The following is a 269,443-nucleotide window of genomic DNA, read 5'->3' as shown; positions in this document are numbered from 1 at the left end:
TATACACTCCATCTGTTTTGATTCAACACACTGATCTTTGCTGACTTGAAGATAATTAAAGGCCTCCCCCCCACTCTCCCTTTCTGTCTGCAGTATGTATGCCAGCTGCTTGCTGGAATCCAGATAATTGAACAGCATTCCCTAATCAGGAAACTCAAGGAAAATCACTTCTGACTACCAGGGTTTATTGCTGACTAGACTTTATTAAGATCATTGCTAAGACAGATTGCCTTGTGCTTGGAATACATTGAATTTTTTCCTTATTAGCCAGCTTGGGGCTTGATGAGGAATGAAAACAGTGTTTCTCCTGCGTGAATATCTGGAATAAAGAACTCAGAAATATACTTGATTATGGCACAGCAGGCAGCCCAGGAAATACACGATAAGCAATCACACATTCTGCTTCTTTAACTAATGCTGTTACTACACCTGAGCACAAATACACCTGGGGATGCAGGACCTGCCTGACCACAGTGCTGTGCCTGGAGGGTACCGATTTGCAGAGGAGCTGCTGAGCCTGCAGGTGTGTGGGAAGCACCCCAGCACCCCTGTGCAGTACCACTTAGAAAGCCAAAATCCTCATGACTGACCTCTTCCAACTCCTGCACATGGGAGGAGAAAGACTAAGACGTATACCTTCTTTAAGAGAGGGCAGCTGGTAACTAGCCGAAGTTGGCTAGTGGGAGGGGGGAGTGCTGTTACCAGTTCCAGAACTCACTGGTCTCACTGCCTGTTCATTGGCGGCTGTTGCATTTCTCACCATCCCCCTCTACTAAGCATAGTCACCTTGTGTACAGCACGCTCTCTTGGCTTCCTCCTAAAAGATACCACAGAACAGAGAACCAACTGCTTTGTTTGCTTCAAATTAAATCCCAACACTAAAGCCATGCTTTTTTTATTTTATTTTATTTCTCCCTTTTCTGAGGAAAGTTGTTGCCATTCATATTTCCTATACATTTCCTTTCTCTGCTGAAAACAACAGGTCTCAGATCTTAGACTTTTAATCTCCAACCTTTTCTCTACCTGTAGGTGTTTATTTACGACAAAAAATACATAGTAAAGACTTCCAGAGCTCAAAGTATTTCCTTCAGCCTTTTAACTGTTTTCTTGGTATTTTGATTTGCTTGCTTGTTTATTTATTTTTAAATAAAGAAGAGGAAATATTGGCACCAAAACTGGATACATTACTCCCAAGTGTTCCAGGATCAGTTTCACCAACACTGCATACAGGAAAAATGTTTGCATGCATGTGTATTTCTGTACATCCACACTCGTTCTACTGAGTATTCACATTTTATACCATCAAGCACCACAGGACGCCTTCTACCCATCCCACTGAGAATTTCTTTTGAACTGCTTGTCCACTACCATCACTAAACCTTTTTTTTTTTTTTTGACACAAGAATACAGTCCCCTCTGTGTTGGAAGTCCTTGTGCTTCTTATTCTTAGATGCATGATTTCAAATTTGCCTTTTGTTGTCCCCCTCCAGAAAGAGGCCCCAAGAAATGTGCATTGCTGTGTATGAATCACTGCTGCTGAACAGCTGTCACCACAATTGCTTCCAGACCTTTACAAAAGCACTGAATAGCACAGATCACTGCAGTGGAGAAGAAACTCAAACACCTCTTTGATAGGGATTCCCACTAACTGTTACTACTAAAACTTCACTAGCTGGTTCTTAATTCTTTCAATGCATGCTCTAAGGATATGCTATATAGTAACATTATTTTGGAGCAACAAGGTAGGCTTCCATGAAGCATTTATATATACGCCCAGTGCTGTTATTAAACCCAAACCTGTAATTCCTCAAAGTCACACTTGTTTGACAAGAATTATGTCCCATAAAACCTTCTCAAGAGTCATTTCATCTCTCAAGGCACCACTGATGTCCCAGGAGCTTCCCCTCTGTTTTGTTTTCAGACAGATGTGTGGACAAGTACTCCTTGCTGCACTTTTTTTCGAGCATGTATCTTATCTTCCTCCATTTATCAAAAACTAATGTCACTGGATCAGTAATTTCCCCAGTTACCGAGTTGTCCCTTTAGAAAAATATTAAGGTATCAGCTGCTTAACATGTATTGCATCAGGCTGGTGAAGATATCCCAGTACTATCAATAAACAACAGCACACCATTCTACATAGAGCACACTCATATACAGTAAGTATCCTGCCTTTTATTAAAAAAATTTGCCATCTTCACCTAGGAACAAAGCTAAACAAGTTAAGAATATTTTTCGTAATGTTCTACTGCTTGTCCTTGAATTGAACCGTATTTAAGATGTATTCAAGATTGTGTTTCTCTCTCTTGGGTAAATAAGGCCTTATCTGTTGCTATACTGGCAGCCACAGAGGCCAATTAGCAGACATGCTGACCGAATTATGCTCCTACCCCAGGAATGTGTCTCTAGCTCTGAATGGAGGCACGCTGGCAGGCTTATATGGGAAAACTCCTTGCTGCTGTTGATCTGTCCAGATCTCTGTAAGAACACATTGTTTTGTTTTCACAAGCCATTCCACTCGGGTCTTTCAAAAGAACCTCAAAAATAAGTAAGAGACTTACTGGTAAGTAAGTAAAAAGGCTTTTGCCCTCTTGAACATTTTGTCCCCAAAACGTTGTTGACTGCTGCCTTGAAAGGTGCCACCCACATCACCAAATCCAGTGCCTTGATACCACAAATTTATCCAGATCACTTTAAATCAGTTGGGTTTCTTACTCCACCTCACTGCTGGGAAGTTGTTCAAACCTCACCACTCTGCTGACAGTGATGGAAATCATCTTCCACTTGCCCACCTTTTTTTTTTCCCTGCCACCACCCCCCTTCACATGCAGCAACTTTAGCCTTTTTCACTGCACAAACGAGTCAAGGTCCAAAAAAAAAAAAAAAAGAAAAAAAAAAAAAAAAGAGCTCGTTACTCAGAATCACACTGGTGGACTCATTGAGGGAGTTTTTAGCTATGTGGTCCTTTTATTAACATAACTGAAGGAAAGCACTCTGAACATGCTGCACAATAATCTTCTTCACAGATGCTTTCACCTTTAGATGGAGCACTTGCACTGCTAAAACAATCCACAAGTGCCTGCTGACCCCTGCCCGCCAATTTCCAGCAATTTTTAAATTGAGAAATATTTGTCCCATGTGGTATACTGTGGCATTCCGTTTAAAAAGAAAAACACACAAACACCAAAGTCGAAAGACAGAACACTGGAGCTCAGCAAGCTCTACCCAAATCAGCCCCAAGTAGGAAGAACATGTTCCCATGCCCTGCAGCACTGGCTGTGTCGCATGCATGTTAAGACATGCAATGAATACCATCTCGGTGAAGCACTCACACATTTCCTAGACTTGCTGCTATCAAGTTAAACGGCTTTTCCATAAAGTTCAAATATAGCTGCCTTGGAAAGGTCTAACTGCTTCCAGGAAAGGGAGCAGCCAAACAGATCCATTTCGGGATCTATTGTGAGCGGTTTTTTTGGTTTTGGCTGGTTTGTTGGCCAGTTGGTGCTTTTTATACTATTTAGTAATAACAAAATCCTGTGGAATCACTTCCATTTCACTTACCATCAACTTTCTAGTGCAAATCAAGATACAATTTATTCATTCAAATGAAGACTATCATCCCCTTTTAGTATTACGCTAGAATTAGGACACCTCTTTTACAAAAATGGTTTGGTTCTAGGAGAAATGGGCTGGAAACACAGAAGTCTCTACATTACATTGAACTAGTTTTATTCGATCCACTGCCTTCTATCTGATCACAAATGTAACAAGCTTTGGTGAGAGTGGGCAAAAAAACTTACAGAAAGTAATACATAAACCCTTGTATAGTCTGAGAAGCATCTTCCCACCTTCCCCTGTAGCAGAAAGCATTCAGACGTAAGGGCAGAAGTCTGTACTTCTCACAGGAAGGCCATATTTCTGAGAGAAGCCGTTGTCTCACATCCCACTCAGAGAAACACGTTTGCCTCAGTAACATTAACAGCTAAAGGCTCATATAATCAAACATATATTTTCAAGGCTGTCATTCTGTTCACTGATAAATTTACTTTCTTTTTGAAGGCGGGTTTGTAAGCACCAGAAATCCAGTGTGCACTGTGAATGCGCGCCCCCCCCCCCCTTTTTTTTTTTTTTTTTTTTTGTGTAAAGCAACCAAAAGCACACAGTAATTGAGCTCCATCATAAAAGTACATGCCAGCTGAGTGGTACAGAAGAGCTAAAGCTATGCTCTGGCTACACTTCGAAGCCAATAATTTTGCCCGAGTTTCCAAGTGCCCTTCTGCTTACTTCTTTTGGACAAACCCACTGGGGAACAAGATGCAATCCTCCTCTTCCTCATTGTCAAAGTTCCTGCCCTGCCTGCTTTCCCTCCACCAGACAGCTGATGCATGAGAAACCTATTGCCAGCTCATATCCGTGGAATAATAAGTGTACCTGATCACTTTGTGTTGCTGATCAAAGCAAGAACTGCATTCTAAAAGCAGAAATGTGATACGAATACAGCATCAGCACCATCAAGCATAAGCTGAATATTTTAACATCTAGAAGCTGATTTTTAAAGGTCTTCAGCAAAGCTTTTAGGGATGAAGGTGCCAAGGCATGGAATATTAGAAAGCTCTCATTGTAGGGACCCAACCTTGCAACCACCTCAAAGCCGTCCAGCTTGTTTCCTCATTCATTCATTTACTTAAGGCTGTAAAGCCTAATGCCTATGTAGAAGAAAACACGAGAGAAGCTGCTCTTGCAAGTCAGTAGCTGCTCAACACATTACCCAGAACACTGACCAGGGCACATGGAACACCGAGGTGCTCCTATAAATGCATCTGCTGCCAGCAAACAGCACAGAATTTGAGGAAGAAATCAAGTGATTCCTTTAGACAAATCTCAGTATTCTAAACTATTACTAACCGATTTAAAAATCCTCGAAATAGGCACATTTTCTGTTTATTATTACTTTCTTATCCCACATTACACTAGGGAATGACAGGGAAGTCCCCTTTCCATGCACCAGCCCTACTATAGGCAAGACTCAGCAGCTTCTGTTATTTAAACAGAATTGACATAACAAAGAAAAGGCCATTTCTAGGTAGGGAAAAATCTTCCAACTCCTTTGACATTAAAAGATATGCCTCAGACAGACAACTCTACCAAACTAACTCATCGTACCTTACATCTGTTTTGCTAAATTTGGCAAACCCTAACACGGAGAGCTCAACTGCTGCAGGTCTACACGCAGATATGCCCCAGCACCCTGCAGCCAGGACCGAGATGAGAACACGTACAGAAGATGGAAGCCACAAAAGCTATAGAGAATCCACACCATCTACTGACACTGCAGGTGTTCTGGCTCTCCAGCATGCTCTTTTTACACATACAGAGGAGCAACACGCACACCTTCCCTTACCTGTTCTCAGCACAGAACTAACAAGCCCAATCTGTGCACTTCCACCTTCGTCCAGCCCTATGCTGGGGAAGGAAGGGAGAAGCGGTCCCAGGAAGGCAGATGTGGTGCTAGACCAGTTGCTGGCCTGGGGTTTAGGAGGGTCTCCAAACAGAGTCCTTTGAGCAACAGAGGGGGTGAAGGGAAAGGGAGAGGTACACAGTGCCCCTCCACTCACCCCTCCAAAGTGTCCAACCCCAGAGGATACAGAAGTCTGCCACAGCAGGAGAGCACCAGGAGATGACACACGGCTGCAGGTACTAAAGAACTGCTGCATATGTCCATATCGAAACACAGCACTGCGACTGACTCAGCTGAACTCTGAAATTGTGGCTGTGAATCTACAGGCCCTTAGGGATGGGAAAGATCTTCAAAAAACTGCACCCAAGACTGCTAATTAATGTAGTAATTACAAGCACCTGTTTTTCCCTTAAAAGGAGATAGTTTTCCACCAAAAATTAAAGAGTCAGAAGCAGTCACTACTCTAAAGCAGCCACAGAAAGCCAGCTTGTAAAAATAAATGCTTTTCTGACTTCCTTTTTATTTCCTTTTATTTTCTTACTTTCTTCATATTTGAGCACGATACAGAGATGAAGCTGAGCTACAGCCTTTTAATGTAATCCCAGCACGACCACCACATTAAAACGCAGACCCAAACTCCCTTCTGTTTGGATCTACAGCTTCCTGAGATGGGATGGGAACAGGCAAGGAGTCGAATGCCTGGAACACAGCAGGAACCTACACTTCAGTCTTTCCAAGGCATCGTTTGCTCAACCCACCTGAACATACATGCCCATGGAGAAGAGGAGAATGGTTTCACAAACTCTTTCCCATGCTTTCTCCAGACAGTCACAGATGTCAGACTTGCTCCAAAACAAGAGCTCTGCATGCTCTCAGTTTGTATGTCACAGGAGAACTACAAGTAAATAATTAAAGTCTTACTGAAATCAGTAGCCAGGCTACCCTGATAATAGAAATCCAAAGCAGAACCAGAAGGGAAGGGAAAGAATTAATTTATCATCTAATTAGAAAACAACACACAACCTTCTCTAACTAACTTTGTGGCAAGAGGCAAAGTGATCAAATAAAAACAAGCAGTACTGAATAGCAAAGGTATAAAAATGATGTAAAGAAAACCACTATTTAAATGATGGACTCACGACCTGAAAGCAGATACATTATTTATTTCAACTATTTATGTCCTTTTTGATTCCCTTTTGGCTCTGATTTGCTGTCACTGGTGAGTTACAAGGTTATTAATAATGCATAGCAATGAATAATGTATCCACAGTCACACCAACTGAATTTTGTCTGTGTATATGGCCCAGTGAGTATTTATAAATTTATTACACTTGGGGCTTTTTCTGAATGGTAGCTAAGACCTGTATACATACACTAGTTCAAACCTATAAAACAATAAAAATATTTTGAAGTAATTTCCAGAGAAATAGCAAACACAGAAGTAGTCAGTTGTCGATTTCAGCTTGGACAGCTGTCAGGAGGCACGAATCACGGCACCAGAGCTTTGGTTAGCAAGTCCCATACAGAATATCTCCTCTGTCGTTCAGTCTTTTGGAGCCACAAATTGCGAGAACATTTTCGACTGAATTTATTAGAAAAAATGAACACCCACACCAACTATACAATCCACTAACTCCCACCTTCTCCTGCACTTGAAATGGAATTTCATGACAGTAAAAAAGCTTCTTGGGAATGCAAGAAGTGCCATTCATTTAAAGGCTCGTTCCACACACCACCATCCAGCTTCGTTGTGAAGCCTGGGGAGAAAAGAACCCGCAAAAAACACAGACCATGGTCACACTATAGAGTGACCCTTAACAGCACACGGTTAACTCCTGAGCGGCTCAGGATTCCAAAGCATTTGTATAGGAGAAGATACACTCCAATAGGGAGAATGCCATATTCATTCATACAAAACCAACGTCACCTGACCACACTTAGATTTCCAGAGCCAAAAAAGAAGTATACAATAAGAACACAAAATAGAGACATCCTAGCTTCAGGAAAAGAAATTTGGAATCAAGAAAAACTACCAACCTAGCAGTGTACAAATGCTTTTTGTTATCATCAAAGTTGTAAATCAATCCCTTCTGAACATCTCATTGTGAGTAAACTGCAGGACAGAACAACGCAGGTACAGATTGACCTATATCTACTTCAAGGGTAGTCCCAGAGAGGGCTGGTCCCAGCCCCCTTTCTTTCAGCCACAGAATTAACCACACACCTTGAAAGCAAATAGATTCAGCAAGCTGATCTGTTGAGAATAAGTGTTTGGGTTTGTTTTTTGGTGGTGGTGTTTTCTGCCAGGCAAAGTTTCCAAACAGGCTGATTCTAAGGCCACATTATCACTACACATCACTACATACAACAGAAAGAAAAGCAGCAGGACCACATCAATTTAAAAAAAAAAAAAAAAAATCTATCTGTAGTAGAAAGGCAGAGAGAGAGGGTGGTGGGATGGGGACTAAATTTATTTTCCACAGCTGATGAAAATTAGGTAAAATTGGATGCAGTGCAGAAGCAAACCTTTAAAGTAGAAGTAAGAATCTAAATGAAGCAAGCCTGTAGTTGTTATTGAGAATACAAATTAACTTCTTGATGCCTGAGCCAAGACACTGCATTAACAACTGTTAGTTCCATTAAAGTTGTAAATAAGCAGCCTAGAAAAACCCCTATGTATTCCTCTGGTGTCGTGTGATATATTCACATTCTAAGTATTTACTGAGCAGTCCCCACCTATTATTTAAACATATTTGAATTTAGTACAGCAAAGTATGATCACATTCCAGAACTGCATCAACTCCCTGCTATGAAATGCAGGGAGAAAGACTCCTAAGCTAATTGTCATTGAACTGTGAGTTAATTAATGAATAGAGGAGCAAATGATAAGATCAAGCAGAAGACTGCCAACAAATTTCAACCTTAACAATTATGACACAGCTGCATGAGTGTGCAGAACCAATATTTACTTGCACTGTTAAAAAGCAAAGGAAAGTAACTTAACAGAGATTCAGAGTCCTGCCGCTGATTTAAGGTCAACAGAGAAACAACTTGTAACCAAGCCAAATGTTGCTTACCTGCAAGAGGAGTGCTACATCAACGGGCACCAGCTTCCAAGCATTTTCTGAGACCAGATCCAGAAGAGGTGTCCATTTTCTGTTATCAAAGAGCCTGTAATGAAAAAGAGCTCAGCCTAATCAGCAGTTTCAAGGTAATAATTTCATACCACTCAGCTGATACAGAACATCACAGCTCATCAGGTAGCAAGCGGAAAAATTATTTTTGTCCTAAATGAGTTTCTGTTGCCCCAGTGAAGATACCAGCAAACTCCATGTCATCAGGTTTTATTGGAGGCCTGTTGAGTGCAGAGGCCATGCACAGGAAAGGATTTCATCACGGAGCTCAACACTCACACTGACCAGTGACTACAAATTCTCACTTTCACTCATCAGTGCCCCACAAGATACTAAAATACATCATTATGTATAACAGCCTGTATATGTATGTTATTAATACAGAATATATATATGGTCTGTGCATGACAAATGGAGCATGTGCTCAGTTGTAACACAGCAAATAAAAAGCATGGGTTACCTCTGACAGTCTGCATCTCGCCCTGCAGGCACAGAGACACCTTGCTAACAGCTGCCCTACCTGAAAACATTCCCATCCTGTGTTTATTTTTTCTGCAGTGCAACCAACATAAAGATGCTCACATAAAACACTTCAGGCAAAGCCTGCCTAACTAGGAGGTTTGAATCACTCCCTTAAGGCAGGCGCAGGTTAGGAAACTCCATGCAAACCACCCAACTTGTAGGGATACCAACTCCTGCCACCACTCACTCAGCAAACAGCATGGGGAAGCATGGCCTGATCTGAAAACAGCTAAGTTTGCCACAGCCTTCAATCAAATCATTACACCTCTGTGATCCCTACAGCTCCCAGAGTGATTTTTCTTTTTTTTTTTTTTTTTTTTTTTTTTTTTTTTTTTTTAAACTGACCATAGGTGGGGTTGACACTTTAATAGATAATAAGGTTCTGGAATAAAAAGCTGCAAATGACAAAAAGTTCAAACCTGCAAGCAGCTGCGTGCAGCAGCTCAGTCGTGGCAAAGCCATTCAGCATGTACCACCACATGAACAGCTATACTGAAATTGAAATATCCTACTCTGGTTATTCTGATCTGACAGCCTGCGGTACGTGCAGAATCCACAGATTCTGAGATTCACAAAGTTAACCAACAACACACAATTCTGTTCCTTCTACAGTTAAAGCATGCCCTACAGTGGTACACAACAATCTTGGAAAATAAGAATTATTAGCCTGCAAAATAAAAACTGAATACCACTGCTCTAGACCTTTTCCATACCAAAGGTAGCAGCCAAGTTGTGGTTTCGCTCCCATTCATATCCAAAACCTGTAGGGAATACCCAGAAAGAAAGATGCACAGTAAATTCCCCATACACTGACTGTAGTTCTAGCTTGTCTCTCTAACACTGACACTCTATTACCTCTTAAAATCTGATGCAGCAAGTCCAAAGCCACACATTTGGTCAGATTCCTACAGACAGCAACAACAGGGAGGGAAATCAGGGCATTCTGGGCATCAGAAATATCCCCAGGCTTGAGATAAGAGAGAGGCTTTGCTAATTCTAGTCTCTTCTCACCCACCTAAGATGGGCACTTTGGGGCCCCTCACCCACGCTCCTACAAGTGCTACAATCTCAACAGCACGGTGTGGTATTTGGCTCCAGGGGCAGAATGGTGAACACAAGAACTAAGCTTTTGGACACAGCCTGAAATATGGAATAGTCAGGAGATCTGCACTTTCCTGGGGGAGACACTCCGACAGCTGCTCTTGCCAGTCTAGGAAGACACATTTGTGAACTGTTTTGTTCCATCCCAGAGGTATGGAGAGGCAGGTTTTGCACAGAGTGAAATAATTCCTGACAATTTAAACAGCTTTTGGATCAAGACCTTAGTTTCCAAGAAACACAAACACTCGTCTCAGAATATTTAGAATCATAGAATAGAATTGAATCAAATAGAATAGAATTGTTTAGCTTGGAAAAGAACTTTAAGATCATCGAGTCCAACCATCAACCTAACACTGCCAAGTCCACCACTAAACCATGTCCCTCAGCACCACATCTACATGTCATTTAAATACCTTCAGGGACAGTGACTCAACCACTTTCCTGGGCAGCCTGTTCCAATGCTTGACAACCCTTTCTGTGAAGAATTTTTTCCTAATATCCAGCCTAAACCTCCCCTGGCACAACTTGAGGCTGCTTCCTCTCATCCTATCGCTTGTTACTTGGGAGAAAAGACCGACCCCCACCTCGCTACACCCTCCTTTCAGGTAGTTGTCGAGAGCAATAAGATCTCCCCTCAGCCTCCTTTTCTCCAGGCTGAACAACCCCAGTTCCCTCAGCCGCTCCTCATCAGACCTGTGCTCCAGACCCCTCACCAGCTCCGTTGCCCTTCTCTGGACACACTCAAGAACCTCAATGTCTGTCTTGTAGTGAGGGGCACAAAACTGAACACAGTATTCAAGGTGGAGCCTCACTGGTGCCGAGCACAGGGAGACAATCACTGCCCTAGTCCTGCTGGCCACACTATTGCTGATACAGGCCAGGCTGCTGTTGGCTGCCTTGGCCACCTGGGCACACTGCTGGCTCATATTCAGCCGGCTGTCGACCAACACCCCCAGGTCCTTTTCCACCAGGCAGCTTTCCAGCCACATTTAGGAGAGCTGAACCCAAAATTAAATGAATAGGAGAGAAGAGCTTCCTAAAACCTAGTCCATAAGGCCTGACACAAAGCTCACGTGGTGTAAAGAGACAGCAACTTTTCCAACAGAGCTACAGAGGAAACCACCCAACTCTGCACTATACTGTAGAGAGCATCTAAGGCTCCTTTATGTAACTGACTCAAAGCCGAACTGTATTTTTCTACGCAGAGCATGAAATTGAAATGGTTTACTCAGGCTTTATTCCAGGTACTTTGCTCTATACCTAAGCATCAGACTACACTAACAAAGTTTTTCAGACACCCTCAATATATAGAGGGATTTACGATCTGGTTTTCAGTACCAGACTTGCACTTTATTCCCTTACTGATGGGCCAAGTTCACATGGCTCTGCGTGCTTGAGTACTTTAAGAGCAGCATCACAGTTGCTCAGCAGTTTACAGACGGGCAGACAGGCTTCCAGACAGCTTAGTTACTTAATCTCCCTTTAAAGGTTCTTTTCCTTCTTCCCCCTCCCTCCTTTTTCAGAGCAGAGTTGTTTTTCTCCCTCCCGGAGTGAAGGGCAGGAGGCAGCCATGCATGCACACATCTAGCAGCTAACTGTGCGTGATTCCCCCTGGCAGCCCTGTCAGAACCTTCACCTTTTTATGTTCGAGATGTCACTCTGGGAAAGGTTCTTACACCTGTACTGAGGCCCTTCAAAATTCAAACCCAAGGAATATTCATTACAAATCAAATGCCTTTTCTTTTATTTTCAATTCTCATTCATGGTTGGGGTGTTTTTGATGGTGTTTTGTTGGTGGTTTTTTTTTTTGAGAGGAGGCTAAGATCTGGTTGCGGCCTTCCACAACGTTGTTGGTCTTCCACAACATCACATGCAAATTTCCTGAAGATTTCAGAAAAAAATTCAGGTTCTGCAGCAAAGTGTATCACCTGGCCTCAGAAAACACACAGCTTAACACGGCAATCTCTCCGGCTGCACTGGAGCAGCAGTTGACAAACTCCTTAACATTATTGTGGCAAATTGCCTGATCCGGAAAGATTACTCCTTGGAGTTCCAACCAGAGCAGATCACTTTTTCTCACCATTACCCTTCTGAACAGGGACGCATTTTCTTTTTAAGTATACCTACTAACTCTCATTTCTGTTTAAGCTCTCATTTTCTTTTTAAGTATACCTACTAACCTCCCAGTTGAGCAAAACACTTTGAAGACTGAACACAAGTCTCTGTATTTTCAAGTCTGGCAACAACTAGCAGGTGCTGATCCTTCCTCTGCACTCCCAGGGAGAAGTCCCGAATTACTGGTTACCTATGCGAGCCTTCAGCAGGAACAGCCTCCCATGAAGCAAGTGGAAATGCTCTCAGAAATATATTCTACAGTTCCGCAAAACACCTCCATGCACGAGCACTTGCTCTTGTCACTGTGTCAGTGATGGGACACAAACATGGCAGATATTGCACCAAGCGGCACCAAAGGGAGACACAATCAGGCAAGACAGCTTCTGCTGCCAAGGGGGTACGGCAGGAGCAGTCCCTACTGAATTGTCACCTTTGAGAGCAGGTACTGCCTAATCCCTACTTAAACCCTGGCTCCCTTCCTCTCCCGCAGGATGCAGGCTCACTTTACATGTCAGAAAATTTACTTATTCCTGACTTCAATATGGGCTTTGTCCAGGAGAGTCTATCTGGATCGGTAATTCCTTCAATACCGCATGCTGTGCCAGCTCTAATACAGTATTGCATGGGGTAATTAAAAGGAGCAGAAAATTGAAAAGGCAAAGAAACCTAAACTTCGTAAGGAGCAAGGAAGGGTTCACTTGTAAGAAACTGCTGTGGTAAGAAACTAAAAATAAGCAGGTAGCTTGCAACAGGGTAACGTGCTGTTGAATACACTGGTTACTCTGCATGGCGTGCCAATAGCTACAAAAGCTTTGCACTCCTCACAGACAAAGCACATGTATCAGGACAGATTCATAACCGCTCTATCACTTCTTCATTCAAAAGGTACGCCAATCTGGCTCCCAACACCTTTTATCAGTAGCCATAAATGAACATGACTACTGAAAACAGTCCATGTCTACACATGGACTTTAAAGCTTGAATAAAAATGTGGAAGCAATCTCTTTTTCCACAGCTTCAGAACTAAAGCTCTTGCTGGGGTCATCAGGACTTCCCCGCTTGACTACAACAGCCTCCCCTCCCAGGCTCTCCCGCACCCACGCCGCCTGCTCCCATCCGCAGGGACAACTCCTGCCCACAGCTTCCAAAGCCTCTCACCAGATCATTTCTCCTCCCTTCCCTTTCCTCAACTCTGTTTCCCTCCGGCACTGTACCACATTCAAATGTGCCACTCTAAATCCAAGGACCAAGCACAAGCTGTCCTCTGTCACATCCCATCCTCTGCCCAGCTAACAATATGCACCTTCCTTAAAGTTACCCAAGCCTCATGCTGGCTTGCAAAACCCAACCCAGATGCACATTTTTAGAGCTGGTCCACAAGAAATTTCTGTGTAACAGCTTCCTAAAATCTCTAAAGTGTAAAGCAGACAGATGGATTTCAGGTAATAGGCTAACTATGCTATTTCCAGCACTTTCAATCCCAGAATTTTAAAATTACTTAAAAAAAAAAAAATATTTAACACCCCACATTCTTCAACACCCTTGCAAGTTCTGCATCCTTAGGGTGTAATAAATCCTCTGTAACCTAAGGATCTAAAAAAAAAAACATACAACCCACCCCATCCCCAAAAGCAAACACCACCACCCCCAAAAAACCCCTGTTCTACTTTAGGTAGATCATTATTTCAACTTCCTTTATCATATGCTTCCACATATTGAATGTTAAGAAGAAGAAGAAAAAAAAAAAGACACAAACTCCTGTGATAAAAAAAGCCAGCAGCACTGTGAAGGGTACCTTACCCATCATTAAGTTTTTACATCATACTTGTGCTCATTCCTCAAACCTAGCCTGCTCCAGCACTGTAAAGAGATCTGGAGATGAAAACCACGAAATCCCTATGGTTAAGTGAGTCAGTATTTTCCAACCGATGCAGGACAGGGAGACAGGGTGAGCCTTTGCAGACTTGGAAGGAAGATCACACCACAGAGAGCAGCTGCTACAAGAATTTAATTTCCAGCTCCCTGAGATATCCCACATTAAAAAAAACCAAACAAACAAAACCAAACTCCTTGAAAATAATGAAAATTCCCCTCCAACACTACCAGAACAGTGGATGTCCCCACAGACAGAAGCCTGGGATCCAGTGCGTCCGCTAGCAATACAGATGACTTCCAATTCTCTAGCTCAGCTCTCCCACCAAGTTCCAAGAAAAATCTTGGCCATCCTTCCCCAGATTTTCCTGTGATGTAACAGCACAGTGAGAAAGCATGACCTCGCCTCCTCAATTCTCCTACCCTATTCATAGCATGGAGGGGCTTTCCCAAGTGGAAGTCCCCAAGTGTATTAGCAGGGCCACTCCATGGCAGCAGAAGAGACACCCTACAGCACCTCCAGCAAGCAGCAGCGCTGGCAGGAGACAGTGGCTCCACAAGGGAGGGAGCACTGGGGCTCTCCATTAAGCATCCAAATTCCCTCCCCTCTGCCATAAACCCAGTGCTCCTCACTTGGGAGTGACACGTCAAGAGACCACATGGCCCTAACCCTCCACAGCTCCCGCACTGCATCACTCGCTTGGCAGCACTGCTCAGAGAGCAGCAATTAGTAGCATTCAAAATCACGTCTGCTTTTATGTCAGTAACTGGTATTCAGTCAGGTTCTAATATCCTCTAGATCGAGCATAAATCAGAACTGTGTATAATTTTCTGTGTATAATTGCCTATGAAAATCCAAGCTGTAGTTTCAACTCTACTTGTGTGCAATAGAGCATAACCTTGGAAAGTCTGTACTCAAAGAAAAGAAAACTAGTATTTTGTACGCTTATAAAAACCTCACCTCATAATATGAGTTTTGCAAAGGAGAGAGAACAGTCCATCTGGAGATGATAATAAATCTGAACAAAGACAAAAATTCTAGGATCAAAGACAGAACACCATTATATTAGGAAAAAATTACTAATTAACTTGTGAGAAAAATCTTGTGATTCATGCACCCTAATGGAGTTTGAGAGTTCAGTCTTCCCCATCAGTGTCATGAAATCATTGTCCCCCCCCAAGAATTATGGTTCATTCCCTGCTCCGTAGATCAGGAAAGCATGATAAATGGATTGGGTATTTAAACAGAGTGTCAATAAGCTTGAGGACTTTTTTTATTTCTACATGCCCCCAGTTTTAAAAATATTTCAAAATATTTTCCTTAAATCAGTAACACTCGCTTTTTGGGGGACTAAATGTAGGTCTAACAAGAGCCAGCTTTTATTTATTCTTAATGAAACAAGTTTGCAGGCCCTCACATTGTTAACAGTGAGAAACTCCTATCTTACCTTACTGCTAATGCAAAGATTACTGATTATGCCATAGCCCAGGGGTAAGGCAAAACTAATTCCTCTTTCTCATTATTTCAGTCACAGCTTCCCAAGGCAGGGTCTCATTGTGTTCTGTGTTCCTATGGCACAGTGAGGTTACATGTGATGAACGAGGATACAAATGCTACAACATTTCAAAATAATAAGGTATGTGAAAACCTGCAGCGTTTATTATGTATCAAAAAGTAAGACAGATCTTTTTGTTTGTTCTGGTTTTTTTTGTTGTTGTTGTTTTTTTTTTTTTTTTTTCCTCTCTCTTCAAGCCAGGAGCTCCACAGAGAGGGGAAACAACCAAGTTCTTGAACAGATGAGAAAAACACCACTCCTACTTCAGCGTGTTAAACCAGTTTCCCTGCAACTCTTTTTACCCCACACCACCATTTAATAATATGAAGCACCTTAAGAAATACAATAGGAAGAATAATTTAGCTTATATTCAAACTACCCCAATTAAATGGGAACTACCTGACCCCGCTGAGGAGTCGGACATGCCTGCAGTTATCAAGATGGCAGGGAGATCAAGAGAGAGTAAGGGTGAGAAGTTGCAGGCAATTAATCAAGACGACCTTTCCATTTATTTTATCACAGAGCATCATCTCCACCAGCAGACTGTGTATCAGCCTGCTTTGGCATATTTCCAATTAACTGTTGATACACACTTCTCTGTATCACCTGTTTTATAAACAGCATTGCAGAATGTCTAGAGCACAGCAACTATGGACACTTCTTGGCTTCTGCTCTTCACTATTCCACGCTGAAACCTGTATTGTGTTACTTTCATGTAATCCAGAGGAGAAAAGTAAAGGATTAATGTATAAGAAACGGTCCTTTATAATACTGACTGGACAGTGTGCTGCCCCCTTCCTTGTATAGAGTGAAGTAAGTGTACTGGAAGCTAAATCCTTTTTGGCAGGAGCAAGGAAGAACCCATGCTTATCCCAGCCCCACTCTCCAGAAAGCGTTATCCATTTTTTGGATATGGTTCAGAGCATGAAAGAATCTGTGTACTTCTCTATAAGGGCATGAAGGAAAGGAAGGTTAATGATTGCACAACAGTTATTAAAGCGTAACAGCCCCGTTTTTAAGATACTTCAAGTCGTTCCACCACAGAGCCTTCTGCACTGTCTCTGACAAAGGGAACTTCCCATACATGGTCCGACACCAGCGTGAGGAGGGGGCAGCACATCACACAGGGTTTCAACGACGGTGCCGTTGCTGCCAGTACAAAAGAATGGGAGATCTTTGGGTTCCACCACCCCATTAAAAAGGATGACATGTTTTGATGACCACCAGCTTGTCCGTCTTTATCCTCTTATGCTCATCCTCTCCAACCTTCATCCTCCAGCTTTCCAAATGTTTCAGCACCATTTCAGTCATAGAAATTTCTGCTTTAATTATTGACGCTCATAAATGAGTGAATATATATGGAAGTGCAGAAAGCATCAGACATGTTACAAGAAAAACTACAGTTCTTCCTGAAAGGCATCTATGCTTAATAAAAAACAGATATAATAGCATGAGGAGAGGGGCTGAGGGGAAAACACTACAGACAACTTGAAAACAGATTTTTGGAGAGGGAGAAACACACCTAAGCACTTTTAACACACAAAAGGCAGCTCTGGACTACCAGAGAAGTGACAGAAGCAAGGGCTGTTTTAAGGAACCTATCACTTCCCACCTATCATCTCCCCATCCCACCTCCCCATGAGAAAAGAGGACCAGAAGAGGTATCTGCTGCCTCACGTCCTCTCATTGCCCGTTACTGTAGGTTTTGGCTAACCCAGACCTGCAGACTACCTTACAAAGAATGCGGAAGAAAGACAAAGCAATTTGTTTTCACAGAGAATCCACGGGAGGGTGGGGGGAACACAACCAACAACCCACAAACAAAAATGTAAGACAGCTAATAAGATTCCCAAACAGAAAGAAAACAAAGTAAAATATGCTGATGCGGCTTGTAATTCTAGTCCTGCAATAGATGTTACAGGCATTGTGAATTATAAGTGCTTCTATTTAATAGAGTTCTTTTCCCTTGTCAAGATGGCTAAAACATACACAAAACCAAGAATGGGCCTAGAGGAGAAAGACCCTAACAAGCAACTGTTAACAAACGGTAGATCACTTGATGAGGGGATGGTAAAGCCAGCTAGGTTGGCATGCAAGCAGAAAGCTTTGTTTATTGCTTTAATTGTTCCTCCCAATACACTGTCCCAGCTGATCTATGCTTTGATTTTCCTCTGAAAGTCTTTAAATGTGTATATAAAAAGTCAAAGCTTATGGTCTCAATGAACTATAAGAATTTCTTAACTTAAAGCATTGCTTAAAAATAAAAGTGAAATGAAAAAGTCCAAACAAAAGCTTCAGGCATAGGTTTCATTTGCACCTAGAATGAATGATTAATTTACAGACTTTATTTACGCTTACAACAATGGAGTACAAAAAGACCAACATTCCAGAAAAATTAAATACTTCTATGGAAGGGAGAGTCCTCTCCGGATGCATTAGGGAATCACATGAACAACATCTGCAACACTTAGCTGCCAGGCTCACAGACACGTCTGCTGGAAGACACCACTATACCACAAACAATCCACCCCACAACTGCGCAGTTTGGCCACCCTCCTACATTCTTGCCCCTGCCTTAGCGTGATATCTTGGCAGAGCTAATCTTGGGTTTGTTCCTGCATTGGAGAAGGGGAGAAGGCAGCCATGCTAGTGTCTTTCACTGCCTCACCAGGTATGGCATGGCACGCAGCACCCACCAGAAAAGAGTCTGACATGCAGATGGACAGCTAAAACAGCCTCTAAGTTATTAAAATATTTCAAAGCAACAACAAAAAGCCTGACTCGTCACTCAGACTGAACACTGCTTCCAAAAGGCTACAGCATTCTCTTTCCAAGGGTGACGGTGAAGGACTAGAGACCATGCCCATCAGGGCCAGGTCTTCAGCCAGCACTCAGGCTCACAGTTTTCCACACCTTCCTTCAATAAGCTTTCCAAGTGAGGAGAAAAATCATTTGCCTCACAACAGTACTAAAAATGAATGCATGAAAAACTATACAAAACAGTTGTGACAAAGGGCCCCATGATAACATTAGCTAGGTTATTATCAAGAGATTTCTCCTCAAACAGGGCTATTGCCTCCACTCCCATCCCCAAAATAACTGAATGTCAGTATTTTAGCCAATTCAGCAGGCTAGACCGCCCTCAAAACAAATGACCACATACTTTTGAATGCTTTGCAATTACTCCCCACTTGATCTTGATCAAAACCTAAGAAACTTTAGCAGACTTGCAGCAGACCTCTCAATCCAGAGGGTCGGGTCGTGTATCTCTCCCAGTGAGGCAGTTATCAAGACCGAAGTTCTCAGTCAGGGAGCAAAGCCTTCGTTAACTGCCCCAGAACCCAGTACTAAGCAGCAGAGCTGGTCTTTAATATTTCCAGCAACACAAAATGTTTGCTTGTGCATTAACCTGGTAAAATTTAGTAGCCGATAAGAAGTTGTGGCTAATTTGGATTAGTTTATAAATTCTCTTTTGGCATAAAAGTATTTGAGATTAAGGAAACAAAAGAAAACATGATCAGTAGAAACACGTACTGATGGGGGGCTGCTGTGGCATGCAAAACATCTGAGCACTCGCTAATTTGGCTGCAGGCTCTTGTTCAGAAAACAATGTCTGGCAATAATAGTATGATCCCAAGGAAAGGGCTCTATGGGGAAGTTATTTACTCTCTCACAAAGGCCGTATGATTTATACATGTTGTCGCTACCTATGCCAGAAAATTGATGACTGATTACCACATACTTATTTCAGGATCAGGTATCCAGCCTGAATTAACTAGATTAGGCCACATGGAATTTCTGTACTATTTACAGCACAACTGAGTATAACATTTGGTTTAAGTCAACAGAAAGAAGGAACTTTCAAACTGAATCCTGTAAGAACTAGAATATATTAAAGCAGCATGAATTAAATGTTTACTATTTATCACTATTAGTCATTTATTGCACAAACATCTGGATCCCATAAACACAGCCTGATAGAATGATATTAGTGGGGAGAGCAAAATAAATATATAAATAACAGCTTGTTAGACATCTGCAAAGTGCTGCTATCACTCATCCATTCCCAGCTCCCAGAGGACAAGTATTCAACTCTTCCCTTGTGTTGTTGGCTGGGTATTCATTCAGAAGTTTTGATGTCCCAGTTCTGCAGCTCCCTGTGCAAGAGGCATAAGGATCCCTGCTTGAGATTTTGCATGTCCTCAGTCACTGGGGACAAACCTTTGGGACAGCAGGACTAGGGAGTGGGCAAAAGTAAGGCAGGGACATGAAAGCACTCAGAGTAAAAAAAACCCCAAACCGTCTTTTTAGAAGACCATCACCAAAGACAGAAGTAAGTGAAATCACGTCAGGTGATTTCTAAGACCTAAGAAACAGCACCACATAGCAAAGCACCTGAATATACTCTGGTATGGTCTGATTAATATTAATAGAAACTGATAATTTTATTCATTTTAGGCTTATACATAATGCTTGCAAAACATCAACACGTATGGCTTCTTCTCCAAGCCACTTACTTCCCAGATCAATGAAAGTCTACAGGGCCTTGCTGGTGAAGCCTTCCTCACTTGCAACCTGTAACTGCTTTAACGGATACATAGCGATGGTCTATTAAACACTGTTCATTTCATGAATATTTCACTGACTAACATTTTTAATTTGAAGTTTATGAAATAATAACTATAGTAAAGCTCAAACTGCTTCACCATTAAGCCTACAACATATTTTTTGGGGGTATATGCATGAAGGTGTCTACATTCCCCTCATTGCTAGATAGACATTTAATTACGCAAAATCTCCATCCCTCTTTCTGCTCTTTGACAAAGTGGCTGTTCAGTATTATGTGGATCCACACACAGATCCTCAACAAGGAAGAAAGGAACCCATACTACCCAAAGATCAATCAATGTGGAAAATCTTTCGCATGAGTGTTAAAGCATGCTTGCTCTGCTTTTCCTCCTCCTGTAGACAGTGCAAGAAAGATGCTATTAAAGAGTTAAAGTAACTCAAAGTGAATGCCTGAGCCAGAGAAACAAAACACAGCCCTCTGACAAGAGCTCAGCACCACCTCCTCTGATATGGTACTGTCAGGATCAGCTTTTCCATTCAGGAAGAGCAGGCTGTCACCTGGGGCAGCAGAGCAGCCAGGGGCTGCTTATTGTCAGGGTAACAGCAGGATGCAAAGGAGGGCACTTCCCAATTAACCTGAGGCAGCACGTCTCCCAGAGACGGTGCTGGATAGTGTAAAATGACCCAATATAATAGGAACAGGAACATCTTGGACTCAAGCATATGGAAACTGAACAATCATCAGTGTGACCAAGGCTCCATCAAGAGAAATAAAACACTCTGGGGGCTCTTCCCTCAGTAACTAATTTCCCTGCTTCTTTTAACCCTCCTTCAGCATCCTTTCTGCTCCTTTCCCTTTCCTACACCAGTTCCTGCAATAGAACCATCTATTGCAGTTCCTGCAATAGTTCCATCTGCTTGCTAGCTATCCTCTCTCCTTTTCCCAGAGGCTTCTAGCATTGAGCTAGAAGAAGAAACAGATTAAAGATGGTGCAGAAAGACCAAGTGCAAACGAAAGCACTTCACCTGCACATGAGTGTTTCTTTCAGGCTTTACAGAAAGGAAGATAAAGGAAGAGAAAAATAGTGTTTTCAAACAGGAGCACTGCCACACTGCATTACTCCATCCACAGAAGGAGCTGTGCCCACACCCTGGCTGCCACACCCTCTTAGAGCTCTCGAAGGACCACAGGTGTCCTGATTTGGGCTGGATTGGCCACTCAGGTGAATGATGGATGCTCTCCCCTACCTCTCTTCAAAGAGGGGCAGGAGAAGCTTATGAGTTTAGAAGGAACTAAACTACTTTAATGAAATATTAACAATAAACCAAAAAGGAAATAATGAAACGTATACATATCGAGCTCCCAGCCTGATGATCACGTCACCAGCTGGCACTGGGGAAATCCCAGACTGCACTCAGTGACGGACAGGAACTGGATTTCGGATCTGCATTCCGGACCAGGATCAAAGGCAGATAAACAGACACAGTCCTCCTCAGACGTCGGCCACTGAAGAAAGAGAGCTGACCCTTTGATCATGAGGCAGATGGGATGGAATACCCTGCTAGTCAGTTTTGGGTCACCTGTCCTGTCCACTCCTCCCTGGAGGTGGGACCCCACTATATGCTTTTCCAGTTCAGACCCCCCAATTTAGTACACAACCAAGTTAGCTGACCTTGAGTGTTATAACAATAAGTATAAACAAGAGCCTCTCTACATACCATCCCTTGGCATAAACTATAAACATAGGTCTTATCACCTGGAGAGCGAACAGTGTCTACACAATAATGCTGTTAATTTCAGTAGTTAGAAGAGGCTTAGCTAAAAAGTGAAGTTACTGAACAGAAAATTGGTCCAGTGTTGCCCCAAACGAGGGCAACAGGCCACCATCCCACGGTGCTGCAAGCTGTTGGATGATGATGACATTCAAAGCACCCAAGTTCAGACGCACCCCAGGGCTCAGCAACGGGAATGCCCAGACCCACAGCACAGCCTGCCCCCATTAGAGCAGCCAGGCTCTTTGTTGCCTACTCTGCTCCCCAGAAAACCGATGCTGGTTGGTAACATCACACACTCATAGAATGGTTTGGGTGGGAACCTTAAATATCACCTAGTTCCACCCCCCCGCCCTGGGCAGGGACACCTCCCGCTAGACCAGGTTGCTCAAACCATCCCGCTCAAGCAAGCCGCAGGAGAGGGTTCAGCCGCCACCCAGAGCCCTGAGGAGCGGCGGCCACCCGGAGCCCCCGGCAGAGAGGACCCGCACACAAACCGCAGGGCGGTCCGCAGCCCACCCCGGAGGCCGCGGGGAGCTCCCGCTCCAGCTCCTGCCTCGCACCGCAGCCCCCGCGGGGGGCACACGGGAGGCAGCGAGGGGTGCCGGTGCCCCGCCAGCCAGACGGGACGGGAGGACACTTACCGGCGCAGCACCGCGGCGGGGGGAGAGGAGGCTGCCGCCATTTGAGGGCTGAGGGGCAGCGCCGCCGCGCGCGGCTGAGCAGGAGGAGGCGCGCGGCGGTTCGGGAAGGTTCTGCCCGCGCGAGGCGGGTCCCTCCCGCCGGCGGCGTCGAGCGCAGGGCGGCGGTGCCGTTCTCAGGTGAACGGCATTAGCGGGGCGACCGAAGCCCCGTTCCTTTGGAGCGCGGCCGCTCTCCCAGCAGCAGCAGCGGCGGTCGGGAGGAGGGGGCGATGGGAGCTTAAATGGAGCAGTTTCCCCGAGGAACCGTCGCCTCGTGGTTACGGCAAAAGGCTCCGGGCCGGGGGAGCGGGTGTGGGGCTGTGCCTGCCGCAGCATGGCGGTGCGGCCCGCGCTGAGCGACGGAGAGGTTTTTGTGCTTTCCCTTCCCCTCGAGATGGGAGCGATGTTGCCCTCGCACCAGCCCTTCTTCCCCAGACCTGCCGCCCAGCACGTGAAACTGGGAACCCCTCAGCGACAGGAACTGATGCGGTGCCGTGTTCCTGCCGGTGGCACGTTTATGAGTTATACCTGCTTAGGGCTCCAGTAACTCGAGTAGGATTGCTTCCACAGGAAGGAGATAAAAACACCCCGACAGCACGGCTGGGATGGTTCATGCACCGCCGCCAGCTCCTCCTGCGGCTGTGGTAGAAACTGAAGTGTGGTGATGCTCGGGCAAAACAACAGCGGTGTTACTTGCTACAGTTGCATAAACACCTAGCCAGTCTCACTTCGGGAATCATCACTTTCTCATCCCCTACCTTACTAACATTACCGAAACCAGGTGCACAGCTTAATTCAGTTCTGTAACTGGATTTTCACCGATCACATTTGGTCAAAGTACTTCTGAATATGAAACAAAAGAAATTCTGTTAATCATTCTGTAACATTTGGTATAACAACCACCGTTTATTGCCTGCAAATCCGTTCACTACAATGATGGTGAAAAAAGTAAGAGGACTATACAGTATTAAAGCTAATTAATTTTTAAAAGAGGATAGGTTTTAGGAGGTTTAAGGGCTTTTTGTAACGTTGGCTCAAGTGTAACAATAGGAGTAAACAGACTGCAGTTTCTGCTTGAATATTTCTGTGTTAGGAGTCTGTTTTTTTAGCAGAAAAATATTCTCCATCAACTCCACCGGCAGCTTTATCTCTCTGTAATACAGGAAGGTACGGCATATCACACTGGAACAGCATCCAAAGGCCAATGCAAGGACAACACACACGACAGAGGCTCAGTTTTAGGGTTTATTTGATCTGCTAACATTCATTCTTGATCGAGACAAAAACAATTAGATGATTATTTTTTTTAAATCCAATTTTTCTTGTGGAAGAAAAGAAAAACCTTTTAACACTTTTTTTTTTTTGTAAGATGCTATAAATAAATATATAAAGCTTTAAGTGTTACTTGGCTCAAGTTAAACAGTTGTCTTTTGTTATTTTTAAGTTCCAGAAGTGGAAAAAAAAATTGCAAACCATACACATTCAGCCCAATGGAATGACTCCAGCCACAATCACTTTCAGAGAAGCTGAAGCTGTTCGATCTACAATATGGAGGGTGGAAGGTGGGTGGGGGGACAGCTGTATTTTTTTACCCTCAGTCACACAACTCCTAAACGATAAGAACTGGGCTCCTTGGTAGGTAAAGCAGACAAGAAAGGAGGGAGGGAGAAAAAGAAAGTCCCGTCTGCATTGCTCTTTGCCTTCCCTGTGCAGATTGTACACCAGAGAGGAAAGAAGAGACAATATAAGCAAAGCCTCAGACAAAAACAAATGCCAGTGAAAAACAGAATCAGAATCGGGTAGGGATGGTGAGAAATCCTGTGGCTGTTGCATGTTTGCCTGGCAGACTACACACAAACACAGAGGAACACATTGAGAGAGGGTGGGGATTTTTGTCTTCCTTATGAAAAAAAGATGAAAAGGGGCAATAAAAATAAGTTAAATCATATTCCAATATGTACAAAACAAATCATGCTCAGTAAACCATTTGAATATAAAATTATTCATTATAGTACAACTCTCTCAATCCAGTCTGCAGAACTGACACCTGGGGGAAAACAGGGAGGGGGAATTGTGGAGCTTTGAGGGATGAGACAGACTCATTTGCAAATCTTTCGGTTCTTTTTCAGCTTGCATGGCTAAAAATTACAGAGAAAACCACCTGCAGCTGGGACAATACAGGCTTTAATACCCACGTGCTTATCAGGACTGCGTTCACCTTGGCAGAACTCCCGCAGATGGGGCAAAACAAGCAGCCACGGATAGCTCGGATTGTGTGCGGAGGCACAAGCTCCACTGCTCGCTGGTTTACCTGAACTGCTGCTAACTGACCTGTGCTCTAAAGGCTTGGCTCTGCTGCTGATCAGGCAGCGAATCCTGCATTTGCTTCTGCCACCAGAACATGATCTGCTATTAGTGAAAACAAGAACACAAAGATAATGCAGCCAGCCTTGTGATTTGAATCCAGCAGATAGCGTGAGTTTCATTCCAAGCTACAGCCCTGGAAATACAAAGTTTAGCATAGTCTGTGTTGCAGATTTCTGTAGCACCACCCATTTTTGCGACATTTGGAAAATTCTCCAGGACAGGAGGGGGTCTCGGTAACTCTAAATGTCAGTAAGAAGCTAGAGAAGCGTTTAAACCCAGGATATAAACCTAGGTCAGGCCCTGTTCTGTAATGTCAGTCATTACCTTCTGTAGCTGTTCAGTGATCTCTGTGAAGTGATTTGATGGGCTCAGAGTGAAAACTTCCTAACTGGCGTGTGTCCGTACTGCCACTGCGGTGGTCCTTCTGCCTTGTTCGTATTCTCAGCAATGGCGCTGCCCTTCCTGCTCCTACAGGACAGCCCTGGGAGAGAGGATTCAAAAGCTTGTTGGGACCTTCCTTTATGCTGCTTCCATTGCTATCCCAGTTTTGTAAGCAAGTAAGGGACTATGAGGTGCAAAAACATCAACCTGAAGTGCTCCCTGTTTATTCCAAAATGTTGTGCATGAAGGGAGCAATTCAGGCAAGCTAGAAATTTACACTGATCCTTTGTTGAGAGTTTTTTTGTTGATGACTTTGAACCTCATGACAGCCTGGGTCTGCAACGTTACCAGTCAATCGTGCATTTTGTGACCTGGGTACAGAACAAGGTGGCATCTGACTGGCTGGGAAACTCTGGAGCAGGAAGAAAACTCCTTAAACAGAGCTAGCTGGGATAAGACAAATGAGCAAGAAGTTTTCTTCAGCATCAGCAACTACTAAGCGGTGAACTTAACACTGTTCAGGTGACTAAAAGCAAAAGTGACGTCCTCCTCCTCAGCGCTGCAGCGTGTCTTGGCCTTTCCACCCTCCCAAAGCAGGAGTGGAGTCCACTGGCAACTCCCCACTCAGAGCATCGCCCTCGTTGGCAGACACGAAAGGGTCAGCACAGTATAAGATGGCAGAGGCTGAGCCATCATCTTTGCCCTGGTACCAGGTAACTGCCTGTCCAAAATACTCACTCACACTAATACTGCTGACTGCATAGAGCCTTAGAAATCCCTAACACAGCCCTAGCTTTTGGCAAGGCTTTTCACGGGGTATCCCTGGAACCACAGCAGAAACACCGTAGGATGGACAAGCATCCGACTAGGTAAAATCTGAATTTAAGAGGAACCGTCTCACCAATTCCAGTAAGAGACAGGTCGCAATCTTCACCTGCCCTCACTGTACCCAGCACTCACCTATCCTGACCTGGATTGTGACACGTTGATGGGCCCCATGAAGAAACACTCCATGTAGTGAAGAAGGTCTCAGTGCGCCTGGAAGCCACAGGAAAAACATTTTGGAAGAAAGGGGCAGATATTGAACAAGAATGTACTATCTGGCCACTACTTCTGCTGGAGTGCCTTAAAGCCGTTGTTCTCTATTCATTTTAAAACTACACATACATTTTTCATGTTATTGTAGCATCAAATAATCAGTCCTAAAAATAAAAGAAATTGTACCACTTCAAACTGTAGTACATAGAAATCACAAAAAACTACATTCACATTATGTTAAAAAAGTTCCCTTAAACCCACTAAAGGAAGAAGATGGTGCCAGGTATGTCCTGCAAGCCACACTCTGGCACACAGCACCTGCAATACACAAAAGCATGGCTTACAGCCATAGACCAGCACAGCAGCCAGGGTGAGTGGTGGCTTTTGGGTCATTCTCTTCATTTCTGATACTCGGAATCTGTTTCAAAGTGCCCTAAACTTCTCATAGCTTGGAGTGCCTCTTTACAGTGTACAAATTTGCTCTTCCCAATGTACAGGTGGAGAAACTGAGGCATTTGCCGGGCACAGGATTTGAATCTAGAAATTTTGGCCTCAGTGCTGAGCTGAGGTCAGCCCTCCTTTTGTGGGTTGAAGTGAAGCTGTTAACAAGACAGTTTTCATGATAGTTTCATTTCTTTTGCTTGTTACTGCAATATATTACAAAGAAAATGTTGGAACAAGGTCTTCTACTGACATGCTTCTAGGGTCAGAGGCTGCCTCTGATTTAGAGAACCCTGCAGACAGATCCATTAAAATCCAGCTGGTTACTCAGAGCCCATAACGCAGAAACAACTCAGGCAAACCAGGCCAAATAACGTTACCAATCCCAATCATACACAGTCCTGTTTACTGTCACCCTTTGGTAGATGAGAGCAGACTTTCGCCTTCGGTACTGAATGGCTCTCAGAAGTCAGTGCCGACACCCACGGACCTGCCCGGGCATTCACCGCACGGCCCTACCGGGGCTGAGCCCACGTGCGCCTCAAATATGGATTTGCTGCAGTAACCATTGGTGTATTATGGATCCATAATGCAGAACGCACAGTGAAAAGCCTTTGGGTAAAGCTGGAAACCGTGCATATAAAACAGTTGCTCTTTATATCTTGTGTATTGGTTTTGTGGGTAAACAGCCTGTAAAATTGCATTTTTAAAATACAAATGTTTTCTTTAGTTACAGCAACACATAAAAGCGCTGGGAACTGGCAGACATAGCTCCTCCCAGTCTTGGAATTCAGAGATGAGCAAATGGATTTGTAATACCTTCTGCCCCCAAGCCAACAACCGATAATTGCTTCATTTCGCTTCCCACTTTTCAGCTAGGAGGGAATGCTGATGGTCAGGCTATGCATCTGTGGGAGCAGGGGCTGGTCTGTGGCAGAAGCACTGACAGAACCTTAAACACAGCAGAAACACTAGCAAATATTGGTACCAGCCGAATGCATGGGTAACAACGTCCCACTGTGCCTGAAGACAAACGAGCATGTGCTTGGGCACTTCACAGCACAAGGACGTGGACCCAATCAAAATCCATCTGAAATCAATAGGAAAGACATCCTTTGACTTTGGTGGACTGGATCGGGGCTGGAAGAGGGTTGTATTTGAGCCCAAAGTGCTGTTTGTATTTTCTACTCTTAAGTTTTTAATTTTCTTTACTCTTCTGGAGAAGAACGTCTCCAAAAGCAAGGTGTATCCCCCAGGGTGTACACAGAAGAAACAAGGCAGCTCCTCTGCTTAAGGCAGCCCCTCCTTTCCAAAACTCGGTCTGAATTTGAAACTGTTGGAAAGAACGTACAGAGGCAGAGAGAGAATGAAAATACAAAACAAGCAGCACTTCAGTGGATTTGCGTGATGGGAAAGGGACACCATGAAAATGACATGCTAAAGTTGACTGCACGAGCTCTCTGCCTCTCCTCCAGTGATTTCAGCACCATATTTGATCTGCAGTTAAGGTGGCCATTAAAAATCAAATCATATTCCATTTGGTTCATATTTTACCCTAAACAATAGCTGGTTCAGGTCTTGCAGGCTGAGTAATAGCGGGGTGAGACATGAAACAGGCAAAAACTGCTTCATTTCTATGCTTCCAGCCAAACAAAGAAGTGCTTGCAACAGCAAGAAAATAAGCCATACTTTAATTTGGAGAGTGGGAAGAGGAATTAGAGAAGTCATTGTTGTTCTATGACTCAAAAGTCAGTAAGCAGAACCTGGTTAGACTGTCACCACACTGGAGGATTAAACTTACATGAGTCCCTAAAAAACAGCATTGAAAGAGAAAGAGTTCTGCTTTGAAAGTGGTCTGAGACTAAAAAAACATTATCCATGATTCCCCCTTTCCAGTTTTATGAACACAGCTTGTTCATTTAAAGTAAGAGCTGCAGAACAGGCACTCTGCCAAAAGACAATGTGCACTGTCTCATAATTAATTCAGACCCATAGTCAGAAATTTTCACAGCTCTGGAAGGGAGCCCCATCCTGTTCCCATTTAAATCAGTTCTAGTGACTTCACTGGAAGCAGGCTGATGCCCATTATCTCTTGATAAAAGAAAGTAAAAATAACTGAAAAAATACAGATACGGGTATGTCTGTATGCTTGTTCTAGTTCAGTATTGTACATAGCAACAAACAAACCAAAATCACCCCCTCATCATGTTGCCATTATTGACTGATTATTTGCAGGGTCTTCCCTGGAACTTGTGCAGATTTATGAGGGAGTATTGCTATTTAAATTCGTCTTCCTTTTTTTTTTTTTAGCATGTAGGATAGGGTTTTCATGTGCTGTTAACACATAATACTGATGCCGGCATGGGTGGCAGTTGCGTAGGGTGACAGGATGGCACGTGAGTGCACGTTTGAGCCTATGTGGAACTTGGTCAGCTTTCAACTTGTTTTGGGACCTGCCTGTGAAACAAATCTGGGAGCTCTGTGCATGAATTCCCTATTATTTTTGTGATGGAGTTGCGTATGTATATGTGATACCAGTGCAATGTATCAAAACCACTGTGCTAAGTACATATCCCAGGCCATAGTCAATTTGCTTCAATGTTTCTCATCCTCTGATGTTTTTTTTCTTCTTCTATTTTTATGGTGCTCTACTTTCTGGCAGCGGCTGCCAGCTAAAATGAAGTGACTGCCCTTGTGCTCAGATCACACCGCCTGACAGGACAGCACATCCTCAGTCTCTGCTAGCATTTACTTACAAGCAATGCAATTCCCATCCTGCTTCCAAAAACACCCACAAAAGAAAACCTCCGTTTCCTTGTTTTTTAATTATGTATCTTTATATCGTTACGCTCAGGGGATAAACAGATTTTAAAAATCCTATTTCTGCCGTTTGTGTTTGAATTGTGAGGATAAGAAACATTCTTTTGTATTTGGCCTTAAGAGTGGGTAACTGCATTTGTGCATTTTTTACCTCTGCATTATAACGTTGACCCTTTTTTTATTTTTATGTATTTATTTTTTTTTTTAAGAATCTCATCGGTCTTGTAAGAAACAGTAAAAAGACCCTATGCTTAAGGAAGCAATCTATCTTCTGTTTTACAGACTTGCTTTTAAATAAAATATTTTTTGTTGTTTTTGTAATTTTACTTCCATGATCTTTTATATGGAAACCCTAGAATATCATTAATATAAAAGTCTGCCTAGGCTACCACTTCTCTATAATATGGCTCATGTAGTCCTCAGTGGGCAAGCGTCCTTGCTCTTCGGTCTCTTCCTTGGGAAGTGCTTCATTGGACCGGTGAAGAAGCCTCTCTTCCCGGTTCTTTATCCTCTGCTCCATCCTCTCTAGCTGCCGTTTGTACTGGTAGCGCTGCTGGAAGAGGTCCTTTGCATAGTCATAGAGCTGCATGTCCAAGTCATTGAGCTCCTCAATCCTCCGGATGGTGTCATTATCCACCTCCACCCCTCCTGCCCTGGTACTGTTGTACTGCATAAAGGGCCGGATGAATTTCAGATTAAAAGTTCTCTCAAACAGGTACTGAGTCTTTCTCTGGAACTCTGTCAGGCCAAAGAAGGCCATGTCTTTGAGGTTCTTTTTTGCGCTCTCCAGCAGGATCTGTGCTCGCTTGTTCTCTGGGATGAAGGACATGTTGTAGCAGCCCACTAAGCTCAAGTCAGCCAACATCCTCACTTGGCGGTTGTTGGCCAAATTATACGGGCAATCCATGAACTCCTGTAGCGTGCAGCCTGACCAGTCCGTGCCTTCATAGCACGACGGCAGCTCTTCAGGAGTTGGTGTCCTGCCATCACACATGTGCAAGGAGGTCTTCCAAGTAGCTCCTCGTTGGACGTGACGCCATTCGCTGAGGTAACGAGATACGGGGTCTCTCAGCAGTGTGATGTAGTAAAATTTTCTACAAGAACAAGAGAAAATAAAATAAATATTTTGCTAGTAACAACAAAGATGCTAGGCAAGCTGAGATCTAGTGCAGATATCAAAAACACAAGAGTAAATTAACACTACAGCATCCATTCCACTGTACTCTTGGATTATTTTCTTCTTGCAATATCTCACATGAAGTAGCTTGTGCAACATTAGACCCATGTTCCATTTTCTCATTGCCCGCCATTTTAGTCTTGTCAAGTAGTAACGCTTTCACCGGGACATCCGTTTCCAGCAACAGACTGCAATGTCAGAACCAATCATCAGGATTCAACTGATCTACCAGCCTCAGAGAGCAACTGTGACTTTGGGGACCGCCTGGCCTTTCACACGAGCATGCGCCCTCTGAATCAGCCAGGGCTTGCTCTGCAGGACAGACCAGCAACTGCTCTGCTTATGGGCTGGGACGATCATTCTCACTTTGTGCAGATGCTGAGCAGGACACCTACTGCTTGATTGATCTGGCTGCTGAGCTGAAATTTGGGAGTCTGCACTGAGTAGCAGGATAACACCACAGGAACATAAGCGAAAAATAATGGGAAATCGGGAATGCAATATGCTGTGTAGAAAGAGAAGGCACGAGTTGACAACCAGCAATAGTAGCAATGGTTTATCCTCATTTCAGCTAACCTGCTATCGATTCAAACAAACCGAAGACACGCTTTTGATACATGAGACTAAAAAGGGTGAAAAAGCAAGACAATCGGGAGGAACACACATAGTGACATGGGGCATTCTTGCTGTTCCAAGTATAACGAAGTTCTCCCTTGAACTGAAAATGTGATCGCTGTCTTGTACAGAGAGACCCTCCAGCTTCAGCCCACCCTGAGCCTGGATAAAGTTCTGGGATTGATAGCAATGGCAGTCTGCAACAGCCTTCTCCAGGCAGAGGGAAATGGGCCCTTTTTTCCCTAACTTCCAGTAGTTCGGACTACGGTGTCCCCAGGTGTTTCTAGAACAAGGAAACACCCTCTCTAGTTGCCAAAGCTGACAGGGAATTAAATCCACATGTGCTCCAAGTGCATGGGGCTGTGTGACACTGTGTACAAATGGGAGCACCTGGCTTTGGCAGGGTAACACACTCATGCTACTGGAAATATCTCATATGGGGGGGTGTTGGATTCATTTCCCCACCAGAAATGCATCTTTGGAATGTTGCTATGGCTCGCTGCCCTGCCAGCATGGCTTGGGAGAGCTGAAAGTGATGGCTGTTATGAGGGCACTGCACAGGTTTTTGAGGAAAAAAAAAAAGTAATAAAAATCTGCTTTGGCTAATTTTAACACACCCATCTTTTCCTAGCACCTTCAGTATTATCTGTCCTAGCAGTAACCTAAGTTACTGCAATAAGAGTAGTTTAGTTTTAAGAAAATACATCAAAGACATTGCCTGGGAAGTCTGATTTTAAGGAACGTTTGCTTTCCCAATTTATCATTATCTTGCTGAAGGGTTTTTCCAAAGCAGTACATTTTGGTCTTTCCAACAATGGCAATGGATGTCCACTCAGGCTTCAATGCCTCTCCCGCTTTTTGCCTTCAAGAACTGGGGATGGCAAAAACATTTGCTATGTTTGGAAACTTTTCCATCTCTCTTCATAGCAGAGGTACCACGCTAGTCAGTAAGGCTGTCTAGTACTGTCTGTGGACAGGGAGAGGGGAGGAAGAAGGGGAGCAGAGAGAAACACTTCCCTTAAATTCACCTCTTTTTCCTTCATTTACATTGCAGCCTGTAATGATTCAACTACCCAGACTGGGATGCAGCTACGATTTATATAGACAGTACTAAGAAACCTCTAACAGATGGGGATAAAATATGACAGTGGAAGGAAAAGGAAAGCAATGATGAATGCCAGATGTTCAAGCAACAGACATTGATGCTAAACAGTACCAGCATTTTTGACTTGTGAACTGCAGTGGACTTTATTTACACCAATGTAATCCAAAGGTTGCATTTTCTCCCCGAAGCAGTTTGAAGCCAGTTATTATTATGTGGCTTACAGAAGCAACTAGAAGTTTCACCTAAGATCAGGGACTCATTTCTGAGGTACCCAAAGACACAGGAGGAGCTGATTCCTGTCCATACCTGCCGTCTACACAAGTATGGATAGGGAAAAAAAAGAAGAATTAGTATCTGCATTTTGCTGACAGGGGAACCACAAATATTAAATAATGTGCATAAAGTCAAATGGGTGTCTGTGGCAGAGCTGGCATGAATTGGATTCCTGTAAGCCTGAGTCCAGTTTGTCTTCTCTCTCTCTCTGTTTAAACTTTAGGAGTCTATTCATAAATCAGATTAATAAATACCATGCAAAGCTTCTAGGGTCCTTTGAAACAGAGACAGCTTAAACAGGACATAGATTGAAAAAAGGTTAAGGAGTAAGTATTTCTTTCTTCACACCTGCACTATAAGAGCTATTATCTTAGTTGAGGCGATATGCTGGTAAATATTTTACCACGAGCGATCTCTCTCTAAGATTCATCTCAGTGAATAGAAAGCATAGGAAAATAGGTTACGATTTCTGAAATTATACTGAATTTGATGTGCCCCTTTTCAGGTCTGTCGCAGAGAAAAGTGCTTGAAGGAGGAGAGCTTGCCTCCTAACACAGAAATAAGATATATCTTTGGAAACTAGAATAAAGGCGGTGGAACCAGGTCCCTGGAGGTAGTTTAGGAAGCTGTCCCAATGGGGCATAAAAAACCAGCCCAAAACCAGAGACTGCAATGCAAAAGAATAGCTTAATCTGCCCAAGTTGAGACGCACCGTTGACATACTGAAAGTTATGCTCCCAAACCTGTATTTAGCTTTCTGGAGGGACACTGGTTTCAGAGGTGCGGATTTCCTCAGCTCTCAGGAAAGTGAACAGCATACCTTTAAGAAGACTGGGGCCTCAGGAACCAGAGACATGAGCCACTTTGATATAGACGAATGACCATGGAAGTATTCATCCAAGGTACTTAAGACACTTAAGTTTCCATTCTCAAACTCTAACTTGGGGATTGCCTTTAAGTTCAGAGAAAAGTTAGATATCTCTCTAAAGCATCACCCATTAGCAGCATCGTTATTAACACTGCGAGCCAGAAAGTCGGGGGATCTTTGCGCCAGCATGGCTAAGAACACAGGCAGTGCCACTTGTCAGCAGTGGCTCGAAATTTATGAGGAACCACATGACTGGTAGGTTCTCTTTTGTCATCGGAGATAAAATAAACCCATAAAATACACGCAGCTGTGAGTGCCCTTCCTTTCAGCATGGTGCCCCAGACAGCTACTTAACTTAAGTATTCCTAAAGGCTCATTTCAGAAGTGTGGTCTTCTCCTAGCCCAGATGGTTCCACTCAATACTGCCTCATAAAAAACCCAAACAGCCCCAGTTTGGGCATGCAATGCCAAGTCTCACCGGCCTTCCTGGAGTTAACAAGTTTGAGCAAGAAAAACGGACACTCTAGTTAGTACGATATTTCTCTTCCCTGGGCAGAACAGCATTACTACTCTTGCAGGCTCCCCTTCTACATATCCATGGGGTTGTGATCCCCAGCGGACAGAGAAAAGCAGAAGCCAAAGTCACACCTCTGCCTTTCTCTGCATTATTGTCCCTGGCAGTCCCAATGTGAAAATCCACCTGAAGCTCCCTGGGCTGTTTGCAACTTCAGCAATGAAACTCGGATGTACATGCGAGCTGCACAGCTTTGTCTGAGGAAAGAATCACTAGCGTATTTATTAAACGGAGCAAAATGAAATCATGTTTTTGATAGACAACCCTGTATTAGAACTGAAGTTTCAGGGAGAAAAAAAAATCCGATATTAGCAATGAAGGGCAATCTTGCGGTTGTAGTACACAAATGAATTCAGGAAACTTGAGTCTAAGTACCCCTTCTGTCAAAATCAGCCTATGTGCCCCAGACAAATCTCTCTCTCTCTGCCTCTGTTTCCCATGTGTGAAGGGCTGACAATGTCTCCTTTGTCTATCTTGGCAACTCAAAACATAACATCTTTTGGAGCAGGAACCCTCTCCTTCAATGATTATGCAAAGCCCCTGTTTCAGCATGGATTGAGGTCAGAGGACAATAGTTAACTTGAGGCATATTTTCATGACACAGGCGTCAGGGGCACTGCTGCCCTACAGGATTCCCACCCCGGACCTCTCCATCCCATTCTCTCGTAGCAGCACAAAGCAGCCTCAGTTTTGCCAGCAGAGCTTTCTTTTTTTTTTTTTTTTTGCAGGGCTGTGCTGCAATTGCAGTCACTGAGCAGATCTGGGTTAAAAATAACCCTTTCTTGCAGACATGAGGGAGTGGCTGAAGCCCCCATTTAGTAATATTCTGCCTTAATTCCTGTCAGCAGGTTCCTCAGCTAATGAAGGGGAAATGAAACCCTTCTTCCTCTAAAAAAACAATTCCTTCTCTTTTGTTAATAACCAGTCAACATAATTCTGATAAAGTGGCAGATTCTAAATACGATGCTATTATCTCTCTTCAGTTCATTTCCATTTATGCTTTCCTACACCACTATTCGATACACCCTTCTTACTTCCCGCTGCTGGTGTCTAAAATCTGTCAAGAACTGCTTATTTGACTGTGCAATCCCCTATTCTTTGCTGTGATTAAATGCTTCCCTCCCACACAGCCAAAATATCTTATTTTTTATTTCTACAGGTTATTCACTGAGCTTTCAAGCATCCATCACGTGAAAAGCAAAATTTATAATAAGTCCTTCTTGACTACTGTGGTGGCCTTCCATCAGATAAAGAGCAAAATAAGGATAGCCACTTCCAATCTTACGTGCTTCATCCTGCCTGCTGGGAGGGGGAAGGGGAAACAAGCTGCATAGGTCAGCTTCAACCATATAACCCCAATCTGTCAAAGCAACATGCCCCCAGGCTACAATTTTTCTACTGCTAAAGAAAAAAATAATAATAATAAAAAATCTTTCTATGTCCTTGCTGAATTAACTGAACTGAACAGGGTGTCTGCCAGCTTGCAGGAATGAGAAACACTCTGTTTGGTTTAAAAGAAGTAGCAATGTCAAATTTAGAGTTGATTTAAGGCATCTTTGTAAGCCAAGCCCGTGTATTACGCACTCCTCAAATCATTTGTGAGGGTCCTTATTCAATTCATACCGGCTCTCTCTGTAAATAGTTTATCGCTAAACCAACTAGTGACTTTGCCTCCCAGCAGTGACAGGAAGACGTGCACCCACCCTGCTGGTAGTCTGCAGGGACCAAGGAAAGAAGAACGGGAGTAGCCAGCACCCCTACTGTGATCACTTAAAGCCTCACCTTGCAGAGACCATTAAGGGGATCATTAGGTAACAGTTATCTCCACTGAAAATGGACAGTGTATCCTAAAGGAGCAGTTCCAGCGATCGCTTACAGGTAAATAAGTAAAGGTGAGTCAGGTGTCTCTAATGATGAATGAGCTGAGAATGTGACAGATGGAAGTTTATAAGGAATTTGTATTCTTATTATAAAGTCATGCTAAATGTTACCTAAAAAATAACAGACGTATGAAAATCTCTTCTACCCTTCTGCACAGAGCCACAAAACGACCTTCTGCTGAGGTGGGAAACACTGGGGTGCAGAACGCGCTCCAGCCAACCTCAGCACTTGCTTCAGTAAAAGTTGCCTCCTGCCTTATTTACCATCAGCACACCAAACCCCTGCTTACTGCTTTTACAGCCAAAACTTGGGAAGACTCCACTTATTTCCCTATTTTTTTACTCTACAGTCAGATTTCTTGCATAGCAAAACACACTCTCAGTTAGAGATTGGAATTTAATATATGTACAATGATTACTTCCTTTGGTAGCAAATAGCCCTAATTTTCCTCAGTCTGTTTCCTCTCATCTGGTGTTCATTTAGACTCTTCCTGCATTTCACACACAATAAACTCTTCAGCCCTTTAAAAGTAATAGAAAAAGAAAGAAACCCCCAAACAAACAAATAAATAAACAAGTCTCTTCTGTCCCCTATGTTTAAATAAAGGTTGCCACACAAACCACCAAAAGCCAAGAAACTGAATAGCAAAGCCAAGCCTCCAGTACGCAGACTGGGTAAACACCTACATCAATGGTTTTCTCTTCCAGTAAAGGGGGGGTGTCTTTACAGCAAGCCGTGCTTGCTTTGGTAACTGGGTTTGTTTCGCACAGTTGTGTTTGTCTTGCCTGATGGTCTCCGCTCTTGGGACTCCGCTGCATTAAAAGATAGGATGTTTTGAAATGTAACAGCCAACCGTTACCCAGCCTCTGCTCACCCTCCACATCTTCACTCACAGACTCTTCCCAGGGTCCATTTTCGCCATGGGCTAATTCCCAGTGCAGCGATGCCGGGTCATGCTGTTGGCAGCCCCCTGAGAGCGAACCCCTACAAGCAACCCTCGGGCTGCTTCGGGAGTTGGAGGCAGAAGAGAATACTCAAGTTGACAAGCTTTTCTTCCAAGTGGAAAAAATAAACTCTCCCGGACTCTCTTGGCTGGACGCAATCCGAAGCACAGGTTTCTAAACATACAGGGGCGGGTTTCAGCAGGTAAAACTGGGGGTCTCAGCGCAGCTACCCCTTCTTGAAAAGGAAGCAGAGTTGTGGGGAGGCTACACCCTTTCACAATTTGGCTGTATTTTTGAGAGTGTTTAAACCAAAAGCTGCTATATGAATGCCTGTCTGTGTGTGGATGGATTCTCCAGAAACCACTCGCCTGCTTATCCTAATTGCAGGCATATGCAAAGCGGAGTCTCGCATGTCACAGCAGCTCCAAGGAACCACGAATAATTGATCTGCACCCCCGGATCCTGTTAAGGCAATGGCAGAGTAAGAAGGGCTGTTCTTCCAGGATAGCTTAAATGCAGTTTAATACAAAAACATATATTCCTCCATTCCCAAGAAAGGGGTTTCAAAGCAGATTTGGGAGTCTGTGGAAGACCCTGGATTAGCAACCCAGCGTCTCAGCACCTGCTGGGTGCTCGGAGCTTTGGCTCCCCGCTGACATGACATGTCTAACTCCCTCTGAAACACAGGATAGGGTGTGAGCACCAGCAGCCCCCGAAAAATGAGCACCTCAGTAGCTGGCAATGTCTGTACGGCTTTTGGGGCTGCAGCCTTACCTGCTGCCCTTCCAGTTCACACTTACTGGCCAGGAGAATTGCAGCTGGACTAGGTGACCATCGTAGGTCCCTTCCAACTGAACTATTCTATCCTATTCTGTTCTATTCTAAAACCTCTTGGGGAAGAACAGATTACAAATGGAGAAACAGAGTCAATTCTAATGCCAGCAGCTACAACGATACTGGCTGAGGGTGTAAGTAGATCTGTACTGGCTTTCAGAGTGTAAATGAACCTGGGATTACTTAGGTCTGGTCTTTTGGATATAAATGGCTGTAGAGTCAGAATCTATTGCATACTTCTATCTTTTAGCAGGAATTGAAATGTGTTATATTCATTAAGTATACACTTAAAAATACCAGTACTATTTAACTCTGAGTCAAAAAAATAATTTAACTGTGAGTAGGCCTGCCACACCTCTCTTTTTTCCCCGGTGTATTTCACATAATGTGGAGGATGAACGTTTCGCCACCCTGGTGATACAGCCTTTCATCATACCATGAACGGTCACGCTGCAGTGCCAGCCAGGCAGTGTGAAGCTCCTGCGTGTGTGTACCTGTGTGTACCAAACACAGCACATCTTTCTTGCAAAGGCAGTAGAAAAGATAACAGAAACTGACAGTGAAGAAGGAGACAAAAGAGCAAGCAGCAGCTTAAGCATTTCACAAGAGCAACAACCAGCCTTCCATCTACTCAGAACAACTTTAAACAAAAGCTCCCCTTTTGGTGTTCACAAGACACGCACAGGCTCTGAGTCACAGCTTTAAAAACATGGGATAGAGTCAAACACAACTGCGAGGGCCTTCTCCAGCCCGGTGGTGAAGAAACCTGCAGACATGAAACCAAGGAAAAGATCAGTTTGTGTGCTCGATCTGGACACCCTGAGGCAATCCAGATTTTGGAATCTGCAGGAGCGATAACGCTGTGTCTGCATTCGCCTCTGTACACACAGTGGCTGCAGCACAGTAACAGCTCAATGTGAGATGTCTCTATTTAAAGCTGACCTACAAAGAAAGGTAGGTCTACAAAGCAGTAGTTGGAATACTATTACGTATATATTCCTTTTACATAGATATTCCGTCTGAATTATACTGGCAGAGCTGGAGTGGAGGTAGAAAGGATGCAAGTCAGCCCCAAGGGCAGATGGGTGAAACCGTGGTTTGTTAGAAAGCTGGGAGGACACACGTAGCCTCGATACCCACCTTGGGAATGGCAGTATGATACAGCCTATTCTGTACTGCTGAGATACATATGGTAATATAAGGGAGCATTTTATGTCTGGAATGAAACGCAGCATCGCGAAAGGTATGGTTGGGTATTAGCAATATACTACTAATAGGCTTTTACCCAGGAAACAAGTATGGTCCTATCACCCTCACATCTCACGACTGGTTTATATCCAATTAGCAGAATAGACACAGACTATGAGTTTTAACAACATCTCTGCTTTTCAAGAAAATTGAGCTGCTGTGTAAGCACAAGAATTTCCTGTTGCACTGTCTCCTGCAAACAAGTTAATCTAAAAAAAGATACATGACATGTTATGAACCTTAGGAGTGAACCGCCAGTTCATTTTTCAAAATGACAGATGTGATGAAAACTGGCCAAAGGCTCGGAAAAAAAAAGTGGGGGTCAGGGTGAGGGGAGCAGATGGGGGTGGAGAGGAAGGCATTCCAGAGCCCTCTGGAGCCTTGGACTCCTCTAGGACCCATTAAAAGCTTATGTTACTTGCAGCATTTATAAACAAGTGCTTTCTTTTGCCATCATAACCTTCCTCATATCAAGCGCTTAGGAAGTGTTGACTGCTGTCTTCTACTGAAGCAAGGCACCAAAAATGACGGCAAGTTACAAATCAAATACCTCTGATTTATTACCTTTCCCAAGTTTGAGGAGGTTTGTTGTGATTCCTAAGTGACCTTAGTAAACCCACTAATCAATAGCACATCTGAATGCTGAGGGACTGCAATGGAAAGTTTCCCTGCCAGAAGGATTACATCAGTGCTGGCAGAGGCCAGACAGTAGAAATGTGGACCGCAACCCATACCTATTCTTTGCATTCTTTTGCTTTTATTATTGCCCCTGCTGTCATCAAAGTAGGAAATTTCAGGATGAAAAAACACTGCCATTCTCCATATGAAAAATTTTCACTCCCTTCACTTACTGGCTCTTTCACAGAGACTTTCGTTTCTATTGATTTTAGCATTACACAAAATACAGATTTTAGTAACACATTACAGCTGTATTTACTATAAAATATTTGCTACCAGGGTACTGTACCCACTATTTTTTTGAGTTTCTCCCTGTATGTTAGGCACAATAGAATCGAGCAAGAAACAAATCAACCCCTGAAGAGCAATGAGACATTTGCAACGAGACACTGAACTTTTCATCTCTGCGTCAGAGACCAATCTGCGCTGGATAGGTAGCATAAGATCGCAGTTTTCACCCTATCACTAGCTAGGTTAAGTGGAAAACATCTGGGGTCTCATTCTAGCTCCAGGGGGCAACTGCTGTCCCCTAATAAACTGCCAGTGCAGGCTGCCATGTTAGCAGGGAGCCTGAACTATTTAAGTCTCCCCATTGTCATCGGGACGGAGATGCCCCGGTTCTGCACGGAAATCTGCACAGCTTCGTACTGTCTTTGCCCTGGGAAGAGAGAGAATGCCAGGGATTCAGCCTCCCCAGGTGTCAAGATGGATACAATGAATAAAACAAGCGCATATTTTACCTAATGGTAAATGGGATTTCTGCATCTGATGCCCGCACGCTTCAGGACACAGAAGAAAGAACCATCGAGATATTGCCACACAAAAAAGAAAACCAGAAGCAAGATGAAATAGTGCAAAGACAAAGCAGAAGTAACTGTGCAATATGCAAAGGTATTTATCCGAATCAGCTGCAAACAAAGCAGACAGGCTGGAATTTGCATTTTCTTTTGAACTGTAAGCCAGCTTCTCCTGTGAATCACAGGAGCTCCACTGGCAGTGAGATTCAAGGAAGATTCAAGAAACGTGTAACAGCATGATAGACAGGAAGTATGTCTCCTTGAAGAAGATTAAATTATAAAGAAACCATACAGGAAGATTAAGGGAACAAGAGTAGTCAGAGGAGCAGATATCGATCGCTTAAGCAGGACAATTGAATTCCTCGGCCACTGCCTGCCTCATCCCAAAGGGATGCAGTATTTGAGTCAGGCAGCTGCAACTGCAACACAGACACCCGTGAGTTGCTTGCCGATCAATCTTGTTCCAATCAAAAATTGATGGATGGCTACTCTTATTGATCAGAGTGGGAAGACTAAGGAAACAGAATCGAGATGCACAGAATTTTGAAACTAGATTGACACGTCTTGGACATACAAGTAAACATTATAACTTCCAACCAGCCAGGGTACATCAAGAAACCAGACATCCCAAGGAAGGAAAACACAAAGAGCAGCACAGCCCATTCCTGGAAGCAGCCACAGTGCAAGCTGTAGCAAGGACTGCTTTCCAAAGAGCTCCTCTGCGAGCCACGTAGGGCTGCTAGCGGAAGGGAACTACTGCCCAGCCAAGAAGATCAATATCTACATCCTGCCACACGCCCAACAGCATGAGAGAGGTGACCGGTCCTAATTCCATTTACCCAGTTCCTTCTAAAAATTCGTACTGGAAGAGGTTCCCGCACTGCTGCTTTTCTCGCAGATAGTCATATTAGTGGCTTACAGAGAGTACCAAAGCTCCCTCTTCTCAATTAACTGACTCTCCCTTGCTCAGGAATAGCAGATGCTGTCAAGCCACAAATAGATAATCCTCAAGAAAGCCGAGCTACTAATCAGTCACTTTTACATTTAAGATCACTTGGAGTTGCCACTGCCTTATACTGTTTTTCTAATTAATTGCACTGGAATGCACTTAAGCAAGCCCCGGATCAAAGAATCAACTGCAGAGATTGAAATAAATCCTGTCTGTGTTGCTAATGCCTTGGAAATGGATGACTTGCTAAGCATTCAAAATCCCGGGTACCAATGGTTTAAAACTACAGATAGTGTGAGACACTTTCAAAGGAATAGTTTTAAGAATAAAAAGGAAAAAGCTGCCTTCATTTGCTCATAAAAGACAATTAAACAAAGGCAATTGTTCAACTAATTTATTGTGAAGTTTGTGTATCTTAAGTTCCTTATTCTCCACTTTCCTATCACCAGAGATCACAGTACGGGAGTGTCAATTTTCATTACAACAAAACTTTATCATCGTTACAGATTTCTTTTTTTTATTCGCTTTTATGAAGGATTGAAATCTTTTCAAAATAATGATAAATAAAAATGACTGGGGATGGATGTGTTACCAGTTGGTGCAATAAATCACTGTCTCTTCCTGCATGAGTCTCTCTCTCATGGCTTGAATATCATCAGAATGCCTTTGATTGATTTACAATTTAGTAATCCAGCCATCATCATCCATAATTCCACAATAAACCACGCCACTTAATGTAGCTGTTACAGATGTTCAGAAGTTCATTCCCTGCCTTTTAGGAGGTGATAGCTAGACAGCAGCTGCAGACACCAGGATTAGCTGGGGAAGAAAAATCTGTCTTCAGCACAGGAAAACATCCCATTTTCCTATAACAATGCCCTGTCTTTAAAGCTGCAAGACATGCTGCCAACCTTGATATAGCCAGGTTCAATTATTAAACACCAAGTATCTATATGCATATAGGCACCCCCTTTGCCAGTTGGCAGGAGTAACAAGATCCCTGGCTTCTGTCGAAAACACATTATTTCCTGGGAAATCAAGACATCACTAAAAGCCGTATGCAACAAATCCATCAAAGGGTACGCAGCGAAAAGCAACTGATCTCACACAGGCCATGCCAGCATTAAGAAACCCACGCTGCAGTGCATTCTGCGTGTGGCACAGCATCCAGAGTCGGGCCTTAGGATGTGCTTAGAGTTTGCTCTTAAAACCACCCCAGAAGGTGCTGAGGCTGGCAGGAAGGGCTGCAGCCCGATGAAGAGGGTGCTATTCATTATGCTGTTAGTGTTAGCAATACCAGTCCTTCCTGACAGCACAACTGGAGACTTCGTGGCCATCATGACTCATTTTTTCACAAATTACTGATCTGGAAACAGTGGATTAATTCTTGCCTTCAACTTCTTTTGCTTGAGCCTGAAAACAACACAGCATGAGCTGGCCCGCAATTAACCCTTTTATTAATACTGTTTCTTAAAGAAAGGGAAAATACATAGCACGCACAGTACGCGGTGCAGGTATTTTACACCAAACGGCACTAGTACCCTCTGCCAACCTCAGCAGCCACAGTTCATTTAAAGCAGGCATACAGAAATACCCAACAAGGACTGTCAAAGTGATGGTCTGGGTCACAGAAACAATTTCTCTCCTAAGTGAATCACCACACTGAGGAAGCTAACAAAGACTGCAAAATTCATTAGCCGAGCAGTGCTGGAAAGGTCTGCTCTAGATCCATCAGTGATCCCTCCCGGCCAGCCAGCATCCTGTCGCTGACAGTGACCTGTCCCAGGCGCTGTCGAGAGAGGTGCAAGGAACAGCAAAGCTATTTCTAATTACAGGAACCCTCTTGTTTCCTCTTAGCTGCACTGGCAGGAATCACAAATCAAACTTGTGGGTTGTGTCTGCAGAGGGACATTTGAGCCTTCGAAATGTTAACAACCACAGGATTTCGCTGTTGGGTGATCCCCTTGGTCAATATATTATGAGGCTGAAAGAGTTAGCAAATCGGAGTGAATTTCAGGTCCAATGAAATACCAAGTAGGTATTTCACAGGGACAGCCCCCCTGGACTGTGAAGAAGGGATATCATGCCCTAACAAACCATGGGCTCTTCTGCTTCTAAGGGTGGTAAATGAGATCCCTTGCCCTGTGGCTAGCAGAGCACTTATGACTACCAGAAAAGTGACTATGTGTTGAATGTGATTTTGAAAAGCAGCTTTTTGATGACTAAATCCTTGAGAGACTTTTTTTTTTCTTTTAAAAAAATACAGGCTAATGTTATTGCCTCACCTTCCATTTGAAGGACTCTGGAGGTGTTCTAGCTGGTTGAAAGGCAACCAAGCTCCTCCGCAGCTCTACTGCAGATAAGTCTAATTATGTGCTTAAAAGTGTACGTTGCGATTCCCCAAAGCGCTGCTTTCAACTCAGAAAATCCCTTTGCATCTCTCCAAAGAAAGCGCACAGTGGGACTATTCCTCCTACTTCTATTGCGGCCTGGGAATACCCCTAACATGCCAGTGCAAAGGGAAAACCCAGCTCTCCCCCAGGCCCAGCCCAGCTCCCGCTAGATGGCACCTGCCCGCTGCTGAATGTCACCTGCAGCTGGCAGCACTGCTCGCCGCTCCGGCAGGGAGGGGAGGCTCTCCTTATGGCAGTATTTTTCTTCCCTTCTCGTGGGATTTGTTCTGTCTTACATATTAAGGCCACAAATGCAATTTCATTTAATTGGGCTGGTGGGGGAGGACGACGATGGGACTCTATAATTGTGAATATTTCCCTTTCCATACCGTGGCTGGAGGCAGCGATGCCGGCGTGCCACCCAACAGCACCCCATGCTACACTGAACTCGCCGCAACCGGGTACCAACCGCAGCCGCTGATGGGGTGGCAGAACCAAGTCTGAGGGCCGGCACAAGCGCCTCCTCCCAAGGCGATTCTCTGCACACACAGCTTTCCTTCCAGAGGGACTGAAAGCCCTTGCCACTGGTATTTACATTTCCAATTTAACGGCATATATTCATTGCTTACACAAACATTGCATAGGAAGTGCCCGCTGGCCTGCAGGTGATGGTTGCATACATAACCGCGGAGCACTGGGATTTGCGTTGTGACACTACCATTCTGTATCTATAGAGCCTTTTGCTTAAGTCTCTGCCTCAGGCTTGACTACGAAACATCACCTCCAAAAAATTTACACAGGAGTTTTCTCCCTCACAGGCTTAGGTTACATGGAAAAGTTTTGCTGGTATAGCTGTACTGTGAGAAGTAAATAACAAAAGAACACTGTCAGCCAAATAGCAATGCCAGCAAAAAGTTGTGGGTAGCTATATATACAGTTGTGGGTATAGCTTATTCTGTCCAGGGAAATGGGTTAAATGATAGAGGCAGAGGAATGCTTGCCAGTGTGAGTTCTCTTCCAAAAGGGGTTTATCAGCACAGCTCTACTGAAATAATCACATTCTGAATGCAGGCATGTGCTTAGTCTCTCTGTCAAAACAATTATCACAGAGAAAAAGGTTCTTGTGTTTGGTAAATTTTGAAATAAGAATGGGGCAATCTACATCCCTAGAGCATGCTGTGATAAGTCTCTGCCCACTGGGATCTGCTGGGCTGAGGCCACTAGCTCTTTCAGATACACTGGCAAACTGCTGAGCTCGGAGAAGCTTTCAGTCACTACCAACCTGGGGAGTGCTGGTGCTCTTCCTATACGAGGCTCCATATCCCATCACCCTCAGTCATCCAATCCCCTGGCTGTGTCTTCACGTAAGAATCTATCTTTTCTTTGACTATTGTGGCAATGGGAGCTGGAGGGTAGCAGGGTCATTGCAAGCCATTTCTTTGAATACTCTGTGGGATCTCAGCTTCGTGTATTTCATTTTTTCATCCCAAAGAGAGAGTGTGTACAAAAGCAAGAGATCTGGAAAGCTTTTAGCATCACAGGGACTGCCAGCACTGCTTCCTTTCTTTGCTCCATTTACCTTGATGACGTTTGTTATTATCAATTAGCTCAGACACAGAAAAGCTACGTCTCTCAGTCAGCTGTGGGACACAGGTATTGGGGTGCAAATTCCCCTTGGTAGGCCTTCTGAGAAGCTGGGCTAATGCTGGTTGTGCATCCTGTTATTCCAGTCAGCCTAGAGACAAGTGCCAGAGCTGGCACGAAAGGCATGTGTTGGAGACGGCGAAAACCAAAGGTGAATTCCTCCCACTCCACACTCTTGGGCTTGGTGTACCTGTTACTACATGTGTATCCTCCTTATGCCAGACATAACAAAGGTAGTAGCAGCTGTAGAGACGGACAGAAAGGGCATTGCTAATATGGAAAATTAATATTGAAAGAATCAGTACAGTAAAGTTTCACAATGTTCAGTCTGGGAAGACAAGGTCTTCCTTGTGAAGAATTCCCTGAAGGGATGAACAGTAGCAATAGATTTCAAAAAGAGAAAGGAAAAAAAAAAAAAGGAAATCCAATCACATACTCTCTATTTCAAAATTAAGAAGACTACCAGATGCAATTATATTCATGATTAAAAGATCTAACAGAAGCATATTTAAATTCATTAACTTAGTCCACACTTTACTACCTCAGGAGACCAGCTGCTCCTGGAATACACGGCAGCAAAATACAAACTACATCTTGCTTGTATTTGATCAAAACCTTTTGGAAGTTTCAATGATCTGGCTGTTAACATCTCTTAGGTGATAATTAGGCTCTTGGGGCAGCAAACATTGTTTGGGAGAGAAAATGCACTGTGGAAACATAAGTAGTTGAACCTTCTGCCTTGCTGAAGAGTCAGTTATTGCACTATATTAAAAAAAGCAGGCAAGGGCAAAACGAGGCCATTTTCAAACAGAGACTCATTTTGCCTGTGTATATCAGCAATCAGCAGATGCTCACCTCTGTGTAAACTGTTTACTTTAGGTTTTGCTCGTTTCTTGCGACATATGTTTTAACCAAGAGATTTTAGCCCTTCGCACCGCGGCTCACGAGCACGGCTCTCCTCTGGAAAACAGACGCTGCATGGTTTTCCCATCACTGCTTGACAGCTGTTTGGTAGCAGGTACCAGCTGGGGCCAAGCAGAGATGTCTCCCATGTCCCGTCCTCCCAAGCAGGGTCCCCGGACCACCTCGGCCTCCTGGTCTCTCTGCTCAAAGGATGCTCCAGGGCCTCTGGCTGCAAGACAAGGTTTCAGGGCACTTTCAGAGGCGCTGGGAAGAGCCAGAACCTCTCCGTGGGATGAAGGGCAGGGCAGATGCACAACAATATTCTCCATCCGCCCCAGGAGGGCACTAAATCAACAGCGGAGGCACTGACTTACTTCCTTTCTGTTATTGCCACGGGACCTAATTCCCCGTGACTGGACACGGAGAGACTTAATTAAAGATAACTGGGAATTTCTGTTTATTGTTGGGTCTGACATGCATCTACCCTTCTGAAGTCTTCCTCTCTCCCTGTATGCTATGCCTGGTTTTGGTCTCCTCCATCCCGCAAGACAAAGCTCACCTCCTCTGGATAATGACCAAATAATTCTGACAGTTGGAGTATTTCCTGTCTGTCCTGAACAGTCCCTCATAATCAAGTGCAAGAAACATCGAAGGACAGAGTTGACCTTTCAGACAGACAGCTACGCCTGCGTCTGAACTGTCAGGCAGACATTTTCAGGACCCATTTCAGGATTTTACTCCTGTGAGTTAGTTATGATCCACGGCAGAGAGCTCTGCATTATTGAAGCATCTGCTCTCCCTCCCATGCCTCTGGGAAGTTGCACCATTCCTGAAGAGCTGTAATTCAGCTTGAAACCAGCAGATTTCGACTCCAGCTATTTGTGCCACATGAACGTTATTTCCTCACTGTCTGCAAATGTAACTGAAGTGCCCAGCATCTTCCCACACCGCCAAGGAAGCCCTGATGATACAGCCCTGATGAACAGTCTCCTGCTGTTTGTGTCTCTTCATTCAAATGAAGTCAGCGGAGACCTGGCTGCACCGGCAGTGAAACGTCCCACTCAACTTATTCTCCTTTGTCACTGAAGGACTAGAGAGATCTATTTTATTTTGCTTTAAAAGCCAATATAAGGCAGCTGACTTCCCTTGACAAAAATGTGAAAGCCAAGAATAATTCAAGTATCAAAATCACAGCTTCAAAATGTTCCCTGTTTGAGCACTACCCTGGCAATACCTCACAGCTGAGGGTATGGAGGTGAGAGCTCCTGCAGGGGCTGGAGAAAGATGCTCTCCCATGACTCATCAGCCATCCCTCCCGTGAACCAGGACTTAGAGACGGGATTAGTCAGAAAAATTGTAACTGTAACCAAAAGCAAGAAGAAAATAAGAGGAAAAGATAGGGAAGAGGATGGGAGATTGCACTGGTCTGAAAACACCGAACACCAACTTTCAATTCTAAAACTATTTGCTACTAACTCAACTCTAGACATGTGATTCTTGACATGTTTCGATCTCATAATCAGAATTAAACACAGTCTCAGATCCTCATTCCGATTAATAGTAACTACATTTTTTTCTTGTTATGTATGGGAACATGTATCATACATGGCTGAATATGAGCCAACAGTGTGCCGAGAAGGCCAACGGCATCCTGGTCTGTATCGGAAACAGTGTGGCCAGCAGGACTAGGGCAGTGATTGTCTCCCTGTGCTCGGCACCAGTGAGGCCCCACCTCGAAAAGTGTGTTCAGTTTTGTGCCCCTCACTACAAGACAGACGTTAAGGTTCTGGAGTGTGTCCAGAGAAGGGCAACGGAGCTGGTGAGGGGTCTGGAGCACAGGTCTGATGAGGAGCGGCTGAGGGAACTGGTGTTGTTCAGCCTGGAGAAAAGGAGGCTGAGGGGAGACCTTATTGCTCTCGACAACTACCTGAAAGGAGGTTGTAGCCAGGTGGGGGTCGGTCTTTTCTCCCAAGTAACAAGCGATAGGATGAGAGGAAGCGGCCTCAAGTTGTGCCAGGGGAGGTTTAGGATGGATATTAGGAAAAAATTCTTCACAGAAAGGGTTGTCAAGCATTGGAACAGGCTGCCCAGGAAAGTGGTTGAGTCACTGTCCCTGAAGGTATTTAAATGACGTGTAGATGTGGTGCTGAGGGACATGGTTTAGTGGTGGACTTGGCAGTGTTGGGTTGATGGTTGGACTGGATGATCTTAAAGGTCCCTTCTAACCTAGATGATTCTATCATTCTATGATATTATATTCTGCTTCAAATACATAGGAAGATTCCCCTTATTGCCATATTTTTGGGGACAATCCTTAATACTGCTGCAAAAGTCCAAAAAGTAGATGTTTAAGTCCATTACAATATGAAATAGGTTTCCTGAATGGGATCTGGAATTCAACCTGAGCTGCAGTTACTTACAGCAAATCCCAAACGCATTTCATGCAATACCTGTGCTGTGCAGGTGACTTGGAAAATAATGGGATTATATTTTGTGAGGAATTTACATGAAATTGTGAGTGGGTTTTTCACTTTCTAGAGTCTGTCTCAGAGACAAGGGACATTATTTGCATGTAAGAGCAAAATACCCATTAGCACCATGAACACACAAAACACTATGGGTGAGGCTTCTAATGGCACTTACAGAAATTGGGTGCCAACAGTCCTTTACAAAGAGAGACATTCCTTGTATCGTTCTTACCATCTAAGAGCCTGTAAAGGCTGCTATGAGTCTTGAGATTGGGTACTGAAGATGGGGGATGGCAGATTTATGAATCATATTCCATTTTTTAACCCAAAGAAGCTTCAGTACCTTTTACTACCCTTTCCCTTCATCAGAAAGATAGCAGTTATCCTTGACAACAGATAGCTCCACCTGCACTTTTATTCATCCCTGGTGAATACACAGATTTTCCTTAAACACAGATTCTCATCTGTCTAAGCCTTAAGGAGTAGCAAAATATTTTGGGAGAAAAACTTGGAATGATCCAGATCACAGGATAAGGAGGACAAAGAAGGAAGACAAGAAAAGAGGAGCTTGAGATCAGTTGTGATTAAGTTTGTTAAGCTTAAATTTGATTAAATTTGTTAGATTAAATTTGCAAAATTACTTAGAGTATTGAACACATCAGCCCTGAGTTCACCATCAGGTCAATCTCGTTGTAAAACAAAGGGCTTCCCTTTTGAAGAGGTAAAATAAAAAATATTAGACGACATCTCTTTTAAAACCAGTTTGTGCAGGAGGGGATGTTCTGGCTGCAAATGACACAATTAATGCTCTTTTTGCTGAGTATTTGGGGTGAGGTTAGCTGTGTATGTCATCATCCAAAAGGTTTATTTTTAGACCTACATCTACTACAATCCTACCTTTCCTTTTCCTCTCTGCAGATAAGGTTTTCACAGGTCTTACTTAAAAAAACGCATTAATTCCGAAGTGAGACACAAGAACTTTTCAGATGATTACCATTAATACGGATGAATTACAAACATACCTGGCCTTGTTGCAGGCTGAAAGCTGAACACCTCAGAGGTCAGTTGTCACTTTTAATATGCTGAACGTGCCTGTACCCTGATGGAGAAGTGCTGTCGTTACAAATGTTTTTCCGGGCACCAGTGCTGACCTCTCCTGCTCCGTCTGCCTTCCCGTGCTTGGCTGTTGCACTCATCTTAAGCTGTTCCAGCCACTGTTGGTTTGCTGAAATCTTTTTGCCTGACTCTTAAGTCACAACTGCTCCATACACTCTTCTGCCAAATTTTCATTCCATAATGGCACGATCCAAAGCTCATTGAACTCAAAGGAAAGATTTGCACTGGCTCCTAGGGATTTTGGATCATACTTCAGCTGCCTGCCTGCCAAATGCCTTCCTTGAAGACAAAGCAAACGCTGTGTATGAGCTCTCTTATGAAAGAGTGACAACAGCTAGGGGAGGACACGTGAGACGTGAGGAAACGTGGGGAGAAGCTTGAGGAGACATGAGGAGGGATAGACCACTGAGGACACAGGGCTGGAGATGTGCTCTTGGAAGGAGGGACACCCCTGATGGACTGTGGCCCATGGAGGACTCACACCAGGGCAGGGACTCTCCTGAGGGACTACAGCCTGCTGGCGACCCGTGCTGGAGCAGCAACAGTGAGAAGAGCAGAGTAAAAAGAAAAATCAGTAGGGCTGTGGAAGAGGGGCAGACAGAAACCATTACACCATTACACATTACAACAATCACACACGATCCTGCCATTCGTGCCCAAACCCTAATTTAGAAGAATAATCTCTAGGTAAATGAGGAACTTGTATCTCCATGTGGTTTCAATGCTGGGGCTTTCTCAGCAGGGGACAACTAGGACCCCAATGGTGATATCGCCTTCCTGCGGAAAGGGCAGATACATTTTACTGAGGATGTGCAGACCCTTCCCAATTCATGTTCAAAGATAGAGCTTTTGAAAACTATCAGCTGGAGCAACTTTGCTTTCTGTGCCCCCAGCAGTTCTCTTAGGCTATGTCTATGCCATCAGATCCAGGAACTCTTATCCAGGTGGGATAACCAATTTGTCCTGACATCCAGGGGTGACCCAGCTGTCCCATGCTGTGGTTTCAGTGGGCTGGAGGAGAGCTGTGGGCTGCTCCAGGCAGGTACCTTATTAGCTGACAGAGGGATCAGGGTATAAGGGATTGCCACAAAACACACATATCCCTTACCTTAGACAAAAGCAGAGTGACCCACATCCTTTGGAAGGACAATTTGTGAAAAAAGTAATTGTCAAGCCTCAATTAGAGAGACAAATACTGTTTTCTCCCCAGAATTATGTCTTATTTGCCATTATCACAATGTCAACCTTCTGTGCCCTTTGTCACCTGGGACTCTGCTGATCGCATTGCCGTCAGCAGAAGCACTGGGGACTCCCAACTGTTCAACAGCAGCCAAGAAAACTAAACACTTCTCCCTTGCTAATTCACTAAGAAGCTAAAAGGTGGAAAATAGCCTTAGTAGAAGGTTGATGCCTCTTACTTCAGTCAGTGCTCTGCCATGAAAACACCAGCATCTCTCAGTCCATTCATGTGGCATCTATCGACCCCAAATTCCCTCCTGTCCACATGTACACGCAAAGCAGGTTTTACACTGTTTGTGGCTGAAGGTTATAAAAGTCGAAAGATTTATGAATTGCCAGATTCTTGCATTCAGAAAACTTGACTCAGGCCCCTGGAAAACCACCAGACCAGCTGAAAAATTCCACCGCATTAAGCTGACCTCATTCTACATACCTCCAAGGACTCTGGCAGTGGAGCCCAGGATCCTTCCAGCCCCAAGTCATTCGCTCTAGCAACTACACGAAAGCTGCAGGAGGTGTCCTCTGCCAAACCTCCTTCTCTCACAGCAGTGATGCCCCTGTTCATCAGCAAGCAGTCATGATTTCTGTTAGTTGTGGCCCAGTTCTGGTCTATTTTAGGATTTCTAGAAGCTGTTAAAAACTAATATCCTCTCACTCTCTTCTCCCAGAATCTCATTTATCACTCTGCCTCCTGCAGTTACACTTCTCTTTCTCTTAGCTGGCAATTTCTTTCCTATGATATAAATTTTGGATGACCCTAAGGGGTTGTAAGCACATGGGTGCAGTGGACCAGACTACAAAGTGACAGGGAAAGATTTAAGCAATTGGGTCTGCTAGGCAAGGGGGAATTGTGCTAATTAAAATGAAAAGGAACAATAAATAGCCAGAGACAAAATGCAAAGATCCTCAAGCAGGAGCACCCCGGCAGTAGAAGAGCTCCTCGTGATCTGTCCTGCTCGCAGTGCAGCTCTCCTCTGAAACAGGGCTATGAAAGGCATCAATTTAGTAATAGATAGATTCATTCTCCAAGTGTATTCAGTGTCGTATCTGCTGACTTGGGGTACATTTTTAGTATGTTTTTACAACTGTTTGCACTACAGTCACCTTAATTACACGCACAGCAGTTGAACTCAACTTTGTTTTGTGTCTAATAAATAGAGCTATTGTTAATTAAGCTTGATAACCAAGTTCTGTCCCAAATGGCGCTTGGTTAGCCACATGGTGGTGCAAAGATGAAAACTGCATGTAGAGAGTCTGCAAACACGAAATAAGGGAAATATTTTGGCTTACAGAATCTGCACAATAAGGAATGACGCTTAAGACAGTGTGGCCTGATGATCAAATACCAGGCTGCACTTGTTGGGCTAACATAAGAAGGGCAATCGCAGTGGACCCACACATAACTGCTAATCTCATTTATAGATGTTTTTAAATGTAAGCAAATGCTGACTACAAACACGATGTGGAACTAAGAATAGGTGTCTGGAAAGGGAGTTAGTACAGGAGGAAAGGAAGCTTTCCAAAATGATTGAACTGATTAGACTACATTGTTTCTAAATGTCAACTAAAGTTACTGAACTCTTCCCATACGAACAGCTCAACTTTGCGCTAAAATATCTATTTACCTGTGTACATGGGTATAACGGTGCATGGACAAGGAGGACCTCAGACAGCCTCGTCCAGGGCAGCTGCTTCTCAGGCTGGACTCTAGCGAAGTCAATTAACCTCTCTCCAAATTTCACAGGGGCTTTTCTCACAAGTGGCACTAGTCTTGATAGACTGACAACCCACTGGTTCAAAAAGCCAAGGAACACAATTGCTTATGGGACTGTCATTTGGTATAAAGCATTTGTACACCGTGAAACACAACCAATCACCAACCTGCTCTGCCTCCAAGCGCTATGGCGCGTCCGTGGCTACAATCAAGAAATGTGTAGCAGAGGTCAAGAAAGGGCCAGAAGTAGCTGCTGAATGCCACTGATCCTGAATCTGCCTTATGCCTTGTAGAAATGGCAATAGTACAAAAGTTGGCTTAAGTTTATGGGCTGTCAGTGGCTCCTGTGGGCCAATAAAGCACCAGGAGATCAGCGGTAGCATGTAGAGAAACCCACTCCGATTCTCTTAAATTAACACTGGGGAGTCACAACAAAGACTCCAGGATGCAACAGGGTTCCCCTGTGCTGAGATGATAATTCAGTGGTGAGTTGCACTGCTCTAAGTCCCCGACCTAGTACCAATTCAGATATCAAAGTTAACACCACGAGAGTTCCGTCTCTGTCTGGAAAGGCAATGGAAGATATACGCTATATAGTCCACCTGGTGGTCCACGGCATAATGCCTAATAGACCGATTATACCACCAAACATCACCGAGCATCCCGTTTCACGCACAGCTCACTGTCGTGCTTTCAGACAATCAGTATTCCTTCTGCTTTTTTGTGCACATTCACACACAAACAGCAAACAAACAGACAAAGCCAATTTTTCCCTGCTTCTCATCTCATTACTGAAATTTTCCTTGCAGCTCACTAATTTTATTCTCTCGCAGGTATGAGTACTCCCAGCAGCAGGTTTCCAGCAGCAAATTAGGCAAGCCAAATTACTGGAAGTTTACCAAAGGAAAAGGAAATAAAGACCTCAAACACCTTGTGGACTTTTCTCTCCCTCAAATCAGTAGCTTGTTTATTCTAATAATAATAAAGCAGCAGAAGGATGTAATTAATGTCAAGCACAATTCATTCCTGTTACTTTGAGGTACTAAAATCAAAACCAGAAATCCTGACTTTGAAGCAACATACACACAAAAACACAAGAAAACTTTTATGCGTACGATTTTCTAATTTAGGAACATCCATGTGCAATGTGAGCTGCTCAGCAAATTGAGCCAGGAAATACATTAACTGGAAGCTAATTTAGGGCAGAACTATTCTACCTCATGTTTGAAACTGTTCCACCAGGTTATTTCACTGCAGAAAGGCAGAACGTTTTGGAGAGGAGAATGAGCGCACTAAGGGGAAGAGAGAAGGGAGGAGATTTTGAACTGTGGATTTTTGACTCAAATGGAAAGCAAGCTTCTTCTGGCGAAGTGGACTCTCCCCCCCACCCGATTAATGGATAAATCGTGTAAGAAAAATGTCTCCATCCCAAGGCAGACCCAATTATGTTCTGCATTAACTGAAACATATGGGAACATTTCAGTATAAACAAAAACTGCACTGTATGAGCTTTTTTTCTATGAGCTTTCCAGTTCATTTAACCCCTGCTATGGTGCGCATTAAGTACAGCCTGAGATTACTGATATAACACTCTACTGAGTATTTTTTGGCTCAGATAATGCAGCAGCAACTCCCGGCTTTTATATTGATAAACTGGAAGCCTACTTGCATTTCAAAACACTGTAGGCCCTCTTCTTTAAGCCAAATTTTTCAGCTGAAGGAGGTGGATGTTACAGTGGGCTTCCTGAGAGCACCCATGTTGAACTAGAGCTAATTTTTTGAACAGAAGGATGGCAACGCTTCAAAATCATCTATGAGAAAGATGATCCTAAATACTATTCGTGGGAGCTTGGGCTCCCAAATTACGTGTGTGCTTTTGCAAATGCTGCCACTGAGTAATCCCTACTTTTTGCTTCTTCCCTTTCTTGACTGGTGCCCTTGTTCACCTTCATGTTAGGTTTTTCCTGGTTGCAACACTGAATACCAGTGGTTGTGGGGAATCACCACAACCCAAACCCTCACAGAAGTCCATGCACCTCTGGGGTTCCAGAGCAGCCCAACCTGAGCGGGCAACGCAGCGAGGCAGCCTGCTTTTGTCTTGCCCTTTCGTGTGCGGGCCTTCCTTCTTGAGATCTGCCCTGCTGAGAGGATCAGTGCACCATTGCTTTTTTGTCAGGTCGATGAGGAGCTATCAAGATTTAGACCATTTTCTTATGTTAACCAGTCTACTTATGTTTCAATACTAATCTTTACTATGTCAACTAGTTTACTTTTCTCTTTAAAGAACACACTGACATTAACTTAGTAAATGTACCTCCAAACTCTCATATCCTCCTGACTGCCAAAACAAGCGAACACCAGCAGCTCAGACATAGCTGTAATGAAAAGCTTCATTTTTGTATTTTCATACTGTGTGTGTGGCAGGAAAGAATCCTCCCAAATCAAAGTGGAAAGCCCTTACGCCATGGAAAACAAGGGGAGATAACTCTCCAAGTCAATGCCACGGTATTGAGTGACAGGATATGCACTGATTTTCATTTCCTGACCAAATCTCAGCAAACCCAGGAACTTATTCACTTCACTGTCATTCATAGAAAGTAAAACCACAAAAGACTATTGCAATTTTGACTCCTGCATTACAGGGGCCATTGGGCTTCTGTGACTTAATTTTTCCTTGAATTCAGCACGTATTCTTGGAATAATCTTATTCCAATTTAACTATTGCCAGCAATGCTTAACCCAGTACAACCCAGTGAATTTTCTACGATCTTTAGTGTGAGTTTGTCTAGCTTCATCCTTCTTTTATCTATTAGTCTACTGCCAGCTTGCTGTTCCCCTTACAGACTGCAAATCAATGGGCCTTTACACTTAAGCTTGAACTCAACAGACTGTGCTCTGCAAGTTTCCTCTTGAGCCCTGGTTTCCAGTCTTTTCCTTTCATGTAAGTTTTTCAATGAATCCTCCCCTATTTATTTTCCGCCTTCTCCAACTGTGGGCACCAGACCTGAGGAGGGATGCTACACTCAACGCTGCAGGAGATGATGCAGTCACAGCTCCCGTGTGGATACCTGTTGCGTGTCTATAGTACAGCTCACACAGGAGGATCCCAGCAGCAAATCCCACTAACATCCCCTGGGCGGCTTCAGATGTTGTTAGGATGAGCCTCATGCTCCTGTGTTTGGGATATAAACAGTGTTCATAAACTGATCCCATCTCAGCAAATAGATTGATTTTCTCAAAAAGAGTATAAATGAAGTAACCACACAGATGAAAATACTGACAGGGATATTCTGGACAAATTTCATATTCTGGTACACTGAGAAACAAGGACCTGATATTGCTCAGGACTGAAAATGAGATGTTACAGCATCTGGATCAGGAGTTCAAATCAGATGGAAGAGGGTAACGAACAAAACCTCATTATCATCTAGCAGCCACTAATGAGTGTCAGTAGACAGACAAATACAGGACTTTGTGGACTGGCAGTGGCAGCTCCCGTTATAGCGAGAGCTGTCTTTGTAAGAAGGTCAGGCAAACTGAGTCAGAATTCTGAATCCAAGTAATCTTGGGGTACAAAATGACTTGCAAGCGAGGGGCGGTGACTTTAATTCTAGGTTATGTGCTTATAACCAGACTGGAAAAACAGTAATGGGAAGCAGTTAATGTTTAGTAGCCTGGGTGTAAATCATTTACCGCTTCAGCCCAGAGGGCAAATACCCAGGATGACTATCACAAGTGGCAGCTTCAGCGAAAGTGAAGCGAAAGTGATGGAGCGGTCATATGCCCAACTCTCCACACTGGAGTCAGCGGGGAGGCACAAAACTGGTATCTTCTGAGGAAACCTCTGGCACCGCTGCCAGTGCTACTCTGAGCCGGGAAGTCCAGAAGCCCGCGGGCTTTTCAGGATTTCACAACCATCAGCTTTGATGGCTGGGAGAAGGGAGGACAGTGTGTAGCTATCCTCTAAGTAACTGTCTCATAAAGACTATTGTATTCTCACTTTTAAAGAGGACTTCCATTCCATAAACAAATGTCTTTTTCAAAGATTTGTGATACAAATGAGGTGGGTGCCTGTTCTCCCTCCAAAAGCTTGGACTGCTGTGAGTGCTGTGACACGGGGCAAGTCCCCTTCCCTCTCCCTCTGTGTGCTCCACCCTCACTGTTTGACTGCCTGAGAGGTTTTCACCTTTTTTCCCCCAAACATGTTCTCCTCTTTGGCTGTTTTTTCTTTCCTACATAAAGCCCAAGCCCAGTAATATGCAAGAAGATGACAACTGTCAGGCCCATGGTGTTTGAGTCAGCTAAAATACTGAGGAAATGATTTTGCTTGTCCCTGATCTCCACTGCTGTCAGTTCTGGTACTTTTCACACAGTTTGAGATTCACTTTCCAATGTGTCATCTCGGCTGGGGCGGGCTCTTAGGCCTCAGAATGACACCCAGCCACCTTAACTCGTCGCACCCCAGAACAAACCTGCTGCTATGGAAAAGCCTTGCCTGGCTTGCAGGCAGAAGCGCTGGCCGCCCTGCTCCACCTAACTCCCACCAATACCCCCGGCGCGAGGGCTAACGGAAGAAGGGACCGTGCATTTCACTGCTCTGCCATGGCAGCAGTGATAAACCAAGAGAAAGATTCAGGAAAATCCCTGGGCAGAGGAGCCCCAGAAGGAAGGACGTGGGTGAGCCGCCTCACAAAATTTGCTGGAGAGGATGGAAAACGGAGGGAGAGCATACGCAGCCCGTGAAACTCTGCTGGAGCACGGGGACAGGCTTGGGAAGAGGAGCAGAACTTTTTCTAGATATTAAAAACGCGCTATACTCCTTAGTTAAACTTTCCTTGATGACCTTCCCCACTTCCTTCTGAGGCATGGTGTAAATCACAGACATAAAATTACATGCAGTTCTGTGTGAGCAAGCATTTCTCCACTGCAAGTCCGGCTCGTTCTCTAGGTAGCTGGAGATATTAAGAAGTTAAATCCTTCAACCTACTGTTGCGAACAGCAGCACTTGACATGGTGACCCGAGACCGGAATAATCTCGGACTCTGATCTAGTTAAACAGCCTCGTCTAATAACTGCCTCAGGCTTTCAGACTGCAAAACCAGGAAAATAAAGCAGCATGGCAATACAAAATCTTACTCGTGTCATTCCTGGCTAAGAACCTGCTCACCTGGAGCTGCCAGGTCAAACAGGCAGGTAGGAAGAGCTGGGGGTATTGATGGCCAGGCAGGAACGGACAGTTCGGGCTGCAGTTTGGCTCTGAATGAAACCAATTACCCTTCCAATGCTCTCAGTACTTTTGTTTCAGCCCCCAGTGTGCTTCACTGCTCAGTGAGGTGGGCTTCGCTGATGATGGGAGAGGGGCCCTTTGTCCCGGGCCTGCCAGGCTTCACATCTACGCTCACCGCCTGTTTCTGAGAAGAATTTTTCTGGAGTACGCACAGGAAATCCCTGGACGGTGACATTTGGAAACGGGGTCAGGAAATGCTCTTATCTGCAGGTCTGGGAGCGCACAGCCCTTTCTGGAAGCAGCGTGCTGCCAGCACAATTGTGGAGAGAATTGCAGGATAAGCAAGAGCCTCCAAGAAGAGCTATGTTACACATCAAATGACCCCTAGAGAGCCTGAGAAAGCATAAGAGTAGCAGTTCTTAAATAAATAATAAAAAAAATAAGAAATCTGGATTAAATGTGCAAATAAACTGAGGCCACGCTCAAGGATGGAAAAAAATTCATGACAATAGGCCATGTTTCCCATTGGTGGCAGCCGTCTCTCCCACATCGCTCTGCCTTTCAGTGCCACAGTGCTTCTTCCTCTTTAAAACGCCATTTCAGCAGATTAGCCCTTTGATAGCTGCTCCCAGCCCTGCCAGCCTTGGTTAGTATCCGCCTTGCTGTCAGACAGAGATTTGCAGAACTGGAAAGCGAAGCCGGACCAGACACATGCCACCCCACCGGCCTCCTGGGCCCCTTGGAGGGGGAGACTCCAGGACACCCCTTTCAGATCCCAGTCCTATGCAGAATACAGTACAGTGCCATGTCAACCACTGGGATAAGATGGAAAAATTAGAGCCTTTGAGGTTTATTTAGCGCATGACAGGTGTAATATTCAGAGTCGTTAAGAGATCTTTCTTTTGCTTTTCAACAGTGGCAGCAGTTCAAAAAGACCCTTAAAAATTCTTTTTTGTGCACCGTCCTAAGAGCTGCAACTATACACACCCGCTCCTGGACGGGATCCAGAAGTGTCAGCAACAGCCTGAGGGTTAAGTCCCTTCCCTTCTCACTGAAAACAATAGTCTAAAGCTCACCATGAAACTCTTTGTTCCATATCCTCTACAATGAGGCTGAGTGAGACCCCAGGGCATCCCACAGCGATAATCCAGCCTCATGTAACTTGCCTGAGGGTCTGTGAATTAACATTTGCAGTGACTGGGTAGGTAAAACCCTTCCTCGCTGCCATTTTTGGCACTGCAACACCCATCAGAGCCTTGAATATTCCTACGGTGGCCACACATTGTGCAATGTTTATTATGGCCTTTTACTCAGGACGCACACTTTGGTAGAGATCCAGTATATGATTCCTCCTACTTCCTCCGTGTTTTTCTGGTCTTCTATTTCTGAGAGAGATATATATCCTGCTTCAATGCACTTCTTTAATGGAGAAAAACCAATATTCCTACCAAGTTTTTAGTCCATAATGGGCATGAACAGCCACCTCCTCAACAAAACCCAGGAACCTCAATGCAGTTGATTTAATTTCTTGTGACACACTTCCAGTTTCTCTAATTTTGCCTCTGGCGCTGGCAACGAGCCACGGTGGTGAGTCATTGACAATTCCATTTCAAGGGTTAAATTTACATGTTTTACATAATGAGTACACACATTTTTCCGTTCCTACTAATTAAATTCATTGAGTCTTCTGTGACTCCACTGTCACTATGTAAATGGAGGTAACCTACCATTGTTGAGAGAGGCGCAAGGCGACCGGCTCCAACCCTCTCCGTCAGTCACTCTCTGGAACACAGCCAGGCGTTTGCAGGGCTGCAGAGATGACCCAGACACTACGGCACGTATTTCTGGACCTCTGAGAGAGGGGAAAGTATAAAGTCTGGAAAAAGAATAGTATCTTCCAGATCTGTCAGAGACCAGGACTGTCTCCGTGCAAGCTGGGAAGCGTCAGGACTTCACTCTTTGCCACTTGCTGATTCTATATAAAAGTGCTCATTAAAATAAAATTTCCTACTTTAGTTTCTGTTGCTTGTCTTCAGCGAAATTCTGTGCTCGGAAATTGTCAGAAAATACACAGCCCTTCCTCCCAACATCTGCACATTGCTAAATTCCTCCTGCGAAAGGTTCTCATCCCTAAGTGTCCTGGTTCCTGAGGAACAGAAGGTGCTGAAAAGGCATTACAAGGCAGCAAGCTCTGGGAAGGAGATATTTCACCTCAGATTTGGCAGACTCCCGAGAGTGGCAGAAAAAATGCAGTCTAAACCAAAGACATACTTGTAACACAGCGATAGAAAGCAAACACTGCAAGCTTTCAGGGAAGAGACAATGTCCCTGCCTGTCTTTGTACACCTACCACTGTACATTCTGATCTTGATTGGCATCCCGTCTCTCTATTGTAATTCAAACAAGCACATATACATATGTATCTTTAAGTTCACTGAGCCCCCTCTCGACAGCCAAAAATTCCCTGGAACTCCTGTGTGAAAGGAAACATCGAGTGACCTTGTCTTGCTCCTTGCAGTCCTGGGCAGATTTGCTGCGCCAAGGCTGCCCCAATGCCCCCGCTAACCTTTCGCTTGCCTCTCGGTTGCATTCAGGGAAGCGCTGGCAGAGCTGGGAAGCAGCAGGAGGGAGACAAAGCGCAGCATGGCACGGTGGCACTGCGCACAATGTCAGGGGGCTGCCCCCGAAAACCCGAGCCTCCTCTATTCAGAGCATCGCTACTTGCAGCCAATGGTTAGTGAAGACAAAATATAAAATGTACTTCTTAATTGGACTTCTTGCACTCCAAATGGCCGCTAATTATTTTGCCTCCTTACTAACCTCTTCCCCAGATGGCTTTCAAGTTGTATTCCTGTACCTCTGATACATGCATAATACTGACTGAGGAAATAATGATCTTACCTTTAAAGTAACGAAGAAGAAAGGATCACGCAGGGATATCAAAGCCACCAAAAGACAAATCCAGGTCAAATGAAAATAGGAAAAGAGAAAGAGAAAGAAAAAAACACAGTTAGATTTGTATTTCGCTATGAGCATGCCAGCTAAACGGGGAAAAAAAAGACATTGTAATTCAATTTAGTCTCTTTCTCCAAGCAAATGATAAAGTAAAAACAATGGAGCAAATGAAATAGAGTGACACAAAGTGCTTTTGTCAGTGGATAAAGATTTCAAAGCTTTATGCAAATAATTTTTCACCAGCATTCCTTCGTGACACTGATTTGCTGTCATCCAAGGAGTAACAGGAAGATCTTTTGTGTACTATAGAATTTAACACAGACACATACCATTCTACTTTTGAACACTAAGTGTAAGTAATGGATGCAGATATAGAGAAAAGGTAGGGTATGTATCAATATATCTGTCTGCACACACTTAACAATATTAACCCCTTGGCAAAACTCCAGTTCTCAGTGGTACCAGCCCAGCTCATTGCATTTGCCATGTTATCTCAAAGCCCCGGGCGCAGTTTTAACATCCAGTAACTTTTCTCTGTATTTGCAGTATAGTTCCGGCACTCAACCAAGAAAAATGCTTTGGAGACCTGTTAAAGCTAAACCAAAAATCTATAAAACAACAGAAGTTTGGCACAATGAAGGGATAAAAAGGGGAGGGGAATAATTACTTGCAAGAAAGGAAACAAAGACTGTTTTAAAGTCAGAAATTCTGTGAGTTTCCTGGGGAATTTATCAGAGACTGAAAGATTTCTAGTGCTACTGAAGGAAGCAAGCAGGAGGCTCACATCTTTTAACTGTCTGTTCATTAGAGCTCCGATATTGTGGTGAAAGGTTTGACACAGGTGGCTGTGAATAAAGGAAAAAACACAAGCAAATGTGAAATTGTGTCTCGTGTTGTGTGTGTCCCCCCCATGCCTGCATATAGGTTTCATGAATTTGTCATGGCATTTTTGAATTATTTTTATAACGCTTTCTGTTTTCACTGATGATAAAATTACAACCACAATTTTTTATTTTTTTTTTAAACATTAAGAGGAACATTTTTCAGGAGCTGCAAAATCAAGTTTGCGTTTCTATGGAAAACTTTAACAAAATAGTGCTATACCTCTGTTTTTCTACTCGAGCTGCAATGCTTGACCCTAAATGGCACACATATAAAGAGATCACAGTATCACAGTATCACAGTATCACAGTATGCTAGGGATTGGAAGGGACCTCAAAGGATCATCTAGTCCAATCCCCCTGTCGGAGCAGGAACACCTAGATGAGGTTGCACAGGAAGGCGTCCAGGCGAGTTTTGAATGTCTCCAGAGAAGGAGACTCCACAACCTCCCTGGGCAGCCTGTTCCAGTGCTCTGTCACCCTCACTGAGAAGAAGTTTCTTCTCAAATTTAAGTGGAACCTCTTGTGTTCCAGCTTGAATCCATTACCCCTTGTCCTAAGATGTTCTTCCAGAGAAATTAAGATCATAATGTAAGAAAAAAGACCACTGACAGATACAGAAAGCAGCTGTCATGTGCTGGGGTAGTACAGCAAATGTGTCCGCTGTGGTGGATGGAGGAAGACATGCACTCACTCTGTTCATCACAACTTTGCGGGAATACGTTAACTAGACACCTGGTCCAGCTCGGTCGGGGCTATGATTGCTCAACGCTGCCTCCAAGCTAATTAGCCCTACTGAGGGCAACACAACGCTGCCAGGGCATCTCTGCGCTGGTTCCAGTTCACAGGGTAGAAACACTCCGTGATAACTACGAGCTGTGAAACTCCTCTCCTCCCCCGGGCCCGAGCTGGGTGCTGAGAAACTGGCCCTCTAGCCACCAAACACGCGTGGGGACAGGCAGCAGGCAAGTTGCAGCTACGATGCTCGCTCTCCCTCCTCGTGAGGCTGTGATGAAAAGAAGGGCCTTCTGCCAAAGCATTTCTGCCAGCGTATTCTTCCATCCACCTTTTTTTCTGTTTATGCAAAAAGACAGGGAGGAAATGAAATCTTGGATAAAGTCACTCTGCTGAAGGACCCAACAGGGTGGAGAGACCGTAGCTCTTATTTATAAATCCCAGTTATGATCTCATTTCTCAGTAACTACTGAACAAAGATGAATGGGAAATGAGCAAGCACACATGTAAGGAGACATATGTTTCACTGGGTTCATACGGTCACCAAAGTGAGCAGGAATGCAAACTGCCTCTGACTTTCACCCCCAAACCTTTACAAGCTGTCTGTTACTGCCTCAGTACTCATCAACGTATTGAATTCACTCAGTCAATTCCCTTTTTGAGAGGGAAAGCAGTGAGAACGGAGGAAAGCGGTTCAAAAAAACACGGTAAGGGGAAGAGCGAGCTCCTGTAAGGCAGGAGAACCCAAAGGATCTGGAGTTTGGGCAGAGCTGGTCTGAGGGCTCTCCCTCCCACTGAGATCTGCCCCCAAGAGATTTCGTCTCCGGGCTGGGGGGGGAAACTGCTGGATCAGATGGTTCTCTGAAAGCAATAGGGAGTTTTGCAAGAACTTATTCTACAAGTTTATTTGTCTTTTCTTCTGACTGAACAGGGCCCTGTATCTCAACGAGAGGTGGAATGAACTACAGAGCACGTGTCCTGCTGCTGCAGGGGACTGGCACAGTGCACCAAAATCATGGAAATTTACTCTCTGTATTTCCAAGATACTCTCATGCCCGGAGGTGCGATATTAAGGCTGCACTACACAATCAGCAGAAGTGAGTCCTGCACAACTAACTCCAGAAAAAGATACCATTTTCTAGGGGGATACATACTACTTTACCAGTTTGGCTTTCAATTGTGGGTAATACCGCACTATTGGAAGATGAAATGCAAAGACAACATGGAATGACTAGCCCTTATTCCTGTACCAAATGCTAGATGAGTTGCGTGAACATATTTGTTTGTAAAGCTAACAATATAAGCGACAGCTTCTTGACACTTAAGAACACCTCCTGCTGCAGGGTCAAAAAGAACCTCACAAACAGTAAATACAGCCCCACAGCATCCTTGGGGAACAGGCAAAGACCGGTAATTCCAACAGGCAGGCAGGAAAACTGAAGCGTAAGAGCCATAATTAATGATACATAGGAGGTGAGTGTCGTATAGCTATATTGTGGGCAGCAAAGCCCCTAGCCCCAGCCCTGGCATCCGCTGGGCTCCTGGGGCTGGTGCCGGTTGGGCTAATGCCACCTGCTAAGCAGGGAAGGGGCAATCGGACTGTGGTGAGGGGCTCGGGAAGCAGGGAGGGATAAGCCACGGTGGCAGCTGAGACCTCCCACTGTAACCAGTCCTGCTGCCCACATGTCCACTGCATACAGCTTCCTCTGCCTGCTGCCACCCTTGTGGCTGGAAGAGGCCAGAGGAGACTGGGGAGCCGGGAGCCCCCAGGATAGGTGTGCTGCTCCCATAGCGACCTCGCTGCTGTTCCGGATGCCCCCCTACAAGTTGTAAATGAGTAGTTGACATAGAGGAAATGGGTGACCCTCGCCACGATGGAGTTCAGGCTATTTTAAGCATCATCCCTGCGTTCGCCTGGTCCTGCCACACGAGCCAGCGCAGGTATTTATACCGCAGCCTTGATCTCAAGAGGACTGTAGCATGACCATAAAGATGGCTGAGGGGACTTTTAACTTTTTTCATCTTGAATGGCACAGTACTGACAGATATATGTTCTGTTAGTAGAGATGAACTAAAGATAACGTTGTTTGTATGGAATCGGACATGCACTCTGTCTTCAGCGCTTGGTCTTAAACAAGAAAGCGCTCTGTCTGCTGCACTTCATTCCCTGCTGAGCCCAGGGCAGATTCCAGTCATTCCAAACCTAAAGACAGTTTTAAAGGTCTAAGATGCAAGCACATCAAACCTCAGATTTCCTTTTAATTTATTTTCTTTTACCCCGTACTGATGGGCACAGTGTCTCCTATCAGCAAAATAAGAGCGTCACCCAGTAAATCTCTTTCCAGGGGTCAACATGAGAGCACAGAACAATTGTCTAGGGAGAGCAAGATTATTTGCTTAATTCAAAACCACTTTTTTCTCATTAGCTGGCAGAGAAAGGGAAGGGAGTAGAAAAATCAATAAATATAATAACTTTAATAATAATCACATAGGGAAAAGTTGAAATGAAGTTAAATAAATGAAGTTTAATAATGAATTTTAATTACAGGGGCTTTCATTTCACTTTTCAAATGGATCTTAAAAACCTTGCCCTCGGAAACCTCACTGTATTTATGAAATAATGAATAATTCAACACAGCTGCAGTTGACACTTTACACACCACTGATGGTAATAGCATTGCTGTGATCAATCTGCAGAATGCCTTTCTTTAAAGTTCCTACATCTGGCTGTTAATACAGCTCTGAATCACAATGCCTTTTACAGCCCCTAATTTTGTGAAGAGATGCACGCAAGCAGAACTGAACTACTTCCTAAGCTTCTGCGTGCCAACTTACAAAAGCTGGATTGCTCTGTGCGACATCTCATTCAGGGCTGGAGTCGGAAGAATGAAAGAACGCTCTTGGAAATTACAGCAGGATGGTATCCTGGCGGTTAGCTTTGGGCAGGGAGAGGAGAATGCTCAAGAACGTGCCTGCAGGAGAGAAGCGCTTAGATGTGCCCTGGTATGCCAGCTGAACAAGTAAGACTTTTGTCTCCCCGAGGACGACAATTTCTGGAATCCTACAAAGGCCAAATTTTTCTTAAGATCTGAACAGGAGAGTAAAGCAAGAGGAACTGCCTGCTCATTTACCATAAAAGAAGTCCGCCCCAGCCCCTTTTCCTGGAATATGCCTCCACCATCAATGCACTGAAGTACTGTTTGTTTGCATTCAACAAGGAGAAAGCTACATATTGCTGAAGCGAGCTCCTCACAGGCTGGTGGGACCGTTAGCAAAGGACCAGGGATGTACAAATCCCTAAGCCTAAAAGAAACGAAAAGACTACCATTAAAAAACAATAACAACAGCAAAGCAACCTCCAAAAACCAAACAACAAAGACATTCAAACTTCAGAAGGAAGTTTTCCAGTGAGTGACAGAGGTGTCACTATGTTTCACGACAGTGAAATAGGATACGGCTTTAAAGTTCTGCCTTAATCAGAGCAAAGCAATGACTTGAGAGAGTATCACCTGCACTTCATGCTATTGTTTTTAAGGAACTGCAAAATTATGAAGAAATTCTGTCATGTTACGTATTAACCCAGTTTTTCAGACAGTGGACTCTTAACTGTGCGAACACATTCAGGGGACAAACTCAATCCTTTATGGACAAATATTCAGGGGACAAACTCAATCCTATATTTGAATCTGTGGACGATTGGAAACCCAAATGCACAGGTGATGCAGACGGTGCTCTGTAAACAGCCATGTGGTTGAATAACTTCATTCACATGAGTCACTTCATTAGCAAGTTAATGTGCAATATATTTTCAGTCATTTTGACTGGCAGGATTGGGGTGCCTTGCCGTAGACATGGAGGGAAACAGAGTGTGATTGTAGTTCCTGGGGTTCAGAAAACTACTCACAGCTTATTAGCAAAATCTGTGTTTTTCCTTCTCGTTCTCCTTTGAAATGATGCTTGACTTTACAATGTTGTTTGCCATGCAGAAGTGCCAGAAGCTGTGCTGTCTGCACACACATCGTTTCATGAATCCCTTCCAAAACCACATCCCGCAATTACCAGGTGAGGAGGAGTTCAGATTTCTTTCAGATCCCACTTGTCTTCAAGTCTTGTGCCCCACAAGTCTTCAGTTCTGCTCAAATTTGGTCACTCATTCCTTTCAACTCACTTTCTTGACAACTAAACAGAAAGGCCCTTCAAAATAACTTGTACACTTAACCTTCAATCAAAATTTTTAAAAGCCTCTAGAATATACTTTGGAAATATTCAAACAGTAATGGCCTTTTCATTTGAGGCTAATCCTAGGGAAAAGCCCTAGGTCTCTCAGGAGATTTCAGGTTTTATTAGTCATTTGGAAATTAAGACATTTTTTAATGTAATTCGTAAAAAAAGTTTGGAAGCTTGTGCTCTCATTTACCTGCCAAACCCAAGAAAGTAGTATTAAAGCTTACCACGCAGTAGAAAAAAATATCCTTAACAGCTACAGGGAAGAAACCTGTGCTGAGAGCCCTTAGGCATGCTGGAGGGGGATGAGAAGAACCGGCTTTGTGGTGGCATCTATAAGATGTCCCTGTGGCTGACTCAGAGGCTTCTGTAATGTTCCCCTGTACCCAGCTCAGGGCGATCCACTGATACCAAGGAGAGATTGTGGCTTTGGGTCCTTCCCTAAAGCCACCTACATTGCACCACCAAGTCCAGCAGGGCAGCGGGAGGCAGAACCAACTATCTTCCTCACAAAGATTTTGGATTTAACCATTTCTGTTACTTTTTGCAGAGTTACACGCTAGCAAAACAGGATTGCCTCCGTAACAGGACAGGACTACGATCTTGGCCCTAAAGTTGGATAGGTAAAGGTAAGAAAAGGTTGGAAATGCTTTATTTGCCTTTCAAAATTTACAAACAAACAAACAAACAAAAACCCACACCAAAAAACCCCAAACCAACAAAGTGAGATTTAAAAATTAATCCTGCTTTAGGTGTTCTGCCTGCTATTAGCCTTACTCGTCTTCTGCGCGAAGTCATTGTTACACTCCAGGGGAATGCTTTCAAAGCATGCAAGACTAGATGCTAACTGGTAATTCTGTCATTAATTAGGGATCTTATTGTTACAGTTTGGGTTTGATATTTAGAAAATATCTCAGAAACCAATCTTAAATGCTAATAAGAGAAAATAACTCTGTAGAAAGCCTTCCAAGTTGAAGATCCTGTATCTGTTTTGCTATAGTTCTCCTCAAGAGCCGATACAATAGTCTCTTTCAGGCAGGGCTTTAATCTTACAAAACACAGATGTGCTATTCCATTTGCTAAGTTATTTACCTAGTGATGCAAAACGCGGGCACGGACCTGACGTCCTACTGCGTTTAGACAGATCCACGTATTAAGCAAATCTTAGTGCCGTGTCCCTGAAGTCACTGAGATAGTGCAAAGCACCGAGGTCCTGTGAAAGCTGAGTGTTGTATCACTTACAAAGAAAACACTCGCTTTACAGGAGTGCAAATTTCTGTAAAACTGCCTTTAGATGGAAGCTGAGCACATGGAAACTCCTGCTTGGGAGGCACGCTTTAGTTCTGCAGCACGAGCTTCTCTGCAACCCGATTTTTCTTAGCCAGAGAGAACAAAAGCAGAAAATCTTGACTGAACAGATTTTGGTTTGTTTCTTTTTTCTCTTTCCTTCAAAAGAATTGCTGATGTCAAAAAATGTCAAAACACAATTAGGGAGGCCGTTCCTCCTCATCTGTATGCTTTCTGACAGTATTTAATCATTACCTTCCAAATTAGTTTCAGAATGATGGCAAATAAACGGGGAAAAAAAAGTACAAGCAGGGGTATGGAGCCGACAGGGCTAATGCTTAAGTTTGAGGCGGTGTCTCACCTTCACTGATTTCAGCGGATCTTTGACATGTACTTCGGCACTTTCCCAAGAGGTGATGGACTGCTCAGTTGAGATCTCATCTAATTTTGGTATTTCAGTAGAGCCCATCATTATACAACTTACACGGACATTGATCCAATCTACAAAGAGCAAACCTTACCCTACAAACCCCTTATATTTTGAGAGACAGAAACAGAAAGAAGGACCTTGCCTTTAAGGAAACTCTGAAGGTTTCAGCCCAAAGGTCGCGCTAGTGCAAAGATCAAAATGCAAACCTAACCTATCGCAATGTCTGACCTTTGATTGTAAGGACTCTGGCAAAAGCTGCCAACACAGGAAGATCTTCCATACAATGGAGTTTCAAGAAAAGCTAAAATAAATAAGTAGGAACGCACTGACAGGAATTTGGGGCTGGAGCCAGCGTGGTGTGATTGATGTGGCTTTGCCCACGTGGAGCAGAATAAGAAACTATATTTTGAACAAAATCAACAGGGAGTTGAGAGCCAAGTAGTGCTCTGTTTGGAGTTCATCGTCACCACTGAGAGTCAGGCCAAAACGCACGCTGCAGCAAATCTCAGCGAGAGAAAAAGAAGTTGACTTTCACCTACTTTTATTTTCCCCACCTGCAGGCTGAGGCTGCTGCAGACAGTTGCAACGAGCCACCACTCGAGGGATTCCTTTCTGGCAGACAGGACTCCCTGACAGCACTGAGCTGCTTTCCAGCAATGCCTCTTTCCCCACCTGGAATGTCCCCGCAGTCCGTCCTCTGGGCTAGCACAGCTTGTCACATCTCGTGCATCTCGCTAGGCTGTAAGCAGTTGGAAGCTGGAATAGTGCTACATGTCTTGTAAAGTACCTAGTCCATCCAGGGTGCCATATAAATCAAACCAATCACTTCGTTTGATGTAACTTTGTCTTCTGCTGCTACGTGGAAATGTCAGGAAGAATATAAGGGGGGAAGAGGGTTGGGGTTTTTTAACACCATTCAAATTGCCTGGGTCTGCAGGATGGCACGTAGCTTACTCTTAGGGGTTGCTGAAGCTCTTCTCGTTCCTCCTACCCCTTTAGGGGGTCTTCAATACTTGCAGCTCCATGCTTCACGAATGCATTAGCTGCCTTCTATGTCCTCGCCTCTGCAATCCTAGTTAGAGAAGAGAAACCTACCCAAAGACAGAGCAAGATGTGCAGCTGGAGGGGAGCGAAGCAGAGGAGCGTCCCCCCCAGAGCTGCCTGCCCTGCTACCCCTGCCTCCGCTGCCTGTCGGCCTCCAAGAGGGCTGCCTGCACAGCTGAGCTTGCAGTACAGGTGATGACAGTAACACCGCTAATAATAGATTTGCTATTAAGGAGCTTTGTCACTTAGCTCTCAAAACCTCTTAATTTTACAGAGTGGGGAAAAGATAAAATCTGATCAGCTGGATAACGGCCCTACTGCTCACCACCGGGGAGACTGGTGCACGAGCAGTGACTGGATTTTTTTTTTTTCCCCTCATATTACTCTACCATATCGATTTCAATGAGAATTTAGGCAGATGAGATCCCCCCACTGTCTTTTCTTTGCACACCCACGTACAATAGTGCCAGGCCAAACACAAAAAAATGAATGAGTTAGGACCTTCCACCTACAGTCATAGCTTTTATTATTTAATAAGCCCTGAGTTTTGAAACTGTTCCTTCCTTGCAACAGGAGGAGTCAAAGGTGATAACATAATTTCAGCAGCTGAGATTTAAGGAAAAACACTACAGCAGTACAAAAAAGACTCCAATTATACTGCTATAAACACATATATTAGTTCCTGGTTCTTGTGCATATTTCACTATTCCAAGTCAATTTACTGAAATTCAATATAACCCCCCCTCTGTGTACAATATATAATGATATAACCAGTAGTTCTTACAGGTGAACTTGGTGTAGTGAATAATTAAACAAATACCTATTTTTATCTGCCATCCCCCCCATTTGTAAAATGTTTCTGCATGTAATTTTGTTTTATGGATCACTTGCAGCCATTTTCTTCACAAAAGAAGAAAGCGGACAAAAGAAATATACTGGCAGGATAAGGTGACTTTTTAAAGCTGAGCTGTAACTTGCAGGAACAGAGTTTCTCCGAGTTGGTTCTTTAATCAGTTCAGCTGCAAATGCTCATTCACCTCCCGAGCTCAAGACCAGCCTCAGCCTACACTTCTGGGGCCTCCTCTTCCTTCCATAAATAAGGCAGGAGAAGGTTCCTCAAAATGAAACATCAGAGAGGGAGGAAGGGCAGGCAGCTGGGTCACCAGGTCTACCTTTGCTGAAGTAACTCCAAAGATGAGGTATTTACCCTGCCATACCCAGGGACACAGACTCTCCGGCGTGCAGTACCTTACAGGAAGGAATCTCCTCTTTGGAGAGTGGGAAAGAGCAATATCAGCTCTGTCAGTCAGACTGATTGTAATGTGGCTCCTCCAAATGTGGCATCTGACCTGGCTGCCGTATGTAGTACACAGTGTTCAACAAAGGTCAGGAGTTAGCTGCACGTATCTGCTGACCAGAGCGCAGAGATTGGCATGTCTCTGAAGCAGGCGGGAGATGCCGCCTGCCTCCCCAAGGAAAGCGCTTTGACATTCAGAGAGAAGGGCTTGCCAGCCAGCTGACGGCACTGTAAAAGAAACCTCAGGATCCATTTTGAGATTCTCCGGGACAGGACAGCTTGACTTTCCAATTTCCAGACCAAAAAGCAGGGAAAAGACTGGCCCATTGAGGCAACAAAGAAAAGTTTGGGCTATGTCCTGACTACACGCTTACAAAGATAAGTAATGAAGTGACAGACTGCTCAGGTGGCACTGCAAAGAACCCCACGTGGGTCAATTTTTTGGCAGTTTCATCACCAACTGGTCACTGCAGAAAGATACAACGAAATCATTTTTAGGGGCAGAGGACACAGAAATCATTTAGCTGTTTGATGGGGACACTGAAATGCATTTCACCACCAGGAGACTTCAGGGGTTTGGATCTATTTTCATGGATTGCTCCGGGATCTGCCACTGCATTCTTCCATCTCTGACAAATTATGGACATATTATGCATCTCTTGTTTCAAATCCAGGAATCTTGCACGTAGAACAGGCAATGAGAGTTCCCGTTCTCCCATGTATTGTGGGACAGTGAGCAAGTCCCAAAATTTGCATGTTTAGACACTGCTGCTGGGGAAGCAGCCAGCACGTGTCACAACAGGAGAGCGAGAACTTCCCGAGGATTCTCAAAAGACATTTTGAGGGAATTTGGGCCAAACATATATAAAAATTAGATCAGCTATCAGCGAGGCTCTGTTCTGAGCTCATCCAGAAAGAGAAAGCAGAGAGAGGGTCAAGGCTGCCTTGCACTTCATGACTTCATTTAGAACCATGTTGCCTTATGAACCAGAAAACATTGGTCCTGCACGGGATTCGCAAAGCCACTTTCTTGAAGAACCTCCCATTTGTTTGCTAAAGGACTTTTATCTGCCTCTTTCTGTAACTCTTAGCGGGCAATGAGAGGGGATGAGCACGTTGCATTATAGCTTTTTCTTTTCCTTAGAGAGACTTTTTGGGTTAGTGAATGATGACACGACAAAATATATGGTATGGAAGAGTGATCTGCTGGCACCAAAACATGACCTTTCTGGCAAGTTTTGATGAAAATTAATGAGAAATACATGCAGTAATGGTCATATTAGCCAATATTGACTCTCTTGGACTAGTTACCAGATGAAATCATGCCCTGGAATGCAGTCTGCTTTGCCAGAAGCATTATTTCTTTCTGGAATTCAGTTTTTCAACCCCAGAAACAACCACGTTCTGTCTAAACTGAAAATACCAGACACGAGTGTCACATTTTAAGCGTGTACTGAAAGTTTGTGAAAAAAGGAAAACAAACAACCTTTTTTCCTCTTTACCTAGCTCTGTCGGTTTATTCAAATATTCCTCTCAGGCTGCAAAGAAAAAAGGACTAACATTTTTAGAGACCTGCCTGGCTTCCAGCATTGTCAAAAGTCAGGCATAGCCTATTCTGCTGCCACGTTTCCCGCAAAATGAGGGGTCTTGCAGCACTAAACAGTGAATTTCTCTCAACCCTGATTCAGAGAAACACTCCGGCTGACACCAAACCCATTCCCACACGGGCTAGGAAGCCTTTAAGCAGATATTTAAGTTCAGGTGTGTTCTTAAGCCATTTGCTGACCAAGAATGCACCACCTAACTGGAAGAATGTGCATGTGCACGCGGGGTGGCCGGCGGTGCCAGGGCTAACGTTTCAAAGTCCTGGCCAAGGGCTGGCACACACCTACACCGGCCGGTTTAGAAGAGGCAGCTCCCGGGTGTCCTGTATCAAAGCCAATGCACCCCCACAGCTGTCATTTAGCAAAGACCTTGGAGCATCTGTCAGCCAAGGCATCAACAGGATGTCACCTAAAGGTGTAATGCCGTATTTTATCCCTAAAACCTGTATGGTTGTATAAGGATATATGTTTGCACAGGGAATGACCGAATGCGAGCGGGTAAGAAGTAGTGTATCATTTTGCTAATTGTAAAACAGAGAAAGATGAGTGAAAGCTGGTGATGCTGGACTTTTTTTTTTTTTTTTTTTTTTTTAAAGACTGCAGGTAAACTGCCTGTGAACCACATTGCAAACAGCAGCAAGCTGTTTCTGGTCACCCGTTCGGGAGAATCAAAGCCCAAAGGTTTGCCAGGTTATTCTCCATCTATTTGTGTGAATGAGAATAAAATTACAGGTCAGAGAATGCGCAAGCTAAGAAGCAAAGCAGAGAGCAACCAGGCTGCTGAAGGACGTGCCGATCCACGCACCATGAGAACGCTCCCCTGGGCGAAAATGAGCGTGCTTGAATTCCTGCCGTACATTCACAATTTCGTTGGCTTGTCCCGTACCTGAGCGAAAGCTACTAGAACATGAACAGAGAGGGGAAATCACTGACACGGGCCCTACATCTATTTTCAGAACAGTATTTGTTTCTTTTAACTGTAGTCAGCACATGCCAGTAAAACTAGGACACTTTAGTGGGGAGACAGTATTCAGAGCCTGCCAGGGAAAGCCTGAGAGCATGGGGAAAACCTATCTTACACTTGTTTAGACTGAGCACAGGGATGTGAAGAGCAGCAGTGTCTTTGGGCTGTGGAAGGAAATGCATATCCCTGCAGGAGCTATTTGTTTGAAGGATGTGCTGTAGGAGCTGGGAAAAAAGAGGCTTTTGGGTTTCCAGCGAGGTGGCTGGCACTGACCTGAGAACATGAGGAAATCTGCAACGCTTCCGCTCTTGCTTGAAGTGAGTGAGAAACGAGACTGGGGATAAGACAGCCTAATGCAGGATTCAGAGGCGCTCTGCCCTGGCCCAGTTCAGCTACTGCTGAACTCCGTGGAGTTCTATCAGTTTTTTATCAGTGAGAGCGAAGCCAGTACTGAACGTTACTTTATTTGTGGCTGTGCCTTAGGAGGGACAGGTCATTCTTTACATTTACCTCTCTGTACTACAATAAAACCTCACACAAAGGCGCTTAATCTTCACTTGGGCCAGCAGGAGCTTTTTTGCACTGATTGGTATGTCAGAAACGTGCTCCCTTTGATATTGAAAGGGCAGTGATTTCCTTGCAGCAAATATGCATATATGTCATGGAGGTGATGTGTCCAGAATAGGGAGACAGGAAGGAAGGAGAAAAGGGAGCCAGCAGCAATCTTGCTTATCTGGGCCTTGCTGTGTTCACAGTCCAGGAGAACTGATATCTGTATCACCAAGATATGGCCTCGTTCCTCTTGGGATTGCAGTAACCATCTTCACATGGAAAATAGCTAACAACATGCTACATATAAAAGAGCTTGCCACAACTGATCCTCAACTGCTCCACTTGAAGACTATTAATCTAATTTCTTCATGATTATCTTTTCAGAAATTGGATCCAGCTGTTCAGCAATCTTCAGTAGGAGGTTAATGAATATTGCTGAGCTTGCAGAACAAAATGTTGAGCTTCAAAAAACTTCTTCTGGGTTCATTTTTAATGAAATGTTTTAAATTCTTGGCTTTTATCTATTTTGCAAGCTTCAGAAGTAGCCCTGGCACTCTTTTAACTTGCTTACTTGGTATTTTTCATTAGAGGAAACTCAAAGCGCATGTATTAAAATGCATCATGTTGTTGCCCTTTTAGCCCAAACAGTATGCAAAAGTCAAAGCCTTCCTGTCTTATTTCCATGAAAAATTGATATGGCTGCAATATCTCTTCATACAAGAATCTACAAAATGTCTTTTTTTTCCTGAACACACAAGGGAAAAAAAAGGAATAAAAATACTGGTGGCTGGGAGGGTGTTAGGGGCAGGTAACCGACGTTTTTGACATCTTCCTGGCCATCCCTCAGCACCACTTCTGACTACTACTAGGAAAAGGTGGATTTGGCTTGACCTGGTGTGTCTGTCCTCCGCCTTCTCCAGAACTCACCCTTTCCCTGGAGTTCAGCCCCAGGAAGCCCTGTGACAGCATCCTTGTATTGGGTTTGCACAGCAAGGTTTTGGTAGCGGGGGGGCTACATGGGTAGCTTCTGTGAGAAGCTGCTAGAAGCTTCCCCCATGTCTGACAGAGCCAGTGCCAGCTGGCTTCAAGACTGACCCGCTGCTGGCCAAGGGTGAGCCCATCAGTGACAATGGTAGCACCTCTGGGATAACATATTTAAGAAGGGGGAAAAAACACCTGCACAACTGCAGAGGAAGAGAGGACTGAAAAGATGTGAGAAACAACTCTGTGGACACCAAGATCAGTGAAGGAGGGGGAGGAGGTGCTCCAGGCGCCGGAGCAGAGATTCCCCTGCAGCCTGTGGTGAAGACCATGGTGAGGCATATTATGATTTCATTCATAATAAATTAAACTGATTTCCCCAAGTTAAGACTGTTTTGCCTGTGACAGTAATTGGCGAGTGATCTCCCTGTCCTTGCCTTTTGTCGTATTTTCTTCCCCTGTCGAGCTGAGGAGGGGAGTGACAGAGCGGCTTTGGTGGGCACCTGGTGTCCAGTCAGGGTCAACCCCCCCCAATCCTTCACAATGAAACTTACCCAGTTTTCTTTCTCCCTTTCCTTCATGGATGCTTTCACAGAAGGAGCTAAAGAGAAGCTGAGAACTTGCTAACTTAAGTGGCCCTGCCCCTCTAAGCAACATCCATGGAAAACATTTGGGACTTAGCTTTGGCTCTGGCCTTCCTTGCTGGACTGCAGTGTTGGCAGGGCCTTCTCTTATTAAACTGTTACCCAGAAAGGAGCATTAAATGGCTTCATTATTTAGCCTCAATGTAGAACGCTTACTATATATATATATAGATGCTTGCCAGGTCTGTGACTGATGGCTATTTTCATCTTCCACCACCGCAATATATTTTTTCCCCCCAGGAAAAAGGGAACGCAGCAGTGTAACCACCTCCTTGTGGAACATTTTGCTTCTTGTCAAGTACTGCATGCTTTCTTCAATGCCCAGGTGCTTCACGACACGAATACACAGCGAAGGCGGTCCCTGGCTCGGAGAGCTTCTCACACTAACACACAACACGGCACAGCGAGATCTGTTCTGAAGATGTCAGAAAGAAACTTCTGTCTGAGGCCCCACACCAGATGATATCAACTCTACCTCCAAGAAGCCATTAGTGTGGGTTATTTGGCTTCATATTTTATGGGTGGCTTCTGCTTCACATCTCCTGGGTATGCTCAAGCTACAACATTCTAGTGCCCAAAGTTTTACCAGTAGGGTCTAGTTATTCACCCTACTTATTATCTGCTGTTGGTATTTCACCCTGTTCATCTCCTCTAGGGAAATACTGGTCAGCTGACCTATTATTATACACTCTCATTACAACTCTGTTTTAATTCAATATTTTACTCATTTGTATCTCTATGTGTGAAGTTCAAAGTAAACTCTTAAGGGTGGAGACAAACTTTTATACAAGGAGCATCGCTCCCTCGCTCGCCTTCGGGACCAGCTCCAGGCACAGCAGCACAAATGGCTGTTCTTGTCTGTTCTCTCAGGCCAATTTTTCATGTAGCTGTCTTGCCAGCCTTACAAAATCATTTTTCCAAAGAAGTCAAGAACAGATCTAATCTACGATCATATGTATCGCTTTTATATTTTCCAGCGTTAGGCACTTACAGATGGACCTTTGTGACAAGTTTATTACTTCCCATGTTTATGGCCTAAGCAAATGCCAGCAGGATAAGTACGCTGTCTGCTGCGGTCCTCACTTGCCTATTTCTTGCCAAAATAGTTTTGCAGGAGCTGAATGCCTTTGGGTCAGCTCCACAGCTCTCTATGGCAAGCTGGTTCTCTTGTCTGTTTATCCCCTAACTAAACACTGGCAAATACAAAAATGACACACCGCCTTTTTACTGGGAGAAATAAACTGACCTTCAGTCTATCTTTGCCCTTTGCTATGTAAAACAATAAAAAGAGTAAGAAAAATATGTACATGGTGCACAGTCCCAGTGACGTTTAGGCAAATCTTAAGCAGATCTGTAGTGCACAAGTGGACACAGTTTATTACAACTTTGGCATTTTTACATCGGTTTACTATCAACAGGAAGCAAACTGTTTGAGAAGGGCCAGACAAATGGCTTTGCGAAATCTCGCAGCCTCCTAAAGTAATGCTTTTAAGCAGCTAAACGGGGGAAATCTCTCCAATGAAACTAAGCAGTAGCTCACCATCAGATGCGCTGACAGAAGGACAGAGCACTTTTTCAACCACAAGAAAATCCACCCTACTATCGAGTTAAAAGCTGCACTAGGCTAATTATGAATCCGGATAATAATTGCGAGAGGAAGCAGAAGAGACTGTTCCTTACAAGCTGTAAAATGCATTTATCCCGCACAAAATTCCTCTTGCAGCTCTCTGAGCACATGGGCTTGCATTCAAACAGCCTGGTTTCCAGCGCAGACTCTGGGGCCTTTGCTGGCTCGCTCCCCCCAAACTTGTACTCTGTAAATCGCCTTTTAGGGGTACAGCTTTCATCAGCAAAACCAAGACGCTTAAGAGCCAGCTTTACATAATTACCTTTGAAAGATAAAATACTTCTTACATTCAAACTACAAGTCTCATGCTTTGTTGGGCATACGCTGCATAACACCCTGATGGACCTCACATATGGAGAAGTAACGTCCTTTTCCAAGTTTGCAAAAGTCAGGTTTTGTAACCTCTTTCCTCTTTATCTTGGACTGTTGAATAGCAACCGTGGGAAAGGGTGAGCTTTAAAATATTGCAAAGATTTGCAATAGGAAGGTATCGTTAACTTGCATTTCTTTCTTGCAAGTTGAGAAAACCAGTCAAAGCCACCCCTGTATGTAATATTCTCCTCCTTTGTAATATTCAGGATATCTGTACTGACTGGTGTAACAGTACTCAGCACTGCAAATTAATTCTGGGTGATACTGTGGTATTATAAACATTGGCAAGGACATCACAGGTGGAAAAAGCCTCCTCATATATAAGGCTTAAAAAGATCTTACTCTAAATTGACATTTAACTCCTTCATAATGTTAATAAAAAGCTTCACGAGCAGTATGTATTTTAAGACCAGCTCTGATACTCAAGAGTAGGCGCACGCATTTAGAAAGATATAATTTACACTTTGATTCTGAGTACATGCAACACTTACTGTATAAAAGAGTTGACTTGTCCTCTATAAATATTTTCGAGGTAACTTCAAAGGCCAACTGGAATCTCTTCTATGGAAAATACTCAAACTCTAGGATTACACGCACGGAGAGGGTGACTCGGCTCAGGGGAAAGATAACGAACAGCCAGGCTCTCCTTCCAAGGTCACAGTCTCACGTCCAGCCTTGATAGATGTTTCTACCTAGAGACTGATCAGTGCTCGACGTAAACTGGAGCACTCCTAATCCAGTCCCTAGGCAACAGATATTTATATTAAAAAACAAACCCTTACACAACTTGGTGGACAGTAACTGTCAAGGCCAGGAGAGATGCAAGGGAATGAGGACATGAGAATTAATGACCACTTTGACCTACATGCATCCTCATCATCGTAATAGCTCAGCTAATGTTCTTAAAAGGGCTTCTTCATGCCAGAGAGGAAACTCTCTGCTTGGGGACTGCGGGAAAACTATTCTTCTTCTCCATAATGAGTCTAAATGGTGAAGAGGGGAGCCCATGCTCCCGTGTTTTCAAGGCAGCACTTCTCAGTTGTGCTGCACGTAGGTGGAAGAATGATCTACACTCCTTTTGGCAGCAAGGTCAACTGAAGTAGCTCCCACCATCCCTCCTTGCCCTGCACAGCGCTTGCGCACCCCAAAGCATTCAGTTCAGCAGTGCCACAACAACTGCTTCTCGGGGCTGAATGCTGGGCTTGATCAGGTAACTGAGCCAAGTTAAAAATAACCCCGCAAAGAAATGAGCCCTGACTGCTTTCCTGATCCAGTCCAGCACGCAGCCCCGGAGCCAGCAGCTGCAGGAGGCAGGAGAGACAGGAGGGGACAGCAAAGGAACTGTTAGCCAGCAAAGCCACCAATAATCAGATTTCCAAACCATACTCTAATTTGATTCCGACATCCTCCAACGTCATCCAATTGCACTATTTTTTGGCCTATTTTATATATTAAGAAAAGAATGAGTTAGTGAAATATCCCAGTGCCAGTGCCCTGCCTGCGTAAATGGAGAGTTGGGAGCTGACAGGGTGAACGTCAAACATCCCTAAACACCAAGCGCCGAGGGTCCTGGAGGAGAGAAGAGCGGGTGTAGGAGGGAAGAGACGCAACAGCTGATCCTCGGCACCAGGCCCAGACATGGCAGAACAGCTCTGATGGGGCCATACACCACTAGAGAACTGGGATGAGGGATGGGATGCTGCAGTACCGGGCAGCATAGCCACTCCATAGGGCCTCACCACAGCCCTGAGCGTCTCTGACCCTTATTCACGTTGCCTCTTTGGCAAAAAACGGCCTCTGCCAGCTGCCTGCTACCTCAGTGTACGTGATTTCTCCATAGGGGCTTCTCCAAGCTCTGATGTGCTGTATGGGGGATGCGAAACTGCCTCTACAGCCCAGACAGCTCTCCTGCGGGGTGCAATGCCGTGGGGGTAGGGAACAGGCAGGCTCCTGCCCCAACAAGGGACCAAACAGGGAATTAGAAAATTCACCTTGTGCAGCTCCAACTTACTAACCAAAAGATAACTCCAAAAACATCACATGAAACTACGTTCCACTCCTTTTCGCAACGCATTGTGTTTTTCCCAGTCAGGAGAACTGTCTCTCTCCTCCTTGCATTTCAGTTGTACTTCCCCTATACACAGGTTTCCCACGAGTCCAACCAAACTCATGGGACAATCACATTATAAACATTTACCAAGAAGATGCACAAATTCTGGCAAACTCCACCATCAACCTGCTATAGTATTACATCCCTTTTATAGGTTAAAAAAACAGGATCAAAATTGGTAAACAGATACCCAAGAGACTGTGTCAAGTAGAGAAGACTCAAATATCCCAACACAGAGTATAACAGTCCATCTTAACACAGAACGGGTCTATTAAACCTCCAGGGCTACATACCAAAACACAGCCATCCACCCAACCCATGCTCCCACTTTGCCCTGTATTTCTGAGGTTTGCTATGAAATCCTGTGCAGAGTAAAGCAAGTCCCAGTGACAGGATAGTCTGTTGTGGGCAGGTATCCAGCTCGTAGCCAAAGTGACCACCCACAGGACCTTGAGGATCTCCATTGTTAGAGGTTTTAAGAAGAAATTAGGTAAATATCTGTCAGGAGCAGTTTCATCGGAATTGATCCTGCCTGGGGCAGCAGGATGGAGTAGATGGCCTCTTGTCCCTTCTAGGTCGATCTTCTGCAATTCTGATGAAAGCAGAAAGAGTAGAAGCCTGATTTCAATCCTGTCAATGTTATTGGCTTTTCATTCATCCTTGCAATTATGATTAGCTTCTCAGACTGCTCTACTTGCCATAAAAGAGGGATTAAAGCACTCCTAGTTTACATGAACATGTAAAGTACATATAGACACAGACAGAAATACATACATGATGTAAATCTCTAGCTGTATTTGTATCCATTACCATTTACCTACAAAATATACATATACTGTTTCTATAAACAAGAGTAATTCCAGAGAATCACGAAAACAGTAGACGAATATGAAAATGGAAAAGCAAAGCATTAAGGCTGAAGATACCATAACAGTATTTCCAAAGCTGCTACTCACGACTGTTATTTCTAAAGCAGGGAGAGTTTCCGCGTCAGACCAGTCAAACTTTTCTTATAATACAAATGAGTGATTACAACTCCTGAAGCCAGAATAAATAACCGGCTGCCATGGTATGCCATAGCCATCATATTCCAAACCATCATGTGTATCAGTAATATCTCCCTTTTGTGCCAGTATGTGCCAAACTGAGTAAAACGTAAGCTCTAAAATAAAGGAACATATTCCAGCTCATGTCATACTGAGAGATGGCGTAGGAGAGGGACAGACTTACATGACAAAACTTCTGCCTGAAGGCCCCAGAAGGCAGAAAAAGCTCGCTGCGTTTTAGAGTTTGCTTTTCAGTTAATGCCTGAGTAGAGTGATGGTTTAAACTTCACTAAATAACACTACAGAACAGAAACAGAAAACAGAAAAATCTTTCTTGGCTTATCTGTTCAGCTATTGCTTCAATGTGCCCCACGCCAACAGCTGAACTAGAATATATGGGTTTGCATCTTACATATAAAATCTAGTTTACTAAAATATATTTTACAGGTAAGCGTACACAATATAGGATTCATACATAACAACTGGCCTCCGCTTAGGTTTTCATGACATGCTGGGCAGCCAAACCTAATTGCTGCTTGTTGATTCACGTTCATTATATCTCCAAATATACTTCTGCTCTTTGAAGAGGACGCATACGCAGATACTGCAGGCACATTCATCAGGGCCAGCTGAGATATCTGGTGTCCTGCGTGCATCTACATACATTATCTATGACTGTGCAATAGCTGAATATGTATAGACAGGTTTTAAACACCATTTAACTATTACACACACACATTTCTGCAGAGATTAGACGTCTCTTCTCAAGAAATGACAGGAAATGACTGGGGAAAATTTATGAAAACTGAAATAATCACCATGCAAATCACCAAAGTGGGTTTGAGATGCAAAGGGATTTAATTCATCAATTTGCACAGATTAGACAAAACTGAAATTCACTGCATTAAGAGCTCCTATTTATTTCTTAAAACCTTTCTTGGCTGGGAGCCATTAGGTACTTGTAAAAGATTAGAATTATTGGTGTTTGATGGGCTCTCCTAAAAGGAACGGAAGGGAGAAAATGGCAGATTTGAGTCATTAGGATCATCTTCTGTTAACTCCTGTATTTTACAAAAATATACTTTTAAAAGCATAAATAGATGACAAATTGCCTAACTACCACCTAGCATGATTCCTGGCCATTTCCACTCGCAGAAAGCACGCTTCCAGGCAAACCGCCTGCACTTTGCAAGTGTTCCTCCCTACTCACGCTGACGCATACCATAGGCTGAAAGAGTCGTTTTATAAACTGTTTTGTTTTGTCCTGCCACGTGAACACTCAACAACTCTTCCATAATAGCAAACCAGCTAGTAAGACCAGTAAGCTAGCTCCCTTTTTCTTTTAAATAATGTAAGTGGGCTGACTTTATTCAAGATGAAGGACGAGACATCCTGACAGCAAGACACCGTTCCTTAGGCTGCCTGCAAATCTTCCTCACGCAGCATCTGCCAATATACCTCCAAAGCAAGCATCAAATCTCCCCTGCTCTTCTTATCCCAGGTCCACTGCTACTCTCCTCCTAGGCACCCCTTACTGGCCTGTGTCAAACCCAGCGTGGTTTTGGTAGGCTTCTGGGAAAGAATTCCAGTCAATTTGATTTACAAACTAGGACTTACTCTCAGGTTTTTATTGGGCAAGAGATTAGCACCCAAATGCATTTCATTAACTGTATATCAGCAGACCCAGTTTGTTGATTGACTGAAATTATCTGACTTGCAAGGCTTGTGGAAAGACATGCGCGTGTTGACCTGGTAGTCTAATAAAGAAGAAAACCAGCAAGCTCTAGGACAGTTCTACAACCCAAAAATATGCCCAGAGTAGACAAAGAAGTAATTTGTGGTTTTAAAGGTAATTAGTTTTCAAAATTACATTTATACAGACCTGCTTTATCTCATACTTCAAGAAGTCATAGAATGGCTTGGGTTGGAAGGGCCCTTAAAGATCATCTAGTCCCAGTCCCCCCTGCCATGGGCAGGGACACCTTCCACTAGACTTGCCTTCAGTGCTGCTTCTGCCCTGGAACAATGACAAATGTAACTTGAGAAATAACCAGAACTCAAAGGGCCCGATCCTGCAAAACCAGACTTTGGTAGCTGAGACGTCTGCTTGACTTCCGCGCATATGGGATTACACGTGAGACTGGAGTTACTGCTTATTCCAGAAAAGTCGGCCCCAATTTAGTTCCTTACATTGTTTTTCCTTTCCATTAATCTGTCTGTCAGTCTGAAAAATGGTTTAAATTGTTGTTACGCCCACTTACAGGATTCCTTTATTTTGTCAGAATTTTGTAAAAGAACTGAACGTTTGGTATGTCCCGATTTGAGTGAAAGCCATTGCATCCCAACAGAACAAATTTTAAAATTCTACTGGTAACAGGTTACATGGCATTTTAAGATGTTAACTCCTCTGGAGTTCACCCATCTATCTATGATGCGTTCAAAATGCACTGCTTATCACAGCTCATACAGGCACTAAAAGAGGCTAAAAATCTGGGTAAGACAAAATGTATTCGTCAAGAGTAACGTTAGCCATAGACATGTGGCTGCTTAATTCCAGTATTTTGCAAAAAATAACTGTATGTTAACCTTTCCTCCTGTTTTAAAATTTATATCAAGTGCTAATAGTGACTATAACTAAAATTTGCTTGAGTCTTTAAGGAATGGGATAAAACGCAGTACACAAAGAAGACAATGGCAGCAATGCAGAGTGCACTCAGCAGTAATCCGTCAAGGACCAGTCGTGTGCAATTTGTTGTGTCACTGGAGGCTCAAACCTGCAGCTCTTGTAGAGTCTGACAAGACTTTTAGTCCTGTCATCCACGTACATTTTATAACATCAGCCAACAGCACAGAGCACGAAGGAATCTTGCATGAATTAAAAAGGTGTTCTCTTTCTTACCTTGAGAAGTTGCAAAGAAACCACATGGGGCTTGTACTTCGTACGATGACTAAACAAAGCTTAAATGATAGGGGGTTCTGAGGTTTTCTTTGTTGTTTTACTAAGTTTTCTTCCCTGCTTTTTACGTATAATACAGATTTACACCTTGCCTACTCTGAAAGGCCATGCTAATGCCAAAAATTATGACAGCTTGAGACGTCCTTGTTAGCAATTCAATAGTTCTACTCGTTCAATTATCAAGTAGCATAACACTCATGCTTGAATACCTAGGAGCAAAAATGGGTACAAGACTTGAGCACAAGACCGTTCTTTGAAAAGGTCACTTTTAAAAGACATTCCAGAATGCAATATAGGGCAGTTGTGCCACCTCCCCCAAAATCCTAGCAAGTTTTCACTCCTTTTAAATCTAATTCTGGGGAAATAAACAAGGCCTCATTTTTCTCTCGGCTTTACACAGATCTGCATGCAGTACTCAGCTCTTGGTACCCATGTACTCCTGTTTCACAGCACACGCAGCATCCAAACTTTGACATTTATTCTAATTGCCTGTGTCGGGAGTACAGGATTCCTAGCCAGTCGAAGGAGAGAAAGACTCCCCTGGATGGTGATACAAAGCATGTGAAACAGAAGCCTACCTTTCTGTTAACGATATAGAAACCTTGAAGTTAGATGCTGTGCTGTTATTCTAGCTGCGATGGTCTACAGTTGCACATTACCCCTTATTAAGAGTGCGTTAGTATGAATATACATCACTGTGCTTAAGCACCTTCAAAATCAAGGACATTTTGGAAAATGCTAGATAAAATTCAGTTATGATCTACAAATTGTATGTTTTAATGCCCTATGTTCATATATATATATACACACAGGTATAGCCTCTGTGTGTGTGTCTTTGAAAGCTTTCCCTTTGTCATTCGCTCACCAGTGTAACCGACGGTGCGGGCTGGGGCTTCACAAGGCGCAGTGGAGGACAGGAGCTGGGTAGCCGAGGGATCAGCTCGCTCCTCCAGCCCCTGTGCTGCTGGGCTGGAAGCAGCGCAGGGCTCGCACACCTCTGGCAGTCGCTCTGCTTGGCAGCTTGACGGAACCTCTACCTACTTACTGAGCTCCAGAGCGGGATGCCGTACATTTCTTTTAAAATTTGGCTTTGCATCTGTTCTTACCTTTTTTGGATTCTTCCTGACAAAACATCAGTGTTGTTACTGACACTCGGCAGCCAGCAGGGATGGCTTGTGGGTTTTGCCCCCTCTCCCCCAGCATCTAGATCCCCCAGCCCTGGCAGAAAATATGTATTTTTATTACTGCTGAAATCCCCTTCCCCAAAGTTGTCTTTACTCAGCGCGCTAATAACATTAGAACTATTAACAGCAGTAGTTCAAGGTAGGAGTTTGCTGTGCACTTCAACTCCTCTGCTCTACAATTATGGCAAAGGAAGAAAAGAAACACATCTTTTGTTAGAGGGAGATGACAGTGAGGTTGGGAGGCACAGGGCTTTTTCATCTCAGCTATTATCTGAATTTTCATAGAATCATAGAATGGTTTGGGTTGGAAGGGACCTTAAAGATCATCTAGTTCCAACCCCCCTGCCATGGGGCAGGGACACCTTCCACCAGACCAGGTTGCTCAAAGTCCCATCCCATTTTGGAGTTTGTTTCTATAAACTGTCACAACAGATAACATACGAGTCACAGCGGAAAAAAATCACAGTATTTTGAAACTACACAGCTTTAGGAAAAGCTACAGTCACAGGGATGACTGGTACCTAACCAGACCACAATTTAGGAAGAAAAAAAACACAGGACTTTTGAAACGGTGTTTCACATTAGGACTAGACGTTACACAGCAGGACAATCAACCACTGCTGCTTCCAACAGGGGACTCGTGAGAAACTGCCCTTACTGCTCTGAGTGATGACAGGAGAGAAAAAGCAGATGATGCAGGGATGTTTGCTGATGCTGTGATAATGTATAGATTCAGAATATAAGCCGGGTAGGGTTGTTTTCACTCATCTTGGAATAGTGGAAAAGAAGAATGAAAAACAAGGAAAGGTTGTCTGCATTAGGGAACCCTCTCGTGTCTCTCTGCAAGCTCGCTTGCTGTTTCCCATTGCAGAATGTGGAATAAAATGATCTAATTCAAAAAAATAAACTCATGGCAAACAACGTTCAAAGGAACAAAGCCAAAGGATGCTCGTTAGCCAAGCAGGGCTCCCTCTATTATAATGCCATATCCACCGGGAGAACTCACTTCTGGCATTGCTGCTGCCCTGCATTGCAGAGCTTCGGCTGCGCAGGGCTCTCGCGCAGGGCTCTCATGTGAGCCCATGGGGTCCGCTCGGAGTAAAACCCTTAGAAGGAGCTGGCAGATCTTCTCCTCAGGAAGAAGGAAACAAAGCACCACATTTTTTTGTTGTTCCTTTGCCAAAGTGTGACATGCAAACAGGCACATTGGGGAAAGGAGGCCTTGCCAGGAAACTAGCTGTCGCTGCTTTTCTCTGCTGTAGAAGAAAGCATGTGTATTCGTGCATATGTGTGCGCATGGCCTTGGATGGAGAGAGAAGATGAAGTAATGATTTCCTCCCCCCACGGGCCAATTAACATTCCCTTGGAGGTTTTTAATTAAAGCAAATATCCGCCCCACAAAGAAGGCAAGTCTGGGAGGTTGACATCACACCTCCTCAAAAAACACACACAGACACACCTCCCAGATAATGGCTATTTATTATCTGCTCAAGAGACTTTCTGGGATTCATTCCCCTCTTTTGGCCTCACTGTGGCCAAAGAGTCCCTTTCTTATCTGTCTGACAGGTCCATACAATGCTTAATTGACTCGCCTGGGGTCTTGGGTTTTCTTTCTTTGGGGGAAGCAGGGCCTCGGGTGGTGATGGAGAGAAATCCCATCCTTTTGGCTTTTAATGAAAAGACTCCCATAATAATGCCAGCCATTTGCAAGCATGACCCCCTAGAAGATACTGTGGGGACAACCGTTTTCCACGCACAGTTAGTGGAAGCTGGGAAAAACACAGTGCTGAATTCTCAACTACTTTGGCTTTTGTTTTCCTAATACTATAAAAAGTACAGCCTTCAAGAGATGGAGCTTCCCTTACGCTGAAGCTGGATTTCACAAACACCAAGAACTTCGAGTAAGTCAGCCTTCCTCAGATATAAGCATGGAGGACTGCAAACGCACTTTTGACAGGCAGGACAGTTTGAGAAGGGTCACCGATTGCTGAAAGCCCATAGAAATCCTAAATAATGGCCTGAAGGTGGCCGAGATGCGTATTGAATGTTCATAGAGCTGTAGAGCGCTCAGTCCCAAGTGGCGGTAACACTGTTGTTACTAATGACTAGGAGATACGCACCTTCTGTCCAAGGAGCTTGGGATTAATTACATTTTTCCCCAGCAGCACTGGACGGCAGCATGGACCCTGCGAACGTGGTCCGATGAGAGGAGCGGAGCACTTTAACAGCCTGCTGCTGCCAGCAGGAGCCATGTTGCTCTCTCCTCACCGTTTTGGGACACGTGGTCTTGCCCTCTCCTTTGGCCCTGCTCTGGCACTCATCTGGTGTCTCTGGAGCCAAGTCAGCACATCAAGCTTTTATGCAAAAAAAGCACATCAAGTCAGCCTATAATTTGCACCCAACCTTTTCTTCAATATTGTTTTATTTTGCAAGTTTAGTGAGGCAAATCCACTCACTAAGATGCCAATCACACCCCGAAGCCAGTGCAAAGGAAAAGACATGCATGGAGCGGGGAAGGGAAGACAGATGACCACGTCTGCCCCTTCGGCAGCTGTTAGCTGTCATTTCAGCTCAGACCTTCTGTAAATGCACCCCAAGCAGCGAAGGGTGGTGGGATGGGGTAGGGGGTAGGGTTCGAAAATACTTCTTTTACGTGAAAGAGCCAATATATCTTCCTCAGTGATCAAATATATCAGTAAGTGTTCCCAACCAGTTTACCCACCACAGCAGTCTCATCCAAACCTTTGCCATAAATCTAGTCTCAGTGGCTGCAGATGAGAATACGCATTTATAAACTGATCAAGGCCGGCATCAAGTGTCTGCACAGCAGGTAGCTGCCCGGAGCGGCAGCCTGGATGGGCAGCCCCGCAGCCCAGCTGACGCAAACCCAGGCCTGTCCCCCACCCTCCCGGCACAGCAGGGCAGCAGCCAGCAGACGCTGCTATCGCCCTCAGCAGACCAACCTGCTGCCAAGCTTGGCCCCCCCGGCCTGGGCCAGCCTGGGGAAGAAGTGAGATGATGGCGTTCGCATCCTTTCCCCTTTTTGGCTGCTGCTGTAGCCAGACCTTGGTGAACCCACTGCACGCGGTGAAACCTGGCTGCTAAAAATCTGTTTCTCTTTCCCAGAAGAAGAGGGAGGTGGCTAGCCCTGCTGGGTGGGAGCGAAGGTGGGGAGCAGCCCACCTCATCCTCATTCACACCTTGCCCCAAGAAATGATTTTGTCTCTGACCCTGTGGTTGTGAAATTCAGTTTTTCCTACACATCCTTACTGATGGATCTAGGAAAGGATGTGGAAATGGTGCAGCAGAGGAATAGTAAATGAGCACGGAGGGAGCGCTCGAGGGAGCCTTCCCCTTCTTAACCCTCACAGCTTTAGGGCAGCGCTTTGGAGAGGCTGCTGACAGCACAGGGAATGAGCCATGTGTTGCCACAGGGAAGGTGAAGGCAGAGCACTTGCCATCTGTGAACATCTGTGAGATTCACGGGCCTTTAATGCACCCTCTGGCTGGGTGAGGTCTGCACGCACTGCCAACCCTGTGGAATAACGTGCAGGAAATTCTCAACAGAAAACCAGGAAAACCGGGATTCTTACAGTTACTTGCCGTAACTCTGCTACAGCAGAGAACTGGCCCATAATTAGCGGTTTGTATTGGAGACTAAGAAACTGTCCCTGTGATTTGCGTTCACTAAATATACTTAGTGTCTATTTGTTGTATTAAAATCAGTTTCCATAATTAGATAACAAAAAAGTGAAAATAGAAAGAGACAGGAACTGTCTGAGCGCATGCTAGGGAAGCATCCAGATAATGTAATAAAACCAAAAGGAAATCTGCAATTGAGAACTAGGACATTCCATAAACTGTTTCTCTAATTCGACAGCTTCGTATCTCTTGTCTTGCGTTCTGAAATTAAAAGATGCTGCTTTTGCCTCCCACCAGTGCTTTCGCTGCTGTTCTCAGGCAGCAGTGTAATTCAACACCCTAGACCTCTGTCCCGCGCCCACAGCTGTACGCTGTGTGCATACGCTAAGCAGTATGTTCCCAAGGTATTAAAATATAGCAGAGCCTTTCTGAAGGTCCCCACAGGACCACATCACACAGGATTTTGCTCATACCTAAAGGCAGACAAAGTATACCGAGATCCTCCGGTGAAAGTCTTCAAATGCAAAGAATAATAATTATAAACAAAGTCAATAAACAAGTCCATTTCGAGAGAGAAACGCATCATATATTCTATGTTTATATATTAATATATTATAATTAATTCCCTCTAGCACTAATGCCGGCTTGGCCCGGAACCAAAGCAGCTGTCTTGGGGGATTCTCTGCATGGTACTCCCTCTTAAATACACTAGAAGCAGACACTTATCCACTTTTAGGCCTTTTATAATGTTTGCACGGACAAAAATAGAAAAAGAGGCAAAGACGGGAGGCGTGGGGAGAAAAGAATAAAAACAAAAAAAGAAATGCAGCCTGGAAGTCAGGAAAAGCGAGTTTCCCGCAGCACAGCTCCGGGGGTGCTTTCTAAGTCTCTCAATAGCGATTCAGAGAGCTGACGCTTACTGGAGGAAACCAGGCTAAAGAGATTATCCGAGTTTGCAATTGTATATTGGTTTGGTTATTTTACATGCGGCTTCTGATGTCCATTTCTATTCCAGAGACAGAGCTAAAAAGCTCGGCTTTGTTTGCTACAGCTCAGAAAAGGGGATGCAGGGAGGCAGCTTTTATCAATGCTGCAATGCAAAAAAGTCCATAATCTCTCCAAAGTCTAGTGTTACTTTTCTTTGCGACTTGGCTTTTGTCTGCTGGGATATCAAATCTACAAATTTCAAAATGGTTTCCAATGTACGCTTTAATGGGCACTGCAATGTATTCCAGTGACCTACTGGGATCCGACACTCTGCGTTAGCAAAAAGTCCCGTTATTTAACCTCCTCAGCTGCACCTTGACCTGAGCCGGAGGCTAGGAGAGCGCAAGGAGCCAGCCACAGCGAAAACAACCGCTTCATAGAGAGACAAAATGATCTTTGCAGAAAATACAGAAAAAATACAGCAAACGAATAATGAATAATGTATTACTAATTTTGCATCAAATAACGTATGCAGCACTGCATTCATAAATTTTGCAGGAAGGAAGGAATCTTACCACCAAAAATGTCGAAATTCTCAAAATGTAAGGAACATTAACAGACTGGCTGGCCTGTTACAAGTAAGCAACCTAGCTTAAGAAAATAAATCGCTTGGGTAGAAGGGGTCTCATTACAGGTGAGGCTGAGAACTGCCTCCCGCAAAAAGATGTCAGTGTCAGAGAAGCACCCTCTCTCTGACCATCTAAAGACTAAGGTACATCTAAACGAAGTACAGCAAAGGGACGTTCCTAACTTTACGACCTGGTCTTCAGATGGGTCAGCCCTATCTTTAGCCTGATGTTGCGATTCTGTGGGTAACTTGACCTGCCTGATTGTGCATCCTGTGGTTAAACTAGTTTCTTTGGAGGTGAAGAGTTCACCATTTCTAAAGCTTCTCACCTGTGACCATTTCCAACTCTCTCTGACCTACTTCTCCTAAAAGCCTCGGTTAAAAAGCATCCAAAACCCTACTAAAAGGGTCCGCAAGCTCTACTGGCATTACTCCCTGGCTTTTGTACTGGCCTTCCTTGCTCTGCTGGATGGGTCTGGGTCAGTCCATCCCTGTGTGCAGAAGGCCTGGCCTATAGCTGAAAATACTACTTACTACTAAATGTTGATGTTATTTTTCATATCATTAAGGGCTGTCAAAGTATCTTCAAGTATGTAAAACAGCAGTACTGGGGCAAGGGATTTCACGGACTGTCCTGTCACATTGTTTCATATAAATGGATTAAATTAGCGCAAGCTGACTCTGTCAATGAGATGTTAGTCCAGCAGCTGCATCCATATGTGTAACAGAGCACAGGAAGATACCGTGAGATTAAGGTCACATTGAATAAACCAGCATAAGCACAAAGTCCATAAACCTCTCTTTGTCTGTGGACGGCTATTTACAACACTGCAAATTGAAGCAGCCCTGTAAGAACCACCTGATACTCGGAAAGTCAGGCACAGCCCCAAGTGCAACACAGAGAATGCCCAAAGGAGGCGGAGGTGATGGTTTCGTCTTGGCTATCGGGGCAGATCAGGTGTCCCTGCATATACAGCTCGTCGTAGCGCTGCCTCGAGGCTGCTAACCACACCATCCTCGCAATTGCTCTTAAGGTCCACAGCAGGACGTTTTGTTTCTATTTCAGCGCATTCCCCAAACCTGGCTTTGAATGGTGCTGAAGGAGGGATGTGCTGACATCGCTGGTTCTCAGAGCACCGAATCCAGGCAGGTCTTTGGGGTACCTTGTTCAGCATTTGGAAGAAAATGGAGCATCAATGAGAACTACTTGGTTAAATCAGGATCATGGACAGCAACATGGCAGCAACAAAAGGCACAGCAAAAACAGCTACCAACTTTTCCTCTCAGAGCATTTACCATTCATTGGACAGCAGAGCTGTGACGCAAAGCTGTTGTCACCCCCAGGAAGCAACAGATACCGGTGTCAGCTGTGGGGAAGGCATTTTTCCGTCAGGCACCAAAGCTTCTGCATGAGGGAGGCTTGTTAGGAACGCCAGTTTCAGGCAGAGCTTTCCAAATCTTGCTACACCAAAAAAAAAAAAATATCAATCCACAGGGCACAACTCTAAGAAACCAGAGTTCATCGGTTCCATTGCTCACAGAGTAACTTCTGTGCAAAAGCACGTAGTCTGGGACAAGACTTTTGACTCATCGAATATTCTCTAATGCTACCGCTGGCAGCTTCTGCTGAAAATGGCAGTGCTTCGTTGCATCTTCTTCACCACACAGGAAAAAAATATTAACTTCCACTGAAGTCACAGTTCCTGGAATTTGAATTCTGTTTGTCTAGCGTGCACTGTAGATTAAGGAAAGTGACAGGACGGTGTGTCAAACTAAACTACACTAACACAGCTCAATTCTTTTTGCATCTTTTACTATAGCTTCAACTAAAAATAAACGTCAGCCAGTGACATACCAAGCACTAATCAGAGCCTTCCCTTTTTTTATTTTAGGAGACCATACAGTATTTTGTTTGTTTTTTGTCAGGAAATTTCCAATCTTAAATCTTACATCTGCTACGTTTAATAAATCTCCCCATGTCATCCTGTTCTGCTCCTTATTTCTCCTTTTCGCTCTGTGCTCACGCACGTTCGGAGAGCAGTGCCGTTATTATTTATGACACTACCAACCCTCTTGCCTGTTCAGACATTTTTATGACTCGTGGCCACATTCCAAAGCACAATGTTAAGGGGCTTAATGGCTGTGGCAGAAAACTTTTCAGTTATCACATATGTGTCAGCCTAATATTTTAATCATTCTCTGCTTCAGGTAGAATGCTTTGCCCTCCGGGGTTTGCCAGGTTACAGCATACTGATATATGTTTCAACAACTCTTTGCCTCAGGAAGGCTTCATCCAAATTTATAGCAGGGCACAGCATTCTGTACGAGGGCATGAGCAGGCATGAATCTTACACCTTCATCTGCATCATCTTCCCTCGCCTGTAGTTGGCTTTTTTTTTTTTTTTTTGCATGAAAACAGTTAATACACCTGACCAAGCAGTTGTTTGTGAACTTGCTCCCATTCCCAGCACCGCCTATTAAAATGTATTTACTAATCTGCTTGCAGCCGGTGTGACAGGGACCAGTCGGTCCTCAAGCAGCGTGTGAATCCTCCTGGGTCTCCCTGTGCCGGGAGCGTGCGGGATGGGGGAAGAGGCAGCAGAGGGGTGACGGGGAGGAAGGCACGTTGAAAGTCGGGGCTCCTGGTATGTCAAAGGGGTGGGTTTCTAGGACTTCTCATTTAGGTGATTCTGCATGTGTCTCCAGTACTTAATACGACATTAAAATAGAAGTAGACTAGGATTAAAAACCTGTCAGTTCAAATAGAAATACAAAAGACAGCCTGAGTGGGATGCCCTGGAGCTGCAGGCAAGGGCCTTACTTGACCCTTTCAGTGCCATCTGGCCATTTCTAAGCACTGGTGCCAGAGAGTTTTCAAAAAGCGCCTTTTATAAGGCAACTGACACTGTTGAAAGCCTGAGGCACAAATACATACCCCAGCTACTGCCCCTTCAAAGAACTGAAGCACGGCTCAAATTATGCCAACCATCTTTTAGATGATGGGGGTTGTTCCCCAGAAGTAACCAAAATACCTCACACGCATTTTTACCCTGCCATCTGCCCAGCCTGCCACACTGAATAATTATGCTCTCTCCTCAAAGGTTGGCCTTGGTTGTGCAGAGGTGAGGCATGAAAAGGAGGATTAAGTCTCCCGACTCGAAAGCTTTGTAGGAAGGACTGATCCAAGGTCAGGCACGCACATCTCTTTCCCACAATGCCCAATGGAAAAAACTGAACTGCAGATGAAGGGAAATGGCAAAGAGAACAGTTGTTATCTTTTTTTTTCAATCTTTTAAAAGTAAAACCCGCACCAAAATTAAAATAAAATATGCAAGCAGGATAAAAATGTCTCTGGAGCATCAGGAATCATTTGAACACGTGCTTCACTATCTAAACTCAGACTAGCCTGAAGGAGAAGCCCGAGTACAAAACACACCCCTAAAGAGAAGACAAGCATGCTAAGACAGGCCACATCTGGAGAAAACCTTCCCAGAAACTAGTTCCTGGTGCTGACTGCATTTAAACCCAATATGATGACAAAAACTTACACTCGCAAAGATATTTTCTGCCTCAGGACGCAAACACACCTGTCTGCAAGCTCCCGTGACTATCAAAGCCCAAACCTGACGCTCTTTCAACTGTACAGTCCAGCGTAAATTCACGTTTCTTAAAAGTATTTAAGAGATGAGCTCCTAAGGGAGAAGCTAACATACCACTTAATTCAAAACTAGATTAATATACATTTTAATACAAAAGAAACAAAATCAAAAGGGCAGCGTTTAAATATTACAGAACAAAGAGGTCCCAGTTTTAGCTGTCTTCTATTTTTAACATCCCTCAAATTAAAAATGACTACAAGAATATCATAATGACCACTATCGGCTCCTTGTGTCCTTGCACACCAGCCTCCACCACAGTAACAGTCTTGTTCCGCTGCCTGGGCTCCTGTGCAGCGCTGCAACGTGCATGCGAAGCAGGACTAAAGCCAACATCAGTGCAATGCAGCTCACATAAGCACACATCTCAGCATCTTCCTGACCTAGAACCTCTCACAGTGCAAGATGAATATCGCAGAAATAAATGTAAGGTAATGTGTTCTTTACATCTGTGATATTAGGAACTTACAATGAATGCTCCAGACCTAACGATTGTTCCTCCAGGGGAAGGAGGAGCTGGAGGCAAGGACTAGCAGAGGCTGAGAAAGAAGGAAGCCTCAGAAGCAGCACTCCTTGCTGGGTAACTGCTTGGCACCAAGGTGGCATTTAGCATAGCTTGAGTGCAACCGCCACTCCGACTCTGAATATGTCACAGAAAGACCTTCTGGTCTTTGAGGGGAAAATCAAGTAGCACCTCCAGCCTTGAAGGGACAGCCCTCAAAAGAACATCAGAAACAGGCCATTGATCAGCGCTGCTCTCTGCAATGCTTGTAGTCCTTATGAAAAACTGAAGGAAAAAAGAAAGTAATTCTTGCAGCAGGAAGACTTAGAGAAATGCAGCATTGCAAAACCAGCCTCCCTCCCCCCCCGAAAGAAGCCTGCCATTCTTAGTCTCGTCTCAGATATGCCCTTTCCCTGTGCTGCCTCTAAGACGAGACGCTTCTGCCACCATCGTCTTGATGCAGAGAAACTATCTCTGCCAACAAATTGACAGAGAATTTCAGTCTTAATAATCATCCTGCCCTGCACTTCAGCCTGATCCACATCCCAGAAGGAAGATTAATCCGCTAAGCCTCTCAGCTCCTAGAAACGATACTTACGGGCAAACAACTATCCCCACTCGTTCTCTTCCTCAGATGATAATCAGAAAAATGTCTGTATTTGGCTCACTATGACAAGCTGATTTTAAACCTTCTAAGGAGCACGAGCTTGTTGGCTCTAGGGATAACCTTGCTTGCCCCTCTGCTTTAGCCCAGCAGCCTGGGAAAGAACAAAGCAGGCCAAATACGGAAGGGTTAAGGCAAGCTGGTTACGCAGGCACACCCTGAGCTCAGCGCACATCATGCAGCGTGTCAGGCCTCCACAGGCAGGTAGGGTTAGCGCAGAGATGGAAGGCCCCCGGTAATCCTTGAGCTCTTTTCTTCTCCCAGACAGCACAATCACAGGTGCTGTTCAACTTGACTTCAGTGTATTCATCACTATTAATGCATTCTTTTGATTTGCAAAACGACAAGTAGATATGGAGACGTTATGGACATCTTGGCACCTGGGTGAACCAGAATCCATTTACAATTAAGTTTGAAGCTAGACGGCTTGTTAGGAAGCCAGCTAAAGCTTTCCCTATAAAGAAATCAATACCTTTGAAGCTTCATCCTGCCACACCTTAGTTTAGAATAGGTATTTTGTAGTCCTTGCAAGGATAAGAAAAGCAGTGAAGAAAGACATGAAATATCGTGGTCACAGCATTTAAGAAAGAACTGGGAACGATTTTTTTTCTGTTGTTTTTTTTTTTTTTTTTTTTTTAAGTTTTCCATTTTGAGGCAGTTCTCTATAAATTATGCTTTAGCCTACAAACTTCATGTTGATTTTTCTTATTTACACTGTAAACCATGTGAATGATGAACCTTCATTTTTTTATGCATTTATAATACAATCTACAAAGATATGACAGGAACTGGAGCTAGCAAATGATACATTTTTTCATATGTAGATAATATACCCAATTTCTGGCTGAAGAAAATTGCCTTTCAGTATTTTATTATCCCCTGGAATCAAAAGGGGCTGGAAGAAGACAGGACAGACAATAAAATATATGTAACACAAACAGCTTGTGATAGTCTATGGCTGCTTCACATTAAGAAGAGGTCAATTAAAGCAGTGATATAAAGGAGGCAGCCGTGGAAACCAGAAGTAGCCCTGCGGGGAGAAGAAATAACTTGCCTAGCCCCACTAAGCCCTCGCCAGGCACCAAGGTACGCGGAGAGGCTGCACAGCATAGAACAGACGGCCAAGGAGTTACGTCCTCTTAAGTCTTAGTAAATCTTTCTCTAGCTTTGGCTTCAAATGCCCAGTATGCATTTCCGGGAGGGAAGGTGAAGTTGAAAGGCACAGGTAGTGCAGGTCTTCCATGGAAAGTAATTTGGTTGCTCAGCATCGCCTGCATCTAACACTGGATTTAGAGTCTATGTGTGGTTTCATTTTCGATTCAGGAATTTTCTCGATTTTTGCCCACTAAAGCAGGTCATCAGTACACTGGCCACTGTTTCTAGGGGATTTGGCAAACGTGACATCTGCAAGGAACCTCACGCTTGGAGGAATCTATGTTCTCCATTTGACAAGCGTTAAGAGAAGCCCTAGGAAGAAACTGTAGGCACCTCACTGCAGCAAAATGAAAAAGAAAGCAGGTGTACATGGGAACAACAGCAGCAGCAGCAGAATTTATTGTTAATGTTTAATTATTTGACAGCTAAGCAAGTTGGGTAAAACCCCACAGACATAACAGGTCTTCATCTAAATGTCTGCCAAAAGAAACACGCTTCTTTCAGCAGCTCCACATTTTGTTCTCACTCTTTTGGCAAAGTGCTTAAAATGTTTAGGGATCATACAATGTCTGAAGGCCTCAGAGCATACAAGCCAGGCAGGTCATTCAAGAAAACTGTGAACTCACAATTTGCTCTAATTAATTCATTTCTTTGTAAATCACTCTGAGGAGCCTTGATTACTTCAACACCTTCCTAATCCCGCTCTCAGGCAGCTTTCGCAAACTCACACCTACATTTTGTAGTCTTAACAATGATCCATTCTGCAGCGAGCTGGTTAGTTTCTAACACATTCTCCCACTCAAATTGGGCTCTTTTAAGGATAAGAAATCAAATCAAAGGGCTGTGCTGTAACTAATCCTTCTACCCTTCAAAAAATAAAAATCAACTCAGCAAGCTCAATAAAACTAATGGTAAAAAACCATAAGCCTGGAACAACCGAGTTAAACAGAGGATTTTATAACAAACCCTCAGCCCTCCAGTGTTGAAATTCAACTACGCAGGAGGGCTCCTTTTTTCTCCTTGCTTTTCTGACGGCTTTCTTGATAAAGTTCTGTGACAGAACTAATTCTGTGTAACCAAAGTGTGCTAATTGAAATGCAACCCATCATTTCCTTCTAGGTGATTTGTTCTTAATATCTGTTCTGCATCAGCGTTTTGATACTTAGATGCACCCACTGTGCCATTGGGAGGGAGGAAAAAACCCTATTAGCTGTAGCAGCGATGATGAAAAGCAGAGAAATCAAAGGGGAAAGAAGACAGAAGGCTTCCTCTCTTTAGTCAAGGCCATTCCATATTCCCCATGACTCTCCAAAGCTGGGCCAGCGCAGACAAGTTGGCACTTGGTGCCCTGAAGGAACAGGCTGGCAGTTTGGCACGCGGCTTTGAAAGGCAGCCTGGGTTTGGATCCCGTCCTTGCTCTCCAGCTGACACCTGACTTTGGACAGAGCTCAACAGGAAGCAAGGCATCTGGAAAAAAGCCTGCGACTCCTTATCTAGGGAACAATGAGAAGCTAATACAGCAGCCTAAATGAGACATGACTCAATTAATGAGAGCTGATGGGGCTAATGACTAAACAGATGGTATTCCTAAAAAAAGATGAGGGAGGGGAAATATAGCTGTGATAATCGACCTGCTGCAGCGTACGTGGCAACTCTAACGCCGTTTCTTGCAGAGCATCGAAACCACTGAGAAAAAACGAGCGCTGTCTGCCTCAAGTGCGATACAAAGCAAACTGCAAAAGGAAGCTACCCTGCATACCTGGACTAAGGCATCGCCTCCCTCCTTCCGGCAGGCAGATGATTTTATTTAAAAAGCCTCCCACTACAGTCACCAACAGGCTGGTAGGAATTTTGTTACAACCACGATTTCTATCTCTACATCCACCCGTTCTTTATTTTTGACAGACAGCAGTAGAAACACTTTGCCCGAGTCTTCAAAGACAGAAGCGCTTAGAGCTGAGACACGGCTCGAACTGAAGGAGCTTCTAATTGCAGAGTGCCATACAGTGTTGTTGTCAGCACCTTTGTACAACGGTAACTCAGGGACAGACAGACTGTCCCCTCTTGAGACACCCTCATTCGTTCCTGGAGCCGCCTTGTGAAGGTTTGACTGGACTTGATCCTACTTACTGCCGTAACTCTGTGGAGATTACAGGTCAAATGCTATGGGTCACTGGATTGTCAAGGCGAGTCAACATTAGGGTAAAGAGCGGCCTCTCTCCTTTTTGATGATATGTCAACTACAATTATATTTGTGACATTTTATCATAGGCCTGAGAAACTGTAATGAGCACAAACCTACAAATCTGATCAAAATACAATGCTTCCAGCTCCAACTAGCAGCCTCCTTTTAAGCATTACCCATATGTTCATTCATCAGCTATTCTTCGATTAAGCTGCTGTGATCAATACATACAGTGTTGCTGAAGCTTCCTGTGGATTAAATATGCCACTGTAGCATGTCTGTTCTGATAACAGGTTTTGCAACAATGGGCCCCTCTATGGCGCTTGCCAGCAGGAGGGAGGAGGGAAGGTTCATCTTGCTCAGCGATGCGTTATGACTGACAGGAGTGTCTGCTCTGGGGTGAACTTTTGATTTCCTCCCCTATACACTGAGATAGCACACAGCTGTCTCCCCCCACGACAATCAGCCTAATGCGGCGAGCATTAGAGGCACTTGCATCTCTTTGGATTTTTGACATTTAGAAACAGGCTGGATGAAAAAAAAAAAGAAAAAGAAATTAAGGAAATGAAATTTTCTATTCCTGAACCTCCAAACATACTTTCCTAAAAAGAGTAGTGCCCAACGCATCCCTTTGCCTACTTATGGGCATCTCTGATTTTGACACACTCACGCGTCACTTTTCACACAGGTCTTGGTCCTGCCATCGAAGGGCACCTTGCTGTCACACCCAGCAACCCAGCAGAGCCCATTCATGGAGGAAGCACCACCACTAGCAAGCCTTCCCACTACATCCAGTATTCTGTCGAGAAGAGAAAAGTCAGCAACAGTTGACTGTTAAGTTCTAGCCAACAAGTGCAGGATATTTCTGTCTCTGTAACAGGGGGATGAGGACATTTGTGAGATTTATAGTTGAGCCGTATAACAACATTTTTTCAAAGAATATTTGAACAGCTGCCATCCATCCTAATTTCTAAATGCAATCATCTTGATATGCCTCGTGACTAAACTGCTTTTGTGATGTGCCTGTGACAGGAAACCGCTTTGAACACAAATGCCCTCGCAGATTGCCAATGTCCAATACATATTGGACACAGTAATGAGTAATTTTATGGTTAAGATGGGGAAGAGAGTTACTCCTCAGGGATGATTCTGGGATGACCTGCTGGGTGTACGACAAGCTAAGGAGCCAGGGCTGAGATTCTGCCCTCTTAGCTCTCCCCAGCTCTGACCTCTGGGATGAGGCTAACGGGGAGGCTGGCGCCCGGGTTCTGCCCAGCTTTGTAATGTCTGGTGTGGACTTTCAGCCTCCTCTTTCAGCTGGAGAAAAGAGAAACAGCAGCACCGGCATGTCTAGTTTTAAGTTCTTTCTGACAAAAGAACATTAAAATATGCTCATTAAATTCAGAAAGATTCAGGGGCTGATGCAGATACAATTTAGGAAAGAACAAAACCAATACAATAAAACGAAATTCTCTGCTTCTGTTTGATATCTTCTTTTGAATGAGTGCCCAAAGCTAACCGAGGTTGATCTGGTTGAACCTTTCTGCTGACTCTGGCAGCAAGAAGCGGGGCCTGCCTGCCTGCCTTGCAGTGAAAGAACATGTCCATAGAAATTAAAAACGAATGATTGTGGGGGAAGGAGGACGAAAAGAAAGCTCTCACGTGATAGTCTGAAATTACACACAATAATGCAGGATTTGTTATTGTTTCAGCCTTAGCTACACTAAACAATTAGATAATTTTTCTTTTTTTAAGAAATAGGATGTTTGCTTTGTTTCTTTGTTCCTGTTCAGACTACAGAAAAAGGTTCCTCCAATCTCCACTTCCACAAAGCACATGGTAGCACGGAGTATGCCAAGACTAGTTCAGATCAGCTTCAACAGTTCAAAGCAAGAACGCATCCCTGTAAGATAGGTGAGCCATTCTCCTAAATCGAACTGAAGAATCTTTCTCAAATAAACAGTGCCATTCCTTGTACTGCAATGGAGAGAACGATTTACAAATACAGAGAATCTTAGGCAAAAAGCATAGAGGGGGATTCTTAGGCAGAAGCACAAGAGAATTAAACTGAGCATACTGGCACAGCATCAACAAATCTTTCAGAGTAAGGCTGACAGTCCTGCACAATAAATCTGCTCCCTCTTCGTTACAAGCCTGTCTGCGAGAACACTCTCCACTAAAAGCATTGCTATAGCAAAGGTCTATTTATAGCAATTCTCATGGCAGTTCCCTACTTCTCCCCTTCCTACCCCTTTTCAACAATCACAATGATTATCTCTATTGGATGGTGTTAAGACAAGGGTGAAGCTTGTATTTCCTAATTTTAAGAAACAGTACGTATTATACAGAAGGACCAAAGAAAAAGTACCACAACGGTGATGTTCAGGTTTTACTAGTGTGAAGTCAGTTCATTTGCATAAGATTTTTCTTGACTTTTGTCCCCCGCTCTTTTTTTTATGATATCCTTCCTGGAGCAGAAGCAGCCACAAGGCTGCTTATCACCCTCTAGGGAGAACACATACAAGTACATGTCATCTTGTGTGTGTGCTTTCAAGTGAGTTTTAACGCAGAAGTTTTTTAAAGGACTCATAAGAAGTCCCTGATTGACAGCTGCAAAATCTGTGCTCCTTTCCACGCAGGTACAGGTACAGCAAAGACAACAGCAGCACAGTACCATCTCCCCAACCTTCCCCGAGCTGCTGAAAGGCTTGCCTATCTGAAAGCCTGGCCACTTTTCCAGCTCTATTAGTTAGTCCAACAAAACAAACTAACCATCCCTACAATCCTTTTTTCTCTTAAATCTTTTGATCATTACGGCCATAACATTATCACTGTTGCGATTGATGCTGCAACATTAGAGATCGCATCTCATCAAGGGGAAGGTGGTTTGTGTTCTTTATTTGTTCACTCCTTGATCTCCGAAAGAGAGCGGCAGTTGTGAGAGTGGCAGGTGGCAGGGGAGTTGCACGCAATTCCCACATTTGTTACAAAATGGAGCACTTCTTGATCACTGTCTTTTTAATGCGCAACGAATCATCCAGGAGTGAGGCTGTACGTGTGCTGTGGGACTCTCTGGATTTCCTCTCTTTATTCGCCTATTTTCAGAATCAAAGATTCTTCCTCGCAGTCATATTCTCCGTATGTGGTTTGTATCTCTGGGCCAGGACAGCCTGCATTTGAGGACTGCAAAGAGCAAACCACCATTCTTGTGGTTCTGACCCTTAGGCACGGGTTATTCAATTGCTGGGAGAGAAAACAGTGGAAGCAGAATACTCGTTATTTTTGTTCCCAGGAATTTACGCTTCTGAACAAAGATTCTGCTGACACACACAGGTTGCTAAGCTTTCAGTTTGCCGGTTGCAGCTCCAGTTTTAGTACTCCAACAAAAGCAGCTGTGTCTAAACATCTTCTTTCAGACATTAGCTGTTTCCCCTAATTGCTCTACCCCCGATGAGCGCTGTCCCCCTTACACCTGCTTCCAAGCATGTTCAGGGACCTCAAAAGCCATCACAAACAGCATCACAAAGTCCGGGCAACATGAAACCAACCCGCGCGGCGTATGAGCAGGATCCTAGTTAGCCAAAGGGCAACCCAAGAACCAGAAGCCTCTGAGAGAAGGGTTAGTGAGGGATTTTAGTGGTATCTAAAGCATCAATACATTGAGACAAACCAGGGAATAGCTGCACTACCTATATATCCCTCCTGATTCAATTCCCACTGTGCTATTTCAACTCAATCAGGCTTTTCATAATTTTCCCCCTTAAATTAAAATGCAAACAACGCCCTTTAAAAATATTTCAAATAAGCAACATTTCAACTTTCGTCACTGTCTGCTACAGGCAGGTATCTGCTTTTATCTAAAAGTCTCCAGTCTGATGGTTTCATTAAGTAACTCGAAACCGTGAACTATTTAAGTTTCACTGTAAACAGCAAAAATGAGGTGGTGACACCTCCCTCGCTGACTCCAGCTGTAGCGCCAGTTCATTCTTAGATAGGGATTACAAACACCTAACCAAGTGAGTGTATGTGTTATTAAAAGGAAACTGGCCAAATGCCAAGTACCCCAGCTCTCAATGTCTTTTTCCATCCATCTTTAATGTTGCTTTACCTCAGATTTGTAAATTTTCCAAAAACTTTCCTGGTCTTAATAGTTTTCAATTATTAAACCATAACTGAAGTCCACAGAAACAGACATGCGATATTCACAATAAAACTCCAGCACCTTCTGGAGTGTGAACAATTTGCCTTGGGGAGCACTGCTGTTATTACAATGTGGATTTATTCTCCATTTACAAATAAGAGTGAGCAAATGCTAGTGCAAAATTTCCTCCTGTCATCATAGTTAATGGAAAACAAACTGTCATGAAGGAATGAGGTGTCTCTGGACATTGATTATGCACAAAAGGACATCCATTTGAGTTTTGTTTTGGAGTTTGAATGAGAAATTATTTAATAATACCAATGTTTTTCAGTAACCTCCTGGCAAGCACTTTGGAATTTCTTATCTTTCTTACCATAAATAAGACTGCTCAAAATTACCTGCTTGTTTTTTTTTTTACCAAATGACAGTATTTGGTACTACTGCTTACAGATGATAGAATCCGAAAAGTAATTTCTTCCACTTTCCTGACTCTTTATGGGAAAAGTGGTCTTTTGTGTTTGTACTCAGTAAAGCACGCAGCGTCGGATCAACTGTAACTGACACATGAGCCTCCAGCTGTGAATTCCTATATTACAAATTTTCACTTACAGCTTCAAATGCCAAGTTTAACAATCCCAGATTTAAAACAGGATCTCAGAAGATGAAGAAACACACCGAGAACAAACATATACAAGATTAATAAACATGAAAATGCTCCTTTGCTGAATTTCTTTTGATGCTCAGCAATTGCATATTTGCAATCAGAAAGAAAGGTACTATATATGATGTTACACCTTCCTTTACATATTATACCTATATCTTCTGTATACATAAGAAAGCATCATATTAATCTTCACTCTTTTATTTCAAACGCTATCCCTTCTATTTAGGATCCTAATTCTCAAAAGGGTTTTGTATTATTTTCATGGAATCATAGAATGGTTTGGGTTGGAAGGGACCTCAAAGATCACAGAGTTCCAACCCCCTTGCCCTGGGCAGGGACACTTTCCACTAGACCAGGTTGCTCAAAGCCCCGCCCAACCTGGCCTGGAACAAAAGTTGCATTTTTACTGCCAGCAATCACTGTAACAAGCTCTCCAGCCAAAGATGGGGGTGCAAGTATCAAAAAAGCTGCCAGACCTGGTAGCCAAAGTAGCTGTGGCAGCTTCCTGACCCCCAGCAGGTACTGCTCATCCAGCCAGAGCTCGCTGCCCACTCACACGAAAGGTGAAATAAACTGAATAAACTTGGGTAGGTGTGAATGAAACCTTCTGAAACATTAATAAATAAATAAATAAATAAAACCAAACAAAAAACCAACCAGGGCTGTATTTTAGTCTTTACAGTGCTTCAAAGCCTGAAAAAAAAAAAAAAAAATCAGAATTCTAGACAGTAAAACCTGTTAAGATAATGAAGGATTAAGACCACTAATATATGGAGGCTGCCCACAGCTACTTGGCACAGAACCCAAACTGCTGTGTTAAACGCCCCGTCTCAATGGGGCAGCAGATGAGAAAAGGAGCAGTGTTACGGATAAGGCCAGCTAATGTTGCCTCCCTCACAAAAAAATGCAGTATTCTAACATGGAAGGTTGACTTCTTGCGTTTAATCTCTAACCAATTTTATTTCCTGAAGAGTTCCTTTGAGAGAGGTGGTTAATAAGAAAGGCGCTATAGAAATAAAGAATACAGTTGATTGCATATGCAAATCTGTGTGTGAATTTTCTTTGGGGAGGGGGATTTGCAGCTGAATGGGTTAATGATAAAAGTGATTGCTGGTTTTTTTTGGTTTTTTGTTTTGTTTTTTTTTTTTTTTTTTTTTTTCTCTCCCAAGCTCCACAGCTGAACGCTATGGGATGTGAGAGGGGGAAGGATGGTTAGGGACCAAGAGATTAAAAAGTACAAAGCCATTTTGACTGCTTAAAATATTTCTGGCAAGCCTGATAGCGCCAGTGGCAGAGAAACTCAGCATTGCCTCGCAGGAGAACTTGCCTTCAGACGTGACTCTGAGACAATGTTTTTCCTCAAAGCCTCCACTTTTTGTTAGTTGGAAATCAGACAAAGAGCAAGAGAGGAGCAAGCTCGTGGACAGAGCGGAGCGGTTATGCTTCTCTCAGGCGCTGGGGCGCTAACGGGAAGGATGCCTATGTTGTGAAAGGCTGGAAAGGAATAAGGAAACAGAGAAATAAACAGAGAAATAAAAAGGCAGGAGCCCGAGCCCTCCAGAAGCAGTAAACCTTCCCCTCTTTTCTTTTCCACGATATCTTTGGAAGCTGCTGCTAAGGCATACTGAAAGGCGTTTTTGTCAGAAGCCCTCTCTCCAGATGTCTTCTGATCCCCTTTGGAGGCATTTCAGCCCCTAATACAGCTGTCACTTTCTCCCCACTGCTCTAACAAAAAAATGGGGGAAAATATAATACTAATAAATTTCTGCCTAACCGACCGAACTGCCACTGACAGCCACCCACTGGGGACTTTGGCCTGCATGGGACACCCTGCTGACTGAGAGAGGGGCCCAGGGCTTTAAACTGCTTTCACGCCACATTAACACCCTGCCTGGCAGAAGCAGGATGGAAGAATCCAGGGCTGGCTGATCCCCTGAGCTACCGGGAGCTGCTGCTTTCTCCCACCCTCCGTCCCTCCTGCCCGTCTCCGTGCAAGTGGAAGGGAACAATACTTTTCTCTGGATGCAAATGCAAGGGAGAGGGGAGGCGGGAGGCGAGGAAGCACCTTCCCCTCGCCCCTTTCCCTCCCTCTCCTCCCCTTTGTGAGTTCAAGCAGATAATAGTGAAAGCCAAGGCCCATCTGTGGCTTCCCAGCAGACTTTGTCCCAGTTACTTAGGCTCATCTCTAAGCCTACTTTAGGCTCCCTGCAGTTTAATGCATCTTTAAGAATTGTCATTCCATCGCTCCCTCGCTCTGCCCCCTCTTTGCTCTCTCCTCTGTTCCTGTCCCGCCTGCTCTCAGCCTCCCGCTCCCCCAATTAAAAATTCTTCACATTTGAATGAGCGTGTTTTCACCACTGCTTAGCTCAGAAACGGGCCCTCCCCCCGGCTCCTTCACATCCATCCTCCTGCTGAATAAAAACTGGGCAGGAGGAGCTCTTTTCACATATTATTTATTCAAAAGCTCCCTTGCATTTCATACCAAGCCATCAGTGTGTCAGGCTGCCTTGGGACAGCTTCTCGCTGCTTACTAAACCGCCATGTTAAAATTTTCAATGCATTTGATCATCTCCAAAATTCAATTCTTCTGCCTTTATTCCTTCACTTCCTGCTGTACAGGAGGGTGAGGATCAGGTAAGAAAGACAAAAAAGTGCATTTTCTGAGAATTATTTACTTATTTTACTCCTCCCACCCCCCACCCCCCAGTGCTAGTTGGAGAACATTGAAGGCCTACTATTTTTTAAAAGCACTGAACACGTGGAATTACTGAGAGCCGTCGGTTTGTGCTCAGCGCTTCTGAAAGGCAGATACAAGTTCAGCATGAAAAAAAACTGAATTACCTTTCTCTACACCTATTAATATTTATTTGTAGCAGGACAGCACCAAGACAGACACAAACCCTGCCACAAACAGAATATATAATGCCCATCCCTCTGGTCCCTGATGGGGGCAGGGACAAAGCTTTCTCTGTGGCTGAAACCAGGCTTTTGCCTTTGTTCTGGCCTCTCTAGCAGGGGGCACGCTCCCCTTTTACAGTGACCTAGGGTTTTACTGGGCAAACCTCTGCTTGTTCAAGGGTCTAAAGCACTGGTGATGCCCACAGTTCTGGGTTTTGTTCGTCAGGGAACTGGAAAGCATTTGGCAGCCCAAAGATACATGTATATTTGAAGCAGGTGTTTTACAGACTCTTCTCTACTAAATACTTAGCGTATGACTGCTTGCACCTACAGCTGAAGAGGTAATTTTCAGTCTTCGGTTCCTAAACAGACAAAGCAGGAAGAGGACGGGAAGGAAAACAGCTACTTAAGGATGTGAAGTGACTTGCTGAACGCCATGGCAGATCAGGGGCAGGGCAGGGAGTGAAAGTCTCAGTCCTGTTTTTGAAGATTTCCCCTCTGATCAGGATCATTTCAGTTTCAACGGAAGGAGGCTGGGAGGGCTTGAGCACAAAGGCATCAGATCCTTCAAGGGCAAAAGCTCTGCTATATGCAAAAAAAAAAGCCTTATTTCTTGAAGCATTAGAAATCTATGAAGGAAAAGGCCTTTCTCTGAGGCATGAAAGTCCTTTGAGCTGTTACGCAGATGGCAGACCCACTTCATTCTGAAAGCTGGAGAGCCAACTTCAGCCAACATCTGACCACCACCTCCGATCTTCCCTCCCTCACATGGAGTCAGGCCTCTGATGTCATGCCCTGGTAAGCGACAGTGGCCCTGAGCTGAATCTTGTGTGGGATTAAAGACAGTAGTAGCTTTTTGTAACTAAACATTGGAAGGTCCGTTCCAAAGTTGGGGAGCACAGCAGAGCAGAAACAGTGCTTAAAACCTAACCGCAGGATTTACTTTAGCTAACAAGTCACTCCAAGTAGAAGAAGAAACGGAGCCATTTGTCTCCCTCCCTCCTGCTGCCCGACCGCCTGCCTGACACCGATACAAAGCACCAGCGACTCTGCCAAGTCCTAGGTAAATCCCAGACTGGATTTCTCTACTTCCTCAGCACTATGGTTTTGACAAACTTCCCATGACACTGGCAAGACATGACATTTGCAGAAACCCCCGCACAACATTTCTCGACACAAACAAAAAATGTAATACTCAAATCAGAGAGAACGACTCGGTGTTGGCATGGAATAGCACAGCTTTCTCAGGATGGACTGACAATGCTGTTCGATGCACAGAAGAAGTCCTGCTGGAAATGCACTGGATTTGCTCATAGACCTGATGCTTAAGTCTTAAGACCTCTTTGTATTCAGGACAGATATGAGCAAGAGGATATTCTTCTGAAAATAAAGCCATTTATAACATTTCTTGCACACAGAACAAGACTGACAAGAAGTGGAAAGATCTTTAACTGCTTTAAAAGAATTGTGAAAATTTATGGTGTGACGTTGAAGAAGGAACCTGTGTGATGCCTGTATGCTCACTGTCAGAACATGCAATAACAGCGATCTGTTTTCTGTCCCCCATTTCTGGGCTGGTTGAAAAGAAAGTAACTCCCAATAACAAATTATAAGCAGTTATGGCTGCGCCGAACATACATGAAATGAGGCTGCTGTTTGTAATTCACACATATTTTGTACGCACGTATCCCATGACATATGCTAGAAGAGGGGAAGCCATCCGAGGCCGCAGTTTCTAAAATGTGGCAGCATGACAGATTCTCTGAGCAGAGTTTAGGGGCTCAAACGCTCCATACAAATGTTTTCCCTGGTAAGCCCAGTCATAAAGCACCAAATCCTCACTGGGGTGTAAATGAGCTTGTTTCACTGAAACCGGGGTGATGTTGATTCGTATCAGGGATGATTTGGCGCACTCTGTCTGCAAACAATGTAATGAGGATTACCTACCCATACAAGTGATCAGTCAATACAAAGACAAGACTGTAGACCTTGAACGAGGCTAAGAGCTACACAGAGTAAATCTCAAGAGCCTAAGTCACTAAGTTCACTCAGACACTTGTGAAAATTTCATCTACTGAGGAATACACTCTCGCATTGTCCCTAACAACATATACCATGGAGTGAAGCAGGTGGGAAGTGTATTAAGAGGCAGGGTTTAACAGGTTTAGCAAGGATTAATAGATAGAGCGAGAGTGAGAGGCTGGGGTTCATGAAGAGCACTGTGCCACGCTATACTCCACATCACAAGGTCTTTTACAAAAGTGGATGAATAAACAAGCTCTGCTGAAATAAGGCCATGTATATACCATAGGCTTCTGCTGGCACAGCCCTCTCTGTGAAGGGTGAGAAGAGGTGGGTCTTTGCGGGACAGTGCCTTGCCAGCAGAAGGCCCTCTGTGCCGACATGTTTATACTGGCAGCACATGCTTTTGGTTGGAAAGCTTATTTCATGTGTGCGCACTCCAGGGAGAAGTGTTACTAAAACAGTACAAAGAACAGCTTTGCCAGTACAGCTGATTCCATAGCAAGAGCACTTTGTCAGTATGGTGTTTTTTTCCCTGAAAAAGCACTTCTGGTGTAGCTTTCTTAGTGATTCTTAGGTTAACCTTAGTATTGACTCCAGCTTTCATCCAGGACTCAGAACTTGAATTTCGAAAGTTAGAAAAAGCTCCTTTAAAATAAACCACCTCAACTGATCGTGCCTACAGGTAGAGCTCTGTGTCTTTGAGCCGTTACATTGCTGGCTGATCTTCAGCAGCTGTGTGATGTAATTAGCACTCAATGTTCAGACACACATAGTGACAAACTAAAAATATAAACCCATGAGTATCTGTATCATGGAAGTACCAAAGGCAAATAAATGAGGCATGGGATTTAGTTATGGCAAAGGAAGGACTGCTGTCAAGACATCAAGCCTACTTTCCAGATGAGGATGTCTGGGCAAGCACTGAATCAGACTGCTGTGCTGCCTTGTCCAATACTAATTATAATCATACTTGTAGTTCCCCACCCTGGCAGCAAGCACTTTTGGGGGGGGTTTAGGCCAGAGAATGGATTAAAGCTGACACTGAAATGTAGTATTTTGCTGTCTGAAACCCCAATTTCCTTGTAAATAAAGTAACAGGAACTCTAAATAATGTATTTCAGATGCCAACCCTTTCAAATGGGAGGCACTCTTCAGCGCAGCCTCATGATGGAGAAAGAAGGAACAGCTTCTAAAGACAGACTCTCTGTGGACTACTCCAAACACTGTCCCAGTCTCATTACCTCTCCTGGATTGAGGAGAAAAATGCAATTGGCCATCAATTAGGAAGAGTTCCCACTGAACATGCAGAAACTCAAATTCATTGTTAGCTCATTAAATGTGCTAACATTTGTAAAGGTTCAAATGGGCTTTTCAGGATTCAGCCCAGCAAGAGATCTATTCCTGTTGCTTGTTAGATAATTGTCAATTAATGTGTTTAAATGCTTTGTGGCAGTCTAAATGAGGAACTAACAGCTCCTCACAATCCAATAAAATCAGGTGAAATGAAGATAAATCTAAATGTTTTACACAGTATCCCAAATAAACGACACCTGGGAAGGCACATGTGGATTAAAAAAATGTATGATCTCAGAGTCTTTGCATGGGCACACTTCATGGCTATAACCACTGAGAAAGCGTCTTAAGAGATGGCATGCAACATTTCAAAGTGGCAATGCAGCAAGTAAGACTTTATAAACCTCTGGTAGCTCCTTAATCTTGTTCTAACAGACTGTTTTAAAGACTTAGAGTTGTAGCCTCATTTACAATCCTAACCACGTGCCCATTTCCCTATATTTTTCTTCTCATTTTCACAAAATGATAGTGAGAGGCGGCATTTATTCAGAACTAGTCGGCAGAAGTCTGAAAAGACCACACTGTATTTGCCACCCATCACTGCTCTTTCATTCAGTGACTACCTCCCCTACCTGCGTTCACCTAAGGATCCAGCGCCACGGCAGGAGTAGGGTGCACAGAACAGGGGAAAGCAGACTATAGTGTTTCTTTAGAAATAAGCATCTCTGTAACACAAAGAAAGGTAAATATTTCGCCTGGGGTCCTGGCAGAATACACATAACTTCCCTAAGTACATCTAGGACTCCAACTTCTAGAGGAGAAAGGTGCCGTAGTTTAAGTGTGTATATTTACCATCCGTTCCGCCACGCTGCTTACCCCCCTGACTGACGGCTGTCTGAAGGGTGCTGGGAGAGGGTGAAGGGCAGGCTGACTTGTTGCCTCCCCCTCCCCAACAGAGATCCTTACCATGCAAAGAGGGACATATTCTGCACATCCCAGACATTCTTCATGGTGAATTTACTACCTGACAATCAAAAAGGAAAGGACTAAACAATGGGCGAAGCATAGTACAAGAGGGAGAGATGGGTTAGAAATGAAGGGAGGGAATGTATTTGGGCTTTCACTGCTTAAAAAAAGTTAGCTCTATTAGATTTTAGATTTTTAACCATTCTTAGGTAGTTTCAAAGAGCAGCATATTTGGGGATATAAAAACACAAAAGCAAAAGGGCAGCTGCAGCACTCCGATAATTTAAGAAGAACTCATAAAAGAGTATGAGTTCTAACCATTTTGGGTTAGATAGCTTAGCTAGTAAAGATACAAGAAACTTTTGGGAAAAAACTAGACTAGTTCCTATCCTTAGATCAGACCTTATCCAAAGGTGAACTGAGATCTCAAAGTGGACGGCAAGGCTACCAGAAATTCAGTAGTTTCTCTCATACATGGTATCCCCTGTGCTCCTGCAGCATATTCCATATTTCGCATCACTTGTAATTTGGAGACAAAATGTAGTCTAAAGAGAAAAGCTGTCTAGAAACCAGCTGCAAAACTGTCACTGGCCAAAGAGAACTAGAGACTATGCTGAACTTCTGCCTAAGCAGATGGGGGTGAAAATTCAGCAATCCTGTCCTAAACACTTTTAACTGTTACAGAGAAGACCAAAGGACATGTCTACCTCCGCCATTTCATGCAGTCAAGTTTCAAGACCACCAGTTAGTATTCCTGTTTGGAACAGCCACAGGATGCCAAATCAGCAGCAGCATGGAGAGACGGATTGGCAGAGACGACCGGCACCATTCCAAACTCTCACACAGTTTTTCCTGGTATCATCACCCCAGGCAGGTGCCTCTACATAACCCAAACAGGTCCGTGGTTGCCAGTTTTCAAATACTACTGTCCTCCAGGACCCAGGCATGTCTGTCACCTTAAGCAAATAACTGCATGTTCCAGCACTCTCCTCTGCTTCAAATGCTGTAAAAAAGCCAGCTATCTGCCTGCTGAACTCGAAATGAAGATGTATGGTTCAAGTCCTAACAGCCAGTCAGGAGCTGTAACAGCAGGCTCTAATGGTTTATTACCTTCCTGAAAGCTGGAGTCACAAGACCTCATATTCCCAAACCCTCTACTGACCTGCTACACGCAAAGCACAGTCCTTCAGACTCTCCAGCTCTTTATTTCTCCTCCTGCCTCTGGTCTGTTTTCCCAGTGGTTTGCACCGGAGGTTGGTTCTGCAGAGAATCTCCTACTGCACCCAACCGGCAGGACCACCTCTTTCTGGACTCTGGTTGTTACTGTTGTTGTCTTAGTGTAACACTAGGAATACCACCCAGAAAGTTTAGGATTATTAAGCGTGGATTTCTGGAGTAAATTCAATCATCTTTCTTAGGTAGTAATGTAAGTATCAGCTGACAAGTAGTAAGTTGTTAAAAAAAAAAAATCTCAAAGTAACAGGACAAATGACTTTGAGATATTTTCTTTTGCACAACTTGCAGCTCAGCAGTGGTGATAGGGGTGAATTAATTACTTGAGTTCATTTGATTTCTAGAGTTTAATACACAAGAGCTCTTAAGTCTGGACTCCTCGCTTTTTGCCTACAATACTTGAGGAGGCTCTGCCCCCAAAACCACCTGAAGGTACAGCTCTATAACGGGGCCCTTCACGCTTTATATTTTGCTTCCTTACAGAGAGCTGCTACTATATACTATTACTAATATTACTAGCACTGAACCTTTAATCTGCTTATAAACTGCACAACAGATCAATACACCGTTTTCCCTCCCACCAGAGTACCATGTTGCTTATCCATTGTCTTTAATGCCCCGTTTGGCTTTAATTACATGTCACAGAGCCAGGAAAAATAAGGAAAAAAACAAGCTCAAAAATCTGCTTGATGAAAATTACTCGTTATGGATATCACACCTCCAATGCTCATGCAAGTAGAGATACAGTGAGTTCCTAACTGTCATTTTCTGCTTTCCTCTCATAAGCACCTATGAGCTTATTCCCCTTGCAGGCTGGAGCCAGCCCACCAGGAACGATGGCAACTCCAGTGGTGCTGCAGGTGGTAGAAGACAGTCAACTGGGGCAGGTGCCAGCGCCGCACAAAGCCTGCTAAGGTGACACAGCACATTCACCGCGATGAATGAACACTGGATTAGTCCTGCCATCTGTTCGTACGAAAAGGTGATTGTGCTTATCAAGGAAAGTTCTTGATTTTAATGCGGGCTGAGTCGCTGACTGCTGTGACCTGAGATGAGCTGTGTGATTGATGCAGCAGACAAGGCTGTAAAACTGGCAAAAAGCCCATCTCAGAAACGATTGCTGAGATAAGGCTATCAAGCCAATATGATTAAAAAAAAAATAAATCAAGGAACCAGAAGCAGTTCCACGTACTTCTCCCTGCCCCAGTACACATCGTTAAAAACAAGGTTGCCAACTCGCTCAAGATGGGCACAGCAGAAATGCTGTGGTATTTTCAAACCTCAGTTTGTTAATATTTTTGGCCCCAGCAGCAAGTGTGGAATCCAGGGGATAACGCCCCCTCGGGCACACGGAGGTACATCCCACAGCCACAGCGACTGCTTGGAGTAAATGAAAGCGCTACAAGCAGAGGCTGGCAATCCCACATCGCTACACCAGTGGGTGCCCACGTCGATGTGGGGCTGCAGGCGGGACTCCACTACACTGAAGTCACGCACGGCATTGGAAGGCTGGCTAGTGCCCAGCGGGGTCAAACAACATCCGACCGACCAAGGCCTACGTTAGAGTCTGGGACAAGTGAACAGAATTTTGACGTACAAACAAACAGCAGTTTCTAATCTTCTCACTTGCAGAATGGCACCAGTCAGTGCTGTTTACTTGTCTTGATGGAGAACATCTAGGGACTCCCCTGGGCCTGCTGAGAAGGGTTTCATTAGCAACAGATTAAAACAGTTTATTTGGAAACTGTGAGCAGCAACGTTAATTTGTGTTATCTCACAACATTTGCTCCACTCAAAACATTTCTTTACTGGCTTCTTAGAGCAGGATGCAGAGGGAACACTGAGCCTGACAGCAGTCTGAGGAGTGGGCAGGGGAATTGTGGCCCATGTCAGTTCAAAGCTAAGCCTTAGGGCATAGCTGAAGAAACCCCAAAGTGAAATGCTTGCTCTCAAGTATGCTGTATTCCTGCCTCAGTGACTGCTGAACCCTTTAGCTGAAACCTGTGTCTGGAAACTTGAATTTCCTTACTGTACATGGAACTGATTATCAGTTTCTGTCCTCTACTAATGGCACTAAAGACTCGAGTACTGAGGCATCGTGACCAGTATTTTAAATGCCAAAGCAGATAACATAATCTGAAATTAAACTGTGGCTTCATACTCAGCTTTACAAGCTATGGCTAATTCCCAGCAGCAGCCTTACAATATAAACAATGGAGGATGTCTTGCACTATTTGCCATCAGGATTCGATTTTGTAACACACTTTCTCCTTTATGTTTTTGGACATACCGATTTAGAGCCTTAGAGGGGATTTTCTCCTGCTGTTAACAGGCATGTCACAATCTTCCTAAAAGTGACTTGAATTAAATACAATTCTGTTGCGGATACTTCATGAAGGTAATTTTACTTAGTCTTTGCAACAAAAGCCCAACCAAATATTCTATGAGCTGCCTTTGCTATTACCCTCCAGCTGCTGACTGCTGAGAGAGACAGATGAGGTTTATACTTGGTTAGATCATCTCTGTAATAGGCTTAAGTCAGGAGTTCCCTTGAAGAACTGAACTGGCCCTACACAAGAAACTATGTGACCTTATCAGGAAGGTCGAAGGTTCAGTGAAAGACCACAAGACCAGGTCTAATAGGTTCAGGCAAAGGCTTCTGTGCCCACATGCAAACCGGTCAAATCGCTATGCAAAAAACTCCCTGCAAAACAGGACCTAGTGTCAGTGCTGCCAGATTCCACCTTTCCTAAAGACTTTAAAAAAATTAACCCACTCCCCATATTTTTTACTAGTCAAGCTACTCTTCAGAAAGAAATGAAACTGAAAAGGGGAAAGCCCAACAATTTCTTTATTTAGAGATCCAAATATTGCAAAAGCGAACTAAACTGAGTAACACTGAACTGTACTGCCAGCCGCATTCGCTTCTAAGAACCCTAGTGAGATCTCTTTCACCATCCTTTAAAACCTAAATATTTGCCAGTTTATATTTGCTAATCAAGTCCTTTTCTACACTAAGTTACTTACTAGGTTAGAAAGATGAAACAACATCCCAAGGCAGGAAAATACTGGTAAGAGACTATACAGTAGTAGCAGGGAAATGAGAGAAAAATCCATCTGGGGCTGGAGCAAGACAAACCGGGTCACATCCCTGTCAACTTCTTGCTATAAGAGCCTGGGAAAACTGCAGCTGGTACTATTTTGCTGATAACGATGGCTGTAATAAGAAAAGAAAGAGGTTTTACAGGGAACTGGGAAATAAAATTACTAAAAAGGTGTTTGTTGGTAAAATCAGATCTGTGCACAAATTTTGAGAGTGGGTCAGTGTTTGACATGGCAATTCTCAAACCTTTTGACAGCCCTCCACCCTTACAATATACCAGGGGCAGAATGGTCTTTCATCTTCTGACTGGCATCGGCTCAGAAACACACTCTCCAGGGGAAGAGTACAAGGGCTAGAGACGCAGTATCAGAATAATTTAAGCCTTTGAGAATGATAAGTAATGGGTATGATTTTCTATGAGTTAGCACAGATTATCTCAGATGATATCAAGGGAGTTATCCTGGTGAAAAAGGGTAAGACGCTGAGTCCACTGTTTTATTCTGATGGCTTACAGTGCTCATTTGTTCCCTCTGGACATTTGAACTCCCAAAGCATCTAGTAAGAAACTCTAGATTTTGGGTTGATGTTCCCTTCCCTTTCTTTATTCTTTGGAAAGAGATGGATCACTCCTTTGCTTGTCTGACTGGACCATCTGCTGATATTGCAGGAGGATGTGTGTTGGTATTAATAAACTGTACATTTTCATGTAATAATTTCACTTGGGAACCTAGCTGAATTGGTTTGGTCTGTTCTCAATATGATGCTGCCAGCCATTGATATTCAGAAGGGAAAGCCGTAAATACTTTTCTGAATCTGGTTCATGAATTTTTTTATTTTTTTTTAAATCAGAATGATTGCCATGGTTTTGCCTGGGAAACAGCAACTTGCAAAAATGCATTCTAGAGGGATGTAGGAGTCTTAAGCAATGTCAGATGTGAATGCCTTGCGTTAGCCAGTGTACTGCCAGGCACTTCCCAATCTCAGTAATTATCTTCAGGACCACAAAACCCACAGGATGAAGAAAAAATTACATTGTACATTGCTGTGAGGCACACAAATGCATGCCAATGTCTGTGGCCCATTCATTGATGCAAGTCTGAAGAGTTCTCATTTTCTTTTCTCTTAAATTCTTCTGTCCCTCCAGATCCAAGGCCAGCTCAAGTCTCTCCAAAAATTAATAAAAAGAACTAATTTTGGAGTCTAGACAAAAATGGCAAGGAAAGAAAGAGGTGAAACTGTATATCCACCTATTTTTAATTCAGCAGAGTATCTTTAGGAATTGAGAAACACCGTGGTAAGATATGGCAAAACTGTTCATCACCCAGGCTCAACTCCACTGAGACCTCACCCAGGGCGAGGGCAGAGAGGGCCAGTGAAAGACCAGCGTTGCTACCCTGTAGCTCGGCAGCGTTTCTCCACTTGGACCTTCTCTAGGTTCAAAGCTTTCTACAATGAGGTTTGTGGAAACAAAGCAGCCTTGCTTTGAAAAGGCAAGAGGCTTTCCCTTTTGTGCAATCAGTGGACACCCAGTGATCTCCCAGCAAGAGGGATTTAAGTGCTGCTTTTTTGCAGAGACCACAGTCACCAAAGTGAAGTAGCAGCCTCTAAAACGGCAGCCGGACCCAGAGCAGTAACTTTTACTCAAGTGTTATGATTTTCTTCTTTAACCTAATAAAGCACTTTTATCATCACGTAACAGTATAGGAAAAACAACATGATCCCGCAACACAGGCCATTTGTCCACCACGTTATCTGTCAGATACTTGTTCAAGTATCCAGACTGAAGAGTTGTTTGCAGTTTCTCTCCCTCCCACCACAACATCCATCATCAGGATAAAAGGACCAAAGCTTGGGAGCAAAACATCTTGCTCTACAGGCTGCATAGGAAAGGCCACTCGCCAGCATATCTGGACTCACGCTGAGCCACTTGGGTCTTCAGGGAAACAAGCTTAGTAAGCAAGCCTGCTCTGTCTTTTAGGCATCTTTCCAACATACCATCTCTTTTTCCCTTTACCCTGTATCACCACAAGCTTTACAAGCCCCTGTGCTTCCTCCTCCTGAGTGTTCTTTTATTTCTGCGGTTTGCAGCCAAGTTAAATGCCAGAATAAAAGCAGGAACAGAAAATACAGAGGTGATACAACAGCATGAAGCCAGTTTACCCATTCTTATCTCGTTGTGATCACAGCTCTAGATCTGCTTGCAACAATGCCACTAGAAACAAAGACAATCAGGAGTAACTCTGCCAATAATTTTTCAGACAATTTCATGTAAAATATAACTCCGTTCAATTTATAGAAGTAAATTTTTTCAGTAACGCTTGTATTTTGAATGCAAGGCTACGAAACAAAACATATTAAGAAAGCGTTACTGTTGTATAATTAATGTTCCAAAGAAGAAAAATATTTATGCTAAGGAATGACGTTAACTGCATTCCCACTTGAGTGTGTGTTATGCTACAATATTTAATTGCATGCTTGCATTTCTCAAATACCTATTACAACATATCTTCTGTTGGACATGATGCACGCGTACTATTTGGTTAAACAGCATGACAATATATCAAAAGAAATTGTAAGAATTGTTTTCTGGTCTTCAAAACAGAATGTCAATTCCCTTCCACCACAGACTTCCACCCGAACTGATGAACCATGGCAGTCCTCCCTCCCACACAAGCCAGCTTGGAGCAGGGATACCTTAGCCCGAGACATTACATTTTCAGAATGCCACAAGCAACAGCAAAAAGGAAAATATCAGAACTACTGAGCAACTTTTAACAAGCAGACTTGCTACTGATACAACCGTATCGTAGCTGCAATGCAGGCAGCAATTCATATGCCACTTTGAAGTAAATAAAACAGAAGAAAGTCCAGGGAATTCCGTAATTGATATATGCTTTGTCTACACTCCTCATATCAATTCCAGAAACTTAAGCCAACTATGCTTAATTCACTTAGGAACATATGAAATGCTCAGCTGAGCTTTCAGACTTATTCAGGTTTAGTAAACTACAAATTCCAGTTGAATTTTCCTATGAAAGGCTGAGAAGTAGCTCTGCAAAAGTATTTAACATTTATGCGAGCCCTCATACACATAATTACATACGTATATCAAAGTTTAGTGTGTAAAGCAGCAAGGCTAATATTTCACTTCAATGAGGTGTTAGTACCTTCGATATGGCTTTAAACTAAGACGGCTGACATTGTGCTACTCTATCACTGTAGGCAATGCAGGCTAAGACTCAATGATGGTACATACGAGATTGGAAAAGCTGTAATTACTTACAACAAAAGAAATGAAGAGTTAAATAAATAGAGGAAATAGAAAACACCTTTGATAGATTTTCTCTCCTTTATGCTAAATTTCATTCAAACCTGCAGGATTTATACACAATGTCTTCATCCTGCTGTAATTTGACTTGATTTCATCCACCTTGAGATTTCTGTTTAACTCAGATCTACAGTTCCTTACTAATTGCTAAGTTGGGAAAAATTTGCTTCAGTTTGAGATGTTTCAATTTAAAGTGTGTTAGAACACCAGAGACTTAAGTGTGTTCAGCAACTAAAGAAAAAGAGGACAGGGAAAATTTCAAGGTCATTAAACTATCTGAGAGCCATTGGATTTCTAGTGAGGCAAAACAGAACCTGGTTATGAAAAAGTTTGTTATAAGTCCTTCTAAACAGGACTTCTATGTATTTAAACCTCCCAATCACAGCTGACAACACCCCAAGGGCACAGTTTGCCAAAAATGGCAGACAACATTTCTGGAAACCTTCCATGTGTTACAGCTGGCCAATTGACAGTTCACATCTCATTCAACCCCCAGCAACGAGTTCTTATTCTGACATCAACCAAAAGTAAACCAGAGCTCTGTTCTTTTCAAACATATTACCTTCCCAAATTTCTCTGCATATAAATACATGCACATATTGCAACAAGAACAATGGTACTGTTAGTAATACTGCTACTTGATTTTTCCTGCACTTAAGTCACCCTTACCTTTACTGCTTCTCTGAAGAAGCCTCTACTGAGCATTGTCTTTTCTAGAATACAGCCTTCAACTACTGTATTGGAAAACCTGGTCTTTCATTTTCCAGAAGAACTTGAAAAAAACAAAAAAAATCTACCATATAAACCTGCAGATTGCCATTGTGAATTGATACACAACAGGCAAACTGTATGTGAGAAGCCTCCTTCAGGAGAGCGCAAATCCAGTGATTTAATTTCCCACTTTTGCTGTAATACCACAAGCATGTCCAGCTCCACTCCTCTAACACCTGTATGTTGCCTGCCTTCAGCTACGTTTCAAAATATAACATTTTGTAACCAAAGTGAACATTCTCTCCTAAGGGACAACAAATTATTTCTGAAATACATAATTTCACAATGATGACCTAATATTGCCTTTCTGCAAGGAAAGCAACGCCCGACTATGGACTTGAGAGTATCACTGGCACTGGAGGATTAAACTGGGGCTCACAATATCCCGTGTGCACCGGGAAGGACAACGGGTAGATACTCCTAGGAGATTTACTTCTAATGCTCCATAAGCCACCCACAGTCACGAAGACCTTGGCATAGACACAGATTCCAACTGTTCCATGTAACTGAACAACCCCAGAAGGAATATTTATTAATGGCAAGACTGGAAGATAACATGTAAAAACCACAGAGAAGGAATGTAATGACCTCTAACACAGCCCTGTGTAGTGCCTTTGACATGAGCAAGAGAAAAGCCTCTCTCTTCCCCAGATACAGAAGAACTGCTTTGAATTTTCCAGCACCAACTACAATTTCATTTGCTAACTATCATGTACACTGAAATAATTTTAAGAGTGCTACATCAAAGGAACCTGTAAACTGGTGCGCATTATTTGTTTGCCCTCTGAGAGAAAGCTCACATGGGTGGGAGACAGGGCTGCAGCGCTGGGAGCCTCAAGGAATGGGGGACTTGGGGAACAAAGTAGCATGTTGCTGTAAGTAATGTTTAAATCCTTAGGTGAGAAACTCCATATTCTGTCTCACGTTTGTCTGGTAAGTTTAATTTTTAGCCTGAATGTCCTACTTCTGCGATACTCAGGAAGTCACTAAACTGAAAATAATCGTAAGCTGGAGAACTATTAGGGGGAAGTATCACATATGCTTACCCTGTTTTACCCTTCCCCGGACTACCAGACTAGATAGATTTATCTCCTGCTTGAGTACAGTTGTTCTTACTCTTTTTCTTTCAAGAAGGGTAACATCCCACATGAACACAACTGAAGTCAATATATAGTTGTGCAAGTGTATCAAGATTACATATGCATGTGTGCCCATGAGCTTACATAGCTCGATCGCTTCAAACTCTGCTTTTATAGACACCATTCAGATCTACAGCTCAGATATCCGTATGCTCCATACGTGGTAGATGCAATATTGATGGTATTTTCTTACATGTCAAATTTTAAAACTGTAATATGCACAGTTTTTGAAACATCCAGTTTACACGAGTGCTTTTATACGTGTAATTACCCTTTGCTTAGTAGTTCACTTATGCGGCAAAACAGCTTTTCAAACAATGGGAATTTCTAAGCGTCTTGACTGCTCTATCATTTTGCAGTACTGTATTAAAAAACGTTTGGAAGTAAACACATTTAAAACAAACTTTAATCCAACTTAGACAAAACTATGACTCGTGAGTGAGCAGCAGCACAAAGACAGCAACTCTGCCTTTGCAACATCAGCAGAGTCACAGATAACCAGGGGAGGAAGGATGCAGAAAACATAAGGTTGAGCGTAAAACTGAATTTTTACCAGTTGCCTACAAATTGGTACGAAAATAAATTACAGTGCTGGTAAGAGCATTAGCGGGGGAGATACCTGCAACACCTTCCAAACGACACAGTGATCACTAGCGAGCTTCAGAGCAACTACAAAGCTCCTTGAGAAGGGTGTAGCTCAGGCCACACAGAGGATGGGAGAAGCTCGGGACGCTCCTGTGCTACTGAACTCAGGTGCGATAGCCCAGGCTTCACACACCGCTCCGAAAGCTCCAGTTTTAGAGCTCACAGACCCTTTTCGTTCTCCACGTATCTTCAAAGGTGGGAAAAGTGAATAGTTTTCCAAGACTTGAGAAATTAATTATTTCTTATTCCCTTTCATGTACTGGGTAATCAGAGGCAGGGTGGGGGAAAGGATTTGGGACTAGGTTTTAATTACAATAGACTTACAGCAAACACTTTGTGGAAGCGTGCAAAGAGTTTTGAGCTCAAAGCTATACTGATGAAATATACAGGTAGGTTTTCTTACATTTAAAATACCACTCCCATTTTGAATGACACTTGGAAATAATCTTGTGATTTCCTGCAGAGGTCCTGAAGGAAAGTAAAGAGTTTCTTCAGACAGAGTTCTGATTTCCAATGCTTTTTCATCACATTGGCACAAAGCGAAGGGTTAGCAATTTCACTGGCAAGAGAATTGTGTTACCTCACTTTATACTGTTTCTGGGTTAAACAGCAAACTTGGTTTTGGATTTTCTTTTCTCTTTTGAAATGGCTCATTGTTTGGCAACATGTATTTATAGAGCACTAGGGATCATACCGTATCTTTCTCACTACTATTTCTCTCTGTGCAACACACCCCTCAAAAGTCACTTGCAATATAGCAGACAACTGGGGGAAAGGCAAAGAAGAAAGAAATACTGGTAATGAGTATTTGTAAAACAAGATTTTAAACTTACCTGTATGTTTCAGTTCATGAAGGAAGATGAAAAGGTCCAACAGCAGTGAAAACATGGAAGAGAAAAGAAAATAAAAAAATATACTGTTAATTCAGAAAAGGAATAATCAGTTACAGCAGCAGATTTATACAACACACAACTTGTTCCTGTAGGAGCAGCGGCCTGCAGATCTTGCCCGCTGTCTCTTCAGAAACTACATCCCATAAACTGGATCTCAGAAGGTGTAAGCTCATGGCAGAATTCCCCCCGTGAAGTTTGGACAGTGAATTTATTTTATGTCTGAATCTGTTGAAATGAGCTTAAGTTGTGGAGCATGGCAGTTTCTTTCTTATATCACAATGAAAGCCTGGTCAAAGTATTTACTTTCCTGAATACACTTTAGATCAGCAGTATCCTCAAGACGATGAGATTTTTGGCATATCTTTTTGTGTGCTCTAGTCATTTTAAGAAGAAAAGCAGAACAAAACACTTTGGCAGGAAAAAACACTAGTTTTCATCCCTGAAGAGGGCCCTTACTCGCCTGTTCAAAGGTCTCTATGCTCAGAGAGAATTAACACTTATTTACCATCAGAGTGCTTTCAAGGAGTCTGAAGTTCAGAGGATTTCCCCCCTTTCCACATGATGAATTTTAAAAACACTGGACAAAACCAGGCAGACAGGACTCTGTCTTTTCTAGAAAATCCTCTTCTCCCTCCCTCCATCCCGCCCTCTCACCATAACCGAGGAAAATGCCGAGATGAAAGACTACACTTTAACTAAGCCCTCTGTCTCCAAGACTGAGGCTGAGTTTCAGTTCCTGCACTGTACACAAAGAGAAGCCATTAGAAGCCCGAGGGTTACGGGAAAGGCACTGACAGGTTCCTTTTAATTAGGTTGAAAACTAACTTGGTGAGAATAGCTTGTCTGTATCAATAGCTCTAATTGACTGTTCTGAAGACAGACAGAGCGAATAAAGCAGGGGGTAATTATTGTCTGTGACAATTTGATTGACAAGCTTGTCCCCTGGAGGAGAATCCAGAGAGCCTATTGTCTAGCGGAGCCCCCAAAATAAAGCATTCACTTTCAGAGGGCTCCATTAAAAAACACACTGGAGGGCTGGGAGATTTGGCATTTGTGCTAATGGGCTAACAGTAATTTCAGACAGGGAGTCTCTCTGAACAAATGGCTCAGGTGTACTGGCTGGGAAGGGAGGGGGAAGAGGCTGAGGAGCAGAGGTGTGGTTCCGCTCCGGGCAAGAGAAGAAAAATGAGAACAGATGACAAAGGTGCTGCCTTGCTCTCCTTGCAATACACCCAGTGATTATAAGGCAGCAGATTTTCAATTCGGCATCATGGCCTGTCTTAAGAGAGAGCACTGCTTGAGGTCAGCCAGAAATAAATAGAAAGCAATTGAAAGGGATGATGTTGTCCAATCTAACTTATCAAACACAGAGGAGCTGCTACCCATGTTTGTTTTCCAGACCACCAATCGCAGGCTCAAACGAACGCAGGCCATGTTTTCAGATAGCATCGTAGAAACTCTACTTCAGCAGAAACTAAAAGCTCCCCAAAGCACTGTGCTACCTCCTGGGCGCCCTGTAGCAAAGGTGAGGGCCCCCCAAAAGACAAAGAAAAGTTGGCAAGACAGAAACAGGAGGGAGAAAGCACCAATTAGAAACCAGCCTGACAGTTAAGTTGGAAAGCAACTAATACAGACACCCCAGTGCTGCCCACTAGTTCATCCACTTCCAGTTTTCTTTTACATATAAAAAAACAGTACTATGGAAAAGTTTCTCTACCGACTGCTGGTCACGCTCGTTTTCTTCCTTTGAAGACTGTCTAAATGTGTGTGTTTAGGGAACAACAGCGAAAACGAAAAGTCAGTATTACTGGAGGTATAAATAGAACTTTGATTTGCTTAACTATTTAACCAATTACATCCACTTTTAATGGAAACCTCTTTCCCCCCCATTTTATTTTTGATGACCGACCAATTTCTTTAGAAGCTCCCAACCATTTTGGTAAGAATAGTCCTGTTGTCCGCATCAGTGAAAACAATGATTTGGGCAGTTTTATTCAAGAACGAGCCTTCAGACCACCAGCTTACTCTTTCACTCAGAACCACAGAGCACAGGAAAGCCTGGAAACGGAGTAACAGTATGCAGCAAGGCATAGCGCTAGGGGGTCTCGGGCACATGGTACGGGGCCAAATTTCACTAAAGTCATGAGGAACAAATGCTATTCGTCACTTCCAGACTGTCACTCTCTGTATTACAGCAGCAGCCAGACCACAGACAGTGCTTGGTACAGGCAGGTACCGCATACTTCCACAGTGAGAGAGGCCGTGTCTTTGAGAGCTTATAGTTTAAATGTCTGAGACAAAGGACGAACTGAAATCGGAGCCACAGGGTAAAGCAGGCCGCCTAAGGGCTCAAAAGCAGGCCAGGGGCAAAACCTGGGAAACCCCCTAGATCTCTTGACCTCAGGTTCAGTGTCTAACCACTAGATCAGGGGTCAGCAGCCCCTCAAGTGTCACATGCCACATAGCTTCCATTTGGTGAAGGAAAAATACAAAGAGGCAAATTGTGTCTGCGAGTGGCGGCACTCCTGGCTCCTGCAAACCCCACTTCAATGGGAGTTTGGAGCTTCCCTCTTTCAGAGGCAGACACATCAAGGACTGCTGGTAGCAGCTTGTCTCCAGAAAGTCTCTTACTCTCGGACCTGCGCTCCTCCTCAGTCCCCATCCGGCTGTGGACAGGCACCTGCCTCATACCTCCGCTGGCATGAAGCAGGGCCAGTGCACATCTTGAGAGGCTCTGTGAGAGGTCAGATTTGGGAGCAATATCCCCTGGCACATGCAAACAAGGCTTATTTTACACCGAAGAGTCCTGCCTCCTTACTGTCTTTAGAAAGAGTGCCACAAGTCAGCAGTCCCCAGACTAGACACCAGCCTCCCAGGACGTGGTCCCAGAAGAGTTAAGAATGACTGAGTCACGAACAGGGGTCAGTTGATAAAGTTCAATCTGTTGCTCTGCCTGGAAGGTCAAAGACGTTACTTTAAGCGCTGGAACTGTGCTTAGAGGTCATTGCCCAAGCACAAATTGCAACAGCACAACCACATAAACCACAAAATCTCAAGAGACATAGCTGGAGAAGTCAAAGGGTTAGTGAGGATTGCAGCCGGGGCCTTGAGAAATAGAGAAACCTTGAGGCATCCTGGGTCTCAGCTCTGAAGAGCGTCCTCAGTTGGCAGAACACAGGCTGAACTGAAAGAAAACTTAAACTTCGAGCTACACAAAAGAATTTTCTTGGAAGTCAGTGACCAAATGCATGCAGAAGTTTCATTTTTGCTCATACCAAAACAATTTCATTTTCTGGATTTTAGACCTTTGCCCCACGTATGCAGGAAAAAAAAACAAAAACAAATAACCTTCTTTTATTTTTTTTGGCTGAAACTTTTTGCCAAATGTAACCAGAGTTTGTAAATAATATTTATTCCCCTCACCCTTAATCATATTTCGTGGCCAATTTACTGTTCACTGAATATTTGCTGTCATCTGCACGTGAACAACTTGAAAGTAGAAGCTCGCCATACTGAGGATGTCAAAGTGAGAAAACACACCCCAAAGTAAATCACAGGCTGGATTTCTACAGGAAAAATGTTTAAGAAACAATTTGAGCAATGCAATCTAGAGAAAAACCCAGCAGGTAATGTGGCAATAGGCTTACAGCGTGCAGCTCGGACTTACTGACCACTGCCACGAAAATGTAAGCCATGTCTAAATCCACAGTTAGGCTCACAGCAGCAGCTTAAAACCGTAGCCAGGTCATAATAGTCCAAGTCAGATGAGCCAGGCTACTAAATGATCTGCACTAAAGCCAAAACAAAACCAGTCTTTAAGCTGTAGAAATATTAGACAAAAATCCCAGACTGATAGCAAATTCACTGTTGACTTCTTCCTACCTTCCAGATGGGGTATACACAATTCAGCCCCCTTCCAAACTGCATTTTTGAAATGACTACGATGTAAGTGAAGTCCCATTTAAAAACTTTCCCGTTGAATGGTACTTTGGTGTTGGCTGAGAATTGTTTAATGAGCAGCGGCTGGTTTTAGGCATTCAGGTGTAAGCAATTAGCACCCTGAGCTGGGAGGACTGGGAAGCCAGTGTTTTCCCTTCACATAGAGCCAGTGCCACCCATCACCCAAGGTACATCTTCTCATCTAATCTGTAGTTCCAGAAGCACCTCAGATTTTAAAGTGTTATTCAATATGCTAACTAACTCAGCAACCGCAAGACAACAGATGGAGCTGAGATATTTCTGTGTCCCAAACTCTGGCTTTGGTTAAATGTCTGCAGTTTGGAGTGATGGTGGACATTTTAGCTGATAAAATGGGCTGAAGCAGCTGCTCTGGTGCTGTGAGCCTTGTTTTTGTCTATAGTTGGAGCTAAAGAGCCAGGCTCTGTAAAAAACCAGGCTCACATCCTCTAGAAGGGGCACAGAAGGATGCATCTAATACATTCACTGCCTAGGCAAAGGACACTGGTGTCTGTGTTGGAAGGCAGTGAATATGGATCAAAAAGCTGCTTCGAAATGGTGGATAAGCCTCAATGTTGCAGTTTTTCCATGGCGGGGGAAGCAGGGGGGGACAGATGGGGGGCGGACAGATGGCTGGGCAAAGGATGAGCCTCCTGCTCTGGAGAAATGAAGAGATTTTTTTCCACAGTGGACCAGGCAAACCCTGATCTATCAAAGCAAGCAAGCAAGCTGTGGGACTTACAAAGACTGATTTCCCAGGGCTTGGGGCTTGATTATCCCATGTCTAACAGAAGCAGGAGCTCTACTCGGAGCTGCTCCTGCAGCAGAGGCATGTGTCCCGTGTGGATTCATTAATGTCTAATAATGTAGCCAAGCTTACCCCTAACCCTCCCCTCAAGGGGGGAATTAATTTGTGTCTCTGCTTTGCCTGGCCACCTATTTTCACTGAACTTTTCGGCTGAGATTGCCTAGTGGATTCAAAAGCTTTTAGAACAGGAGTGACAAGCATGAAAACAGATGATACGATCGCATAAACCTCGCTCCCTTAAGAAAAGAGGCTAGAAGTGGCTTAGGACCTTTCTGGCACAAAACTCCTAATGGCTGATCATTTCAGAGTGAAGATTTTTTTTTTTTTTACACTCTTATGATAAGTAGGGATAATTAGGGGTTCCAGGATTGAAATGTGGTACACACACCAGACGCCCGAACTCGTGGGTGACCTGGGCAGAAAGCATTTCAAATAAGACGACTACGCTAATTGGAACCACGCTGCCACACGCCAAGTAAGGCATGGCAGCTCTTCCTCCTGCCACCAAAGTTACCAGGAATTACTTTCTTCCTTAACTGTTTCTGAAAGGACACACTGCTAATGACTACTGCTAATTTGTGTTGTAAACACCCAGCTCTCAGACCTAGAAAAGTGTAGACGACTCTGCCCGTAACTTGGGCCCAATTATTCCTCCAGGTCTTGCGCTGGGATGCAGGTTTCCAAGTATGGCACAATGACTGACCCTCTAAATAAAGAGCCACTACTGTCTTGCATGTGCTTCATGCTTTGAATCTATTTGCGTTTTTTAACTGCTGGCACCATTAAGGGAGATGCTGTTCTCAATTAAAACCAGCCCATTGCTTCCCTAGGCTTAATTAGAAGCAGGGCTGTACATTCTGGCACCAGCAGTATTTTCTTTTCAATTAATGGACTTAACAGGCAGCAGATGCCAGTGTCTTCCTTTCTCCCCTCTCCAGCAAGCACCCCACCCCTATTTTAAAATCATTGACAATGATTTTAAAGAGACAGCTAATTCAGGTACTGCTTCTAGAATTGAGAATAGTTGTATAAAAAAAAAAAATAAATTCCATGTACATTTCAATGCTGAGAGAGCCCACAGTAATCTGCCATCTTCTGTACACTATAGAACAGATGATAAATACTGAACAAAAACGAGAATGATGAATTAAATAACAGTACAAACCATGACAGTCTAGGACTAATCTTCGTGCGTGATTTACCATCAAGTCCAATGGTAAGGCTAACAGGGAATGGGACATGCAAGAAGATTGCGGATAATTTTTCTTACTGAGAGAATTCACACATTTCAACTTTCTTGTATTGTTTACTTGAAGATCTGATGCAGAGCAATCAGTTACTCCTCTTAGTGGATAACTGTAAAATTCCAATTAAGAAGTACACCAACCATGTTTCAGACTTTTCTACAGTCTTTCCCTGATGGCAGGACATTAACTTATGTCTGTCACTTCAGCTAAACCTCAGTGCTGTAAGCGTAGACTTTGAAATAGGATTTTTATTTGATTAGTAGTGTATGCAAGAGTGTAGAAAGCTGAAATTTAAAACAAAAGGAGATTTTTTTTGTGGACAGTTTCAACTTCTGGGGGGATTTCTCACCCAGAAAACATCTTCACCTGCCTCCTTGTATAGCCCTTTCTCATATAGCCCTATCTTCAGGCAGTAAATGTAACGATTAGGCTGATTAACACGACACAATCTTTCCCGGTAGCTTGGGAGCCAGGTACCAGCACACAAGCCCAGGCTGGAGGATGCATCTCCTATTCATAAAGGGACGGAAACCAGCTGAACTCATGCCTGAATTGAGCAGGTTATCACCAGAATACACATAGCCCTGGCCAACCTGGTGAGATCTGTCAAGTTTCAAATAAATGTTCTTTTACTGGTAGGGACATAAACCAATGAACTATATAGTTAGGGGTTTCTTCTGTGGGAGAATAAAATTGGAACAGCTCCAAAAAGTGAGCCTCCTCCTAACTCAAAATTACTTCAGAAATGAACATTTTAAACCGTAAATGCAATGTGGTGGTTAAAAAACGTCAAACAGGCAACCCTGAAGACACGGCAGTTTCTCCAGCTGTGTGATAGCTTTCATAAAGATAAAAGGCGATCTTTCACAATCTCATGACATCATGCTTCGCAGGTAGCTGTCTGAGGCTACCACTAAGAAATGTCACCTCCATCTCTGCATTTACTTCAAGTTCAGCCGGCATATTTGCTGAGAATAAAGTGCTACCTGTATCTTTATGATGTACCTGATCAGCAGCACGTTGGTTGGACTCCTCTGTCGTTAGGCTCTGCAGACAGCAGGGAGATAGTGCCGGCTTCTCAGACATTAACATCTAAATGACATTTAATCTCTACCTGCAAATTGTTGTGCCTACCTAACACTTTGCGAAAATCCTTCTGCAGGTAACAGACCAACGAAGCCTGGTTTACAATACATTTGAGTATCAGTTTTATGAACTGGTGTTGATTCTCTGATATATAATAAGAAGCTGTAGCCATTACCCCTGTGAGATTGTTGCTCCTCTCTCCTCTACGTTGTTGCCTACTTTCATTAAACTTTCTAGACTTTCCTCTCTTTAAGATGACTAGTGGAATTTGCCAGACTTCTCCACTGCAGATACTTTGGTGGGGGATTCAACAGAAATACAGCACGCTCTCATAAACCTTGTTTGCTCAAAACTTAATTAAAGACAGTGTTGGGGGAATAATTTACAGCTCAGGATGATAAGCAGTCTGTCCAGTTAAAGGGGACTACAAGCAGGTTTCAGAGACACCTGATAACAACGTTGCCTTTTTGTCAGGCCTGAGCAGAAGGATATTTCAGAGGCACGGATGAATCACATGTAAAATCCCAGAGGATATTTCAGAGGCACAGATGAATCACATGTAAAATCCCAGAGTCTATCAGACAACTTTCTTTTCAATTTCAAGGGCTAATAGTCATGGGGTTAAAGGTTGTTGTCATAATACAATCTGAGAGCTGTCCTACTCCTGTTTTTCCCCTTACTTGTAAGTAAGGAGGAATATATTGCCACAGAACAGAAGCATCAAAATCTACGCATTGAATTGCGGTGCCCTAAATCAGGGCTTCCATTTTACAACAGTGGGCCACCACTACTTAACAAGGCAATCTTGAAACCTGACCATATTTAATGCTCAAGAACATCTATCTGTCCCAAGTGCCGTGATGTGTTTCGTGATGTGGAGGTCCCTTTTTTACTGACACTTGTGAGCACTCATCTCTCTCTAAACTGGCTACCACATCGCTCTCAGACAGCAACTCTCAGTTACTGTCCCCTACAGTCAACTGTACCTGGAAATAAATGGCAACATATGGCAATATTAACCAGGTTGGCCTACCTTGTTCAGCATTCCAAACATCTAAAATCTACAAAATCTCATAGAGTTCATTTTTGAGCCCTGTAGTACAAAAGGTCCCGTGTCACTCTTTTCCTGTCTCTACAACCTAGGTCAGTTTTGGTGTTCATTTCATGGCAGAAGGCCAAGAAAGAGGAAAGGAACAGTTTGCTTTCCTTTAGTCTAACAAAACTAACTTGTCTCTCCATTAAGCAGCTGGATCAGATCAAGTTTAAGAGAAACTGTCCTTAATTAATTTGATAAGACTAAATTTAATTTAGAAAAAGCATAGAAGCTGCCCAAGGGAAAATCTCCCTCTCCACTCTATCAACCAAACCAGTTTCAACCCTGTACTCCATTTCATGGAAACTGTGAACGTGAAAGATAGGGTCATGCATAGTATTTCAAAGGGAAATATAACATAATTGTTGCTGACACAAAAATCATTACTCTTATTCAAAAAAAGTAGGGAACAATTGGAAAAAGAACAACCAAAGAGAAGGGGAGGAGGAAGGCAGATGGGGGAGTTGTTATGTGGATTCTTAAGTCTGCTTTTTGGAAACTGAAAGGAATCTGGGACAGTTTTGCAACCTAAAAGTACTGTTTACATCAGAACTATGACCTTCTAAAGCTTTTTCATGTCTACATTTATTTTTTTACTGAAAAGAAAGCAAAGTATGTAGTTATATCCCTGTACAAGCAAACAAAAAAAATATAAAAGAGCATTTCTCACATGGACAGAGAAGAGAGCCCAGAATTGTCCCACCCAACTTTTAGACATTTATCTGAGCTGCCTAACTTGGAAACTTGGTTGATGCCTAAAATCTGAAGCACACACCGGGAAGTGTCATTCTGTTTCTGTGGACTACATTCACAATCTAAGTAGTGAATACCTCTTAACAAGGACACCCACGATAGAGATCTCCAGTTAGCTTGGTTGGGCCTCAACTAAGTGGACTGAACCAGACACTGTACGGACAGAAGGATGCTGTACTGGATCACAAGGGTGACTGCAAAGAGTCGTTTCTGGTTCTCTCACCCAGCACTGAACTACTCCCAACTACTTTCCTACCACTTGTACGATAGAAACTGGAATGTGTAAGTTCTGCCTGCTGGGACAATATTAGAAAAGTCTTTAAGCATAATTAGTGCTGATAGCAGATACAGAAAATAGTTGATTTGCCTTTTTTTAATGATCCCTTTACATGCCTCATTCTTCCCGGCTTTCTGGAACTCCCTTTCCAAGCTGGAAGACTAAGAAATGAATGGTATTTGCAGTAAGCCTCCTGACCAGCACACCAAGAATCAAAAGAGGCAATATAACTGAAAGAGCCTACTTTAAGGGAGACAATAAAAGCTTCCTTGTGCAAGATTTAAGGGAACTGAGGAAGGAGAAGAGGAACTACTCTGACACCAGGCGGGAAAAGACTCATTCTGCCCAGGAAATCACACTACATCAGCCTATGGTAAGTCTGGCTCAGGCATCCTAACTCAAGCACTTTTATTTGATGCGATCCATTTGACATATCCTGGTTTGATTTAGAAAACGCAGCTTTGTCTAGATGAGATTTATGGATATTTTGCCTGACATCCCCTAAGACTCCCAGTTTCAGAGCTGTCTGATATGCACAGAGATGCTAGAAGAGATCCTGTGACTTATAGTCCAGTCTCAAAGCCAAAAGCTTTAAATAAAACCCCCTCTAACTGCCAGAAGCGCGAGGGAAAGGTCTTGAGAAAGACCGTTTGGCAAAAGTCCACTTCACCCGGCCAAAGTGACTTTTGTGTGAGCGAGATTAAAGCAAATAGTTCACTAGAGCATTTTCGGTTTTGTTTGATGGACCTCACCTTCTAACATCACTACCTACCACAGACTGGGAATAGGCCAGCAGTTCTCACCAGCGGCTGTTTTTCATAAAGGCTGGTTTCACGGGCTCAGGCTGGCAAGCAGCCTCTCTCCCTCCATTCTGCCTCTACCATATGCAAGCAAGCAGGGTGGACAGGGACCCTACAGTTTTTGGGAGTGGGGGGATATAAAAGAACAGTGATGAGAAAGGACAAAGGAGTACCACAATGCAACCACGTGGTGAAACAGCATGTAGATGAAACCATGTGTTAATCTAGATAGTCTTTTGTAATCTAGTCTTTTTACTTAAGGTCGAGTCTTTTATTTATTAAAAAAGTTACAGTAACTCCCTTGGATTATTATGAACAAACGGTCAGGGACAAAACTCGTGGATTCTTCCCCTACTCGCTGCTTTTCTTTTAAAGTAGAAATGCACAGAGACCCAGCAGAGGACCAACACCCCAGTGAAGCCCCACTGCAGCACCAGCTGGAGACCGTAACAGGACCTTACATAGAGACTGGCTCATTACACACCTGTTAATTCTGGGTATTGTGCACTGAACAGCTTCTGGTTTTTATAGTCTGCCAGTTTTGCTGTTTGTATAGACAGTTTATGCAGCAGGGAAAAAGGTTTTAAGATGGGAAAACAAGTACAAACCCATAAACACTAACAAAAAGAAGCTCTACAAGAGACTTGAGACAGACCGGTTCCAAGTGGCTGACGTTCCTTAAAATATTGCTGTGAAGAATGAGGAGCTTTGGGATTTGAGCGAGGTTAGACTGTGCTACTCCGAGCTAATAACATTCTTCCTATTGTAATTCTCATCTCAGTGATAATAAGTCAACTCAATTTCCTAGCTTAAACAGGACCTTCTGGGACCAGTATTTATATGCCATCCAAACACAGAAACCAAAAGGAAAACGAACGTATGCAGTGATAAATAGGACTGCTTAAATATTATATATTTATATATATACTTCGGAGTTCTCAAACATTCAGTGCTGCACCTAAGAGTAACTCAATTTGAAAGGAAGAAAAGGCACATTACAAATTGCTGCTAATCGTGCCATCGTTTTATCAGATGCTAAACATTCCTGCCCAAGAGAGACTGCCTCTTTTCTGCCGTAGATCTAACATCGGGGAGCCCTCATAATAACACAGAAATACAGCCCGAGTGAATTCCCTGGATGGGAATACACTATACATCCTGTTGCCACACTGGGGAAATGCATTTGGCAGCTGACGCATACAGCTTGCCATTAAAAGAAAGGCCAAACACGCGAGGGCAGGCAGGAGAGCTCCTCCTGGAGCGAGCAATTTCTTTCCCCTGTACACGATACCACCGTTACGTTGTTCTCATTGAGTCCATTCATCAACTTGAAATGAGCACATCACTGCAGTACCCCAGCTTACAAAGCACTGCTGAATTTCAACTAGTTTCTCCAGTAATACTCCAAAAAAACACGTACTGAAGAAACCTTTCAGACATCTCCCAAGCTCACTTAGTGAGCCTGTTCTTAAGACTCACCTCCTTCTTTTGGCAAAAACTGTAATTCTTCATTCCCACCGGCTGATTGAAACACACTTTAACAGGAGTACTTAAAGAACTACTGAATCATCATGAAAATCTTAGAAAACACGATCTCCATACTGTACAGATAACAGAATGTGCTTTGATATTTCAGACGATTCAGACTGTCATCAAAAGCTTGTCCTGCTTTCCCATGCATATCAGTTAAGGTAACAAAAGATATCATCTGTCTTTGAAACTCATATACCCTTAGACTTTCATCACTGCAAGACTGCTGCTATTTCAATATATTGTCTTCCAGTTACCTAAAAAAAAAAAAAAAAGGCATTTGAATGAATGCAGACTAATCCAACACTTCATCTGGCTACTCCTCAGTTGCAAAAAAAATTCACTGCAACATTAGCTTAAAAGCGGAGTAACCAAGTCTGCAGCTTGACTATTTATTGTGCCCCAACAACTGAAACGCAGTAACTGACTGAGTGCATGCTCTGAGCTCCTGGCAAACACGGTACAAGTTCATTTAATTCTCAGAAAAGCAGTAACATTTCACTGCTTAGAATATAGAAAATGGGTGATTATATGACTTTTTTTTTAAAAAAACAAAACTAAACCCCTCCAGACTAGGTTTTCAAAACAAGTCAGTAGCCAAAAGCTCTTGGACTTTTCTGAAAGATGAGATTTTGTTTTTCTAACTAAATCTAAGGGTTGCTTTAATATACTCTGCTTCTGATCTTGTTCTTTGTCCTCTCCATCACAAATAAAAATGGACATTTGCCCTAAGACAAGTATGACAATTTACGTGAAGTTCACTTATCTCTTGTTTTTGATGTGGAACTCAAACCTGCATTGATTATTAACTTACGGTTATAGGCGACATTAAATGAAATACATTATCCTGAGGAAAACAAGTAAGAAAAGTTAACATAACAAAGCTTGTGTTTTTGAAGTTTCTATTACTAAAGGAAAACAAACAGCAAAAAACCAACAAAGCAGCATAGCAGCGAAACTATGTTTTAGTGTATCTACTTAGAAATGGAAGATCTGCATTTTCAAAAGATAAAGGCATATTAGAAAGTTTTACTCAGACTTTTAAAATATAACACCAGCAGTATCTTAAGGGTTAGTTGTTCAGCTAGTTAAATACTACAGGCTACTCGAAAAAAAAAATCCATATTGCCTAACCAATAAGGCAAATGCACCTCTCGAAGGGCATGCCGTGGGATGAAAGAAATACGGACTCACTTTGCAGTATAGCCCTTGCAGCCATATTCTCATGTTGTAACAGAGAGCACCCCGAGGTATGTTAGCAATGCACCTGGCTGAAGTTCGTCCAGAACGTAAGGTCTGGACTTGCTAAGTTCAAAGCTAGGCCAGGCAGCTGCCGATTTTTGTTCCTTCTGTAAGTTTTGTAGCAATTCCTTTTAAGATTTCTTCAAGACTGATATATGCTCGGGCCATGACTGGAGCATCATCTTGGATTAAAAACGCGCTTACCTCTGTGTGTAACCATTCTGAATCTTTCACTGCACTCTACACATTGGAGAAACAGAGTAATGCAGAATGTAACGCGTGAAAATTGTCACCCCATCAAGTTAAGTACGCACTTGTTTTGGCAGGACAGAGGAAACAGGCTGTGATCAACAAAAAGGAAAACAGCTCCTCTTTTTTGGTCAGTAACCAGGCTTTCACAAGTTAACAGTCAGTCAGCAAAAAGTTTTTGAAAAAACACCACCTGTGCAAAACAACAGTTACACATTAAATGGGCTAAGTCGGTTTAGACTGTTTGTATCTCTCCCATTACAAATCCGTTCCCTACAGTAAACTAAGTATTTGTATCAGGCGAGCTTTATGCATCCATTTGGAGAACTATTCAAAAATTAACTGATTTCACTGTCAGGCTGTTTGCCTGCCTTCCTTCCTCCCAGCATCCTCTCAAGCTTTCCTCCGCCTTGATTTCCTGTTCTAGCTCTATAAATCACTCTCCTCCTTGCCTATCTCACATGTTTGTCTTGAAACTGCATTCCTCTCAGCCACTAATTTTGTAAATTAGCAAATGAAACAATAGGATTTCTCTGGCAAGAGTTACTCTACATAAACTCTGGCTGTTGACTGTTTGTGGTTGTGCTGCTCATTAGGACCAAAGCGCTGGCAGTCTGTGCACCGCATTCACCTCTACGTGTTCTTTCCCTCAAAAACAGAGCAGCGTCGTCTTCCAGCTTCCTCAAGCCAAGCCAAACCAAACAATATATCCTTCATGTAAGGTGACTAACTGAAACCAAAGCCTGCAGAGATACAGTAACCTGCACAAAGAAATTCTTCTACAGCATCCCTCACCATACAGGTGTAATATTCTTCTAATTGTTAAATACAATAGTTGAATTTGAGTCCACTACAGGGTGGATGCTCTTTACATGAAAGAACATTTGAGCTCCGTTATCAGCACCCACCCTGTGACAACCAGTAAAGCGTGGCTAATTTGTGAAAGAAGATTCTTCACAGAAGGTAGAGCTAATTAAAATAATAAAAGATACGACAAGATAAAGACCTACAGAAGGCAAGCAGATAGCAGGTCTAGAACAAAACCTGCTAACGGGCAAAATTTGCTGCAGAGACCTTCAGTCAATCAAGGTAGTTCAGGCCACGCTGACTCCCAGAGAGCACTGGAACCTCACTTACGTGTACTCTGGATTAGACAGAAAAGTGGAAGAGAAGCACTCCCGCCTAAGATTTGGCATTGCTGCTATAACGTGAATTGCTCTGACAGTGGAGATCACTACAGAAGCTTATTTCTCTCCATTCCCCTTTAAGTATATCCCTTGAGCAAGCAGAGAAAAATAAATGGTTGTTGATAGATGTAATTACTGCCAAAACTATTCTTTGGAGGAATCAGAAACCCAACTTTATCCTATGTGAAGACATGCGTACACATGCTTTATTAGCCACCCCACATAAGGACAAAGTAGACAGACTGAATTTCATTTGGTTTTCATTTAAAGCCCTGTATTTTAAACGCTATTTTCATGTCGGTTCAACTGACCGCGACACTTTTATATTCATGATGGAGTTTAAGTAGAATTTAAAGATAAAATTCTCTTTTTGGTTTCCTGCTCCCTGTTCCTGTGATGCTCGCAATCGGCGAGTACAGAGTATCTCTGTGGTAAAGCATTACAACAAACCTGTGTGACATTTTTTAGATAGTAAGCCAGTATAAATGTGTACATCATAATCTGCTTCTATTTTATAGCTGCAATTCATACATATTCTTCAGGCTTAATACCACAATATTTTACTCTCAACAGTATTATCTGTATGGCAGATAAATAAGCACAGGAGGATATAATTTATCTACATTTTCAATGAAAGTTTCACAAAGTCCCCACTAAGAGGCCATTAAAGTAACACAGAACTAAGAATAAGAAGACCTTGTCACAAACTAAGCAATGGGAGGCATAAAGAGGAGACCAAAAAAAATTCTTAAATGAGCTTTTCACAGCACAGAAAGGCCACTGGGCTCAACTCCTGTATTCTTCTAAGTGGCAAAATTCCCACGGGGTTCAATAGTGTTCTGTCCGGCATTTGGAGATCTGGCAGTGAGGGGGAATACTGTAGCGCACCTTTACTTATGACCAACTGACTTCGAAAGCCTCCCAAGTGGAAAAAAAAAATGGGGAGCTTCAGAAAAAGAGCTAGCTAACCAAACACTGTGCAAGAAAACCTGACCTCTTGGAAGCACATTACTAGCAGACAGACATCGAAATGCCTGCACGGATCTGTGGCTCTTGGCTTACGCTGTGATGGATTAGCCTTCCAGAAACAAGACCTGGACACTCTGATGGGCAGCGCTCTGCTCAGTTTGTAGAGACAGAGTGAACACAACTAAAATTGATAGCAATGAAATTGAAAATGCTATAGGGGGTAAGTCAGTGGCCTGTCCTCTACATGATTACCACTGTCTGATGGGGTCTTATTATCTAGAAACCAAAAAACACCTAGAAAAAGCTCAATGAGAAAGACAAAAACTGATTTTAGTGAAGATCTGAAATACATAAACAAATGCAGTCAATAATACAGTACACGATTACTTAATCCACTCCAGAGTTGAACAGGGGCTATAGCAACAAGGCAGAGCAGGCTATGCCTTTTTCATGTACAATTCTACAGTTTAGGGAAAAGTACATGAAATGTCACAGCAGCAACAACCAAGCTGAATAAGAGTTTACCATTCCCAAATCCCGTCTCTTCTCCATAGCACACATAAAAGGGATAAATTCCATGTGTGGAGTTATTAAAAAAAAAGGTACTAAAAAGTTTTTTTAAAAGAAGCATTTATTTGAATCAATGAAAGACACCAAGAATAATAATTAATTTACTGTCTCAGTATAAAAGGATAGAGGAGGCATCTGACTAATTAAGCAGTACCACTTCTACAAAGAAGGAAAATCTAGATCAGAGAAGTGACAGGAGCCAGGACAGCCTTCTCTGAACTTTCTGGTGAAATAAACTACCACACACAATCAAACGGGTTAGTAAATGTTCACAAAACCTCAGACGCGACCATAATTTGTCAAAACAATATTTTTACCGAATGTTATATCCGATACAGGGAATTCTCTCAGTGTGAAAGCCCAGAACCTGGCCCACCTTGTTTGAGAGCTGGGACTGACTGCACAAGTGCAAGAATTCAAGAATACCTTGACTAAAGCGCACAACAGACTGCCCCTGCAGGGAGCTGATGAAATCCAATAAAGAAAAAGTAATGAGAGTCCCTTGATATATCCTTTAAAAAAAAGACAGCCTACCTACCTGCAAGCAATCCTCTGTGGCTCTCAAAGAAAGCACACAGTGCATGTTTTCAATCTGGCAATCTACCCCACCTCACCTACGTGCCCAGTAGCGTTATAATACTCAGCTCTGCTTCTCCTTCGTAAATGAGGAAAGCAGTCCAGAATCTGTGAGAGATGAGATTTTGTATGTTTAAACTGCCTAAAGGTTATCACAGACATTTGGAAGAATTGGCCAGATCCTAACCATATGTCACTCTATAGACAACTACTTTTCTTTTTTAAAGAAATACATAGTCTTGAGATAGTAGCTATTACTGGTCCCTGACAGGCAAGCACTGATAACAGCAGGACCTTGCTCTACCATTGGATTGCCACACAAAACCATCATTTGCAGGGAGATGGAATGCTTCACTTAACATTTATTTGTCTCAGATTTATAGGTCTATAAATTAGGAAACCACCTGCAGCCAAAATGTGATTCTCTGCAATTAAGAAAGAAGTCTCCTGTAAATGCACTGTGATGTCAACAGCAACATTGACTGCATAAATAGAGCCAAAGGATTACTAAATATGCTTCATGACAGCATGAAAAAACCCAAGACATTCCAGACCACAGCTCATCTCCTCCTCATTTTAAAAGGACTCAGTAGCTGCCAAGGTCTCTACCTGCCTTGCCCTCTCAAGGATTTTTCAGCCAACACCACCATTTCTGAGAGCCACGGGCAGGGTCTTGCTGCCGAGTTCAGTACCAAGAGGCTACTAAAAACCTGGAGGAAGGGGCAGCTGGTCTTTGGTACGTATTTATACAATGACTTACAGAAGGGATTCTTGGTCCACAGGCACTATGGGAAACATCTACTGAAGTGAAGGTCATAGATTTATCACCAGCGTGCCTCAGGGGGTGATACAGGGCACGTATTACGTGTAAATCCTCAAGACTCTATCCCTAAACTAAGATGTTCATAAGGAACTATTTTTCCTTAATGTTTATACTGTAGGAAAAAAAAATATTGCATGAACAGTAGCATACTTCAGCCTTGAACTTAAAAAGACCTTTTTCTCTGGCTAGGGGGAAGATCCCTTCAAACAAAGATGAGCAGACTGATCCAACTCTGAAACTTCCTCTCATTAGCCACTGTGATTTCCTATTTCCGTGAGTAATGTATTTCCCACAAAGATCAGACTGTTTTTCAGAGCAACGCTATTAACAGACATCCTTTGGGGTTTTTTGTGTGTGTGCTTTTCATTGTTATCCTTACAAAGCTAATTTCAAAGCATTAGAATACGTTGTCTTCACAGCACAAAACTGACAGATGTTCCACGTGTTAAAAATAAACCTTAATGCTATTCTTGTGCTGCCCTCAATGGGTTTTTCCTTTTATTTTTCATATTTTTGGAAGTTACATACAGAAATTACACTGGGATAAGCAGTTATTTTAACAAGGCAGAGGAAATACCTGGGTTGAGGTGCAGGTTTTGAGGATTCAGCAGATAGTCTATAAAATGCTCATCTGGATATGCTCTTGAGTTGGGACTGCTCAGAGTGCAGTATAACAGCAAGCAGCTGAAAAGGAGCTGGAAAGACACGTGGCATATGAACTGACATCCCAAAGTGACATGAGAGTAAAAAATACCTGCTTGCTCCAATGACTGAGCAAAAAACAGGCAAATAAAAAATCTGCATCTGTATGTCTGAAGATACAGTTGGTGATAAGCAAGATTCAAAGCAAAAGATTAGGCTGTGTTTCGCCCCTTGTGGAGGGGCTGTGGGTGAGCAAATACCACTAAGCTATAGACAGCACTCAAATACTTCTAGCTTTGACGTTACATACAACTTGGGGTTGTCGTGTTTGATAGAACTGCAAGACAAGCTCTACATAGCTCCAATAACATATTTCTGGACCTCAAGCCCAGCCTGCCCTATGCAGCATTTGCCCAGGACAGCACACAATCAGCTCCACTTGGGTACAAGCCAGCACGCTGCTCCATGAAGTGAGACCACTCGGTGCTCACAGATCACATCTGCAGGAGATGGAAGCTGCCAGCCGTTGGCCAGACACTGAAAAGAAGTTGAGATGCTGAAAATGAGGTAAGGAAAAGCATGGCTTGCATCCAGCTATGCGAACATGTGTGCAGCTGGAACACATTCTCCTGGCACACCAGGTAATGTAGTGAGCAGGGCAAAGTACATTGCTTGGAATCTCAGAAAGACTCAAAAGGAATTCCTTTCCCAAATTTATCTCCAGGCAGCACACAAAACCTAAGGCCTAGGACACCACTCTTCCGTGCAGAATTTAACCAAATGTTAAGGAGAGATGGTATCAAAGGCAGCCAAACCAGTTTTAGAAATCTTGTGGCATCCCATGTTCAAGCAGGGATGGAAACAGCAAAAAGGTCATCCCTACCTGGATTTGCAGTTCATCCCAAATAAGTCAACAAAGTAGGGACAAACACAAAGATTCATGCTCGTGGGCAGAAAACAAGCAAACACATGTTATACCTTCCAAGAACAGTCACCCTACAATTTGTTTGCCTGCAGATCTTTTGTTCAGAAGTAGCTCAAAACAGCTCAGCAAAAGCCTCACTAAACCATTCACCTTTGAAACTGATACGAATTTTATTCCATCACACTAAGTTACAAAAACCAGGGGATTGTCCCACAGGAGAATCCAAATTCCAGTATTCTTATTATTAAGCAACACTGACAAAAATAGTAAAATCTATGAAAATTTATGGTGAATTTTCATTTGCCCTGGAAAGACCACGAACCAGCCACATTTTGCAATGCAAGTCTTGATGAGATTATTCCTTGCCAGCATGACACCAACTGCTCATGCCAGTTTGTGCCCATAATCTCTACCTGCATAAGTATCCAGATAATACTATTTCTACTATTAATAATGATAATAAAAATACCTCCCCCACATCAGGCCCAGTGAGAAATCACAATCTGAAAGGATTTCAAATGCTGTCAACCATGAAAATCAATCAGCACTGACAACCTCAGCTGAAACGGGGCTCACTGAGGCCGTTTTCAGCATCGCTGGAGAGCTGCCAGCCTAATCCCCTTGCTGTAAATACAGCGCTGCGAGCGCCTCCTGACAAGGGAAAATGAGCAGATTACATGGGGAGGTAACAAGCTTGAACCGCACCACGTAATGAAGGGGGGGGGGGGGGGAAAGAGGGGAGAAATCAGCCTCCCTTTGTAGTCCCAAATTATTTGCTTTTGACCAATCTTTTGAATGAAACTTCCAGCAAGAGAAGCTACCCCTACACACATTACTACAGCCTTACTCTGAAAAGAAGGTGGCAGTTGTAAGAGGCACGCTATTTTGCTCAGTCAAACAGAAAAGAAACAATTTGCAAGTTCTCAGCTTCTCTCAACCTTACAATACCAGCCTGATCTCTGCACCTGATAGCTACCACAAAGCAGGTTTGCTGTGTGACCCCAGGAATCCCTCCATCCCACACAGAACACTACACCCTGGGATGCGCACGTTCTACTACGTCCTCTGATAAGGAGGAGGCGGTTGAGGGCTTGCACTACAGCATCCTCCGGGCTCTCACTTTGGCAGTCCAGGAAACAGTACTTAAAGGGAGTAGATGGTCACTGAAATGGATGTGTAATCAAACTGGTGACTCACCCACATCTTTCAATATTCAAGGTACTCTTAAATGAAACTGGCGCTTAAGTCCCATTTGTTCACCCTTTCTTATGCTCGTGACTCCTTTGAAATGTTGCTCGCTTGCTACCCCAAGAAACTAAATCTGAATCCAATATTGAAAATCCCATTGACAATTCACAGATTTGTATCTGTGAATCTTAAACCCCATCCACGAGTGCTCAAACATTTCTTGACTTGGGCTTTATCAGTGCTATGACCTGAGTCAGTAACTGCTCTCCCTTGCACACACGCAGCCTTTGGTCTGTTGTGCAAACAGCTGGCAGTTGTTCTCTGGGAATTATCCCACCAGCTAGAAATTGCAAATATTTTACAAAACTTCCTCCTTGCTTTAAGAACTTCACTGAAAAGGAGTCTGCTCAGAGGTCTATACGCTACTGAAATCAGCCACGCATATGCGCAGGCGTGCACGCTCCCATGGGTTATTGGAGAAAATGCTTAAATTAAGTAAGTATCAAAACCCTCAAACATTCTCCAAGTTTTTGACTTCGTTGTTGGACAACAGGGCTTTATGATTTTAATGGCTGTAAGTATTCAAAAACTTCATACTCTTGAACAAAGAGGTGAACGTTTCAAAACACTGCTTTACATGTTAGTTCTCACCAAACAGCTGTACAGATAATATTGATGCCTTATTATTATTCATGAATGCCCAACTGAACCATTTTTTTTTTTCCACAAATGTTAGGGAAATGGCAGCTTTCTCCAGAGCTGAAAGGGTGTTTGTGCAAGAACAAGAATCCCTATTATTACCTTGATGTTCATTATTCTCAGCTGTTCATTTCCTCCCTTTAGAATTTGAAATCATGCAATGAGAACAGAGCAACAACATCACCTAACTTGTAAGAGCACTCACTCACTACCATTCCAAAGAGAAAATTATTCAAACAAGCTATTTCTAAATAACTGTTTATCCAAACTACTCTGCGAATTAATGTCATGTTTGCTGAAATCAGAAAGAGTAAAAAGGCTTGGAAAACAGTTCAGTCCACAGTGAACCCTGGCATATTTTTTAGCAATAAGTCACTGATCAGCCTTACTTCTGAGCAGCTCTACACAACTAGCTGTATGCATGTGGATACTGGTGATGAAAGCAAGAGGAACATCAACTCCTTGAGAAGTCTGAGAAAATCTTGATACTTTTAGCCATAAATATTTCCTTTTCTACTGCACCTTTGGTGAACGTTATCTATCTTAGGGATTTTAAATTAAATTTAGTAGTAAATTTTGATACAAGAAGTTGGCATTCTCCAATCTACTTATATGGCAAATGGATTTATGTGATGTATAAACAGCAGATAAAGTACAGGCAACCTGTAAAACATCAGTAGGAGAAATGCGTATGTATTTTTCACCTCCTCTTCAAACTTGTTTTCATGCTTTCATGCTAAAGGCTTCCCTATTTGAAAAGCTTCTTTAGCATCGAGACCATCCGAGCAACAAAGTTGATCCTTGCTGTGCCTGCAAATCAAATCTTACAACTAATTCTGAAACTGAAAGGGGATAAATTTAGATTAGTTATTAGGAAGAAATTGTTTACTGTGAAGGTGGCATGACACTGGAACAGGTTGCCCAGAGAAGCTGTGGCTGCCCCATCCCTGGAGGTGTTCAAGGCCAGGTTGGATGGGGCTTTGAACAACCTGGGCTGGTGGGAGGCATCCCTGCCCACGGCAGAGGGGTTGGAACTAGGTGATCTTTAAGGTCCCTTCCAACCTAAACCATTCTATGATTCTATGAATTCATAGAGTCCCTCTTACCTGTGCCATTGGTGTTTTCAAAGTGGAAACTGCAGATTCAGACAAAAATCTGCCTCAAAAAAGAAGCTTCTGTGGGTGTGGGGGAGGAAGGACAACTGCTTTAAACACAGGTAAGAAAAGATAAGAATAGTTGTTTCTCTTAAAAGCACAAAGGCACACAGAAAACTGCACAAGGATCTGTGCTGGGGTCTCTCCCAGACAATATATTCCCAGATGATATGAAAATAGGTGATCAATAACACAAAGTTCACGTGTACCACTATATCAAGACAGGAAAGTCAGACAATTTCAGAGAGCTGCAGACAAGACCTCATCAAACGTGTGAGGAATAAAAGGGCAGAAGAAACTTAGGTAGCAAAATGTTAAATCACGCACATAGGAGAATATAATCCTAACTTTACGTATGCAGTGATGGACTACAAATTGGTCATTTCAGAACCCAACCTTGGGAGTTAACAAGACTGCTGAATAAAAATGCCAGCTCAGTGCTCCCTAACTGCCAAAAAAGCTAAGAGAGTGACTGGAATTAAGAACTTAGTCAAATCAGACTTAAATTGGCTTTTAATATATGATCTGTGTACCATTTGAACCCTTCAGTGCAGTTCCTGTAGTGAAAGGCCTCTAAAAGGAAAAAAGCATGACAGGCCCTTTCAACATATTTGTAGATCTACTCTGTCGCACTTGGATATAGGAAGGGTCTTACCTGCAGAATGAGAAAAATGCTTTTACATCATGAAAGGTAAAATCAAAACATAAGCCTAGAGAAAAATAACAATATACATATTCCCCCCCTTAAGTCCATCACAATAGCGTTGCTACAGTCTGAAGCACTTAGCAGCTTTGGTGGGCTGGTTGAAAAAACAGGAATCATTTTTTTTAATACATGTACGAGAGATGAAACATAGTTTTACTGTTCTCAACTGCATGACCTGACGTTCACCTTCCATAAGTCGTTATCTACCCACACCTTGCACTATCCCTTCATTAGCCATGTTGTAAGGATACATGCTTATTCTGGCGGGAAAATCCTATCCACAAAACACACTTCTGTTCTTCCTACAATAACCTGAACAAAATTCCCAACCACAATGAACCAAGAAGCTTGTACTGAGAGGATTTCCTATAGTCTGTAAATGCAAATGGCAACGATAAAAGGGAAATTCAGAATGAAAAACCCAATCCCCAGGACCCTAATGGTAGAAACGACAGAGGAAACTGAGCACTAGAAATTGGGAAAAATACCTCTGTGATTCAGAGAAAATACATAATTAAACAAATTTGGGAGAATCCCATGCAATCAAGGCAAGAATCAATTGTGTGTGCATCGGGCAGCTTCTCAACTCACAGGAGGATTCGAGCTGCCATTCATATGCTGAAGAGATTTCCAAGAACCAATTAAGGCCTCCCAGAGGGAGGGGGACAGAAAGAGAGGGAAAAGGAAACGAATACCCTGAAACTTTTCCGCAGTTTTCAATCGCGGGCTACCTCACATCTGCAAAGGTGGCTGCAGTGAGGGAGGGTGGGCAAGGCAACGTTTGAAGCTGCAGCGCAGGCCAGGCTGGCCAGGCTGCGCGGCTCAGGCTGCCGGCTGGAGAGCAGGAGCCTGGCATGAGCCCGTCAGCCGGAGCATGCTGCTCCCCATTAATCATCTGGTGCAACCCTGGGTTTCAGCAGTGGGTCTGACATGAGAGCCAGGATCTAATAAAACCCTGACAGACTGAAAGTGAGACAGCCTCCTGCCTGTCTCTCTCCTTCCCTTTGAAATGTGGGGTAAAGGTTGGGAGAGAACAAAAAGACACCGATGATTGATAACAACTTAATATCTTTGTGCAGCTTTATCAGGCTTTTTAACTAATGACTAAAGCAACTCCACCTCTACAAAATCAATCATCATGTCATAAAAGTCTGAAACACTACAAAATTAAGTGCCTGCCCCAGGGATATAGAGTATGTGTCACGTTTAAAGTGAACCTAATTCCGCTGGGGGTCCCTGGATGTTATTTTTGACTTTTATTTCCCTAGGAGACACTCAGAGATGGGGAGAGACACGGCAAGAGAATCCAGAATCAGTCTGTTCCCTTAAAAAAAACTATTCAAGTAATCCTTTAACTCACTTATCAGAGCTGTGTGCTCATCAGAGAAGTGAACTCAGTGATCTAAATAATTTAACCACAATCACATCCCAGGGAACAACCCCGAAGCAGTTGAACAGGAGGGACAATACAACCTTGTGCTTCCCCAAGACGCTGTCTTCAACAGAAGGGCAAACAAATCCCCCATATTGGATTCTATGTCCTTACTTTAAGCACTACAAACCGCCTCTTCTTTTTAATGTCTGGAAAATATCCATTTCGAGCCGCCATCCTCAAATACAGACAAGAGCAAGTGGGTGAAGATGAGCCTGTAGAGTATTTGACACGTACAGCATGCCTGCGTAAGGACAGACGAGCAGAACCAAGACTGCTTCTCCAACGGGTGTGTGTAGGTACAGAGCACTCCTTGAACTTCACTGGGAAACTTTCACTTTCCCCATGAGACTGAATTGCGTCATCAATAGTCTGTCAAGTCGCTTTTGAAATCAATATATTACTCTGGATTGCTCTGGTAAAATGATTTAGTCTTTGTCACCCAAAGACGGAGAATTAGAAGTAAAATATTGAAACTTAGTATCCGTTTTTAAGAGGGGAAAAAACCTAGGAATCTTAAGGAACTGATTGATGGAAGGAAGAAGAAGGGGCCAATTAAAAAGAAGTAAATAAAAAAATCCCAATTCCTAATTGAGGACATTTCCTTGTTTTCTATACGGTGAAGAGGAAAAGAAAAACTTCTGCATTTTACCTCACATTCTCTGCAGCCTCTTCCTGTTAGCAGAAGAGGAGCGCGAGCGCTCGCAGGAGCGTGCGGCCCTTTGTCTGCTTGCTTGTGCAGATGCATCTTTATCACCACTGCTCTCCTCCTGCACACTGAACTCACTCACGCCTTTCCTTCCCCTCCCATCTAGTCAAAATCCCACATCCCGATCTTTTGGAGGCAAAACCCCATTCTTCTAATTTATGAAAAGGAAGATTTTTCTCAAAGTGGGTCAGACACCTAAAAGCGTGATCAAGGCTTAATTTCCTAAGCTATTTAAATGCTTCAGGAGAAAAATAACATCATATTCTAGTTCAAGCTTTTGTAATCCCTGACTGCATATTTATATGACAATGACTTAAATCACCATTATCAACAGCTGTTGCACACTGCCAGGTGAGATCATGAGAGCTTTTCTCTATAGTCAGAAAAGGAGATATCTGTACAGTGCTTGAGTTTTAAACTGCTTCTATTTCGATCCTGTTTGTAACCATACTAACCTTTTAACAGGCGGGGCTCCTGCCAAGTATGAATTACTTGCCAGGGGATTTTTTTTTTTTTTTTTTTAAAGCTCAAATTTGATACAAGCCTGGGGATTCTTTTTCCCCTTTCATAGATCACATTATTCTAACCCCTCCCTGTTCACAAACTTTCCAAGAACTCTATTTAGACAAAATCTAAAGCGGCATATTTTTCATATACTTCATGGAAATATGCGTAACTACTTTTGCAAGCAGCTGAAGATGTGCTTTTATCTTGCCATGAAGTCATAAAGTTTGATTTGCAACATCACAGTTGCTTCTATGGTAACAGATGGTGACATCAAACACAGGATCGTGACTTCACTATAGGATCAAGAAGGATTAGCTTCGCACTGAGGAAGTTAAGATCTAATACAAACAAATAGCTACAACAACTGCAAAGAGAATTTACAGCAGGATAGTTTACTCATTGTGTAAATGTTCTTCTTGTTTACTCCAGTATGAAAATCCCTTTAAATCAACCAGCTGTTTGTAAATTAAGCACAAATGGATTAGCTTTAAAACAAACTCAAAGGTTCAAGATGGGGTTTGCACACATACCCAGCTATGGCCACACTTGGGCCTACAAGTTCCACCTACACTAAGAAAGAAAAGAGGCCAGAATTACAATAGCATTCCTTCACCATAACCTCAAGGACTTTCACCTGCCCTAAGCATGTTATAGTATGAGTACAGCACACCTGCATATAATTTTTATTGAAGCATCTGCTTTGAGCACTGCTCATTATCCCTGAAAACGTTGTGGGGACAGTTATTTAATTACATGACATACTCTTTTTCCTAAGAGAATCCTTAACTGGATGAATTCCCTGGCCTTTCGCCTTTACGTTACCAAAACAGGACCAAATAGAGGGTCCCAGGCTTTAATAGCCTCTCTAGAGACACCTATTTATTTTGAACTGTCCCTAGCAAGAGCCATCCCTGGGTGGGACAGCACATGCAATCAAGGAATCAGCTTCCCCTAAGGAGAAATACGGAGATGGATCTTCCCAGGACACAGCTGAGTCTGCTGGTGGGATATGGAAATCCACATTCTGCAGCTGTTTCAAGGCCTCTGGCAGGTGGGAGAAGAGACAAAAGCCTTATTAGCAGCAGGAACTGCCCCTTGGGAACCACCTTTACAAAAAGCTCTGAACAGATTCTCCTCTCTTTTGTTGGGTTCCTGGGTGCGGGCACTCAGCACGTCGATTCTACTACATACAAAAACCCGATTTGCCACATACGTGCACTGGACCGGGCAACTGCTCAGTTACAGATACACATTTTTTCATTGCAGGAGGTGCCAAATCCTTTCAACAAGTGGCATTTAACTTTCTGATAAGTATTCAAAGGAATTCTGCTGGACTACAGCATTCGCTGTGTCTCCACAGACAATTTTTATTTTGAAACTGTGCCAGCTTTGACAGCTTTCCTGCCTCCAGAAGCAGTAAGTTCGCAACTGCGAGCATGCCCTGCCATTGCACGGCCATGCCCTGAGAGAACCACCATCACAGGATATAAAGGTAATTCTGATTTCATGCCCAGTCAGTCTCATGCCTCTCTGCTGAGATGCCAACTAGGGTATGAAATTCTGTTCCGCTATCAGAGTTTTCTTTTATATGGACACATCAATTAGACTACCAGTCCTGTTGCATAAAGCAGATTATGTTGATTAGCACGGCCCTTAAGGGGGGGAAGACTTTGAGCAGTTCTCCCAAGAATTAAAGCCAGGCAACAGCTGAACCAAACAGCAGGCTAGGAGAGCAGTTTTAAATCTCACAATCCGTTTCCAGAGGTTTGTAAGTGCTCTCTACTTTTACTGCTAGAGGACTCGTCAGACTTTGCTGGGCTATCCTTATCAGCGTTAAACAGCATTAACTTATAGTGAGTAATGGACTTGCCTAGGTAAATACATTCATTTTGCATACGCACAATTAATATACCAGCAACATAAATCGGAAAAACAATAGTATGAGGGGCACTATGGATACTGACGTAGTGGGACACATCAGTTATACCCACTTCCAGCCACGTTTAGTTTGAAGTGACAGATTTTTTGACTTTCTTCCACACGTACTCCTGTGACAATGAGAAATCTTTCAGACTACGTTGTCACCTCTACTCTTCTTTTCCTGTCGCTTCTCAGTTCCAACCAGCTTCCCTCCCGTTCCTACTGAGCCCAGCTACTATCTCAGTAACACTATTAGATACTGTTTCCTCCCCAAATACTTCTAAGAGGAAGCCAAAAGCTTTTCATTCCTAAAAACTCATCTGCCAGAACTAAAAGCATTTCACCTCAAAACAATAATGATTTAGTGAAAGAAAAGACTGAACATAGAGAAAGGAAAAAACACCAACCACCTGAATGCCGCAGACATTCGAGAAGCCATTTAAATTCTGCGCCTCAGTCACAAGAGGCAAACCATGGCGATAATACACCCTCTCCCCGACTCCTTGCCTGTTCAGCTATTAAACAGGGCACTCGCTATATGATACACAGCAGACTGCCCAAAGAACCCAGTAATTCCTCTGCCAGCTACGTGCAGACTCACGACGCGGAGCAATGGCTCCATCCAACACTGCCTTTGAGACCAGAACAGTGGTGAGCCTCCAGAAGCATACATGCTTCATTGCTGTGAAGGAAGAAAAGACAAGGAGATGTACATATTTGGATCTTTTAGCAATTGGCCCAGGCAACAGCAGGAACAGTCACCAGGTACACAGTTAAGAGGCGCTGAAGGCTGCCTCCAGAAAGAGCCAACTTGCAGGAAAATACTTTGCAGTTAGTTGAATGGCTGCGAGACCCAGAAGCATTAAAACTAACATGTAAATGTTCCCCAAATGGCAGGCAGGTTCTGGGATGAGCTATGTGCAGGAGTCTCTGGTCCCATTTATCTCTAGTCTGAAGAGGAGAAGACAGAGCAGGAAAAATGACAGTTCCTGCCGAGAAAGGTCGGAGGGGTGAAGGACAAACTCTTCTGGGGGGGGGGGTGTTAAAGAAATACACTACTAAAACCCCTTCCTAATGGCAACCAGGACTGGGCTATTAGCAGAGAAAGCGTAGCATTTCATCCGTGTGGTGCTGCTGTTGATGAGTAATGGTCAGTAGCAGCGTTGCTCTGGCTGTGTTTAAACACTCTCGTAAAAATTATTAGGACGGTTTGTGGCCTCTGGTCTTGCTAAAAAGACATGTTTAAGATCCAAGTTCTCTCAGCCTTCCTAAAATGGCTCTTAAAATAAATCAGGCGGCCTGCATTTGACCCACTTCAGCTCACTACTCCCAAAAAAGCAATGCTTTCTCTTGAGTTCTGACCAGCAGATGAACCCAGGGCCCAGGCTCGTTTGGATCCACCTTGTACAACGCTGCCTATTTGAGCATGACCTCCAGAGGCTTAGATCCCCATTCGTATTTCATATTCCACAGATGTTTTTCCCCCGACTTTCGTTACCTGTTTTTAATGCACCACTGGGTCTCTGTACAACCCCTAATTTAAATATATCTTATTTTTGGTTGTAAGAAAGCAACGAGGTGAAAAGCAAAACTGAAAGGCCTGACAGTCCCAGCTTCCCACTGACATACTCCCTTGTTTATGTCAAAAAACAGGGGCTGTAAGTGACAAGAAAGAAGCAGAGAGCAGAGGGAGCACAGAATCATTTAAAAGGCAGGGGAGACATGACAACCTTCAAAAGGCCAGAGTCGACGTTTGTCAGGCCAGGAGGGTGGGATTGCATTAAGCTGCATTTCATTAGGAAAAAATAATACTCAGAAACTATTAAGGGGTCCCATGTGGCTGCTTCACCACATTTAATTTAATGTCTTTCCTCTCCAGTGACCAATCCACCCCCCACTTTCTTACAAGCGATGACTTGTGGGTCTTAACCTTACAAGCGAAGATACATTTGACCCATTAGTTACCCTATTTAAAGGCTTTTGTTAACCTATAGTATAGAGCTTGAGCCACGATTATACATTGAGGCTCCAGATCACAGAAGCAGATGGTGTCATAAAACCCCACCTCCCCCTACCCTATTTATTCAACTTCTGTTGTGTAATCGACGTTCATTCTTTATGCAGCATTTTCCAGGCAACATGTTATCCCCGCAGATCTCAAGCTGGGGCAGCGGGTATCTGAAATGCTGGTCATGGGGAAGGCCTCGGGCAGCGTATGCGTTTGAAGCTGGTATTTCTGGCCTATTTCTTGGGAAGAACGCCCCAAACATCAAAACCCAGACTCCAAATGCAAAAACATCCTTGAATATGTAAAAACTCCATTTGCATTTGGGGAATTAGAAATTAAATAAAAGACAAACTATTTCATCTAAAATACAGCCTTGATGCTACAGCGCCTTCTATGTCTGTTTTAATTTTTGAAGCTTCCTATTCTCATTGCCCAGAACCAGTTTCCCCACCAAATGTATTTATTTTCTCCTTCCAGAAAGAGCTGCAGGAAAGATAATAAATCCTGACTCTGTTGGCTACAGAAGAGGATTTCCCAGTAAGCTGCAAAGTTCACAACCTTCAAAATTCATCTCCCAGGAGAGACAGATGACTCAAAAATAAAGTATGCGGAATTAAGGAATGGGAAAAAAAAAAAAAATCCAAACACAAGCAAGTCTCTCTTTTACATTACTTTTCCGAAAGAAACTGGAAGGCTAAAGGAGAAAAAAACCCGCAAACCCAAGCACTCAGTACTAAGGAACTGTCAAGAGGCACGATACATGTGCATTAATAATAATAATTAATGAATGATGTGGTTAGATATCCTGTCTTATAGTCAATGAGTAAAATCCCTGCAGAAAAGATTTCCGAAGACTGGCCTGTTTGATTTTCAGAAGGCAAAGAGAAAGATTAGTATTGTGACTTGATGGTAAAACATGTAAATTAGAAAGCAACTCCATTGCTGCTTAGCACCAGCAGAACATCACTTTTCCTTTTGTGCTGTGGGGTACTGGCCCTAAACCCAAGGAGCATGGTGGCTGTCTGATAACGGGCTAGAAGCAAGCTCCTTCCCACCAGAGTCTCACTTGCTGAGCTCTAATACGATGACATGTACGGCAATGAGCTTTTATTGATTTTGCATTTGGACTTGGCTCAAACACTCAGGCAGCTTCTCTACAGGAAAAAAAGATTATGTGGGAGTGTAGGAAGGACAAATCTGGTGCTAAAAGTAGAAGAAACCGAGCAAATAGTAATTCAACTCTTCAAAATAAATCAGGCGTTTCTCTAAAAACAGGACAAAAGCTCTAAAAAAGTAAAATATACAGGAGAACTAAGAGGAAGTAAAATACTGAAACGCAGAACACATTACTGATAAAGGATATTGGCTCAAATTTTCAGTTGAATCTGTTCCAACAAACTACCCTCCTTTAATCAACTCTTCGCACCCGTAGTCAATTCTGCTGGGCCGTGGGTATGCATTTTCACCAGCCCTGCCCCGCTTGTTTCACATGTAATAAATACCTACCCCACTCACCGTAGGGAGACCATCCTGTGAGCATCTTTCCACACTTCCCAGCACAGGTGTGCCTTGTGGGAGAGTCAGCGACGCCATCAAGACTTCGCAAAGTGTCCTGGAGCAAGGGCTGTTCTGGCAACCACAGTACCTTGCCCCTGTAATTTTCTCACAATGGAGACTGGAGGGAAAACCTGCACCCCTTCAATGATCAGATAACATGTTCTGCAGAAACCTGGGAAGTGTCGTTGCCAAAAATCTCAATGGCCAGAGAACCCAATGTACAGCCTATAGACAGACAGCGAGCAATGCCATCAGCTAATGGAATCTGTGTCAGGTCTCCAGGATGCCCTTGGCTGTCTCTCAAATTATGGAATAATCCACTCCATGGAGTCTGTCAGCAGCGGAGTCCCAGGGGCCACTTGGCGCATTGGTACTGGCTGCTAGGACCAACCTGCTGCCCGTCAGCAGCTCAAGCAGAGCTGATGTAACCACACAACTTCAAGGAAAGGAGATTTTCCTGTGTATCTAGACCAGACACCAGCCTCGACATGCAAGTCCCAGATTACCAGCGGAAGAGTCTCTCTCATAGCACAACAATCAGTGGTGATTGCCCCGGCTGAAAACCACGCCACCTCATCCTGGTAAGTCACTCTGTGGAAACTGGTTACTTTGGACAGTTGCCAGAGAGCTAAGTGTCCACAGGTGGACAGACACACTCATGGACCCTGTTCTTGCCACAATTGCTGGGAATCCTGCGTTCCCCTTGCTCCTGGGGTTTGCAAAGCCAGGCCTGGATCCTGCACATGCAGCGATGCAGCTACAGCTGTGGCAGGTGCAGAGCAATGGTAGAGTGCTCATTTGGAAGGCTCAAAGCCAGCCTCAGATTAATGACCCACAATGACAGTGCAATCAGCGGCAGAGGTATCATAATCTCTGCCTCTTTTCTACACACCATTTATAAAAGCCAGGGCGAGGTATTTAATAGCATGTGGGCTCAAAGGGCCGTGAGATTTGCAGCGCAGCTGGAATGACAAGCAATGCTACCTGAAGCAGTGATTTACACGATGGCTGCCGGTGCTAGGCAAGCAAACCAAACTGGAGTGCGTACACTTTACATGACTGCATAGCAAGATGGAAAGTCTCAAGGCCTGAAACGGGCTGTATGCAGCAGCTGTATTTTTTAAGAGTCAGTGTTTGTGATCTTGAGGTCAGATTTCACCATTTGTAAAAAAGCAATCTTTCTCACCCTTTTTGTTTTAGTTCGTATGAACCTGTGAGAGGAAGTTCACTAATTTGTGAAGCGGCGATGTATAGAGAACACACTGCAGGCTACTAATAGGCTATTAATAGAGCAAAAATTGCTGCAGATTAGAGTACATAAGCATACTGCCTAATTGCAAATCAAAATGTATATCATACTAAGTATGTAGCACTTGAATTGAAATACGTGTCCTGAAATTTGGTTTTCTTTGCTCCACTTATCAACTTGGTGAAGTGCCATGGTAATCCACAGCAGGAATTGCGCAACAGTGGGGAAATTCAATAGGAAGGTTTTAAAGAAGAGGTAACACAGTAATAACACAATCCTGCTTCTGTTCTCTCAGGTAATCTGGAGTCTTGGAGCCTCTGGAAACGTGTTTTATGCCAAGCAACTGTTTGACATTCCCTCCTGCCCCACAAAATAGAGAGATGGATTCAGTTCACAACTGATAAAGTTCACCGGAACTGACCAACCTAGCAGAGGACTCTGCTTTGACTTCAAAGCTGGAGAAATCAGACCATGTAGAGAGAGGCTGTTTCCTCTCTCAGGACTGTGTTTGTCTTTTTGCACAAGCAGAGGTGGTTGGGGAAAAAGACTTAGGAAAGAGGACAGGAGGAGAGCATAAAGAGTGCTTAAAGACCCTGAAGAGACCCTGCTAACATAAAAAGACAGATTCAACTCTACCTAAAACTTTTTTGATAGAACATTTGCCAAACCAGTCCTGAATCTCTGAGTAAATTCCTCCCACACACCCTCAAGAAACCCATTCCCAGTGTTTGCCTAAGCTCACCATTGTTTCTAGTATCAGCACAAACTCTCTGACTGAAATTTAAGACCATTAATTCTCGGGTCATGTTTCCTAAGCTATAGAACATGCAACACCAGCCCCTCACACCACCTGCTAAAGCTGCAATGATCGAGCTGAAAGCAGTTGCTGCTGTTGTCTGTGGATGGTCGGCATGTTACCGCTCCTCCTTCATCCCAGCCCTTGCCCGTTTGTCTCATCCTTGAATGAGATGACAAGCTTAAGCTGAGGCAGTCATTAATTACATGGTTCGTTTTGAATCTAGCACAACACAGGAGCTAAAATAATCAAGTCTTTTCAGCACTACTCCAGCATAAATGATGCATAGCTCCCTTCAGAGCGGTCTCCTGCCCAAATGTTACTCCCCATTGTCTCTGCACGCACACAGCCCCTGAGCAGGGTTATGAGACTCCAGGATGGGTTTAGGCACACTGTTCTGACACTGGACAGCATGGCTGATGACCTCTTTATCCTCATCCCTTGCCAGAATGGCGCTCTGCTCCTCAGAACTGCTCCACACGTGGGACAGGCAACAATAGGATGGTTCAGTCCTTTTAAAAGGGAGTATCTTTTCTTTAATAACCTAGAGTAGCTTCTGCTCTTCCAAACCACCCTGTTAATAGGAGCTATAGATCTTTTTGCTTTCTCCCTGGCAATGACTTCTAGCTGGTGATATGCCATGGATATTCAAACCGGCTGCCACAGAACAGGGTGTTTCAAATTACAGAAAATGGCTGTGCTGAATCTCCCCTTCTCTCCATATGTTCACAAGTAGCCAACCCACAGTCACCCGAAATCCTTCCCTGCAAGGCAGCTTCTGAGAGATGGGTTCCAAAGAGGCTTTCTAGAAGATCATACAACAATGGGTAATAAGTTGGAGCTGTCAAGAAAGTGCAGGTAATGAAATATTGTTCGTTTAATGCTACAAGAACACGTGGGGTCAGAAATTCAACAAGCTATGTCACCTTGGCTGTAGCTGGGGAATGTGGGACTGTGGGAGTTGGACAGCTGAGACAAATGAGCAGAATCTGCTGCTACTGCTTGGGTAGAAAATGACATGATGGCGTGTGACATAGCATTTAGCTTCGCTGAAGCAAGTACAGTCCCTGCAGAAGCACTGCATAAATGTGCGTGGTTAGCAATACATTTTTCCATGCGTCAGTGTGATGTGTTGGGGCTCAATTGCCAAACTTTCTGTGGTGAAGACAAAGCCCTTCTGCTTTTGCTGTTTCTATGAGCACAGCGAGACAGATGTGGTTAGCACTATGCCTTCTGCAGAAAACTCTTTCATGGTTAGAACAACTATCCCTGAACAGAACCATAGCAATGCTCACAGAGCTGCCAAAAGCGTCACTTGCTTCTCTGCAGACAGCTAGTAGCCAGCTCATGTTTGGTTTCCCAGTTGAACCTGTGCAGAGGCAAAGAATCCCATTTGCCCCTTGCAAGAGGGCATGGGCAGGTGCACATCTGCCTCCGGAGCTGAGCTCCCCTCCTCCCTCTCCCCTCCGCGCCGGCTGCCTCAGCCTTGCGCCCACGCCAGCACACAGACACGCGGCGCGTGGGGAGACGTCAGCCGGCACGTGAAGCGCTTCACAGGCTCCAGGGCAGCCTTGCCATCTGTTTCTGTGAGCAGCCACTCTGCTGATGGGCTGGGATTTCTGGAACGTGAATTCTGAACTGGTCTGTCCTGGTTTGCCCATAAAGACAACACTTACAGTCGGGAAGCTGACCCCCTTGGGAATACTTCTCTCATCACTTTTTTTTTTTTTTTCCCCTCACCTCACAGCCTCACAGAAGTGAGTAGGATAACTAGCAAGTTTTGCTGGGCACAGAAGATCTCAATGTTAAATCCACAAGGTACGTTTCCTACACAGGAAATCTAACAAGTAGTCTGTCCGCTATACTTTCTCTTTTGTCAAGCATATGGGATCCCACATTATGCATGCAGGTTTTCCATAACTGCATGTAAAGTGATATTGCTCACACATAAATACTCATGAAGGAAAGACAGTTCATGCATCCTTATTCTGCAATTCAAATTATGCCTCATTTCTATCAGTGGAAATCCACTGTGGTTCAGTGAACTCAACAACTACTCTGTTACATCATGGAAGAGTAAAATCCTGCCCTAGTATGTCAATATCTCTACATTCCCTATTTTTCCTTACCAAAAAAATCCATTAAAAAGTTGCACGCTGATCACAATTAAAGCTGCTTTCAGCAGTAGATTACAGGTTCGTAAAAGTCAGTTCTCCAACCATAGCAAGTGCTTCACTTGTCTCAGTCATATCACTATATTAACATCCTCAATAGATGCCAGCATACTGTCTACACCTAGATATGTTTAAAGCCTAAAAAAAGCACTCTATTTTGAACAACAAAAAAATAATGGCTATGTATAATGATGTCATCATCAGATGGTAGCCCTATCGTTCAATAGGAAAATTATTTCTGTCTGCATGCTGATACAGATTTCTCTTCAAAAGTATATACATTTCCTAAAAGGGTGAGATTTTTCAAAAAGCCCTTCAAGGAAGGCTTCATGAACCACTACTTATTCTTAAGATTTAAGTTTTCGGAGAATTTTAAAAACTCTCAGCTCCTATTTAGCCTGCAAGTGGTGCAGACTCTGAATACATGTGAATCCCCCATAATAAACAACAGAAATCTTTGATTTGTAGACACAAAAAAGGGGAAAACAAATGACAAAACTGGAATTCTAGGTAAGAGAAGGTGGCTTTTACACAGCAATCACTTAGGTAACATTGTAAAGCTTTTCTTGTCAGCTGTAAGTGTGCTAACCCTGTGTGATATCACTTCTATATTACTCTGAGTGTTTTATCTAGAGAAGCTCTCCTTGCTCCAGCAGGGAGCTGTTACCCTCACTAAGGCTGGAAGCCTAATGATGGCATCATCATAAAGAGCCTATGAGGTCATCTTCCTTTCCAAACCTGGAGCTGAAGGGACCTGGAAATCGTAGCATTACAGCTCATTCTGTGGAACAATAATGTCACAGATTGCAAAAACTGCTTCCTAACCACAGGAGAAACAGTCAGAAAATGCTGCGTGATGTATAACAGAGAAGAGGAGGGGAATAAAAAATCCCACAACAAAACAACACTCCTTTAGAACATATACACTCACCTAAACCGCATCAAATGGTGAAACAGGTTCAGGACATCCAGGAAACATGAAAAAAAGAGAAGAGAAAAAAAAAAAAGAGGGAATAAATTAGTTCAAAGACAGGCAATTCCAGTTAGCTTCATGATAGGAGCTAAGAACACCCCAAACAAATTAGACCCAACCTTTATTTGAGTGAGCAAAGTTTAACAAATTCATTCTATGCAAGTGCTGCCTTTTGCTATGTGTTGGTTTAGTAGCAGCATGATGCGTGCAGATGAGTTGATACAAAAAGCAGAGAATAAAACCAAACCCTTAGTGCACTATGGACAGAATACAACGCCACCTGCAAGGCTCGCAAAAGCTGCCCACCTAAGACTTTCTGCCCAGACTCAACCCAGCTGGCTTGGGCACACAAAGGCCTGACTTTGCCTTCGGATCTCATTGACTTTGGCTAAGCAGTTTTAGGAACTTGTTTTCTATTGAGCCCATTAATTCTTAGCTGTGCTAAGCCTGGAGCAAATTTCAAGAGCAGATAATCATCAGGGAAAAAAAAATTGCTTTAGGACGAAAGGAAAAAAGATAGGAAAATGCGTAATGTTCAAAATATCTTTATTTTGCACTGTTTTTTTCTTACTGAGGCTCCTGTTACAATGATATTTATTTAATACAGTATAAACTTATTCTTTCATCTTATTGCATGGTGAAAATCTTAATTCCTAACAAAGATTTTGTAGGGGAACGGTCGGCACTCAGTTCCACTAGCTGCAGTAACTCACCTCACAATAACCTACATTTCTGTTGCAACCAACGCCAACTGGAAGAAGGATGTTTTTTATTTACCTCAACTATACACATTTTCACTTCAGCCAAATCTACCTTTCTGCTTTCTTTCCCTAAATCAGGGATGGACATTTCTAACAACCACATGGCCGTACCATTGCTCCCCAATGTCTTCTCTTCCATAGCGTTTCATTTTCATCACCTTATTCCTGCCAAATCTTACTATGATTTTATCTTGAGTCTTGCCATTGCTATTATACAAAAGTTCCTTGTAGCCTCACTGTTATCTCAAACAAATGAAATTATCCTTGTTAAAAAAATGGCCACTAATTCTCGTCACGTTCAGCCACACCTTCAGCGAACAGAGGAGGATCAACTGTTTTCCATCGTGTCCATTCTCAGAGCTGGGGTGGCAGATGAAGAGATTGTGAGCCAAATTCAAAATAAACAACAGTAAGTAAATTTGTCATGCTGTGGGCAATAGAGAAACAAGGTCCTACAGAAAGCACTGACAGAGGAGTGCCATACTAACAGCAGACTGGGAAAATTCAAGGAAGAAAAATCCACTAAGAAGTACTAAATACAGTAGAAACTGCATCTAGTTCAGGAAGTCTCTTGAGCTGCAAGAGTTGGAGACCAGGAGAGTTTACTCAGGGGAAGTAGCACACAACCTTGCCTTGTTTCAGGTATCTGTAGAGATCTCTTTATGATCAGCGCTAGAGACATTGTGTTAAGATGGGCTTTTAATCTGACCTAGGACAGCTGCATCCTAGTATTCAAAGGTTCAAGCCTGGCTGTTCTCCAGGAAGACTCTATGGCTAGAAATCAGGGCAGGTGCTTATAAGGACAAAAGGTGCTGTGGGGGGGAAGGCTTAAGGAGGAAAGAAGAACAGCTCCTCTTACTCCATGAGACTAATCAGAAAAAGTTAAGAAAAAAAACCCAAACACTAAAAAATAACTAAATAACCTCTGCATGTTTGGCTTAATCAATTATGTTTGAATCTTGAACCAGAGATAATCCAGAACCCCAAAGTACAAAGCTTCCTTTATGTAACCATACACACAAGACGAGAGCCAGGGATCAGGATGAGGCCCGCGCTGCCTGAACAGCACGGGCAGCAATACACCACCAGTGCTCCATCTCGCAGACTTCAAGCGCTGCCCAGGGAAGAGCACTGGCTTCCTAATGTGCCTTTTTGCATAACTGGGACTGTGTTCTCTGGGGCCAGAGGTTTAAAACCAACCAAGCAAATTGTGACCCTCTCCTCCTCAATCTGAAGGATTTCCTCCACTCACTACCAGCCCACATCATACTCTGTGTCACTCTGGGCTGACAAAACCAATACTTTCTTTGCTTTTTTTCTTAATCTTAACATAATTTACACATGAACATGAGCAACTCTTCAGGGCAGGCTACAGCTAGCTAAAGTGCAGATGCTCCTTCAGTACCACTTGGTCTTTATCAGCAATAACATTTTAGTCACTGTATGGTTCTGCTGACATAACTCAGTACCGATTCGCAGTTCCAGACCTGCTGCCTCATTAAGGAGGATAAATGTACCTTTATCTTTACAAGTGAGGACTTCTGCAGGATTAGAGCTGCAGAGTTATAAAGAAGAAAGATTGTTGCTGGCCACCTTCCGCAGTGTATTAGAGAAACCTACATACGATCTGTGAGCCAGACAGTAATAGGCATTAAGATTAGAAGTATGTGGCATTGCCAAGGAAATCATGTAAGCTCTCCCAGGCTGACAGATGCAGCAGAAGCAACAAGGAAACAAAAAAGGAGAGGAAGCTATTGGTAAGAGGAAGACACAACAAAATTAAACAGATACAATGTGAACTTTTTTCCCAGCTTAAGCTCTGACTTTAATAATTACAGCATAACAGAAAAATAACACAATATGATACTCCATTTAAAACACTCTTTGCCTTTTTAAAATCCTAATTCCTACGGCTTGAGGACTAATGAGTCCTCACGCCCAGATCAGATCATCAGCCAACTACACTATAAGGGAGCAAAACCCAGTTAGCGTTCTCCACTGCAAGGAATCTCCTATGGAAGAGAAATAGAAGGACAACCTTTTCTGCATACCTGGGCCTTGGCTGGGTGTGCCAAGACAGCAGAGTTCCTTGTTTCAGCTTTTTAGCAGGGTTTCAGTTCAAAGCATGGGGATGGAATGACAGAGGAATACAGCTCAAATAATTTCGTAGCTCAGACTCAAATGATATCATCACTTGGCATTTACACAGAGTGTCCCCTCAATCCCAAAAGCGCAATTGTACAGCAATATCGTCTACCTTCTATAGGCAGGGATGAATAGAGCAAAATATGATATGATCTGGGCAAGATCTCGCACAGCATCGGATGCAGATGCAGAAATCAGTGCAAGGCCAGCTGGCAGAGGGACCCGCTGAGACCTTATCACAACAACCCTTGTGCACTCTGAAAAGAAGAAGAAAACCAGTTCCACTAAAAAAAAACATTTTTCAAAAGCCTTGATGAGTTCCACTGCTTCTAGAATAAGCTAACATTTCATTGAAATAAAACATATGGTAAATGCTCTGAGTTTTTTTTCACTTTACTCATAAAATGATTGCGTGGAATGAAACTATAATGATTCCTTTTAATTGTCACTAAAGATTTATCATTTTCTGTTACTGTATAAACTGGGCTGATTTTATATTGGTCACTGATGAAATTACAGTTTTCTCTCCTATACATACTTAGAGAGCATCCAGTACTACACTTTGGGAGTTACCATATTTAGGAAACCGAAAAACAGTAATCAGATATCTCCAAAAATGTTACCTTTTCAAGCAATAGAAGGGATACCTTTTTCATGGAATTGGGTTTTAAGTACAATATTGGGATTTTTTTTTTTTAAATAAGCACTAAAAAGTATTTTTCAGAACCAAGAAGAAAATCACGACTGTGATATATCAGCCATTCCATTTGGTCTTTGAAACCAACAGGCAGATTTGAAACCAACTGGCAGTTTTGAGGGACTGGAATTCTCTTTGTTTTCCTGAAACAAAGCAAGCACTGACAAAAACCTGCTGTTACTAAAATCCATAGTTCTGACTTCAGTGACTGTAGAATTAGATCAACATCCCACACTTTTTAGAATCTTGCCCTGTGTTCAGTGCAGCTTGTTCTCAAGGAGCAGGACAGAGCATGACTCGGAGAGTTACTTCATTACAGAGACATTTACTTTAGAAAACCAAAAATATTTAGTACTATTTTTACCAACTTTTCTTGTTGTATATATTCCTTCCAAGTATATATTGGGATTAAGAAAACAGTTTTGTTATGAGAAAGGGGGACCAAAAGTTTTGCTTTGAATGAAAAGGAAGCAGTACAGCAAGGCAAACGCAGCCCTGTCTAGTTGAGAGAGTGCTGGATCATAAAGCACAATGGTTCCCAGGCCCTTGTCCTGTTGTACAGCTACAGCAGCATCATTTCACCTCCCTGTGCCTATTTTCCTCCCACCTTTCATTGCAGGCATCTGAAAGCAGGAACTGTCTGTTCCCATGAGCTTATATGATGCTCAGCAGAAAAAAACCCACCCACGTTTATTGCACTTTGTTCCGCCAAATTACAATGATTTTGCAGATTTCCCTCAGTGTTTCTTCTCAGAATCTCTGACTACAGCAGCAGACTTGCTCTGGCATAGCCGGAGCGAACAAGCACTTTAGTAGCCAAAGTGCTGCCTGATTTCAGAGAATTTGTCACTGTCCATGAAATCATAATCTTACTTCAAGGGCAAGTAAACTGTGTCCTACATATGCTCTTCTCTGGTTTCAAGATACTGTCGCTGATCAGTTGAATAGGTGAAGCTGAGCTCTCAGCAAAGGTTCAGAAGGAGACCTCTCTGCTGCTGTTCGCTCACACCACCTCACTGCCTGTCATCACCAGTTTAAAAGGTCAGCATGGTCAGCGCTCAACAACAGCCAAATGCCCTTCTCTTCTCTCTTAGTTGCCTGTGCCATTTCCAAACTTTGGTGCCAGACCTGCCTTGAACAACAGAAGCAAAACCCACCGTGTGACAGTAGCTATATGGGGAAAAACTCAATCAACCAACCAAAGAGAAGGTGATCCAAAGTTCACTTGCTCTTCCCTCTACCATAGTACTAACGGCTTAAAAATTATAAATACACACAGAGTACACACACATAACAGCGTAGCACAATGGTCAGGACAAAGGAATCAGTGCTGAGAACGTGGCTCCCCCACTCATGGCTTGTCTACAGTTGCTCACAGCTCTCACTCGCTTTCTGGTTGGCAAGGCGGCTTAAGCACCAGCCTGGTTTCTCTCCCAGCCCCATGAACTGCATTAAAATAAGGCTTTTCTTTTTCCGTTTGTCAACTCCAAAAAAAAAAAAAAAAAAAGAAAGAAATCTTAATTAACAAAGGGCCGTCAACTCCTGAAAAGTATATTCTCTGCGGATTCTGTGGTTACAAAACCCTTTCCAGAGTCTTTCAAAAAGGCTGCCTGAGTTTTACTCCCCTCTGCTCTATCTTTACTTCACAAAGCCTTTTGGTGATGAACCTGTATTCACACACAGACAATCTTTAGCTAAACACATATTTACAAATCAGAGATAAAGTAGCATAAAAGGTTTAGAGGTCAGTAGGTGTGAAAATCTAAATAAACTGGTAAACTTCCATGTCATGACACCTGCATCCAGCTTTAAAACTTGGAGAGAGAAGGAGTAGTTATAACATCGTCAGTACAGAACTTCACATCCACCTAGGTCTCACTACCATTTTTGTTTACAAACTAGGGAAATACAATATAGTTGCAAATCCTCTGACATTTTATCAGAGTGAGAACCATGAATTTTATCACTCTTATTCAAAAAGCAAATAAAAACATTCCTCCCCCTTCTCCTTCTATCGCTTCCCTCAAACTACTCCTGCCGTGACATACAAGAGGCCTTGCCCAGCACACCCTTTCATGGTAAAAAACCCCCATGGGACTGCTGGGACGTTATTATCCTGTTCACTTGATCATGCAGCAGAGAAGGGTCAAGTGGCCAACTGTAACATTCCAAGATACAATATGCCAGAGCAGCTCACTGCTTCTTGTGTCTAAAACACAGTCAAATCTTCACTGTTAAGAGCACGGGTGTTTCACTCAAGTCACTTTTTACGTTGGGAAAGGAGAAGAGGAAGGCAGTTAAAAACCAAAATCCTCTTGGGAGTCACTCGGCTCACAGGCAGCACAGCAGACATCACTGCTGGTGGAACCAGGAGAAAATGGAAGCTTTGGGGAGCGGGGATGTTTATGACATACTGAAGGAAGCAGGGAGGACAGCTCAGTCCAAGTCAGCATCTAATGGCCCGTAGTGGCTGTCCGTAAAGATGACCGAACTGTAGTCTCCAAGGAAGTTTTCTATTCAGACTGAGCATAACCCCAAACCAATTAAGTGTGTCTATCAGCTCTGCCAAGGGAGAAGGACAGCGAGTAGGGACAGAAACGCTGAACAGAGATGAAAACACTAAGGGCCCTAGTAGGATAAGGCATGGCTATGGTGAAATGGGAAACACACAAACATACACCCCTTTATGAATAATCTGCAAGGACACCAGTGCCTGCGGTGGTGCAAAGGCAAGAAAACAGACACATAACAAAATCAACACATGGGAACAAGAAAAAAAATTACTGTTCCATTCATGCGTATATAAAAAGTCTAAGTAGTGCTCAGACTTTCTGTGCAGACACTCCTGACCCAATGGCAGGAGCACTGTTACCTAAGACACATGCAATTTTCAGATCCCAAACAATACTTTCATGCCAAAGTGATTTATAGGCCAGCTACTGTCAGAAATGAAAATGCTGCTCATGAAAATATTGTCCTGTGCATCAGCAACAAAAGGAATAACACAATCTTGCAATAATTTCCCTAGGGCTGGAAAAAACCCCAGCTAACTGTTCTTTATACTGTGGTAAACTCATTTTGAGCACTCCATATTGATAGCGAAGCATAACACACCTCCAATTAAACTCAACACAAAGTTGAGGGACATTGATCTTGTCCTTCAGCCAACAGTGATGAACAGGATATTTAAAGGTCCACATATAAATCTCAGCCAAGTTAAAAAGAACACCACTATTCCACTTATTTCAGTAAGTTTTTGATCAGAAGATAGGAGTGGCTGTGGAAGCCCATCTTTGCCTGTTGAAGAGGAGTATAACAATAGCACCTCCTAAAATTTAGGAAGGCATCTCCACCAACACATCTAAAACATCTCAAGCTCAGCCACTCAGTACACGAGCTGGCCAACTGTCTGTAAACAGTCGAGCATCTTTATGCTACTGTGTAAACAAAGAGACATCAATTTTTCTAAACATTGGTGCAAGTCAGTAGATTGTATTTCAGCAGAGCTCAAAGCAATGGCAAAATGACAGCTGCCTTCCTTGTGAAAAAGCACTCGGAGAGAAAAGATTTTGCATCCGTTTGGGGCGTGTTAGAGGTGCACACGGACACCCTTCTCAGCAATCCAGGTCTTTCAGATTCTGTTAGGATAAGCCCACCCTCCCCTGTAGAAGCATAGAGGGATTTAGATTTGGAGGTGCAGTTTGTTGCAAGATCAGACTGTAGGTAGAGACACCTTTCTCCCACTGCTGGGGTTTTGTTTGTTTTGCCAATCAGAGCTTGACATTTATTAGGTTTGAAGAAGTATGTTTGTGGTATAGGAGTATCAGTTGCATAAGGAACTTCAAAACACATACAATTCTTTGACAAGTGAAATGAGCACAGAGGTGCTCATTTCATCCCCTAGGATTTAATTTGCTGAATTCAAAGATAGAAAACTCCCATATTTTGACCTTGCTTCCCAGCCCTTCAGCTTGCTGGCTGAGAGCAGCCCTGGCCCACAGTCAAAGAGCAGCAACATTTTTCCTAGCCCAGGCCATCGCAGGCATTCCTTCACACCCTCTCTGTATGGTGTATGGGACACAATCTGGCATCACAGAGCTCTGGATCCCAGCACAGAGGAGAATTATCTGGAACTGGAGGCTACAGGATAAACTTTTGCACAGGTGTGGGTATTTATCCCAGGGAACCTTAAATGAATTTTTATCCTTCTAGGAAGAACCTGAGACTGATACAAGGAAGCTTTGCCATGTCTGTAAAAGCTGTAAAAATGGGAAAACAGTTTTCAGCTCATGGCCACAGCGCAGCAGGGCAAGGACTCCCTCTTGGCTGAGGGGAGAGTGCTTTACTTTTCCTACGAGGATTTCACAAGCCCCAAGACGTGCTGTAGCTTCCCTCCTGTTTTGTCTCCCGACCAGAAAGGTAGACATTTAATATCCAGCCTCATTACTCGTCCTAATGAAATGTCAGCAGCAAATGCACAGGTGTTTAACTGCTGCTGGAATGCCTGCAGATGCCAGTGATCCCTCAGGCAGGGAAATCATCACAGTCAACAGCCTTAAAAAGGTCACGAAGGCAGTGCAAGGTCATAGGAGACCTCTGACCTTCATTTGCCGCACTCAAGAAGCTTTAGCTCTCCCTCCCTTTGCTTTCCCAAGCCCCGAATGCATTCCCTGCTCTCCCCCGGCCCTCTTTGGCAATGCAGTCTCTCAAGGGTTCTTCTACCTTATTCAAAGCAAGTGCAAATGTGTGACCTGAGGCAGACCTGACTGGGACTTTAACAAAGGCGAGTTACAAACCGCTAGACGGCTCCTGAATGGAGACACAGCTCTGCTTCCCTCCCTCTCACTGCTCTCCCCAGCATTCCCGGGAGAGCCTGAAACGTTAATCTGCATTACAAGCCCCGAGCTCACTGAAAGCATCCTTCTTCCCAGCACACAGCAACGGGCGTGATTTATCGCTGCACTCGGCCCTGGGTTGGGAGCCGCAGCGTTGGCTGTAGGCAATGAAACGATACAGAAACTAGTTGACAAGAATCCAAGGGGAAAGGAAATGCGAAAACCAGGAATAGAAAGACGGCAAAGAAAGAGGAGAGCAGTGGACTAATTTAGTCAGGTTCCTTCCACCCCCAGCTTAAAAATTGAAGATTTTAAGAGTGCCAAATCTCCTACCTGGCTTGCCCTTCCTGAATAAGGGAATGGGGTGGGGAAAGGACTGCATTTCTACACAGTCTTTTTTTTTTTTTTTTTTTCTTTCTTCTTTCCTGCTATAAGCCAGGCATCAAAAAAAGCCTGCAGATAGTTGGAGAGCTAGAGGCTGCCATTGCAACTGTGCAACATTGTTACAAAGCAAGACAAAAAGGAAGGAAAAATACAAAGCAACATTTTCAATAAGGCAGCCAGAGCCGCTGGGTGTTTTTTAGTTCTGGCGGCAATCGCAAGCACACAAGTATTTGGCAAGTCCCATCCTGCTCCTTGGTTGCTGCAAAATCACACCACCTTTTGGCCCAATTGGCAGCGTCTGATCAGAGCTTGATCAGGAAGAATATGGCAGGTCACAGAAAGAGCTTGTTAACCTGCACTTACCTAGCCTGGCTCCAATCAGTTCCCTGTAAAACCGTCTTAAAACGTAACTACTAGCAGATGGTTTTATTGTTTACTTCAACGACACCTGCACTATCTTGGACTCTCAGAGAAAATACTACAGTTAAAGCTACGAATTCCAGTTTCTGCTAATTTATGTCTGCCTGAAAAATTCTCTAGTCGAATTAAGAGTTTCTGTGTTTAGTCTCACCTAAAAAGTGAGATGAGGAATTGCAGAGGTTTATGAAATCAGCTGACCTTTTTCCAGAGTAAAACGAGACCGGTACCTATAAAGTCACAAGACTCAAAACTAGGCACAAAAATCAAGTGCTTGTTTTGGAATAAACAAACAATAAAACATGATAAAGAAAATTAATAAAAAGATTGTGATACAAGGCATTTAAGAACAAATGTGTCAATGAAAAGCCTTTCTGATTCATGTGGGCTTTGTTTTTTTGTTGTTCAAGCTTTTGCTTGGAAGTGTTTTTATTTCATTCATGGCACACTGCAAAGAAACCCGCTCCTTTGCAAACATGAACATAACCTTTCTGGATCTATTTCATGATGTATTGCCTTTGGACTTCCCCTTTTCTTTGTCCTCTTCTCCTCCAAAGAGCCACATGCCAAACATTTTAAGACATTGTGAAATCCTTGGCGACACTTCCTATTTCTCCCTTCCCAAAGCCAGAAGAATATGCTGTGCTGCTGGTGGAGCTGCACCTTTCTGGGATCTAAGTAAAAAGATCTTCGCCAAATTTCTTGGAAACAAGGGGTAAATGCTGAGGGATTGGTATAGCCACACAACATTCAAGCACATCTCGGAGTTCCCCAGTGCTCTGGAGAATAAACAGTGCTTCCACCCACCTCTCCCCAAAGCAGACCATGATGATCCTCAGGTATGAGAAGCGGCTCCCTATCCTGGAATGGCCAGAGATCAGGATCTCAAAAAAACCCATCTTTGTTTTGTGCTCGCTGGTGTGCAGACATAAGGAATTTCAAATAACTCTCCCCCAGCTAGCACACCTGAGCTGGCTTGGTGTGAGCACTGCGGGGCTGGCACTCCTTCCCGCTCCGGCTGCCCAGCGTACACCCAGCAGGTCAGCAGGCTGCGAGGGTGCCGCCACAGTTGCAGTGGAAACTGGTATTTATACAAATAGATAGATGAAGTCTCACATGCATGCTGAAGTGTTTCCACAAATTGAAACCTATTTGGGCAACTGCTCAAAGAATAACTAAGGATTATACTAAAAACACTCCTGTAATGCCAGGGCTTTCACTCACATTCCCCCTATGACAGCTTAATTAACAGTTTAGTTACCCAGGCTAGGTTGTTACATTCTCTTTGCAAGAACCACATCAGGACTGAGCTGTGTACATGGCTGCTGGACACGGGATTTCCCAAGTAAATGGGGCTGCCAGAACTGTTTTAAAATTCTCCCCTCCTCCCCCATTAATCCTCTCTACAACTCCTTTTCCCCCTTTAAATTTCACCACCTCAGTCATACAGCAGCAGGCAGAAAGTGGCTCAGTAAATTATTCTCAGCTCAAAACACTGAGCTTTCAAACGTGAGCAGATTCCACTCCAGTCCTGAATTCCCCTGAAGTTTATCAGGGGTCAGGGCAGCGCCAAGCAAAGCGGGGAAAAAAAAGGTTTAATCCCACATTCCTGGCTAAGAATACTTTCCCTTCCTCTTTACAGCCCCCAGCACTCACACTGAAAAAATCTCTGTATTTCAGGAGCAGAGATAATAGAGTAATTAGAAGTTAAGTTGAACAGTGACGAGAAAAGTAAGCTGTGCTCTCTAAAAATCCACTCTAGCCCTTGCTACTCCTCTTGGGAACGGGAACGCAAGGTGACAAACACAATGAGGGTAAACACTGTGCAGCTAAGGCCACAGACTGTACTGCACAGTTAAGTCATCTCATATGCAAGCAAAGCAACAGAAAACATGGTAAGTGCATATAAGAGGAAGTTTTTACCTCTTTATTGAGCCGCTTTTTTTTCCACAATCAGTATGAAAAAGCATAGCAAATTATCTGTTTACTTTGTTTGCTTTTATTTCAGATTTTTAAATAGTTCAAATCATTCACCAAACTCTTGTATGAAAGGCAAATTTATTTCTAGAGCAGAGAATAGCAGGTGGTTGTGTTGAGATGTGCACACTTCTGAGATATGCAAAGTTTACTTTTAAGATTTGAGGTTTCAAACTAAGGAAAAAAACAGGAAGCGGTTACCTACAGCTAGCTGAAGCCCGGGGAATGAGCAGCAATAACTGCAAGGTGAAAAGTTTGAGTTTCTACATGTAAAGATTCTCTCTTTGGACCAAATTAATATTTTCTGTAGTTGTACAAAAGACGTCACAACGAAGACTATGTGCAGCGCTTACACTTGTGAGCATTTAGCTTTTAGAGGTCTGATTTTCATTTATTTGTTGCTGTCACTGTTTACAGCATTATCTTGTCTTCACATGATTTAAACAGACAGCATGGGCAAGTGGGGAAATGCAGATCTGAACCGTGGTTTTGATTGCCACAAACTTCTTCCATAGCACTGTACAAACCACATCACTTTGTGTCTCTGTGTAATTTGGAAAGTCTGTAGGGCTTGGGTCACGGCTCACCGTTTACACAGCACCCAGCCAGACCCCACTGTCACATTAACTCCTCACCAACCTAAGAAATAAACTCCTCAAATTCAGCATATAAATCACTGCTTTACAATAAAGATCTTAAAATACTGCCACTCCTGAGCCAGCTCAGTGAGCGTTGGTGAGCCCAAGGGAGGTAAGCGCTGGAGGACTCCTGGGCAACTCATGTTTTTCTCTCATTAAGGTTCTGCTCCCCGGTCGAGGCCGCACAAGACGGTCTCTACCAGAGGTCTCCCTTCCCCTTCTCCCGTTCTGTGGGTACTATGAAATCACACTTGCTGAAGACAAACCTCAGACCTAGCCTCATAAAAATGTTTCTCAGACACATTTTCTCTCTTTGCCATATACCAAATCGCACCATTTTCCAAGGATATCTTTTCCCAAAATTTTAAGTGTCCACAGCCAGGCTAAATCCAGCTCTTTCACAAAACGTCCACACGGTGCCTCAGGTAAATCCCAGCTGGATGTCAGCTGGCACTACACCATTTCTTTCTGCGTATTTATTTTTAACCTAGATACAACTAATTTTCTCAGAAATCCACAACAGAACTTAAAAACACAAGGGTACCTCACTTTCTTTTTTTGTTTGTTTGTTTAATTGCAGTGGGGGAATTGTATGGGAAGTGTATCCCTCATCATCGTGTTCCCTCTCTCAGCACGTATTAAGGAGTTTGTATCAGCATTTCCCTGATAACACAATACTGACTGCGTTTCAACAAGGACAAAAATTCCCTACACAGACTTAGCCATTGCTGTTCATTCCAGTATCTACATCACCGTTCTTCCAGCTAATGGCATCTACTGAAAAGATCCAAACATCAGATCATGTCGTCATTTTGAAAGTTGGCTCACATATGCTAAAGAACAGAGATGAAGCTCAAAGATACTGTTTTGCCATAAGAACTCTGATAGGACCTGAAATACTTTCTCTAGGAGCAAAGTTTATGTATCAGGGAGAAAAGAGTACAAAAATACTTTTAACCCCATCACTGCACCCTGTGTTTCATATTTCCTGAAAAAAAAAAAATTAGACCATTTTTCAAGGTACTGATGGCAATTTCTCTGCATTGGCAACTGGCAAAACTCTTCAAACCTAAGACAAGTCACAAATATGGCAATATCCTGAATAAATAGGAAATAAAAGAGATAAATGATTTCCTAAAGATGGCAATTATATCAATTCTAGCCAGCAGGTGCTGCTCTGGCAATAGGAAGGGAAGTTAAGATTTACAAAAGCTACACAAACACACCTGAACCACATGAAGACAAAGAAACAGCATATAGATGCGTAAAAATGAACAATTACAACTACAACAGTTACCTGGAGAAGAAAGCCATCAATATTTCATCCCTGTTATTACTGATGCTGCATACCACAGTCACATTCTGTGCTATACCATTACATCTTCACTGGCTAATTACACAAATAGCATCCTATTAACAACAAGATGACTTCAAACCATTGTTATCCCTCCTCTTCCACTCTCTGATATTTGACACTAAAATTGTTCCAAGGACATTAGAAATGTCAGGAACTAAATAATAAAATAGTTTCTTGCCCCACTCCAGTGTAAAAAAGCAGCCCAAACATGCTGTAAGTAGAGGGGGAAGGAAGGAGAAAGACATGAAGATTATTTTTTTCTTTCTTTTTAAGAATTAACTGAAGAATTGCTTAGCATTTGCCCCATCCCCTTATTCTGTAACCTCTCCTCTTTCTCAACCACTTCCAGTCCGGAGGGGAAGCATATGGGGCTTTCTAGTCATGGAATATTTATGGACCTGGAGACCTGGGGGCCTTGAAAAGAAGGAAGATTCATGCATAATACAAGGATGGGACTTGCCATATGAAAGGATGAATTCACCACACTGGCAAAATGAACTAAGAGGCAGAAAACCCATTAGAAACAAAAGCTATGGCTAAAGTTCTGAATACTGGGTAAGAAACAAATGTCAGAACAGGTAACCAGCATACACTGTAACTGAGTAATAACATTTCCTATCACAATTTATTAGCTGATAAATTATCAAGCTTATTAAATTAACCTTTCCCCACTAGCAGTTGATCGAAAAGTTCCATCCTCTCTTCATTACAAGTAGATTAGGAGAAACTAAAAAACAATCAGAAGCAATTTATACAATAGAATAATCCTCAACTCTTCAATATTACATACTATGCAAAAAAGGTCAATCAGCAGGCACTACTGTTCACTACCTCGAAGTAATGAATGATACAGGACCTGATCCACTGACTAGCAAAAAACCAAAAGAAATGTCTTCATACCATCCTTTTTTCTTCCTGAGCTTTCAGTGGCCATTTGCTCATTCCTGGGGTCTTTATAAAGGCACTCAAAGAGCCTCTCGCATAATTCCAGCCTTATAATGAAAAGTTATACGAGCAATATATTTTTTTTAACCTCAGCACATAAGAAAATTATAAATTTCAAGCAGACAAGGGGGTGTTTCAGATGACAGAAGTAGGAGTGTGTACTACAGACCAACTATAAAGCTGGTCTATAAATAAAGAGGAAAATGTGAAGGTACACTGACTTCCTTTAGCAGTCACAAGCAAAGAAACAGCGAAGGAAAACCTACTCCTCTACAAAAAAGGACAAGCTCCTTCAGAGCCTCAACTCTTTTCATCTACTGATTGTCCGTGGAGTTCCAAAAGGAAGAGAGTAAAGATTTACAACTACAAAAATTCCCACATGACCGTAGTATGTGCATAAGACTCTCTGCTGCATGAATGCAACTTGATGTCCTTCAACATCGCATTACAGCAACCATTACAATATCACACATCTTTTCCCAAGAACATTCAGTGTCTTCAACTTGTCTATCAGCATTTTATGGGGAAGGTTTCTAGAAAACTTGTTGAAAGAAACAGCTGTGGTATTTCACTTTTTCCAATTTGTGCAATTGCTATTTCCTTAATCAATTGCAAAAGGACATAGGGACTTTTTTATTTTTTAAACTATAGGCAAGCTTCTCCGCAGCATATTCAACCTCAATTTTCTGTGTCTTTCACAGCCCCCTCAGAAGCAGGCCACGGTATACAACAGGAGTGGACAAAGCAAAGGCTGAAACAGCACATGAAGCAGCAGTAGTGGTGATGTTTTTAAAAGGGATTCATCACTGCAGATGCAATGGGAAACTGCAGAGTCCCCAGTCGTGGTTCCTTCCTTCAGAGGCTTTCGAGTGCCTGGTTCTGTGAAAGCTACAGAGCGAGCAGAAAGGGCTGTCCCCCTGTGCTTCGTCCAACGGGAGATACAGCAGCCTTGTGCACGATTCCATGTCGCTTTACTAGAGGGCATGGAAGTACAAACAGAGTTAATAAAAACACGCTGGCACCAGGCCTGGGAAGAGGGAGCAGACGGGGTGGGTTTTTTTCTGCTTTGTTCCTGCTTTTTTTCCAACTCTGAAGCAGCACTGAGAACATGAAGGCAACATCATCATTTCAACTTTCTCTGAGAAATAAAATTAGAGCATGCCCTTCAATTCTCTTTGAAAAGCATCTGAGTTCAATAAACTCTTTTATCAGGATTAGAGGTGAGGCTGAAAGCAAATGGTCTCTTTTAGCTGATAAAAAAAAATGCATTCCATTTCTCAACCTCCCCACCCCCTGGGCTGAGTTTCATGCATATTTGACGTGTTTTCCAGCTACACAGCAATACAGCATTTCTACCCACTTTCTCTTTTTCTTTCAAGTGACTCAAGTCCACAGTGTTTCTTCCCGAGAGCCAATTTATTTTTTAATTGTATCTGAGTACTCTGGGATTTTTATCTTGACTTCACATATTTTCATTAATAAAAAAAAAAGGTATATATTATGAACAAAAGCTGTTTGTGGTAAACTAGAAAGCACTTATAGGGTTGTTATTTACTATTTATGATTTTCATTACTATTACAGTAGAACCCAGAGGTTTTAAAGTAAGATTGGTCATTCTACCATGCTGGGACCATACACAGAGCAGAAAGGCTGTTCCTGGCCCAAGGCACTTACAATACTTACTAAAACAAAACAAAAGAAACAGAAGGGAGAGAGAACATGCACGCTAGTAAGAAAAACATGGCAAGAGGGTGAAACGCATACCCAGTGCCTGAGACAAGTCAGGAGAAGAGAACTGGAATAAGATGTATCATGCAACACTGTAAACTTATGCTGTGATTTTAAACAACCTTAATTGAAGTCCTAGTGACAACCTTAGGGATAGACTAGAAAAAGTTTCCCTGAACAAATTTATAATGCAATAAAGAAAACTTTTAAATACTTATAGTAAACCACAGATCAACTGTTCTCCAATTCCTCAGCATTTAATTGTTTGGGTACTACTGAATTTTGTTTTAAAAAAGTCTTTAGAAAAATTCAGGCAATTTAGGCTCAAAAGAATTCCTTGATCTAAGGGAAGTGAATGCTGATTTACAGATGCTATCCTGCTATTCAGAAAGTATATTTATTGGTTCTAAAAGACATTAACTATTTATTCCCGTTTTAAAAGTTCAAGTGTTTGGGTTGTGCTTGCAATGATTGCTTTTGGTCAGTAACGAAGTGCAAGGTTAAGCTACAACATGTAATGACAGCAAACAGTGATCTAAGTGCAAAGAAAGCAACTGCAGTAAATGCTTAGAAGAGGGTAAAGAAGGCAGAAAAATGCTTGTTAGACCATTTCCACTGTGATGTTTGTATTCAAAATGTCATCTTCTCTTTTGCCAGTCCATATTACGTTTAAAAAAAGTTAAACTACTCTTTTAGTTCCAACATAAGAAGGTCATCACTATCTTTTGATATCTCCCTAAATATATCTGTACATTTCTGTAATACTTTTTGTAGAAATTGAAAGAAACATAGTAAAAGCAACAATGCATTATTTGAGACCCATTTGATCTTAACCAAGAATGGTGTTCCACATGTGTAAGCAGCTGGTAAGGGCTATGAAAACACGAGGTACCTTGCTTTTACCGGAAGCCGCTTGCATGTCAGTCAGTATGCAGGGCAGGCAACTAGCAACCCAACCGCTACACGCTGATGCTCCCTAGGTCATTCTCTCCCTGGACCAGGGCTATCTGGCAGGTCTGAAAAGCACAAGTGACTCAAGCGCCTGTGAAAGCATGCCCCTCCTCCTCCTCCTCCTCAGCTACTCTTCTTACACTCCTTTGCTAGAGCAGAGCATAACAGCACTTAAAAATTAAGGGGGAAAAAGTAGAGTACTACATTTTAACACAAAGAAGGCAACTGGAATTATGGAGTTTACCCTGCCCCTCCACAAAATTTCAGGATAGAAACTGAGCGAAAATGAAACTCCTGCTAAGAATTAAGTTTCCCAAAGTCTCTCAAATGAAACAGCGATCTAGGATTGAAGGAACTATATTCTAAAGTGCAAAAGTTGGAAAACAGATTAAAACACTTGAAAATGTATTCCACAACCATGGCAAACTCTCTTATTTTCATACTAATACAGCTGGGGAGCTCACAGGGCCACCAAATGGTAGGTTAAGATGATAAAACATAAATAATAACACCCCCAGCAGGTGCCAATTCATTCTCTATTTCTTTTTTACCCCCAGGTAAACATGCAAAAAGCATAAGCCATACATACAGGCTAGCTTCAATAGGCTACACCAAATTTCAAGATGGCCAATACTTGGCTTTTGCATACTGAGGCTTCGGAAGAAAACAGTTTGTACCCTACAAACAGGCAAATGCAATGAAACAATTTTAGAAAGATGACAAATCATGCAGAGATATAAGTGCAGCTGTTGTTCACACCAGTTCTACCTTTCTTGTTTTTCTCACTTACATCTTTTATCCCTCTGCCCCATCTTTCACCAAGAAGGATTTTGGATCCTGCTGTTAGTGACTTTTCACGGAAACTGTAACAGAGGCAGACAGCAAGCAAATGGTATATTTTCCTGACTAACAACAGTCAGATGTGTTAATTAGCTGCTTTGGCTTTACATTTTCAAAGCATGTGTAAGAGTCAATGCGATGACTCCAGTCTACCGTTTGAATCAGTGACCTTGTGTCTAAGAAAGGTGGTCTCCCTCTCCTACAGTTAATTTGACTATGAGAGTGAAAATGCTGTATTCTGGTCTAAAATTTCTTTTTGCCTACCCGTTTAGCACTGTTCCCCTTTCCCATTATGGTAATCAGCAAACCTACTGTCACAAGCAAAAACAATTGTTACAAACCCCTGTCCCCCAGAAGGTAACACAGAACCCTTCAAATGATTCGCTTTTTCACATCTTGCTCCCTTACACTGTAAGGTCCAGCATGTTCAGAACTAGATTTGTATCAACAGATGTCAGAAACAATTACGTTAAAGAAATCGGTAGTGGAAACAGGAGAAAGAACGTCACAGGAATAAATGGACTCCTTAGGCATGGAGGGGCCTTTCACCAAATTAACAAATTTAAAGAAATTCGAGCTAATATATTCCATGCTAAACTTGCCCCACATTTTTACAAAGCCTATGACTTTATGTCAAAGTGGTATCTAATCATATTCTACACCTATTGCACAATTATTTTAATATACACAAAGTATACATATGCCCCGTCTTCCATCACTGGCATAGCAGGAGCACTTAGTACATGTTTCTGTTTGCAGAGGAATTCATTATGGGAAACGGAAGGCTTTTTCTGCAAGGAAATTTGTCTTAATGGATGCAGACCCTCTCCCCTTCTTTTGCTATTACTCATTAAATGGATAATTTCCTTTTATAAACAATGGACTGTATAATATGCAGGCATATTTGGAGAGATGATTAATGAAATAACAGTTTCCTTGTTTCCCAGCCCGAGGGATGAAACCTAAAACCAGGGCTCCCAAGGGCCAGCCCTTTCTCTGCTCCCCGGAGGAGGAGGCTGGACGACAACAGCACCCAGCTCCTCCCTGCCCACCCTGCAGAGCTCCGCTCTTCCGAGCGCCATGCAGCAGCTCGACTGACCTCTTCTTTTAAACGCCTGTTAAGCAGAGTGATGATTTCATCAGAAGCTGCTTATATGTGGCCTAGAGAGCATAAATCTTTCCCGTTTCACTGTTAGAAGTATATTTGGAGACCTCCAAAGAGATCCAGAGAATATTCCCTCTGCAGTTTACCTCGATTATACCGTTTCTTATGGAAGCTTGCCATGGACAGATTTTGTCAATGAGAATTCCTTAGAAATCCATCGTGGTCTCTGAAACATCAAGCTCCCAGAGCAAGCCAGGAATTTCAATCAGTCTTGCAATATCTAGCTTTTTGTGTAGAGAAACAGTCAGGTGGGCGCTAAGAAGTTGGCTAGGAAAAATGAAAGAACAACAGGGAACTCGTCATTTTGGGAATTATTCATACGACATGGCTCGTCACTGGGGGAACTCCCAGACTGAAAACATAGAGTATCTTTGGGAATCTCTTACTAAGTTTCAGTATTCTTTAGTTAGAAAGGGCATTCAATGTTGTCAGAATCCATACTGTGTTGTTCTACAAAACACGCTTTGATTTAGTTTTCAAAATGAACTAAGAATTAAACCATTCCAGCATTGAAAGGTGCTCATAAATCACCAAATCAGGTAAGACAAGTGCCCAAAGAAAATACACGAAAAATACAAGGGTATAGTATATGCAGTTTCTCTTTCACAAACTTGCTCTCTGCTGGGAAACCTATCACAAAATACAGGACTCTTTCCAGCTTCTGTTTGTTTTTAACCTGGGATTATCCTCTCAAAAACCAGGCTATTACAAATTACCAATTGTTACTGACTGGAACCACAGAAGGGCAGATTGTGCCTGGCCCCCTAAAGGGGAAGGGGAGCTTTTCTTCCCGCCTTGGAGCGGGTCACATACAGCTTGGGTGGTTTTAGCTCCATGACCTCTTTCTGCAGAGTGTTACCACTAATCCTTTTCATTCCACACATACATATACTTTCCCACCAGGACACAGTTCAGATAATTGCAATCCAATCAGGGTTTTGATTTTTCTTCAAATCACTACCAAGTACAAGTGCTGGAGTTCAGCTCCTCAGGGAGGCAGACGGAAGGGCTCAGCTCATTGTGGCCACCAAGAGGGGTGTGCTGAAGGCTCCTGGTGGCTAACTGCTCCCTCTCACCAGACACCGCTGGCCAAAATCCTCAAGTGGAGGCTTAGATGCGCACACAAAACTCTCCTACCTCTACTCTGCCTTCTTTTTTGCTCTTTGAAATAGGGCATGCTTATTCCCATTTCGCTATCCTGTGAGTAACCAAACTAATCACACTGGCTGATGTCTGAAAGGGAAGAGGAAGAAGATTCACTGAAAGGGGTGAAAAAGTTGGTGTGCTCCTTCCCATGCCCAGGGATGCTGGAGGGTTCTCCTCAAGACAAAAATTATCTTTTAGGGCCTTTGACAGGCAATGGGATGCTCCAGTGTTCCTGTTCTGATACTTTCTCTCTTTTTGCTCTTTTACTTCGAACAGAATCTTAGACATTTTTAAATAATGCAAAGCTCAAAATCAAGTAATTCCTAGCTGCAGTTAGGAATGATGAAATCTCCTGCCTTTAGCAGCAGACACCAAGGATCCAAACTCATTCCTGCCCGAGTTCTTCGAAGGCATTTTCACTGCTGTCTGGACAATTCTACAGCATGAAACGGCACTTAAGAATAGGTATAAACTCAGACTTATCCACTAAACTTTAAGGCAGAAAATTCTCAAGCAAATGATGACGAATGATGTAAAACACAAGATCTGTGAACAGCAAAAAGTAATGAATTGCACTGTTTTGTAGCTTTTGGCATCTTTTGCATTGTGTTTTATTTGATTTCTCCCTCCACCTAAGTTTCTTTTATTTGTACATATACACACACACACATATATATATTTGTCCAATACCATGTGAAATTTGGGAATCTAATACTGAGCACAACAAGCTAGCTGGCTTGTGCAGGAACACAGATGTGGCAAGATAATACATGAGAAGTTTTAAGGCTCTCCAAGTGCTCCTGTCTTTGAATCACTTTCACCCTAAACTTGCAAATGGATCTATGCAGCTAAGACCTAAAACTGCACAGCCCAGCCTGTGTTAGCACTGAGCTCCTTATATACAATGACTTGAAAGATCATGGATTGCGCCCATTCCTTGGAGTCTCTGTTTGGGACAATAGTTAACTGTCAGCAATTAGAAGGGCAGCCACTGCATCCCCTGTGCCTGGTAGGAAACACAAGGACAGCATGAGTTGTTTACACTGGAAAATCATAGCCAGCATGAGTGGAATTAGATCACTTCCCCACTTATGCAAAGTATTTACAGTGCCTATTCTCAGGAAGGAGGTTGACAATGTGTGGACAAAACAAAAAAACCTTTTTTCCCCAAAAGGTTTATAACAGCTTTAAGCATTACGCAGGGAACACTGCTGTCTAAAGAAGTTGAGGACCATACTTTACACCCATGAAGCGTATCTGGGCAGGCTCTCAAGAGGTTAAATCTCTTGGCAAAGTACCAAAAAATGATCAAAATTCAAGAGAAACTTCGGCTCAAGAGTTCTTCTAAAAGGGCATATCATGAAAACTGCGACTTTAAAAAAGGATAATGAGTTAAAAAAGGAATTGTGAAAGCAGGGTCATTCCTTCAGGGCAGTTTCTGGTTTCTGTTGTCCAGCCCTTCATCTTTCAATACAATTTAAATGTTTTGGCTGGCTGCTTAACAGACTCTGATGAACGACATTATCAGCTAAAGATCTTTGTCTCATTATGCACTTAAGAGCTTAAGCCAGCAGAAACAGAGAACTTCAAGGAAGAAAAAGCATTTGTGAGCTTATTTAAGACATCACTTAACCAGAAAACTCTCCCCTCCCCAATATCCTCACCAGCTTTTGCTAATTTATCAAATTTTGATAAATTTTCCATTTATCAATCATTTTTCTCCAGGCAAACCTACTGGGATCAGTTTATTTTCTCCCCCTTTTGATTCAAGACACTGGCTACGGAGTTGCTCTCATCTCACGCCTGACAGCACCAGGTGGTTGAAACTCAGATCTCAGAACTGCAAACAAGACATTACACTTCATGTGTTGATGCTAAAAAGAAATAGAGATTTTAACCAAATCAGCACCGTTTTCATTTCACTTTAATTTTACAAGCTCACCACTCAAATCAAGGGCAGAGTCACTGTTACTGCAATGGAGGCTACACGGAGAACACAAACTAGCCCAAAGCCTAAGCGGTCTAACAGGCCCTGACTCACAGGGCTCAAACAGTCCTATCAACATGGCAACAAAGGAAACGACATTTGGAGTCTCTAGTGAGTTTCTAAAAATCAGGTTTCTGGCACAACTATCTTTCAAGAAACAATTTCTGATGCTGCATGTATCCCTGCATCAAAACTCCCAGGTCTTCCACACAGAATACTTTCGTTAAAGATGACTTTTACAGCTCTGGAAAGGAAGTGAAAACTGACCATAAAGGTAGTACTTTTCCTCTTTTAAATTCACTTCTTGGGAATTATCCTTAAAAATATACCTTGTCATTGTTAGGAATAAGTAATTTGTCCACACATCAATCAATTAATATGAAAAAAATAATTCCCTGGGTGAAGGGAGGGTAGGAGGGGTTGTGTTTGTGTCTGTCCCCATCCCAGCAGCTTACCATCCAGGCAGCTAAAACTTTTGAAAATGAAAATTGTCAGGACCACAGGACGGGGGGGGACACACAGTAAACAAAACAATGCACAAAGGCAAATATAATGTTTTTCCTGTTTACTCCTATATATTTTGAAAAATAACTCTTCTTTCCTCATGATAAATGATTTAATCTATTGTCCTCTTAAGCTTATATATAAAAAAGGAGGAGCTGCTGACTTCGGATCCTGGTAAAAAACAGCTCTCTAAGTTCTGTGCAGAAACAGAGCTGGGTGCTCGTTGCAGAGTTACTGACAGAATTCCCAGCGCCTTCACTTGCTCATATTAGATCTACAGACCCCAGATATGCTTCTTACAGTCAGACTTCTTTTTTGATGCAGTATTTTGGCTATATCTTTCACCCTGATTTAATTTCAGGAGTAGTCCTAGCAGAGGCGAGGAGACACAGTTTCCTGGATGGATCCACAGTGTGCAGCCATATGCAAGACTAACTCAAAGGCTTATTTTTAGAGTCTAATTCTTACAGAGAAACAATATCATCCACTATGTTTTTACTTTCCTTTCATGCTTCGCTGGCATTAACTCATTTGTTAATAATGTCCATCTGTGACGGTCCATTTTTATATTCATATATTTCACGGCACATTACAGGCTTTTAGGGAGCTCTCTAAACTTCACCTTCTTTACAGAGAATAGTTTTACCCATACCCTGACATAACTTGCACTCTGAACACAAGTAAAGCTAGCACGGGAAATGGTTTTGCATCTGTGTGCCCCAACCAGAAAGGAGAAGCAGTGACCCCCAGAAGCCTTGTGAACGCAGCCACGGCCACGGCAGGGTAATGCCGACGGAGATGACACTCACCACAGTCAAGCCAAGGGTAAGAAAGCACGCTCCTGCTTTCCACATGCTAGCTGTTGCATGGATGCTAAGGGAATAAAGGTTTCAGAACCGTCAGTCCCCTACCTTTCAGGATCTCTAGATTCAATAAGCAGTTTTAAACAGAGTTGGAAGAGGAAGGGGAGAAAAGCAAGTAGAAGCAGGCAAATCACAAAGCAGGAATGAACGGAAACTTTGTATAAGGAAATTTTAGGGTCTTCATGCTCCGACAAGTGCCATTTGTGCATGCCTTAGCTCAACTACCGAAACAGATTATCTGATCAACAAGGATGGAACAACAATAGAAAATCTATTAGTGGCTGGCTGTGGAGCATCCCGGGTCTATTAGCAATTGACTGATTAGCCTGTCGGGTGAGAGTCAGACTTTCTCAAATCTCATTTTCAATAAACTGTTAAAAGTCAATACAACACAGAATGAAAATTCAATTCAGGGTAACTGGGAAAAAATAGCTAATTATTCTTTTACAGCCCCATCACTCCTTCCAGGTCTCCCTTAACAAAGGATTAGGCATTATAATAGACTATTTATATATATGATTACCAACCAAAATAATCTGGGAAATAATTTAAAAAAGTAAATAATAAAAGCACCTAAAGAACAATTCCACATGCCAGAAGTCACAGAATTTTAAATTCTAAAATACAAACAAATGGCTCTCATGCTACAGAGTCTCTGTGGAAGATCAAAATTATTACAGACAGCAGAAAAATACCCAATTTAAAAAAAAAAGTGGTTTTTTTTGTTTGTTTTTGTTTGTTTGTTTGGGGTTTTTTGTGTGTGGATTTTTTTTTTTTTTTTTTTTTTTTTTTTTTTTACGCAATGTATCATCTTAAAAATGGCAGAATACCAACTGTGGAACACAATGATCATTATTATTTTAGCGCTTTACATATAAAATAAAACCAAGTCTATAAAAAGTATGCACACACAAGGAAGTAAAAATTCAACAACTATGACTGCCCGAGAAGAAATTTTTTTAAATGAAACTGCAAGAAAGTATTCACAGGGGTTTAGACCAGAAATCAGAGCTGTAGATAAAAATCTGCCTACGCTGTGAATAAGCATCCTTCAGCACAATTCTGAAGGTTAGAACTCCTTAAGATACACCACAGGTGTGGGATGATGTTCATCAGCTCCTTTACATTAACACGCTGCTAGAAATAACCCTCCAGTTTTACCTGCTGTGCTAACGATCATATCGCGTGCAACAGCTGGCCCAGCTTGGGACGCTCTGGATATATTGCAGACGAGGTGAATAACGGAACGGCCAGAGGGTGTACACATTTTAAATTGCATGGGCAAATGAATAAGGCAAAAAGGGGCAACATTTCTAGGAATGACAGGCATCTATCACAGCACTGCCGGCCATCACAAAGGCAGATTGAACAGAGGCTGGAAAGGTACCAAAAAATGCACACTGACAAAGCCGAGAGCCTCGCAGACATCACTGGGCTCACAGGTTTGCTTTAGCTATGGTAAGTGACTGTGTGCAGGCGAAAAAGGCAAAGCAAACTTTAAATGCTGTTGATTTTCTGTGAAGATTGATAACAGTAGCAAAGAACACATGCAGGGAGATGCACAGTTTGTGTTTGGCTTGTGTGCACTGTGGCACTCTTTACTCTTGCAGAGCCAAACGTTCCTGCTGCACTGCACTAGGTCCTGCTATACTGTTTTTGATGAACAGCCGTGTTAGTGGTCTTGGGACATAACAACTCTACAGCAACTGAAAACACTGGGTAGAGGATGAGAAAAAACAAATCAAGATTTTATCCACACTTCAACGTTATAATTTGGTCTTTCTCTCAGCTGTGTTGAGGTGGACATTTGTGGGACCTTGTGTAGAGGTCAAAGTGATGTGAATTAGAGAAAAATCTATTTAAAGCAGCTCTCTCAGCAACATTATTTTAAAGTCTGGCCCCCAAACACTTGCACAAACACAACCAAGATAGTTGTGATATGGCATAGGATAAAAACAAGCTACAAGAAGAAACTGCATAAGTCAATTGAAAAATATGCATAGTTGTCATTTGGTCTGAAGTTAAAGTGAACCGTAAACTGGAAAGTAGAAGTAACAGCATAATTCTGATTGCAGAAACCTCAGCATGAACAGTAAAATCTATTCATACTACTGATACCTTGTGCCAAGCAACACGAGGTACTTCCGATACCAAAAATAAGGTACTACATAAAGGCAGCTCAGCGTAGGATCCAGCAGCTGAGATCATGATGGCTGCAGTGCAGAGGTACCTGCAGCCTGTGTCTTTGACCACAGCATTTCACCTCACCCCACTCAACCGAAGGGCTGTAGGTGGAAGGAGTACAGAAAATGAGAAGGAATATTGAATGCCAGTCCAGAACTTGCATATTTTGCAGCTTTTACCGTCTTACCTTTGACACAGTAGAAATTGTTTATCATTGGCATGCTAAAAAACTAACATACCCTGATATTAACTCATCCTAACTGAAAGCAATGTGAAAACATATAATTAGACAGAAAAAGTAAGTGAATGAGGAAAAGAACCCAGTATCAATTACATGTAGTGTCATAGATTCGGTGGAGTAAAGTGGGCAATGCACAATTTTTAAAATGACACCAGCACTAAATAGAGGGACATGGGGCCTGAAATTTCCCTAGCTTTATAAACTCACTTAAAGATGTCTGGATGACTTTTCCCTGAAGTCACAGAAACACCGAGAGATCCTTAGAGATCTGCTTTTTGTTGGTTGGTTTTTTTTTGTTTGTTTGTTTTTTTTTTTTTTTTTTTTTTTTAAGAATCCAGTGATAAGCAAATAAAAGTAATACAAATACTCTTCTAAGCTGAAGGCAGACCACAGAGCTCCTTCTCCTCTCCCAACACTTTCAATCAACTGGGAAACAACAGGGCTGCAAGACAAAAGCCTTCCAAAAGAAACTCCCGGCCAAACAGGGTTTGCTTCCAAATTCCTCAAATTAGATTTTCTTCAGAACAGAAACAGATTTCTAGAACCGTGCCACAAATTTACAGGCTGATGATGAAAAAAAAAAAAAAAAAAAAAAAAAAAATCAGCCCAGGTTTGGTACATCTTACTGTGGGAACCAGTATGTTTTCTTCTGAACGACTCGGTCTGAGAACTCTGTAGTCTACATAGCCACGGTCACCCCTTGCCTAGGGAAAGGCCTGCATATATCTGTCCAAGGGTGGGGAAAGCACATGATGCTGCATTACAAAGATGTACGATCCTTCAACTGGGCAGAATTTCATTGCCTCATGTTCTGGAACCACTCTCTCTTTCTTTGAGACTGAGGTTACACATTCCCATCTCACAGACACAACTTCCTCTCTAAAGGGGGAAAATGGCCATAGAAAGAACCGAAATTTGCCGGCAGCAGCACTTCATAGCAAGATAAACAGGGCTATAACAGGAACTAAATAAAAAGAACAATCAATAAAATACAGGGAGAAAGCTCTTGAGCATGGGATCACCCTTGCAAACATTGAAAGGCAAGTTTAGTCACCAAAATTTCATTAACTAATCTGAAAATAGGAAACAGTGTAAGAAGCAAATCTTTGTCTTTTAACACCCCACCACCGCCAAACTAAAAAAAACCCAAACCAACCCCAACCAACTCTTCTGCCCATTCTTGCCAACACGTACTTCTTGCTCTTTTCCACCACCTCCAAATACACAACAAGCAGGGGGCAATTGCATTCCCACCTACATAGGAGGAGCATGGAGAAACAGACTGAATTACTTAGTATCAAGCTGCTTATAATAACGAGTAACATGAATCCTGGCTGCACCCAAGGAAAAGGAAGAGCAGCTGCTGAAGCCAGAGGATACCGATTCTTGCAGTAAAACAAGGGTGTGGAACTGGGACTTAAATCAATTAGTTTCCTCTCAGCTCTCCAAGAACCACCAACTCCCATTTCACAGCCCAGTATCTGTGTGTGGCTAAACAGAGTTGTTTCCTTCTCTCTATTTTTCTCAGAAGAGCGGAAAGTTTTCAGATGTAAGGCAAAAGCAAGTCCCAGGGTGGCTCCAGCCCACTGAAAAGGGAATTGGTCTGTGGGACCGTTAAGCTCCTCCTGGGACCCATGAGCTTTTCAACGAACCATTGCAGCTTGCGCTGTCAGGTATGTGTCTGTTCAAAGCCTTGCCATAACCCATTCCCTCCCTTGGTGTCCTAATGCAGTGAAAAATTAAACCAGGGTTGCATTAACCCAGTCTTGAGCCAGTACTGAAGGTTTGGGTTTGTAAATATAACTGAAGACAAGAAATAAAAGTTAGCTCCATTGGAGAATTATCACCGCTCTGCTCAAGTTTATTCTCAGGAGAAAGCAAATGAATCAAAAGCTTTGGAGTGAAGAACACATTGAAGTCATTTTTCATCACTTTAAAACTGTTGTTTAAATTTAAAAGCTTTCTACTTACAGCAAGGCATTAACAATTAAAAAAAAAATTGTTCTTTTCTCAACATGTATTCTCATGTCTTCTATTTCAAGGGTGCTTATAATGACTTTCAGTTGCTTTTTAACAAAAAAGACACAGACTGATTACTTTTGTTTTGGTGATTATTCACCAAACAGAAGAGACGTGGACTACATAAACTTTGGCTCAGATACCGTAAAACTCGAACGGAATTAGCTCTACTTCATGCCTGCCAGCATGAGAAGCAAGCACAAATTTAAAATGCACTAGTTAGTCTCCATTTCCTACCCCGCACAGGCAAGCTTTCAGATAACTAACCTCATTTAAAACCAGTGAGCTCTGGCACAAAGCAGCACGGGTAGGTTGCTCAGACTGGCGTCCCAGTACCTGGTTCCCCTCCACAGCTGGGCAGAACTGCACTGACGTCCTCCTTCCCCCATCGTGCTGCAAGCCTGGGAACGTGCACAGATAACTTGACTTGCCAAGCTGGGACACCCACAAAGCTTATCTAGAGACAAATTAAACTATACCATCCCAAAACCACACACCTCTCATTTTATGCTTTGGAAATGTTAATTTTAAGATGTTTGCTACATCTGTTTTGAAATAATTATTTTCGAAAGAGAGACTTCTTCCCTCAGGGAAGTCTTTTCCAACAATCTGTTATTTTTTACTGATCACTGCATGTTTTCGGAGTCCACTAGCATTGTTTACTTCCCCTAAAATTGTTACCAGGCCCATAGATACGATATCTGGATGTTTTTGTAATGTTTTTCCACATTTTTGCGAATTGTTTTTCAATCCCTTGGCTCTGAACACTCTTTTCACTGTCACCAATCAAGTTGATCATAGCATCTCCTATTCCCAGCAAGAGGACAACCCAGTACTCGTTGGAATCAATGACAGCTTTGCCGCTGATGGCAATGCAAGTGGCATCACGCACTCAACCTCTGTAACAAAAGTAAATAAACATTTTCATTTTCATGTCTGAATCAGTAATGCTGGAATAAGGAATAGCTTTTTTTTCTCCTTCTAATAATATGAAAAAAATTCCAAGTATAATTGCAAGTCAGCTGCTGCCTGAAGGAAGGAAAACAAAACCCAATGAAGCTTTTTATTTCATTTGCTGTTTGCAGATAGGATGAATCAACCATTTGCATCTTCTTACTCTATTTAGGAAAGGTGCCCAAGTCTGGTAGAACATCCTTGAAATTCCTCTATTTATTGCAGACATTATTGCCCTAGATCTTACCCACGTAACTTGCCAGGGAACACACCGCCTTGTTCCAGTAGCATTGAAAGCATGTTTCAATGGAGTTAGTTTATAACCCTAAATAGCAAATCTCACTGTCAAGTTTTGATTTTAATGGTCTCAGCATTGCCCTGGGTAGAAGAGGCATCTTTGATGAGAAATCCAGAATTTAATGCTGATGTTAAGGGTGAAGGAAATGGCTTAATATGGTCAATCTGTCTTTCCCTACCTCAGTACCTCCACCTCTTGTTTGCACCAGACCTCTGTCTTCCTAGTTGCTGCAAGCTAAATGCACTAACGATGTACTGAAATAGAAGCTGGGATACTTTTTTTTCCACTCAGGTAAGACCCTGACTCCAGGATATCAAGTACCAACCCTGCTTCACTAACTTGTAATATTTGTTTGCTTCAAACAAGGAATGCAGCTGCAAGAAGCACCCTCTCTCTCACTGTTTTATTTCTATTAGCATACAACAGTCAAAAGCAGTAAAGTTACACAATATTTTATTAGATAACAATAAAAGCTTCTTTCTTTTTTCTTTTGGAAAAAAAAAAAAAAAAAGACAGGAGACAGCCTTGGATCCCACGCACTGCAGTGCTACCACTTCCTATTAACCCACAGGATACAAGACTCAGTGAGCCTCACTGCTCCCTCTTTCACTATGAATACTACACAAAGAAATTACCATCCCTGCCAGCTAGACTATGCCAAATTTGCCTTCATGCAACATGAGAGCATCAGGCACTGGGCATGTGGCAGAGGAGCACTCGACCTCTGCCACAGGACAGCTCGCCGGTGCAGAGTCTTCAGCTGTGAGTAACTGGTTAATGATGGGATACCTACATCAATTTATAGAAACCGAGAAAATAGCTATTTTTCTCTTTTCTTTCTTATCCTTTTTCTCTTTTGAAGCATCAGCTGTTCTGCTGCACATACAAACACCCAGTAAGCAAAGTGTTTAAGAGAAAGCAGAAAACCAACCAATTAGCACTGTTTAAACCCAACTTCCAAAGACGCTCAGCTGTTTCAGAAAAGCAGACTTCTCTCTTTACATTAACAGCAGACAGGACAATCTGTGATCAAGCAATGGATCAGATAGGAATGAAGGGTATAAATTATTTTATGCTTTCAATTCTATTTAGGATCTGATGAGGCTGACTATGCATTTTCCCAGTGCCACCCAATCGTAACCTCTAGCAGCACAGGACCATTCTCTATATCCAAGAGAGCGTTTAGGATTTGGTTTAGACTGCAAGAAGATACAAACTTTGCTTCTTTCCAGATATTCTGTAACCTGTACAAAGAACAAACAGCAGTAATACAAACAATAGGCTTTTATGGATCATGATTTCAAAGATAACCATCACAGATTTTTCTCATCTTGAGACACCCTTCACCGGGTGCTTAGCAAGACACCTTATCAACAAATGCAATGGCATAACAAGACCAAAAGGATACACTCAAAATAAGCCAGCCGCATCTGTTAATAATACCACGCAGACACAGTGTTCATGTCACAAGTACCATTGCTCCTTCTTGCAGCCACTTTAGGTGTGTTTGAGGTCATGATTCCTGTCAGAACAGATAGTTACTGACCATAAGGGCTGGCTGTTTCATAACGAAAACATCCGCTTGTTGAACTACTTCTTATAATTTAAGTGGTAAGGAGCCAGTTGGGATTTTTCTGAATCAATATAGGTCTCTTCTATAAACTCAAGTCTCTGTAAGGCACTGATAAAAAACAGGAAGCAACTTCTAAAACTTTGCCTTCAGCCTATTAGTTTTCAATTCCAAGACAAAGCCATTCCCAGTCCAGTAAGGAAGATTCGCTGCAGAACTACAGCAGCAAGTGAACTACCGAAACATGTTAATTCAGTGCTCGCAGCTAGATGCCCAACCAGGGGAAAAACTGGTAACAAGCAAAAGTCAAGACAACAACACAGAAAATTTCAAGACAGAGTCCATCACCATTCTTTATCACAAAAAAAAAAAAAAAAATCCAAACAAAAAGGTCAGTGGTATAATCAGACGCTGAAAAGAAAACATCCTGCATAAGCAAAATGACAGACTGCTCCATCATTTGAAGTACTGCAGTGAATAGAGAAATCAAAGATAGACCCTCTGTCATTTACTCCCACTTGTATGGCTTCCATTATGTGTATTCACTCTCACAGATAGGCAAGAGACCCAGAGCTAAAATACTGTATTTTTAGATGCTGTCATGTCCAAGGCAAACAAAGCCCTTAAGGACTTTTATGAGTTGACATCAAGCTCTAATGTAATTTCCAGTGCAAGCATCTAATACTTATTCCTAAATCAGGCATTATAAAAATATTGTTTCTTCTCCTGAAAGCATTAGATTAATCCATGCCAACATATATCTACTAACACTCATCCTTCAACTAAATAACCTGTTGACTGACTGGAAGCATACTCTTTCTACTGCTCTGCACTACACACCAGGTGCATGTGGGCTCATTTACGTCAGAGATATCCAAGGCTGAGCACTGACCACATGAACGACTAAAGCCACTTTTTTCTAAGCACCGTATCCATCTACCAACGGGCAAGGAAATCCATTGTTTCATCCAGTTACACAGAACAGTCCCTTTCTCTTTCAGAAGCTGCCTTGCTAACAGGGAGCAGAAATGGAACAAGCTATATATAGCTCTCCAAGTGCACAGCGTGGCACAATTGTTGATGAAAAATCACAGTTCAGCACAAGTTTTTAATAGTCAGTTGGCACAGGAGAGCTTGGTTTTCTTCATAAAGTCTGCATTTCTTCCTGTCCCAGTGAATATTAAACAATCCTTTGGTGATACTGTGTTAAGAACTCATGCATGGCATGTTGATTTAATAACTCTGTCCTTGGGATACGAGATGGCATGTCATATTCAATCTACCGCAGAAGCCACTCCAGTCAGGTGGAAACAGTCATTGATGGGAGTGTTGATATGTAAAACGATTGCACTATTTCACTGTGTCTCATTTGACTGCTTTATCGAACTCCGGGTCTTCCACCAAGTAGCCTGGACTTCAATTATCTATACTGAGAAGAATAAATAAAAGGCAAAGAAAAAGCAGGAATCATACAGTGCATGTGTAGGATTCACTCCCTGTTTGTGTTTACTATATAGACAGGACCTAAGGGTTTATTTTTACTTTCTTTCACCTCTTCCTTTCTCTTCCTCGCTGTTTCAAAGTACCACTATTGTGGTTTAACCCCAGCCAGCAGCTAGAACCATGCAGGCACTCACTCGCTCCCTCAAGTTGCAATGGGGGAGAGAATCAGAAGAGTAAAAGTGAGAAAAAATTCGTGGGCTGAGATAAAGACAGTTTAATAGGTAGAGAAAAAGCCACGCATACAAGCAAAGCAAAACAAGAAATTCATTCAATGCTTCCTACCAGCAGGCAGGTGTTCAGCCATCCTCAGGAAAGCAGGGCTTCATCACGCCTAATGGTTACTTGGGAAGACAAACGCCATCACTGCAAATGTCCCCCCTTCCTCCTTCTTCCCCCAGGTTAAATGCTGGGCATGATGTCACCTGGCATGCAATAGCCCTTTGGTCAGTTGGGGTCAGCTGTCCCGGCTGTGTGTACGTCCCCAGTCTGCTCAGTAGCAGGGCAGTGTGAGGAGCAGAAAAGGCCTTTATTGCTCAGCAACAAACTAAAAACACCACTGTACTATCAGCAGTACTTCTTCCCCCAAATCTAAAACATAGCACTACACCAGCCGCCAGCAAAAAAGTTTACTCCATCCCAGCTGAAACCACGACAACCACATTTGGTGGAGGTTGTTCACTGCACGTACCTTTGTCCAGAAGATAGGCAGTAACAAGGGCCAGTAGAGAAAGGCTGCTTTGTTCCCTTGCAGGATAAAGCACTGCATGACTGATTCCCTAACCTCAGCTCTGAAATAAATTACTTTTGCAGTGTTAAGAGTTTTATGCATATTTTTCAGTCTCATGTCCAAGATACTAAAGAAATGTCAAGAGACCATCCACCCTTAGTATTCTCTCAATACCATCACTGAGCTATATAAAGAAAAAAGCACTATACCTCGCACTTCCCAAGTTTAGTCACAAAGAGAAAGCAAGATAGTGTCACCTCCTCTAAGGCCATTGCTCCTCCACCACGCTCCCTCTTCCTGACTTCTTTCAGCTTACCACAGTATTTCTCTCTGTGTAGCACACTTAACGTTAAAATGTGACAGCTGTAGGTGAATAAGCTGTGCAACATTATAATTAATGCTGCTGACAAGATCAAAATTAAAACCAGTCTTCAAATATATCATATGCCACGTGAAGTATATCAACTATATTCATCCAGTACATGCACTTAGTATAAAACAGTACCTCCTTAAAAGGGTGAACTTCAATTGATCATTCCAGTTTTTCTGCTCAGCAAGCAAACATAGCTAAACCAATTCCTCCTTGTTGGGAATGGGAAGTTAAAGGACTAATAATGAAAATTTTCTAACACACGGATTGGCAACTTGTCAAGAAATACATCTATTGTATGTTCAGGGTAATTTTATCAAATTAGTCTTACTTCACCATTTCCTCTTTCCCTACTCATGTAATTACAAACATCACACAGTCGACATTAAAACTTTCTTCTAGCGTAAATTCAAAGCAAAACCAACTCAACCACTGAAGATTCCATACATCACTATAAAAACCTCAACCCCTCCAAAACTATTTTTGCAAAGGCTATTTTTATCATCTGGATGGGTTTACCATCCTCACCCCAGTTTGGTGTAACTCTACTCCTATAGAGCAAATCCTACCTCATACACTTTTTTAGAGTAACAATTGCCAATTTCAAGCAAAGTCTCTACTAAACTCTGTTTCAAGAGTTGCCTTTCCAGTGTCAGGGTCAATACAAACTTACAGAGCTCAGCTTTAAACTCCTTACAAGAGAAGACTGAAATCAAGCTGCAGAAAAATTAAATGAAAACATAAGCCAGTAAGTCCCTACATGAGTATTTAAGAGGTATCCCTGCCCCATCGTTCCAATCTACTTAGACAGGAACAAGGAGTTTAGCTTAGGAGATGGAACCTATGCTCTCCGCTCATTCTCTGCCCTTTTCTATTTCTCTTTTGTTTTCATCTCCAGTGTCTGCAGTAAGAGCCGGAAAATCTCTCATATGGAATTGATAACGGACCTACTGGAATTCAAATATTTACCATAGGGGAATCTGTCATGCAGTGCTTTTTCCTGCAAGCAATCAAATATTCCCAGCACAGATAACATTTTCACATATACATAAGGCCACATATCATTACTGCTTCTACTTGGAAAGCATCAAACTTTCAGCTGTAGCAGCCATGGAAAAAATACACTCACAGTGCACCAAAACCCACCCAAACCTTCAGACTTTCATGCTAAAGTTTTAACTTAAAGAGACTATTCACATGCTTAAAGTCATGCTTGTGCAGTAATATCTGCAGATTTTAAATCTTTTGGTACTACAGTAAATCATGTAAGATACTACCACCTATAAGCACTGAGGCTGTAAAGCCAATTTCTATTAGTTCCGGTTCTGACCAAGCCATTCCATGGAAATATTCCAATTGTTTGTACTGCTCAAATTATCTCAGTCAGATACCTAAATGCGTTTGTTGTTCACCCCATTTCAGCATAAGGTGTCATGCTACGCCAACACACTTGGGTCCTTACAGAGGGAAATGGCATATCAGTGACTATTTCTTTCAGCATGAAACAAGCAATAGTGGAAACTGCAAACCAATTTAATTTAACAGAAGGGATTCACATCATGGCACGCAGTTGTCCATTAACAGAACAAACCCCTGCCCCCCCCCCCCTTTCTCCAGTTGGCAACTGCAGCAAATCTTCCATGAAAATACATTTCCTGTAATGTTCTGGTCATGGTTGGCAAGAGCTGCAACCCATTTCCATAAAGCCACCATGTGGAAAATTGCCTTGGCTGTTAAAATGGACTAATGCAAAGGAATTTTTTTTTTTTTAAATGTTGAAGGCATCAATCCTTTTTAAAAAACTCCAGTTTCCAGAATATTAACAGGTCACCTACCAGCAACAAGGCAGAGCCCTCAAACAAGAAAGACAGCAAATCAAAGAGCTTTGAAGAAAATAAGAAAAAACCGCTTCATCCAAGTATCACTTACAGACTGCTAACCCAGCAAACATAATGAGAAAAGAAGACTGAAGGAACTTTGCAACAGCAACTCTGCTCTCACCGGAGTACAATCCTCATGCTGCAACTACTACTAATCCACAAACTTCCACAGCATTAGTTTGCCCCAAAAAAGTTAAATCCTGAGTCTGCAGACAAGTGACTGTGCATCACAGGACAAGTCAGATCATTAAAACAAAGGAGATGCATTAAAGTTTTCAGGACTGAAGTCTCATTCTCCTATACTGTCGTTACCTGGTGCAATTTACTCTTTAGCTCTCAGTGGACTCGCACAGATCCTGTTCCTCGCTCTTGCCCTACAGAGCTGATTCGAGTCCATAATGCTTACTTAAACCCATCAAAGTCCTCTCCTACTCTGTTTCTGCATACGTGAGTGAAACAGATGTCTTGCACACTTCCCTCCCTCATCTGTTCAGCTGTGCTGGACCAAGGAAACACACAAATTTGGTACATAGGGTGAGGGCTTGAAACTTGCACTGTCCACAATCTCTCGTTGCACATTATAGAGTTGAAGGAGCTTTGCATTCTCTCTCTGACTCTGGAAAACCCCCCTTGAACTTCGGGGACTTACAAGACTAGAAGCTGAAGAATGGGATTGCCCGATCTGGAGAAATTTACAAGTAGGTTTTATAGAAATGACTGCGGGATGAGACACAGGTATAGCAGGTATCTCTTTTTGGAAAGGGGAGACTCTCAATGTGCAAGACTCCAGTGGCACTGATGGATTTCAAAGCAGTTTCTAAAGTGGTCAATGTAAACCTGCAGGCAGAGCCCTGCACTGACACCTGGTCCTGTTTTACAAGTGACATAACACAATTAGCTACCTGCAAAAAATCAAACTGTTGGTTACAATATTTTTGCACGTCAAAAGCATAACAAATAAAGTGCTATCATTGTGAAACTATAAAAAAAAATATCTCACAATGCTTACGCAGAGAACCTTGAAGTGCAGGACAGCAGTGGTATTAGTGATACCACTTGCAAAACTGGGAAGCGAGACAAAGAAACTTTAAGGAAAACGTTCAGAAAGTTCTGTATAATAAAAACTGAAACCTCTGGACATGCAACACATCCACTGGAAGCTTGGGTACTTCTCAACATCAGGCCAAAGGTGTCTCAAGTTGGGCACTATATTATAGTTATATTAAAAATAAGGACTTTTTAAAGATATAAGGCTTGTGACAGGCTTTGCAAAACTAAAATACAACAGAAAATACATCCTAGAAATTTTTAATCCCAAGGTGCTATTATAGCACTAGGTCAATTTTGGATTACTCTACCAGAGGGAAAGGTGAAGATCACTGTAAGCCTTAAGAAATGGTCATCAAAGCAAAGGGAGGAAAAAAAAAATTAAGGAAATTAAATATTTATGATGAAAATAACTAATAGAGCACAGAAACATATAAGTTTGTGAGCACATAAATTCTTTGAAATATAAACATTTTTGTTGTATATTCCTTGACTACTAAATTCTCATGGCTGTGGTTCCAGGCTCAATGATGTATCTAAGGCAATGGATCTAGAAATACAACAATGAGCTTTCCAATTTTGTCCTTGCTTGCCCAAGTAAGAAATGAAGAGTTATCTCAGCTGTATCTACATGAACAAAAAAGCTACTTTACGATGTTCTGTCTCTTCAGACTTCATTGGTTTCTTTTCTGGAAAAAGAACTCTATCATACTGTAACCTTTTTTCATTCTTGAGAGGAAGCAAGGGAAAGAAATACATGAGGAAAGAATCGGGAACAGATGAGTGTGCGTGTATATTGTACATGCAATCAGAAGGGTGCAGCGTTTTGTCACTGTATATGGTTAAAAGACGGATACATATTTCAGAGTATAAAAAATGCAGTTAGAAGTGTGCACGAGAAAATCTACATAATGCTGGATTCTTTCTGTATAATCTTGTTTTCTATTCTTCATACTTACTACGCAAAAATTTAGCATGTGCAGGGTCAGTGAGCAGCTAAAGTATCTTTAAAGAAAAGTCTAACCTTTCCTACTCATCTGTGCTTCCTGTAACCACTCTGTTAGCCTTCTCCCTGATTTATGATTCCCACACTGCCTCTGTGATTAAAAGCCTGACAGTTTGTTTGCATTTCTACTTAGGCTGATTATTTTTTGCCCTTTCTCCAACTTCAGACACAACCCTGCAGATGACAGGTCTAAGGGTCCCATACTCATTTCAAAAAGATATGTACCATGAACAAGGAAGCTGCCCTACAGCAAGAGGTCTCCCACTCATCTCCTCCCTTCATTTCCACCATACTAGAGCTGAGAGAATAAGCACTTTATAACTGTCTGAGAGTTTTAGCACTGACCACTGGGTTTTACTGTAACTACAAGTAAGCTAGATTCAATTTCTTCTCTGTCTGAACTTGGAAAATCTAAAGTCTCCAGAAATAATGGTTAAACTAAAATCAGAAGACATTTTTAGATTCAGGTCCCTGTAAGTCCCAACCTGAAAAAAAGCCACGGGTTTTGCCTGCCTGACAAAGTAGCTGCTAGGTACTTTTGAAAAGACTGCCTCCCAGTCATGCTAGCAACTCATGTGGGGCAGAGAAGTAAGTCACTGGTCAGAGAGTTACTTAATACCACAGTGGCAGAAGACCAGAAACTATTGTTCAATGGAAATGAGGTCCCATGATATTTGCAAAGGAGAACAGCCGCAGTAACAACAGGGAGGTTCAGCCTGAAAAATAATATTCACACTATGTAAGAGACTGCTAGCTAAGAAATTCGTGTGCATCCCAACTAGCAAGCAACACAATGAATTTGCTGCTGTGAAAACATGAAAGAGGGAGCTATATGTCACGACCAAGACCAGCACCTCAGTTCACTATGGCATGCACTTCTCCCCTCATTTCTCTTTCGGCCTAGGTCAGAGCCTGACTTTTCCTCTGGAAAAATCAGCCCACTGCTCAGCCAGCATCTGTTCGCTCCTGGGGCTAGTTGGGTTCAGCAGAGCTGTCAAGATTTTTGGTTGAAAGGGATGCTTCAGTTGTGGAACTTACAACTTTCAACTGTAAACAAAGCTTCAGCTTTGAATGCATCAATAGACTCTAGCCTGGTATTTAAAGTAGTTTTGCAAATGGTCCGTGTTACATTTTGCAAATCTCTGACTACAAGATTCTTGTCTCTTGCTGACCTTCCAGTGCTCATAAACAAGCAAAAACCGGTCACGGGAGCAGGTTAAAACTATGTTAGGTTACAGCAGCTGAACAATTCAAGTCAAAAGACACTGGCTTCGACAGTTATGTGCACACGCTTTTTATAAGCTTTTACTGGCAAATCTGCTGAATTTCAAAGCATTTTTCAAGAAAGCCTCTGAAATAAGACATTGTATTGTTAATGAAATAAGCTACAAAACTGGGCACATAGTCAGTTTCACTGCAACATACTAATGCATCTTAGCCAGCATTCATTTCGGTTTGCTGAGACACAGACACAGAGCAAAAGAGCAGGTTGGACAGCAGAGATTACAACTTTCTTCAGCAGCTGCTCAAAGTTTTTATTACATTTAGGAAAATGCTTATTGTGCTGGAAATAAGCAGACAAATGGGTGCCTAGATTCCTGTCTTTTCTGCCCTCTCCCATGCCCCCAAATCTTTTGCAGCTATGCAGTTACAGAAGATGAACGAGTTCCTGGAAGGCTAAAAGAACATGGTAAACTTGCTACTGGCTGGTCGCTATTTTCTTACGATCTTCATAGCTCCGTGAGTGTACATCTGTTATTGCACCATTGGAAAATGCCGGTGTTTCCACGCAGGAAGCTAACCATTGCAGCTCCCCCAAAGCAAAGTGCATTCTCCAGGCAGGTAGCTTGTGGGTCCAGAATGAGTAGGTCAGCTCACGTATGTTTAGTGTCAACATTTGTTACAAATATTCACAAGGGTATAAAGACACTTCCGTATACAAAGTGCGCCCATTTTTGGACAGTCAAAAAGAAATTACCGTGCATGAAAAATGAATATAAATCTGACTGAGTCTTGGCAAACCTCTATAATGTTAAATAACACAGTAAAAATGCATACTTTCTTGTTCAGACACATCTACCAGCTCATGTCTACAACCTGCCTTAACATCATCTGTTGAAGGTAACAAGAGAAACAACACGTTGATGGGGTTCTGTTAATAGTTTGGCTAAAACAACAAAGTTATCTTCTCTTTCATAATCTCTGGAATCACAGAAGTCTTCCTTTCTTTAGAAAAATGGCTTTCAGTATTAATAACTTTGAGATGAGGTGTGAGACTAAGAAGTCTCAGCCATTTTTACTGTGCTTCCTCAACCTATTGTCCCACCCAGTTTTACTTTTTGGTTTTTTCCCCCCAAGACAACAAAGGCGCTACAAAGAATTTTCTTTCACGTTTCTTTCTTCAAACCCCAAATTGACAACAATCCTTTGCTGTCATCATGACATGCCAAAACAACAATACATCTCCTCCCATCACCACTGTTTTTCTCTCCTGCAACTGGATTATCACCGGGTGGCACATCAAATGGTAGAAAAACACCATAGTGAGTTTCTGCCAAGTTCCATGATGTTATTCCCCTTGCATTAAAAGAAAACAATGAACTTTAGTTTGTACTGCACTAATAATTTTTTTTTTTTTGCAGTCACAGAATTCCCATGTATTTACAGTTCATGGCATTTCACAAACCTGTGAAATCTTCTGTGTTCCTTTCTGAAGCGAAATACAATAATTTTAGCAGAAATAGGAATTTCATTATGTTTGACTGACAAGCTCAGGCCACATAACTGACTTAACATGCACATGGCATGCTTCCTTTTCTTTTGATTTATGAGTCTCCCCTATTGTTATTTTTTCTGTAGAAACAGAAGCAGAGTATATTTCTGTAGCGATGCTTCTATTTTTACCCCACTACTTTTAATCTGAAACCTTCATATAGAACGTCTGTTGTTGCAAGAATAACTGAAAGTTACTGTGAATATGCTGCAGTAACAGACCTCTCGGCAGCCCAATACCACTACCAAAGAAACAACCCTTCACAGGCAGGATTTCTGACAAACACCAACACCTTTGAAAAGGTACTGACAATTGCAATAACACTATTTTCTATATTAACCTACTGTTAAATCATGCCATCTCTTACATTTCATTTCAGAATAACTAGTAGAAAGAGAAGGTTATGATGTCTTTTTCAACGATCAGTAAATTATTTCAACTATGTATTTTTTTGTTCCATGATTTAAATTTAGACCTTCTTTTTCATTAGGGAATCCACACCTAATACAGAGCAGCCCTAAGGAGAAGGACCTGGGGGTGTTGGTGGATGAGGAGGTCAACATAAGCCAGCAATGTGTGCTCGCAGCCCAGAAAGCCAACCACATCCTGGGCTGCATCAAAAGCAGTGTGGCCAGCAGGACGAGGGAGAGGATTCTGTCCCTCTACTCTGCTCTGCTGAGACCCCACCTGCAGTACTGTGTCCATAATCTCTATCCCTGACTTAGTTCTAACTCCAAATAGTTGGTGACTTCTGGTCATCGACCTTATGTGCAATGATTTAAAAGTCCACTAAAAAAACCCACTTTAAATTAAATATAAAAAATTCAACTATATGAAACACACAACAGTGGAGCAATAACCTGTGGCAGAATCCCTTTAAATCAACCACACAAAACAGCGGCGATTATATCACACACCTTTCCATGCAAACAATGGCTTTGAAAGGAAGCTGACATAACGCCCAAGTAATGAAAACTTAAGAAAAACCAAACACGAAATTTCCACTTCCTCTACACATGGTTTCAGCATGGAAAAGGACACAGTCAATAAAATAACATGCTCTGGCTACCTTCTGCTTGTGAAACAGGCTCTGATGAAACCAAACAGACTTCTAAAAACCTCATCATGTCCTGCTTGCTTCTCTGCCTTCTCCCTGTACATCTGAGAGGTGACACCAGTTCATGTTTGAGAGCATGGTCCTTGGACACATGACTGCTAGTGCAACCCAAATAAAACTTCAGACATGACATTTTCAACATATATTATCAAAAACATACTTGCAAGAATTTTTAAATGCTTCTGATTTTTCATATACCAACCTGAAAATCCTCAAAACAGTGACTGCCAGTGTTTCACGGATGTAAAAATCATATTTTGTAACTCTAGGGTGAGGAAACATAATGGCAGTTGTAACGGGTTTACTATACAACATTGAACTAGCTTATTAAGATAATAAGTTGTTTCTCCTATTACTGTTCAATTAAAACAAACAAAATGAATCACTGAGGCTTTCTTTCCTAATGCAGCTGTATGGCATACTCACATTTTCTTTTTTTTTTTTTTTTTTAGGTAGTGAATCAGTGAGGAACGAAAGAACATCTCCCTTAAATGCTTCCTTTTCCTCTCTCGCTTCACTGTTCCTCCCCAACCTCCTTAGAAATAACCATGGATAAAAGTGTTCTGACTATATATATGCACATCTATATATACACACACACTCTGCATCCATTTATTTAAAATGCTTTGCTTTGGGTAACTTCTCTTCAATACAAAGAGTCCCGCCATAACCATTGGTTCAGAGGGGAAAATCAGACAGAAGCAGCTGCAACAACAGATGAAAATATGCCAACTTTTGGTTGTGAGCTGCAAGGTATCCACTTTCAATTATTCCATTTTCTCTGCCAGCCTTTTTCTCTTGACCTCCTCCCATTTCTTGATCCAGCTCATTTCCTATTTAGTTCTTCAAACTCTGATTTCAAAAGGACAACATTCATAGCTCTCAGTCCGTACTCAACTGCCTTACACTGACCATTGCTGAACTGTAAGTGTCAACCCATAAAACAGACCTTTAAAGGACCATTCAACAGTACCAAGGACAAAGATTTTCATAGGACATAAAAGGCCAAGATCACGGAATTGCACAGATGGGAAGCTTTATTTTAAAGAACTTTAACTTTTCTCACTCCTACCAGCTAATGCATCTGTCCAGCCACTAAACTTACTCAAAATAAAAGAAAGTTGCCTTTACAAATCTGCCAGTGACTCAGCTACAGCTCAAACACTTTTTGTAAAAAGATAGTGGTATCAGTGACCTAATTAAAAAGAGGAAATAATGCCTACCTCTTCTCCCTATCTTCCCCACAGCAGTCTCGGGGAACTTGAATGAAGAGGTAGAAAGCACCTTTCTCCTTGATCTTTTAGCTACAGAAAATCAAATGTCTTACAAACAAAGGGGGATGTAGGGAAGGTGCGACAGGCAAATAAGAATCACCCGTGAGTTATTTATCCCGTTCTTTCATAGAGGAGCTCCCAATCTTTCCTATTAGGCACTACTTAGAGGGCACCTGTCAAAAACCTCAAGGGTTAACCCGGGGCTTTATTGGAACAGGAAAGACATTGGTCCCATTCCCTTCTGAGTATTCTACATTAAATTAAGTGGTATTTTACACTTTCATATGTAAAATTCATTGACCAAAGACAGACCAGACAATAAGAAGTGACAACTTCAGATAGCAAAAAGGAAAAGGAAATTAAAGCAAGGAAAAGAAAAAAAAATAAATGACCTACGTATCTAGGATTTCCAATTATTAAGGACTTGGCCCTGGTGAGATATTCAGCAGTCTTCCAAGGCAGGAAAAAACATGAGCTTACTGTGATTTGGGTGGTGTAAGTCCAAGCTTATTCTCAGCAGTAATTCTGCCTAAAAACATATCATGAAGTTAAACTGCATGTTTATGATATTCTATGAGTAGCAAGGAAAATGTAGTAAAAATACAAATTAAATTATTCCTTGCAACTCACTACTAATGTATCTGTTTCCAAACTGCAAATACTCCAGAATGCCACAGAAAAAGTATAGGAGACATTTAGGAGAATTTTAACCCACTGTTCCCAATTATTAACTTGAAAAAAGTGCCCACTAAAGCAATAGTCCCTCTTATGCCTCTTTTCAAGACACTGTCACTTTATTGCCATTACAAAATGGCACTTCTTAGCATACCAATTTATTTTTCTACATTAGACTTGTGTACTTTTTAAGAAATCCAGATGAAACACACTAATTTTTAATATTGTATGCAAATCTTAAAAAAAGTGACATAAGCCCAAACTTAATCTCTTTAAGATTAAAGGTCTGTCTGAGCCTCTGTCGCTACTATTCTCTGTGATACCCTACTTGTTGTATCACACAACAGAAAGATTATTTTGACCTGATTTAACAACCAATAAATTTTCATAAACTGTTTGAGGCATCAGTTCCATTTCTGATAGGCAGCATGCCTTTTGTTTGTCTTCAGGAACAAAATGCCATTGCTTGCCATATCCCAAGTGAATACCCAAACCTCCAGGAGCCTTGCTTCACCACTTCTGAAAGCAGACAAATGGAGTTCTGCAGCATAGAGCTACCGATTAGGACCCAGCATGCAGTCTCAGTACACTTCGAGAACAACAACTCTTGACTCAGACTTTCAAAATGAGGTAGGAAATACACGATTACTTTCCGTTTGCCCACCATCACTTTGTTTTGCAAGAAAGTACAGAATTTTTAATAAACCGTCTGAGGCAAAGGCACCGTTTAAAAAGGAGCCACTGACTATTTAAAAGGTTGTCACTGACACGGGCTTGGAAAATACCTGCTCCTAGACAGCCAGCCAGCCAGCAACTTCTGCCTACAAGTAGTATGAAAAACTCCCCACTAGACCATACAGAAGGTGACAACATCCAGAGGAGAAGATTTAATTCTGTCTTACGGATGCAGCTTACCACTCTCAGGTGAATCTCACCAAAGCACTCATGGTTCGGATCAGCTCCTGCATAGTCTGTTAAAGACTGAATTAGGCTTCCTGCTTCTGTTCTCTCCAGGAGGGAACCTGGGTATGTTGTAGCTCATTTCACAGTCTGCATATATTCACTCATTTGGTTATCGAAGTATTAGCCAAGGCGATATGACAAGTTTGTTCCGCTGACAACAAATGAGTAGATTACATTGAAAACAAGACATGTCTGCAGGCACCAAACACTGCTGCTTCTATTAGGAAAGCTTTTCTTCCTGACTGCTCCTTGCTTGTTTCAGGACCTTCAGTCTTTTGTAAGTGAAGAGTGAACAACCATAACGCACTAGGAAAGATGAGGAAAGCTGCTCGTTTCCCATTTAAACACAATTTTATATATGTTACGTATATATGCATAGCATATAATGTGCCTATTTTTGCTTTTATGACTTAGAAATAAAAATAAATGTAGTGGATTTTTACTGTGTACTTGCACTGATCATTGGATGTCACAGAATATTTTGTTAGGCACAGCTTTGGAAAAATCAATAACTAGGCAGGTGCCAGCTGTGCAGCTACATGGTGCCAGGCAGTCATGCTCCTTATTGCCTCCTAAACTAGAGGGGCAGAAAATGATGGCTCTAGAATTGAACTCCATGAAATTTACACTGGGACAAATGGAATTTAGTGTGATTAAGTGTCCTAGAAAAATTAACTCCTTTTATATCAACTCCTATTCTCTCCTTATTTGCAGCAAGGTTACATCACCGCCTTCAGCTAAAATATACCCAGTTTGGGCCAGTTAAAGGTGAAGTTGAATCAAACCCACTCTGTAAACACTAGTGTCTCAAGGAAGCCCAAGCAGACACAGAACCCATGCCCGATGGTTTGCAGTCCTCACAAACATGCTGCGCTATATCACATTAAAACACTTGCGAGAGAATCAGCTCTTCAGTTACCAATGCACCAATGCTCCAATGCTGCTTGGACAGGTTTGCATAAAATAAGTTATTTCCAAAACAAGTATCAAAACACAGCCATTAAAATCGTGAGAAAAAGGCAGGAGCAATATTATCCTTCCTGGTGCTGGAGTTCCCATTCTGGGTTGACAATGTGATATTTGTGTGTGCCTCCTGAGAGGCCAAAGGATGGGGCAGGAAGGGGCATTCTGCAGCCTTGCATGTGGTACGGGGTTACTTAGTGCTTGCAAGGTGCCTTAGGGATCTGAGGACTCAGTGTACCTGCCATACAGATGCTGCCCAACGAACAGGACATAAAGTGTTCCTCTTACTCCTTGAAACAGGAAAACAAACAAACAAAAACCAAGGAAACCACAGGGCAGCTTCCTGTTCTTGAGTGTTGCAAACAACTTCCCAGTTCCTCTTTCCTTGTTCCAAAATCAAAGACATTTCAGTAAAGGAAGAAGCAGGCAGAGTTAAGAGGGAAGAAGTGGTGATTAAGCAACTCTGAGATTGTCCTGGGTTCTCATGCCCTATTATCATTTTACTTGAAGACTCCATCACTGCTGTTTTCCAAAAAGATCAAGACTGCTCGATTAATTTGTCATTGGGACACGGAGGAGGTGCGGTCTGCTCCTCCTTTACCTCGATAAGGAAGAGCAGCAAGGAGTCATTCAAAGTCAGGGAAAATAAATTCATTCCTAAACCTCAGAAATGGTGCTGGACTGCAAAACCTAATGCTAACTTTTTCCCTTTGTGCATCATTTACTTCCTCTACAATGAAACCCCAAATCCCCACTCTCAGAGTTTTCTAGAATTCCTACAATCGTTTTGTTTTCCTTCTAAGGAAAGGTGGAGCCAGAAAGAGAGACGCAATACTAATCTCAGCTTCCAGTTCAGTTACTCATCTCCAATTTCCTACAGATGGTTGCTTCCTTCATCGACTAGCCTCTCTGCAGACTCCCAGTTAGGTATGGGACAGCCGCATGGCAATGTAGGAAACAGAGAAGATAATAGGGCACTTCCCTTCTAAATCCCTTAAATATGCACTGCAGATGATGCACGCTATACAGCGGGGAGGAGGAGGAGCGGAAAAAACTACACACTTAGATTATGCCACCCAAAGAACATTCCTCTATTGCACTGTTCATTGCTGGTCCTTGGTGTGATTTTGGTCCAGGCCAGTCAATGATCTCACAAACAAATTTTGGGCATAGCTCAGGAATTAGCAAGGGCCTGCGACACTGCCAACAGACAGCTTGCATGCAGTCACTCTATTTTGAAGGGTGGGAAGAGTTGAACATTACAGACTTGGCTGTTTCATGTCAATTTACTATAGTGCAAAAGAAAGATCTGGGAACTTCACATTCACTGTTAGATACTTATCACTAATAGTCTTACCAAGTCTTCATCTTTAGACCATGACTGGTTTTGGTCAGCTCTGAGGACCTTAACTCATGTCTAATAGGAAAAGCGGAATAGGGAACAGGTCTGCTCTACAGTGATGTCTCGTGGGAGTCTTGTAGAATGACCCCTTTTGAGGGTGAAGTTACAATCAGCAGCAAGAGAAACGTTTGAAAGTAGGAGAGTAGCACTGAAAAATGAAATTTTTCATATAGAGGTAAGGAGAGAAACAACCTTCAAGAGAAGACCGGGAGCAGCAACTCCTAATTCTTGACCAGCAGGTTACCTGCAGAAAAGATATCAAAGCATCCAGATACCTCAAAAGGAATTATGTCGGATTTCCATTTAGTCTGGGAGGTTTATTTGTAGTGTTTATATGTAAGGTTCAAATGGCACTTACTAAAACTAAATCCCAGGTCTGCATTTCTTGTTAACAGCCTAGCAATAACAGAGATAAATGTTTATAACTGAGGAGTAGTCAGGCCCAGATTCAAATTTATGAGATTCTCGCCAATTTAATTTGAGGTACCTTTGAAGCAGTTTGTGCCCTTGGGTTCTGAAAGGACGACTGACACCAGGAGAGAGTTCAGCAGAAGAACGTGAATGTTATCACAGCACTGGTGACGCCTTCTGTACATAGTTTGAACTGTTCATAGACGAGAGCATGCAGAAAAGCTTCAGAACAATATGACTCATTATACGCATATGTATACAGATAAATGGACTCATATAGCAGACACTACAATTAATGTTGCAGGTGCTTAATTTCAGTCCGGTACACACCACAGAACACACAAATCCCTGTGGAAAAAGCAGGGTGCTGCATGCCAAAGTAGACTGTGCTGGAGTTGAAAACGTTGCTTTATTTTGTTTCCACCACCTCCATGCTCCCATTCAGCAAACACTGACTGTTCTCTTGAAACGTCAGTGTGCGGGGCAAGAGGCAACAATTGGCAAAACATATAGATGCTCTCACCGCTTGGTGAAAGCTCAAGCACCTTTCCAGAGTCCCTTGCCAACATGATTAAATTGTGCCGTTACAGGTTCTTTGGACAAGGTTTCTAATAAAGCATTTCCTGCCTCATTTCCTGCCAAAATTTAGAAATGCAAGTCAACATTCTGCAGTAATTCACACGTGCTTTGTGGCATGGCATAAAACTTTTCATTCTTTTTCTTTTCTTTTTCTTTTTTTTCCAGTATTGCTGCTGCTTATGTCAAGGCAAGTGTTTAGCACTGGGATGACATAAACATAATTCCAACATCTGCTCTCTGAAGGAGAGGAAAATGAAACAAAAGAATAAACCACGTTCTTTTACTCCACCCCTTCAAATTCCTCTATTAAAAAAAAAAGCAGGAAACTTTCTTGCTACTGAGAGCATCACCATCTCTTCCTTTACTCAAAAAGGACAATGAATAGAAAACCAAACTCCTCAAACCTTTGACGTTTCTTGCTGAGGCTTGATTGCACAGGTAAACAAGTATCAGAGCTGCTGAAACTGATCACGCTAAACGTTATGCCTATATACCATCACATGACAGAGCTAAAATACTTAAAAATTAGGCAGTGGTCTGCTCATGTACAGCAATTCTCATAAAGGTCAACCAGTGTCAAGAAGGTTTTTCCTGAAAGCTATTGTTCCAAATCTACTTTTTCAGAACCTGACATGTGCATGGTGCCTGTCAAAGCTTCCCACAATCTAAACCTCCCACATCTCTCTGTTCGTGGAAACAGAAATGCAGATGTGGACTAGTCAAACCCAGGAAACAACCTGTCTGAGACAGCACCCTATGAATTAATTGAATAACAGTGCACCCTCACTGAAGCCATACAAAATTAAGCCAGGAAAAGCCTGAAGGCAAATGGAGATTCTTGGCTAGTGAACTAAGGTACCTTCCAGTGTCCTCTTGCTGCCTTCCTTTTCTACCAGGATGCAATCGGATGCAGCACATAAACCCAAGCAGTGTTGCAACACAAGGCCAGGCAAAGATTAATTGCACCAGTGCCTCTGTCTTGTTGCCAATGAAACCAACTGCTCTGAGCTACAAGTTTCCACGAACAGCCCAACCCTTTTTTTCTGTCAGAGACATGAATCCTCTTTTGTCCACTCCAGATTACATCAATACTACAACAGCGGTCTTCAGTGCGACACCTGATCTCCCGACAGCTGGATGAGCCACAGCCCAGTTCTGAGCTCTCCCACTGCCGCAAGAGCTCTGAGGGTAGAACTGGAAACTAAGCCCTTTAGTGTATCTCTCCTGAGACCGTGAACCACAACTGTTATCCGTGCTTGAATTTCATTAATAAATTGTTGAAAGTAAACCCAGACTTTTCTCATAAGTGGCTAAGAATCCTCTGACAGGTTCACTTAGTTCTGTGGCTTCCAGCCAAATAAACCAATTCCATCTTTCTCAGGTTGAGAGTTAGCTAAGTGCCTGCATTTACAATTCTTTTTCTCCTGATATAGAGGAATAGACATGAAGAGGGAAGGGGAGGTGGCACCAAATGGTTAAAAGAGAAAAAAATAAATTAAATATTGTTAAAGATTGTTTGCTCCAGTGTGTCAGAAATGGAGTTAATGCATAGAGGCTTTGTACAACATTTGTACCCGACCTCCTGACACTGTGATGAAACAGTTCCTACCTCTGGTGAAGACTGCTGCAGCAAGCAAAAGAGTGAGCAAATACTTTTGACTCAAGAATATGGCAGAGATTCCCCTCTGAGACAGGCAACCAGCTGTAGTACTGTAGTTCCTCTCAATCCAAACACAATAGGTTTTACATCATAATATTTGAAGGTATGTTGTCACGTAAATTTACAGCATGCCACTTATGCCATGAAATCAGTGCATGTGTCTTCGTCGCACAGGAGGCGTGAAGCAGCTTACCCATTTCCACTGGGGCTGAAACACTGCACTTTACCATGGGAGAGGAGCAAGCACCAGCCAGGCCGAGCAGAGCAAGGACCTGCCAGCAATCCACGCCCTCCCCTCGCACTAACTTGTTAACAGAGTCATGCCCCTCACAGCTCCCACTTCAGACACCCCTCCCTTCTCCCAAACTAGGGGAACTCTAATTAAACAGGAACCAAAACTACGAAACTATACAAATGTTGAGAAAGCCCAACTCCATATTGAAAGCCCAGCCCCATGTTTATTTCTGGTGCTAATGCGGTGTCTCTTTCTGTCTCTCTGCCAACTGGTATCAGAAAGCTGCTCCTGCCTCTTGAGCGAGCTTACAATTCAGTGTCTTTCTAAACACTTCTTCAGAGCTGTATAGTGCCGTTACAAAGGAAAGGAGAAATAAGAACACCCAGTACCTGCCCTAGCTACTGAAGGGACTCCTGCTGTGACTATGTCCAAAAGTTCTCATTTCAAAGCCCGGGCATCTCCTACTGCCCATTTTGTGTGCCTTTGAAACAACTTTTCTAATCTGAGTAAGTCGAAGTTAAACATTTTTGGTCCTTGTGTCCCAGGACCACTTGAATACACGTTTGGATACTCCTTGTATCACAGAACTAGAGGGATATGATTCACAGAGGTTAGGATTGCAGTTTTGACACTGCTCTAGATATGCTCCAACAGCAGTGACATGCTCTGTACCTGTGTCTCATTCTACCATCACTATTTTATTTACAAAGAGCAGAAGAGCACTCTGGCATGACAGAGAGGCGAGCTGATGAAATCAGAAATAATCAGAGGAAGCCTTAGGACATCATGAACGATCTGCCCATTCACATAGCTCAGTTCCTCAATTTAATGCAATCTTACATGCTCAACTAAGACTGCAAAAGAACCAGAGGTCTATTTAGTGCCATACAGATAGCTGCATTTGTACAGAGGACATCTGTCACCTAAGAGCAGCATTTAAAGTACTGACCAGATGGATATGAGCTTTTAGCACATTAAGCACGTTCTGCATTGATCTAGTGACCTGGGGGCAAAAACCTCCAGATACCTCCTTACGTGACCTCAAGGCACTGGTCCCAACTCCATCTCTAACCAAGCAGAGCACTTACGAGTACCATTCTCATGCTTATACTCCTCCTCTCTCTACTGTGACACCATCAGCTGTGTGCTGAACAATATGAAGACTGAATTTCTCAAAACTTGCCTGTAGCTTTCCCATACAGGCTGGGAGGTGTGATTTAAAAGCATGGCTTAGAAGCATGTGAACTTTTATAGATTTTAAAGGGAGCTTAAACAACTAGGCCTTTGTTTCAACTTGCATCATCAAGCGATGTGAAAAAAAAAAAAAAAAATTATGTGACATGTAGTGGAGTTTTAGCTTTAGCCATTAGTCACGTTTAAATTAGTTACAAATAGGAAGGGGGAAGAAAGGCCAATAACCGGAATGAATTGGTATAACCAGCTCCTACTCTGAGTTCCCTCACCACTATAAACACTCGCTTAATTATTTTCTGGAGCACGAAGGCCTGTATTCTTAATTGCAGAAATCCACTAAGATTCAGAGTTACTACTCACATCCAGTGACTGGATTTGTTTGAAGGGAGGACTGTTTGTGCTTTATCCTGTGGGAAGTTGTTAACGCCCAGTCATTTCCCCCTCATATTCTCTCCTCACTGACCCCAGAGAGACCACTTGACATGAAAGAGTTTTTTCTTTTTGAGACGGGGATATTACAGTATGCACTATACAGTAAAACCTGAAGTATCCAAGAACTTAATAGCTGACACCTTTGGAATTCACTAGCTCTGGTTCCAATCTGTATTAGGTTGTTTTGTTTTTTGTCACAGATTACAAAATTATTTTCAGAATAATTCAAGATGTCAAGGTTCATGCAGATATAGCACCTTGCTTGAGTTTAATGCATCTATTTTAACTTGGTTCGGTTTAAACTTTCACAAACATCCAAACATATATTCCCATGAAAAGAAGGAGTAAAGAGCCATACAAATTCTTTGTTTGTAAGTAATTCTACTGACTTCCGTAAGAGAAAGCTGTTCTCAGATCCTTTCTGCACTAGGCAAGAGTCTCTAAATCTCGCTTACCCACAACAGTATAGTTGACAAATATAACTTTTTTTTTTTTTTCTCTCATGAGCAGTTATTTCCAGATTTGGGATTGGCCAGGCTTCAATCCAGAAAATAGGCTTTTCATTACAATCCCCAAATAACTTCAGAAGTCAGGAAATGTCCTAGTTAGGAAAGGGGTGGATTCATCCTGCCTGAAGTATTTGGCAGACCAAGCATCCCACATCTCCCAAACGTTCAAGGAACCCATCCTTCAATTTCTGCAAGATTTCCAGCTGGGTGTTACACTGACAACCAGTGCTTTATCATAGCCAACCGCTATCCATGCGGTATTACAGGAGAAACGATTGATCATCCAGCAAGCTTTATAAATCGCAGTTGCACCCTTCCTATTGTGATTTATATTGTCATCATAGTCCAACTACACCTCAAGTGCCAAGTCCTCCCCCTCCAACACTAGCTAGAGCACAAGGAAGAAAATGCTCTCATCAAGAAGGCCTTTTGAGAGAAAGCCTCAAGGGGAAGTTATTCCCAAATAGAAGTAGTCACGCTGTGGACAGTCTGGAAGAAGATTTAGTTCTGCATTTGTCTCAGGATATTTAGAAAACTGATTTAGAGGATCTTTACTTATAGCACCTGATTGAGTGACAGGAAATCTTCTCATGGTTACCTTGTTACACAGTCCAATCCAAGCTCACTCCTTCAGCAGATTCTGCAACAGGAAAGACGGTACTGTAGAACCCTCGTTGTGGTGAGGCATAACCTACTAGTGTAAGTACATGGATGAGCACTTGGGATGCACATATTGTAATCCTAGATTTGGTGTCCTGGCATATCCCATAGCAAGCAGTTTAACCTTTACCTCTGTTTCTGCACTTATGAAAAGAACACATAATCTCCCAGCTCAGCATGGCACAACAATTAACAGTTATACTGTAGAGGAATCTGAAGAAACAGACTATGCACATATACACATCCCACGTATACACTCTTCAAGAACAATAGCCCCTACATACCTGTCCTGGTTTGAGGTAAAACAGAACCAATTTTCAGTAACTTCGCTTCTTAGCTGGGCCTCTTCTAACTACTGAAATTAACTGCATATTGTGCAGTCAGCGTTCGCTCTCTCAGAGCAATAAGAGCAATGTTTATAGCTGATGCCCAGGCATGGGATGCAGAGACACTCCTGCTTATACTTCCTGCTATAACAGCCAAGGCCAACCAACTTTGTTATTTGCCCCGTTGGAGGGTCGGAAGCGGAAAAGCGCAGTGGGGTCCCACCTGTGGGGAGGAGCGGACAGGATAGGTGACCCAAAACTGACCAACAGGGTATTCCATCCCATCTGCCTCATGCTCAGTGTAAAAGCTGAGGGATCAAAGGGTCAGCCTTTCTTCCTTCAATGGCTGACGTCTGGGGAGGACTCTGTTCGTCTGCCTGTGGTCCCGATCCTGAATGCTGATCCGGAATCCAGTTCCCGTCTGTCACTGAGTCCAGCCTGAGACTGCCCCAGTGCCAGCTGGTGTCGTGATTGTCATCTCGGGAACTCGATACGGTTTTGTATATATTTCATTATTTCTTTTTATTTTATTATTAACATTTCATTAAAGTAGTTTAGTTTCTTCTAAACTCCTAAGTCTCTCTTTCCTCCTCTGCCTCTCTCTTTGAAGAGAGGTAGAGGGGAGCATCTGTCAGTCCTATCTGGGGTCCCCCAGGTCCCCAGTAGCTGATTTGGCCTAAATCACGACAATACCTTTGCTAGGTAACGGCTTTGTCATCTGTGGTTTCAAGACTGGGAAAACTAATGGGATACACGCATTTCTCCATTTTTATGCAGGCAACCTACTTCAAAAGAGCTCCAAGGTGATATATGCAACAGAAAATGCAATAAAAAACCCCTGTTATTAAAATACTTGAAGTCAGGTGGTAAGTAGCACTTTCCCTGGATATGAAAAGTAGGCAAAGTTCTCTGCTGCCTTTTAGAGAGGATGCCTGGGCTATTCACAAATACAAACTGACATCCAAGTATAGCAAGAACCATTCCTTTTTATGCACCAAAGAGTTTGCTGCCAGTGCTTCTTCCTTCATGTACTGCTGCCACGGGCCAGTGTCAAAGGAGAAACTTGCTTAACAGCTTTGGTGACAGGGGGTGGGGAACAACGCATGGTTCCCCCCGGTGTTATGAGAGAAGCAACCCCTGCACTCGAGAGCTCAAAAAACCCTGAGTTGAACAGTCACAAAGCCCAGCACTCCCCACATGCATGTATCACCTTACAGTTTAGCAACATAAAAGCTAGCTGTGCAAATAGTGTGCATAACCCAGTCTCAGCACTGTCAAACAAATATAAAAACTTGTCTGAGCAAGCTGGGACAGACAGACGGCTTAAGAACGGTTTCTACTAGCTTTCCTGAAGTACCTAGTAATATGGGCAGCCATCCAGCTTTTATAATATGCAACTTCCACGCCCCTGGCTGGGCCTTTTGCTGGGATGGAAACGGGATGGACAATTTCCTACTGCTTTCCAGTTGGTGAAATCCTATTAGAGTAAACAAAACTGCTTTCATCAACCAATTTCAAAGGCTCAGACAAAACAAGTGTATTTCTCCTGTTGACAGCTACTATTATAAGCACTGTGGAAACATTCCATCTAACTATGGGAATATTTCTTCCCAGGAACTGCTGTCATAGGCAGGTTAACACCTAGATAAGAACCACTGGCATAAACATAATCCAGAGAAATCTTCAGTAATGTTTCTGAGAAAAGGAAGTTCAAGGAAAACCTGACAGACAAACACCTGACTGACAGGCCCATGAAAGCGATACGGCTTCAGACCCTGCTTGAGCAAGCGGGATACTCCACGACACGCCAAGCCAGCCACCTCCAGGCAGTGAAGATACGCAATTTTTTTCCCCTCATGCAACACTATGTTTGGCCACGCTCACTTACCACGCCACTAGCTTATCACACAGGAACCCGTTTCCCGAGCTGAGGAAACTGAAAGGACTGTGTAAAACTTCTATGTCACAGCCACTGCAAGTTAATCCATTTCAAAATTATGCAAGTTTAAAAGTTATACAGAACTTGCCAAATAATTCTTCCAAGGAGTTGCTTAAAACATGTTATTAAAATATATTCTTAGCAGTTGCCAGTTAAAGATCTATATGTTTTAGAATGACTTTAAAATTTACTAAGCTAGTTGTCTCACACACTATATTTATTCACACTAGACTTTTCAAGTATTTTTCTTGCATGTCATAGTCGTAGTATTATTCCTTTAAACAAGTACACACAGTTTCAGTGTCAAATCCTACTGAACTCCCAAGGCAAAGAAATTTGGGGGAAAGAAAGGCAAGAAATTCAAACTATGTCTTCATTAAGATCAAAGACTTTATGGTTATTTAACAAAAAGCTTTCCTGGTAACTAAAAAAACCATGTAATACCTGAAAATCCTAGTCAACACAAGGTATGTTTCTTCTTTTTTCATCATCCTCAGCTATAGATCGATTATCTCATTTTTCTTCTGTCCCCAACCTCAGATGCTCCTTTTACAACCAGAAGTTAACTACAACTTCTCCTGCCATTAAACAATTTCCTGATACTCCCTCTTTGGTGGCAGTCACATCAGTCCTCGTGACATATGACCAAACCCGAGTTCATACTAATGGAACTGTGGCAGCTGTTTTTCAGTCCCTTTTTGACATATCCAAGTCACAAGTAAAAGATCACCTATAATTAGCCCTCTCTTGTTAGAAACAGCCAATGACAGGGTTATTTTTAAAAATAAAACCTCATGTATCTTTTGGTGATTTTAATCATTTAAATATTTGAAGCTGGCATTTCCTTCAAAAAAAAAAAAAAAAAGAAAATAATGCTCTCATATAAACTGCTAGCCCACTTGTTTGCTTAGAGCCTGGCTGACTTTTGAACCCTCAGGGCTGAAAATTGGTAACTTGCTATTAAAGTGTAACTGCTGAAAATAGTAATTGGCCGATTTTGAGTTTCTGTAATACATGTGTTGCTACATATGACTGGCTGCATAAACAGGTGTCAGCTTCATCCAATTTAGTAAAAGTCACGAAAACAACCCTTTCTGAGTACTGTTAAGAGGCTCATCCTAAGATGGCAATACCTCACTCAAAAGATTTGAGCGTATTGACTGTATTAAATTTGACTGTTGAGATTAACTGTTGTTTCTGATTTTGGCATAGTTACATTTTGCAATTCTAAAGCTTTCTAACCTATTAAAAAAAGGGGCTCCTCAAGGATCAGAACAAAAAGAAAACTCAAATAAAAATCTCAAGACGCAACCAGCATTTGAAAACAGATGGATTCCCCCCCCATATTCTGGAACACATGGGGTTCACAGTGCTGGAGTACGACTATTCTCTCCATCAAAAGAAGTTTACAAATTAAATATAGAAAACAGGACATTTTTGTGTCTCAGAAACTCTTACATGCATGAGAATGGTAAGAGGACTACATTCACACCATGACTAAGAAAGGTGGAAAAAGGTGATCACACAGAGCTATGGGAGGAAGCGTTGGTTAAAAAAAAAAAAGGAAAAAGGGCAAAACACAAGCAAAATACAAGCACAGCTTTAAGTAAGTTATTTCACCTTCTTCTAACTTACCGTAATTTAACAAAGCACGTGATGTCTTGCCAGAGTGTAAAGTATTCAAAGACTAATACATCCTATTAAACACATTTTCCCTTTCTAAGAAAATATAGCTGATTTCACTGCTTTACTAAAGGGATTATTTCAGAAGCACCGAAAAAGTGATCAGATGGTTTGGAGCACATCGTAGGACTTTCTGGGCATACGGGACTACTTTGACCACGGCTTGCACAGCACACAGGATGAAGAGTCAAGTCATGGGCATCTAAACAAAGATGACACATCCTTCAAGTAAACTAAGCTATGACAGAAAAGGACCCTAGCATTTCAACTCCTGCTTCAGCTCCAATCGTTTCTGAGGATGTCTAATCAAAACACCTATGCTAACCTTGTCCGTTGATAATAGCATTCATCATGTGTATAACAGTGCAGGTCTATGAACTCTCAGTCATGAACAACAACCAAGGAACACAGGAAGCTTCTCCCTTGATATGGGGATAAAGCATATTAGAAAGTGTGACTGAATTTGCCCAAAAATTCAAGACGTGATGGAAGTGGAGACTACTGGCTGATTCAGAGTTCAAGTCCTACTTCTAGTAACTTACGAGAGTGAGAACGGTTAGGCAGTAACAGATCTCTAAAGTGACAGTGGAAGATTTAATTTATCAATTTCAGGAAGACAGTATTGAAGTAATCAAGGCCCAAGAAGATTCTGGTCTGCAGGAAAGTGTTAGGTTCAGGGGATGGAGAATAAAGGTTGTTCAGATATTATGCAGAAATAACACACAAAGCCTGTCTGCAAAGTATAAGAGGAAGAGCAGAATTAAATACTCTGCCCAAATAACGGCGTGAATAAAGAAGGGCAATATTGAGTCATTAGTCTTTAGCATAATGTTACATTTCAAAACCAAAGCTACCAGTAGCAACAGTAGGAATCCTGATACATGTAACACAATACGATTGTTAAAAACACAGGATCTCACTACAATAATGGTGAAATTAATGGTGAAGTCTTTGGCCTGGTCTAAGGCTCTACTGGAGTCATGCTATGTACACACAAGAAAGATGCCATCATTTTTAAACATATGGAATTGTGGTCAAATAAATCAAAGAAAAACTTCAGGACAAAAAAAGGCTCAAGACGACTTATTTTGGATGTGTTGCAATAACACCAACCACAACAGTCTAACCAGTAACGGAAACTCCACTCAGATCCTTGGAACAAGAAATTCCAGTTTTGTCCCCCTAGAAGAGATGCTAAGTTTATTTCCTCATCTGAAAGGGCTCCTATGCGTGTGTGCCAGCTTTCCTGTACAGTATACAATGGATGAAGTATTTCCCGTAATGGGGTTTTTCATCCAAATGACCCCTACTGTACTTGCTTCAGCAGACAGGACAAATCTGTTCAATCTTCCTCCTTGCAGAACTACCCCAGTCACATCTGTCGTTTCTCTTTCAAAGACCTAAAAAAAGGTACAGGTGGCAAGAAAGAGAAGAGAAGAGAAAGAGGCAAAGAACAGAAGAAGGTAATCTGGTCTTTTATGACTTAAGGCATGTTAACAGAAGGCATGGTTGACTGATTATGATTATACTCTGCGATTCTTGTGCTCCTTATTCTTTCCCCATCTCCACTAGGAAAGCAAAACCTGTCAGGAAACTGGCGAGTCAGCATGCTGCTGCTGTTTGTCTTAGCTACCAGGCATTGATTTTTTTTTTTTCCCAACGCTTTGATATAGGGTCACAGGTATCCTAGCTAAAATCTTTACTGAGAGCAAGGGGGTCATGGCAGCAAAAGCTGTAAATTTAAACAAAAAAGTCAGTTCTATTTTTACAGTATTTGTTTAGACATTTAAATGTTCTGAGAGACCTGAAAGGAAAAATACAAAAAATACTTTTTTCTTTAAGCTGTTTAAGATAAAAAGGAAAGAACAATGCATGCTCTTCACAAAATCTTCTTTCAAAAGTCACCATTTCCCTGTAATCAGGTATCTTATACATGCATATGTCACAAGAACTAAGGCTGAAATGTACAGTAATTCCAATACATTGAAGGAGTTTTTAGAAGGCAGCACTTCTACCTCTTTAGCACTTGTCAAGAAACCAGGCCCCTTTCAACTCATCTGAAACTAGACAAAGAAAAGTCACCAGGCACTTTGAAACTCTAAGCAATGCCATTTGGCCAGAAAAAACTGAAGTTGTCATGTTAGTACTTCAAGATTAACATTAACCAAAAAGGAAATTTGGTATATTTTAAAAACAAAAATGCAAAGGTGGCTCAGGAAGCTCAGAGGTCTCCCCCCTCACACAGAAGAGCTCCATAAAAGGAATAATAATATCTCAATCTGCAGTGAGGTGTAATCAAAGAATTTCTGCTTAATAGGCTGGAGATTAGTTATGAAGCAAAACACAGAGTCAGACCATAAAAAGTTAATTGCAAATCACTGTTTTCTTGTTTAAATTGGCAGGAAATTGTGAAATATTTCCTCTATAAAAACATAGGTGAGCTATTATGTAGAATCTACCATTAATAGGGTGGAAGGAAGGGAAGTACAGAGCAAAGTAGTAATAACATGCTAAGAAACCAATTGTTTCTGAAAGAGACAAAGTCACTGGGCAGGAGAGGTCTGTACATTAACATGTAAGTTTGAGATTTATGGTCAAAGGCAACTTTAAGACAGACCGCTTAAGAGCTGTTTTAGGTTGTGAATGAATGTAACATCAGTTGCTATTTACTATATACTTTGTAAGAGGCTTTGAGATACACAGGTGAAAGACCTATATAATGAGGACTGCTAAGAAATTCAGGTTACAGTTAGCAGTGGACAACAGGAATCTCTTAATGCTTTCTGGATGCATCATTGGAACAGAAATGCTCCACAATATTTCATCTCCTTAGCTCTGCTTGGCAGTTTGTAGGGATGAAGCAACATTCAGTATAGTATATCATACTTCTCAGGCTAAGCACAGAAATGACAATGAACGTATGTCATTTAATACAAGTAGAAACAACTAAGCCCTGTTAAGTATGTGATGTGCTTTTCATTTTATGACCTCTCTCTGCATGGACCTTTCCTGAAAACACTTTTTCCAGTCATGAGATCCCTCAGGTTCCACTCGCCATGCATTGGTAAATAGCTCCTCCTTTGGTAGTAACACACAAGACTATCTGAAGCATCCTCTTCAGATCTGAAACTTGACACGCTACAGTACAGAGGTGTTCAAGGCTCTTTGTGTCTTTGTGGCAATAATCTCCAAAGGACTCTTCAGAGAGATTCTCAGACTGGATTTTCAGCAGAGTACTCTGTTACGGAAATAGAAGGGTGAACAAAAATACATCAAACAGCGATTACAGAAATTGTGTTGCCTTGAATCTGTGCTAGTGGTTATTTTCTCCTCATCAATTCTCACTTAAATTCCTTTACAACAAGTAAAGATTTTTGTTTGTTTGTTTTTAAGGTCAACCACCATTTCAGAAGCAAAAGAATTTATAACGGACTACTTCTGGGTTCCTCCTGTGCTTCATATACTCTTTCAACACACCAGCACTAATATCTTTGTTAAGGAAGCCATTTGCTTCTCGTGTTTAAGTATCATTCCTCTCCATCCACATCAAGCAAGACTCCATCAAAAATCTTGACTTGGCATCTATCACAATTGTGAGTGTTAGGAGGACCATGCTTCGTCTTTGCTTGGCAAAGCACAATTTCAGTCAATAATGGAAAATTTCTCTCTGCTGTAATACTTCCTGGAAATACAAGTACAAAGAGAGATAAGCTTTGTGGAGTTAGGCTATGCCGCTTTGGCTTTCTAAAGCAAGCACAAGCTCAAGTGTTCACAACATTACCTATTTAAAGCATTACTATGACAGATTTGGTAAAGTTACTGCCAAATAAGTGGAAGTCGAAAATGAGAGACACAAAGCAGTGATCTTGGTCCTATGACTGACCGAAGGCACTTGTCCATGCTGCTTTCCCACTTTGAGATGTTCAAAAGCCACAACCTGTAAAAGACAGCAGGATTTACAGCAGGGAGACTCAGAACATGTGTAATATAGTTGATAAGCCAGATATTCCTAACTGAATTTAAAATCAGGTGTGTTCTCTCTGTGAAGTCACTCTTTGTTTCCAGGTCAAAGTAACTAGAATACCACAGCCACACCACAACCCCTTTGACTAATCTGTATCACAACTCCTCTGTGGCTCTGCTTGTCACTGTTGTGACTAACATTTGGGTTAGAACATGTTGGCAAGGAGTCATCTAGGACTCTGATGAGAGCAGGAAGCGCGGGCAATGCATACAAATATGACTCAGATAAGGCACAATATCAATTTCACCTATGAAATGAACTCAAAGAAGTTTTCTTAAATAACTCCAGGCCTGCACATCCCGAATTACTTTCTAGAAAACAGGTCCCAGGTTACAGCCAAAAGCTTCTGCTGACTACTGACCAAACCCAGTAAGTCTAACCCTGCAAATCAATGAAGGAAGAGGCCACAAGAGGAGGCTAATCTCTTCTTTCTTCCTAGAAGAAACAGATGGCCAAGAGGGAAGGCAGTATCGTAATAATCTCCAAGTTATAACATAATCTCCTCTAGCAGTGCTTTCTTAAGAGGCAGTATGACCTCTTCCAGTTCGCGTCCTAACATCCACCTAAAGACCTTCATCGGTCCTCTGCAGGGAAGAGGCCTCAACACGCATACCCAGGCATGTCCCACCCAGTCACACCAGGTAAGTCTGCAGCTGTTCTATCAACTGACATCAAATTCACCTACTTGCAGATCACACGTTATTTTTCACCTAAAGCCCCTACAGCACTAATGAACTACAATTTTCTTAAATTGCAGATTTCTTTCAAGATACGACATAAAGTTCACAAGGTGGCATTGCTCAAGATCACATTAGTTTGGAACAGCAATTTTAGTGTGTGTGTATCTCAATGAGTGATAGAGAACAGGAGCTCTATTCGGCATTTCAAACTGACAAACCAGGACCATTCAGCAGAGCCTTGACAATAGGGCATGGCATCGGTTTGGCCAAGATGTTCCACACAAAGTGTTACAAACTGTAATCTCTAAGTAGTTAACCTGAAAAACTTTACATGCACTAGTGTGGTAGAATATATCAGCTGTGCATTTAGAGTGGACCATTCCTTAAAGACTGTCCTTACACTGGGAGTATATATCAAAGCATCCAGTTCAGTCATTAATAAAATTCAAGCCAGCTCTTTTAAGGTAATTATTTCTGAATTGTTGGTTACCACAAAAAAAAAAAAAAAAAAAAAAAAGGTGATTATCAAAGGTTTTACTCAGAATAACATACATTTTTATTTATATATTTATATATTCCCACTAGAGTGGGAAAGGATAAGGGCAAAAAGGCAAAATCTGAGATCTGGGTAAAGAGTGTTTGCAAACTTCTAAGCAGAAAAACAAGATTACTATGTTATGACACAACTTTTCTTTAAAGATTAACGAAAAACAGCCAAATACATAGTTTTGCAAAATTGGGTTAGTATACGTATATACTCAAGTAGGGACATATCTAAGGACACATCCTTTTGCTTTGCCAGCAAAATTAAAAAATACTAAGAGTAATTAAACTTGGTGTACTAGCCAAAAGTCTTAAGCTCAGATAAATACAGTACCTCAAGCTTAAAGCAGCTATTTGAAGAGTTCCAACTTTCAGCTACTTTTAGTTACTACATCAAATTTAAAGATTTTCACTGCAAAACTATCTGGCCCTTCAGAATATCCAGCCCTTGGCTCTGAAAGACCAACCTGGCTTTATTGGTGCATACAATCGGGTGCAAAAACTTTCATATCAGACTAGCAGGTTTTAAAATACTCCACATACTAATGATTTGAGAGAAGAATCACGTTACTGAAAATAGGTTTATATTGATACTTCCCCACCAGTCCATAAGAGAAACTAACCTGAGTTGAACTGGCGAGTGGAAAAAATGCCCCTTGCTCCCTGCAGACAGGTATTTCACAACCTCCAGCACACACAGATCCACAAAGGATGATCAGCCTAAGCTTTTAAAAAGTGCTAATATTATAAAAATCATTTGGTAAAGCCTTTCATTCTCAAACAGTTGGTCTCTTGACAACGTGTCTCTGCAGCTCCTAAGCACACATATAATAAAAACCTCATCAAGAACAGATCCCTGCAAAGGGACAGATATGTGGTTGGAAGCTGTGAAAGTTCACACTTCAGAAAAATCGAACTAACAAACTACTGAGCCCTGTTAATTGTTTTTTTTTTTTTTGGGTTTTTTTTTTTTAAATACACAAAAAACCCACCCAAAACACAAGTTGTAAATAGCTTATCAGACAGATTCTAAAACTCGGACTGATTTGTTTAACAGCAGGCTTTACTAACCTGCCATAGATTTCTTATATAAAAGTATGTGGATTACATTTTTTTATTTCTAAAGCATGTGAAATCTAGAGAAAGAATATTGAAATTGGCAGCATGCACATGCTTTTAAAAAATCACAAAGAAATTTTTTTTGTCCATAGATGAACTCAGAAACCAAACTTCTATGACAGATTAGTACAGAAACATGTACACAAAGCCAAGACTAAGCTAGCGTCTTGAGGTGGCTCATTAAAAGTACTACTAATAAAAAAAAATAATCTACCCAGTGCTTGAAAGAGCATAACAGAAGGCAGAGCACGCATGTGAGCTGGGGGAGCACAGAGCCAGCAATGCCCTTCCAACACTCTACCAAGTACATGGGTTCTCCACAGCAACTGGCAGCTGGCACTAAACATATTTTTAAAGGAGCTGTATGCCTTAAAGTCCTCTCCACGTGAGTAATGTCTCTTCAGGAGAACACCGGCTTAGACGCTCTTGTTTTCATAAGACAGAAGAAACCAGCAGGACAGCAACAAAGCCTAGGTTGTTTGGTTGTGGATTTTTGTTGTGTTTTGTTTTTTTGAGAAGAGGTGGGAGAGGAAGCATGTAGAATTCCTTCAGCGCAATTTATTTATTTTATTGTTCCTGCAGCACATTACATTAGAGTCAAGCTCACGCATGAAGTGTTCTACAAGGACAACTTCAGAACACCTAGCTCTGCTCTTGTGTGGGCAGCACAGAAGAATGATGCAGCCAGAAGGGCACTGAATCACATTTCCTCCAGGGGCTAACAAGGGAGCCTTTCCAACACCTCTAAGGGCTTTTATTCAGTCCTTTAACAGAGGAGATGGACAAGTTACTAGCGGGTCGCTTTACGGATTTTTGTAATTCTGTAAGCCAAATTAAAGAACTCAGCTGACGGGAAAGTTTGGCTTTTTTTCAGAACCAACTGAAGAGATTAGATCTCTTGCAGTTTTAGGTGAGACAAATTTAAGGGAGCAGTTCACAGACACTGCTTAGCCTCTGCTTTCTGAAATATCATCATGATGACTCAAAGCACACAGCCTAGTATTAATCTGCTTTTTAAAAAAAAAAAAAAAAAGAGTCTCTTCCAGCATTTATTCGTGCCTAACAGTACAAGGAATGAATAGGCCTCCATTCCCAAAATCTTGGAATCCACCCTCTCTAAAGCCATGAAGAGAACTGCAGCTAAGTGACTTAACTGATAAACACAGCCAGCTTCAGAGTTCCTTGGAGTCCCAAGTTTTACAGCCCCCAAACAAATCAATCTCATTCTTTTACTGGCTGTGTATAAAACATAACATTTGCTTCAAGAAGTGCTTGTCCAGAAGTCTTCTGAATACAAAACAAGGAAAGTCACTAGTGGGGGGGCAGGAGGGGGATGAGAACCAGTACTTCGTTGGGTTTTTATGCTTGGGTTTTTTTTTGTTTGTTTGTTTGGTTTTTTTAAGAGTGCTAACCCATTAGAGCTAAAACACCCATCTCCAACTGCTTACTACATCAGTGAAAACAAAGAAAGAAAGAAGGCAAAAATAAAATTGCAGTCTTTGGCAATCTAGGGCTTCTAATCATTAAGTCTAACACAGAACAGAAGAACAATAAAAATAGCAATTGCATTGTAAATTTATGTACCATGCACAGGTTATGGAATGTAGTGCAATAGGGCACTGTGCAGTGATAAAACTGCATTCCTTACAAAGTTAACAGCTTTAAGCTCATGATTTGTACATGTGGGCAATACTGAATGACCTTCATGCTTTCCAACATTCACTAGAAGGCAGATTTATTTGTAATCACAAGTCAGCTGTTTTGTTTTGGGGGATAAACATGTAGTTGGAAGAACAAAGGTTTAAACTCTGAATTAAGTAGTAAATGCAGAGACCAGTACATTAGCTTTAAAAGCTGAATTTGAAGACTGTACTCCAAAACCAAGAGTGGATAACATTAGAATCTGAGTGAACCCTGACAGAACAGTTGTTTGCTGATCCCTTTTTTTTTTTTCTGAGAGAGATTTTCATAGTTCAACTCCATTATAAAACAGTAGCCTCTCTAGAGTATGCCTTATGTAAAAACATGTACTGTTTCAATGTAAGAGATCCAACATTCACAATGAAGAAATAGTTATATTACTCTTAGCGTGACAGACATAATACAAGACTAACAAAGAAAATCTAACAATTTTTTCTTTTAAACAAACATTGCCTGTCTCTTATTCCCAATTTCTTAGACATGAAATAAATAACAGTTTGGAGAAGGTACCTACTAAACTGGACTGCAGTACAACTGTATCCTAGGACAGTATTATGGAAATAACCAACAGCTGTTCATTGCACCAAAACCATCCCCAGGATACAATGAACAGTAAATTCTGTTTTGTTTTGGTTTTTTTTTTTTTTAATGAACAGACCAAAGCAATAAACCTTAGATTATCTAAAACTTCCACACCATAGTTCTTACACTGCTGAAAACCAAGTTCTAATTTAGATTTAAAGGAAGGAAAGAGACTACATTAAGCAGAACTATTTCTGGATATGCAGAGATGTAAGGGAATAGGACAGGATTAATCATTTTTCCTACACATCCAAAATCAAGACAGTGAAGAAGTATATAGAAGCATACAGTTCCTGATGTTCCAAGACAAATGGCAAAGAAAATCTTATTTACAAGCATTTGAGATGAGGCAATAGGCTTTGGTTTTCAACTTCCTATGAGTTGCCATAAGGAATTTAATTACTACTTCACAATCTGAAGTGCCCCATTCTCACGTACCTATACAAAAAACCCAACTGCTAAGTGAGATGAGACAGCTAAATACTGAACACATAGCAGTTTTAGTACAAAATTGCCAATGGAAGCACACGAGGCTCTGAGACAGTTTGTAAAACCATGCAGGTCTTTAAATAAAGTTAATGGTTTGCTAGCCAAGTGCCAAGGTTCACAAAACGGGTTATTTTTTGTTTCTTTTTTAAATCTGATTTGAACTTTGTGCATTTTTCCTTACAACACTTCGCTAAAATCTCAACAACAACCAGATGGGCTGAGGATATTTTACTTATAGGTGTTTTCAAGCACCTTATTAATAAAATAAGCAAGCATAGGAAAGCCTGAATACTCAGCCCTTTAGATTCATACTCCAGTTTGCTGCACCTGGGTCAGGCAGCATGACAGCAATCTGAGCACAGTACTTGGATGACTAACACTGAAACGGGTTGAAAACAGCAGCAATCGTGACAGAGACAATAAAGAAGCCTGGCAATCACACACAGCTCCAATGAAAGAAAAATTATTAAAAATCACCTTGAAAAAACATTTATGATGCTAAAACATACTTTCCTAATGACCACTTTTCACTAAAGGGATTATGTATGGTCTTAACAATATGCATATAAATAAAACATATGGCATAAGCAAATGTTAGCATAAGATCTTGGACACCTTTAAGAATGAAACTTTAAGGCAAACATATTACAAAGTGCTGTAATAAAAACACTGATATGTCAACGACTGTGTGCGTGATGTTAAAAAATAGCGATAAATTAAAAAACCTGTCTCCTGAAATGAAAGACACAAAGGTATATTCAGCTAAAAGAACACAATCTTTAGAGATCTTAATATAATCCACTGTCTTTACTAAAGTACTTCGAACAGAAAATTCCTCTGAAGCTGATCATTTATACAGAGACCAAGGCAGAGAAATAATGGGATAAGAGGACGGAAATGCACTGGGTGTTCAATGGGGATGCACTGAGGGGTACTTTAGGATGGCTCTCTCTCTCTCTCCTGGTGCACAGATGAGGGAGACATACAGAACATGTACGAGGTAGCTCCTTTTCTCAAAAGACTTTACCTCATGTCTCCCGGTAAGATAAACAGTAAGGGACATATGAAAGGGTGTTCAAGGGATGTTTTCTGTGATGTGCAAAAAACTATCAGGCAGCCTAGGGGGGTAAAACATGGGGATAAACATGACTGGTGGTCTGGTGTGCCTCTCCTCAGTTGCACTGGAGAACAATTCCAGCTGGAGGAAAAGAGGTGCACAGGTTAGGGCAAAGCTGATTACAAAGGCAAGCTTGAGACTAGGGTATGGTGTAATGGATACTAAAAGGTTGCGAGCAAGGTCTGAGATGAAGACTAAATGTTTAGAAAAAGAGAGTAAGTGGTGCAAATACATAGGCTTGCCAAGGGGTCCACAGAGGCTGCTAGAGCAGAAGAACATGGGCTGAGGGTGCAGTGTATTAGGTACGTGGGAGGGAAAGAGCAGGATATTTGCCTGGGAATGCAGAGGGAAGGTGCAGGGCACAGCCTGGAGGGCGGGAGGGGAGGACAGGTGAACCGACTGAGGAAAGGTTCTGGGCAGGTTGGGGCACAGCACGTTAGCAGCACGCTGCAAGGCACAGGGAGGGGGACCCAACAGCGGAAGGGCTCGGGCGAGCGGCGGCGGGCGGACGGGTACGCGACCCGAGGGGGAAGGGGGAGACGGCGGCGGGCCGGTACCTGGGCGTCTTGGCGGCGGCGCTCTCCCGGCGGTCCAGCACTCCGGGCACGCAGTTGGTGAGCTCGGTCCAGTCGGCGTGCAGTCCGCAGCTCCAGCCGGTGGAGAAGCGGGAGAAGAGCCAGGTCTCCCGGCGGTTGGGGCGGTAGCAGGTGCACTTCTTCTGCCCGGGCCGGCAGTCGCAGGGCACCTCCAGCCGCACGTTTTGCACCAGGTGGCGGCCGAAGGTGGTGCCGCCGGTCTTCTGGATGTGCAGGAAGACGATCACGTCCTCACCCTTCATGTCGAAGGCGAGCTCCCGCTCCAGCTCCCGCACGGGGAAGTAGTACTTCTTCACGTAGTGCGGGTCCGGCGTGGGGAAGAGGTCCAGCTCCTCCGAGTAGGAGCGGCCGCTGGGGGAACCCAGGCTCAGCCCCGGCCCCACGTACTGGTACAGGATAAGCATGAAGCACACCGAGACGGCCACGATCAGCAAGAACTTGCTGGTCCTCTCAACCATGGTCCTTCCCGCACGCTTCATGTGTCACCATCTCCCGGGGCTGCCAGCGCTGGGCAGACGGCGGCGGTGCCGGGGGGCGGGCGGCGGAACCCGGCGCCTGTGCCAGCCGCCTCCCCCCACTGCTCCCCGGAGCGGAGCCTCCCCGGGGGCGGCGGGACCGCTCCCTGGGTTGCCTCGGCTCCCCGCTGTCCCCGCCCGCCCCGCCGCGGGCAGCGCCGGGAGCGGGGCAGGGGCAGCCCGCAGCGCAGCCGCTCCGAGGGGCCGCGGCAGAGCGGCGAACTTGGGAGAGAGGGGCAGGAGGGGGGCGGAGTGGGACCGAAATGCAAAACCAGCCCCCTCCCGCCCTTCCCCCGCCGCTTCAGGAAGCCAACCCCATCCCGCCGCTGCCTCCGCCGCGGCACTCCGCCGTGCCCCAGCCCCAGCGGCACCGGCACGGCAGCGCCCGCCCCCGCCGCCGGCTGCACACGGGCTGGGCTCGGCTCGGCCGGCAGCGAGCGCTTCCTGCCCGCGCCGCCCCGCGCCCGGCATGCACAGCGCCGCCGCCGCCCGCGCCGCCCCGAGCCCGCCCGGCTGCGGGCACACACCGAGCGGCGGCACGGCGGGCCCGCACTGCGCTCGGCTCGGAGGCTCCGCCCGCAGCCTCTACCGGCCTCGGCGGCTCGGCCCGGCGCTGCGGGCGCCGCCGGCAACGCTCCGCTCGCCCGCGCTCCCCTGGCCCCGGCTGCAATCACTCGCACTGCAGAGCCGGGTGGGCTGCGGCGCCCTGGTCGCTCGGCCCCCGTCAGGGGCAGTCTTTATATGCCACCTTAACCCCAAACAGCGAGCCTTGGCACTCCTCGGGGGCTAGATTTCTACTCCCTTTTTGAAACAACAATTATTAGTAAGAAGGAAATTTGCATGGAAATACGAGTAGGTCTTCCCACATGTGTCTGCTCCCGCTGCAGTCGCCACATGGGACACCACAAGCCTTTAGTTGCAATGTGGCAACTGGATGCAACAGGAAAATGCTCTGGTCACACAGGGGATGATGGCATCTGTGGGCAGGCAGGAGCCTGTGCACACCATTAGCCGCATCATTTGGAAATAATAATAATAGGTGAAGTTGAGGCAAAAATCAACAGAGGTGTTATTTACAGAAAACTTTCCCAGCCAAATGCTTTCTGTGGATCTGTCAGGCAGCCTTCCACCCAGCAGCGGTGCTGCTGCAGAATTCCTTTGCGATACAGTAGTCTCACAAATGAAGCAACACACTGGAACAGGCAGGAACTGCCGGGTGCGCAGCTGCCTTACAGCGGTATCCTCTGTAGGGCAGTAGTTAGCAGGTTGAGAAGCTGCTGCAAGGAGTGGTACTGGAAGGCCCTACAGAGGCCGGCTGGTGTGCTTACAGCTCGGCTTAACCACCTTACCCCAGCAGAGTCCTCTCCAGGAGGTGCAGGAGGGTCCAGCGCTGGTCTGTCAGCCGGGCACCAAAAGGCTGGCCGAGTTCACTGCCACAAAGTGTCCAGGCAACCCCCGAAAATCACCGTCCGGTGCCTCTCCCCACTACCTGTAAATGGAAAATGAAACATGGCCCCATGTCAAAGAGCACTGGGAGGCTCAGTGTAATGGCAGTCATGCTGGCACTTGACCTAGACATGAGTTATTGTCTATGCAGAATTAGTACTGAAACTAATTGTTAATTTCTAGCAAAAAGTCTCTAAGTGCAACACTCTATCTCCTGTAATTACTGCTATTGGTGACAGTTCTCTTAAGTTTCTGGTGCTCTTTAAAATAGAAGTTACAACTAGATTTTAGCACTCCAGCACTAAAGTATTCCCATCAGATTATACATTTCAATCCAAATTGTATCTTATGTAAGTGTAAGGCAACACATGCAGATGAGCCATTGTTAAACACTGGGTCAAATTTATAAAGGCTTAGGAAGAAATGAGATCCCAGATTTTCATTTGAACACCATGACTGATAAATCTGCTAGATTTTGAGATGGCTGCATTACTCACAAGTTGTGGAGCCCCAGTGAGTTATGCAGTTCTTCCCAAACAAGTAACAATAAAATGTTTATAGCACCCAAAAGCATCATATATTGTGTTCAAACCATTTATTTTGTTTGATATTTTCCTCTTAAAAGTCTGCTTCTGATTTTCCTCTTTTCATGCAGGCTAGTAACTCCAGAAACCATGATGTCATTCTTATACACAAAGTTCAGCTACATCCAGAAGCACTGTATAAACCTCATTTAAAGGTTTGAAATTTATATTATGATTTGGGAAATACAGGCATATACGTGAGGTTTACATACATGGTTGGACTATATACCTCTATATATACCTCTATATACCATAAAGAACGCTGGGCAGATTTTAGGATTGCAATGCGTTTGCTTGCAGTTATAAACGTATAAATATCTAGAAATGACAGAACTATGAAGAAATCAGCCATTAAGTTAATTCCAGTTACACGAACTATTCATTGTCAATGAATTGTTTTAACTGTAAGAAATAAATTTTCTTGGCCTTTTTCTTTAGTTATACAGATGGAGATATTCCAGTAGATTTTGTTACTGATTTATATTTGTGGTAAGTATAGTGCCTGTTTATGAAAGAACATACTAAAACACGATCCATGAAAGATAAACAGACCACAAAGGAAAATAAAGAGTTATGGCTGAAAACGTGCTGTTTTCTTTACTGCAGCACCTTCCACCTAGAAGTGGTGGACGGCGAATGTGCTGGAAGTGTAGAGAAGGCCTGTGCTCTTCGCATGTACACCCACCCACCCAAGTACACGACAGCTTGCCTAGGAAACACTGCAAAACCAAAGCTCTGGGATCAATGCTTTTATTTTTACTGAAATGCTGTGGCATCCTTCCCTGCTAATTCTATATGCTGCTCTGAAATGTGGTATTTCAAAGGTGCTTACAGGTGTGACTCACCTAAGATGATCACTTAAGCAAACACTTAAATCAATCCTTATTTATACTCAAGGTAAAATTCCACTGAATACAATGATAGAGTAGTTCTTTGCTGCACAGGGAGTTAAACATCAAGTACTGCATCAGTGCCAGTTTAGACCAGCATGTTTCTTAGATCAGAGACGATCTGAGTGGAGTTAAAATAAGATCTATACTTTCCCTAGCCTTTCCATTGGAAACAACAGTGGAAAGGGATGAGAAATCCCAAACATATAGATTACTGCTACCTCCTGTTACCTACTGCTACGCTACTGCCTGCTTATTCTCTGAGTTCAGCTAGACTGTGCGTTTATCCATCTTTCCAAGCTGAATCTTCCACTCTCATGCCAGATGTCCCTAGGCTTTCCTACGTCTCATCTGGGATTCATCACGGTAGGTCTGACTAGCTCCTGGAGCAGAACTCTTTCCTGTGAGGCAGTGAGAGTGACAATCTGCAATCACTGAGCTGCATAAAAACTAAATGTTTGCATAGAATGAAAGCATTTTAGAGAAGAAAAACATTTGTATTTTTCTCTCTAACCCATGGACTGGGGGAGATGCATTTCAGACTTCCTCTCTCTGCATTCTTCCAGGCAAATGCAAACAGAAGACCTCCCTTATCCCACTGAAAATGTTCTTTGACATTTTGGTGTCTATCTGATCCTTTGCATCCTAGTTTGGAAAAATAAATTTTGCAATCCTTTCCTGGCATAAATCCTACCCTCAGTCATCTAATGGCTTAACTTGCAGTCATTCAAGTGTACGCTGGGATCTGTTGTCTCTCCCCTGTTTGTACAACCCCCAGTAAGTCACATGGAACCTCTCTCACTGCACTCTGCCAAATGTCCCTTGTTCCACTACCAAGCGTCAGAGGGCGATACTCCATCTCCGAGTTCATAACATTTTACATCACCTTCATGTCCAGTGCAAAGGAGGTTACATCAGCCACATAGTTAACCATCACAAGCAGTTCAGGTATCCATTTAATAATCATACCAAAAGCTGCAGGAACTCCAAAATCAACTGACTGAAGGCCATGTTGTATGTAAATCTGCATTGATACAAGCCAGGACTTAAAAAAGTGGTGGGAAAAACAAACCACATCTTAGGTGCTGAGATATGGAATGTCAACATGGACTCCATGTGTTTTATTTTTTCAGTATCATTTCCTTCATTCTGTGCTTGACACTAGACAGAAGACCAGTTTCAGCAGTGGCTCAAATTCTGCTCATTTATATTAGCATAAAACTGAAATATCTAGTGACTTTGCACTCCAGATCTATGTCAGACTGAGCAGAATCTCTCCTAATACGAGCAAAGGGAAGTACTATGTTTGGCATTTTCAGAGGAATCCAGTTGATCTAGGAATATAAGTTGCATTGATTTTCAGTGATTTTCACATGACTAAGTCACTTCAGGTACATTTGAAAGGTCTATTGTTTTTGTACATTTCCTCACACTAGCCTATATTTGTGAAGGCATTAACTTTTAATTCTCACTACAAAATAAATCAGACTGAGGTCAGACTTACACTAGCTAAGTTACCTACCTAAGCTTGATCTACACTCAACCACTTGTCTAGTCAAGAGACCTAAGCCAGCACTTATGGTAGGACATTGCTAGGAGTGAGAGACAAAGATTAGAGATCCTTTTACAGATAACAAGAAATAAACACAAATTTTGCAAATGCAGTTGAAAAGTATTTTACCATTGTTTGCTGCTGGCCATTGGATGCCTAAATATTTACCTTAAGATCTAATAATAAAATTCTGCTTTATATCCCACAGGGGCTATGCCTTCCCTGCAGAGAAGCTAAGAGTAGTGGCTTTGGCTTGACTTGGAGTAAGCTCTTCCGTTACAAAGCCATACTGGCTTACAGCAAGGTGCAATACTCCATTTTCACCTGGGACTTCTGAGGGCCTTGCTCTGGTTCCCAGCACAGCAGCCTGTCCCTTTCCCAGTCTTTCCAAGTAACTGCAGAATGCAGGCACTAAGGGACTAAGCCTTCAGACAGTTTAACCGGCATCCACACGGTTACCAACAGTGAGAGCAAGCAGCATTTAGGCTTAGCTCTTAGACCTCTATGATGGGGTGAGTCCACTAGCTTGGGCGTAAATTACTAACACACACCTGAGCTCAAGGTTTATGTATCACAGTTAGAAATCAGATGAAGAGCAACATCTGAGTTAATACTGAAGTGAGGACAAAATCAGATATAGTGAGACTACAGCTTATTACAGAAAGCATCCCATGAGAAAACAGCAGTAGAAAACATGTAAACCACATACCACCTTCTGCCACCAAAACCTCAATGAAATACTTACCTCAAAACCTCATAAATAAATAGTAGCTTTCTTAGGTGGGGGAAGCCTAAGGGCTTCTCAGTGCAGAAGTTACACCAGATTGCTGTGAACTAGTGTAACTTAGTTAACAAAAGCAGTACAAATTCATCTTTAAACACTTGCAAACGCTAAGAAATATCTTATTAAAGGCACATAAGTAAAGTTCTATTACTCACCATTATGAAAAAAAGAAAGTATTTTCTTTGTTTCCCAAGCTCCCTGTTCCCCCAAATAGGTTGAAACAAACCACTTTGTTTATTCCAGTCTGGGGGGGTTCTGCTCCTTTAGCAGGAGTGGGCAGGTGGTACTCTCATTTGCTTTGGTGATACGCGTGTGTGCGTACCACATACTGAGCGACTGGTGAGGAGTCATGAATCATAGGATTTAGCAGCTGACCTGTAATAGCAATGCTCAGACCTACAGCAAAGTGTAGAACAGGGGTTTCTAAACTTATTTTGCTCATCCACCCCTGTTGCAGCATCAGTAGCAGCTCCCAGCCATTTGTACAGCGCCAGCAGTGTCACACCATTTTCCTGCGATACTTGTATTCCTACTTTGAAACTTGTAGCAATTTGGAAGCACTGGTGTAAAGACTCTATAGCTTGAATACTTATGCTCTTACAGCCACTGAGGCAACCACTGCTGCCCAAGTACAACATGGTTCCATTTCAGTCAGGGAAGCAGGTACTGAAGATGCCAAAATTTATCAGACCTGGCAAGCCTGGTTCTGATTTCAGGCTCTTGCACTATGTTTTTAAGGCCACTGGAAATGTCTGTTGTTTGAAAGGTACCAAAGATGGTCTCAAACTTTGACAGGAATCAAAACAGTGAAGCTACTAACAGCTGTCCTAAACAAAGGAAAGCCTAACTTCAGCAGCTACAGAGATGAAATCTGAGTTTTAGAACTACCTTCACAGACCATGCGGTTATGATATCACCGCACTCCCTCTTCTCGTGTGGATGCTGTGGATCTAAACATCTGTATCTTAGCAGGAGGTCAGCTTATGACTGGTAAGACAAAGCTAGTTACCTGTTTGTCTTTTCTCTCTTGCAAATGGAAGGTGGTTGAAGTAGATCCATCCCATGAGCCTCAGTTTGGAGCTCACTGCTTCAAGACCTCCTGTGGGCAGACACAAACAAAAGTTGAATTTATCAAAGCCGTCAAGTACATGCTGCTATCTAATAACTGCAGATGGCAGACCCAAATGTCTGTCAGGATCTTCAAACATTGGAAAGACCTTAGCTGATCTCTCAAAATATACAAATGCCTACAAGTTTAAGCAGGGAGTTGGGGCTGCAGCTGAAGCATATACAATTTCTAAGGTATTAATCCATCTAAGGGAGGAGTTCGTGGGTCCATGGAGAAGGCACAAGGTGCCAGCTGCTCCTTATTCAAGCTCTTTTTTCCCTACTTACACTGCAACAGCTGCAAGATGCTGTCTGGGCTTGACGGAAAGGACAGGCCTACTTGTTGGTGGCATATTATTAGCATTATTACCCATTAGTACATGGGGATTAAACAAATGTAAGCAGAGCTTGGGTTCTACAAGATTTCACTTCCCCCGGACTCTCTCTCATGCAGCAGCTGTCCACTACGACATGCCTGTTAGCAGGGAACAAGTGTAACCCTTTCAGCCTTGCTCTGTAAAACCCCTCAGAACACAAACGGGACACAAACACCACAAACACTTGGCTTCTGGTAGGGACATTAGTGTTACATGTATCTAGAAACACCAAGATGGCGGTCTCCTCATGGAAGGAAGTCAGTGCAGCCAGCAAAGTTTCTGGATGTTGACTCTATCCATGCCTGTAACAAGTGTCTAGACAGTCAGAAGATGGTGCTGGAATAATTTCTGTATGAACAGCTTAGTAACTTTCTGCAGTGACCTGAAGCTTAAGATTGGCTTATGGCCAAGCTTGCTGGCATGGATTTCTTGTGTCATACTTATTAATCTAAATATTATTGGAAATACAATTTTCCTTTATTTTTACTCTCTTCAGTAAATGCTACAATGCACCAGGAAGGTCTCTTTGCCGTTGGGACTTACATAAACATATAAATGTTCTGTTAACACATGCACTATTTCTTAATGTTTTATACCATTGTTTCCTTGATCTTGATCAAAAACGTGACAACGCAGTTTGGAAATTGAACTCTAAAGCAAATGTGCTTACAGGATTTTGACTTGAGATCTCTGTGTGATCCTCCAGGGAAAGAACTAATTAGAACAGGCATTCATCTTTCCTTGCCAATGTTGTAACATAAATGGTGAACATACAAAGCAGGGATGCTAAAGTTCATGAGAACTAAGATACATGCACAAAAGTAAGTAATCACTTTGCCCTTTAAGCCCCAAATTAAGAAGATATGTAATGAAGTGAATAAGCTGAAAGCTATAAAATAAACTGGCTATATGGTAATCATATGCTTAGAGATGTGCAGCTAACCTGGAAATGTGCACAATTCAATTCTTTGAAAGCTTTTAAACAGAAGTCAACCACCTGAAAAGTGCAAGGAATTTGAAGTGTACTGCTTAACGGATTTTTTTTTAAAAAGAAATTGACTGGCAAAGCCAAGCTGTGGATAATCACACGCTCTGTCTTGTGTCCACAGGATCAGCTCTTTCAATTATGCTTCTTCGACAATCAAGTCTGCAGAAGAGCTGCAGACTTGACCAACAAAAGTCTGAATACTTTCTGAACAAATAAAAGCCACTGGTTTAAAAATCCCCTAATGTGAAAAAAATGCAGAAATAAAAAAACCTCCTCCATTTCACAACATTTGGAGCACCATCAAATTAGCTCAGTGGTAAAGGAAATGGGAAGAAGTTCACATTCCAACTGCCTCTGTGTAGTAGGAGCTGCATGTCTGAGAACGAAGAGATGGGGGGCTTTCCCATGCTGCCACCTGTATGCCCATGCAGTGTGGGTGCCCAGCACCAGGCTGTGCGCTCGGCCGTGGCTCCAGGCACTCCCAGACCTGTTGATGCTGCAAACCGAAGGGATTTTCCACAGTTGGTTTTATCACAGCGATTGTGCTTGTCAGCATCTTATCAAAACAGTCCTTGTAAAAGGGATCAAGTCAACACTTGAGAGGAAAAGGAATTCCATGAAGATTGCAAGACCAAAATTAAGTCCACAACATTTATAATTAAAGAAAAGCTACTTTAAAAGGAGCTCTTGAGTGTTAAACAATTTTAGGCAACAGCAACAAGAAAATTGGGAGAAAAGGCTGAAATGCCAAACAAATTCTTGGTCAAAATGAAAACAGTGGGGCCAGCGTAGAGTACTAAGGCTGTAGTGTGAGGCTGCTTTCCTGGAGACTGAATTTCAAGTTCACTCTTCTGGGCTGTTCAGCCCTAGGTGGCACTTCAATCCCTTTTTGAACCTTGCCAGAGGGTAACTTAACAGATATAAGACCAGTGATCTACCCAAACTGTACCTGATAGGGGTGACTTAAAATTGCATCAGATAAAGCAGTGGCCAGCTCCAGAGTGGATCGTCAGTTAAGCCTGATACAGGCACACAGGGGAAATAACCATAGGCCCAGCACAGTCTCTGGAGTGAGGGCTTGTGTAATTCAAGCTTGATCTACTTATGGCAATATTCATAGTATATCAGTCTCTTAATTCTTTTTTTTTATTATTTGTACACTGAGCATCAGTGATACCTGGTGGCACAGAGTTTTCTGTCTCTTCAATTTTTATATGAATAAGAAGTCAAGAAATAAGCCTAATACATACAAATGCAGTACACTGGTATTTCAGTTGGTTGGGATGGAGGACTTATAAGAATATTAACAGGAAAAAAAAAATAAATTTGAGCCTACTAGTCTATACATAGCCAAAATAAAGAATTAAACATTAAGCCACCATAAAAATGTATTATTTGATTTTAGTGGAAACACAGAAGCCTCAACTACCCTTTCACTGAGTCTCACAAGGCAGGTAAGTAGTAAACTTTGTACAGTTAAAAAAAGCAACAGAGCTACACTGAACTTGTGCTGAATTTTTTCTTAGCCTTGACTCCTAGACACTGACAATTTCAGTTAACTGATTCCTTCCTCTGTCACTACAATTCATCGAGCTCTGTACTTCCCTTTAAAAATGTTTGCTGCAATAAAAAAAAATTCCTGCTTCATTCTCCTTTGTCAGGAGGAAGAAAGGTTATAGTCAACAACTGTTCGCAGCCAGAATTACTGGAGAGAATTCCACATCATTCCCTGAGAGGATGCAGTGCTACTTTCTTTACCGTATACCACTTTCTAACGACTGGATGATGCTGGATGAGAACAGGAGAAATTCCAAGACTTCCTCATCACTAACAGTAAAATGGGACCTAAGCAAGACTAGTCAGTCCTGCCAATTTGTGCATGTTTTAAAGAAAAACAGAGCATGTGTACTCTGCTGTAGGAGCCTATTTCCTGTAAAATATGTATCACCGAAAAGGAAAGAAACTGAATGTATAGATAGCAACTTTCTGTTAAGTTCACAAGTTTTAATCTCTCCCTTTGATATATTCATTGTACAGTTTTTAAAACAATTGGAGTTTTAATATGACTAGGGCCATTTCTTTTAATTAGCCTTTTTTATGTCAATTCCTGTTTCCTCCAAGTGGATAAAGTTTTGTCGCCAATTAACTTCCTTACTTAGACTGCAGAGAAGATTAAAACATTTGTGACAGAGGGTACCTTGCCAAGGCTTTGTTACAGACAGTGCAATGGGTCTGTAGCGATAAGATGGGCTTCTGCATGCTGCTGTAGGACAAGATACTTGTTCCTGCCATTTTCTCAGGTGGAACTGATGTGCGTATACTGTGCTCTGTAATGAAAGCCTAACTCTAATGTTGCCATCCGTAGTCCAAAGAGGAGTAATTTGTACCAAAAGGAAATGCTTTCCTCTTGTTTGGAAAAGCGTTACAGGAATATTCCTAGTTAAAAATGGAAAGGGCTGAATTTATGAAAATACGGAACATTGTTCTTGAAGAACAATGACTATTTCAAACTTAGTTTGCTAGATTTAATGAGAATTTTTATGAAAAGGCTACTGAAGCCAGAAGCTAGAGATCGTTTTCTGTAACATTGGTTGAAACAGATACAAGTATCTGTTGTGTTTTCCATAGGAACTGGACAAGGTAGGGCAAGCACTTCCTAACAGTACATACGATTGTGTTGTAGACCAAACAAACTTAAGGGAAGAGTATGCTGTCTAAGAAATTGAAGAAGAAAAATTTCTCTTTCCAGCCAGAATATTAAAGCTTTCCACATATCTGTCATTTTGGTAACCTCTTGGAAAACAGCTTTTGAGAACACTGAGATAAAAATCTCTGGGCAGAAACAGGCTGTCTAATACTATCCTTACAATGGAAATAGCCTGAAATAAAATGAGTTCACACAGGTTGGATATTGTTTGAAATAGAAGTATTATTCTTTCTACTTTGTGCTTCACAGTATAGTGAAATGTATTATAATAGCTCCCAGCGTGGACACTCTTCTATAATAAAAATTATTTATTTTGGAATAATCAGTTTTCTTCAAATGCAGAGTAATTTGTTTTGGTATAACCCCCCTCTCCAAGCTATTTTTCTAGAGCAGTGTCCATACAGAAAACTCTTCTGGAATTCTTACGGTGGTCATTTACTACCTAATATAGACATGCTGTTAGCTTATTTCAGAATTGGAAGACATTATTGAAGTGCTCCACTTTGAGGGAGAACCATTTTATGAGTGACACGTCTTCTGTTTTAAGGAGTATAGCCCAGAGTTGGGGCTTTGTATCAATGTTAAACCATTGCATCAGTTCAGAAAAGACACTGACAGTTGGCAGGATATTTGCATTATTAAACATTGAAATGCAAAACAACAGGCAAAATTAGGGCTGTTGAAACGCAAAAGCCAAGATGGGTAATTGTAATGCATTGGAGCATTTTAATTCAGAGCTTCCTCTGCTCCTGCTGCTGGCTTGCCAGGTTAACAGTGAACATTTTCTTGAGGGAAGAGGGTATAGGAAGGAAGAGGTTTAAACTTTGTTCATGATAGAGAAATGGAAATTGGAAAAATGTATGTTGTATTGAAGCAAAAGCTATAACAAGGCAGTGCAAGTGCACGTGTCCACAGCATTTCTTGGAAGAATATATGAATCTTACTGATAACTACTGCTGCCACCTATGAAAAGCATCTGAATATCCTCAGTGAAGCAGAAACCAAAAGAGGTTGCGAGTACTTCATTACTGTTCTTCAGATAATCCAGCAAAACATACTAGAAAAAATTCCACATCATTCCTGGAGAAGGTTTTGTGTTGGTTTTGCAGAAACCTGACTATATTGCGGTTAGCACTTTACTCTTCGTAGCTTCAAGGAGCAAACAATTGCCTGCTGATAAGTTCAAGCCTCTGTATAATATTTGTTGCCACCGAACTAGCAAGAATTCCTTTAGATAACTGTGTGCAATGTATTTCAAGATAGTCACCAATTTCACATGCAAAATTTTAGAAACCATATGAGAAATATATATGCATCAAGCTCGTCAGCAGACTGCTTTGGTTTTGATATACAACAAATTCTGATCAGCAGAGAATGCAAAGTGCACGGTGTTTTGTTACCACAGCTTTTTATACAGCCGTGAAAAAAAAAAAAAAAAAAGGTGAAGAAACTTGGTACAGTCCAGCCTTCCATTGTCTGCATGAAGCACGCAAGGTCACAGTTGACACAGTTACCAATGAAGTGCCAAAGTGGATGCACTCCAGCAGCACAGCCGTGGCAGCAGCTGTAAGCCCTGGACTGACGCTGCAAGATGTCTTTTGCCAATACAACCTCTGACAAAGATGCTCTGCTCTAGAAAAAGTAGCTAAAAGTGCACATATTCCAGCAACAGATCAACAACAGCAACCGGAAATCAACAAAACAGATGTGGTCTCTTTGCTGATAATAGTGGTTATACCACGAAAATTCCATCTTTACTAGCATTCATGTAGGCACGGTGGGAGCCTGAGTAGTTGAGTGTCTCTGGCTTGACAGCAATGCTCAGAGCAGATTTTATGCAATTGTACTGAAAACAGCTGTAGAAGGCTAGTTCTCAGGCACAGATTGGCCCAGCAGCAGTCAGGGGCAGCATATGTGCATTTTGACCAGCAATGTTCTCTGGCAGTAGCCACAGAAGAAGGATGTATTGTTTTCTGGTACCCTTGCTCTGCTGAACTGCAAGGTGCTGTGGAGGGGAAAGTCAAAATGGGAAAAGCAAAATACCCTTTCATTATCTCCGCTCTTAGGTACCTTAAGACTATTTTCTAGAAACTACTGTCATTCTGGGAAAGGGTCTGGTGCAAGAAACACACATAACTGACTGGCAGGAATAGCTGTTAGGGTTTCCATATGCAGCTGCATGTCTCATTATTCCCTTGGATTTTTAAAAGGTACAAACTGAACTGTAATAACTTACAGAATGGTAAACTGCCATTGATTTTAGCTTTCCCTGTTATGTCAGCTATAATTTGCAATGGTTTGGAAGCTCTTCAAATAACTGAACCTTCCTGCACTGGGGTAGAGCAGGAACCTCTGTGGAAAAGATAACGTTGGCAAGCTAAGAGTGGAAATTATCAGACCTCTCCCTAGGTAGGCCACCCCCCTAAGAATTATAGGCCCAAAAGACAAGCCTAAGAAGTACAGTAATTTGTCTCTATGGAAAAAGAATTCAGACACAACTTTTGCGGCACACTAGAGAAAGGAGCTGGGAAGGAAAATCAGCACCTTCCTCCCACTTCAGATAATCTGTGGAGAGGAAAAAAACAAGGCCTTGGCCCTGGACACTAGCCTCCATGAGAAGAACAACTTGTGTCTGCTCTGTGCTACTCTGTCCCCAGACCAAGATGAGGATATTGACGCTCTGCAACACGTTTCCCTTCTCACAGCGCTTCTGAGGCAGATAGCTACACATTATACGATAAAAATATCTTGCTGTAAGATCCACATACTAACAATTCTCAGCAGTAAGCTTCATTGTATGCTTTTTAAAAAAATACAACTTGAGTAATGTACATCTAGGAACATTTTAAATGTGTTGATATGAGAGTGCGTAACCACTCATAAGCGATCGAAAAGCCTCTTTTCTGAAATGGGTTTAGAAAAACACTTGTTCCTGAGAACTCAAATGTATTATCAGTGGCTTATGGCCTTGGCTGAAGAATGATAATCACAAGTAACAGACAGGGGAGTTTTGAGAAAGTATCATATTAAGAAAAGTATTTGAACTAAAGCCATATCATAGTGTACTGCCATATCCCGTATGACTCCCTTTTTCACACTGTGGTATGTTTGATAATCACTGGACCTTGTGCTCTTAAGTTTACTAACTCAGAGTAAATTTTATGAACTTCACGCCACGAGGCATGATCTTCACCTACAATGCTTAGTCTGAACAACTGCCGAAGTCCCAGAATTTGTGCCATCTCGCCCTAGTCCTACACAAAGCACAAGCCTTTGCTCCCTGCACTGTAGCAGCTGTGTGGATAGAAAATGCTGACACATATACAGATGTGGCTTAGCTTTAGTCAACTGAATATCCAGTTTTGACCATATTTTACGCAAATTTACTTTTGTCTTATTACAGAGACTATAATGGGAGAGAATAAAGGGATGGTTAGTTAGTATTTAACGCTTTCCTACAACTACCTCAGAACACACAAAGCTGTTACTGTAGTCAAAAAATGTAAGACAATCCAGTCCTCTCAAATTTGAACTCATCCCGTCTTTTGAGTTGGCAACTAATGTAACTCACTGAAGAAAGAGACAGTGGAAGATTCTCAGGGGTCACTTGAAGAGAAGAATTAACTCCAGTGAAAACAGAGTTCTATCTGTGCCAAAGCCTAAACTGAACACACATGAAATTTAGGCTATAACAAGGCAGATCAGAGTTCTATAAATTCCCCTGATCTTTACAGTATGGTGAACTAAACCACTGCAGGCAAATGCTCTCTGATCTGGCGTTCTTGAAGACAAATTTATTTTTCCTGTGTTTCATGGAGCTACAGCAAGCTTGTTTCCCCTTTCAGCTTTTAATATTATCATACCAACCATCTTTTTTCCTGAAAAAGAAAATGAAGCTATCTCAAATTAACAGATTTGTGTGAATACAGCCAAAAAAATTTACGTTTATGTTAAGCAGCCTGGCAATCATACAGTTTCAGCAAATTTATTTTTTATTATTCTTGCTTTATAAGTAGCAATGCTTCACTCCTTACCATCTTTAGATCTTGTTCCAAATTCTCTTCAACTCTAACTCTTAAAAGAGTTCTCTTTTGTTGTCTAGAGTTTTGTATCACTACTCATTTTTAACAGTGCATCCTGCTGATATATTAAGCTGAGATCATATCACAGAATCACAGAATTATCAGAGTTGGAAGGGACCTCTAGAGATCATCCAGTCCAACTCCCCTGCTAAAGCAGGATTGCCCAGAGCACATTACTCGGGACTGCATCCAGGTGGGTCTTGAAAATCTCCAGAGAAGGGGACTCCACAACCTCCCTGGGCAGCCTGTGCCAGTGCTCTGTCACCCTCACCGTAAAGAAGTGTTTCCGTGTATTTGAACGGAACTTCCTGTGTTCTAACTTGTGCCCATTGCCCCTCGTCCTGTCACTTGGAACCATTGAAAAGAGCCTGGCTCCATCCTCCTTCAACCCACCCTTTAGATACTTGTATGCCATAATAAGGTCTCCCCTCAGCCTTCTCTTCTCCAGGCTAAAGAGTCCCAGCTCTCTCAGCCTTTCCTCATAAGGGAGATGCTCCATGCCCTTAATCATCTTAGTTGCTCTTCGCTGGACTCGCTCCAGCAGTTCCCTGTCCCTCTTGAACTGGGGAGCCCAAAACTGGACACAGTATTCCAGTTGTGGCCTCACCAGTGCAGAGTAGAGGGGGAGAATGACCTCCCTCGACCTACTGGCCACACTCTTCCCTATGCAGCCCAGGATTCCATTGGCCTTTTTGGCAACAAGGGCACATTTCTGGGCCATGGATAATTTACTGTCTACCACAACCCCCAGATCCTTCTCCTCTGAGCTACTTCCCAGCAGGTCCGCCCCTAACCTATACTGGTGCCTAGCATTCTTCGTCCCCAGGTGCAGGACCTTGCACTTGCTTTTGTTGAACCTCATTAGGTTCTTCTCTGCCCAGCTCTCCAGCCTGTCCAGGTCATGCTGGATGGCAGCACGGCCCTCTGGGGTCTCAGCCACCCCACCCAGTTTGGTATCATCAGCAAACTTGCTGAGGATACACTCTGTCCCCTCATCCAGGTCATTAATGAATATATTAAACAAAATTGGACCGAGTATTGACCCCTGGGGGACACCAGTGGTTACAGGCCTCCAACGAGACTCTGTGCCGCTGATCACAACCCTCTGCGTTCTGTCCCGCAGCCAACTCTCAGTCCACCTCACTGTCACCTCATCTAGCCCATACTTCCTCAGCTTCCTAATGAGGATGTCATGGGAGACAGTGTCAAAAGCCTTGCTAAAGTCAAGGTAGATGACATCCATGACTCTCCCCTCATCCAGCCAACATCATAGAAAGCTATCAGATTGGTCAAGCACGATCTACCCTTGGTAAATCCATGTTGACCACTTCCAATAACTTCCTGTTCCTCAACGTGTTTGGAGATGACATCCAGAATGAGTCGCTCCATTACCTTCCCAGGGACAGAGGTGAGACTAACCGGTCTGTAGTTCCCTGGGTCTTCCTTCTTGCCTTTTTTGAAGATTGGAGTGATGTCAGTCTTCCTCCAGTCCTCAGGCACCTCTCCTGTTCTCCATGACCGTTCAAAGACGATGGAGAGTGGTCTAGCAATAACATCCGCCAGCTCTCTCAGCACTCGCGGATGCATGCCATCAGGGCCCATGGACTTGTGAATGTCCAGCTTGGCCAAGTGGTCTCTGACACGGTCCTCCTCAACTGAGGGAAAATCTTCCTCTCTCCAGAATCATGAATCAGTTAATTTTCTATCCAAATATGCTTGGCATTTTCTTAGCAGCTTATCTGACTTTAGACACTGCTCTAAGTCACTGATATCAAGTTTTCATATGTTGCTTATTTTTAATGTGTTTTGTATTTCATTAAAAGTGTAAGTCCTCCTGCCATAGACCTCAAATAAAGATGTCATGGCTGGACGGTCACACTCGTGGCTGGAGACGGTCGCACTCAAAGAGTTGTGGTCAACGGCTCAATGTCCAAGTGGAGAGCAGTGATGAGTGGCGTTCCTCAGGGGTCGGTACTGGGACCTGTACTGTCCAACATCTTTGTCGGCGACATGGACAGTGGGGTCGAGCGCAGCCTCAGCAAGTTTGCCGATGATACCAAGCTCTTTGGCAAGGTAGACACGCTGAAGGGGAAGGATGCCATCCAGAGGGACCTGGACAGTCTGCAGAGGTGGGCCCAAGCCAACCTCATGCGGTTCAACAAGGCCAAGTGCAAGGTCTTACATCTGGGTCGGGGCAATCCCAAGCACAAATACAGGCTTGGCGGGGAATGGCTGGAGAGCAGCCCTAAGGAGAAGGACCTGGGGGTGTTGATTGACGAGAAGGTCAACATGAGCCAGCAATGTGCGATCGCAGCCCAGAAGGCCAACCGTATCCTGGGCTGCATCAGAAGTGTGGCCAGCAGGTTAAAGGAGGTGATTCTGCCCCTCTACTCCACTCTCGTGAGACCCCACCAGGAGTACTGCATCCAGCTCTGGAGTCCCCAACATAAGAAGGACATGGACCTGCTGGAGCGTGTCCAGAGGAGAGCCAGGAGGATGATCCGAGGGCTGGAGCACCTCTCCTATGAGGAGAGGCTGAAAGAGTAGGGGCTGCTCAGCCTGGAGAAGAGAAGGCTCCGGGGAGATCTTATTGCGGCCTTCCAGTACCTAAAGGGGGACTACAGGAAAGCTGGGGAAGGACTTTTTGCTCAGGCATGTAGCAATAGGACGAGGGGGAATGGCTTAAAACTGGAAGAGGGCAGGTTCAGATTAAACATTAGGAAGAAGTTTTTTCACTTTGAGGGTGGTAAGGCACTGGACCAGGTTGCCCAGAGAGGTTGTAGAGGCCCCATCCCTGGAGGTGTTCCAGGCCAGGCTGGACGTGGCCTTGGGCAGCCTGGTCTAGTGGGAGGTGTCCCTGCCTATGGCAGGGGGGTTGGAACTCGATGGTCTTCAAGGTCCTTTCCAACCTAAACCATTCCATGATTCTATGATTCTATGTCATGATGATACTAGAAGTGAATGTATTTAATTGTTTCAAAATATTATGTATCATTGGGAAAGCTGAACACTTAACAAGCTATTGTGTCACAGGGTCATCACATTGGATCCCTGGGCCCTTCAGCTTTCCTCAGTTGCTTTAGGTGTGTCACTAGCTTCTTCCTTAAACTCTCTTTTGAGCATCCTGGGCACAACTCTTTCCCTCACCTTCGCAGAAGTAGGACCCTGCTGCCTAGATGGTACTCTGATACTTTCAGGTAGCTTAAGAACTCAATTTCTTAGGGCTGTAACCCTGTGAACACTTAGGGTTTTCTGTCAACCTCTTTGGGAACATATGGTCACCAAAGCAAAAGGGCACCCAAGATTTGAGAGGGCTCCAAAATGCCACCACATTCACTTATTTAAATCTGTATACCTAACTTGTCACTAGTTGCTTGCATTTATTTACACACAGCTACGTCCTTACTGCTCTTCAGTATTCCTGGCTTTGAAGAGTCAGGGCCCTGCTGGAAGTGAGTATTGCTTCTCCTCTCAATAATGGAAACTCCTCCTTTTCCCTATGCCACCATTTTTTTCGAGCTTTTGCTAATGAAACCATAGTTCTTCACAACAAACACATAACTCTTGCATCCCTCCCCTCTGCACAGCCTTGCTGTATCTGTAGGTACTTGTTTTGATTCCAGCTCTTTATGGTTACAATACCCAGATAACATTTCAATCTTACTTCGATATTGTCGATTTACCAAACTCCATCCTCCGTGTTGCATTCCCTCCATTCTCACATCTGACTGCTTTAGTTCAGCCTCAGTCATTCCTTGCTCACTTTGAAAAGGAATCAGCTTGAGGCTGTCCTTTTAGCAGTGTTTTGATGAATGGACTATGACTTGCATTTCACACTTAATGCAATTTAGGAGGCAGCAGTTTGAGATACTAGAAAACTTGGCAATAAAATGCCAATTAGCTGTGACTTAACACAGTGCATTAACACAGTGTTTGAAATACCCAATACTCTCCTACTATTCCCTATTACTGAATTGTATCTGTTTAGTCCCATTATGACCTCTTGATAAAGACATTATTCAGTCCTTTCCTTGCCTGTCCAACTCCATGGTTCTCAGGTGGATTTTACAAGCTCTTCTTCGCTCCACACTGCTGTAACCAACTGCCCTGATACCAAACCCAGCTCATTTAAAGCAAACTGATATATCTATACCATAGGTATACTGTAGCACAAAAGCTATGAATGAAGCTGAGGCATATCTATTGATGTAAGAAAGTTGCAACAAGGGAAATTCCAATTGGATATTATAAAAATTTGAAAAGACCGTGGTGAAATACTAGAACAGACTGGTGGTTGTGGAATCTCCATTCTTGGAGGTACACAAAATTTGACTGGACTGACCCTGAAAAAGCAGATCTAACTTTGAGGTTGGCCCTGCTTTGGGCAGGGGGTTGAACTGGATGACGCCCAGAGGTCCCTTCCAGCTTAAATTATAAGATTCTACTGTTAAAATAGAATAAACCCACCAGGAAGACAGGTATATGATTTTTTTTTCCTATTTGCTGTCTTTTAGAAGTGTTTTCAACTAAAATATACTGGAGTAGGAGACATTTAGTGTCTCTAACCAGACATCCAGTTTAGGCATGCTGCATCAAACTGGAGTTTCTATTTTGACTGTATCATAAACTTAGGTGTCTGAACATAGATACTGCCAACTGCTGCTGAGATACAACAACAGCCTAAAGAAGATGGGAAAAATACTCATACTCCACCTTTCCCTCATACTAAACAGTCATATTTCAGACTACATCTATAACACCATCAATTTAAAATTGTACCTGACATAACAGCCTGAAGTACACCCATAGCCAAGCCCCCTTACACGGAATATGGAAAAGGCTCTTCAGGAGACACAGAACACAAAGGCATGGCCACAATATTCCTAAGTAGTAAGCAAAATAAAATCCTTGTTCTTCCTTTTTATTACATTTCCACAGATAAAAGAGTCAATGCAAAGCAAGATATTCTTTGGCTGTAAGCGCCCCACTTCTGTAGGCTGCCTGGGTCCCCAAAGAATAGTTCACATGACACTGAGACACTTCTCTCTTAGTAAATCCACACTCATTTCATTTGTTGTAATTACCTTCTCCTCCTGTAACTCAACCTGTTCCTCAAACTGCTCTTGAATAGGTTTTGTATCTATCTTCCCCACTTAGTGTTACCATAATAGTACCATTTAGAGATAAAGCCTTAGAGCAGTACTGCAGTGCACTATACAACAGATGGATACCTAGGGATAGGTACTGGCGCAGTGTGTTTCTGGACTTTCTAGAAAAAAAGCACAAAGCAAGTGCTAGTTGTACTCTCTGAGAAACCAAGGCACAGAGATGTGGTCCTACCAGTAAGGACACCCTACTGTTATCATCCCATTCTTGGTTCCCTTGTATTGGTTTCTCCAATGCCTTTTCCCTGTTTCCTATTCCCAAAAGACGCTTCTGATGAAAAAATAAAATCACAACACAGAACCTTTTCTTTTGAGGCAGAAACCTCTCCATACCCGGCACAGCCTTTAATATTAAATATTACTACTGTAAAGAAGGTGGTAATATTCTTCATTCATGGGAGTTTTGTTGATTTAATGGCAGTTTTAAAAGCACAGAGTTTCCTTATGCTTAAGCCATGGTTTGCACACAAGGTTTCTTCCTCACCCCTACCCCTGTCTCACAAGTTTATTTTTGGTTTAAATCAAAGGCTTTTTTGTACATATAAGCCAGAGCTCTGGGAAGTGTTTTACATGGGCATAAATACTTAATTTGGCTCCAGTGCCAAGCTAACTGTTTGGCAACAGCTGGTATGTTTGCATAACTTGGACCAGCTCACAGCACAGTGGTTTGCCATGCTACATTTTAGCACTTGGGATTTGGAGTTATCCTGTTGAATGCTAACACTGGAAGACAATTAAAAAAACTGGAACTGGAAGTTTGGTGGAAGACAAGAAAGAAGGCTAGTACAGCATTCTTTGCATGTGAATAGTTTGCTATGGTGCAGGGAAAAATACACTATTTTTATCATGAGCATTTAATGAATTTTGAATAAGACAGCCATGAAGTTTTAGGAAGTGTCTTTCCTAATGCATGGAAAACCCTTCAGTTAAGAATGAAATACTTTTGACTTGTAACTGGGTCTTTGCAGCAAGGGGACAGCTTAAAAGCTAGGTCACCTTTTAATTTATCAGAGTTTACACTGGATTGCGGCTTTATAAATCTCCTTAGAAAACAGTGTCTACCCCTGTGCACTGCCCTTATTCAAAGGCACTACAATTTCTCAAAGCTTATTTCTTAATTGCAACCATTACATACTCATGCTTACCAGTTTATGAAGAATAATTGACTTGACTGCCCCCTAAAATTACCATGCTCTTGCTGCAGAAGAAAACAGATAACAAAAGGCACAACACACAGGTTTCACTGGAGAGTGTGATGGATGCACTCAACCCCTTAACCAAACTAGCAGTATTTTGGTACAGGCTCCAAAGGAAGTAAAGGGCTGATCCATAGTCAGGTCAAGAACTACTCTAGTTTCAATCCGTTCTCTGAAAACCCACAGAGGAGTATAGTGACACAGTAAGCATCGATGCTCGTGAGCCTGGAACACCGATCATGCGATTAACACATGAATAGCGGGTAGCTTTTCCAAGACTCATTTATCAAGGAACTAAGGAGGTTGTGGGTACAAGGAGTCCCACTCATAGCTTTCCCATTGCTTATAATTTGACTACAAGCCAACCACTTTATTTCATAAATATGACAGCCTGAGTGAGCCTTTTTTGAGCTCTTCCTGCTAGGCAGTGCAGCTGCATGGCAGCGATCTCCCCTTGACCTGGAACACCTCTCAAGGTTGCTCTTCCAGGCAGAGAGACCTTTCACCAATGGCAGATCTTTGGTAAGTGACTGATAGCACACTCATTTAATGCTAATGAAACATGACTAACCCGTGTAACTATTAAATGTTAATTATTATAACCTATATAGATAGTTCCATTAGACATAAACCCCTGTCCAAGTCTGAGACTAAGACTGGACTTGGCTGCACCTAGGCTCCATCAGGAGTTCAGAAAGCAAGGGGGTCCACTCGGAACTTCGTGACTTAATGAGAGGGTCTTCCTTTCTTCCATTAGATAAAAACTGCTGATCAAGTCTGAGACTAAGATTGGACCTAGCTGCACCTAGGTTCCATCAGTAGTTTAGGAAGCAAGGGGGTCCACTCTGAACCTCGTGACTGAATGGGAAGGTCTTCCTTACCCTTTTCCACGTCTGGTCTCTGTATGAATCATTCTATCTCAATTCTAACTCAAATTTCCATTGTATGTTTCTTCCATGCAGTAATTAATAAGGTGAACCTTGCCATCAAACTTATCGAACCTTGGTAAACCACTGTTTACCAAGGAATGGTAATACATTCCACCCATTTGTGACAAATTGGCATAGTTGGCAGGATCCTAAATCAGAATCTGAGACAGTCAGATTTTAGCAGATACAGTTCCTGATGATTTCTTCCTCCCTGATCATGCTCAGAACACTCTCAGCTCCCTGCACTGATCTAACTTGACAGCCGTCCTCACAGAAAAAGACATAGACCAAGGAGTAGCAAGGCAGCAGAACAGCACAAGCTTGGAGCCTCGTGACAAGAGCGACTGAGACAGACTGGAAACTGGACAACAGGTTTGAGAAGATGAAGGAGGAGTTGCTGCAGCTTAGGAGGTGTCTGTAACTACACCTGATATTTTCTTAAACTGTCATTTCTTTTTTGAAAGCAAAAATTTCTAAAGGCAATACAAAAACCTTTCCCCTCCTATACGGTCTGGCTATATAGGAAATGCTACCGTAACATACTAGCTCAAGTGATAAACTTTCTAATGGTGCTTTTTGGTTATGTCAATGCTTATATGATGGAATTTGAGGAGGGAGAGGGCAAATGGTCACTTATACTATTTTGTAAATCCAGGAATCTACCCATTTAAAACCACATTTAAGAAAGAAAAGAACCTTATGTTTACCAAGTCAAACATTTGAAACTTAAATACCAGAAATAAAAATTGCTTGTGTAATGTCAGTTTGGCCCTTTTTTGCTATGAAGGATATAATATTGAATTACATCATTACAGGTGTACTTTTTACCGCATAGCCACATTTTATCCAATACACAAAATGGACAGTGTCTATGAAACAAATGTCTTTAATAGTTTTAATCTTCATTATTATCATGAAAGACCTTATTTACTGAACATTATTCCCATTTTGATCTGAAGAGAAAAATAAAAATGCCCTTTTGAATTTTCTGTTATACCTTTTTTTCAAATAATAAAAAGCATTTGTATACATGAACAAAATATAGCTTCATGTGCCCATCTGAGATGACTGGGGACATTACCTACATTACAGAAAGGATGTGAGAAACTTTCAGATTAAGGTAAAATCACATCACCTAATACTAAATGTCCTATTTGTTATGACAAAGACCTATCTTCGGGAACATTTCTGCATCACAAATATACTTGCTAGTAATACCAGTACAATTGTTAAGGCTTAACAACAGTTCTGTAACTAAGCCTCAAAATCTCAGCTAGCCACCAAGAAAGAGTGGAACATACATTCAGTTATTACTGAAAGGACTAGGTCAAGCAATGATTTCTGCAGTTTCTAATACTGAAGCATTTGACTTCTCAACCTTACTAATATTTTTAATTAGGCATGTACATAGCATCACAGAAGATCTCTTGCTGTCCAATTACATGACGCTACCAAACATCCACTATCCAGAAAATTTTGGAAATAATATCCAGAGACCTCAGTGCAAAAAGTTTGTGGTGTTCTAATGCAAAAGTTCCAAATTAACTTTGCTTGTATTCTACTTTTTATCAGAATTAGAGTACATCTCTTCTCTTAGGAAACTGCAGGAGCTATTAAGATGGATACGTGACTCAGTGTCTTGAAGCATTATGCAAAGGCTTCATAGAATATTCATCAATAAGAAAATAACTCTCAAAACATCCTGTGCAACTGATGTCAGTGTTTATATAACCATTAAAGAGTGGTCTGGGAACAATCACATGAGTGATTTATTTCTGATGCACAGTCCACTTATCCTTGTCTGGCCATCGTTCTGACTACCACAATCTGGTCCCCAATGTGGTTCCTAGGTGAGCTCCTGGCTGATTTACTAAGTACCTTCAGTGACCCTGGGTCCTGGAGGTCCCTAGCACACCACTGTTCGTTGGTCATCAGGTTTTGTTGCCTGAAGAGGAAACAAATCTAGCCTCAAGGGACTAGGCAAAAAAAAAAAATAAAATTAAAATTAACTAGATGACTCGATGGCTGAGTAGATTCATGCAGTTCTTCACAATTGTCAGCCTCCTCTCCCAAATGTCTTCCATGGGTTTGTGGGCCTCATGGGCCAGGCCTTGAGTAGCAGTTGTTAAAACTGTCAATAACATCAACATCATCAGGAAGAGGGCATCGATTATGTTAGCCATCTATTATCTCTTGAGTCTGACCCATAAGAATTTCTTTGTTACTGTGAGAACTTTGCAAGAATGCTTCTTAAAATCATTGGCCTTAGCTTCTTTATGAATGAGACTCCAGGTTAACAGCTATCTCTGAAGGTTAAAGTGAATACCAGGTAAATGACATCCAGATGCAAGGGCCACAAGAAAGAAATCTCTTTACTATTACCATCAGCTGCCTAGCAATGTACAAAACATGAATCCAAAGCAGGAGCCCAGATGGAGTGTTCTGCCTTCAGGACAGGCAGAGGCCAGTGATCTCACTAAATCTGGGGTCCCTCACACTTTGAGTACTACAGAAAAATGTTTCCAAGAGGTTTTAAACCCTAAGAGAATACAAGATGAGGCTAGCATGCCAAATCCCTCTAAGGCTACAAATTCAGAGGATCATATGTCCTCTCCCTGAATGCTTTTGATATTAGAGAATTAGTAACTATCCAACAACAAAACAAGACTAAAGTTTAACCCACAAACCAAAAAACCCCACAGTATTAGTTGTAAATGTGCCCCATATAAGTTTTACTTCCACTTGGTGGAGGTTTGTGAGTTTAGCAATTACAAATCTCACTGCTGCTCAAAAATGCTTGAAATAATACAGATTCTGGGCCCAAAAATATATCACAGAAATTTGTTAAATAAAAAATGCAAATGAAGAATGCAGATTTTTGCACCTGGAGCTCATCAATTCTAGGATGCCAGACACACTTTAGTATTATTTGGATTACTAGGAAAACTTCAGAGGATCTGGATGTTTCAATACATCAAGAATCTTGAATAAATACAAATCAAATTTATCAGTACAGTGAATATTAGTGTTTTGATTTTGGACTTATTATTAAAGATGCAAATATTACTAAAAATATAATATTGACAAAGATTAAGTGCTTTTCTTCAGAGAAGCAGATTTATAGAAAAGTGTGTGTATAAAAAATATTCCCACTGTCCTTGGATCAATCAATAAATTAATTTAATAAAAAAAGAGGATCACACTTGTAATTCTGAGTACAGCAAAGGGATTGGAATTCTACGACTTGCCTTGAGCAAGTAATCTAACCTTTCTCCCTTCTTAGTTTTCCTCTTGGTAAAATAGGAATAGCTTACTTCAAAAACATGTTGCAAGCATTATCAAGAAGAAATTTTATCATAATTATTGAGGCAGGTAAGGTACTGTCAGTATACAGTAAAAAGCCTTCACAGCAAGGGGTGCTGTGACAACCTGGCAATCATGAAATTGAAGATTCAGCATTGTTAATATAGTGAGATTAGAGAGGTCATAACACTGCAAGCTGGCATTATTTTCGTATTTGGCATCAGGAAAGATTGCCTCCATAGCACATTTGCCTAGCTGAATATTGATTTGGCTTCACTGATTACAAACGGAACCTAAACTGATTAGAAAACAATTAGGAGTAAATCTATATGAAAGGGTTTCTCTTTTCTCTTTTTTCTTCTTGGCCAGTTAACTTGAAGTGGCGTGAATGAATTTGACTAACTTTGCCACTGACTTGCAAAAGCAGGCAATGAGTTCATAAATTATCATTGCTGATTCAGCTACAAACTGTGAAAATAAAAGTCTTTATTCATTCTATTTCTCAAGCATGAAAAGCTCCGCCATCTTTAGTTGCCTCACAAAGGGATAAGAAAAACCTAGGTATGGCTTCTTAAGAAAATACTCCCTTATTACATCTGAACTTTGTGCCGTCTTGCTGACGCTGTACTGCTTAATGCAGCCTCTGTTTGTCCCTTTAATCATTTGCTTAAATACTAACATAACAGTCTAATGGAAAAGTTGCCGCGGATTCTCAATAACTGCCTGATCTGAAAAAGAGTCTAATAATGATGAAGACTAAAAAAAGATTTGCTTTCAAATTTTATCACCGGGAAGTAATGCTTAGTGCTATTCCACTCACTGTTTGTATGTACTCTACACTATGTGAACAATTTCTCTGGACAAATAACACTTTCTTTTTTTTGTTCTGTGAACAGCAAAACTAACAACACCTGGGTTTGTACAGATTTGTACACTATGTTCCTGAATTCACCCCAGCTCCACAAAACTCCCATGTTTTTACCATGCTCCCAAAGCTACCTGCCTCCCTCACATCCTGTATCTACAGTTACACAACATTCAAGCTATACCAGGGATGTCTCATCATCTCTAACTACTATATATATCAGAATAGATAAGAATATGTGTGTATATATATAACTGCACATATCAGAATATTTAATATTCTATTTAAGAATCTGCATATATCAGATTTGTAGGTAGAATTCAACCTACTTAGCTTTCTTGCAGAAGCCAGTAGCTTTTCTCTTTCCTATATACAGCTAATGGTTTTTCACAAAACTTGTAGGAACTTTATGTCTTTGGAAATACTGCTCATCAATACAAATTAATTGAAATTGCAAGGAAGGCAAGAACAGAGGCAAAAAAACCCCAGCCTAATGTTAAAATACATGGCATAGATACACATGTAACAGAGCTGGTTTATTCTGCTGTTATGGCTCAAAACAGACACAAACCCAGACAAACTGGTCTGTTACAACATGATGTTTGTTGCAGCTGCTACTTATCCCTGGGTCATAATGGCTATGTGCCTTCACTCAACCTGGATATTTGCCACCCATACATCCTTTACCTTGAAAAACTGCTAAGCAGTATAACTGAGATAAGGAGAGGCAACTGAAATCCTTAGGTTGCTACATGAAGGAGCTACTAGCAGCTAGCTCTCAATCCTTTTCCTTCCTTTCTTAGACAGTATTTAGACACGATTTCATTAGAGGTGTCTTGCAAGGAGGGCTTGATGGTTCTCATGATGTGAAAGAGTGCAGAGTGACTATAAGATGGGTGATTCTGTCTCTCTAGTCCAGAAGAATTAAAAAAAAATAAAAAAATATATATATTCTTTGACACGCTGGGAAGGCTCTTCTTCAGGAGACATAAGAATCTAAAAATCTTAAAAAGCCCACTACTTTGTAATTTGTTTATGGGAGAAAGCCTCCCCATCTTATAGCCTATGGATTAAAAAAATCTAAATAACTGTTACATCAGCTCTCTGCTTGTCATGAATCAGCTTTTTACCCTGTATTTTCTCCACAAGGTGATAAGAACAACTTTCAGATGTTATGAAAAGATGGTAGTTTTTGCATAGCTAACACATTATACTGGTTCCCTCAAAAAGCTGGACTCACATGCTCAGCTGCAGTGAACCAGGATATGGCCTCCACTTGTCAGACATTCTCCTGTGCAATAAAGGAAGAGGGCTCTCAGGTTTCACATTTGGCAATGTAAGTATTTCTAGACTAAAAATGCTTTATAATTATTATTTTGTTAGAGCTTTATGTACCACTAATGTTTATGCTGTGATGAAAGACATGTATGGGAAGCTTGGATGTGTGATGTCCTCGGTTGTTTCTTTACTCTTATGTTCCCAGTTTTTATGAGTGATACAAAGTATCACTCCCCCCTTAGCTTTATGAGTGATACAAAGCTTCACTTTATGAGTGATACAAAGTATCACTGCCCCTTAGCAACCTTGAACAATTCTCAAGACAAAGTATTAGCTAAAACCCTAATCAACATAATACAATCAGAAAGTGCTGATGCAGAACATTGGCATGAAACACTTCTCTTGGCCTTTTAGGTTGTCCAAACTTAGAGGCAATAGATGACACATTCCTACCTTTGTAACTAATAACATTTTGCTTGAATGATTTTAAACCTACGTGGAAGTATTATTCATCTGTCATGGGGTTTATCCCTCAATTGCAAGGCAAACACTCTGTTTGGGTGGTGATTGTATTTAGACATAAAAGCATAGGAGCAAAATAGAAGAATCTCTTTGTTATTTCTGTACGGGGAGCTCAGGCAGGCAGACACCATTTTTCAAGCTCAGATAATTATGGTGCAGGTCCTGCCACATTATCGAGTGGGTCTAGTGCTCTTCCAGAACTTATTTTTTGCAAAAATGTCACTGGAATGGCAGAAGGCAAAGCAGAATAAAAACACTCCTGGGATACATTTTTAATGCTAGTTAGATGAAAACTCAAGCTTTAATTATTTCTAAGCTTAAATATTTTTTTCTTTTTGGTCCACCTCTCAGAATGGTGTTGTATGTTTGGGATATATCCCTTGGTCATACTATGCTCTTCCCATCCTGGTTTCCAGAATGTAAGAGGTGGTGGTTGTTGAAACAATGTTAACCAGAACTGAAAACGTAGCCTGAGGTGAACACACCAAATATTTTAGCATGCTAAGTTTGCCACTTCTGGAGAGGCTTGGGAGGTTTAAGAGTAACTACAACTTCTGCAGTAAAGACTTCATTGAACATATGGAACTTGTGATGCTCTGATGTATTGGTGCACATCATCACTATTAAACATTTTCTGTTAGATTTCCAGGTTGAAACAAGAATACCATTACTTCTTTGGCTATTTATTGGAGATGTAAGAGCAACAGCAGAATACAGAAATGGTAATATTTTTGTAAGCATGTGAAAGAAGAAGGGGAGGCATAAGTTTCATTAACTGATGTCCCTGCTTTCAAATGTTTGGGTGTGTGAGACATGTCCTGCTATTTTGCTAAATCTAGCTTGCTTCTTAAGGTTTATTTACTAACAATCCTTAGAGAGGAATTCAAATGTGAACCATTTACAAGGAACTTCTCAATATATGAGAAACTAAGCCACAGTTTGGTTTATCTACATCTCCTTTCACTTTGTGAACATTCAAGTAAGTCTTGACTGCTGATTGTTAATCTATACTATGTGTTCAAATTTCAGGTATGTAGCAGAGAAATATACAACTCCTTTATGGAAAAAGAAATGAACCCAAATAGAAAACAGAGCAGCTAGGGGAAATAGAACTGAAAGTCATTATCCCAAGTCCTCACAGGGACAGTAGTGTAGGACTACAGGTGCCAAGGAATTCCTGGATGATGTTTGCAGCTTTGCTTATGTTATTCCTGGGAAAATGCCTTTGGTTTGCCAAAGGGTTCAGTTGCATGAAATGTAGTAGGAGCTTTACCTCAAAGTGCTGCTATAAGGTACCATATTGCAAAAACTAGATAAATGTAAAGAATAAAAGATCTTGGCCTAGTTCTGAAGCCTTGAACCTCCAGTGATAGCCTCTATGGATGAGTACTTGCTTTCTCACGGGGAAGATCTGTGCTTTTAAGCTCTTCAGTGTGTTTTCATCCAGGAGATTGCCTCACTGCTAAGTTTTAAGGCTTTCTGGGGTAGGCCTAATACTGAATTGCAGACTACATATGCATATCTGCTTCTGTCCTAACACTGGGATTACTTTCCATAGCTGAATGCAGAATACCAACATTAAGCATTTGGTCCCATTCTCTCTCCCTCCCAAGCACATAGCTTCTTTGATGGCAATTCTGTACATCTGCCTGATCCCTACAGACACACAGAAGCAGCATTTGGGAATCCCAGTATGGGATTTAGCATTAAGAGACAAATAGCTTTGTGCGTGCAGAGCAGTAAAAATTGGCAGCAGGCAATGCCTGTGAAGCCAAGAAAATAAATGTTTCCTAGATACCTATTCTTCCCCTCCTCCTTATCTTAAAGGCTTTCAGGGACTTTGGATGCTCTGCACTGTAAGTGATTACCTAGAAGTCCCAAATCCAGCATATGAGAGGGAAAATAGTCAAATTGGTTACATGCTCATCACTCAAGTAGCTCATGTGCTCTTTCACCACTAAAATAGCTCTTGTATTTGCTGTAGAGCCTGAGTGGTGCTCACCAAATCATATCACTTGATTAGCTGACCATACATGACACAATACATTTGTAACACCCTACTAACTACCAGACTGCGTGGCTTATGTGGTCTCTTTAAATCGACTTCTGCAACCATTCTCTCAGTATCTAAGTAGAGGTAGAAGCTCATAAACTGTTCTAGCCTTTCAAAGCTATAAGCATAGGTTAATAAAACTTGAATAAATCTACTTACTGTAGCTGTTACCTGGAGAGCAGCTACACTGTGCAGTCTGAAAATCTTGAGGGCAAACAGCCACGGCCAACAGCAAAGTGCTCAAGAGCTTGATGAAGTCTAGAGGAAGTGGTATTTGTATTTTGGTATGATGTTCTCCCTCTCTTCATTCAGTAATGGACCTGTGCTGTCTCCCTGCTATGGAGCTCTGTGACCATTTGTGGTTACTGAAATTACCATAATGTAACCAAAAGATGCTGTAATATCATAAACAAATGCTAGCTCAGGGAGATGCACTTGGCACTCTTCCATTTTCTTTCCCACAGCTTGAGGTATCCTTGTTCCTTTGTCTGTTCCATGATAAAATGCTGTGCAGTACAGCTGACTACTCCATCCCCAGACAGCTTTTTTTAAGAATGACTTCCCCAAAGTGACCTTGTGAGGGTCCATACAATGTTTGCCATCTGTGCTCCAAGCCAAAGATCAAAAATACTATGTAGGTATTTCATTCATATTGCACAGAAATGAATTCTGCTTACTTACAAAGAAGTAAGCTAGAAAGAATCACTGGACTGATTTAATACTGCTACAGACATGCCCATTGTTGTCTTGAGAGGGAAGAGTCCACATTTATCACACTCTTCCAACATTATCTTTACTTTTTAAATTTGTGTTCTCAGAAACTCTTCACTACCCTCATCTTAGCTAAGAAACATGGGACAACTGAGCCATGACACTTTTGAAAATACCTAAAAATTCTGGCTTCCTTCTCCCCAGTGTTCTTGACCACTCAGGCAAGTACTCGTTAGTCATGCTGTATAGAGTGAGTGATGGGGCCTGCTAGCTGAAGCAGGAAGAATGCCTGAAGCATCCGAACAGCCTGGAGGCCTGTTCATGCATTTCCCTTTTGGCTAAAGGCAGAATTTTGCTTTTGGATGGCTTTGACATGTCTCTGATGTTTACAAATCACTCTGTGCAGATTGGTTTCTAGCTGTTCTACTGTGCCTAGTCCAATGCAATATGCCAGTTAAACGTATGACCTTGAGCTGAAAGGAATATCTACCCTCTCTGTACTACGAGAGCAGTGCAAGTTGGAAATGTACATGCAGGGAACTGCTCTTTATCCTGAACATACACAACCACCCCAGTGTGTTTCACAGGCATCTCTGCTTCTACTGGATATAAAAAAGTCTGGAGTGAAAGCACCTGGGGCATTTGGGGACCTTATTTTACCAGCTCCTCCCGGTGGTGAAAAGGAAGTAGAGCACAACAAAACTTGCTTTAAACATCTACATTTTGCTCTGAGGAGAACCTAATCAAATCTACTCTCCACAAGCGTTTCTAGACAGTATCTCAAACACCTGAGCTCCCCTTTCACCTGCCACTTCTGATTGTAGCCTCAGACTAGCAAACAAGATGCTCAAGACAGAGACTTGTAAAACCTCGAATATGTGTGTGCATTTCACCACAACTTGTCAAATCTCATTCAGCAGAGATACATGCAGTTGCTTAATCTGTGATGCTACACACTGAATAGGACAAGCAGTCTGATCGCTTTCCTACTGCAGATTCTTTGCAATATGACAAATGAAAATACTACAACACTCTTGGATGTTGTGCTGTCCAAGGAATATCAAATTGGAAGAGGCTGTGCTGGAAGGCACCCTCTGCTCTTACAATATAGCCCTTCCATTTTCAGGTGACTGGAAGTACATGACAGGTCCCACCACTGTGGCAATGAATATATTTCAGAGCTCTGCTGACCTGCTCCACTGCAGACAGAATCTTTGCAGCCAGAAAATTTAGCAGCAATGAAGTGACCACACTGTGCCCCACACATTTTTCCTATGCAAAATCATCCTTTCCATCTCTACAAAGAGTAGGTTTTCTGCCAGCCGTTCAGCCTCATGCTGCTGCAATGCGAAAGTGAAACTACTACTGAATGGAAGAGGTGGGTGATTTATGAGAGGTTTTTCTATGAAAAAACTATAATCCAATTAAAAAGACCAGTGATGGATGTGTGGTTAAAGATATTCCGAAACTTAGCGTCCTTTGACTTCTCTTGGCTACTACATTTGGCAGCTAAACAACAAAAACAAACCCTTCGTCCAGGCTAATGGCTTTAGTGGTCAAAAGCTAAAGAGTGTCCACTGCCTTCTCCATGGAACTCTAACTCCCAGCACAGACCACAAAGGAGTGCTCAGCCCAGCCCGGCTCACTGGCTTGCAATTCCAGTTCTCAGAGGCTGAAGGGGACCTTGCACAGGGGAATGTTGCAATTAGCAATAAAAAAAAACTCTTAAAGATGATGGCTCTTAGTGTATTTCACAGTAAATTTAGAAATTGCTCTGATTTGAAGCCACTGGCAGCCTCATCCACAGTACAACTAACACGAGAGCACCATCCGCTTTTGCCTTGACCTGTCTGTCAGGCAAACACAGCACCTGAATTTGTTAGGAATTGATGCCATCCAGTTCTCCTAGAAGTGACCTTAGAGCGTGGTTATAAGTTTACAAGAGGGAGAATTTTTTTTCTTTCAGTAATTTGAAAGAATTCCTATTAACTCAACATGCCATGCTTGCAAATGTCTTATCCCACTACTGAGAAGAGGGAAGAAGTGCATTAGCAGTAAATCCATATGACAGTATGGATAGTGAGAGCCAACCTAGTCTTCATACCTGGTACAATAATGTCTGTGCAGTCAAGGGAAACTGAACTACTTCATACTTCCTTCTTCCCTGTCTACTAAGGAAATGTTGTCATCTAATCAAAGCTGGGGACAGTTATTCCAACCAAATCCCTTCAAAATAGAAAAGGGAGGTTGTAGCACTGGTCAACAGCTGCAGACAACGTAGAAGTTGTGTGAAGGCTCTGGTCTTGCTCACTGAGAGCAACATCTATTCAGCTCTTGCGGTTTCTGACACATTGCCATAAGTTCTGCTGGTATTATGCACTTTAGCACTGTAGTCAGCAGAGAAATAAGCAGGTCTTTCATGCCATCAGAGGGGTATGCTGAATTTCCATAAGGATGCGGGGAAAACACATTCCAAACCAAGTATTTAAGAGTCTGGAAAAGACCGTGGTCTGTAAAATACTTGGAGATAACATCCTGTTCCATTCACCACAGTAGAACGAGACTTAACAAAAAGTGAGAGTCAAAACAGGGGATGAAACCCTGTTGCCAGCAAGGCTAAAGTAGCTGTTGGCCATCAAACCAGTCAATCATTTTCTGACAGCCCTACTTTGGGGGAAGAAGGGGAAGCTTCCAGAAAAGCAGGACTGCTTGGCCCTAGTCCTGCCAAGCTTGCTGTTCTCCCCCAGTCAGAGCTGAAGGGCTCTGCTGCCCTGGTTAGCTCCCAGGTGAGGAAAGGTCTCCCTTCCTAGGGACTATCAAGTGCAGTTCCCAAGAGGTACTTGGGCCTCAGCTGTTACACTAACCCATTTATGTCTGTGCTCTCACACAAAATGTAGTAAGTTTAATTGGTATTCCAACAACAGCATCATTACCAGATTAAACCCCTGCTAAAGTGAAAAGGGAAAACCACAAATTTATAAAAGGATGCTGATCTGAAGGCAAGGCACTCTCAAGGTAATAATAAAAGAAACACAGATGTCAGCTTGGACAGGTAGGACCAGGACTGCAGCACAACTGTGCTTCTTGCTAGGGTAAGGCAAATTGGGCAGAAACTTCCTTTTCAAACAAGGTGTCAATTTACCTTAATAATTCGTGCAACACTTTCTGGTAAACTGGAAATATGATTACCGAAGGTTTGTGCCCAACTTGAAGTGCACTCCTCATGCTGAGAGTGAGCAGATGCAGTAAGGGATAAAAACTGCAGGAAACACAACTTTACAGAAATCAGGTGGCACAATGCCTCCTGGTAAAACTTTTTACTTGCTCCCAGTAAACAGTCGCTGAACATGTTGGAGCAGGCTTTTTTTTTTTTTGCAAGACAATGAAAATACACTTCTAACTGTGCCCATTTTATACTTCACATCAGAGTATTTCCTGATGCTCTTGCCAGCCTTTCCTTTATTTCACTTCTTCAATCAATAAATCATCATGAATCTCATTTCCATTTGTAAGTCCATTACTGCAGTGACTGACACTCGGCTGAGCTGAAGGTCTGAGATATTAAATTGTACTTACTACTGCATTTCTGCTAACACTGTGCCTCTTTTTTTGGAAAGAAATTTCCACTTGATTTTGAAAACGTCTGCCTGGAGCTTCAAAGACTGGCTGACTTATAGCATGCCAGTTAGTGGTGTCCTGGCACATATGTTTGGTTGCCCTAGTGAAATAGCATCCCTTCATCAAGTCACTGGAGGAATTTTATACGCCAAGAAGAAAGGAAAGTCAACAAAAAGAAATGGGAAGGAAAGAGAAAGTAAAAAAAAGGAGAGAAAGTTACAGCTGTCAGGAAAAATTGTTGCATTTTCCATATATAGGCTGTTTTGTGACAAATAAAACTTTAAATTCAAAGTCAATGTCCCAAAGATTAAGGAAGAAGGTCAGAAGAGAATGAATGCAACTAGTAGTACCTCATCATCAAACCTTAACATCAGTAAGCCTTACTGTACTCATCATATCTTCATTCAAGGTTCTCTGAGGCAGTGCAGCACACTGGAATGGCACGTTATAGATATCTCCTCCTAGGGTTGATACATTATAATCCAGTGAATACCAAACTGCCAAATTCAGTGCTTGAATAAACTAGATTGTCCAGCCTATCTTCAGGACTAAAACCTCCCAATGGCAATGATCAGAAAGCACAAACAAAATGCAATAGCTTAAATCTAATAGGAATATCATCCAGTTAGTACTGTAAGCTTTACTGAGTAAGAAAATATTACAACATGTTTGGAAGATTTTCTGGTAGACCAGTTTCTAATAGCACTTCCAGGTCACACGCCTACAGAGCTTAGTTTTAAAATTACTTACAAGCTCGGCAGAATTTGCTTGAACTTCAGGTGCAAAGTTAGGTTCCCATGTGCCATCAAAAAGACCTACTCTGCCCTCAGCAACTAGGTGAAGAAAGAGAAAAACAGAGTAAATATTAATCCTATTCAAGTCTCATGCTCCTGACTTCTTTCTTCTTGCCTTGCCAAACATGACTATTTTGGGGAACCTGAAACTAATCTCAAAATAAGACCAGGGTATTCCTTTGTATTCTTTGTACCATTAGAGTTAGCTAACTACCCTAGATACAACATTCTTTGTCCTATTTTGTTTTGAAAATTTCAGAGTAACTTTACTCACTTAAAACTTTTAATTGCTGTTGGATAGAATCATAGAATTATTTAGGTTGGAATTTAAGATCATTGAGTCCAACCATCAACCTAACACTACCAAGTCCACCCACCACTAAACCATGGCCCTCAGCACCACATCCACATGTCTCTTAAATGCCTCCAGGGATGGCTTACCTGGGCAGCCTGTTCCAACCCTTGACACCCCTTTCTGTGAAGAAATTTTTCCTAATATCCAATCTAAACCTCCCCTGGCACAACTTGAGGCTGTTTCCTCTTGTCCTATTGCCTATTCCTTGGGAGAAGAAACCGACGCCTCCTCTTTACACCCTCCTTTCAGGTAGTTGTAGAGAGTGAAACAGTCTCCCCTCAGCCTCCTTTTCTCCAGGCTAAGCAGCCCCAGTTCCCTAAGCCATTTTTCAAAGGACTTGTTCTCTAGATCCTTCACCAGAATAGACACGATGCTCTTCTATGATTTTAAACCGTAAGAAAACCATCCTCAGGAAATTGATAAGTGAGCTTTCAAAAAGCTCAGGCCTTTACACCAGAAACGCAAATCATTAGGTTTGATAGGCTCCACATTACTAACACACAAAACAGCCATTCCAGATTGTATAATTTTTCACAGGGTCTCAGTCACTCGTTACCTCTATTTACTAGTTTGGACTCAGTTACCAATTTGTTTACTGATGAATTTAGGATGCAAGTATCCTTAACAAGGTCCAGACATGCCATCCATTAGCAGCTTCCATGCTGGAGATCTGCCAAGAACAGGGTCAATGCTGTCTCCTGCACTGGACAGGGAATACACTGTTGAACTAATCCATGTCTAAGGTTAAAAAGACTTCCAATTTACAAAAGTGCACTGAGAACCAACATACTGGGGAGAACTACTGCTATTTCAGCTTCTCTATTCTCCTCCCTTAGCAGAGGAACATGCAAGAAATATGTTTAATTCCCAAGTCCATTTGCTACTTCCCCAACTGTTTTGTATTCCTGCATCACATTGCAGTTATTTCAGCACCTATGATTTCCACATCTCAAGTTTAGTGCTAAGAGCATAAGATGTAACAGAAGGACTTTAGAAAGACTACTTTCGTACAACTGTCCATGATAATTGAGATTTAAAACTATCATCTCACTAAACACATGACTAAATTTACAAAGAACATTTAGTTATGCTTACCAAATCATGCTTATGCCCAGAACCCTTTCAGTGACAAGTGTCACAAAGCAATTGCACACAGAAAGCAAAATATGTGTTCAAGTAAAGTAAAAATCACAAGTATGCTTTTTATGGGTACAATGAACTCTCTCTCTCACTGCTAGGCTATGCTAGGATAGGAGTCCCAAATACCTAACCAAAGAGAGCTGACCAGAAGTTGCCTATACTGATAAAATATCCTATATGCCATACTCGCAGGGGCCTACAGGGAAGATGGGGAGGGACTCTTTATCAGGGAGTGTAATGATAGGATGAGGGGTAATGGTTTTAAGCTGGAAGAGGGGAGATTTAGATTAGATATTAGGAAGAAATTCTTTACTGTCAGGGTAGTAAGACACTGTCACAAGTTGCCCAGAGAAGTTGTGGATGCCCCATCCCTGGAAGTGTTCAAGGCCAGGTTGGATGGGGCTTTGAGCAACCTGGTCTGGTGGGAGGTGTCCCTGCCCATGGCAGGGGGGTTGGAACTAGATGGTTTTCAAGGTCCCTTCCAACCCAAACCATTCTATGATGCAAGTCAACCTAATCCTTCACATACCCCCAGTGAAGAGAGAAAGAAACAAAGGCAAGCTTATAATTTCAGGTAGACACTCTATCTGATCTTTTCTCCCACCTAGTCTCTCTGTCCATATCTGCTTCTTGTTCCACTACTGCTGGATGCCCACACTCATTTTACTACATGGTTCTCATGTTGTTTAACATTACTCATTCATTGCTGTTAACCCCTTTCTCACAGCAGTCTTTGGCTGTTGCTTTTCTGTTTTCCACTTCTCTTTAGCTGCCTACCTCTGCTTTGCAGAGCAGTTTGATGGTAAAAAAGTTTTTGTCCTAAAGTTGAAGCACAAAAACCTTCCCTGAATACAACCAATTTAGTCAATGTTAGCAGTACATATGACTCAAACCTCTAAGAATTCTACTGAGGGGAGGGAAGTGATTCTGGCTTCTTTCCCAATAACATAGGAAATTTAATATCCTCCTTCAGTACCTACAGTAATGCTGCAAGTCTCTGCTGCTAGTTCACAGTTTGCGAGTGTAAATAAACACAATTTACAGAGTTACACTTTGGATATTACTAGGAAATCTGGGTAAATATGATAACAAAATATTTATATTGTATGTTTATATAATCCTGATCTATTCTTGGAATATCCTTGGAAAAGTCCTTTGTCTGTTTCCTTACATCCTCCAGTGAATATACTGGTAGTGACATATCTTTCAATATGCCTGTTGTGTGTGTGCTTTGCTTAGGACCTGCTGCCAGCATTTACTTAAGTCCCTGGGCCTGGGGCACTCGCAAGCAGGTCTGACTCCAGGCTGTGGAAATGCTGCAGCTTCCACCCTATCTCTCAATACATCTTCTCCTTGTGCTATTACACATAGCTCCAGCTACAAGGATGGGCACGTGTTAGAGCAGAGTAACTTGAGAGCATACAGGAAAATAGCTTAAGTTCCCTTTTTTGTTCAGCTACATTAGAACAACTTTGTTGGTTATTGTCTTTAAGTAAGGATAGCATTAATTCAGTATCCCCACTTCAATTGTCTCCCGAGATTCTCAGGATTTCTTAAAATTCAGTTTAATCTCAACCCCAACGTTCAAGGAAGGGCGGATTACAGGCGCGCTCTCCCGCCTGCGCGCCAAGAGATGGCAGCAGAGAGCCCCTCCGGGAGCCGCAGCGCTCCGGGGACCGCACACGCCCCGCTGCCGCCGCACAAACCCTCGGGCACTTTCGGCCTATTCTTTTCAGATCGATCTGAGAAGGTCTAGGTGCATTTTGAATTTAAAGCTAATAGGGCAAATCATCTTAAAGTGATCTGAAAAAAATCTCATCCTCAGTAAATGGCTTGTAAAGACACCAGCACTCACCCCTGGAAGGATCCCAAGGCTCTTCTCTCCTAAATTTTTTATCTGGCAAGGGAGGAACTATAGGAATGACCAGGACTAACTCAAGCAAAAAGTCCTGGAACATGCCAGAGCTGTGCAGGGAACCGCACAAAAAGTAGAGGTCCTTCAATGCTACAGGAGCCACCCTGAAGGTAAGTGATCTCTCAGTGCTGAAGTGAACTCCCCCAGCACTGTCAGCGCTTGCAGACAGCTTCAGTGCTCTCCTCCAACATTAAAACAAGTCCCACATTCCCCTATTTTGGCTCCTCAATACATTTCTAGTCTTGTTATTTTTTGCTTGGGAAAACAGTTCATTGTCTTGCTCTGATACGGAAGTCAGCTGACTTCTTCCTCACTTTAGTTGCTCAGTGGCTGATAATGCTTGGCAACACCAAATCATGTGCTTCGGGTGGTTTGTCTATCTGAAACACATTCACTGTTAGAGGAAGCACATGGGAGACTGTACCCAAAGTTCTCACATCTTGACACAGAACGGGCTTGTGACTCTATGTTCCTAGCTACAAGGCTAGGAAGGGTTGCTTGCCCAGCCTTCCACCTGCTTTGGGTTTGAGTACACGCTTGGAGAACTAGGGCAACAAATCTTCTCTTTCCCAAAGCACAAAAATGAAGACAGACACAAGTATGGAAGAACTAGGAGGCATCTTTTGCATGTCCAGTTGCCTCCAAATTCCTGAATAACGTTTGTTGATGGAAAATTTGCTTTTCTTGCATCAGCTTTGGCAGCAGTTAATATAATGGAAAGGTATCACAAAGGATATAAGTGACATTAAGATCTGGAATGTTGCTGCTGTTAAATCCGTAACTGCACTTTCTTACACAGCATTGTGAGTTTATGCCATACATTAAAGAGCATGGTATCTCTGCCATTAGCATGCGCTCTTACTGCTCTGATAGCTGGACTTAGAGCTACGTTAATGAATACTTTTATTTGCTATTTAACATAACAGCTGAAGAAATCATCTTTTCTGTACTACTCTGTAGGGCCAGCCCTACTCTGTTTCTGTATCACCTCACACAAAAGGTTCCAAACATGGTTAACTGCTAGGATTGACTTCTAACGGGCAAGATTTTTCAGGAGTCATTTGAAGAATTGTCAGGGAAGGGCTTGCTTCATTTATCAGTCTTCTAGACTAACCATTCCCCGTGGATGTAATACAGGGTAAAGAATGGGGACCAACTCTAAGTATGAGGCCAAATATATCTCAGAGTGGCTGGAAAGCTCTGAGTACTAAAGAACAGTAGCTGGGGCCTTGAGAACTTTTAGCTTCACCAAAGGTCAAACAAGATGAGCATTAAGCTGTATAAAACTATCATCTGTCCCACCATCTGAGTATCTACTGATTTCCTCCAGACTTGTCAAAACTTTGATATTGCAGGCTGTTTCTTCTCTGATTACACACAAATAAATCTCCAGCTGTGTTAGTCTCCAATTCTGACTTGGGTAAGATAAGGCGAACATCACTATTTATCCCTGCAAGTAGAAGATGGACTACTACAGGACAATGGAAAATGAAAAAAAGCTTGTTTTTTTTGTTTCTGGGCCACTTAACTCATTTTCCATTTTGATTCCATTTTATCAGCCTACGCACCCTGACACACATACATACACACTGTCTCTCTCTTTTTATCCAACTGTCACAATCCAGTGTTGCAAGACACTGACCTTTCATTGTATCCAAGGTCTGCTCTTGCAGGTTTGCTGTCTTTGTTGATCCGCCATCTCAGCCACCTTCTTTTGAGAAGATCCAACATCAAGGGGCTAATTCTGTCATGTATCATTCCTGTGAATTGGTAAGAGTGAGGCTTGTGCATGACAGACTCCAGAGGTTTCTGCAAGATGCAGATGAGGTGGATATTCTAGTTAAGATAGTACCACATAAATTCTTTTCTAACAAGTCTCCCCTTGGGAACTGCAACCTCATTTAGAGAAACTTGTCATCAAGTATAAGACTTTGAAATCCTGTAAAAAATTAACCTAAAAATAATACCTCAAATGTCATAGATGCAAAAGTAATAAAAAGTTAAGAGATGCAAAGCCTGTAGAAATCAAGCTATTATAATGCCAGGATAATTATCAATCCTTTCTGAAAGTCTTTAAATGGATTATCAAGCACAGCAGGCTTTTTTTTTTATTATTACTATCTTACTGATACTTTAATGTCCTTGACTTGCCCTTAAATATCAAATAAAGGTACTGTTTGATTTATGAGGATTAAAAATCTCTTCATTAATGGTATTGTAAGTGTTTCACAATAAACGTAACAGCACATTGCCCAGGAATAAAAAACAGAACCTCATTCACACTCCCAAGTGAGAGTTACCATTACCTTTTAGCCATCAGACCCAGCAAAGTGATGAACTCCTTTAATGAACAGGTGAATCAGAGGTCAAACCAATTAGCAGATAAGCTTGTATTTAAAAGAGAGGTTTAAAAGTTCTTGTGAAAGGGAAGATAAAGCTTTTTCTGTCAGTTATTGCTGTCACTTTGAGAAAGGTTTCATCAACAGGAACACTGCATTGAGGCTGGGTGATGTGTACTGTCAGTTTCTAACCCTGCTAACACAAAAAAGGATTTGTTTCTTCGTGTAACCTTGCCAGGCCACTCACCACAGCCCTAAAGGGACTGAATGTTACTGGGGTGGTAGGATCCTGGTAATTGGACAGAGTAAGACTGAGAAAACAAGACGCAGTAATGGTTGGAAACTTAGAGATAACACAAGTGTGAACAGAAACACAAAACTGTTCATTATAAAAATGCACAAACCCTATCTTTGTAGTAAAACATCCAATGAGGTATGTGGACATGTGTGATTCAATTTGTGCTTCCTACCTAGGAGAGCATTATTGAGAAAGGTACAAAGACAAGAACTGCAAACCATTCTGCAGAAGCAGCTCACAATTTCCCAACACATGTTTTAATGTACTCTTAGTCCATATGATCTAGCTCATTACTTCATAGTGAATGCGCTTTGTTTGCTTTAATTACTTCCACAAATTGTTGAGATGTTAAATTTATTTTTCTAGCTAGCCTAGTTTATATAAATTCCTTTGTCCAAGGGATTGTCACAAAGGACTTTGCTTGTTGCTTTTCAGAATACATTTTCAGAAAGAAACGCATTGGTAGGAAAGTTAAAAATACCTGCAAGATAGTAAGCAGGAAAGCTTTATTTGTAATAAATGCAACAACATATTTAGAATTGAAAACTATCTAGCACATTCAGCAGCCATGCAATCAAAACTTGAAGGATAACCTACCTGAAAACCACAATTACCAACCTAGAACATATGCAAGTTCTAATCCTCTTGAAAAGAGGGATTTAGTAGCCTAAAAAGCCATATTCCAGTTCAGCAATTTCAGAGTGACATTCAAAGAGATTACATAGAAGACCTGAATTATACTTAAGTGCTCTTAGGACCAGGTCACAAAACTCTACTTTCTCTCTTGCATTTCTGCAAAGAGCTTGGTCTATACTCAAGCTTTGGTTTCTAGAAGCTCTCTCCAGGCTTGCTCTTCAAACTATTATTCTTTTCCCTGGATAAAACAGTTTGAGTTTCATAGGATAATATGCAACTATTAAAAGGAAAACACAATACCTACTGTATGTAGTTTAAACTCCATTTTTTACTTACCAGTGTCTCCCATCTATTTTGTGTAGGCATTCACACTTCAACATGCACAGCCTCCAGAGTGTACTTATTTTCTTCTTCCTATTAAGTGACACAGAACAATGCATTGGTCATCAGCCTGAACCCTGACAAGAAATATTTTTCATCTATTTCATAATTTAGTAAATAATTATTTCACAATTATTTTGATTGCAACTTAATCTTTTATCATTACAGAGAAAAGCCATGTTATTCAAAATAACATCTGAGCTGTCCATTCAACATCACTAGCCCATGGCTGACAAATCGGGAGCATGGCCAACAAAAGCATGAGTCCTTATACAGACCTTCCTTTATCTACACTACACGCTTCCAGTATTTTCATTGCATCTAGGCTTTCCATCATTACAGGGGAAAAAGAATTAGATTAGTATTGTTACATCCCAGTTCTATAATGATTCTTGAATTATTTGGGAGACATTTCTTGACATCACGAACTGTGGCATAATCAGATTACATTTTATTTTATATACATTTTCAGCATTTGTAGTTTTGGAGAAAAGTTTGAAGTTGTTCACAGGCAGAATAATTTAAAAGTGAGGCAAATAAATCCCCCATTTGGAGTCCTGAACTTTTAAAACAATCTCAAGATTTTTGTGAGAGCTTTCCAAGAAACACAACAAGGATTTAGGTGGAAGATGGCCTTTAGAAAACACTAGGGCTTTGCCAATAATAGTTCTGCAGTCAATGCATGACACACAAAAGTTACACTTGCTTCAGCTTTTCCCTGCTGTAAAAAACCCTCAAAGTGCTTTCAAGCACTACCTTTGGTAGCCCTGCTGCACACCTGGAATCTCGGCTCTCACCACAAGAAATGCATTGTACACCTATCAATTACATGACCATCTATTCTACTTTGTGTCATATCAGCAGTGATGCTAATTAAAAGTAAATCTACATATCTCAACCTCTTTACATTTATATTTTGACATGACAGTAATTCACTCTTCTGCATGAATTAAGAGTCTCATCTGCCTTTTCAAAAATCTGTCTTTTCAAAATCTTTTTCCTCAGCCACCTGGTCACTTAGCTGTAAAATAAGGTCTTGAAATATTATCACGAGATGTCATAATACATGCTGTAAAGATTATTTTCATGATTTGAATAGACAACAGCCTGATTTATTTCTCCCTTAATTTAAATATATGACCTGTTCATTGTTAAAGTTCCAACTAGAATAATGTTTAAAAAGTGATAAAATGAGGAAAAACTGTTGAATTTCATCCAGGTTCATTACCAAATATTTAGCTTCTACTGATTATTACAGTAAGTACAGCACCCTAAAAGCTGGCCCTGTTAAAGACAGAAGAATGGACAGACTTTTGTTCTTCTAATGCTGCATGCAGTTTTAAAAAGGTCTGGGTCTTGTGGTGTGGTAAGGAAAGGCTAATGTGAAGTCCACCCTGCAGTAGAAGTCCTGAAGTATCTCCATTGGCATGGTGAGATAGTTTTACATGTTTAGGCAGCAAGACATTTCTCTGAAGCTTGTGTAAGGGGAGATGACACAAGAAGTGTAAAAGATCAGCAAGTGCTTTTCCAGAATAAGCTAGAATGGAATATAAATACACAAGCTGCATAGTACCTCTGTATACACCAGTGTTGGAAGTTAATTTTGTCTCTACTTGCTATCTGTAAAAAGTCGTTATGCTCTCCTTTTATAAGGAAATTACACTTGCACTATTTCATCCATTTATTTCATCCAAATACTAATACATCAAAGTTGAAGCAATGACTTATTTTACCTCTTAAGCATAATGAACAGGAAAACAACACAGTGCAAATTCCTGTTGACGTGGTATAGATAGATCTCTCTATATAAGCACAACATTTGATATGAATGTGTTTTCAGGCTGTCCTGTTAAGTGTTTGGGTCTCAAACTGTACAGTCCAGAGCACGTGCTGTCTCCGTAAGCTACTACAATAGCAGAGTAAAACTGTTTGTAAACTAATGCAGTTACAAATACTTCAGGTTATTGAAAGTTTGCCTCTACCTGCAATCGATTACAAGCAGCACTTCTTGCAAAGAAAACATAATAGAATATTTCATTATAAATTAATACCTTAGACCATCTTAAGACTACACATATCAATGCTCCGTTCAATAAACAGCTTGTGGATTGAACAATATTGCTGGTTTTTATAATTTTACACTTGAATTGTCTAGGAATTAGAAAGAATATTAGACCATTTGCATACAGGAAGGGCCAAGAAAAGTACCAGAAACAATACAGAAATAAAAAGAGACAAAATTGTACGTGTGAATCAGCACCACCGGTACCAAGTAGAACAAGAAACTGTAACACCTGAGGTGACTCATGAGATTTCACAGCAGATATTCAGAATGAAACGATAGGGAGACTCCAAGATACACCTACTTTGATTTCCTTCAAAAAGGTTTTCTTAGAAAGTGTTCAAAGGTTAATGATATAGTGACACATTACAGCAGAAACTAAGTTGTTCTGTGCCACTGGACTATTAATTGACATATTGTTTTACAGCCTA

The 269,443-nt window shown here is 42.5% G+C and overlaps 1 protein-coding gene across 1 annotated transcript; it reads right to left on the bottom strand.

The window, feature by feature from the left end:
* Positions 1–28,710: 28,710 nt before the first annotated feature.
* On the bottom strand, positions 28,711–225,289 carry HS6ST1 (heparan sulfate 6-O-sulfotransferase 1). The gene is made up of 2 exons (XM_082486982.1): positions 224,382–225,289; positions 28,711–30,924 (listed from the first exon to the last, which is right to left on the bottom strand). The coding sequence occupies exons 1-2, from the start codon at positions 224,897–224,899 to the stop codon at positions 30,216–30,218; spliced, it is 1,227 nt and encodes a 408-aa protein (XP_082343108.1). The 5' UTR covers positions 224,900–225,289; the 3' UTR covers positions 28,711–30,215.
* Positions 225,290–269,443: the final 44,154 nt, after the last annotated feature.

The sequence above is a fragment of the Vanellus vanellus genome (assembly GCF_965231255.1).
Source record: "Vanellus vanellus genome assembly, chromosome: 8".
NCBI classification, from domain to species: domain Eukaryota; kingdom Metazoa; phylum Chordata; class Aves; order Charadriiformes; family Charadriidae; genus Vanellus; species Vanellus vanellus.
This window is presented reverse-complemented; position numbering and strand designations above follow the sequence as displayed.

Bases quoted from the DNA above. Each gene is read 5' to 3' on its own strand.
- HS6ST1 (XM_082486982.1), bottom strand. From the start codon at position 224,899: ATGAAGCGTGCGGGAAGGACCATGGTTGAGAGGACCAGCAAGTTCTTG. The intron at 30,925-224,381 runs GTACCGGCCCGC...TTGTTCTTGTAG, and splicing joins GCCGCCGCCAAGACGCCCAG to AAAATTTTACTACATCACAC.